General features: G+C 44.7%; 2 protein-coding genes across 3 annotated transcripts; one reads left to right on the top strand and one right to left on the bottom strand.

The window, feature by feature from the left end:
- The first annotated feature begins 22777 nt into the window (after nucleotides 1-22777).
- Nucleotides 22778-177275, top strand: MMEL1 (membrane metalloendopeptidase like 1). 2 transcript variants are annotated; one of them, XM_083162913.1, is made up of 23 exons: nucleotides 22778-23157; nucleotides 75263-75426; nucleotides 112244-112279; nucleotides 112552-112713; nucleotides 113713-113793; nucleotides 121239-121334; nucleotides 121685-121803; nucleotides 125655-125720; nucleotides 134859-134993; nucleotides 139119-139208; nucleotides 140258-140394; nucleotides 144763-144856; nucleotides 145899-146027; nucleotides 150743-150841; nucleotides 154578-154661; nucleotides 157389-157492; nucleotides 158322-158380; nucleotides 160839-160958; nucleotides 162113-162246; nucleotides 166638-166703; nucleotides 169713-169808; nucleotides 170620-170696; nucleotides 174142-177275. In XM_083162913.1, exons 2-23 carry the CDS (start codon nucleotides 75273-75275, stop codon nucleotides 174239-174241), a joined length of 2238 nt encoding a protein of 745 aa, XP_083019039.1. In that variant the 5' UTR covers nucleotides 22778-23157; nucleotides 75263-75272; the 3' UTR covers nucleotides 174242-177275. The 2 variants fall into 2 exon arrangements, with proteins under 2 accessions (XP_083019039.1, XP_083019038.1); XM_083162912.1 differs by lacking the exon at nucleotides 22778-23157 and adding an exon at nucleotides 73075-73571.
- On the bottom strand, nucleotides 38995-43047 carry LOC146041596 (uncharacterized). The gene is made up of 6 exons (XM_083161542.1): nucleotides 42898-43047; nucleotides 42101-42265; nucleotides 41344-42016; nucleotides 41001-41267; nucleotides 40707-40832; nucleotides 38995-40596 (listed from the first exon to the last, which is right to left on the bottom strand). Exons 1-6 carry the CDS (start codon nucleotides 43045-43047, stop codon nucleotides 39923-39925), a joined length of 2055 nt encoding a protein of 684 aa, XP_083017668.1. The 3' UTR covers nucleotides 38995-39922.
- Nucleotides 177276-203460: the final 26185 nt, after the last annotated feature.

Raw genomic sequence — 203460 nt, 5'->3', positions numbered from 1 at the left:
CATCAATGTAATGCTCTCATATGATGGGCAAATGACATGCAAAAAAGAGAACATACTGTATACATCAGATGAGTGAACCTGTATAACGCTCATAGGTTTTTTACCGTTTACGGTATCCTCTACAATGGGTGCTTAGAGGTGCTTACATATGTTCTTATAGATATGAGCCCATAAAGGTATCTTTTACATATACAGTGACTGAGCGGAGGTAGGAAGTATGACAACTTCCAGCTATTAGTTCCATGGCTGTGGAACGCACGCCATAGATTAGCGTGCTTTGGGAGCGATGTGTTGATTCTTAAGGGCCGCCTGGTGGGCCTGTCATGTACAGCCTGTGACGGTAATATTTCTATGCTAATGACCATGAAGCGGTATGGAACTCAAAATTGTGGCTTGAAAAAGGTCACAATGACCGAAACATTGCTGCTAATTATAAATACTGTACCCAATCGCCGCTCTGATTAAAACCATTGATGAACTTTTAAAATATAGTGAGTGCCTACTTCAATGAAATATATATATATATATATATATATATATATATATATATATATATATATATATATATATATACATATATTAACCCCAATACTTCTCCCGCGCTTGTATGCGCAAATAAAATTCCAATTTAGGTTGCCGCTACTTAACCACCAAGTTTCCTGAGGGCTCGGAAACAGTAACCACAATATACTCCCCAAATGGTGGTATAGCACCTAAGGGGGAAATTTACTAAAGGAAATTTGTAAAAAAATAGGTGTATTTGTATCAAGAAATACACTTATTTTCGACATTTACTATCCCGAAAATACGGCAATTGGTATTCGTAATGATAGCACATCAATACGACTACGAATTGCCGTATTTTCGGGATAGTAAATGTCAAAAATAAGTGTATTTCTGGATACAAATACACCTATTTTTTTACAAATTTCCTTTAGTAAATTTCCCCCTAAATTTCTAAAACAGTCCATATGTCCCACCAAAGTTCATGAAATGAGAAAAGTTGGATTTCCAAACAAGTTCTTTATTCGTTTCCTCAACGATAATGTAAACAATGTCCCAATGTGTTTTGTCTTACAAAGACTTCATCAGGGGAAATAGTTTATACTCTTCCAAAAGCTTCACGATATCATAGATTAGCTTCTGAAAAGGTTATCACGAAGTAAATTACAATTCTTATAGATAGGTATCAAAAGGATGTCCTGTCTCAGTGTCAGCGGATTAAATCTCCTATTAGGACTCCTGTCTCCTGCAGGAATAGCCACTATAACCCAAATTACATATATATGTAATTGGGGTTACACATATATATATATATATATATATATATATATATATATATATATATATATATATATATATATATGTAACCCCAATATTCCACCTCGCGCTAAACCATAATATAAATTAAGTGTGATAATTGGCTACCTTACCACAAGCTTCCCTGAGAGCTAGGGAAACACACAGCCACAATGTAAACCCAATAGTGGTATGCGCCTAAAACTTAATATTAAATGTCCATATATTATAATCAAATCTCCAATTCCAGTGAAGCAATGAGAGATGCTCATCCAATATTTGGTTATTTTCAATGAGTTGTCACAAGCAAAAAGGCAATAAAGAAACATCCCTTTATAAATGGACATTTAATATGAAGTTTTAGGTGCCATGCCACTATTGAGTTCATATATATACAGAGTCCAGTGGTGATTTCCACACAGGCCGGATTAAGGAGAGGATAATATAGGGCCTTATTCTGGTCGGTGCGGATATATCCGCGTGCGTTCGGCCCGCCGATGTTTTGTGTCTGCGCATGTGCAGAGGCGTCTCTGTGCATGTGCGAGCGGGGCGTACGGCCAAATCCCGCATAATATGTGAACACTCCGAACAGGGGGTGGAGAGGGGCGTGAAGGGCTATTTGGGCTCATTACCATATGCATACGCCCCGCGTTTCATGGGCGTTCCCATGCAAACGCTGGGCGTACGTATGGTAATGCGGCCGTGACGCACGTGTAGGGGGCGGACATATGACATCGCCGGATGTCAGCTGCCCGCCCAGATCCCTGCTTTTGCACGGAGAAATGTCCGTGTGGTCTGAGGTTGCGGGAGCTGGTGGAGCACTCGGTCCTGCATTCGATGGTCTGCGACCATTGAATGATGGGGGAGGTTCCCTTAGATGGAGGAGGCGTATTCTGGGAAAAATACACATGCGGTCCGTTCGGCCAGCTTCTTACCGCGTACGGACGGAGTTGGCAATCCGTATGGAAGGCGGGGTTTCGCACGCACGGTCCTGGCCGCATAATCGGATCCGGCCGCACCGATCAGAATAAGGGCCATAAAGAGAGGTCGAAAAGAAGACCGGGGGATACTTGGGATTGTGATTTGAAACACGCTCATAAAAAGTGGTTTAAGACCACTATATACGGTACATCTTTTGACATCGGGATGCCGTTTGTGTATCAATGTGGTGAAGGGACACCAACTGATATTGTTAAATACTAAATATTACAATTCTAGAAGAAACTGAAGCCAACTTTCACTCCTTGCCTAAAATTTCAGATTTTCCATTACAGACTTCCAAAAAGTGGGACAGTTACTGATATAAAATTTGATCATAATAATAAGCATAGCATTAGGGGAGCATTTGGGTCATGGCAAGGTCGACAGGGTCAGAAGGTCGACACAAACATAAGGTTCACAATGGGAAGGGTTGAGAGTCAAAGGTTAGATATGATTTTTTGCAATTTTTTTATCCTGAATTTCTACATAAGTTGACATGGACACATCAGTGTAATTCTGCGCTCACCATGCTTCGGGCACGGTGCCTGGCTGTGCTCGGCACGCTATTATATCCCCCCCAATCCCCCGCAGCCTTACCTATCGCGCTGGTACCGGCGGCTCCGTTCTTCTGCTGAGGACCACCACAAAATGGCCGCCCCCATACAGCAGACAGTTTTAGAGAACTGTGTGCTATATGGGGGTGGCCATTTTGTGGTGGTCCTCAGCAGAAGAACGGAGCCGCCGGGACCAGCGAGATAGGTTAGTCTGCGGGGGATTGGGGGGGGGGGTGTAACTATAGCACCGCAGCCCGGTGCTATAGTTCAGCCGCTGATGTCAACCTTTTGACTGTCCTTCTTCCCAATGTCAATGTCCATCTAATGCTTGTGTCAACCTTCCGATCCTGCCGTTGTTGGCCAATTTCATCACTCAAGAATACTACACATACACAGGGTTGCCTACCCTCCCGGAATGGTTGGGAGGCTCCCGAAAATAGGGTCCCCCTCCTGCCCCCCGCAAAGGTGGGCAACCCTCCGGGACCCCCACTCTGCCCCCCAATCGCAGCATCCTCTTACCCCCGACTGAAGCAATTAAATACCGTCTCCGAGGAGGCGGCGGGGCTAAAATGTCATAATGGCGTCATTAGCCTGGTCCCCTCCATGGAAATCTGCAAATCGGGTAATCTTCCATCATCCCCCCCCCCCCCCCCCCCACTACGCTTTCTATACAGGTTTTCACTTGCATGTAGACAATTCATTTTAGTGCCACCAATATCAGCAGTAACTATTTTCCCATTCCATGTGACAGCCGCTGATATCTGTCGCTGTCAGTAAACATTTAATGAAGGTTTGTTCTCTCTGAGGGGGGACAGTGAAATCTGAAACTGTGAAACAGAGATAATATTATTAATAATAGAAATGTAATTGAATATACAATTCCCAAAGCAACAATGGAACTCTTTTATTTTAGTCCTTGGCAACAAGTCCCACTTTACTTCTTTGTCATCTTTAGGTTAAACTATTTAGAAGACCAGACTGTGCAGACATCTGGGATGCATAATTTCTGCATGTCTCTTGCTATCGGCCTATCTGGGCTGTCCAGGCAGGAATAAGGAGTACCTATCTCTGCATTGGTACCGTCATAGAGCACAGCATGCTGTATCTGGGTGCACAGGTGTGCCTGCTTGTAGCTGATTTAGACGTGTGATACTTAGCAGAACCCACAAGGGAAGCTTGCAGTGAATGATTAGCATTAGGCAATTTCAAGGCTCTGTAGAGACCCTGTCCTTGTATACACAAGGTCACTCTTAATAAATTGCAATTGGCGTAACAGTCTGTCTCATTAGATACTAGTGCTGTAATCACACTGCATTCGTACAGTCCCGATTCTGCTGTTCTGAATCTATTACTCAATGACATTTTGGATCATCCGTTTCGTCCCTGCTAAATATGCACAAGTTTGACAGTGTGAGGATAATGAGTCACGAAGCGTGCCTTTTATACCTTCTTCTACGGCTGGATCATGACAGCAAAATGATTAAGAAACTAAACATTATTAAGGCATTAAAAATAATAAAAGCATTGTCAAGCGCCAGGCTCTGCCTCTCTGCTCAGCCATTAAATTGTAACATCTATTTTATGGATTACCGGAGACAAAGGAATTGGGCAGACTCATGCTCACTGCTTCACACGCTAATAGATGCTGATCTTCTCTTCATTTTAGCCCAAAATAAATCATTTTTCAATGCATACATTATCTTCTTATAAAATCAGGTGGGAAAATGCTTAAAAACCCATGCTGAAACACTTTGTGCTGCAAACCTAGGCTAATTTGAAAAAGTTGCACACAATAATAGTCCAGACACAGGGCTCAGAATGTATTTCAGATCCCAAAGTAAACACGCATGTAATTTCCTACTTCCAATAACATAAATACCCAGTGTCGGACTGGGGCATGAAGGGCCCACCAGGGAAATCACTCACAGGGGCCCACCAAGGGGCGTGTTGCGCGCCGCAGACGCGGCCGGGTTTTTTGGGGGCGTGGCCTAGCAATATGGGGGTGTGGCCTATTTCAATGAGACCACGCCCCCATTTTTGACGCTGTGGGGCATGGCTAGTGGCTCTGAGCTGCTGGCTATGTCCCCGGCAAGGACAGAGAGAGTGACAGCAGACAGAGAGTGACAGCGAGGACACAGAGAGAGCCACATATGTATATTGAGCATCATTGTGTGTGGCAAATGTATAATGGGCATCACGGTGTGTGGCCTATGTATAATGAGTCCATTATACAGTGCAAATGCACTGTGGGCAAGGCACAACTGGCACACAGATAGTTACGTCCCTGTGTGGGACACAGATCAGGCTGCTTCTGCCTCCACCCATACACATTATTATGTTTTTCACTAGTGTTTAATGACAGGGGGCATGTGTTGGTGTTGGTGCACTGCCCTACCCTAAAACAACCACTGTCTGCCAAGATAATGATCTTTCTTTTACTTACCATGTTATTGGTCTTCTTTCTTCTCCTTCTGTCTGTCTTCTCTTTTCTTCTCCTTCTGTCTTTCTTCTCTTTTCTTCTCCTTCTGTCTTCTAGGGCTCCTCGCTGTATGCTCCTCACTGAATGGTGCAAAATGTTATGAGGTGGGAGGGGGTCTCTTTAAAAGTGTAAAGGCCCCCCTCCACTAGTGCACTTTGGAATGTTTAATCCGATGCAGAGCAATCAAATCAAATTAAATCAAATTAAAATGTAAAATGGAGGTAGAATCTACCTTCATTTTTCATTCCCCCCACCTAGGACCCAATAGCAGCATCTTCTACCAGGTACCAGCATCTTCTACATTCATACATACTACACCCACTGCCGCTCTCATTCATACATACTACACACACTGCCGCCGTCATTTATACAAACTACACACACTGACGCCGTCATACATACATACATACATACTACACACACTGCCACCCTCATTCATACATCCTACACACACTGTCGCCCCCATTCATACATACATACATACTACACCCACTGCCTCTCTCATTCATACATACTACACTCACTGCCGCTCTCATTCATACATACTACACACACTGCCGCCGTCATTTATACAAACTACACACACTGACGCCGTCATACATACATACATACTACACACACTGCCACCCTCATTCATACATCCTACACACACTGTCGCCCTCATTCATACATACATACTACACCCACTGCCTCTCTCATTCATACATACTACACTCACTGCCGCTCTCATTCATACATACTACACTCACTGCCGCTCTCATTCATACATACTACACTCACTGCCGCTCTCATTCATACATACTACACACACTGTCGCCCTCATTCATACTATACACACTGCCGCCGTCATTTATACAAACTCCACACACTGAAGCCGTCATACATACATACATACTACACACTGCCACCCTCATTCATACATACTACACACACTGGGCACCTTCTTCATCTTGCACCTTTGCTGCCCGCTCAGGTGTACAGAGGCGCTGGGCACTTTGCTAGTTGAGCCTGTACCCAGCTGCCTGCTTCAGAGTAAAGCTCAGAACTTGGGCCAAAGGAGGAAGGGAAGCGGGACCACAGCACTGGGAGCGCTGCTTGTGCAGCCTGTGACTGTACCCAGCCTCCCGCAGCAGGAGAGGAGGAAGACGGGACTGCGGTGCTGGGCACTTTACTTGTTCAGCAGCCCGGTACCCAGCTGCCTGTGCACAGTTCAGATGCCACGGCAGAGGAGGGGGGTGGCGGACCCCAGCACTGGGTACGCTGCTTGTGCAGCCTGCCCGCAGCAGGAGAGGAGGGGGGACGGGACTGCGGCGCCGTGCTGGGCACTTTACTTGTTCAGTTGCCCTGTACCCAGCTGCTTGTGCAGCTCAGATGCCGGGGCAGAGGAGGGGGGTGGTGGGACCGCAGTGCTGGGTGCATTGCTTGTGAAACCTGTGACTGAACACTGCTGCCGGCAGCAGTGCACAGCTCAGATTTACGTGGCACATGAATAGGTGCAAGGGGGGTTTGGGAAGGGTCCCCTGACAAATTAAGGTCTGTGGGTCCCTGGGAGGCAGGTGGTAACCTGGGAAGCGGGGTCCAGGAAGCGCAGGCGGGCTTGAGTTCCCTGCAGCGTATGGACAATCAACGGCGGCGTCCCTGCGGTGGATGGGAACTGAACTAGTTCCCATATGCCATAGGGACCCTGCCACTGATTGTCCATACACCACAGGGACCTCGCCGAGATTGTCTATACGCCGCAGGCACCCCCATGCCCGGACCCTGCTTCCCAGGTACCACCTACCTCCCAGGGACCCACAGACCTTATTTTGTCAGCGGCAGATATTTACTGTGCAGGGCGGAAAAAGCCGGGCAGGGCGGAATTCGGCGGCTTTCAAAGGGGCAGGGCGCAGCGCCCTGTGAAAGAAGCCTAGTGGGAACACTACATATGATACATTACATAGCCCCCCCCCACTCATAATACCACACATATCTACCCCCACTTATAATACTTTACATAGGTCCTCCACACACAGATAATAGTACAGCACGTAGGTCCCCCCACATATAATACAGCACATAGGTCCACCCAATCAAATAGAACAGCACATAGCCCCCCATATAGTACATTACATAGGTCCCCCCACTCAGATAATAGTACAGCACATAGGTCCCCCCACTCATAACACCGCATATATGTACCCCCACATGTAATACATCACATAGGTCCTCCCTACCCAGATAATATGCCCCCCCCCCCCCCCCCCACACACACACACACAAAATACAGCACATACCCCTAAAAAAAAAGAATATAAAAAAGTTAATGCAGCACATGGTCAGTTACCTACCAGTTTGCAGAGGGGTCCAAAAGCAGCTCCTTCTCCACTAGCCGGGAGGAGACCTCCCGGACATCTACCCCCGCAGCCCCAGAGTGTCATCCTGCAGCCTGTGTCCGGTTTTCCATATCATTTGGTTACCCGGCCGGCGGCTCCTCTCACCTGGCTGAGCAGCTGCCTGTGTGCTGCTGAGGCCGGACCGGAATCCCGCCTCCTTCCCTGCAGCCTGCGCGCTCAGCCTCAGCCAATTCCTGAGCTGCAGGCCCGGCAGGCTGCATCTTGTAAAACCACTGGACAGCTGAGCCGTCGCTCAGCTGTCCTGTACTTGTTCTAGGGGACCCGGGCGCCGGCGGCTGTCAATCATTCACGGCAGCCGCCGGGAAACCGCACTGAGCCAGGAGCGGAGGCATCCGGCCAGACCCCGTGCGCACGCATATGAAAGGCCCCGCCCCCCTAAACAAGTGGGCGGGGTCAGAAATCACCGGGGCCCACCGGGGGATTCCCTGGTTCCCCGCCAGGCCAGTCCGAGCCTGTAAATACCTACTTCCATATGTGTCACTTCCTACTTCCTATCACAGACACTTCCTACTTCCACACATGTCACTTGCTATTTCCTATAACATAAATACCTACTTCCATACAGTACCTGTCACTTCCTACTTCCTATTACAGAAATTTCCTACTTCCACACGTGTCACTTTCTACTTCCTATCACAGACCATAGTTGCCTATCCTCCTGCATTCTGCAATAACCTCCCTGAAATAGCAGCAATCTCCCTCTCTCCCTTATTAGTCTTGCAATCTCACTCATGTCACCTAGCCCCCATTACACTGTTACATTTTTGGGGCAAAAAGTAAACGAGAGATAGATACATTAACATTGAATCATCAGCACCATTTCCCAGCACTTTACCAAGTATAGTAGCTCTTACTAACTGCTTTTGGGCTCATCTACATTTGGATATAAGTCATTTTAAAAGATTCCTCCCAGATGTAGCAGTGCACACCAATGCGTCTAGGTGCCAGGTTGAGAATCTCTTTTCACAATCTCTCCATATATGGAAGCGGGGCGCTGCACAAAATTCTACTGCAAACTACAATCTCCCTGAAACTAGTTTTCAAAAGTACTCTTTAAAAAAGTCAGTCAACACAGTCTCAAGCACTCTCCCCCTGCAGCTGCTGAATCCCAGGTGAAAATATTCAATCAATGATTATTTCAATGGACAATCTCTATGCAGAAACAGGGATTATCTGCAGCGCTGGGTTAATGTGCAATTCTTTATATGGGGTTCGCAGGTTTTCAAAAATAACAGATTATTCCAGAAGTTTTTTCTTCTTTTACTTAAAAAAAAACTTTTATTTATGAAGCCAATATATATGCAAAAAAACTTTTGCCAAAGATATAAGTAAAAAACTTTTCCCAAAGATATGAATAAAAAATTGCAAAAAATACAAAATATATATGGCTGGTGAGAGGAACGCAGGCTGTGTGTTCTTTTTGCTCTAAGGATTACCTGTCCCTATCTCCTACACACGAGGGAATACTTTATCCAAACACAGGGAAAACCCGAAGGATCACCACAGTGGCAGTGTGGTGCTTGAAGGGAAGAGTACCAGTGAAGGAGCAGCATTTCATCCTGCTAAAGAAATCCCACTGAGAAACATCTAAGTGGTAGGAGATTCTGCCCCCGAGAGGTCCGGTGAGCCTATTTTAAAACTTTTTTTCTGCAAGGAACGAGACTGTATACTGTGTTTTATATTTTGTATTTTTTGCAATTTTTTATTCATATCTTTGGGAAAAGTTTTTTACTTATATCTTTGGCAAAAGTTTTTTTGCATATATATTGGCTTCATAAATAAAAGTTTTTTTTAAGTAAAAGAAGAAAAAACTTCTGGAATAATCTGTTATTTTTGAAAACCTGCGAACCCCATATAAAATATTGCACATTAACCCAGCGCTGCAGATAATCCCTGTTTCTGCATATAGTTTTCAAAAGTAGGCAAGTATGTCACAGACACTTCCTACTTCCATAAGTGTCACTTCCTACCACAGACACTTCCTACTTCCATACGTGTCACTTCCTATCACAGATGCTTCCTAGTTCATACGTGTCACTTCCTATCACAGATGCTTCCTAGTTCTATATGTGTCAGTTCATAGAAACATAGAATGTGCTCACAGATAAGAACCACTTGGCCCATCTAGTCTGCCGCCTTTCTATCCTTTATGAAGCCGTTTTTAATCCTTAGCTCTTTGTAAGGATATTCATGTGTCTGTCCCAAGCAGTTTACATTACTCTACTGTCTTAGCCTCTACCACCTCTGAAAGGAGGCTGTTCCACCTCTCCATTACATAAAGTATTTTTTATTTAACCCCTTCAGTGGAGTTTATTTGGGGGGCATGCAAACCTCTCAGGGTAGGTTTGTTCTGCCCCAGCAATACTCACCACTGAAGATGCTGCCACTGGTCCCTTATGGATGCACCTCCTCTCATGGGACTGATGCTGGTCCCATGCTGCACATTTGGGTGTGCAGGTGGTGCTGCCAGATGGCACACCACTGGTGCACACTTAGATGTTGGTGGTATGCCCGGAAATCTTCCGGAGGAGCCTGCACCAGTTGCGCAGCTTAGACCGGAAAATGTCCCACATTTCTCCACCAAAGGCTTTTTTTCCTGGCCTTGTCTACCTCCATATTCAGTGCATGTCCTCATGTTGTAATACTTCTCTTCCCCTGACAAATATCTCCCTCCTGTACTTTGTTAAATCTCTTGATATATTTGAAAGTTTCTATCATGCATCCCCCTTTCTCTTTTCTGCTCCAAACTATACATGTTAAGATATTTTAGCCTTTCCAGGAAAGTCTTGTGCTGTAGGCCATGCACCACTTTAGTTACCATTTTTCTACACCTGCTAATGTATTTCTATCCTTCTGGTGACATGGCCTCCAGAACTGGACACAGTATTCTAGGTGAGGCCATACCAATGACCTATACAGTGGCACTTCCTACTTCCTATCACAGACACTTCATATTTCCATGTGTCATTTCCTATCACAGACACTTCCTACTTCCATATGTGTCACTTCCTATCACAGACACTTCCTCCTTCCATGTGTCACTTGCTACTTCTTATCACAGACACTTCCTGCTTCCATGTGTTACTTTCTACTTTCTTTCACTGACAACTCCTATTTCCATACACGTCACTTCCTACTTCCTATCACAGACACTTCCTACTTGCATACATATTACTTCCTATCACATAAACTTTCTACTGAGTGTGTGTCCCACTTGTAAACAGTTTATTTTTGTGTGCAGGAAATATTAGTCCGCAGTAAAAAGTCCCACCTCTGAGATGCATCAGCTCATCTTGGAATTGCTGGGGCACTCCCATAAAAGCACATTCTATGTCCGAGTGACGAAGAGAGCACCAATCAGTGACAGCGCAGCCTTATTCAACAGCCAATCAGAAGGGGTTTGTTACTTTACAGTAGCTTTGGAAAACATCTTCAGCATTATCTTCTATTTATGTTCTCCCCTGACCACCTAAGGCCTCTTCTTCTTTAATGTGATGCATGAAGATGCCCCTTATATTTTGTTGCCGCACTGTAGGTAGCTGTCCGTACACATTAGATGAGGGTACCAGTTGTGTGATCAAGCATGGCATGCAGTGACACTAAGAAGCGCTGAATCACACAAGGGGAGACATATATATATATATATATATATACTGGAATAAGACGACGGCACTCGTAGGACTTTCAAACAAACTGGTGTATTCACAAAATAATGACCAACGTTTCGAGGTGCTTACACCCCTTTGTCAAGGTACAAACTGGTGAGAAAACAGTGCATAGTAGGTGTCTTACCTTAAATAAGGTGGACAGAGAGACGCCACATCGCGTCTCTCTGTCCACCTTATTTAAGGTAAGACACCTACTATGCACTGTTTTCTCACCAGTTTGTACCTTGACAAAAGGGTGTAAGCACCTCGAAACGTTGGTCATTATTTTGTGAATACACCAGTTTGTTTGAAAGTCCTACGAGTGCCGTCGTCTTATTCCAGTATCTCTATTTCTACCAACGGGCACCGGGGCCCCAGGACCCATAATAGGAGTGCCGGCTCGCCACCACCTGCTATATATATATATATATATATATATATATATATATATATATATATATATATATATATATGCATATATGTGTCCATAATTAGAGTTGGAAGTAATAGAGGTTCCTGCCCTTTCATGTGAGGGGGCTGTTCATGATGCAGTTCAGTCAGCAGCCCCATATCATCACCGATGCCTGAGAGGTGTATTCATCTGGCGGGACAGACAAATTGTGCATGTGCTCCAGCACCAGCTTCTAGGAACTGCATTGGCTGCCGCTGAGTAGGGCTGATGGAAAAGCCAGGAGTGGCTTCTTAATAGAAATGACCCTACTCTGGGACTGCTTGTCTGGTGTTTATTAGCTGATAGCAACTCTTTTAGGAAGCCACCACCAGGGAAGACTCACTGGCTTCCTGGGGGTGGCCCTTAGATAAACTCCACTACTGGTGTATGATGTGCCTGCACAATCTATGCAACCCTGGTCATCATTATAACACGCTTCGAACCTCCCTATATATTGGGTGCAGAAGCTACATCTCCAAACAAGTGCAGTTCGGCTTACACACAACACTGCATAGCTTGGAGTTGAATTGAATCCCCTTCAGTGAACTTTGCCTAAGCGTTATCTACTCTTATTTCCTATATGCTGATGTCTGAATTTGCTCCCCTCACCAATATGCGCATGTGCAAACCTCCGGAGTGAACGCCTTTGCCCAGTTTCCCACTCACCGGTGCATTCCCTCAATGATTGACAGATAGGGGTCAGTAGCTGCGGTGTTCTATGGGCCTTCCATCAAAAAAGGTGGTTGGACCCATGGAAACTCTGAGAGGACACCTGCAGATGTGTCCATGATGTGGGTGACTGACATCTCATCACGTCAGGGCCCGCCCCCATTTCATCCATCATCGTCCAGGGTAAAAGTAAGTATAGGGTTACTTTTATCTACAGAGGGAGTTAAAATCATTCAATGATGAGCGATCATCAAATGATTATTCCTCTGTGTAAGCGTACCCATCCGCTCGCATGGTAGTGCGGGGATTCGCTTGGCGGGTTGGCAAGGTGCTTCCTAGGCAGCGAATATATGCCGCTTAGCAAGCAGGTCTGAATGGTAGAACCAGTGGGTATTCTTCTATTTTAGTATAACGGAGAAACATTTGTTTTATTACCTTGGCACCCACAGCATAGCCTGGCTGGTACTCAGAACTGACCAGGTTAGAGTGTATTTACACTATGGCAACACCACCCTCTTGCTCCCCAGTGACAGTGGGTACAAGCGGAGTCTGTGTCGCCCGGGGATGGTCACACGCCTCCTGTTGTCAAACCTTGCCACACATGACATCATACCATGCCACTCTAATGTCCTTGGGTATCTCCCGAATACATAGAAGAATTGCTATATAACTTCATCTATTATTATAAACTGAACATAAAATGCATTTTTCGTATACTGCACCATCTTGTTTGTAACCGTTAGTTTAATGAATACTATGTGATTATCAGTGAGTATAGATGTCAAGTAATATATAAATAAATACAATTAACACTAATTAACACTGATTATAGAAGTAGGCTAAAAGGATCGGAATTTCCTATTGAACTAACAATCAATGTTTCCGCTTCTTTCATTACTGTTTTTCAATCAAATAAACATTTTATAATTTATGATAAGAAAAGTTTTTTCTTTGTATCTAAAGCACTAATATTTAGAACATTTAATCAGGCCCTGGTGCTGTGATTGGGGGGTATTAGAGATAGGCTGTAGGAGGGTTGTTGCACAGGGAGAGGGTTGTTAAAGTTAGGTACTATGAGTGGGTTAGGTTGTGCACGGATGGGTGGCGTTAGAGTTCCCTACTCTCACCTGGAAAGGAGACATACGCCGGCACCTGCGCACTCACCATGCGCTGCACAAACCCCAGGTTGTAATGACCCAAGGCCTGAGGAACACTTACCTCACATCTAGGTGTTTCTCTAGGCTTGCTCAGAAACTGTCATATGTGTTCACGCTGCAGCGTTCCAGTGTCCGGCCGGCGCTGAGTAGCTGGCAGCTCCCACAAGGTCATCCCACCAGGCGCCGTTGAACAGAGTCTGCAGCCTTGCTGTCTGTACCTTCCAGCACTGGGCCTTCATTCTGATAAAGGCCTCAGCCCTTCTCACATGCACGCCAGGATTCCCTCCAGTCACCAGCATGGGTGCAGCCATATTGGTTTGTTTCACATGACATTCCTCAACCAATCTTGGACCAGTCATTCTGACATTACTTTGCTACAACCAATCGGTGATACTCTTGGCCTATAAATAGGCTGATGCTGGGCATAGTAAACAGTCAGTGCAATCATGTCCTTAGAGAAACAGGGTCCTCTGTTACCTCTGAGTGTTCCTGCTTTCCACAGCATCTGCGGCTTACCACCTTCCTGTAACCTGACTCCCTACAGTGTCCTGACTGGGAAATTGTCTTGGGGCATCCAACCCTGTTGTTCGCCATCGCCTCCTATTCTAACCATCATTCATTAGTAGGAGAATTTTTTTTTGGGGGGGGGGGGGGGGGGTGACTAGTCGCACAGAAAACATCAGAGGTAAATTTTATGGTGGACCCCTCCTAAATAGATCTGATTCAGCTTGATATTTGTCTGATAAGGGGTGTGCTACCACAGGACACAGGGTTACTGGCACATAAGAAAGAAAAGAATGTCTCTGTGTGGTGCACCTAGAGAGTTTCTAAAATGTAACTTTTATTCAATAATTTTTTTTAAAAACTGCGAAATATAAAACACATATACACATGAAACAAAACAATGACATATAAAAAGGATATAGAATCCTCACACCGTGGGGTAGGTATATGGCAGTGTTGACACAGTATGTCGGCATCTCTGATCCAGAAATAATTTAATTAGCAGATATGGGTATGGATACCATATATAATTGGCGGCGGGAGTGAGATGAATGCTGTTTTATTTCCGTGTGATGCCGTGAGCCTGGATTGCTCAATATTCGGCAGGGAAAACAGCAATACACACAAGCCACCGCAGCTTATCTGCTATGAGTGACAGCGGTTAAGGTACACTGCTGCACTCTCACTACTCCGTCTGCCTGGAGGTGTCGTAAGCTGGACTCCGTGTGCCACGGTGAGACACAGCGTCTTCAGGCTGAGACGGGTATGTTACCAGGACCAAGACCGCTCATTAGGTTTAAGCTAAAAAGTTTAAAAATTTCAACATTTCATGAGGGAGAGGCTGGGAGCACACACACAATGTCTGTGGTCTGCGTACACTTTGCAGAGAGAGCTTTGTTTTTTAAAAAATTATTTAATAAAAGTTACATTTTAGAAACTACTCCAAATTACCAAAAAAGATAATAAGAGAGCGCAATAATGGTACTAATGTTTAATAATTACTTAATATCAATTATTACATACTCAGCAATCATAAAATTACATACTTTAAAACATATACATTAAAAAACATAGTATTCAGGCAGATCAATAGTAACCATACAGGGCAAGTGTGTTTTGGATATAACCACAAGAACTCCGTCCTATGGCACTGAATATTTAATGTAGATTTTTGGTTTCAAAAAGTCCTGCTTCAGGTGTATATATTTTTGTAATCCACAGGATGTTTTATCAGGATCAGTCGCAGTTATGCAATTTATATTTCTCAGTCCATAGACAGCTCAGTGTCCAGTATTGTCAGTCCTCAGACCGAAAGGGTGCACCTGCGGAATGCACACTTCAGCAGATAATTACCCGCTATGGGTGATAGTATTTATGTGTTTGAGGAGACACGGTACCAATGTAATGTGACTTAGGGAAAAGAATGCCGGCTCTTACCAGACCTCAGTCGGGAGCTGCAAATGATGATAGCGTCCGTGCTGATGAAGCGCATGGCTGTGCACTGGCTCCCTTCTCCGACCGTGCCTCCACTGACAGCTGTCCGAGCGCACCTCTCAGGGAATTAATTCCCGATTCTCAGCTCTGTTTTTCTGGCTGTGGTTTGAGGCAAGTGCTGCAGCTCCTTTTGATGTTGGGGGTCCGTATTGTGGGAAACACCTGAAGCTCCGGGTTGGGGATATCTCTTATCCAGACCCTGCAGGTACAATGATCTGTCCAGAAATGCCTTGATGCCTTTACTAATTTTACTAATTATTCTGTAGTAACAGAATTGTTTGCGACCAATGTTTTGACCACTTCTTTGCATACTCTGGTGTGTCGGTGGACTGTGTGTCTAAATACATCACACAGGTGCACTAGACATACCTACAGTTTGCCACTAAGTGATCAAATCTATTTGTATTGCTAATTACATTTTAGAAACTCTCTAGGTGCACCACACAGAGACATTCTTTTCTTTCTTATGTATCATTCATTAGTACTCTTCCTGCCTTCACTGCTTACATCACTTGCTACCTGCTCGTACTCCAGTGCCATCCCAGTTACCAGTCACCTGCTCAGAGTGTCAACATCGATATTACTACCACCACTGGTGTATATCATCAGTTACAGTTATCAAGTTGTCTACCTTTACCTGATTTCTCCTGATTCCAGTCCTCCCCTCAGACATGACACAGGCTTCTATTAACTGAAAGAAGCCACCTAGGGTTGCACAAATAGGTTAGACAACCAAAGCACTGGAGAAGAGGAGTGCTTTTCCCAGCATACCGTATATACTCGAGTATAAGTCGACCTGAATATAAGCCGAGGCACCTAATTTTACAACAAAAAAACTGGGAAAACTTATTGACTCAAGTCTACTATGTAACTAAGTGGGACCCTCATTCAAGTATAAGCCGAGGGGGGCTTTTTCAGCATAAAAAATGTTCTGAAAAAGTAGGCTTATACTCGAGTATATATGGTACTTATCCCTTCAGAGGAGTGTGGATTGGCTAACCAAGACTGCAGCCGAGTGGCTGGGAAAGCTCATGGGATACTAGCAAACATGGCTGTGGCCATGTTTGGTTGTAGAGGGAAAAGTTAGTTTGTATGCACATGGCTGCGGCCTACTGCAATGACAGCGGCGCTGGGTGGCGTGTGGAAACAGGGAAGGACATCCAGCAGGAAAGGTGGAACGGGCTGAGGAAACACTCTGACAGCGGCACGGGGACCACAGGAGAGAATCTGAGGAGATGCAGCGCATATGAAAGCCGGAACGTTGACGCAGGCTGGGTTTAAAAAATTACAGTTGGGAGCTAGTTGGTTAGGTGCTGGTATAGCTGCATCTTTGATCAAGGGCGGTGACAGATGACACGCTGACAGTCGGGATTCTGATGGTTATTAGTCCAACATCGGAATCTTGATTACCAGACAGTGGGGATCCCAACTGACAGGGACTATTCTTCCTCGTGGAGCACAGCAAGCTTGCAGCGTGGTGAGCAAATTGACCACGCAAGGACCCCCAGAACAGATATGGTGCACCACAGCAAAGTACTGCTTTTTATCTCATCCCTTAGCAAGAGATACAGATGTACACACATTGATACAAGCAGGGGCGCTGGAACGTTTTTAGGTTGGGGGGGGCAAGATATAATCTCATTTTGGCGCCCCCTAAATTGCTATATGTTACCCCCGGGCACTATACACACTGGCAGCGGCATATACACGTGGGCATTATACACAGGGCAGCGGCATATATGCATGGGCATTATACACAGGCACCCTGCCCCCCCCCCCGACCCAGCAATTGCTGCAGCTCATGTCACATGGTGGCTTGGTGGACTGCTAGCATATTAAATAAGTATATTTAATACTTATTTAATAAATAATAGATAAGTATATTAAATATACTTAATTAATATGCTAGCAGTCCACCAAGCCACCATGTGACATGAGCTGCAGCAGGTGCACATGTCACATGATGGACAGAGTACAGTATAACAGAGTCAAGTGAGGAGATTTTATTATTCAGTCAGTGCAGCCTGAGCAACAGAATTGACAGCGGGGCAGAGAGAGCTGTCTGTGCGCTGCCTGGCTGGCTGGGTATGGTCTCCTGCGTGCTCTCTCCCCACTGTGCCCTCCTTACACTGTATACCCGCCATCTTTATACTCCCAAGTTCTCCAGTACGAAAGACACCCGTGGTGGTCTCCCGCATAGCCGGCCGTTACCTTGCAGTGACATGTGTACACATGCGCCCAGTGCACCCAGGCTGATGTCGGCGCCGGGATCCCAAGGGACTAGGAGGAGATCGGAGTGCGGTCGCCGCAGGGGGTGGGGGTGTAGTAAGATGGCTGAGTAGCGGCAGCAGCCTGGTCTAGTTTCAATTATCCCACTGGACGGCCGCGAGCCAATAGGAGCTAGTGGTCCGGCAGCCAATCATGAGCGGCTGCCGGACCACGAGCTCCTATTGGCTTGCGGCCGTCCAGAGTCAGACTAGGGAGAATTGATAACAACGTCGGACCAGGCTGCTGCCGCTGCTTTCACATGACTATTCGGCAGAAAGTCAGAAACTAGATCCAGCCGGGCAGCGCACAGACAGCGCTCTCTGCCCGGCTGTCAATTCTTTCAAAAATCGGTACATAGCGCCTCAGTAATTTTTGGGGGGGCAAGCTGCCCCCTCGCCCCCCCCCCCCCGTTCCGGCGCCACTGGATACAAGTGATCTTAACTCAGTGACTTTGGAGACTATGAACAGTCTAATGTGAAACTGGGAAATTGTACACATTCATTCTGCAGCCACAACTCCCTGTTTCTACACCCCACCACAGCGCCCGTTTGTGTTGGTTCCCAACCATTCCTTTTTCTTTTTTACAACTCCCTGTTTGTAGCTACACCCTGACATTCTTAGTATTATCTATGTTATGTTACCCTTCTTTTATAACAGAGAGTGTCAGAGTGTTCCAGATAAATTAATCGGTTGTGTCGTCATTTCTGTTTCCTCCATGGCGTGGGCAACCCACTAGGGGTGTTATGCTGGCCATACACATGACCAGGCATGTCCAACCTGTAAGTAAAACATTCCTGCACTAGACCAACTTTTATCCTACTAGTTGCTTGGATAGAATAAAAATCAGTACTGGATTGAAGTAAATGTAATTTGCAATTCAGTAGTTTGCTCCCACAATCTGCAAATTTACTAAAACTGTCGCTCAGAAACGGTACTGTAGTTGAATCTGTTGAATTTAAACAATTTGACTGGGATTGTGAGCAAATTGCTAATTGTCATTTTTTCCTCATCCAGTAGCAGATTTTCAGTCCAACCAACTAGTTGGATGGTTGTATGTAAGTTTGTCTAGTCTAGTGTATGTCCAGCATTAAATAAATGCAAACTACAGGAATTCAATTCCTAGACATAAAAGAATGGGTGATAATTTGTATATATAACCATCAAGAAAAACCTAGAAGTTATTGTACTGGTGATATCTGCCCAATCTGAGGCTCTATACAATATAGTAACCTCCACCGTTACTGAAAATGCATTCATATACTACAGGGGTAGCCTAACCGGCCTTTGAGATCTACCTACGTCCATGTTTTCCAGGTCACCTAGCTGGTGCACAGGTGTAGTCATCATTACTAACTGTCACATTATCAAACATGCTGCATTTATTCCTATTATAGATCCACAGCTGAGACACATGAACTGTTGGTAGATCTGGAGATATATAGGTCAATCAGACATGCTTGGTGGGACGTATAGGCACTTTAACAAGTTGCCAATTGTGTTTTATTTAAGGAACAGAACAATTCCCAACATGAACAATACAGCAGGGAACCGGTGACTTGAACTGTAAACAACCTAAATGACTTTATATTCCAGATGTATCCACAGTTATCAGGACCAGGCTATAGTTCTATCAGGACCTAGCTATAGTTATATCAGGACCTAGCTAATGTCATACTTGCCTACTTTTGAAAACAAGTTTCAGGGAGATTATAGTTGGCAGTAGAATTTTGTACAGCGCCCCATTGTCATGCTCCACCCAAAGGACGTGTCTAATTCCATGTATGGAAAGGTTGTGAAAAGAGATTGTGAACGTGGCACCTAGAAGCGTGGGTGTGCACTGCTACATCTGAGAGGAATCTTTTAAAATGACTTATATCCAAATGTAGATGAGCCCCAAAGCAGTTAGTAAGCGATACTATACTTGGTAAAGTGTTGGGAAATGGTGCTGATGATTCAATTTAAATTTATCTATCTTTAATTCCTTTTTCCCAAAAAAATTAACAGTGTAATGAGGGAGATTGCTAGACTTATGAGGGAGAGAGGGAGATTGCTGCTTTTTAGGGAGTCTCCTGCAGAATGCAGGAGAGTAGCAGCTATGGCTAAAGATCTATCAGGACCTACTTATAGTTCTATCAGGACCTAGCTAAAACCCATCAGATCCTTGTCTATATTTCAAAACTACCTCTGCTCAGTTTTAAAGGACATATTAAATAAGCCTTGGAGACAGGAAAAGTACCAGCCAATCAACTTCTTTCATTTTCAAACACAGCCCGTAATATGACAGTTAAGAGCCATTGGTATCCAGATACTGTAGCTCACAGACTATCAGTCAACAGTGAATAGGTTGACACCATATAGTCGACATAGCCAAAAGGTGGATGCAAGCTAAATGTCAACATGGTATTACCGACACATGAAAAGGTTGAAATTAGTTTTTCAGTATATATATATTTATATTCATACTTTATCTTCCATCCGGAGGGGATGCCGTACATTAATTGGGATCCACATGCTCAGGTGTCGACATTGATACCAAAAAATGTGAAAAATTCATGTTGACCTCTTTAAGTGTCGACCTTTTCATGTTCACCTTTTCCACGTCAACCTTTTTCCAGAGTTGTTCTTGTGCATGTCAACCGTTTGAGATCAGCTTATTGACTGTCGTTGAGTTATACCACACCCGAGCTGACCGGCTAGTACTGTCTCTCTCTCTCCACCTCGTCTTTCTCCATGGTTTAGTACATAAGCCCCTAAATCCTTTATTCATTTTAATTAACCTTTCAATCCAGAATTGTTGCCATTTGCTAAAGTGGCAATAATGAGACTTAATGGCGATACTCTGATATTTGCCCCCACTCACATCCCTATCACCCACTTTTGTTGGCATACAGTATGTGCTCCATGTTTATCACATGTCTGTGACTTCTCCAAAGTGAAAAACAAGTGGCGATGATCCCTTCCCGTTGCAGGTGGTGCTGGGACCACAGAAGGCTATTCCGTTCCACGTGTTCCGGACTGGGTGTTACATCATAGCTCCCACGGGAAGCTCTCTGTGATCACAGCGTTACTTTTGCTGAGTAGAAATGTAATAGATTGGAACTGAAATATTTGATGCATGAAATATTCCTCCAATGTATTCCCTAATTTGTATAATATTAACATAATCCTAGAAATGTCAGAAGGCATCTTCCTAAATAGGTCAGCTGGGCTGCGCGAGGCCTTTCATTTTCTGATTCCTCAGACCAAACAGCCTTCCCTGTGTGCTTGTGTTAAACAATGGCGGTGTGGATCAAAAAATCGTCAGTGTCTACGTCGACAGTCAATAAGACGACATCAAAAGGTCAACATGCATTAGGTCGCGCATAATGTCGACATTTGATAAAAAGTTGACACAAGTTAAAGGTGAACATGGAAAAAGGTTGCCACAAACTCATGATGACCATTTTGTTTTGACTAAAGCCATGTTGAGCTTTTTCTCGTATCAATCTTTTATCAATGTCCACCTAATGCATGCTGGCTTTGTGCATTTTGACCTTTTGATGTCGACATATTGACTGTCAACCTAGAGAGCGTCAACCTATCATTCGGATACCTACGGAGCATGAGATATGTGCTGATCTCGGAGGAACAGCGTTTTATGGGCGTCCCCAGGTAAAACGCTGCAAATTCCCCAGGGAACGCAGGCAGGTTGATGCCTGCTCAGGGTGGGTGGCTGACGTCACATGACATCAAATCCCACCCCCTTTTCGCCCATCTTTGTCGGAAATAAAAGTCAGTCTAGGCTGACTTTTATTTGCGAATGGGAAAAAAATAATTCGATGGTCAATGACCATCGAATGATTTGTCACTCATGCACCCGCATGCAAGGGAATGTGTAAGCGTACACATCCCCTTGCATGCAAAACATGCTACGGGGGTGTCTGTTTGGCCAGGCAGCGGACAGTCTTAGGGCCGCATTTATCAAATAATATTTGTGGCTAAATCCCCGAAAACACCCGTTTTCGGGGGTTAACTGCAAATATTAAGTATCCCTCTAATGTATCACCGATCCGCTCCTGCAGTGCCGCCGGCCGCATGCCCCATAAGTTTCTATGGGGGATGCGAAGCTGTCCGATATATCAACGTCGGGCAGCCCGGCTTCGCACACCTGGGCTATCGCCATTCTGATATGGCGACAGCCCATTGTAGCCTATGGCTACACATCGCACCCGAACGGCAGTGCGGTCAGCGGGGTCGCCGGGGGGGTCAGCGCGTAACCGTGCATGCGCAGACCCCCGGCTTCTGGCATCGCAGGGACAGACTCTTTTCGGAGACCTGTCCCTGCCCCCTGGCCGGTTATACATTGGGGTGACATGATCGCATTTTACAATGCGATCCTGGGCGGCAATATTCTGCCCAGATCGCATTGTAAATGCGATCAATGGTAAATGGGGCCCTTAACCTGTTTGCTAGGCTGCGAACATAAGCAAACTAGCGATCAGGTTCTGTGCCCCACTCACGTACCCCTTATCATCATCCTGGTTCTACTAAATCGATTTATTTAAAATACGTGTTTTCATTTGGTGTTTTATGATGAAGACTCAGTGATGAGTCCTGATGAAGCATCCCCTCCCCTCATTATTGACCCTAGTCCTGTCTCCCGTCATATAAATCTGCCTTTGCAATATAATATGCACATATGTAATAAGTTTTCTAAAAATAAACCTGTCATTTACATTGATTTTGACTCCGCCAGCATGAAACACTGGATAAACTATCCTTAACCTTTCACTAGACCCAGGCATCAGACTTCCAGAGTTCTCTGCTGAAATCCGACGCACAATAACATCTCATTATAACCTAGAGTTGGGAAACGCAAGCGATGTAGACTGTGTGCAAGACCCAAGTGTGCTAACATGAAATGTAATTCCTGGGCTGTCAGGCAGCGAGCATCTGTAAGCACACAGTTCAGAGCCTGCTCAGGGCTACACTGGGTGGGAAAGAGTTAATGGAACGATAACCTTGGTAGTGTATTACCAGTAGAGAGAATTCATTGGGTAATATCAAGCACCTGAGTGTGATGAGACTGCAAGACCCAGTACAGCGCTTTAATCTCAGCACTTTGTGAAAAATCATCTTGCTGGGAAAAGCTGGGAATAATAAGCTGTCGTGGCGAATTAGCCTCTGATTCCACAGGAAAATGTAAACATCACAGGTGGATTCCGGACACCCATTGAGTACCTGCCTGTGGCTGCAGACAGATTCGTCACAACAGACAGGTGAGATAACCTGAGGTCACTAAAATGACTTCATTGTGATGTCCTGCCAATTGGCTTATGCATGCATGCATGTACAGTATATACATAAATATTCGCCTATACATAGATGCCCAGACTTACTTGGAGCAGGCGTTTCGGCGTCGCCTTGCGCTTCATTTGTCGTGTGGTCCTTTTACACGACTCAATGATTTTTCAACTTTGTGTCGAGGTGATGAGTTTGCAACAAGAAAGTGCGGATACAGTATATAGGGTGGTTCAACAAATATTCAGGACACAATAGGTTAGTGTTTGACTTAATTATGTTTGCTCATTATAGTCACAAACATATATATATGATGTTAAAAAAATTGTTATTACTTTGTGTGATGCTAGGTACACACTGAGCAATATATTGTTAACGATATAGTCGATATCGATATCTTGTGCATATTGTCTGGCGTGTGTGTGTGTGTGTGTGTGTGTGAAATATCATTAACGATCTCGACCTCCGGGTTATCTGTACATGTAGCTCAATCTGACAATATCATCAGCGATTGTATGTACAGAGCGGTAAGGAGCGGGTGATGTTATGGAGCAAAATTTTATATATATATATATATATATATATATATATATTCGTAAGACTTCTCAAAGCAAATGCTGCGAAAGCTAGTAAGGTAGCTAATGTGACAGAGAGAAAGTAATGTAGTTTCACTTGCTGCCAACCGATGGCAGTGTTTTGGTGACACACAGAAACTAGACATATAGTATAGTATATAGAGATGATATGACAAATGTATGCCGATTTATGTGTCTAGTTGTTCATTAGTCTATAAAACATTAATATTGGTAATTGAAGCAGCTTAAACGATCAGATTCCTAATTACAAAAATGCAGATAATTTGCCAAAATGCCAACCAATCAACTTCACTGTTTACACACTGTGCTTTAAAAATGACAGTTAAGTGCTGATTGGTTGGCGCTTTACCTCTTTCCAATTTTTATCCCTTTAATAAAAAATCCCCCTATATCTAGTATAAGATGCTCTCACCAATATTACTACAGGTACTACAGTATTAATGTATTTTTTTTAACACCACACGGGACAGCTACAGGTGTATACAGTATATAATGATGTAGTGATATGAATATTTATAAAATATCCTGGAAATGGCATCCTTATATTTGGAGAGTGGTGATGTCATTGTTCCTTTCGGAAAGTGAGTGATGTCAGTTGTGACACATTCTTACTGTGTCCCGTTATATGTCACATGATAACACAAGTACTTATGAAAATGACATCATGCCAGCAAATCCCTCTGTTGCCTGAAGACCGTAAGCCCCTCCCATAATGCTCTTACTATGGGGCAGGCTGCTCATTATGCCCCCTGGGTAATGCCCCTTGTGATGTTATATGTTCAGCACTTAATGGCTTTTAGTAGATAACTTAGGAAGGTAAATTATTCCTATTATTCTTTGCGGGTTATTACAGCAGGTTAATGTTCTGCAGATTTCTAAAGAGACTAAGAGAATGCACAGCCGGCAAAGCACTGATGTAAAACTTAGAGGTCGTGTTTCGCAAAAACAAAAAAATCCGCCTGGGTGATTGTGCGGAGCAGGGAAACCAACCGAAGTCCAAAAGACCCAGACCTATTCGCTAGGGCTAGGCAGTGTATAGTCGCCGCAGGTAAATGCCGTCCTACCAAACGCACACCAAGTGAATCGCCGCACTATCATGTTCGCTTACACATCCGCTCACAGGCAGGTGTACGGAGGAAAAATCATTTGATGGTCGCTCACCATCGAATGATTTCTCCTGCCTTACTAGATAAAAGTCTATGCTTACTTTTATCCAGGACGGTGATCGCCAAAATGGCGGCGGGCGCTAACCCCAATCAGACATGGACACACCTGCATTGGCAGGTGCCCGCCCATCATTTCCAGATGAGCACCCGCCGTTTTTTGTGGGCACGCCCAGAATTAGCTTCCCACCCGCCCCCTTTCTGTTCATCATTGAGCGAACGCCCGGGGGTTTGCACATGCGCGACTCCACCATCATCCCGCCCTCTTTAATATTAAACAAGAAAGGACTGGGTGGTCAATCTGATCTGTCCGGTCCCCAGCATATTCGCACCGGGGACAGATGTTTGTGCATGTGCAGGGCTGCTGTGCAAATGCAGAGGCGTTTGTACAGGGGGGGGCGGGGGGCGTATCCATGAAACGCTGAGTGTGCCCAGGAGAACACATGGCCATCCCCATGTGAACACAGGCAGGCAGCGGCCTACCGGGACAGGCAGCTGATGTCACGGTGCGAATATAAGTAGGTGATATATTTGCGAACAGGGGAAAAATAATTTGATGGTCGGCGACCATCAAATTATTTTGTCTCCGTATGCTCCATTGCAAATAGATGTTTATGCAAAAACATCCATTCGCTAAGCAGCGGGGATGGTTGTTGGCTCGCTAAGCAGAGAATTAATGCTGCTTAATGAGTCAACCAGAATCAGGCCTTGAATCGCAAACCTCAAATACTTCTATTGAAATAAAGCAATATGTCCACCTAAACCTGAAACGTATGGTTGCTGAACTATGGGGAGATGTATCAAAGCTTGCAGACTCAGAGCGATAAAGTAGAGAAATAAAGTACCAAGCAATCAGTCAGGTTACAGTCTGTGTTTGAAAAACAGGTTGGTACTTTCTTTCTCTCTCCCCCTCTCTCTTCCTCTCTCTTCCTCCCTCTCCCCCTTTCTCTCTCTCCCTCTCACCCTCACCCCACGCCGGTTATGTGGGGTGAGAATTTGGCACTGACCCTATAGTTAGTGAAACATTTAAGTGTTATTATTACATATACGTGAATAATGCCTTTGTTTGTCCCACTCCGAAAGTATTTATGAATTTCAGATGAAGCAATGCTTATTAGTTTGGTTTCGGGATGATACTGGACCATTTGTTCTGTCTTTGGCTATCAATTTAATTATTGTTTAAATTATACAAAGAGTGTTCTCGGGGTATGAAATATGTTTAGAATGTATTATATTTATCATTTCGTTTACTTTTTATAGTATTTTTAGAACACTTTTTTTGTTGGAAATGATTTAGTTTGAAACCAGAACCTTTTTTTGTCAGCGAGACCGATACAGCCCTGAAAGAGTAAAGCACATTTATGGTATTTGTAATCTGTTACAACAAGGGGCAGATTAAGGGTCACTAAAGCCAAGGGATGAAAACAATCAAATGCCTATGTGGAGGGGGTTGGACCAGTGCAGTGTGGGTGTGGCCAGTGCAGTGTGGGCATGGCCAGTGTCACATGGGTGTATACACCCCCTGCACTATAAGCCTTAATATCACCCTAAACACATACAGTAGGAGCAAGTTTCATCTTTGCTCCTTTGGGCGTGGCTAGCCATGGCTAGCCATGGCTATTCTATTGTTCTCAGCTGCAATACAATACGTATTGCAGCTGAGAACAATAGAATAGCCATGGCTGGCCATGGCTAGCCATGGCCAAAGGAGCAAAGATGAAACTTGCTCCTATTGTAAAAGCATTGTTAGCAAATTACCATTTCAATATAGCCAATGATGGGCCTATTTTTGTGTGGGGGCTAGGAGATAAGGCTTCATCTGTCCTAATGTTAATGTGGCCCTAGCTACAACTACAGACCTGTACAATCAGAGCAGGCACTTTATATACTGCATAGGGCATGTTGTCCATTATGTATCAAGACTTGGAAAATTATTGTATATAGTCTGACCTTGATAGACCTTATGAATGTTGAAAACCTCTGTAATCATTACCTAATACAATTACATGAGTTGACAGTGGTGCATTATGGGTGTGAAATGGTTGGGTAAGTTTTGATGGTGGGATCAATAATGATGTATAATGATGTATAAACGGTTAGCCCAAATAGGCTAATGCCATCTGAAGGCTGCATTAACCCATGCATGCAATATCCCCAAAGCTGGAGGGGGCAGATGCTCCAACCCAGAGCTGCCACATTATCTGGCTGCAGGAAGAGTTCAGCGGTCAGGGGATGAGGGCTTACTTAGGTGGGCGACATGCTGGCTGTGTCACGCACACCCATCATAAAGACATTTGTTGTAGTCGGTTTATAGAAGACCCTGACAACCCTTCCGTTATAGCTGGTTGGTGTCATAAAGATGTATTCATATTCAGGTCATGCAGACTTCATGATGTTTGACATAAATATAAATGACAGTTTTTGTTGAAGGTCACAGATGTGCAGGCAGTAGTTGAAGAAATAACTTAACCAGAAACACAAGTTTATACTGTTCCTGCATAAATGTATGCCGTATTCTTTGTGGGATGAGTATACCTACCTAGTGGATGGTCATGCCCCTTCACTAGAATGGCTTGGAGGCTCCAAAAATTGGATTACTCTCTTGGCCCCCCAAGAAGGTGGGCAATTCCCCTGGTTTTGCGATGGCACCCTGGCACACTACCTCCTCACAACAGAGTACAATTTACAGTCCCAGAGGGGACCCGACGACAAGATTTGCACTGAATCACATCGCTATAGCCCCACGACTGGTATTTGGCACCATCTAGCGCTGGTAGAGCCATGATGATGCGTATGTGGATCCATTTCCAATCCAGCCCACCTTCTTGCTTGTCCATGCCCCCTAACTCTGGAGGAGGGCACAGCACAGTAGAAAACTACACTGTACATCCATACTCCATCACTTGACCCAGACGTTCTACAGTACTTACCTACCACCATACCTCTTTCCTCTCCTGTGCCTCCTGGCTCCTACAGAGGCCCGTCTATCTTGGAATCACCACATTTCTTAAATTTTCACTTCTTTTTTGTCACCTTGAACATTATTCACCCCAAATCCACAGAAACTGCCCTCACCAAGGTGACCAATGACCACCAAAGTGATGCATAAAATTTAAATTCATTATCTCCTGTCTTTCTCAACATTGACCCTCGACTAAACTGCACCGTGTAAACAGTATCCATGAAATGTGTACTACCAACTATTATCCAATTTCAAACCAACACCTCGACTCTTAGCCAACAGCCCTTAAGGATAGCTGCTCCAGATAAATGAGTGTCAACAGAAAGAACGCTCCTTCAGTAAATATTAGTTACTGTAGCTTCTTATGCTGGGTTCCCTTCCATGAAATTAACAGTAGGTCACACAGTTGAACTGAACATGTTGGATCTTGTTCCCTACAGCAAAAACCAAACACTTATCATAAGATTTAAAAAATATAATGAAAAGTGTGTGCATAAGGCAAGCTACAGTATGTATAAGTTCCCCAAAGTAACTGATTCAAAATACAGCAAATATAGAAACAGGGCAAGTGCCAAAACATGATGGGGCACCAAGATGTAATCTACCATTAAAGGTATGACTCATTTCAACACTTCTGCAAACTACAGTCAAATGACGCAATTCGCCATGACACAAATCATCATTTTATCCTTGCCCACCACAGTACAATGCCACCACAGTGCAGTGCAATGCAGGGGGCGTGGCTAAAATGACGCAATCACTCTGCCCATGCCCCCAAGCAAGCCGCCCCTCCTGTGGCTCCGCCCATGCCCCACATCTCCTTGCTCCTGGTGGTGGCCCTGCCCCTCTGCCTCATTGATAAAGTAGGCAAGTATGGTACTAGCATGTGTTCTGGACTTGGGGATGTTAGGAACTCATCGGATGAAGACACTTGGCCGTGGTAGGTGGAACCATATTTTGGACCAAAATTATGCTTAATACCTCAATGTTACTCTAGGTTGTATTGTGGAGTTTATTGTAATTGTACTGATTGCCAGTGTTCTATACACATTAGCCAATAGGCAAAATATTGGTAAATAACAACATTCAGACATCACAGGGACCAGCTGAACATGTGGGTCATCTATATATATAGACAAAATTGACCTACATGTTCAGCAGAAGGGGGGGGGGTGTTAACGATGTGCGGAAGCGAGCATCATCAATGAGATTGAGTGCACACACTGAGTGTCCTTCAGAAGGGCCTTTCTCATCTTAATCGATGATGGGCTTCCAGGGCTAGAGCACGCATTTGCCAACATTTCGAAATTAATATCTATTTTTAATCCTGAAAAATCAGGTTGATTTTGCCATGTAATTGATTGCTGCTGTAAAGAAATGGGAAAACTCTCCCCAAATCTCTCACTTTCTGAATCTTGCACCCTATTACATTGGGCCCAATGTGTTTTTTAGCCCTGGAAGCCCAACATCAATTAAAAAAATAAAAAAAACAATGATTCGAATCAATCTAATCTAATATTGAGTAAAAAAATGATCGAAAAAACCCAACAAACAACTTTAGTAAATATGCCCGCAAGTCTCTAAAGTATGGGATAACCACTCGAACTGAAGGCAGCCATCTACTGGACATTCAGTGAGCATGGGGTACAGCATACCATGATTATCACTTGCGATACGCTTACAAGTGTCCCATCATTTGCGCACAGAAAATGGTTTCGTGCTATGCACCAGCACAAAGATCTTTTTATTTTCCACAAATCTGAACTATGTCTATTCAATTTCAAAGCACGGAGCCAGGTAACCGCGGTCATCCAAACCGATGACAGATACAGAATAGAGCAGAAAGATGTCTCGCATTCCCTTTCAAATAAATGTAACAAAGCCTTTTTTTTTTCTATACGAAAACTTTAATGACTTCTATTGAAAGTGAGCAACCAGCATACACGCCGACTCCGAGGGCATATTTTTTAATCATAATACTATCAAGTGGTAATTGTAGCGGATTTGATGAAAACTCCTTTTGGTTGTGAGTACTTTCCTGTAACTAATATAGGAGGCAATGGGGTTAAAGGTCTTTATCACTGTGTAAGAACACAATAGCCATATTTAATAAAAGACTATTCTCCAATGACAATTTATTCAGCTACAGGATCAGCAGTGCTATAGAGCCGGGTTACACTGCTTCTTAGTAATACCAAGTCCAACACCGACGGCCAATGAAAGGAGAGTTCTATCCGGTATACTGTAAAAGGCAACAAAAAGTTTATTTTCATACAATTATCATAGTTCGGGCAAATAAAGCCAGTGATGGCTTGTCATCACTGGCCATTCACAATTTGATTGAGAGGTGGTCAGCCTTTGTGAGTGGCACGCCAGCGTTTCCTGAGAGTGCCCCAGAAAAATGCATGTGGCTGCTGGCCTTTGGGTGGGAGGGACGCTGACATCATCAGTGGTTCCCATGGCCTTTACAGCGCCGAGTAAAGTTTACCCCCCTGCTTGCACTACTGTAAGCAGGGGTGCCTCCCTCAGCGGCAGAGCAGCAGCTGGACTGAGAAGTCCGGCCCTGCTGAGACTACAGGCACATTACATTCCACGGCTCCAGGACGGGAGAGGGGGTGGCCGGGGAAAGACGGGGAGTGCCAGCGTATCTCAAATGCTAACTTTCCCCAGCCGCAGGAAGAGAGGGCGCAGTCTCCCCACAACACTTTCTGTGCCTGTAGGAAGTGGGGTGCACATTCATCCCAGCCACTGTGGGCTGTTTGGGGGGATTCTGGGAGATGGCATTCGATTCCTGTCAGCACTATGGTGCCTTTCTGTCACTCTGTGACTCTGTGTGGGTGGAGTCAAAGAGGCGCTGATAGACTATTAGCCTATGACTACGCCCATGACTCCACCCAGCGTTATACACACACTCACAGAGTGAAAGATCTGGGCAAATATATAAGAGATGTATATATATAGGGCCTTATTCTGGTTCACTCTCAGAGGCAAATTCCTTCTCAAATGGACAAAACCATGTGCACTGCAGGTGGGGCAGATGTAACTTGTGCAGAGAGAATTACATTTGGGTGGGGTTTTACTTCAAGGTGCAGTGCACATGGTTTTGTCCATTTGAGAAGCAATTTGCCTCTGAGAGTGAACCAGATAATGGCCCATGGTCTCCCAGTCCCTGTATTCTGAAGGCAAGATTAAGTTGGCCATCATGCCAAAAGAACTATGGGTATTATCAATCACTGTAGCCACTTAAAGTGCTTTTCCTGCGGCTGAGTTCTGTAGTTAATTGTCCTGTAAATCGCATGTTTGCAATGTTATTATGTTATATAAAGAAGCAAATACATTAGACAATGCAGGCAAGTTGAAGCCTGAAGAAGACGGAAGGTGAATAATCTTTCTATTGTATTCAGTAAACACCGACCGAGCTCATCGGTCACCTACACTCTAAAGCAAAACTCCTGTCTCTTCATTTACTGTGTCACTCCATTATGTGCTTACTGTGGGCCAGGCACTGCACGCCTGATCTTATTCTTACACCGGAGCTCAATTCTTAACATTCTGCATATGCTCTCTGAAAGCTGCATCTTATAAGGGGGCTGTATAGTCATCTAAATGCTAATCCCTTTGGAACTGGGTCAGTGCCATAGGGGGGCTTCCTGTTATGGTACACAGAACTGTCGCTATGTCAGTCTCGGGAACTTTGGAGGAGATGCTACAAAGTGTGGAGGGCTATAAACCAATCAGCTCCTAACATTTATTTTTGAAACACAGCCTGTAACATGGCAGGTAGGAGCTGATTGGCTACCTCTCTCCTCTTTGTCTTTCTCCAAGGTTACATACATTCCCCCCTATGGCAGATAAGGTAATTAGGCTAATTTATTATTTCCTGATCCACATGTGCTCATGAACCCTCAACAAATCAACTATGTTGCAACCTTTTGATCGTTACCATTGCAAAGTTACGCTGCCCAGTTCAGGGATATATTGAAACTTGGGTAGGCTCTTCAGACTCAGGTGATTACCCTCTGTTACCTCCCATTTGTAAAATCAAACAAAAACACATTTTAGTGAAATCTTTAACCCAAATCTGTAGATCCGGGTTCAATGCCCAAATCTATGTAATGACACTGTAAGCCCACGGCATCAACCCATAGATTCCAAGTTGTAGTTAGCACCATAAGGTGCACTTAGCTGAGATTTTCCTCCGGACACTGGAGGTCATTCTGGTTGACTCACAAAGCTGCGCAAACACAACAAACACAAACGTCCCCCCTTTCGCACAGCGAATATCGTTGAAGGCATGCAGATGAATGTTTACCATAAAACTCCACTCGCAGCCTTGCATGCTGGGATAAAACCATTTGATGGTGTCCGACCATCAAAGGATTTCTAATGTGTTTGCAAATCTAAGATGGTGTCTCAGATTTGTGGCTACCTAATATGGGAAGAGGGCGGGCAGCTAACTTCCAGTGACATCAGCTGCCCTCCCCTGACACTCGCATTATGCCATAATTTAAATTGGAATGCCTAGCGTTTTCATGGGAACATATGAAACGCTAGGTGTTCCCATGGATGCTATCCGCGCCCGTTCACAGAAAGAGGTTGCACAGGCACATAAATGTTTATGTGCCTGTGCAGTTGCACACAGTGGCGTAACTACTGTAAGGCAGCCCCAGCTGCCACTTGGGGGAGCAAGCCACGGTGGGGTCTATGTGGGCGCCAGCACCTGCTGGACGCACTGACATTCTGCTGCCTGTCACTGCCGACTGGATGTCAGCCAGTGGGCCGCAGCGCGGGTACGGCCATGGCAGAGATGACAAATCCCCCCCACTGATTCAATTGACTATACACAGAGCCGGCCATTGGCTACTGTGCACAGGATGGGCGGGCGGATGAGCGTGCTGGGGCGGCCTGGGATGCGTCGGAGCCAAAGGAATCAGTAGTGTCTGCTGGTCTCCCCTCCTCTCTTCAGCTTCAGCTTTTCGATTATCACATCATACGCTAGGGAAAAACGCTGGAGAGGAGACCGGGGGGGGGGGGGGGGGGGAAGAGTCACAAACCTTTTGGCAGGGGGGAGCAAAATTTATAGTTATGCCACTGGTTGCACAACATTGTTCCCTTGTGCAAACACGCAGGGGAGCGAACCAGTTAGAATCAAGGCCACTGTTAGGAGACATCTGCATTAAGGCCCTGCTGCTAATCAGTTCACTCCGCTGCGTATTTGCATGGGGGATCGACGTTGTGCTACTGCGCATGCGCATAAACATTTTTGCGCATATGCAGCCTTTTTGTGCAAATGGGCGTGGCACATTGATTATTCACCGACCCGTTCGCATGTAGCAGTGCGGGTGGTGGAGGCCGCAGGTAGTGCCCAGCGTTTCGTGGGTGTTCCCATGAAAATGCTAGGCGTTCCCATTTAAATTGCGGCGGATGTCAAGGGCGGGCAGCTGACGTCACCAGATGTCAGCTGCTCACCCGGTTCCTATACAAGGTAGCCGCAAATCTGAGACACCAGGGAGTGTCTTAGATTTGCAAACACCTTAGAAAACATTTCATGGTCAACCAAAATGACCTCCTAAGTGCAAGTTTACGTGGCAGATTCATTGAAGATATTTAATAAATTGTGCAGCTAATTGAATCTACCCCTACGTGCCCCCTGGGATCTTTGCAGAAGCCGAAATTGCCTAATGTATGAAGTGAATATGGGCTGAGAACAGAATGATCTAATCACTGCACTGTGCCATCACTACCTACTGGATTGTGACATCAAACTACTATATTCCTAAAGTGAAGGGTGTGATGCACCAAAGATGACTATTTAGATGGAGTTAAGGAGCCCACACACGCTCCGATTCCCGGCAGTGCGATGTGTGCTTTGAGGTGCGCGCTCCCGCGGCACCTCATCACACAGTACAAAAAGTATGTGCACATACTTTTTGTACTTGCTTTTCATCACATCGCATCGCATTGCATGCACAAGGCATGCAATGCGATGGGATGGATGCTATTTAAGCCCAGAACGCACGCCGCTATCAGAGCGTGTATGGGCTCCTTTACCCAATAGAGAACCATATACTTATTTTTACATTGCGATCTGGGAGGGATCTAATTGGATCCTTCCCAGCATCCTCCGTAGCACCTGACAAATGCGCATGTACAGTAGGACTCCTGGTGACCATTGTTTCCTTTGACAGTAAACTGGTAGGCCTCCCCAAATGTTTGACATGCATAGGCCAACTGGGTCAAGAGGTTCACATGGGAAAGGTCGACGGAGTCAAAAGATCAACAGAGTCAAAATGTTGACATGGAAAAAGGTAGACTCAAATTTTTTGTGTCAACTGTCAACATGGACCCCAAATTATTGTAATGTGTACCCCCACATGGCTTACGCTTTGGGCATGGCACACTATTATTCTCCCTCTATGGGGGGTATTCAATCGTTATCGAAATGGTTTTTTTCACGTGTTTTTTTTCACTTTTTCACATCGGAGAGTCCTCAGCTATTCAATCTAGTCATTTTTCGAGTATGTGAAATGTTTTTTTTCACGATGCATTTTCGTTTGATTCGGTAGCGATATTTCCACTTTTTCACTTTTTTTTATAGCTTTTTTTCGACTTTTCACTCAGACATATTCAATGATATGATACCGATATGAATGTTTCCGCGTGTATGCTCTTCTTCTCAATTTTCCTTTCACCATGTCACGGGTGATGAATTCATAGATTCAACTCTGTATTTTGTTAAGTAACGGCTCGTTTGCTCTCCAGAATAAAATATATGCAGGATTGTTTGCCCTTATTTTGTTTTTTGCTTATTTTGTGTGAAATATTACTTGTTTTCTTACAATTCACTTCCCAGCATGCCTTTCTTTTCTCCCATCATGCACTTCACCACACCTCCTCACTCCTGCGTTTGGGATTTCATGGAGTAGCAGCCTTGTGCAGTCAGCTGTATTTGGAAGCGTTTTTATAGGTCAATTTGCGTTTTTGGATACAAATTCCTTCATTTTTTATCACTGTCTCAAAGAATGGATTATTTTGCTGACTTGCTTGTGATGTTCATGATCGTGTCAACATACCTGATGCGCTGTCGACGTCGTCGTTTGGCAAGTGGCTATCGGTGTCCTGTTCAGGGCCGTGGATATCATCATCGTGGTCAGCATCTTACTCCTTCTGGTGAGTCAGTGCGTGTTTCAATTCCACGTCCACGCCAGTATCGTACTAGGCGTGTACTGGATGGTCTCTCTGAGACGGAAGTGATTGGTACCTTTCGCTTGTCGTCTCAGGATATATATTCGCTGTATGATCTGTTGGAAGCTGACCTTGAGCCCCGGGTACGGTCAAACCATGCAGTCAGCGGTTTCCAGAAACTGCTGGCTGCATTGCAATTTTTTGCGTCTGGCACCTTCCAGCCAACTTTATCCCAGACATGCGGTTTTTCCCAGCCAACGATGTCTCGCTGTTTATCTCAGGTCATTAAAGCTTTCCGTAAATTAACGGCCCAGGTTATAAAATTTCCAGACACTGACAGCGAATGTAATGAGATCAAATTTGGCTTCTTTCAAAAATGGAGATTCCCCAATGTGCTGGGCGCGATTGACTGCACCCATGTGCAACTCACACCTCCCAGGGAATCGGAAGAATGTTATCGGAATCGAAAACACTTCCATTCCCTGAATGTCCAGATGGTGTGTGATTCCACAATGAGGTTATTGGACATCTGTGTGGGTTTTCCTGGGTCGACCCACGACTCCTTCGTTTTAAGCCAGTCATCTATTTTCCGTGATTTTGAGGAAGGAAGAATGCCAGATGGCTGGTTGTTAGGTATGTAATCTATATATATATATATTTTATAATGCATAAGTTATTAGCAAATATGTTACAACTTTTTATTGATATTTTAGGTGATGCGGGTTATCCGAATAAACCGTGGCTGTTGACCCCATTGCTTAATCCTGTAGGTGATGCTGAAAAAAGGTACCAGGAGTTACACATTGCATCGAGGGGTGTAATTGAAAGGACCTTCGGTGTACTTAAGAGCCGGTTTAGATGTTTAGACATCTCCGGTGGTAGCCTCTTATATTCTCCGGGAAAAGTCTGCGGCATTATTAATGCCTGTTGCATTCTGCATAATATCTGTGTCGCAAGACGTTTGCCGGTGAATATTCGTGCTAGTGTTAACCAGCATGGGGATCTTTCTTCAGTGTTACCTGTGGGCATGGACGAAGGAGCAGAAACCAGAAGAAATCTGATCAATACTTTTTTCGCATGTGAGTATTTCTGTGTTTTTTTTTCGTTTAAACAGATATCTCTATATATCATGATCCGTATCATTAACGATACATATGTATATACACACATGTCTGTATGGTTGACAGACCTTGTAATATTATTGTTTTAACGATTGCTATCGTATTGGGACATGTGTGTATAGCACACATTAGTTCTTTACATGTAAATGCACATGGACTTTACATATATATATTTGGTGTTTGTAATGTGATGCAATGGAACTGATTTTTCCGTGGTATTCAATTTGTACAATATTTAACTACGCATGGCGGTGGATAGAAACCTGTGCCAAGGGTAGTGACCCTCCGTGGCCCAACGAGGCAAGCACAGCGAGCCCTGCAAGGGGACGTTGTTTTGTTTTTAACTAATCAGCATCCCCTTGCGTGGATAGCTGATCATGTCCCCGATCTGGGTGGGTGCCTCTTGACGCTTGTCCCAGGTTTAGATCCAACTGAATGCCTTGTTGGATAGTGGGGATTTGCAAAGCTTACTTCCCATACAACCCTTTGAAAAATCGGGACCATCACATTGCATCGCAGTGCATATAAATTTGTTACATGCGATGTGATGCGATTATGGAGTTGCAACACACCAGATTGTGTGCCATGTTTCTGAACAAGTCCCTGAATATTTTTTAACGATATACTTTATCCCTTTCTAATTACAGAGTTGATCCATGTTGGTTCTTGTTGGCCTAGTTGGTTCTTGTTGGCCTTGTTCGGCTTGAAGTTTTCTGTCTTTTTTGGAGTTGTTGATTCAAAGTTTATTTTCGAAAGAGTCTGCATCACAAAATTATTGGGGTTCATTTGCAATGGATGTAAGTAGCAAACTGCCAGGTGTAACTCGGTGCCATGTCCGTCTGCAACAGGGCCACTACTTACCAGCAAGCTATGTTCCCATTCATGTTTCCCCCTGCAGGTCCTTATGTCTCCTGCTGCCTCTGCAAACATCCCTTTGCAGTTTGATGTCTGCCTTCACGCCACATCCAGTTCATTCCCAAGTGCCAGAGACAGGCCCCACTTCTCAGCTGCTGTTCTGTGAAATTGGTAAGTAGCTCATTCATGTGCCCCCGCAACACTGGTGTTCAACCTGTGGCACTCCTGATGGAGGGCCACAGGTTGAAGACCCATTCCCTAGGTTAAACCCCAAACATACCAAGGGCGCATGCGCTGTGTGCCAGGTGTACCTCGGTGCCATGTCCGTCTGCAACAGGGCCACTACTGACCAGCACGCTATGTTCCCATTCATGTTTCCCCCTGCAGGTCCTTATGTCTCCTGCTGCCTCTGCAAACATCCCTTTGCAGTTTGATGTCTGCCTTCACGCCACATCCAGTTCATTCCCAAGTGCCAGAGACAGGCCCCACTTCTCAGCTGCTGTTCTGTGAAATTGGTAAGTAGCTCATTCATGTGCCCCCGCAACACTGGTGTTCAACCTGTGGCACTCCTGATGGAGGGCCACAGGTTGAAGACCCATTCCCTAGGTTAAACCCCAAACATACCAAGGGCGCATGCGCTGTGTGCCAGGTGTACCTCGGTGCCATGTCCGTCTGCAACAGGGCCACTACTGACCAGCACGCTATGTTCCCATTCATGTTTCCCCCTGCAGGTCCTTATGTCTCCTGCTGCCTCTGCAAACATCCCTTTGCAGTTTGATGTCTGCCTTCACGCCACATCCAGTTCATTCCCAAGTGCCAGAGACAGGCCCCACTTCTCAGCTGCTGTTCTGTGAAATTGGTAAGTAGCTCATTCATGTGCCCCCGCAACACTGGTGTTCAACCTGTGGCACTCCTGATGGAGGGCCACAGGTTGAAGACCCATTCCCTAGGTTAAACCCCAAACATACCAAGGGCGCATGCGCTGTGTGCCAGGTGTACCTCGGTGCCATGTCCGTCTGCAACAGGGCCACTACTGACCAGCACGCTATGTTCCCATTCATGTTTCCCCCTGCAGGTCCTTATGTCTCCTGCTGCCTCTGCAAACATCCCTTTGCAGTTTGATGTCTGCCTTCACGCCACATCCACTTCATTCCCAAGTGCCAGAGACAGGCCCCACTTCTCAGCTGCTGTTCTGTGAAATTGGTAAGTAGCTCATTCATGTGCCCCCGCAACACTGGTGTTCAACCTGTGGCACTCCTGATGGAGGGCCACAGGTTGAAGACCCATTCCCTAGGTTAAACCCCAAACAAACCAAGGGCGCATGCGCTGTGTGCCAGGTGTACCTCGGTGCCATGTCCGTCTGCAACAGGGCCACTACTGACCAGCACGCTATTTTCCCATTCATGTTTCCCCCTGCAGGTCCTTATGTCTCCTGCTGCCTCTGCAAACATCCCTTTGCAGTTTGATGTCTGCCTTGACGCCACATCCACTTCATTCCCAAGTGCCAGAGACAGGCCCCACTTCTCAGCTGCTGTTCTGTGAAATTGGTAAGTAGCTCATTCATGTGCCCCCGCAACACTGGTGTTCAACCTGTGGCACTCCTGATGGAGGGCCACAGGTTGAAGACCCATTCCCTAGGTTAAACCCCAAACATACCAAGGGCGCATGCGCTGTGTGCCAGGTGTACCTCGGTGCCATGTCTGTTTATAACAGGGCCAATACTAACCATTAATTTTTCCCCTTGCAGGTCCATATGTCTACTGCTGGCCACACAGAGAACACTGTGCTTGATGACCGGTTGAACCGATGGCAAAATCTTTGCATTACACCACTTGCATCGTGTGTCATAAAATTGTATTGTTATACTATAATAGTTCAATGTAAATAATTGTATACGAAAAATGATTCTTGAAATGTTGTTTGGTTCAATAAAATTTTATTGAACAATTTTGGATTTTCGACTGACATGAATCATGACCTTTGATGTTGTTTCATTTATAAATAGTTAGAAAGATATAAAAACGCTCAAAAAATGAGAAAATATTCAAAGTGTTTAGAGAAACAGAGAACCAAGATACGCCACAAGGTAAAGTTTCAGAACTGTCATTTGTTTGTAACAATGACCATTGTCACCACTGACCACGCTGCTCCTTCCAAATGTGCAGTGCGTCACATCTGGGGGGAGAAGGTTGGCCAGTGTTGACAATGGAACATTGAAATCAGCACAAATGATATACGCCACAAGGTAAAGTTTCAGAACTGTCATTTGTTTGTAACAATGACCATTGTCACCACTGACCACGCTGCTCCTTCCAAATGTGCAGTGCGTCACATCTGGGGGGAGAAGGTTGGCCAGTGTTGACAATGGAACATTGAAATCAGCACAAATGATATACGCCACAAGGTAAAGTTTCAGAACTGTCATTTGTTTGTAACAATGACCATTGTCACCACTGACCACGCTGCTCCTTCCAAATGTGCAGTGCGTCACATCTGGGGGGAGAAGGTTGGCCAGTGTTGACAATGGAACATTGAAATCAGCACAAATGATATACGCCACAAGGTAAAGTTTCAGAACTGTCATTTGTTTGTAACAATGACCATTGTCACCACTGACCACGCTGCTCCTTCCAAATGTGCAGTGCGTCACATCTGGGGGGAGAAGGTTGGCCAGTGTTGACAATGGTTCCTATGTTGCTGCATTGAAAAAAAAAAACTTATAGATAATAAACAATAAAAACTTAAATAAGTGCAATTTCACAATAAAAATACCTATTCCTTCCTAAAGAGACCAGAGTCAAATCTGGATGGAGATGGATGTTACAAGTTATTACTGTGAAAACATTGTAATTTTAAACTTTTTATAACTCCTGTGAAATCTGAGTTTCATCGTCATCGTGTGTAGGTGCTGATAATGACAGATCGTTAGCTAACGATTCAGGTTGCACACAAGATGTTGTCGCATGATCTGGCTCTCTAACATTTGGAAACATGCCTGAATATCCTGTGTACATTTGGGAATAGGAATAGGTATTTTGTGTGGGAAATACACCCCCTTTCCTCTCGTTTACTGATGCTTTTCTTTGTTTTTCACTTATGTTTTTTTTGTGCGACTTTGCAATCATGTCCTCTGCAATTAACTTCAGAGAAGTAGCAATCAACCCTGTACTGGCAGAAGTTTGTCGATGGCACTCTAACATGATATTAAAGGTATTTGCTGATTGTGCATTAGCATCTGAAATTTTCATTAAACTGTGTGCGTGGCTAGTTGTATTGTCAACCAATTTGTTGATTGACACAGCTATAATATTCAGTATATCCTGAGTAGTTTTGTATTGGCTCTGGCGGTTTACATCAATCTGTTTTACTATGTCTATAAAACCTTTAAAAGTGTTTTCTAAGCTATCTAGTCTTTTGTTTAAAACTTTTTCAAAGTCAACATGTCTCCGCTGCATTTGATCTGCCAAAGCTCTGATATGCAGATATTCTGGTTCTTCTGATGTGTCGTTGTTTCCAAGCTGCCTTGCTTGAGATGCTGTAAGGATAGAGAAATTTTGAAGAACATTCAATTACTTGATTTTATTTGTAAATAATGAAGAGTGTAGTAGAAAACCAAAGATATTGCTGAAATATATTATTACTTACGTATAGGTGTTGATTCCGATTGTCGCACCTCCACATCTCCATCCTCAGACAAATTTTCAATTAAATCAGGCCTAAAAAAACGACCAATTCCGGAGGAAAGTCCTCCACTTGTCATAGGCATATCTTCTGTAATTAAAATTCCCATAAAATTTATTATAAACAAATAAATCACACTTTTCATGTAAGGAGTGCATAACATTTCCAAAAAAGTATTACTGTTTAATAAAATACATCCCTTGATTATAAACTGGTTTTATGCCGCAATACACAGCTATTTTTTAAAAAAAAACTAACCTTTTTCTTTTGGATTTACAGTACTCTCGCATTCCATCTGTTGAGAATTTCTCTCCCTTGAGGATCGGTTACCGGAATAATTATCTATGGAACTGCTGTTGAAACCCTCAAACGTTACGTCGGTTACATCAGATGATTCAAGGAAGCATGTGGGTATACTTTGCAATTCAGCCATACTACTGCCATCATTATCTTTCGAACGTTCAAGAACTCGATTGCTGGAATTATTGTGCCTTCTTTCCGCTTGCATTAAATGTTGACGCTCATCTAATGAAGGTAAAAATATTATTAATAACATTTCATTACATTTTGGTACATAGATTTTATGCTATTAAATTATTACCATTTTTACTAGACATATTTTTCTCATTGCTAATTCTGCTGCCTCTTTTCTTTCTAGGATTCTCCTCTTCCTCCTGAATGCCTCCTCGTCTAGAGTCAACACCTCCTTTCACTCCATAAATCATTATTGGGTTTAATCGTTTCTTGATTATTTCCTCCCAGGAAAGCCACTTTATTTTCATCTCCGGTCCGCCACCTGTACCTATCTCATGTCTTCTTTGCATACCCATTTTTTTTTTAGTTTGCCTGCGGCAGTCACTATACCTTTTGATACAATGTTTGGAATCTCTTTGAACACCTGATATAGAGGTGACTTTTTCGGCAATATTATTCCACATCTTTCTTTTCAATTTTGGAGCTGTAGTTGGTGCCCTTGGACCAAACAACATATCATAATATCTATCAACTGCCTCCACCAGAGCATAATTCTCGGACTCATTGAACCGTACGCCACGTTGAGCCTTTTTCAGATTTTCACCACCGGATCCTTCACCAGAAGAATGATGAGATGCTGAGTCATCAGAAAACCTTGCAACCTCATTTGTATCACTTTGCATGCTTTCTTGACTACGGATATTTGATCGCTGCCTATCATTGGGACGCTTCTTTTCTAGACTGTTTTGTGGCCGGCTGTGATGAACATTTTGTAAATGTTGCCTTTTGCTGTGGAACATCTGCAAACAGAATGAGAATTTACAATTTAAACATCATTACATTGCAAAATTGAAATCATCTTTGGTTGAAATAAAAATAAATACCTTCGAATGTCCACTTGTGGTGGCTTTTTGTTTATTGCGCGATGCTTCAACTTTCGCCCTCCAGATTCTAAATTCGGCACTTTGCTCCCAATCCTCCTCAAATCTTTCAAAATCTTCCTCCGTTGTAGAAATATCGGAACGATGTGGGCTTCTCAATGTAGGAGACTGTATAAAAAAGATGTAGTGTTATTGTTTTTAAACAAGCACATAATAAAAATTATTTGCCATGTTCAATTTGCCCTTAGTTTACCTATCTCTTTCAGGAATTTTTATTGTATGTCTAAATAAAAGGCATGTGTGCCAATGACATTCATTGATCACCCAGTTTAAGAAACCATAATGGTTATAGACCCAGCACCCACCCATGTTTTACCAAAGCACACCAAGCTGTAACCGCTACGTTTTGCCTTATAGAAGGCTGCTGTGTCTGTTCCAACTTCTCGAATAATGTGTTGTACTTGTGAGAGCCAAATACCATTTCTTCCAATAAATTATGGTTGGATATTAGGACAACATTTTAAGAAATTGGCGTGTTATAAAATCACCATAAACAAATAAATGGATGTTAGTGATGATGTACCAACACATGGTGATTTTTAAAATCGCATTGGGGCGTGGTGTGAGGGTTGTTGGGGTTGGAATATCATATAGGAGGGTTCACTCTGAGGTGGCAACAGTATGAGCCGCACACCCACAGGCCTTGTCCGTGACACTCGATGCAATGCATATTTACTGATCCAGACTATCATTACATATTGGTGATACTATATTCATAAACCCAAAATAATTTTAATTACCCGATGTCTTCCATTGCTTTTCTTTCTAGTTCCAACAAGGCTTGTCGTCTTCAAAGCCATCTCATCCAGTTCTTGATGCTCTGTATTTTTATGCACTGAATCTTCTGAAGAGGAATCCACTGGTGAAAAAAGACTTCTTTCTGTAGACATTCATAATAAATACAAATGTCATGATTGAGCATGGTCGTTTCAATGTACAACAAAAGATCCCCATGTGCTAAACTTGCACAGTGAATACACCCAGTTGAATAACTTTATAACAGATGCCCATAGGCGGGGTGTGGATCATGTGTGAGAATGAAATTATATATGTACAGTCATAAAGTCGTCCCCACTAGTGCAACTTCCCTGGAAGGTCGACCTGACTTAGGTCTAAAAAGGACAAGGTCTTAATGAGTTATGTTGGAATTTGAATAGAGATCGACAGGTCATAAGATGAGCAGGGAATTTCCAGCACTTATGTGGGCACGACATATAACTGTAGAAATAAGGTCAGTCTGATTGATTACCGCTTCTATTAGAATGACTACTGTTTATGCCAGACTAATATACAGACACACCCGCATAGGCACACACAGCAACTCACACACATATAAAATCCACATATATAGAAACTGCAACATACTTCACATGTACACACATAACAGGACGGACATATGCACATACACCCACAATTCATATATGGCATTAACAGACACAAATCCATGTATACACACAACAACATATGCACATACACCCACATCCATACACACAGCGTTATATGCAAAAGAACCACCATCTATACACACTTCCAGAAACATCACATGTATACACATGCAGTTGCTACAGATGCACATACACCCACAATTATAAACTGCAACTTTCAGGTACACAGACACATGTATGCACACAGCTACATGTGCCCATACATCCACATATACTGTAGACCAACCTCTCTAAATACAGTGACATAATAGCCCTTACATACACACAAGCAACACATACATAAATAAACAAAGCAGCATCTACATAAACACACAATACACATACAAATCCTCACACACTGCGACTGCCCCCTCACACCTCTAAAAGAGCCATCTAGCTATTTCTTTATTCATAAGATAGTTGGAGGTGGTCAGCTGGATGGGCTTTATGGCTGCGAGGAAGACACAGGGGCTTTCTGCGTGTGACAGGAAGTCACGTCTCCTCCTGTGACTGAGCTCCTCCAGCAATGCTGCTATTCACTGCAGCGCTGCTCCATCACAAAGCATTCTGGCTGGCACGCAGGGGCTGGAGTTTAACAAATGCTGCTGGTCAGGCAGGGTGCACCCTTAAGACGTTCCCCAACAAGAAAGTGCAAAGCTTTGAAAAGTGGCCATGCTGACCCACCCCAACCGTGCACACTTCAAAGCTCATATAACAGTACAATTTGAATTTATCCCCTTAACAACCAAGCACTAAAAAGAACCAATTTGGAAATATGAAAGACATGCCACACACAAGGAGAGTATCGTTTAAAGGACATGCTAAAATCTCACTAACAACGGACAAAACTAAAAAGCCCTAACCTGTGGTTAAATTCAAGGACAACGCTGTCGAGCAGAAGGTTCCATTTTAAAGAAAATAAACAATAGAAACAGCGCAGCAATACTGTACAAAACAACTAATAAAATAAAGGATATTACTCACTCTGTTTGAAGACACGCGGTCCGAACGTGGAAGGGGGCTGCTGTGATCCACTGCACTACGGCCATTAGACACAACACTGTCGGCATCCCAAAATGGTGGATGCGTTGCGCAGCACGTTCTTTTTATACAATACGCGTAAGTTTCGCTTAGCGAAAAAGTCACGCCCATTTTTCGATACATTTCACTTTTTTCACTTCTTGCTGTCTCCGGAAAAAAAACCTTTGAATACCTCGAAAAAAAAAATAGCGAAAAAGGATTCTTGATGCGAAATAAACGAAAACATAATGTTAAACGTAAAATAGTTTTTTTCGGAGCACATTGAATACCCCCCTATAACAGTGATTTTCAACCTTTTTACCTTGCGGCACACTAAATAGGACTTTAAAATTGCCAAGGCACACCCTAAGATCCCCACAGGCCAAAACACATTGGCCACCACAGTAAAAAAACAAACCTATTGGCCCCCACATTAAAAACAATCACACTGATCCCCACAGGTAATAAAATACATTGGCCCTTCAGATGAAAAGAAGAGACCAGTAAATAACATTTGAACTGGTGGTGGCTGTAAATGGGTTTGGGCATCTCTAGATCTGGGGGCACACTTGAGAACAGCTTAAGGCACACTAGTGTGCCACGACACACTGGTTGGAAAACACTGCTCTATGATGACATGGATGGTGAATTAAGAACAAGCCAGTTAAAAAAACTCATGTTGACCTTGTCATGTGTGTATCTACAGTACATGTGTGTATCAACATTTTGACCTGTCAACCTTTTTCATGTCAGCGTTTTGACCATGTTGACCTTTAGACCATGTTGAGCTATTGCAGGATGACATTTTGGGGTAGAACTATCTATTTTATATTTAGACACAGTAGATCTGTCAACCATAACTGTCAAAAAGGAGGAATCGATGATAATGGGGCCCTAATGCTAGAACACAGTCCAGATGCCACCATGGTGGTAACCAGCCATAGTGCGGAGGCTAAGGACAGAATTAGCAGAAGTAAACCATGTATATAAGGGTTAATGTACATTGTTTCCTAGAAGAACTTTTCCAATCCTCAGTGGTAAAATAAAAGCAGTGTCAAAGCTCAGCTTGATGCTTCTAGCTGCTGGTAATTATGATGGATGTCTTCAGAGAATCACAGGGGTTGGAGAAAGATCAGCAGCCATAGTTCCTGAACTAACGGTTGTGATAAGTAGCTAATAGCCCTGAGCGCCCCTCGGTGGGAGCGGTCACGGAATGAACCAGGCCGTGCTACACAGCTATTCCTTAGAGAAGAGACTAGAGAGAGATCTTCTCCCCTGAAGAACTGTCTAGATGACTAATGATTCTATTTCCTCTGGCCATATGAATGTTGTACAGGATTGATGGTTCCTGCCGGTTGGTACCAGAAATACTGCATGCTCATATACTGTAGATAATACACCCCAGAGATGTCATGGGTACAGTAGCTTGGCTGGGCTCTAGAGCTTATAATAGCTTTTTATTTACTCTTAGAAATAGATTTTTCTAAACAGTTAGAGTTGAGCTGTCACAAAGGCCCTTATTCTGGTTGGTGCGGATATTCCCGCTTGCGTACGGGCCGCCGATGTTTATCTTCTGCGCATGTGCAGAGGTCACTTTGCGCATGTGCAGGCGATTTCGCCGCAAGGATTCTCTATACGCCGCACAGGGGGCGTAGAGGGGCGTGAGGGACTACTTATCCTCATTACCCTATGCATACGCCCCGCGTTTCATGGGCGTTCCCATGCAAACGCGGGGCGTATGCATGGTAATGAGGCCGTGACGCGTGGGTACAGGGCGGGCATCTGACATCGCCGGATGTCAGCTGCCCGCCCCCATACAAGATTTCACACGGACAAGTGTCCGTGTGGTCTTGTGTTGCGGGACCTGGTGGAGCGTGCGGCCCTGCATTCGATGTTCGGCGACCATCGAATGCAGGGGCTGCTCCCACCATGGAGGAGGCGTATCCCCGTCCAATTTCATGCGGATCGCCACATATCCGCGTACGGACGGCCGTGGCGATCCGTATGGAAGGCGGGGATTCGCCTGCACGGTCGGAGCCGCATATGCGGCTCCGGCCGCACCAACCAGAATAAGGGCCTTTGGCTGCTCTAGAAACTGATTTCATTTGGAATTTCATGAATAAAGTCAGGAACAATGTATCATCGAGGAACCAGCAGCAAACGAGAAACATCACATGTAGCCAATCCAAATAGAAACCTTGCTTACCTCAGCACCATTCACTATTACAGTGCCAGCTGCTGAATGCTCACCACTTAATTTTATTAGGAACACATTTATTAATCCCAAAAATGTTTGAAACCCTCTTATACCGCACTTTTCAGTATGGGGGGTATTTACCGAAGGGGTACCACAGCAGACATAGAAGACGCCCCATTTACCCTATGAGCTACTTCTTGCTTTCCTTACATACCTGCACCCCCAGACCTGGTCACCCACTTTACAAAGTAAAAACGTTGGTACAGGCGGCCGATGACTTTATTCTTTCGGGAAGACATCATAATAGCTATGGCCCCGGCTGTATAATTCCGGTATCTTGGTATTACATAGCGGGGGGCAGGGGCGTAACTTGATATTCGTAGGATATCAATAGCAAATAGCAAAACTTTGTAAGGGCCCCCTATTTATCAACTTATGGTGATAAATGTATGTAAAATAGATTACTTAGACAGTAAAGATGGGCCCCCTTCAGCTCTGGGCCCTATAGCAGCTGCACTCCCTGCACTGCTATGGGTAGTTATGCCCTTGGCAGGGGGCATGGATACAATTATGATTTATAGCAACCACTACCCTGTACTGCCCACCGTGTCACTCCTGCACCCTATGAAAGTCTGGGGCACAAGGTACACAGTAAAAAGGTCAACAATGAAAAAGTTGACAGATGAAAAGTTCAATGAGTTTTCATGTTTTGGTGTCAATGTTAAACCCTAAGTACGTGGACCACTCAATTAGTTTACCACTTTACCATTGCCAATCGGAGTGCGCGTGGATGGTAATGTCTGAAAATGTAAAAAAAAAAAAGGTAAAAAATCATGAAAAACTCATGTGAACCTTTTCATTGCCACGTCCACCTATTGCTTGTGTTGACCTTTTCAATGTGTAGACCAAATATTGTGGAGCATATGTTGTTGACCTAAGCCTAGACATTGTCACCTGGACAATGGACAAGTGACCCCCGGTCAGCGGTAGCCTCCGCCTGGGTAAGCCTTGCTGTGCCTTTAGCCATTGCAATGAAATCTCAGCTATTCTGTTAGTTTACTTTCAGGCCTCTAATACCAAGCAAAGAAATATTAATTACAGTATAGTGAGAATATGATGGGAGTAACCTGGAATTGTGCTTGGAAACCCCCTGTGTATTAGCTTCAGGTATAATTTTCCCAGCAAGTGACATTACAGAGCTGAAATGTCTCATCCGGCAGTAATTGTTACTCTCGCAATGTGCGGAATGACAAGAGATGGAGATAATCGCTCTGCAATTGGCAGGATCACCTCTGACAGTCACAAGGTGGAGATGGGGTGCAGCAGGTTGCTAACAGGTATTCATATTAGGGCAGAGGCGCTGGAACGTTTTTAGGTTGGGGGGGGCAAGATATAATCTCATTTTGGTGCCCCCTAAATTGCTATATGTTACCCCCGGGCACTATACACACTGGCAGCGGCATATATGCATGGGCATTATACACAGGGCAGCGGCATATATGCGTGGGCATTATACACAAGGCAGCGGCATTTACGTATGGGCATTATACACAGGGCAGCGGCATATACACGTGGGCATTATACACCGGGCAGCGGCATATACATGTGGCCAGAGACACCAGGACTGACATTAATCCAGGGGTTGTCATTTACTCGTAAAAAGTGGAAAAAGTGGCAGTGTCACCCCCAAACAGATTTATGTGATTATGTCTGATTATGATAATCAGACATAATTACATAAACCTGTTTGGGTGTGAATCCAGGGGTAAATGACAACCCCTGGATGTGTCAGTCACTGGGGAAGGGAGGGTGAGAGAAGCAGCATTGGCGGGCGCACATCTTCCCTGCCACCCGCCCGGCTATATTACTGATTAATCAGCTGCCCACCCGCCCGCCAGGCTATATAACTGATTTATTATCAGCCGCCCGCCCGCCCCTATATTACTTATGTATTATCATCTGCCCGCCCGCCCTCCTATATTACATACCAGGCGCCGGGGATGGCTGCTGCTGCTGCCGCCGGGGAGATGTGTAGAAGACGCGCCCGCCAATCACAGTGTATGTGGAGGGGATGCGCCGGCAGTGATTGGCTGGCGCGTCTTATGCACATCTCCCCGGCGGCAGCAGCAGCAGCCATCCCCGGCGCCTGGTATGAAATATAGGCGGCCGGGCGGATGATACTTCTTTAATATAGGCGGGCGGGCGGCTGTAATATAGGCGGGCGGGCCGGACATACTGGCGCCTCAGTAATTTGGGGGGGGGCAAGCTGCCCCCTCGCCCCCCCCCCCATTCCGGCGCCACTGTATTAGGGGTCTCTGGGCCCTTTAGGAGACTGTTGACAAGTTATTTAATGTTTCACATAATCATTTTACTATTCCAACATCTTTGTATATGTTCAAACAACACAGTAGTGTAGTGCAACGACGGAGTCAGCAGCATTTCAGAAATCAGAGGCAGACCCAGCTACTCCAGAGAGGGCGGCGCCTGGCCGGAGGAGTCTGTGCATGGGGCTCCTCCTCTCTAATGCACCTGCAGAGATGTCTGTTGGGAGTGAGCAGCCAGGTTCCATGCTAGTGCAGGGCGCCTTTTATTGCAGAAATTTTATTGCAGGGAACTTCTACTGGAAATAATCTGCCGATGCTACATTGTTGCACATTGCATACAGATTCAGAGGAGCTGCCCACAGACATAGAAGTGTTATCACATCAAATTAATCAGCACTGTCTCCTGGTGCATCCATTTCAAATCACGTTGTGTCCTACCCACATCGCCTTGCGACTAAGATACATTTTCAGAAAAAAAATGCATGTGTTCTTGGGACCTGGCACGCGGAGAGATGTTTATTGCGGCTGGGTCAATGATGCATGAGGACCAGTGGCGATTTTTACCTATGGGCTGCAGGGCTGCAGTCCATCCAGGTAAAATCTGCCACTGTTCTCTGTGACATACAGATAGTGGTAGATGCTCAAATTAGTTCAGTAATACTATTCAGGTGCATGCAAGGGAGGGGTTAATACTGAGTAAGTAACAAGACATTGGTTCCCCCGGCACACTGAATAGTTTTGGCAACCAATCTTGAACACTACATGATAATAGAATTCAGAGATATTGGTTACATATACCTGCGCAGGTGTATGACATGCCCCCAAGCCGCGTCAAGGCTTCTCTGTATATTGGGGGTCCCTAGCGCTATATCTAGGTGCAGGGTGTGGCACCCCAAAAACTATCATAAGCTAGGAGGCCCAGTGCGGCATGCCAGTGAGATACTAAGTGTTAATAATTAGTGATAGGAAGCCGAAGCTATATATATAGAGAGAGAGAGATAAAATAAAAAATGGAATGCAATTAAAATAAGAGAAAGATAGTGTTAGTGAGGGAAAAGTGTTAATAGAATGTAAGGGCATGCCGCACTAAAGTCACACAGCCCAACCAGTCCAGGAGCACCGCACCCCACACCACTGTTACCCTAAATTGGGTCTACAATTAACCAGCAGGAGCCACATGATAATGGTTCCTTACTTGGTATATCTGAACTAAGAGCTACCTACCTTGGAGCAACCCCAGACTACTCCATGTGGCATATCAGGACCTGCATCTCCGCCTAATACAAGCTCCTCTCTGCCTCTAACAATATACATACAGATAGTGGTAGATGCTCAAATTAGTTCAGTATTACTATTCAGGTGCATGCAAGGGAGGGGTTAATACTGAGTAAGTAAGAAGACATTGGTTCCCCCAGCACACTGAATGGTATAAGAAACCAATCTTGAACACTCCATGATATAGAATTCAGAGATATTGGTTACATACACCTGCGCAGGTGTATGTAACCAATATCTCTGAATTCTATTATCATGTAGTGTTCAAGATTGGTTACTAATACCATTCAGTGTGCTGGGGGAACCAATGTCTTGTTACTTACTGTTCTCTGTGAGACTGCTCTGGCTTCACTGTGACTGGCAGTGACTTCCTATTGGAAGTCTGCCCTGCCAATCACCCAAGGCAGGTGTTCCCTCCCTCCGGGATGCCCTTTTCTATTGGCTGCTGCAAAATCAGCCAATAGAGCAGGGCTGGGCAACACCGGCCCTCCAGACGTTGATGAACTACACATCCCAGGATGCTTTGCATTAGTTTTGCTATGTGGCCATGCTGAAACTGATGCAAGGTATGCTGGGATGTGTAGTTCATCAACATCTGGAGAGCCGGTGTTGCCCAGCCCTGCAATAGAGGCTGAAGACCAGTGCATGCGCAGTACTGAAGACACTACTGCACATGCGCCAGCCCTGTGGCAGGGACCAGGAGCACGACTGCAGTGGTGGCAGCAGAAGGTGGGGGGGTGCAGAGGTAGGGTGCAGAGGTAGGAGCCGCCGCTGATGAGGACACATCTTTACATTTATATTTGAAATTAATTTTTTGATTAAGATACCAACAGACCAATTTTAGATCAATTACACCCCTTGGCACGACCTGCTGGGCTACCAGTGGTACTGCAGTGCATTTTGGGCCCGGTACAGACTAGAACGAAAACCGCATTGTATCACAACTGACGGCCACAATGTTGGATCCCACCTTGCGATGACAGTCGCAGTACTGGGATCGCAGCTACATGCAGAAGGTGTCTATTCTGCTGAGATATCTCCTGCATGCGGCATTGCACTTTTGTCAATATCACATACTGTAGTTGCCTACCCTCTCTGCAGGAGACTCCCTGAAATATCAGCACTCTCCCTCTCTCCCTCATTAGTCTAGCAATCTCCCTCATGTCACCCAGCTCACATTACGCTGTTACATTTGAGAGATACATACAATGAGAGATACATACAGTTACATTGAATTATCAGCACCATTTTTCAGCACTTTAGCAAGTATAGCAGCCCTTACTAACTGCTTTGAGGCTTATCTACATTTGGATATAAGTCATTTTAAAAGAATTCTCTCAGATGTGGCAGTACACACCCACGTTTCTAGGTGCCATGTTCACAATCTATTTTCACAGTCTCTCCATATATGGACATAGACATGCCCTTTGGGTGGAGTATGACACACCCCCTCATTGGGGCGCTGTGGAAAATTCTACTACCGACTATAATCTCTCTGAAACTAGTTTTCAAAAGTAGGCAAGTATGCAATATCTGAGTAAGAACCAACTTGCCTTTTGGCCTTTAAATGTGTCGCAATTCTGAAAATAAATATTGCAACCACACAATGCGGCCAGACAATGGTCTGCAGACAACAACAAGACAATAATGTGACTGTTCTACCACAAATGTATAAGGTACATTCTGAGTGCATTAGTGTGAAAGTCAACTAATGAATTAGATCTTTGTTCTCGCCAAACATTAAGGAACTCTTAAGGAAAGCAATCATATGTGTTTGCTGTGTTTACAGAGCATAAATTCCAGTCATGGAAATGATGAAACACGCAAATTGTTATGCCAACGGTGTACCATTTGTCAATTTGATTTTCCCAAAATAATAAAAATAATAATAATAAAAATTATTAAGTTTACAAATGTTTACTGAAGTTTCTGGATTCAGTTATTAAAAGCATGTCATTTTAGGGGGTCTGAAGGAAATGCAAGGGGTATGTATGGTAGTCTGATGGCATGTTAGGGGGGTCTGAGGGAAGCTGAAGGGGCAGGTGTGGTAGTCTGAGTGCATGTTTGGGGGGTCTGAGGGAAATTGAAGAACCAGATGTGGTAGTCTGATGCCATGTTAGGGGGGTTTGAGGGAAGCTGAAGAGGCAGTGTGGTAATCTGATGGCATGTTAGGGGGTTCTGTGATAAATAGTAAGGGCAGGAGTGGTGGTCTGATGGCATGTTAGAGTGGTGTTAGGGATATGGAAGGGGCAGCTGTGATAGTCTATACAACTTTTGATATCATTTGGCCAAGAGCGCACAAAATGCTAACGTTCCATGGGCCCGATTCAGACCTGATCTCATGGCTTCGAATTTGCACGGCGGCCGATTATCGATACACTGCGCATGCATACAGTTTGCAGTACGCATGCATGAGGCCGTGCTGAGATGAAATCCTGCAACTAATTCTATTTGCACGCACTTCGCAAGGTGATTGACAGGAAGTTGGCAACGGGGGGGGGGGGGAACGACCGTTTAGTGGGAGTGCTAAGAAAACTGCAGACGGTGTGCCAGAAAAAACACTAGGAGTGTCTGGGAAAATGCTAGGCATGCCTAGGAAAATGCTGGGAGTGACAGGGATAACACTAGACATGCCTGAACGTTTAGGGGTGGGTGTGTGGTGGCAGATCTAGGCCGGATATGCCGTTTTCCATCGCACCGCCGAGTAAGTCCGTGGCTATGCGGCGCCTGCGATGACTTGTTTCCAGTGTAAGAATCATTAGATGGTGAGCTTGTTACCAGGGTTTTCGGACATATTTGGATGTGCACCCATACAGATCCATTCACACAGCGAGCATATTCATTCACAAGGCGGGATTTCACTCTAGATGGGCGGTGGCTTAACTGAATGCTGGCCATGCGAAATCGCTGCCCTGCGATCAGGTCTGGATCAGAACCCATGTGTCAGATAGGATCCAGTAGCTGTAATAGAGAGCATATACAGAAATGGTGATATCCATCCACTCATAGGCCCTTATTCACATCTGATCTCAGTACAAATTTGGGCAAAAACCATGTACACTGCAGGTGGGGCAGATGTAACATGTGCAGAGAGAGTTAGATTTGTGTGAATTATTTTGTTTTTGTGCAGGGTAAATACTGGCTGCTTTGTATTTACACTGCAATTTAGATTTCAGTTTCAACACACCCCACCCAAATTTAACTCTCTCTGCACATGTTACATCTGCCCCACCTGCAGTGCAAATGGTTTTGCCCATTTTCCAAACAAATTTGTACTGCAATCAGATCTGAATAAGGGCCATAGTTTATTCTGAACTTTTTGCACACAATAATAACATTCCCATTATGCAAATATAATCATTAACAGCATGTGGCTCATTATTTGGTAAATGTTTATGGCTGACTGTCAGTAATCACAAACAGCAATATGTTAGCTCTTACTCTAAGTTTACATCTTCCACATTCTCTGACGCTGAGAACAAATTACACGGAAGTTTTGCACATTTCATACAACTTCTTGTTTAAACACATCAGAGTGAAAAAATAATGATTAAACTTTATTTATAGGCTGCCATATGTGATCCACAGTGACGTACAGAGTGGATGCAGCGAGGTGGTACATGATAACATAGTGGTAGACAGAGGTACTACAAAACACAGTATACAATTAACAAATAGCACAACACAATGTTGAAAAATGTATATAACACATGTAACTGTGGCAGGGAAGGTGGCCCCTCCCAGCTCTGGGCCCCTTAACACACGGGCATTTATCGCTGGCAATATGGTCGCTGAGCGACCATATTGCCAGCCATTGGAGTGTGCACCGGCGATAAATCGCCGGGTGCACGCTCCCGTTTTTAGCCCCCTTATGATTGCTGGTCATCAGCTGATTCCCTCTGCTGCTCCCCCGGTAGAGGTTTCCTTTCATCAGCGACCATCTCTGGTCGCTGATGAAAAGGAGACACTGAGCAATACAGTATATCGCCCCCGTGTGTACACAGCTTTAGAAGCTGCACTCTCTGCACTTATGGTATCTACACCCTGTATATAACACATGTAACTGTGACAGAGATGGTGGCCCCTCTTAGCTCTGGGCCCCATAGCGAATGGATGTTTATGAAAAACACCGATTGGCAGCCATGCGACCAAATTCAGCAGGCAAAGGAGGGCGGCAAAGCAAAAAAAGGGGGAAAAAAGGGGCACTTATGGTATCTACACCCTGTATATAACACATGTAACTGTGACAGAGATGGTGGCCCCTCTTAGCTCTGGGCCCCATAGCGAATGGATGTTTATGAAAAACACCGATTGGCAGCCATGCGACCAAATTCAGCAGGCAAAGGAGGGCAGCAGCCTGTGCGAAAGGACAGTGCCTGCAAAGTGACAGCGTTTCAAGAAAATAAAAGGCCATTACTAGTTGTCAAGCCCACGGAATCTGCTGCGCTATATAAGTAAATGTAAATAAATAATTACTATTTGTAAAATAAAAATGTATACATAGTTTATCCCACTGGGGGGCACTATGCAACATTCATATAATAAGACAAAGTACTCACAAACATGTTGATTAAATTAGAACTTGAAATCTTTTATAGCACTCAGAAAACCATTCCAAAATGCGGAATGACATGTACAATTAGTTAATTGCAGCCCACAATGCGGGATGTTGTTACACAGTGGGATCTGTTCTCTTTACCTTTTTGAAGACGAGCAGCTGTAATAAGATTACACAAATAAAGAATAGCACCTGCAATTCTTCACATATCACAACAGCCCTGACAGACTACTCTAGCCAAAAGCAAAATGAGTTTACATAAAAGAAACCATTCTTAGAGCTGCTGGTCATTTTATCCAGGTAGAATTGCTGCCCAGGACGGTGCAAGAGGGGCCCACCAGGCACATGTACTGTCCAAACACTTAAAGGGGTGTGGCCAACCATCAGAGGGGGGGGGGTGATTATCTGTCAAAGAGGTGTGGTCAGTTACGATACAATACGATACACTTTATTGTTATTACCATGCATAACATAGTAACAAAATGCAGTTTAGCATCCGTCAGATACAATATAGTATACAGCAATATATAAAACCTAACTCCCTCCCTATACATTAATAAAACCTGCTATATCAGATACAAGAATTCAATACCACAACGGCTCTTGGAAAAAAGCTATTTTTTAATCTACCTGTTTTAGCCTTAAGGCATCTAAATGCCTACTGGATGGCAAGAGTGTGAACATCCTCTGAGCCGGGTGAGTCGGATCCATCAGAATTCTCTGTGCCCGTCGTAAGCAACGTTTCTTCTCAATATCCACCACTGCTGGAAGAGAAGTCCCAACTATCCACTCAGCTGTCTTAACTACCCGCTGAACCGGGATGCAGTTATAATCCCGGTGGTCGGAATCCCGGCGTTCAAAATCCCGATGCCGGAATCCCGACCGCCGAAATCCCGACACTTTCTCCCTCTATGGGTGTCCACAACACCCATAGAGGGAGAATAAATTAGTGTGCCAAGCTTAGCAAAGCACCGGGCCCGCTGCGTGCCGAGCACAGCGAGCCCGCAAGGGGGGGCGAGCCATGTCCCCCCCTTGTCAGGATTTCTGCGGTCGGGATTTCGGCGGTCGGGATTCCGGCGTCGGGATTTTGAACGCCTGGATTGCGACCACCGGGATTTCGTATATCAAACCCGCTGAACCATCCTGCGTTCTGTTACTGTACAGCTCCCATGCCATTCCGTAGCGGAGCTGGTTAAGATGCTTTCAATCGCACACCATTAAGCGGTGTCTTTTTAGGACTCTCAGGAAAAAAGGTGTTGATGAGCCTTTTTAACCAAACTCCCGACATTCACAGACCAAGTCAGGTCGTCAGAGATGTGGGTTCCAAAAAACATAAAACTAGAGACCTGTTCGACATCAATTCCATCAATTTGAACTGTTTCATGTTGAGTTTTCAGTGATTTCTTAAAATCTATGATAAGCTCTTTCGTCTTATTGACATTAAGAACCAGATTATTCTCCAAGTTATGGTATCTCCTCCCTGTAAGCTGTCTCATCATTATTACTAATAACAGTGGCGGCTCCTGCCTTTAGACTTAAGGGGGGATGCAATTTCCTGGGTTTTGTTTATTGCAGTCATTCATTATTTGCAGGTAATTAGTTTGCGCTGTACTAGTGTTTGTATGCATGTACTATACATACAGACATATTTGCAGGTGCTGGCGATAGGGGCGCACACGCACGAGACGCTCGCGTGCCCCTTTGCAAACGGAGCCTGCCGCCAGTCCACACTGGGCAGAGAGACGCTGCACAGCCGCCGTGATACTGGGACGCACGTGCGTGTGAGACGCATGCGCGTCCCAGTCTCTATCGCCGGCGCTCAACAGTGCAAGGGATCTGGCGAGCACCGCCCAAGGATGATGCCTGCTCCATCTGTACATGATGTACTCATATGCACACAAACACAGGTAAAGAGCAAAATGCACACTTTTAATAACTTTAATTTTAATTAAAGTACACAAAATGATACTCTTTATAAAGATCTACACACAAATATTATTTAAATAAAATAAACTTCCATGCACCTCTCTGGTGCAATGCATACCTTCCTTCCTGCATCACACTGAGTGAATCACTGAAGTCTGGGCATGCTCACTGCAGAGGAATTGCTTCTGGGCTGCACAGACAGCAGTCCTATATAAGCACTGTAGCTCTGGCAATTTGCACAGAATGGCTTCCTATTGGAAGCTATTGCTGTCATCACTCCATGTACTGGCAGCCCAAGAGGGGGAGGAGTTTCCAGCTATGTATGATGAGCAGTAGAAGCTTCCAATAGGAATCTACTACATGGTGAACTCCTCCCCACAGGTTTGGACTGTTGCTGTGTCTGTCCTGCTGCTTCATGGAATCCTGAGGTTACCAGCATGTCAAAGACACAGACAGCCAGCAGCAGAGCTACGGAGGTGGGTGGGGGGTTGCCCGTGGGGGGAAGCACCGGAGCTCTGGTGCTGTCTGTCTGTGTCTCTGGTGTTGTGATTTTAACTGGAGGGGCTGCAGTCAGGAGCCGCCACTGACTAATATGGCCAACGAGGTTCAGCCCACAGGGAACTTGACTAATACAATAATGTAGTATATAAACACTTTTTTAAAGACTAAAGGGGAGGAATATACTAAGCCTTGGAGAGTTTTAAAGTGTAGAGAGATAAGGTTCCAACCAATCAGCTCCGGGGTAGAGAAGCTGTTGTATTCAGGGAAAGGACAGAGAAGCTGCTGCAGACAGGGAAGCACAGAGAAGTCAGGGAAAGGCAGAGGAGCTGCTGTAGTCAGAGAAGCCGGAGAAGCTGCTGTAGACAGTGAAGGGCAGAGAAGCTGCTGCAGTCAGGAAAGGGCAGAGAAGTCAGGGAAAGGCAGAGGATCTGCTGCAGTCAGGGAGGGGCAGAGAAGCTGCAGTAGTCAGGGAAAGACAGAGAAGCTGTTGCAGACAGGGAAAGGCAGAGATGCTGCTGCAGACAGAAAGACAGATAATCTGCTGCAGACAGGGACGAACAGAGGATCTGCTGCAGATAGGGAAGGTCAGAGAAACTGCTGCAGTCAAGGAAGGGCAGAGAAGCTGCTGCAGTTACTACAGAGGTTACTACAGATTGGGAAGTGCAGAGACGCTGATGCAGACATAGAAAGACAGAGACAATGCTGCAGACAGAGAAGGGCAGATAAGCTACTACAGATAGGGTAGGGCAGATAAACTACTGCAGACAAGAAAGTGCAGAGAAGCTGCTGCAGACAAGGATGGCCAGAGAAGATGCTGCAGACAGGGAAGGACAGAGAAGTTACTACAGACTGGGAAGTGCAGAGAAGCTGCTGCAGACAGGGAAGGGCGGAGAAGATGCTGCAGACAGGGAAGGACAGACGATACTGTAGACAGGGAAGGGCAGAGAAGCTGCTGCAGACAGGGAAGGGCAGATGATGCTGTAGACAGGGAAGGGCAGAGAAGCTGCTACAGACAGGGAAGGGCAGAGAAGCTGCTGCAGACAGAGAAGGGCAGAGAAGCTGGTGCAGCCAGGGAAAGGCTGAGAATCTGCTGCAGACAAAAAGGACAGAGTATCTGCTGCAGACAGGGACGGACAGAGAAGCTGCTACTGACAGGGAAGGGCAGAGAAGCTGCTGCAGTCAGGGAAGGGCAGAGAAGCTGCTGCAGACAGAGAAGGGCAGAGAAGCTGCTGCAGACAGGGAAGGGCAGAGAAGCTGCTGTAGACAGAGAAGGGCAGAGAAGCTGGTGCAGCCAGGGAAAGGCAGAGAATCTGCTGCAGACAAAAAGGACAGAGTATCTGCTGCAGACAGGGAGGGACAGAGAAGCTGCTACTGACAGGGAAGGGCAGAGAAGCTGCTGCAGTCAGGGAAGGGCAGAGAAGCTGCTGCAGTCAGGGAAGCAGGACATTGTAAGCACTGCCGGCCTCCTGAAATACAAGTGCCTTGTGGTAACCCTCCATAGTCTGTGTCATTTCTTCATGGCCACTATGAGTGCAGTACTACTTGAGTTTCATAGGATCGGCTGGCCGAGGAATGTACACTGGTTTAACATTCACTCTAACTACTGATTCAATTGCAGAAATTGTGTATACTTTTATAGAACAAGCAAAGGGCAAGATAGGACTTTTCCCTCAGTATGTCCATTCCAATTATCTTGTTTGTCAGCTCAGAGACTTACACATGGAACCATAAGGCTATGCCTAATTTACATCCTGTAGTAAACCCAAGCTACCCATGTCTGAGTACCTCCTAATCCTTTTACTGCTACCCAACTAGAACTGCCATGTGGTGTGACCTACCAAAGAGGCATACCTCTGCTCCAATGTCCAGTAAGGCAGTGCATTGTGTTACTGAATGTTCCTTCCCCCCATTGATAGTAAAATTCACAAATGGGAGTCAGTCCTTTCATGAAAAAAAATCACCTCCCTTCTCAGTGTTCTGCAAAGGACCTGCCATACCATCATGATAGGTGATGTGTGAAACCTTCCAGGGAGTGGTAATTGCTAAGGTATCCCAACCCTTGACAGATATTCAGATTCAGATTAATTTTATTGTCATTGGCCCATGACAGGACAAAATTAAGTTTTAACATCTGCCCGTAATCCAGTATACATCAACAAACACTTAGGGCCTTATTTTGGTTCATTCTTTCTGACAAAATCCTTCTTAGATGGGCAAAACCATGTGCACTGCAGGTGGGGCAGGTGTTACTTGTGCAGAGAGAATTAGATTTGGGTGGGGTTTTACTTCAAAGTGAGATCTATATTGCAGTGTAAAAATAAAGCAGTCAGTATTTTCCCTGCACAGAAACAAAATTACTCACCCAAATCTAATTCTCTCTGCACATGTTACATCTGCCCCCCCTGCAGTGCACATGGTTTTGTCCATCTAAGAAGGATTTTGTCAGAAAGAATGAACCAAAATAAGGCCCTTAATTACAATACACAAAAACTGTTACAATACATAAAAAAAACTGTTACAACAATCACTGACCAGTATTTAATGCTAAAACAGCTGTTGGAAAGAAACCTATTCCTCAGTCTGCTAGTCCTGTTTTTAAAACACGTGCCGGATGGTAAAAGTCTAAATAAACCCTGTGCTGGATGAGTCAGATCCCAGGATACTCTCTTTCGTACAGCGGAAGAAATTCATCAACATACTTGTTGACAAATTATGTCTTTTTAGCACCCTTAGGGAAAAAAAGGCGTTGATGGGCCTTCTTCACTAAACTCTTGGTGTTACCTGACCAAGAAAGGTCCTCCGAAATGTAAGTACCTAAAAATGTAAAACTCAGGACCCTTTCTACCTCCATCCCGTTTATCTGGATAGGAACAACCTGTTTGCTTTTCTCCTTCCCAAAATCAACAATGATCTCCTTTGTCTTACTAATAGTAAGTAACAGATTGTTATCACCACACCAGACAGCAAGGGAGTGTATCTCCTCTCTATAGGCTGTTTCATCATTATTGCTAATGAGACCTATCACTGTAGTGTCATCTGCAAACTTAATGATAGTATTGGATGGATGAACTGGTTTACATTCACAAGTAAAAACAGAATACAGAAAAGGACTTAGCACACAGCCCTGCGGCACCCCTGTATTTAATATAATGGATGTAGAGCTATCGGATCCTGATCTAACAACCTGCAGAATCCGCAATCCAGTTGCATATAAAACTATTAATTCCCAGCTCAGATAGCTTGATAACCAACCTAGCCGGATTCACCGTATTGAATGTTGAACTAAAGTCCACAAACAATAATCTAGTATATGTATTGTTTTTGTCTAAATGGGACAGCACCGAATGTAGCAACAAGGAGATAGCACCCTCCGTGCTCCTGTTCTTACGGTACGCAAACTGATATAGATCAAAAAATTGGGAAAGACTGTCCTTCAAATATGCCAAGACCAGCCGTTCAAAACTTTTCATAATAATCGGTGTAAGTGCCACAGGACGGTAGTCATTCAACCCTTTCGGGCTAGTTATCTTAGGCAACAGGATAATAGCAGTACTCTTAAAGCATGATGGCACAGTTGACTCAGACAAGGATAGATTGAAAAGGTCTCTAAAAACCCCTGCCAACTGCCCCGCACATACTCTAAGAGCACACCCGGGAATACCATCAGGTCCAGCCGACTTGCCCACATCAATCTGACCCAATGCCGCATCAACCTCCTCTGAGGACAATACAAGAGGCTGACCACTTAAAGGCAGTTTGATCACCTTCTCGCAGTTGTCTCTATCAAAGTGCGAATACAAATAATTCAGCTCGTCTAAAAAAGAGACATCAGAGGTCACTGAGTTAGAAACCCCTGGCTTATAGTCGCTAACAACCATGACAACCTGCGAAATGAGGCGAGAGTCAGATTTTTAAAAAAGCTCCTCTATTTTCATCTTATAACAATGCTTTGCTTTTACAATCCCCATCTCCAGATTTGCCCTAGATATATTATAGGCTTGTGCATCCCCATTCCTAAAGGCGATGTTATGAGCCTTTAACAGAAGCCAAATTCCCCATTCATCCATGGCTTCTGATTGGGGTACACAGTAATGTTTCCAGGACGTAACCTTATCAATATTTATATTGATATAGTCCAGCACTGTAGCAGCATAGATGTCAATGTCTGTCACGACCACCATTGCAGCTACCCTGGTTCCCTGTGCTGTTCCAGTCTCACAGACTCCTGGCGCTATACCCTCTGCCCTGGCGCTCACCTCCGCTGCTGATGGCAACACTGACTGGTTACATTCTGTCCCTCTGTCACCCAAGCTCCGTGTCCATCTGCCGGGTGTCAGCTGTGGTGTACAGTGTTCTGGTGTGTTGGCTCTGGGTAGCGTGAGGAACGATCCGCCATGATGGTGTCCGCGTAGTATCCTCTGCCGGCTGGTTTCTGTCGCCACAACAGGCGGCGGCCATCTTTCTGGTTTCTACAGCCTATGCTGCGCGGCTCCAATCGTGAGGTCACTCACGCAGCCAATCAGTCGTCAGCTCCACCCTTAAATACTGACTAGCCGGGCCAGACCGGCAGTCAGTACAATGTTGTCCATTCGTTAGCAGCATTTTGGCTATTCCTGCAGTATCTGCTGCAGGCTGACTCCTCCTCTTCCTGGGTAAAGTCTATCCTGATCTTTCTGCTGGTCATCTACTGCTTCACCATATCCGTCCACAGAGATCCTCTTAGGACAAGGACAAGGTTAACCCCCCAAAGGGTGTCATCTTCCTCCTAGATTCCTGATGGTATATCCGTGGTCAGCATCCCTGGTTCTGGCAGCTATGACCCCAATCAGCACAAGATTACAACTGGACTTCATCTCAGCTCAATTCCTTCTTATCTTCATCCAATCATCCAATCTTCAAATCATCCAATCGTCTTTATCATCATCCAATCTTCAAATCATCCAATCTTCTTTATCATCTTCCAATCATCCAATCTTCAAACCATCCAATCATCCAATCTTCAAATCTTCCAATCTTCAAATCATCCAATCTCCCAATCATCTTCAAGCTTCTTCAATAAGTATTATTTATTATTGTCTTTGTCATTCTAACCAAAATCTACAGTAATTCATTGTGCCATCATTCATATCTTTGTACCGCAGTATCTTCATTAAAAAAGGTTTAATTTTATTAAATTGGTTCACTCCAGTCTGTCCTTCATGCAACAGCCCTACATTAAAGCACCCAGCCTCCGTTACACTCCGGCTGGTGCTTCAGCCAGCTCACGAAACGTGACAGTGTCCACATGTGAACCACCAGCAACACGTGGCCCAAATATACTCCAATCTGTATGCTCGAACTTCTCCCTCAACATGGTCAGACCTTAATATCTTTTACTTCCGGCTTCACTCGCTGTATAAGCGGAGAATACTTAGGGGTGAGAAATAGGGATAGATGATCAGACTGGGGAAGAGCTGTTGCAGAGTAGGCCCCAGCAATATTTGTGTAAACATGGTCCAGTATTTTATCTTGGTATGGTTAAAGTCTCCAGCAATTATAAATGCAGCCTCCGGATGAGATGTCTGCTGCTTACTAATAACCATATGCAGCTCTTTCATAGCGATTTATGCCACTGAATCCGGTAGAACATAAACTGCTGTGACAAAAACAGAAGTGAGCTCCCGTGGCAGATAGAACGGTCTGCACTTAACCATAAGAAATTCCAGATCAGCCGAGCAATGCTGTTTCACAATCACAGAATCCGTGCACCAAGATTTATTTCTATAAATGCACAGTCCACCTCCCCTGGATTTCCCAGAGTCAATGAGGGTTCTGTCTGCTCGCATCATACACCATCCATCCAGCCCAATACTGCTGTCTGGTATATCACTGTTTAACCATGTTTCTGTAAAAATTGTCACATTGCAGTGCAAAAATCTTTTGCTTTGTCTGATATTCAATCTCAGTTCATCCATTTTATTTATAATTGACCTTACATTTACCAGGAAGATGCTGGGTAGTGGGAGCCGGGTATGCGCCTGCCTCAGTCTCTCCCGCAGTCCTCCACGCTTCCCTCTCCTCTGCTTCCTGTCCCTTTGCCACCTCCTCCCCCTCCACCCAGCCAGGCAGTGCGCACTTCCTCCTGCACTTCAGAGGCCTCCGGGACCGGCAACATGCCTGTCTCCACATCCCCACCGCTCCAGCCATCCATAAAGCGCAGCCCGATCTTATTCAGCTCCCTGGGGAGTACACAATGCCGGCACCTCCATGCTCCCATAACAACCCAAAAACAAGTAAGTAGATTGCCATAATACTGGAAGTCCGTAGACGTAGGGCCTCGCGATCTGCTCGCGCCGCCATCTTGAGGCCCTGTACAAAAGAAATCTTGGGGCCCTGTACAATATTTCTGGGGGCCCCCACCTAATCCCTAATCCACACATTGCATGAGCCTCATTTAACCTTTCGCTGCTCCAGATCCTGCTTTCAGGTGCGGACTCTCTCGTTCTCTTCTCTGCTGGCCTGGTTCCTGGCTGCTGCTTCCTGCTGGCTCCCGGCTGCTGCTGGCCTGTCACTTTCAAAAAGCAGAGCACTACGAGCATGCAGGGTAGGTCGTTTTTAAGAGTGTGGAACAGACGACTCACGTATGCACAGTAAAAGTACAGGAGCCAGAGACTGATGCTACAGCGCCACCTTTTGTGTTCTGTGTGTCTGTTTGTATGGACAACGTAGTAAAAAAGGGAGTCTTGCACAAAAGTAGGGCATATTTCAGAAGCAGGCTTGGCTTGTAATATGGGGCATTATAGAAGCCATATCTGGACCTTCCCACTGTGAATATATGGTTGGGGTAGTTGCAGAATGGTCTATCCTTGTCATACAACCTAGCACCTGCAATCAATGGTGTACCAAAGAGAGATGGTGACTATGGCGGTTATTCAGACTACGGCTATGAATTAGAAGGCTGGGCAATTATTGGTGAAATGCACATTCATACAAATCATAGTGTGCATTCGGGAGGCCATCCTGTGATAAAATTCTGCTACCTTTCTAATTGCTGGCCTTACACATGGTCCTCGACAGAAAGCTGGTGTTTGGGTGTGGTAACCAGATATTTTATGGGAGTTACAGGGAAACCAGAGGCATGCCTAGGAGTTTGAGGGAAAGCTGTGTAATGAGGTATCGACCTAACCCGATGTCGACCTTCATGCATATCAACCTTCAGTGGTCGACCTAATGCTAATGTGACCGTATCCCGTATAATATCATCTCTGGCCCTGATCTTACCATATGGAGGCAGTGTGATCTGAGGAGGGCTGTGTGAAGGCAGTGTGATCTAAGGGGTATGGACACCACTAGGTCGACATACTGCAAGGTCGACATGGGTCTAGGTTGACATGGGACAAGGTGAACAGGTCATTAGGTTGATACAAGCATTAGGTCGACATGGTCTAGGTCGACAGTCAAAAGCTGTATGGAAGTGTGATCTGAGAAGGACTGTATGAAGGCAGTGTGATTTGAGAAGGGCTGTATGGAGGCAGTGTGATCTAAGGAGGGCTGTATGGAGGCAGTGTGATCTGAGGGTGGATGTGTGTAGGCCAGTGGCATAGCTACGTTTTGGGCGCCCCCCCGCCGTTAGGGGGGGGGCGCCCCCCCCCCCCTAAGCACCCCTACCCCCCCCCCTGCCCCGCCGCCCCGCCGCCGCCCATGCAAACCCCCCCTCAATCCCCTTACCTATCGCGCTGGTCCCGGCAGCTCCGTTCTTCTGCTGAGGACCACCAGAAAATGGCCGCCCCCATACAGCAGACAGTTTCAGAGAACTGTGCACTATATGGGGGCGGCCATTTTCTGGTGGTCCTCAGCAGAAGAACGGAGCCGCCGGGACCAGAGCGATAGGTAAGTCTGCGGGGGATTGGGGGGGTTAACTATAGCACCACAGCCCCCGGCGCCCCCACATGCACAGCGCGCCCCCCCCCCCCCCCCCGCGCGGTAGGGCTGTATGGAGGCAGTGTGATCTGAAGAGGGCTATATGGAGGCAGTGTGATCTGAGAAGGGCTGTATAGAGGCAGTGTGATCTGAAAGGGACTGTGTGTTGGCAATGTGATTTGTCATGTATTGTAATCTCATAAAGCCATGATTGCTGTCCATTACTGTGCTGCTTGCATATGGGCTGTATAGTATATGGAACAAATCCGACTCTGAAATAAGTTAGTGCCTTCTCAGCCATTGACTTGACCACATGTCACTGGAATGTGTGAAATATTGTGTAAGGAGTATTATGGTGTGTGGCATATTGTGTATCGGGCATTATTGTGTGTGTGGCATAATCTCTAAAGGGCATAACAGTGTATGGCATATTGTGTAAGGATAATTAAAGTGTGTGGCATATTGTGCAAGGGGCATTACGGTCTGTGGCATATTGTGTAAGGCACATAAGGGTGTGTGGCATATTGTGTAATGGGCATTACAGTGTGTGGCATATTGTTTAAGGAGCATTACATAGTGTGGCATATTGTGTAAGGCACATTAGGGTGTGTGGCATACTGTGTAATGGGCATTAGGGTGTGTGGCATATTAAGTGGCATTATGGTGTGTGGCACATTGTGTATGGGTCATTACAATGTGTGGCATATTGTGTAATGGGCATTACAGTGTGGCATATTGTGTACAGGCAATTACAGGGTGGGGCATATTGTGTAAGGAGAATTACATTGTTTGGCATATTGTGCAAGGGGCATTATGATGTCTGGCGTATTGTGTAAGGCACATTATGGTGTGTGGCACATTGTGTATGGGTCATTACAGTGTGTGGCATATTGTGTAAGGGGCAATACAGTGTGTGGTATTTTCTGTAATGTGCATTATGGTGTATAATATGTTATGGTAATTAAGGTGTGTGGCATATTGTTTAAGGGGCATTACAGTGTGTTGCATATTGTGTAGGGGCAATTACAGTGTGTGGCATATTGTGTAAGGAGAATTACAGTGGGTGGAATATTGTGCAAGGGGCATTACGGTGTGTAGCATATTATGTAAGGCACATTAGGGTGTGTGGCATATTGTGTAATGGGCATTAGGGTTTGTTGTACATTGTGTATGGGTCATTACAGTGTGTGGCATATTGTGTAGGGACTATTACAGTGTGTGGCATAATGTGCAAGGGGCATTACAGTGTATGGCTTATTGTGAAAGGGGCATTACAGTGTGTGAGATGTTGTGTAAGGCACATTTCATTGTGTGGCATATTGTGTAAGAGGAATTACAGTGTGTGGCATAATGTGTAAAGAGCATTATGGTGTGTTACATTTTGCGTAAGGTACATTAGGGTGTATGGCATATTGTGTAAAGGATATTACGGTGTGTGGAATCACATGTAAAGGGCATTACTACAAGGAGAACATTTACAAATAATGTAAGGGGCATGAATCAGGAATCAAATATAGTGCTATGATTGAAGGAGGGGGCCCCTAACCGATATCTTCCCTAGAGCCCCATAAAGTTTATATCCATCTCTGGTCTAACCTACTCTCATCTGGAGTCATTACTATTCTTATATATATAAATATATATAATAGCCTATAACAGATTCCTGCTGTTTTGTCTGCAACATGTCAGGCAGAAGGTAGAACTTCAAAACTTGACCGCACATCGGAGATGACAGCATGAAGGTTTTAATTTCCCGGCAGGTTTGTCCTGGGGATGAAAATGTTTTAACAGGAGAAGATAATTTGTTGTTCTGATTTAATTCATTTAAACATGGTGGTCTGGTTGTTATCGGGACTAATCAGATGAGACCACAGCATGTCATATTGGGTTGCAGGGTAGGGGGGGGGGTTAGGTTTTTGCAAACTTTTAAGAACTTTAAAAAAATTAAGATATTTAAGAAAAGACTGTAATTATAAAGAAGACGTTATTTTTCATCGGCCAAGATGCATCAATGCACATTTGTGATAAAACCTCTGGAAATATTGTTTAGCTGACTTAAATAATGATAGATTAATTAACTAAAATAACTGACAGAAGTGGAGGTGGGAAGACAAAAACATTTAAAACAGAAGAAAAACAATGAACCTAGATTGCAATGTATAATTATAAATCTGAACAGATAGGAAAGATGGGGATCAGGAGTACCCGCAACACCCCCCCCCCCAAAAAAAAAAATGTAGTAATGGGAGAAAAGATCCCTAAGTCCTGCTAGTAACACTTATTCTAAGATGCAGTTGTGTATATTCAATTGATGCCGGATCCATCCCGAAATTCTTATGAAGGAATGTATCCAGCATCCATTATTCAATGTAGCGGGCAAATTCGTATGTCGGATTTGGCCGTTGATTGATGCTTACCCAGCCAGCCCAGAGACAGGGTGAGCGCAGCGGCGGCACGATTGCCTGTGAGGCTGCTGGAGCCAGGACGGTGCTGGGTGAGCTGCTCTAACCCAGTGCGGCAGGTGAGTACGGGAGGTGGTGGGAGGGTACGGGAGGCAGAGGACAGGAGGACAGCGCCGTGTAAAATGACGGATTGAGATTCCTGGTTTTCGTCAGGTCGGAACATTTCGACCTGCCTGAAAAAAAAACCAGCTAGCATTGAATAGATCGGAACCCCTTACCGATCTATTCATGTCGAAAACGGCCGTCTTTTTGGCAAGATGGCAGTTTTGACATCAATCAAATATACCCCAAAATTGGATCACCTGGAATACCATTGGCCCTCGCAGTTCCGCAGCCAGAAAGCAGCCTATCAGAGTGCAGTGCTTTTGTTCAGTTTTATTAGGTCTATTTGCACTTTACGCTACTAAAATTTGACCAAAATGAACATTGATTTTTAAATGAATTTTGACCATGAAACACAATGTCATATCAGATGATTTAGATCAATTTTTAAACTGATCTTCAGTATACCTCTAAATGCATATACACACTATAAGATTATCTTTCCAAGCTGTCTGGTTGGAATGAAAATCTGGAAATTTTTGGCAACAAATTATAATCAACCATTTGCTCCCAAACGCTGGAAAATGGACAAAAGCAGTCAAATGCATGAATAGATTTAACCAATTTGTCTGAATGACCATTTTTGTCTATTTTCCATGTTTAGGAGCAAATGGTCAATTGTAATTTGCTCCCAAAAATGTCCAGATTACCAGCCAGATTGGAAAGATAATCTTCTAGTGTGTATGGGCCTTTAAGAGCTATTCATTATTCAGCCCCTGATCCAGTTTGCTGACACCACCAGCTGCCTCATCATAAACCTGAAATGAGGATTATTACATCCCTCCAAACTTTCTTTAAAGTAGAATAAGGACATTCGCCGCGCGAGCGCCCGAAAAGGGGCGTGGTCTATGCAAATTAGGGCACAGTATATGCTAATTAATCCGCGCCCTCGTTTTTGGCCGCGAATAGACGCTGTGCGCATGTGCACAGCGTCTATTCGGTCAGATTGGGGGGAACTCCCAACTGCACCCCCCGCTGCGGGACACTGACGGCCGCGCGAGGGACTCAGGAACGTCCCCAAATATCGGGACGTTCCCGCGTTTAGCGGGACAGTTGGGAAGTATGTTATTACTGTCCATGTGCTGAGCAGAAAAGTTTATAAATTGTCTTCTCTCCTTTGTAATTTAAAATAATGATGACATTAAATCACTAACATTTTGCTGTAATTGTTCTTGATTTTGCCTTTCTCTGTTATACTATGGGGGTTATTCTGATTCACTCGGAAAGGCACAGTCACTCTCTAATGGACAAAACCATGTGCACTGCAGGTGGGGCTGATGTAACATGTGCAGAGAGAGCTATAGTAGCCAAAAACAGGAAGTGCAGTACAAAGTAGAAATAATAATTAACCCTGGTGTAAGCACCTATTTTGAGAGATTCATTGCAATTCATATGGATCCCCATATATATTAAAAAGTTTCATGAAACCGTGACACAGCCTCATAGCATTCTATGGGGCTGCAATGTGCCCAAATGCTGCAAGTTCCAGAAAGTCTAACATTCCTGAGCTTGTGCCCGGTAGGCAACGTCATCTGTAGATGACATTACATAGGCGTATTGTGATCGTTTATGGGGGCATGTCTCAGACTGTGACTGCAATCCCATATGCAGAAAATATAGGGCCAAATGTATTAAGCCTTAAAAAAGTGATAAAGTGGAGAGTGAAAAAAGAGTGATAAAGTACCTGCCAAATTGCCCATCACTGTCATGTTACACACTGGGCTTGAATGATGACAGTTAGGAGCTGATTGGCTGGTACTTTATCGTTCTTTATGACTCTCCACTTTATCACTTTTAGGGCTTAATATATTTGGCCCGCTGTGCCAGTGTCTTAGTTCCCATGGCTATTCCGTGCGACCCCGCGGGCTCTCAGAACTTCAATAATTGACTGATCTGTGAGCGATTGAGCAAAAAGTTCTCAATCCCGGGATTCTAAGGATTGACATTAGACACCACGCCATTCGGCCACTCAGCTGATAATTGCTGTCCAGTAGTGAGTGCGGGTGCGCTAAAGGGGTGGGCAGTTGTGGGCTGAACCGTGTGACCTCTGACATCACGCTGTACAATCCCTGGGATCCTGGGATTGGCCCCCTTATAATATGCCTTTATAGAAGAAGTATATGGTAATTGTTTGCCTATAGCAACATCCCATCTTCAATAGAACTCCCGTCTTAGATCTGAGCTCAGTACAAATTTGTTCGGAAAATGGGCAAAACCATGTGCACTGCAGGAGGAGCAGATGTAACCTGTGCAAAGAGAGTTAGATTTGTGCGAGTTATTTTGTTTCTGTGCAGGGCATAGGTGCCGGTTTATGTTTTTGCTGGTGGGTGCTCAAGCCCAAAATATAGGGGAGTGGCTTCACGGGGAAGGGGCGTGGCTGCAAAATAATACCAAGGTTATGATGCGATGTGAGGTGTTTTGTTTAGGCGGTGGGGTGCAGGGGTTAGAGTCAGGCACTAGAGGGGAGGGATAGGTTCAGGCTGCGTGGGGAGAAGGGTTAGAGGGATTGGGGGAGAGGGTTATCCTGAGTCTATCCCTACCGTACACATATATATATATATATATATATATATATATATTCTATTCAGTGACAACAGTAGCCAGCACTCCAAAGAGATTCATCTTAATAATAAAACTCGCAGCATGTTGCCTACTGGTAGTTGGTGAATATACATAAACACACACACAATATACATACACTACAGTACACACAGCCGACATGTACTTTAAGCTCACCCATCCAGGATTAAAGATGCCCGCGCTCCTCCACCACCAGCCGCTATTCAGACCAGCTGTCAGTCAGGAGGATGTCTCTGCCCAGCCCGTTTCTGCATCCGGCCAGCCGGCTCTGCCTCTGTACAGCCCGTCTCTTCCTCCAGCCAGCCCAGCTCTGCCTCCAGCCACGTCCAGCCCAGATTTACTGCTAAGCCCCATGGGAAGGGAAATGACGAGAGGAGCTGCTCGCTGCAGCTCCCTCAGCCTAGCGGCCAGCCACACAATACCTGGCGTCACACGCAGTGCAGGGCGGGGGAGAGGGAGGGGGTGATTGCGGTGTGACGCCAGAGCGTCACATCGCGAGCCGGCCAGAGCATCAATATGGGTGGGCTGGCTGTGCAGCCAGCCTACTTGATGGGCGACAGGCCTTGTGGGTGCTTAAGATTTTCCGTGGGTGCTCAGGCCCCAGAGCACCCACGGAATCGGCGCCTATGGTGCAGGGTAAATACTGGCTGCATTATTTTTACACTGCAATTTAGATTTCAGTTTCAGCACACCCCACCCAAATGTAACTCTCTTTGCACATGTTACATCGGGATGCAGTCAAAATACCGACGGTCAAAATCCTGACGGTCAAAATACCGACAACCATTGACCGACGGTCAAAATCCCGACAAGGCCAAAATACCGACATTTAAAATCCTGTCAAGGTCAAAATACCAACATATAGAATGTAGACAGGTGAAAAAGTCAACATGACTTTCGGTCGACAGGTCGCGAGGTCGACATGGGTTTTTTCACAGTTTTTTGACCCGACATGTGCCGGCAGGTGGTATTTCCTGCCCTACCATCCACTAGGGCAGTGGTTCCCAATCTGGGGTACTAGTACCCCTCGGGGTACTCTGCATACCAGTTGGGGGTACTTGAAAATAATATTGGTAATGGTGGAAGATAAAAAAAAGTATTTTGATGGCAGAAGAAGACCCATTGCCATGGAGAAGAACCATGTTTTGTCACTTACGGTTCTGTCTTCAGCGTCATCAGCATCATCAGTGTCTCCTTGTGCTTTTGCCTGACCAGCAATCCACTGGGAGCTTCCCATGCTGCCCTCAGACATTAGCAAGCAATCATCTGCCCTGTGCTGACACAGGTAGCGGAAGCAGCGACATTAATCCTACAGGTGTTAGTGGGAACCCTGGAGACAATACACAAACAGCGGCCAGACATGGAAGGGCACGATTCCTGTCCGCTACTCCTTAATATAAGGACATGCATAAGGATACGCATACCGCTCACTTCCACTCCACTCATAAGTACTGTCTATATTTCAAATTGAGAAGTGGTACTCTTCAATAAAAAGCTTAATCAAGGGGTACGGGAGAGAAAAAAGGTTGGGAACCACTGCACTAGGGCATGGTAGGAGAATAAAATAGTGTGCCGAGCGAAGCGAGGCTACGTGCCCTAAGCATATTGAGCGATGCAAGGGGCTGCGGTTGACTTCCAACTGTGTCCATGTTGACTGTGTCGACATTCGGGTAAAAAAACTGTGAAAAACCCATGTCGACCTCGCGACCTGTCGACCGAAAGTCATGTTAACTTTTTCACCTGTCTACAGTCTATATGTCGGTATTTTGACCTTGTCGGGATTTTAAATGTCGGGATTTTGACCATGTCGGTATTTTGACCATCGGGATTTTGACCGTCGGGATTTCATACCAAATCCCAGATGCTCCTCCTGCAGTGCACATGGTTTTGGCCATTTTCCAAACAAATCTGTACTGAGCTCAGATCTGAGTAAGGCCCTATGTTGGGGATTGAACTGCGGGCGGATATCTTTGCCTGGCCTAAACAGCTCAGGAACAGCCTCACTTTGGGCCTGATTCATTAACAATTGCTTCCCGGCATATTCGCTCGGGGACCGATGTTTTGGCTCTGCGCATGCATATATATTAATATACGCATGTGCAGAGCTGCTGTGCGGAGACATTCGCACAAGGGGGGCGGGATGGTAGAGGTCAGGGCGATGGTTCTAATGATTTTTGCCACATACGCTCCCGTGTGAATGGATTTTTTTTTATGCTAAATACCCATTCGGCGAGGATGATCACGGGGTCGGTCATTCGCTCGCCTGGTGGGCGGAGTTGGAGGGCTTGCTAAGCAGCGAATCAGGCTCTTTATTGGTTGCGAGCAGCTTTGGGGTGAATTTAGGATATGGTTGCAATAGCGGTACCATTGCCGGTGTTTAAACATCCGTTGCTTTCAATTGAATTCCCCCTATTGTACTTTACGTGTCTACAGTATATTGTTAACCTAAAAAAAATCCACATTTATCTTGGAAAGGGATTGTTTCCTAGTCATGCCACCACCGCCGTATAAAAGTGCATCGGTCTGAGAGTAAAGCAATTTATTAATGACAACGGTGAAACATGTAGCAGCTTTCTGCCCTCTCCCTTCCCCATTCCTCCTCTTTTGCTGTCTTTTTAAATCTTGTTCTCCACCCACTCCTGATCATATACTGTACTTGCTCCAAGCTCCAAGCAGCTCATTTGAGCTCAGAAGTTTTTATGAGGAGTTAGCGGAGGTGAACAGCTTGCTATAGTAACTCGGTAGGAGCAGACCTTCATGTAATATAATAGGGCCGTCTGATTTGTGGGAGAAGAAAAGCAGTCAGCAGGGTTCTGGATGAGAATATGGAGGATTCTGGATGACAGAGGAATCGCAGTGTGGATTTAAATGCACAAGAGAGGCAGAGATGTTGCACCGTGGGTATTAGAAGGATCAGTAGAGTCCCCCTGTCTCAATGAGGTCTCAGGAAGAAGATTTATCTCATCCTATGGATACAATCTGCCAGCAGGACCATTGCGTCTCTCTGTAGTGATTCCCCTCTGGGCACTTTGCGGCGCACATCCAAGGACATAGAGAGATTTCAGTAACTTCTTTTACTTTATATACTTTGTGGAGATGGAAAATGAACCCCCCAAAATTGTGGACAATCAAATGGAAAAATATATGTAATTATTTTTGCATCCTTTCTTAATTTGTTTCTGTATTTACTAACCTGCTGCCTGTGTACTCACTGATGGATGTCATAGTAGCTTAGCATGTGTCACATCTACTGTGTACTATTATTTCTCTCTCCTCCTGTGATGTGATCGCACCTCTGTCTCTATTCCCCCCCTCCTCTCTCTCATACTCCCACTGTCACTACCTCTTTCTCCCCCCTCTCTTTCACTATCTCACTGTCACTATCTCTCTCTCCCCCTCTTTCTAATCTTCCCACTGTCTCTACCTCTCTCTTATCCCCTTCTCTCACCCTGTCATTGTCACTACCTCTCTCCCCCCTCCCACTGTCACTACCTCTCTCTCTCACCCTCTCACTAGCTCTCTCTTCCCCCTCTCTCTCACCCTCCAACTGTCACTATATCTCTTCTTCCTATCTCTCTCTAACCTTTTCACTGTCACTACCTCTCTTCCCTCTTGCTCTCTCTCACCCTTCCACTGTCACTACCTCTCTCTTTTCCCTCTCTCACCCTTTCACTGTCACTTCCTCTCTCTTTCCTCTCTCATCCTCCCACTGTCACTATCTCTCCCCCTTTCACTGTCACTTCCTCTCTCTCTCCCACCTCTCTCACCCTCTCACTGTTACTACCTCTCCCCCCTCTCTCTCTCTCACCCTCCTACTGTCACTTCCTCTGTCTCCCCCCTCTCTCTCACATTGTCACTACCTCTCTTCCCCCCTCTCTCGCTCAACCTCCAACTGTCACTACATCTCTCTCCCCCCTCTCTCTCACCCTCCCACTGTCACTATCTCTCTCCACCTTTCACTGTCACTTCCTCTCTCTCTCCCACCTCTCTCACCCTCTCACTGTTACTACCTCTCCCCCCTCTCTCTCTCACCCTCCTACTGTCACTACCTCTGTCTCCCCCCTCTCTCTCACATTGTCACTACCTCTCTTCCCCCCTCTCTCGCTCAACCTCCCACTGTCACTACATCTCTCCCCCCCCTCTCTCTCACCCTCCCACTGTCACTATCTCTCTCCGCCTTTCACTGTCACTTCCTCTCTCTCTCCCACCCTCTCACTGTCACTACCTCTCTCCCCCTCCTACTGCCACTGCCTCTCTCTCACATTGTCACTACCTCTCTCCCCCCCTCTCTCCCTCAACCTCCCACTGTCACTACCTCTCTCTCTCTCTCCCCCTTCTCTCTCACCCTACCACTGTCACTATATCCCTCTCTCTCCCCCAATTGCTCCCTCTCTCACTCTCCCTATCTCACCATCCCTCTGTCTTCCCCCTCTCTGTGTTAGCCTGGTCTCTCCCCCCTCTCTCTACAATCCATCCATCTCCCCTCACCCTCTCTATTTTTGACACCCATCTCTGCCTTTCTCCATCTATCCCCATTTCTCCCTATCTCACCCTCCCTCTTCTCTCCCTCTCTCTCTCTCTCTTTGTGTCTCCCTCTCTCTATCTCCCTCTCTTTCTCTCTCCCCCTCTCTCTCCATGCCTCACCCTCCCTGTCTCTTGCTCTTTCTCCCCTCTACCTCTCTCTCTCCCCTTTTCTACCTCTCCCTCTGTCTCTCTCCTTCTTTCCATCTCTCTCTTCCTCTCTCTCTTCCTCTCTCTCTCTCCTAGGTTCTCATTGGCTTAAAGCTGACAAACCTGAACAGATCTTCTGATTTTTTTCCCCCCTTCTATTTTTAAGAGTTACAATAATGGGGAAATCAGAGAGCCAAATGGACATAGTGGAGAAATCAAATAAATCTGTAAAGAAGTCATGGAGCATCCTGGAAATAGGTCTTTCTGTGCTGCTGTTGCTGATGACCTGCGGACTGATCGCACTCTTGGTCCTTTACACGACCAGCAAAGGTAAGAATGCTATCTGTACTTTATATGATAACGTGCTGGGCATCTGTTATCCCTGAGCAGGTTCATGGACAAATGCCAAGAGATGGATTCATTGCAGAAACTCGGCCGCCTGTCTTCATTTTATTTTAATAATCAGTTCTGCTGCGCTCACAGGCTCAGTATTCAGAAATCAATAACGTTTCAGTCCATCGTGCTCACATAGTGTAGAAGAATATTCCAGGGTTTATAGTTTGGTATAGAATGAAAGCTGTCTACTCTCCAACCTGGGCAATCATGCGTGACAGCCAGATGTTAACTCTTTACCGTTGGTCCATTTCCTCATCAAAGTGTTGAACAACTTTAAATAGCCGATGTACTGCGGGATGACAGTACATCGGCTATTTAAAGTAAGTAAGCTCACCTATCCGGTTGTTGTTTTTTGCACTTGCGCTTTACCTTTACTTGTCCGTCCTGACGAAAAGGCGAAAGCCTTGAAACGTAGACAATTTCATGGACAACTTTTGATGCACTTTAAATAAACCTACAAGAGTATTTTCATTTCAAGTCCTGTGAGTGCCGCCTTATTCCGCCTCCCCGGCCAGGGGAAGGGGGGTGCCCCTGCATATATATATATATATATATACACACTGTGTTTGTGTATTTGTGTATATATATATATATATATATATATTTATATAAAATTTATTTACAGTTTCTTATATAGTGCAGCAGATTCCGTTGCACTTTACAATTGGAAACAGTGATAAAACAAACTTGGTAGTAACATACCGACATAGGAGGGCCCTGCTCGCAAGCTTATAGACTATTGGGATAATAGGTGAGATACATAAGGATAGGATTCCATAGCATGGCAGTCCCACCAGATTACAATTAGATATGACAGCTAATAGAGCCAGGGCTGGTGCAAGGCACCGGAGCGCCCCAGGCGAGTCGGGCTGGGGGCGCCCCGGTGCCGGGGGGGGGGGGGGGGGGGGGTTACACCTGGCGTTCGGCGCTGTCTATTTAAATCTGGCGGCGGAGGCAGCGGGGGTCCCTGCAGGTTATTAAAAATCACGAGCGCTATCCGCCGGGCTATGCGGAAGCGCTTCTAGTGTGAAAACACTGGCAGCACGCTGATTGGCTGCCAGAGTTTTCACACTAGAAGCGCTTCCGCATAGCCCGGCGGATAGCGCTCGTGAGTTTTAATAGACTGCAGGGACCCCCGCTGCCTCCGCCGCCAGCTTTAAATAGACAGCGCCGTAGCTAGGACAGGTACCCGGGCGGCATTTTCCGCCCTCCAGTGGCCGGCGCCCTAGGCAAATGCCTAGGTTTGCCTAGTGGTGGCGCCGGCCCTGAATAGAGCTAATATGCTGTATATGTGTACTGATATTGCCGCACTTATGGTTGCTGCAATATGGCCGCCCACGATATTAGGTCGCATGACATATAATCGCAATGCATACCATCGCATGGCATACACCCGATGCACAGCGATGCGATTTTAAATTGTATAAGCCCCCTATACGATGTTTAATTGTATAAGCACCCTAATAGGGGCTTACAATGTTAAATGCACCCCCACGCCACCCCCACTATGAACGCCAACCCGAAGCGTGGCGAGCGCAGCGGTACGCGAGGGGCCGGCGGTACGCGTCCTACGACCTTTTCATACCCCCACTAATCACGTCAGCGTGGAGTTGATTTTATATAGTGTGGCGAGTGCAGAGAGCCACCAAGCCCGAAGTGTGGCGAGCGGAGCGAGCCCCGTGAGGGGACGTGTATTACTTTACATGTATTACGTGTCCCCTCGCGAGGCTCGCTGCGCTCTCCACGCTTCGGTCTCGGTGGCTCGCTGCGCTCGCCACACTATATAAAATCAACTCCACGCCGATGTGGATAGTGGGGGTATGGAAAGGTCGTAGGACGCATACCGCCGCCCCTCGCGGGCTCGCTGTGCTCGCCATGCTTCGGGTTGGTGGGGTTGCCGTTGGGGGTGCTTTTAACATACTAAGCATCCATCACGTTTAATTATGTTATAGGGGCCACTTTTTATAGTGAAAAACCCATTAGGGTGCTTATACAATTCTAAATCGCATACCATTGTATATGCGATACAATGGCATACAATGGCATACAATGCGAAGGTATACAATTTAAAATTGTATAACATCGCCTGCCATCGCGTAACATCGCATCGCATTGCATACCATCGCATGCCTTATGGTCTGCGATGCGATAGGTGCCGTGCTAGTACACAAGTACCTATGGCCGCTAGTGCGTGTTTGGTGCAGAATCACAATGTTGCGCTATGCGCTGCCTAATGCTTTTTTATGAGCAGGTGCCACGCATGCCACACTTTCAACATGGCGGAGCTCCAATCAGTGGAGCGACATATGTATATATGTATATGTAGCAGGTGAAGAGGATACAGCGGCTTATTTCTGAGAAAAGATACAGGCAGAATGACCTCAGAGTGCCGCCGTCTCCTCTTCACCTGCTATAAAGGGGTGGCACCTAGGCTTTTAACACTCTGATCATTTTGTCAGTGCCGATATCTCCAAGAATACAGTATGGTATCCGGACTGATCATAGACTGATATGATAGACATATGGTCAACCACTAATGGTCAACAGTCTAAAGGTCGACAGGGTCAAAAGGTAGACACTCAAAAGGACGACAGGGTTTAAAGGTCGACACACAATAGGTCGATAGATCTAAAGATCGACATGGAAAAGGTAGACATGCATTTTTTGACAAAATTTTCAGCCGACATGTGCTGACAGACGGTATTTCATGCCCTACCATCCACTAGGGCGTGGAGGGAGAATAAAATAGTGGCGAACCATGTGAGGGGACGTGTTACACTTAGACAGTGTCCATGTCGACCTATGTGGACATAGACGCCAGAAAAACATAAAAAAATCAATGTCGACCTTTTCCCATGTCGACCTTTTGTCTGTTTACCTTTTGGTCATGTCGACCTTTTTCATGCCAACCTTTTAACCACGTCGACCTTTTACATATTGACCTTTAGACCCTGTCGACCTTGTAACTGTCGACCATTAGTGGTCGACCATATGACTGTCCATCATGAGTCAGTCTATGTTTTATACCATAACCATACAGTATATGTATGTATATATATATATATATATATATATATATATATATATATATATATATATATATATATATATCAGCGCTCTAGTGCAGTCAGGGACTCTAGATTAATTTTTAGACAAAAAAATAACCCTTTTCAGAAGGGTAAGCGTAGAGTCACCAAAGTCCAATAGTATGGGAGGACGCAGCAACCTTCCAACCTTCACAAATGGAGAAGCCTCCCGGATCCAAGGAGGTGGAAATCTAGACAGAGATGGAGGACAAGGTGCGCTTTGTGGTGCATTAAAAGGATTTAATATATGAAAACAGCATAAAAGCCAGGATACTGCATATATTTGCTCATACCAAATTAAAAACATTGTGAGTTGGTTACCATGTGGCAAGAAAATTTTCACCAAGTGAAATATTTATGGATTTTTTCCAAACTGAATTTTCAGAATCTAACATAAAAAAAACTATTTGTTGCAAATTATAATAAGCAAAGTGCCCGCTGGGGCATTTTTAAAAAAATGTTATTTTCAGTTTGGCGTTCAATGTTTTTATTTTCCATTAAAAAGAGTTCCATATTGTAAGTAATGCCTAATGTATTTATTCATTCATTCATTATTTTGCAGGTTTTTATAGATTGCAATTTAACAGACAAAAAATTAAAAATGTTTTATATTGTACAAAATAAATGTCAATTGTTTGTGATGGTTGTTTACAGTTGATGAGAAAGTTTCTACACTATTTAATTTTATGTAGCTGTAGTCAATCTTACTATCTAGGAGTTTGCAGGAAGATTGGGGTTACTGTTTCAGAGACCCTCTCTAGAAAAAAAAAAAGGTCATATAACACAAATTAGGTAAATAAAATTGTGTGATAAAATATTTGTCTATAATAATAAAAGTTCTTAAAAAGATTATTTAATGCACTATTTTATTTCTATTTCCAAAAACAACCATAGCCATAATTAATCAGTTTGTTTAATGACAGTTAGTCAATCAACAAACTACAGATTATCTTTGTAAATTGCAATACATAAATTGGTTGAGTAGGATTTAGTGGCTGGTATCCTGCTCATTAGACTGCCACTGCTTTTATATCCTAATGCCATCCAAATGAGAATTGCCAAAGAAGATTTCCCATTACAGCATCACGCCAAAATTCGTAAGGCGAGGTGATGTCATTTCCATAATACACATATTAGCGACATCGTCTGTATAGATTGTGGAGATGCTGGAGGCTAGGGCAAACATCGCATCACTGGGAATGGATGAAAAAATGGAGTAGTTACTAGCAGAAGAGGAACTACTAGTGGTGCAGCAGGCGCAGTGCACTATGGGGCCTCAGGACTAAGGGGCCCACTGCTGACCCTGTTTTTTTTTTATTATTATTAGATATTTCTTTATTTTATTTTCATTTTTAACAACACATCACTACATAAATACATTACAGAGAGAAAAAAAAAAGAAAAATATATAAATGAAAATTACAATACGAATAGCAAATATTTACATTATATAGATCTTTCTAGGGCTGGCTTATGTCAGTTTGAGACAACACCCATAAACAATCCAATTTTTACTCTCCATAATCCCTTTAATTTAATATATATGCATAGGGGAGAAGGATCAAGAAAGAAGAAAGAGCAACCAAGAATAGAAGAGGAGAGAGAGGGGAAAAGGGGGAAGAGAGAGAGAGAGAGAGAGAGGAGAAAAAAAAAGACCCTGTTACTCTGGGGTAGATTTATTATAGCGGCGCCTATCGCGCCGCTATAACAGTTCCTGCTTCGCCTCATTAGCGAGGCGAAGCAGGAGGGGACACCGACAAGATCTATTAAGATCTTGCCGCCGGAGTGGGGGAGCGCTAACTCCCCCCTCCGGCGATGTCCCTCCTGGAGACAGTGCATCAGTTAATACTGATGCGCCGTCTCCTTTCCCCCCGGCCGGCTCACTGTGCATGCGTGGGATCTCGCTAGTCTCGCGAGATCCCAGCGCAGCTCAGCTCCAGCAGCAGGGACAGCGCTGTCCCTGCTGTAGGTATAGGGCATCGCCGCCTGCAGCTGGCGAAGTCGACAGCTGCAGGCGGCGGAACGGTCAGCGATGCTGACCGTTCATAAATCTGGCAGGAGGCAGGGGCGCAGGGCAAAATATCGCCCCTGCGCTATGCCTCCTGCCCCACACCGCCGGCGTTAGAGTAAACGCTCGGCGGGTGTGATAGATTAGGCGATGCGCTATCCCCTGCTTCAGCGCACGGGGATAGCGCATTTACACATCAACGCCACTTCGTAAATATACCCCTCTCTTCCTGTCACCCCACTGTTTTTCCCTGTCACACTCTTACTCCCCCTACCTCTCCCTGTCACCCTCTGCTATGCTACATATTGTGAAATGGGGTCGGGGTGGAGGAGAGGGTCCCATATTATATTTTTGCACCTGGCCCAACCACCCACAAGTTCAGCCACTGGTTACTCTGAGCAATCCTGCAGATTGGGTACAAGTAAAGCTAGCAGTGTTTGTGCACCTTGCTGATGTACAGACAACTGCGCCATTATTGGTAGACTAAGCATGTGCTGTTGGGTAACAACACTGCACATATGTAAAGCTTTAAGGAGCCCAAAGCTCGGAGGCTCATGGTTATCAACCATTGCAAACCCGGTATTGAATGGGAAAACCACTTCCATCGAGCTGGGGTCATGTATGGTTGTTACCATTGGCTTCTGATGTCCATCCCTAGTATTATGCACAGAATGAAATGAAAACAGTGATCTTGGGATGTAGACAAATAAAGGTGGCAGTAAGAGTGCAAATAATTATTTTAAACAAGCAACGGGGGAGGGGTACCGTAGTTTTAAAAGCATGAACTTTTCATATTGCTGAGACTATATATATAAAAGGCTGAGACTACTCACCTACAGTATATGAGGTGAGTGAAGTACCGCCATTGACCACTAGAGGCATTGAAAGTACAAAGAGAAGCCAACGTTTTGACAGCCTTCAACTTTATATATATTTCCCACTTATGTCCAGCACTGGTTGAGCACACTGGGGGGGGGGTGTCGGTGAGTTAAAAAGTAAAATTCACATTTGGCCGTCAGACAGCGCCCCCTGCATTGTATTCTCCTGGTCAGTGACACACTGCCCTGTGCTGCACCAAGGTAATGGCTATTATACTTTATATTACATTGATATATGATTTATATAAAAATGTACAGGGTTAGAATAGACGTGTTTCTGTTTAGTCTACTTAACAGTGAATTTCATCTTGTACTGTGACATTGAGGGACGACAGACAGGAAAATGAGATACACATTTCACTTTATTATTGTGCTAAGTAGGTGAAAAGAAATTTATATCACAGCATGAGGCTAATGAACTTTTTAATTGCAAATGTATTCTAAAAAGTAATAAAAACTCTTTACTACCTGCAACAGTAATGCTGGATCAGCCGTCTGCATTTAAAATATATTCTAGGTTTCATTGTGTACCTGCTCAGCAGTGCACCCAGAGTACAGGGATAGTTATATAGTAGTGCTTTGTTAGAGATACACTGTTGCACTTGGTTATTCAGAAAAAAATTGCATTAATACTTCAGGCCATCCTCCAAACCTAATGGTGCTAGTTGCTGGGTCTGAGTACCGCTATCACTGGAGAGTAGAAAATCAGGAAAAGTTCTAGGCACTTCTTTGCAGGGCTGCCATCAGGAATTTTGGAGCCCAGGACTCATTTCCAGTCCAGGCACCGGGCCCCCTATCTCACTTTACTTGCCGTAACCCGGCTCCTGCTCCCCCATCTCCTCTTCCACTGAGCTGCAGCCCTGGGGTCCCGGAGCGCAGGCTTCTTTAACTCAGGATGCCGGCAGCCAATTAAAATGCAGCACCAGCTGGTAAACCAATCAGAGCTCGCGCACCAGCAGCCCATCTGATAAGCTACCTGGGCGCCATCTCTGATTGGCTCAAAAGCTGGTGCATGATTTTAATTGGCCGCTGGCATCCTGGGTTGAATAAACTTGCTCTCCGGGACCTGCTTTGTTCAGGGCACTGAGCACAGTGCAGCGGAGGAAGCCATGGTGGAAGCAGTTTTCGGTGGGCAAAATGAGCTGCCCGAGCCCTTCCAGAGGCTGTACCCACAGCATCCCTCTATTGGCAACCCTGCTTCTTCGTGCCAAAAAAGGTGGATAATAATGGTATCATTGGTGCAATGACTGTGTCTCTATGGGGTCTCACTTTCTCTGAGGGGCCCTTTGGTAACTGCCCTGGTCACTCTGCATATACTGTATTGATGCTCAGTGAATTTCATTGGCTGTGGGCATCCCAGGTGCTGAAACAGCATAGTGAAAGCTAATATTTTATTCATAGTTACGTGGTGTACCTGGTACGTAGGTACGTGGTGTACCCTCACAAAATAGCTGCCCCTAATAGCAGACCTTCTTTAATGATGCTAGAGGAGGCCGCCGCCGCCTCCTCTAACATCCTCATGCTGAGTCAGGGAACTGTCTGCTGTAAGGGGGCAACCATTTTGTGAGGGACCTTATGAAAAATGTCCCTCACAAAATGGTTGCCCCCTTACAGCAGACAGTTCCCTGACTTAGCATGAGGATGTTAGAGGAGGCGGCGGCGGCCTCCTCTAGCATCATTAAAGAAGGTCTGCTATTAGGGGCAGCTATTTTGTGAGGGTCATTTTTTATAAGGAGCCAAGAGGAGCGCTGGGATGCAGACAATTAGATCTGCGGGTCCCGACCACAGACGTGGAGGGGTAAGGCGAGGGGGGGGGGTGTCTCTCAACTTTATTGGATGCTGTGCCACTGCCTCCAGCACCTCCAGTCAACCCCTTTGTTTCCCATATGGATTGTTTTGATCTAATCTTTTTCCAAATAATAGGATCCCAGCGATACCATTATTGAGGATACGCGCCTTATTATATTTTCCAGACAAAGCAGATTGTTTTAAGAAGAAAGATGACTGGACAAAGCTGAAGCCAATTACTTGAGGGGGGATGTACAGTATCAAACTTCAGAGAGAGATCAAGGAGAGAAGTGGCCTTATCAACCAATAGGCTTCTCATTTCTATGGACTATGCTAGATAAATGACAGAAGTTGATTGGCTGCAGCCTGCATTGGTTATCTTTTCTGCTTTATTTTTCTCTGAGCCTTGATACATCTCCTCTATGGTATTGAAGAAATGTCCAGTAGAACAGTAAACAGGCTGAGAAAGAAATTCTGCTGATTGCTACATTTCCCTCCCAAACAAATAGTCAGACAATGGCCAGTATTCAATGCCTCAGATTCGCCGTTTTTTTTGTGAATCTGGCAATTCGCTGGGTTTACGGCAAATTTTCTGTTAGAAAAAACAATTCGCCATATTCAATGGAGGCAATTCGCCACAAATGAACAGCGAATGTCTGCCGATTCGCCGTAAATGATTCTCCACAATTCGCCTGTGATTTTCAACGGGGTTTTTAGTGGAATTCGCCGACAGTGTATTCAATGCTCAAATGGAGAACTGCTTTTTCCATTGATTTTCGCCATGATTCTCCGTTTAGCATTCGTCATCTTTTTTAGGTGAACTGTAATGTGATCTTTTAAATTAAAGCGTTTTTAATTTTTTTTTCGAAGAGATTTTCATCTTCCGCGCCTTTCCTCCGGATGATTCTATTGGCCGCCTAGCGGCCAATCAGGAGCCGACTTTCTCGGCTCCTGATTGGCCGCTAGCCGGCCAATGGAATCATTCTGAGAAGAGGCGCGGAAGATGAACATCTCTGCGCCTCTTCAGTCCGAGAGCGGGTACCACAGCAGCCGGGAGCAGCGCGTCTGCCGGAGAGGATGCCGATGTCGTCGCCGGGGACCAGGTGAGTAGGATTTCCTTCCTCAGGTACCCCTGTGGACTTCATCGGATCCTGGACCCCGGACCAGCCCCGGAACCCCAGGACCAGCCCCGGAACCAGGACCAAGGCCCCGGAACCGGACTCTTCTGCCCTGGAGCCCCGGAGCCCGGACCCAGGATCCAGGGACCGACCTACGGGCTCAAGGTAGGTAAGTATCAGTGTGTGTGGGCTGTGTATGTATTAAACTTTTATTTTTCAGAGTGTCAGTGTGTTTTATTTAACTATTTCTTGTACTATGGAACTACAAGTACCAGCGGGCCCTTTAATGCCCCGCATGCTGGGACTTGTGGTTCTCCAAGTCCCAGCATGCGGTATAGGCTTGCTGGGACTCATAGTTCTTCAGCATAAGACAATAGTTTATCTTCTTTTTTTTACACAATCCATCAGCCCGATGCCCACCGCCAAGGGGCATCGGGGACAGCCCCGGACTTTCAGCATGGGCTGGTAAGTCCTGGAGGGGGGGGACCCCTTCATTGTGGGGGTCCCCACTTCCCCAGGACCCCTGCCCATGCTGACCAGCCACGGGGATAATGCTTTGGCCGCGGGACCTTATATAATAAGTGTCCCCCGGCTGTGGCATTACCCTGCTGGCTGGTTGGGTCCGGTGCTGGTTCTTAATATACGGGGGACCCCTAGTCATTTTGTCCCCCGTATTTTGGGAACCAGCGCCGGACCTTGAGCCTGGTGCTGGTTTCATTAAATCAAGGGGACCCCTATTTGTCGGGGACCCTGATTTTATGTCACCAGCACCGGCTCAATGAGCCCGGGGCTGGTTATGCTCTGGCGGGGGACCCCGCGCTCGTTTTTTTTTTTTAGTTTGCGCTTTCCTGCAAACGTGCGATTTTCAGACATAAAACTCGCACATTTTCAGGACTAAAGACATCGCACCACCTCGCACCTATTCGCATTATTTGGCCCGTTTTTCGCATCTCATTAAATATGTGAAAAACGGCCCAATCTTGCGATTTGAAAAAGGGCGAAGTGGTGCGATAAAAAAAACGTTCATTTATCTCATCCCATAGAATGTCACCCCATGTCTCTTCCCTGAATTAGAACCCAGTATCTTCCCTGACTCAGCACTCAGTCTCTTCCCTGAATCATAACCCAGTCTCTTCCCTGACTCAGCACCCAGTCTCTTCCCTGACTCAGCACCCAGTCTCTTCCTTGACTCAGCACCCAGTCCCTTCCCTGACTCAGCACCCAGTATCTTCTCTGACTCAGCACCCTGTCCCTTCCCTGAAAAAGCACCCAGTCTCTTCCCTGACTCAGCACTCGTTTTTTTCCCTGTCTCCGCACCCAGTCTCTTCCCTGTCTCAGCACCCAGTCTCATCCGAATCAGCACCCAGTCTCTTACCTGACTCAGTACCCAGTATCTTACCTGAATCAGCACCCAGTCTCTTACCCGACTTATCAACCAGCCTCTTCCCTGACAGCACCCAGTCTCTTCCCTGAATTAGACCCCAGTCTCTTCTCTTACTCAGCACACAATCTCTTCCCTGAATTATAACCCAGTCTCTTCCCTTACTCAGCACCCTGTCTCTTCCCTGAATTTTAACCCAGTCCCTTCCCTAACTCAGCACACAGTCCCTTCCCTGAATCAGCACCTAGTCTCTTCCCTGTCTCAGCACCCAGCCCATTCCCTGACTCAGCACCCAGTATCTTCTCTGACAGCACCCTGTCCCTTCCCTGATTCAGCACACAGTTACTTCCCTGACTCAGCACCCAGTCTTTCCCCTGAATTAGAACCCAGTATCTTCCCTGACTCAGCACCAAGTCTCTTACCTGAATCATAACCCAGTCTTCCCTGACTCAGTACCCAGTCTCTTCCCTGACTCAGCACCCAGTCTCTTACTTGACTCAGCACCCAGTCACTTCCCTGTCTCAGCACCCAGTCTCTTCCCTGTCTCAGCACCCAGTCCCTTCCCTGACTCAGCACCCAGTCCCTTCCCTGACTCAGCACCCAGTATCTTCTCTGACTCAGCACCCTGTCCTTTCCCTGAAAAAGCACCCAGTCTCTTCCCTGACTCAGCACTCGGTTCCTTCCCTGTCTCCGCACCCAGTCTCTTCCCTGCCTCAGCACCCAGTCTCATCCGACTCAGCACCCAGTCTCTTACCTGACTCAGCACCCATTCGCTTACCTAACTCTGCACTCATTCTCTTCCCTGACTCAGCACCCAGTCTCTTACCTGACTCGGCACCCAGTATCTTACCTGAATCAGCACCCAGTCTCTTACCCGACTTATCACCCAGCCTCTTCCCTGAATTAGAACCCATTCTCTTCCCTTACTCAGCACACAGTTTCTTCCCTAAATTATAACCCAGGCTCTTCCCTTACTCAGCACCCTGTCTCTTCCCTGAATTATAACCCAGTCCCTTCCCTAACTCAGCACACAGTCCCTTCCCTGAATCTGCACCCAGTCTCTTCCCTGTCTCAGCACCCAGCCCCTTCCCTGACTCAGCACCCAGTCTCTTCCCTGTCTCAGCACCCAGTCCCTTCCCTGACTCAGCACCCAGTCCCTTCCCTGACTCAGCACCCAGTATCTTCTCTGACTCAGAACCCTGTCCCTTCCCTGACAAAGCACCCAGTCTCTTCCCTGACTCAGCACTCTGTTTCTTCCCTGTCTCAGCACCCAGTCTCCTCCCTTTCTCAGCACCCAGTCTCTTCTCTGACTCAGCACCCATTCTCTTACCTAACTCTGCACCCATTCTCTTACCTGACTCAGCACCCAGTCTCTTACCTGACTCAGCACCCAGTATCTTACCTGAATCAGCACCCAGTATCTTACCTGAATCAGCACCCAGTCTCTTCCCTGTCTTAGCACCCAGCCCCTTCCCTGACTCAGCACACAGTCTCTTCCCTGAATTGTAACCCAGTCCCTTCCCTGAATCAGCACTCAGTCCCTTCCCTGAATCAACACCCAGCCCCTTCCCTGACTCAGCAATCACAGTGGGAAACGGTCAGTTCGCACAGGCAAATATTGCTGGTGCCTCCTGTCTCAGCAATGTAAGTGGTTACTAATGAATTGAATTTACCTCCAGTATAGCTGTATCGGCTGTGGGATCCCTCCCCGACCATTCCAGACATTATTACTTTGCAGTGACACATCTTAGAGAGGATCGAGGTCATGTGACGCACAAGTACAAAGCACCAGACAGGCTCCTCCACCTGGTAATGACTAAGGCTGTACGTGTTATTGTTTGCTTCATCCCCAACATCTGAAGCGCTTAAGGAACATGGGTGAAGTGAGGAAAAGACATTAAAACGTGACCTTTCATGTGATGAAAATAGAGCCGGCATCTGTTCATCAGCAGGTGGTAGCACATCCAGCCACACACACTGCAAAACATTCTAACTGCAAGTCCAATGTCGTATTATAATCTGTACTCTGTATACTGTACTCTGGGCCCGATTTAGACCTGTAGGCTACGCTGCCTATACTCGCAATCTAGCGAACAGGTAAGCACCGCCTGTCGCCCCGCTGAACACTCCCCCCCCCCCCCCCCTTGGTGAATCCTCTCACTAGCATGCGAGGGGATGTGTACTTAAACACATCCCCTCGCATGCAGCTGAAGGGGAGAGAAGTCATTCGATGGTCACTGACTATCAAATGATTTTTCTCCCCTTCGGTAATCAAAGTCAGTCCAAACTGACTTTTATTTCCGCCGCTGGTCGCCGAATACGGGTCGGGCGCTGATGTCATGTGATGCCAGCCACCCGCTTTGAGCAGGCATCAAAACCCCTCCGTTCCCAGGGGAACGACCACCGTTTTTATGGGGATGCCCATAAAATACTGTGTTCATTCCCCTGCTCCGGCCCCAGGGGGTCCCAAACTACACACACTGACTGCACCCATTTTTAACACTTAGAGTCCTGTGATGAAGCAGCAGCACTGCCAGAATCACCGAAAAAATGCCAATGACGGCCAATTTTTTGGGAGTTCTGCTCATCCACAGTAGAGTCTGAGCCCTCTAGTTCTCGGACTCCGCGGCGCTGTGCACTAGAGCGACCCTGGCCAGGAAAGAGGAGGAGGGGGCTTGAACGGAAGAGGCTGCACACGGGCCTCCTTCACTCTTTAAGTGCCTCTGACTGTGTCATATCATTATACAATAACTTATTGTTTTAGTGCTGTATTCTGTATACTGTACTATGGGCCTAATTCAGACCTGATCGCATGGCTGCAGTTTCACAGGAAAGGCAATTATTGATAGACTGCACATGTGTATGTCTCGTAGTACGCATGTGCGAAGCCATAATGCGATTAAATCCTGCTGCTTTTTAATTGTTGGCCATTCACAAGTTGATTGACAGGAAGCCGGTGGTTGGGGATGGTAACCGTCAGTTTAATGGGAGTGCCAGAAAAACACCGGCGTGCCTAAGTATTTTAGGAGAAGGTGTGTGACATCAGCTCTGGCCTGATCCAATCGCAGCCGCCGAGTTAGTCCAGGGCTATGTACAGGCTGCACCCAGTGGGAGAACCACTAGATGGTGAGTGAGTTGGACTTGCAGCTTTTAGCTGGGGTGCGACAATTCTGTTACCCATTAGCAGGCTTGCGAAGGGTGGGATTACACTCTGGCGGGGTTTTATGGGCCTTATTCAGACTCGGTCAACCATAGGTTTCTATAGGGGATGCGATGCTGCCTGACATATCAATATCGGCCAGCAACGTATCGGGTCCTGGGGCTACCGCTATTCTAAAAAAGGTGATAACCCAATGTAGCCTATGGGCTACTTACCCCCCCCCCCCTCCCCCCCCCCGGCACATGGCTGAGTAGTTCGCAGGGCTGGATTCCTTTCAGGGCCCCTGTCCCTACCACTGCAGGAGGATACATTCTGCCAAAAGAATCACATATTGCGATACGATACCTGCCAGATGGCATTGTATATGCGATCCAATAGTCAATGGGCCCCTAATCCACAAAACCACACTGCTGTGGCCAGTACAGCTGTGTACGAGGACATAGCCACTGGCTGTGGCACACCCAGAAAACATGCCAATTTTCTGGAATTCTACCCATCGCCACCTTCAAATGCCACCTTCAAATGCCATCAGTGTGTCAGTGGGACTATGGCTTTTAGGGCACTGCAACCACCGCTAAATAAAAGCCGCAGGCGCAGATCAAAAAATATAGTTCCGTAAAGCTCTGATCATCCCCAGTCTGCGCCTGCCCTGATGGACAATCATAGCAGATCAGTTCCTTCTAATCCTCTGGAGGGAGTAAATTAGCCGTTGTCAGTCTCTCCAGATGTGATTAGCTGCGTATCAAAGCAAACACACAGACTCAAGTGTCTGATATGGAAAAGGCAGAGTTATTTAACATTAAAAAGTATTTTCTGTTGGAATCACAAAATTGCCTTAAGAAATGCTTTGGTCTGGTTGATAAAAGGCGACGTAATCTATACTGATATGCTGTCCTCTCTAGCTCAGATATGTTGCAGGCAGCACAGACTTTGTTGATCTCTGCCCAGCTGGTGATAGTATAAAGGACCCCTCAACCAGCAGCTTCCATTTACCCAAATCTTATCGCTGACACATAAGTAGGGCTGAGAGTAGCTGTGAGACGTTTATTGTCCTAAATCATACTATTAAGCTCAGTAACACATTATTTCCAAGGATGAAGTATAGGGAGCTTCCGTACGAGGGAGGGTATTCTGGTTTACTCCCAAGGCTGCTACAATAACCCCCCCCCCCCCCTCCCCCCGGCGGGGGAGAAATCATTCAATAGTTGGTGTCCATCAAATTATTTCACCAGCGCTCGCAGATCTGAGACCTCTCTGGTGTCTCAGATTTGTGGGTGCCCTTTGGGGGAAACGATCGGGCAGCTGACATCTGCCGACATCAGCTGACATCCGCTGACATCAGCTGACCACCCCACGCACCCGCGTCACCAGCCTATTCCCATGGGAACGCCGAGCATTTTCACCCATTCGACATAAAATTAGAGATGTGCGGCGGCCACTTTTTCGGGTTTTGGTTTTGGATCTCCCTTCGTGTTTTGGATCTGGATTGGTTTTGGCAAAACCACCCTTGCGGGTTTTGGATCTGGATTTGTATGAGAAATACTAAAAATGGCTAATATAACAGAATTTGGGCCTTTTTTGCCCCTTAAGTATTATTAACCTCAATAACATTAGTTATTCCACTCATTTCTAGTCAATTTTGATCACTTCACAGCTCACAAAATTGTTTTCATTTACTGTAGTTGGGCCAAAAAAGTTATACCGAGGTAACTGGATGACTAAGCTAAGCGACAGCAGTGGGCATCACATACATGTGGACCTTACACTTCCAACCTGGCACATCTTGGAAGCAGAGCGGCACTGCAGGGGCAGACAGGGTGGCAGTTTAATAAACTACCCCAAAAAAGAGAAATGCTCAAAAGAGCAAAAAATACAAAGAGGTGCAAGATGAAATTGTCCTTGGGTCCTCCCACCCATGCTTATGTTGTATACAGGACATGCACAGTTTAACAAACCAATCATTTCAGCGACAGGGACTTCAGCGGCAGGGACTGCCTTTGACCATCGGCCTTGTCATGACTGGTGGTAGCAGCTTCAGCACTTCTATCAGGTTGCTGATCTCCCACTATTTCCTCCACCATCATCCTCCAAAAATTTGTTTTTATTTTATTTATTTTTCTTACTTACACTGGACACAGCCTGTCACACTGGATACAGCCCCTGGACACTGCCCCTGGATACAGCCCATCACCCTTGACACAGCCCCTGGACACAGCCCCTGGACAATGGACACCGCCTCTGGACACCGCCCCTGGACACAGTGCCTGTACACTGGGCACAGCCGTCACACTGGACACTGCCCCTGTACACTGGACACAGCCTGTCACCCTGGACACAGCCCCTGGACAATGGACACAGCCTCTGGACACCGCCCCTGGACACAGCTCCTGTACACTGGACACAGCCGTCAAACTGGACACTGCCCCTGGACACTGGACACAGCCCGTCACCCTGGACACAGCCCCTGGACAATGGACAAAGCCTCTGGACACAGCTCCTGTACACTGGACACAGCCGTCACACTGGACACTGCCCCTGGACACTGGACACAGCCTGTCACCCTGGACACAGCCCCTGGACAATGGACAAAGCCTCTGGACACACCTCCTGTACTCTGGACACAGCCGTCACACTGTACACTGCCCCTGGACACTGGACACAGCCTGTCACCCTGGACACAGCCCCTGGACAATGAACACCGCCCCTGGACACAGCTCCTGTACACTGGACACAGCCGTCACACTGGACACTGCCCCTGGACACAGCCCCTGGACACTGGACACAGCCCCTGGACACTGGACACAGCCCCTGTACACAGCCCCTGTACACTGGACACAACCCCTGTACACAGCCCCTGTACACTGGACACAACCCCTGTACACTGGACACAACCCCTGTACACTGGACACAGCCCCTGTCACACTGTACACAGGCCCTGTCACACTGGACACAAGCCCTGTCACACTGAACACAGCCCCTGTACAGCCCCTTGTACACTGGCCACTGCAGCCCCTGTACACTGGACTTGTGTACATCAGCCCCTGCAGACCCTAATCGAGTGAGCAGCAGCAAAATAATATATTATTATTATTATAGCACAGCACACAGCACAGAGCACAACCACCCTCTTTCCTCTCATATGCTGGAGTAAAGATGGCGGGGCGCATGCGCGCGTGCGTCTTATATGGAATCCAGATCCCGCGAGAATCCGACAGCGCGATGATGACGTTTTGCCTCTTTTTCGGTCCGGAATTAGGCGGGAACTCCCGAGTCCGCTCGGATCCCGCCTCGGATCGCAATGTTTGGGTGGGTTCGGATCTCAGAGAACCGGACCAGCTCATCTTTACATAAATGTATGTCGACCTTCATCGTGTCGACTCCATGACCCATACCCATCTAGGACAGGGTTTCCGACTCTCCCGGAATGTCCGGGAAACTCCTGGAATCCTGGGACATGTCATGAACTCCCGGAAGAAGGCCCCTTTCTCCCGCAGCTGCTGCCACCTTGCTTGCGCGTTATGTCCTGTGCATGCGCTAGATACCGGTGCCACCGTCATGATGACGCCTGCGTCATTGCATTGGCGTCGTCAAGGAGATGTCGCTGCAAGAGCAGTAACAGGAGGAGAGAACAGTGTGTCTTATGGGGCGGGATAAGTGTATTCACTTACTGGTGCTCTGTTCACTAACCCTCTGCCTGCTCTCCTGGCGGCCGGCACTGTCCCCATGACAACTCCTTCCTTACCCGACCACTCTCCCACCTGACTGCTCTCCTCCCAGCACTAGTCTTATCCCACTACTAATTCCTTGCCCTCTCCCTGGTCTCCCAGCACTGTCCCCATGACTACTCCTTCCTTGCACTCCCCTCTGCCTGCTCTCCCAGCACAAGTCGGTCCCCATTACTCATTCCTTGCCCTCTCCCCTGACTCCCCTCTGCCTGGTCTCCCAGCACTGTCCCCATTACACTACTCCTTCCTTGCCCTCCCCCTGATTCCCGGCCTCTGCCTGTTCTCCCAGCACTGCCCTCACTACTCCTTCCCTGCCCTCTCCCCTGACTCCCATCTGCCTGGTACCCCAACACTGTCCCCACTATACTACTCATTCCTTGCCCTCCCCCTAACTCCTCCTTGTTTTCCCAGCACTGCCCTCTACTCCTTCCCTGCTCTCTCCAGACTCCCCTCTGCCTGGTCTCCCATTACTGTCCTAACTACTAATCTGGAGGCATGCTCATAAAAATACTGAGGGGGCCCACTGGCGATGTATGGCCCGCCCCATTGTGATGTAAGGTCCGCCCCCTTGTGATGTAAGGCCCGCCTCCTTTTGGTAAGTGGAACTTCGCAGTCGTATCTGAAAAAGGGGTGGGACTCAATTATCACATTACAATGAAATGTGTCCTTGTCCCAGGTGCCTTCTCACCTGTCATTGTTCCCATCTACTGTCAAACTAATGAAGTTTAAGCTTCAGGGCCCCTAATCCCAGAGGGGATCTGAAGCATTGTGGTGTATTAAATTTAATTTCAGGGTCCTATATGTCATTTTCTGCAACTGGCACTCCTATTACGCCACCAGGGGGCATCATTCAGCATTTTTACATTTTTAAAGGACCAATTTTAGTCTTTGTTTTTGGTTACAAGTATCTGACATAGAATAGACGCTCAGGTTTTACAAGTGTTCACAGCGGTGCCAGTAGTAACATAAAATAGTTATAGTTCTAGTGAATCTGCTGGAGGCAGACCCCTTTTCCTGCTAGTAAAACTGTCAAGAGGACTAAAATGTGGCATAAAACAAATTAATGAAAAACTGAGCTTGTAATACACAGTATACTGTTAAACACAGCATGTATTATACTCTACTGTAAGTGCTTTCTCCATAAATAGCGCTGTAAAGCCGCATGATGTCACCACTTCGGTGTTCATTAGAAAATGTGAGTATTATTCTATAATAAAATCCCAACGCTGTTCTGCGCCCGAATGAGCGTCCACTAGATGGTGCTCATTCGGGCGCGTACACACACTCACCTCAGCTGACGCCATAATAACGAGGCGTTTGTAATCTCAGTTTGTCTACAACACAGTGGGTGGGGCTACCGCTGCAATCTGTTTTTTTTATGCAATTGGCGGGGGACTTCCATGAAAACGTCCATGCACTAAATGGGGGGCAGGACCTCACATAAAGGGGCATGGCCTTGTTTTAAGGTAGCAGAGCCTCGTGGGACTTAATTTCGGGGGCACGCCCAGCACTTACCAAGCAGCTGCGCAGTCCGAGATTGCCCTTCTTGCAAAGATAGATGTCATGCATCTACGAGTGACCACTGGCTGGTCTGCAGAGCATCCAGGCTAACCCAACTATGACCCACAGGTTGGGCAGCAGGACAGTGTCCAATTGGTAGGCAGACATGAACATGCAGATCTTCCATGACACTCCGAGAAATTGGCCGATTACACCCACAACCACCATCTTCCTGTCAATCAACCTGCGAATAGTCGTATCGCTGGGTGCACACCCAGGAATGTTGGCAGGGGGCAGAGACAGGGCCGGATTATAATGGGGGCACAGGGGGTCAGTACCCATGCCCCCCCCCCCCTCTATCTATGCCCCCTGTGGGTGGCATGTATTTAAAAAAATATTATTATTTTTTTAAGCTAATGGGGTAGTGCTGCAGCTTCACCTATTTGCCATTGTGACAATGATTAATGGTGCTGAGCATCAGGAGTCAAGGCACACTGACTGCACAAGTGTGCAGTGCATTACTGGGAGTTGACTAAGTCCCATAACACTTTGCACAAGAGGTCAGAGGCAGAGAGGTATCTATATGTTTATATTAATACTCCCCCCCCCCGTGCAGTTGACCATTGACCAAGTTTATACTGCTTTTACTCTGGGTTTTGACAGTGTAATATTCTCCCGTGCAGTTTGCGGCCAGTAATGACAAGTAGACGGGGGCCCCTCTTTCTAAAGTGCCCCGGGCCCCCCGAAGGCTTAATCCAGCTCTGGGCGGAGAGGGATGTGGGGCGGCGGGCAGCCCATTAGCATATGTGAACGCCCGGCGTGGGGCATTCTCATACTAATTAGGCCATGACATGGGCGCCAGGGGCGGGCAGCTGACATCTGTGGATGTCAGCTTCCTTCTGAATGTGCACGCATATGTAAGGGTGCCTCAGAGCAGATGTAAGGGTGAACGTCGCTGACCATGGAATTATGTGGGTGTTCCCCTGCAGGTTGTGAAGGAACACGCCTTGCGAATGGTGGGCAGGCATACCACCATTCGCAAGGCAGGGTTAGGTTGACTCGCAAGGATGCGAATTTGCATCCGAGTGAGTCAACCAGAATAACCACCACAGTGTATATTCAAAACGAGTGTAAACTACCAGCTGAAACCAAGCGTCTCAGATTCTAGGCGTGAAGAGTAAGGTAATAAAAGACCTCGAGAAGCGTTGTCAGCTTGTACAATTTGGCATCACACTGTCGGTAAACGTAAAACCTACTGTCTGTCTGGAATGTGTCACATCCCTGGTTTGGGGAGGATAAGTAAGGGAAGCTTTAGGAAACATATGGAAACATATGTTGGGAGGGATGAGGACAAGATCTCTGTCAGAGAACAAGGATTTCCAGACCTCTTGCTTGGACCCGCGGTAGCCTGTTTGACCGGATAGGCATCGATATCCGGCCCGGGAACAATCTTGAAGCAGCCCGGCGGAGGGGGGGGGGGGGGGGGGCTTCACCTCCATGAGCCACACAGACGGCTGATGGTATCGCAGATTATCCGATGGGCATACAGTACCCAACTTCTGTCCTAACCTGATGCATGTTTAATGGTGAAAAAAGAGCGCTTAAATGGATATATCAGTGGGGTCTGAGTATGATAAATTAAAAATGGGGGGGGAAGTGGAAAATATATAAATATAGTAGAGTGGTACCTGTAAGAAAAACTTGTACGTTAGTAAATAATGTTTACACCCTTTTGGGGAAAAGTTATGTTTTGAGGAGAGGTCCAGTGCTACTGTCCCTATCTTACCCTACGATCCAGTATTCGCAGAACGGCAGTTTCTGATGTTGTTTATGCCAAAATCAACCGCTGTGGCCGGGGAGATCGTCAACCTTGCTGGAGATGGAATACCTGCTTGGTGAGAGGACCGTGGTCGTTGCGGGATGATATGGCGTCCTGTGCACGATGTTGTTTTGCCGTGGAAAAGCTTGCTGCCGTTCTGATCCGGTGTAAGTTGTGTTTGCCGCGTGGTGCGGGTCCCGGAAGTTGCGGAAGTGACCGGAGGAATTCCGGAAATCAGCGCCAAGCGCTGTGGGGATCGTAGACGGGTTTGAAAGAGAGCTGAACTGGGTGTCCCTCCTTGGCTCCAACGCGTTTCATGCGTCCTGCGCACTTTATCAAGGATGCCAGTTTGTTAACCGGATTCAGTATTTATAGATATAACTTTATTGGTAAAAACGGAAGTGATGTCCGCAAAATGGCCGAAAAAGGTGGGAACCACATGTTTTTCAGCAAAAGAGTAAAATTCATTAATTTGAAGATAAAAAAAATAGAAAAAAATTCTATTGATAAAAGAAATAGGTACCACTCATATTTTAAAGAAATGCATTCAGCTCAATATCTATATTGAGACCTAAAGGTTCAAGTGTTTTCATATTAAATATCCACTTTGTTTCTGCTTTTTTGAGCTCCTTTACCAAGTCACCACCTCTCCAGTTTTTGCTAACTTTTTGGATGGCTGTGCATTTGAGACCTGTTGGGTTCTTTCCATGTTTTTGAAGAAAATGATCAGATACACTGTGAGTCTTGAGTCCCTTGCAGATATTATAAATATGTTCGGCAAAACGGATCTTTACTTTTCTTTTTGTCTGCCCAATATATTGTAATCCGCATTGACATTCGAGTAAATAAATTACACCCTCTGTATTACATGAGAGTTGGTCTTTGATTTTATATTCTTTACCTGTTTGGTTAGATTTAAAGGTTAGTGTTGGTTTTGTGGAACTTTTATTATTTTTACATGCTTTACAATTCTGGCAGCTAAAGAAGCCCTTACTGCCTGATGATGGATGGTCTTTTAAGTCTTTAGTATAGCTGGATACTAGATGCTGTTTCATATTTTTTGCCTTACGATATATGATTTTTGGTTTTTCTGGAAGCATTGGTAGTAAGGTTTCATCTAGTTTTAATACATGCCAATGTTTTCGGACCATTTGTTCAATTATATTGGAATTGCTTGTGTATTGTGTAAAAAATGCTAAACTGAAGTTTTCTTGATCTGTTCTTTTTTGTTTATATGAGATTAATTCCTTTCTATCTTTTGTCTGAATTTTCTCTAGCTGTTGGTTTAGCTAGAGAAAATTCAGACAAAAGATAGAAAGGAATTAATCTCATATAAACAAAAAAGAACAGATCAAGAAAACTTCAGTTTAGCATTTTTTACACAATACACAAGCAATTCCAATATAATTGAACAAATGGTCCGAAAACATTGGCATGTATTAAAACTAGATGAAACCTTACTACCAATGCTTCCAGAAAAACCAAAAATCATATATCGTAAGGCAAAAAATATGAAACAGCATCTAGTATCCAGCTATACTAAAGACTTAAAAGACCATCCATCATCAGGCAGTAAGGGCTTCTTTAGCTGCCAGAATTGTAAAGCATGTAAAAATAATAAAAGTTCCACAAAACCAACACTAACCTTTAAATCTAACCAAACAGGTAAAGAATATAAAATCAAAGACCAACTCTCATGTAATACAGAGGGTGTAATTTATTTACTCGAATGTCAATGCGGATTACAATATATTGGGCAGACAAAAAGAAAAGTAAAGATCCGTTTTGCCGAACATATTTATAATATCTGCAAGGGACTCAAGACTCACAGTGTATCTGATCATTTTCTTCAAAAACATGGAAAGAACCCAACAGGTCTCAAATGCACAGCCATCCAAAAAGTTAGCAAAAACTGGAGAGGTGGTGACTTGGTAAAGGAGCTCAAAAAAGCAGAAACAAAGTGGATATTTAATATGAAAACACTTGAACCTTTAGGTCTCAATATAGATATTGAGCTGAATGCATTTCTTTAAAATATGAGTGGTACCTATTTCTTTTATCAATAGAATTTTTTTCTATTTTTTTTATCTTCAAATTAATGAATTTTACTCTTTTGCTGAAAAACATGTGGTTCCCACCTTTTTCGGCCATTTTGCGGACATCACTTCCGTTTTTACCAATAAAGTTATATCTATAAATACTGAATCCGGTTAACAAACTGGCATCCTTGATAAAGTGCGCAGGACGCATGAAACGCGTTGGAGCCAAGGAGGGACACCCAGTTCAGCTCTCTTTCAAACCCGTCTACGATCCCCACAGCGCTTGGCGCTGATTTCCGGAATTCCTCCGGTCACTTCCGCAACTTCCGGGACCCGCACCACGCGGCAAACACAACTTACACCGGATCAGAACGGCAGCAAGCTTTTCCACGGCAAAACAACATCGTGCACAGGACGCCATATCATCCCGCAACGACCACGGTCCTCTCACCAAGCAGGTATTCCATCTCCAGCAAGGTTGACGATCTCCCCGGCCACAGCGGTTGATTTTGGCATAAACAACATCAGAAACTGCCGTTCTGCGAATACTGGATCGTAGGGTAAGATAGGGACAGTAGCACTGGACCTCTCCTCAAAACATAACTTTTCCCCAAAAGGGTGTAAACATTATTTACTAACGTACAAGTTTTTCTTACAGGTACCACTCTACTATATTTATATATTTTCCACTTCCCCCCCCATTTTTAATTTATCATACTCAGACCCCACTGATATATCCATTTAAGCGCTCTTTTTTCACCATTAAACCTGTTTAACCCATAAGAGCAGCTAAAAATCTAGCGCAGAATCCACCAACTCCACTAACCTGATGCATGCCATGAAAGCGGCTACATATACAAATTTTGCCTGCCATATGGTTAGAGCAAGTTTCAATGGTGTGACCAATGGTGTCATTTAAAGACGTACCAAACAGCGTGGGCAGTGGTCATCTCAGTCAATGCGCATTCAGCTGCATGGAGATACACGGGAGGATCGATTATTACTGAAGAGCCGAAACACACGGAGGTGACTGCAATGAAATTGGGACTAGGTAAAAACCAGACCCGGACAAGACCCGGGAACGCCGGACTGGACATCAAACTCTTCATTCCAGAGCTTGTAGTGTCCGACCCGGGGGGGGAGTCCTGTCCGGGGGTGTCTTGTCCGGGAGGATGCCTGTGACAGCTTTCATCAGGGACATTGGAAAGGAAAGATTATAGTCTCCCCGTGTCGTTTGGACCGCTCCAAGTTTTGCGACATGCCCAGACCACACAGGGAGGCTTTATTCTCTACCTCCTCCTCTGCCTGGTGACAGCTGTCACAGGCAACCATCCCGGACAGGACACCCCCCACACCAGATACTACAAGCTCTGGAAGTTTGATGTCCGGTCCGGCGGTGTTTGACCTTGGTTTATACCTATACCCAATAAAAGTTACATTTCTGAGTTTGTGCCTCGCTTATTGCATTGGCCTCTGGTAAAGGAAGAAATAATGAGTTTCTTTCATGGTAGACTGGAAGCTTAATTAGATCAAGATTCTGCAAATTAGAAGCATTTAGTGAGTGTTTTCCACTTAACGGGACCAACCATATCATACAGCCACAAAGTAAATTCCACGCTGTCGATAGCCGCTATCTCTGGACGCCATGATACCCGGAGATAAAGCCGGACGCTGAGAAATGCGTTCTTCTTAAACACAAGGATCATTAGCAAACTCTTAGCTCTGGCCATCCAGAAATAGGGGTAACATTAGGGGACATCAGACGGTCGGCACAAGGAGAATGTTTTGGAGATGTCACTCTACGGGGGGAATGTAATAGTCTGAGACTTTCAAGCATCAGTGACTTTACGGTGAGTCGGCCCAAAGTCTTAAAGGGGCAATTATTTAAAAGTGAAAACCAGGTTGGTTTCGCCTTTTAAATGACTGACTGCATCATCATTTAACTGGCAGAGGGAGGGGGTGCGGTGGCTGATGTGGACACCCCGCTAAATGCGGAAGGCTTGCCCACCCTTCCGTGGGGTCGGGAGGGGGACCCGATATTAGAGACCCTCCAGGTTCTTCCCGGAGGATAGGTAAGTATGCTTTAGTCTCCTGTCAAACTAGTGGCACAAGCAAAATGTCAACATGCCAATGGTCGACGCATAAAAAGGTCAACATGAGGTTTTCACAATTTTTTTTTTGGGGGGGGGGACATTTTCATACTTGACATCCATGGGAATGGTGGAGTGGGCTAAGTGCAGCACTAATTCAGGGTCCACGTGATCATGTGTTAACACGGACCCCAAATTTTTTTTAAGAACTCATATCAAACTTTCCATGTGTTGAACTTTTCCTGTTGACATTTTTTTTTTTAATGACATTTTGTCAATATCGACGTAGTGCATGTTGACCTTTTGTCAATGCCGACATTTAGGTGTTGACTGCCTACCTAGACACTGTCGACACAGTCACTCAGGAACCTTTTTACATTTCTTCTACAGTGCCCTTGAGGGTCGATTTAGACCTGTTCGTACAGTTCCAAATTCATCCGTTTTCCAAATTCATCCTTGTTTTCGATGGTAGGGGGTCTGCGCATGCGGGAATATGGGCATGTACAGAACCCTTGTGCGAACGCCTTCGGTGATTATGACACTTTCCAGGGCAAGTCAAGGCAGGAGAGGGAAGGGAGGCGGGCGGGGGAGGACACCAGCCAATAGGAAAGGGGGAATGTCCATGAATACGCTGGGAACTCGGGTTGGCCGATCGTTGCCTGTTCGGGCGAGCGGCTGATATCACCCGATGTCAGTGCCCGCCCCGTCTTAGGCGATCTGTGGAGGAAATAAGATTAAGTTTAGACTGACTTTTATTTCCGAAGGCAGGAGAAGTCATTCGATGGTCGGCGACCATCGAATTACTTCTCCTGTAAGCAGTCGCATGCAAGGGGATGTGTTAGTAAACACAACGGATTTGGGCGCCGGCAAGCAGTGAATGACCACTGCTTAACGAGCTAACCTAAATTAGGTCTTCAATTTGTTCTGCAGTTCTTCCCGAACAAAACAGGATGCATGCGCATACTCCAAACGTCAGTCCCCGTGCGAACGTACGGTCCATGCGAACGGACCGGAATAACCCCCAGGAAACAGCGATTACATCGGAGTGTGAAAAGTTACAGCACCTGTCAGCCCCGGCGATGCCGTTTCCTGCCAGAAGACAATGGCGCTTTATTATCAAATAGAAGCATTTAAAACCTGTTGTATAAGGAATTGACTTATAAATAGATTTTTTTTAAGAGACATTACATTAAAATGAGAGCATTAGAACAGCCTTGTTGAAGTGATAGGATAATAGAATCCTGTTCTTATTCAGAGGTTCTCTAGGTAATTGTACGACTTAACCACATGTTCCTGCGCCGCGGCTCCTGCTATTGAGCAGATTAGCTGGAGAATGCCTTCATGTAATTGCACCGCTATTGTAAACGCACAGTGATTTGGAGAAGAAAGGAAATATAACAGTACAAGCTTCTTTCATGGAAGAGACACAGCAAAAAAAATCCCAAATTATTCATTTCATCCCTTAGTTTCTGCTGTGTCAGGAAAGACAAATCCTGGCTATCAGCTGCCCATGCAGATCCTGAGCCTGACTTGTGCACAAGTCTTCTCTGTGGACTCACCTGATAGCATTCATATGTAACCTTTAGTACTGAGGGCATTTAGTGGGTGTGTTCCATGGCTTAGGTGTCTGAGGGTATATGGTAGGCCAGTGTCCATGGCTACTGCAGTATCTGAGGGCATGTAGTGGACGGGTTCCTTAGCTATGGTATCTGAGGGCATTTAGTGGTCAGGTTTCATGGCTACGGTATCTGAGGGCATGTAGTAGGTGGGTTCCATAGCTATGGTATGCAAGGGCATGTAGTGGACGGGTTTCATGGCTATGGTATCTCAAGGCATGTAGTGGGTGCCTTCCATGACTATGGTATCTGAAGGAAGTGGTGGTCGGTTCCATGGCTACAGTATTTAAGGGCATGTGGTGGTCCGATTTCATGGCTAAGGTATCTGAGGGCATGTGGTGGTCGGTTCCATGGCTACAGTAACTGAGCGTATGTGGTGGTCTGTTTCCATGGCTAAAGGTATCTGAGGGTATGTAGTGGTTTGGTTTCATGCTATGGTATCTGAGGGCATGTACTGAGCGGGTTCCAAGGCGATGGTATCTGAGGGACTCTAGCAAAGATGTTCCCAACAGCTTCTAGTAATTTTGGAGATGTGGCCTGGCAGTTTGCTCCCCATATCTGGTGGGATTACCTTGTCCGGTGTCCTTTCTGGGAGAAAGTTTTCTCCCTATCTACTATGCTCCTGGGATAACCCTTCCATCTTTCCTACTGGCTTTTGAACCTGGTTTTCAGCCCTATAGCGGGCTATAAAATGTCCTTAATGAAACATTTTTATAACATCACTAAGGCAATGCTACATGTTCATGTGTTGTTCTTGACAATATTTTTACCTGTTGGTGTTATAGGTTTCCTAGTAATTATAAATAATGCACCCTCCCACAGGAAAAACTTTCAGGTGCCAACTTGCCCGCCACCCCTGTACCTGCTCGTTGTCAGGGGTTCCATCCTCTCCCTCTGGGTCTGTCGCATCTACCACTATGAAAAATGTCCCTTTCAAAATGGCCACCGCCTTCTCTAGTATACATAATAACAGTGTCCTGAGGAGGTGGACATTTTGGAAGGGACATTTTCAATGAAGGTAGGTGCATGGTGACAGCAGACAACTTTTGATCCAAGCAGTGGTAGCAGTAGAACACGCAGACACTCAACACCCACAAACCACCTCTGGGGCAATTGCAATGCAACTTTTTCTGTCCATTTCCCATTGTTCATAGGGGAGGGGCCCTAAACTGCTCACCCTGGACATATGAGGTGCTACCTGCTGAGACCTGTAGTGCAGCAAGCAGGAGGAGGAGTTTGCAGGTGCACACTAAATATAAATGCTAGACCTTTTAATATCTTTGCTATATTGCATTGGAGGTTATTAGCATAATGATGGCCATTATTATGGGCTTGTCCACCGCGTCCAGGTTACCTCAATAGGACAAGTCCCTAACACTACTCTGAGACAGGTCCAGGGCACAGGCCCCACAGGCCAGCCCAGCAAAACCACCCCATGGCCTCACATTAGTGTGAAATTGAAGTGATAGTAAGAGGGATAGGGGAAATTATATGTGATAAGACTTACCTAGGTACAGTAAGAGGTAATAATAAATGTGGAGGGTGCTACATATATACTAAACAAACTAAAGGGGTGATGGAAAGTGTACGATATGATGCCATGGAGCAGCCCAGCAACCCATTTCGCAATGTTCCCTTGTCTTTTGACTTGTGAAATAAAAAGCCCTTTAATTCCCAGAGGAAATATGAAATTCTTGTGCTTCCGAGAACCCTATGCTGTTTCTGGCTCTTTTTTTCCATATGAACAAATGTAGAATTTTTGATATCCCCTGGCTAATTAGAACATGCATCTGTCAAAACCTTGTTAGTAACTCTTTAATTTCCCACTATCAGGCATGTGTCATTTCAATTCGGGAATTTATTAGTCACTTTTAAACATTTGGCCATGCACTGGTTCCGTTACTAAGCATATTCTATTTGTCAGCCAATGAAATGTCTTTCCACGCCTGCAGCTGTCTTCTGGCTCTGTGCTACGCTGTGATGTCTGTGTGTGAAGCTGGTTTAAGTTAATTTCCTAATTCACAACATTACATACAAAAGGTGTCCTGTCCTCTGATCAAACAGTGGCGTTGATACAAACCTTTTATTGAGACAACGCTCCGACATTTGTCGCACACCTGCTGTGAGATACTGTCATTAGGTCAACGCTGTAAGGTCGACATGCATTGGGTTGACCACTGAAGGTTGACAGACCTTTGGTCGACATCTGAAATAGATCAACATGATGAAGGTCGACAGGGTTGGAAGGTTGACATAAGCATTAGTTTGACAATGGCAAGGTTGACAATCAAAAGGTTGAGATGAGTTTTTCACAATTGTTTAGCTGACATGTGTCGACACACAGTATTTCATGCCCTACAATCCACTAGGCTGTGGAGGGAGAATAGAATAATGTGCCAAGCGGGGCACCGTGCCCATCTGAGGGAACCTGGTACACTTTGACTGTGTCGATGTCAACTATGTCAACGTTCGGGACAAAAAACTTGAAATACTGAAGTTGACCTTTTGACTGTCGACCTTGCCATTGTCACCCTAATGCTTGTATCGACCTTCCAACCCTGTCAACCTTAGCCATGTCGACTTATTTCAGGTGTCCACTTAAGGCACTTTGCCCATGCCCCCCTGCTGTGTAATGTCCAAATGTGGAGGAGCTCTATCATTGAGCAAAAGTCTAGTGTTTCTGGGACCACATTAAATAGTGACGTGTCAAATATATTGGGTGAGAGTTTATAGGATGAGAGATTTGGAAAGTTAGAGATTTGGTAAGAAATTTCCTTTTTTTTTTTAAAGTACCCATTATTTACACTGCAAAATCAAACTGGTATTGCAGTGTAAATGATTGCCGCTTTAAAAAAAAATGGAGATGTCTTACCAACTCTCTCACTTTGTGAATCTCTCATCCTATTACATTTTCCCTGATCATATCAACCAGCAAATGTCAGTGGTTTTAAGCCTTAAAGGGCCTAATTCAGACCTGATTGCTGGGCTGATCATTTTCGGAGCTCTGTGATCAAGTATAAGCTGCTCTGCAGGGGTGAAATCTCATCCCGTGCTAGCCTGCAAATTACTTAGCACGGCTAGCAAAAATATCGCACGCCGCTCACCATGTAATGATGTTTCCACTATGTGCAGTTTGCTCATAGTCCAGAACTTACTCAGCATCTGCGATAGTAACAGGCTTTCCGGGGCCGGACCTGATATGACACTCCCTTCCTGAAACCGGCTGGGCACGCCTGAGTCTTCACTGACACTCCCAGAAAACGGCCAGTCGCCATTCCCAAACGCCGGCTTCATCTCAGACACCTTGCACAAATTCACATCTACAAATATAAATTAGGATTTTTTTGTGTAAATGTTATGTACATTCAGGAATCAGTATATAGAAGTGTGTTATACATTAATGGAGGCTGTGCCTCATTTGTCACTTGCTATAATTTGTTTAACAGTAATGGGCCTAATTCAACTTGAGTTGTAGTTTTAAGAAAAATCCCAAACCTACAACTCCTGGTGGGAGCATGCTGCTGCGTATTGCGCGCCCTGTGAGGCCATTGCGAAACCTTGGGATTGCATCGCTAGTAAACACTGACGCTTGTGATGTCATGCTTGTATTGTATGGAAAGTGTCCGCACCATGCCTCACCGCCACCCTGAAAATGCTGCATCGCTGCCCCTCACCAGTCTTTTGACTGCGGTTGGTCGCATTTCTTTAGGGCTTACTCATACAACCTTGCAGAATATCGATTTTTGATGCTATCCATCTGAAACGGAATTAGGCAGTTCAGATCTGACCGCAGTACAAATTTGTTCTCAAAATGCGCAAAACCATGTGCACTGCAGGTGGGGCAGATGTAACATATTCACAGAGAGTTACATTTTGGTGGGGTGTGTTGAAACTGAAATATAAATTGCAGTGTAAAAATAATGCAGCCAGTATTTACCCTGCACAGAAACAAAATAACTCAACCAAATCTAATTCTGTCTGCGCATGTTACATCTGCCCCACCTGCAGTGCACATGGTTTTTCCCATTTTGAGAACAAATTTGTTCTGCGATCAGATCTGAATAAGGGCCAATGATCGTATTTATACTGTGCTCATTAATGAGCATCTGTGGCTGCAATGTCTGCCGGCCGATATCAACCCTTTTTCCCTTCCATAGTTCCGTGATACCCAACTCTCCCGGAAATGTTTTCACTTCTAGGCTAATTGGGTGAAGTAATATGCTGCGCAGTGGCTAGTGGCCACTATCCGGGAGGTATCCAGGCCACTTTTCCATAAGAATCTCATAGGCTGCTATAAGCAATGTCATGTATAAAAGACATTGCCTTATGAGCACAAGTTACACTTGCATATGGGCATATCGCAGGCCATGGGGCTTAACGTTTCATGGATTGCCACTGATATCTCCAATATCTTTTGCGAACATTGAAATGTTTGGAAGCTGACATAGACCATATCGACATTCATCATGTTGAGTTGACAATAATGAAATGTCAACTTAATTTATTGTTGACAAATCACCCCTAATGGCCCAGAAGTCACTTACTAGGGTCGTGAAGGGGCAGTGACGGCCAGCAGAGGCGTGTCTTCCTCATTTCCTGGGTTTGCCAAGGCCAGAGGCTACAGCAATGTGAATACACGCCCTTCCTCAGTAAAGTGAGGGTTACTCAGATGACTGGGGTTCATGCAGAAGATCCAATGCTTCACCTCATCAGACTCAGCAGCGGAAGCTGCCAGGAGGTGTTTTTAGCATTAGCATATTTGGGTACAGCAGCTGCTGTATGAACTGTGTCCACCTCTGAATGAGGCCCAATAATATGTAGAACTACACTTTGGATCACTGCTTGTTGGCGAGTTTTGCAGTGGAAAATCAAACGTAGTACTGGGATAGGAGTCACCGTTGCTGGCGTTGCTAGATCTGCAAAATTTCAGTCTGCGGGATCAATTAAAACTTACCAGAATAATTACTTCTTCACTGTGCTATTTGTTTCAAGCGTTTAATTCCAGACATATGAAACATTGACATGTAATCCCCAGGGACGCCGTTCTGTACAAACTGTGTTGAATATAACTGCTTTTTTGTCTTCAACAAGAGAATTGTGGGGGTTGTTGATGAAAAGTAAATATTAGAATTGTGACTGAAGGCTATGAAATCATATAATCATTATTGAATGTATTTATTTTTGGGGCGAAATGTAGAAGCCTGTGAGTTTCTGGCGAGCCAGCCCAATGTTTCAGAGCAGCAATACTAACTTGGTTTTGTCTTTACATTTATTTGGCTTGAATTATAACACACACTTTAAGCTAGCTTAACTAAAAATAACTCACGCTGACACAATAAAGACAAGGACACCAAAACAATTAGATTTAAAGATCATAGTATATTTATTATGCGGTATGACCCCTTCTTCGTAAAGGGCTGGCAATAAGGCGCCACGGATGCCAATCTCTAGTCACATCACAAAATGGCGGCGACTTAAATGCCCCAACTGACTGATATTAAGATGGGAACAACTGAGATGTCCCATCTGACTAAGGCACAGCCTAAAGCTGGGAAGTCTGGTCGGTGTGGACACTCTGCTGACGAAGTGCCCACAGCGCCCCCCGCAAAGGCAGGACACCCCGCCATCTTTCCAAGGGGCAGTGCCCAGCGCCCTCTCATGCCACAAGTGAACGCTGGACCATGACGCACTACCACCTAAATTGTAAAATGGTAAATGTACCAATTAATTGACTATAAATTGAAATGCCAAAGGCAAGGGAGGGTGGGTGGGGCTGAAGAAACTTCTGCAAGAGGAAGTACTTCCTGTAAGGACCTGCCTATATACCCCTCTCCTAAGCTCACGCCCCTAAGTTCACCCAAAGGCTAACTTACAAAACTGAAACCAACTTTAAACAAACTAGTAGTCATTAACTCTTTCCTGCCAACCCCAAAAAATGTAAGCCTCTTAAGTACGCTCTGGCTTATGCAGCCCTCGCTTAATCTAATGATTGCCAATTTAAAACAGGCTGACTTCCCGGAAACTCGACCATATTGAAAGACCCAGGCTATTATGTTTCCCCTTTCATGTTTATTTGTGGTTGAAACCACAGTATAAGCTCCGTAAGAGGGCTGTACTGCACCCTATATTGGCCACGCCTCCTGAGCGCATTATCAATCAGAGGGGGTGGTGCCACCAGTGCTGGGAATTACAGCCAAGGAGACAGTACAATATGTCTCAAGGGAACATTAAAATATGACCGAATTGGTGGTACAGACTAATACACCAGGGACTACTTAGCTTTTAGAGGATCTTTTGCTTATGAATAATACTCACAAAGGCAAAAAGTGATCTAGTTCTGCTCATAGCATTGACTGAACTGACTTTTGCAAGCACCTCTGCAATCTTAGTGTCCTAACGGAGGAGCCAGATGCAGAAATACCATTGGTGCAACAGGTGCAATGCACTGCAGCCCCTGAGGACTATGTTGCCATGACTGCCCCTGTCACCCTCTTCCCATCACCCACTAATTTTCCCTATCATCCTCTGCCTCTCCTTGTTACCCACTGCCGTGTTGCATATTATGAACTTGGGTTGGGGTGGAGGAGGTTGTGCCCAAATATATATTTTTGCACCTAGGCCCTCAACCCACAAGTTTCGCCAATGGCAGAAGTGGCGCATGCCGCAAGGTTCCGATGTTCGGTACTTTCCCAAATCTTCAAGTTCCGATTATACTGGAACCCTAGAAAATGTCATCTGAATCTTTGGTACTTGTGACTTATCTGGGCGCCCGATTTTCTTCATCGCACCTAAATATTGCGTCAAATCGCATCGCATAAAATCAGATTGCATGCGATGCGATTTGACGCGATTTGCCGCGATTTTAATATGTGAAGGCACCCAGATGCCTGTTTCATATGTGAAATGGCCCCCCAGACCCCATTTTTAATTGTATACCCACCCTGATGGCTAAATGCCCCCCATTGTTAACGCCACCCCACTATCAACGCCAACCAGAAGCGTGGCGAGCGCAGCGAGCCCGCTATCCACCACCATACCCCCACTATCCACGTCGGCGTGGAGTTGATTTTATATAGTGTGGCGAGCGCAGCGAGCCACCGAACCCGAAGCGTGGCGAGCGCAGCGCGCCCCGTGAGGGGACGCGGATACCTGTGAAGCCCGCGAGGGGACGCGTATAGCTGTGAAGGTATCCACGTCCCCTCGCGGGGCTCGCCACGCTTCAGGCTCGCCACACTATATACAATTAACTCCACGCCGACGTGGAAAGTGGGGGTATGAAAAGGTCGGAGGACGCGTACCGCCGCCCTTCGCGGGCTCGCTGCGCTCGCCACGCTTCGGGTTGGCGTTGATAGTGGGGTGGCTTTAACAATGGGGGTCATTTAGCCATCAGGGTGGGTATACAATTAAAAATGGGGTCTGGGGGGCCATTTCACATATGAAACAGGCATCTGCGTGCCTGTACATATTAAAATCGCATCAAATCGCATCGCATGCAATACAATAGCATACAATGCAACGCGATTTTCTCTTCAAGGGAATTTCAAGGGAAATCGCGTCAAATCGCATCAAATCGCATGCTTAGGATACTGGCATACAATTTCAACATCGGGCGCCCAGATAAGTCACAAGTACTGAATCTTTTCTAGGACTTCTCCAGCAATATTTGTGTTGGACGGGAGAGACCGCTCGCTAAAGCTCAAGGACTTGCGTTACTGCTGAATCAAGATGTTATTTTCTCTGGACTGGTGTTGTGTGATCAGTTTGTGCTTTGGATGTGAAAACGGGGGAACATGAAGACTAGTTCTTGGCCCCTGCTCTCTAAGTAATGTGATAGATGAAGTGTTTAAAGTAGAATCTAATACAAGCCATAAAATGGAACTGGGAGTTTAAATAAAGGTTATTGCTGATTTCTCTTTCACCATTACTGTGCGCTATAAAGAGAAAACTATAAAGTTCTCAAGCAGCAAGGTGGAAATCCAATCAGGATTAGTCATAAGTCTATTGATCTCTGAATTAATGCTGACCACAAACGTGCCAAGAGTCCTATGGGCCTGAACGGAACAGACGGTGGCTGTGGTTACGTGCAGATGCGGTAGCTAGATATGCCACCCTATGCTAATGTGAGATCGTGCTCAGCTGATACCAGGCTCCGTCTGCTTGCTAGCTGGAAGCTGCAGCAGCCATTGATACACTCTGCTGTGACCATCACCTACACCAGCAGAGCAGGTGACAAATCTGTCAGAAGGTAGATCCGAAAAAGTCCAGTTACCGCCCCCAAATGCCGACTTAAAATGACATATTTTCCCTATTTCGGATGCTATTTTGGCTAGCGCATGCTCGCCATGATCCATACACATGCTCAGTCATTCAATAATCAAACGGATTGCAAATTCACACATTTGCAATCAACTCTGAATCAGGCCCTCATGTCCTTCTGTTATGAGTGGTATATAATAACACTAATTCCTGAGATTTATATCCAGGGATTAAATGAGTTCCCTCTACCACCTAATTCCTACCCCTCTCCTTCCCCGTTAGGCAGAGCCAGGGCCAGTGGTAGATTTTTTGGTACTTGTGTATTATCACGGTGCCCACGATGTTCATCTTAGTACATCGCATGCATCGCATGCGATATAACCGCATGCAATGCGATCCGATTTTTAATTGTACAAGCACCCTGATGGGTGTTTTCAATGTTAAATGCACCCCCATTGTCAATGCCACCCCCACTATCAACGCCAACCCGAAGCGTGGCAAGCACAGCGAGCCCTGAGGGGCGGCGGTATGCGTCCTCCAACCCTTTCATACCCACATATCCACGTTGGCGTGGAGTTGATTTTAGATAGTGTAGCGAGCGCAGCGAGCCACCGAGCCCGAAGCGTGGTGAGCGCAGCAAGCCCCGCAAGGGGACGCGGATGACTTGACATGTATTCCACGTCCGCTCACCATGCTTTGGGCTCGTATTCCGCGTCCGCTCGCCACGCTTTGGGCTCGGTGGCTCATTGCGCTCGCCACACGACGTGGATAATGGGGGTATGAAAAGGTCTGAGGACACGTACCGCTGCCCCTCACGGGCACGCTGCACTCACCACGCTTCGGGTTGGCGTTTATAGTGGGGGTCGCGTTGACAATGGGGGGGGCATTTAACATTCTGGGGGCATTTAACATTGTATGCACCCATCAGGGTGCTTGTACAATTAAAAATTGCATGCGAACGCGTCGCATGCTATTTGCTGGCGTGCGATGCGATATTTAATTGTACATTTTTCCATTTTGACGCGAAAATTGCATGCCATTGCATACCATCGCATACCTTATTTAATGGTATGCGATGCGATGGGCGCCGTGATAATACACAAGTACCGATTTTTTTGCACCCCACTGCAAACTTTTCTGTTTTACTGAAATACTGTGCAGGGCCAAGGTAGAGGTTGAATTAGTACCACCTCACCATTATAGATGGTGGAACTCAGTTCCAACCCATCCCCCTAAACACACACTTTAACCCCTGCTTATATCACTGGACTTGTCCATTATAGATTCTTAATAGACCAGATAGACCATAACTTGGCCTTATGACCTTAAGCAGTTTGGGGTCCAAATTCATCAATAAGTATCAACCCACCAACTGCTTTATGTCCAACATGGATGTCTTCCTCAAAGACATCCTGAATTTTGTGATAGGCAGACTCTTGGCGCCCCCAGAACCTGGTGCCCTAGAGATCTGTAATGGCCTGGCCCTGATGACATTACAGTGCAGTGTCCATTTCTGGCTTGCAACTTGAAACACTGCAGTACAAACACGTTCCCGTTGCACTTATGTGCAGAGTAATTGTGTGTGATAAAAAGCTTATTGTTATTTTATGTGTGACCTGTCTGAAAGTATCTAATGGGAAACACTGTCTCATTGTAAGATACCAATCATTGTTGTGAACAATAAGATGTCTGTAATATTGCAAACTTCCAAGGACAAAGCTTGACATTTTTACACTCCTATTATAACTTACTGTATCAAGGTTAATAGCTATCTAACAGAGAGAAGTTAAAGGGTAAGTTCGACATTTGGATTTGTTTAAAAAAAAAAATTAAATATCATGTACGTATTATATAATGTCAAATACGGAATATTTATACTAATGTACTTCATTATTAGAGATTTCAAATTATAAGTGCTTTTTCTAGCTTAGTAGCTAGGATAGAACTATTATTGCTTAGGAATTTTCTAAATAATAATAAAAAAAAAACGGTATATATATATATATAATTTTTTTTTTTTTTTTTTGAAGTTGTAATGCAAAAACGATAAGTTGTAAAAAATTTTGAGGGCCCCCCGGTAGTTGGAGGCCCAGAGATATTTCCTCCCTAGGCCGCCCCTCTCTGGCAGGGCCTGAGCTATGCCCTTGGACGTTCCAAACTCGACTCCCACGTCATACTTTACGATAATGCTCAAGATTTGGCAAAATGTATTTATTTGCTTGGCATGTCAGCATACACAATTTCCAGAATCTAAATTTAATAACATTTGTATTATTCTTTTATACAGAGAGTGTATGCACAACCACAGGATGCGTCACCGCAGGTATGATATAACACTTGAATTTGTATTCATTTATATTATAATGTACTGTGATTGAGTTGAGTTCAGTTGATACAAAACTTATTCCTAAGTATATAATTGTCTGTAGAAGACAGTTTGTATTTAGTTTCATGTACAGTAAATACATAATTAAATAGAATTAAACTGGATAAACTCCATTAAGGTTTACAAGAATTGATCATGCGGATATTACATTGGTTTTACACAAACAAATGTTTTGTGTCTTACTTTTCTATATATTTTTTTACCATTAGCTGCAAGAATTATTCAGAATATGGACCCAACCATAGAGCCTTGCACTGATTTCTACCAGTACGCCTGTGGTGGTTGGTTGAATAAACACGTCATCCCAGAAACCAGTTCCCGTTATAGCATCTTTGATATTCTTCGGGATGAAATGGAGATTATTTTAAAGGGTAAGACAACTATATTGCTTGTACGTGAAAATCTGTAACCCTCTCTTTTGAGTTACGGCTGTTGGCCAAAAGTCCCATTTCTGGGGAAAAAATGCACAGGTATTTAACGGAGGGATAGAATGCAGAGGGATAGAATGTGGAGGAATATAATATGGAGAGTTAGAACGTGGAGGGATAAATTGTGAAGGGATAGAATGCAGAGGCACATAATGTGGAGATATAGAATGCGGAGGAATAGAGTGCAGAGGCATAGAATATGGGAATGTGGAGAGTTAGAATGTGGAGTGATAGAATGTGGAGGGATAAAATATGGAGGGATAAAATATGGAGAGAAAGAATGCAGAGGTATAGAATGTGGAGAGTTAGTTAGAATGTTGAGGGATAGAATGCAGAGGGATTAAATGTGGAGGAATAAAATGTGGAGAGTTAGTTAGAATGTGGAGAGTTAGTTAGAATGTGGAGAGATACAATGTTGAGGCATAAATGTGGAGAGATAGAAAGTGGAGCAATGGGATGGAATTTGAAGGGGTTAGCTAGAATGATGAGAGATAGAATGCAGAGGGATAGATAGTGGTGGCATAGTTAGAATGTGGAGGAATAGAATGCAGGAGAATAGAATGTGGAGGGATAATTAGAATATGGAGGGATAGAATGTGGTTGGTGAAGGAGAGAACAGAGTAGAAATTGACTCTCAGACATTGAACTCAGAGGACAGAGTAGAGGCAGATGTCAATGGAGCAGAAGGGGAAGACAGGAGAGGGAACCTGGGGAGGTGGAAAGACAATGACTTTAGTTTTAAAGAGGTAAAGTTTAAGAAAGTGATAGGTCATAGAAGACGAGATGTCCAGGAGACATCTAGAGATACTTGAGAGGATGGAACGGCAGGGTCAGAGGATGAGAGGAATAAGGATAATATTTAAGGCTTCAGCTGCTAAAAAGCTAGAGAGAAAAATTATGTAATATGAAGTAACCAGTGTTTTTGTTTGTGTTATTTTTAAGGTTTACTGGAAATGCCAGACCAGGATGACCGTGATGCCTTTAGAAAAGCCAAAACATTATATAAGTCCTGCATGAATGAAAGTAAGTAAGGTGCAATCATATAATACTCAGTAAATCAATTTAGAGAGAGAGAGAGAGAGAGAGAGAGAGAGAGAGAGAGAGGTACATTCCGTGCCCGATTCAAAGTTTTTCACTGGAGTGGGGAAGTACACTCAATCCTGATTACCGGAAATCGATGTCATCCGTAGTTCTCATCTACAACTGATTGAGAGGATGTGGCATTCAGGGAGTGGCGAGAGGGTGGAGGCAGGCCTACGTTCATTGAAATGCCCATGTTTTCTGGGAAGGGAAAGACAATGGTCTGTGTATCACCGCACAGACTTCCTGGCCTCACAGCCCTCACTTCCATTGACCATCTATGCATGCAAAGGATTATTCCACTGGCTGACCGCCGATGGACTTAATGTTTGGTTCCTGTTTGCGACAGCGCGGGGATCACAGTTACATGCAGGAACCATCTTTTCTACTGAGACATATCCTGCATGTGTCTCTTAGAAATTGGATGAAAATGCAATGTTGCTTGGAAGCAGCATTACATTTCAGCCCATGTCTGACTCAGGGCCTCATTTGGAAATCTACTTGTTTAAAAGGAAGGATCATGGAATCGCCCATAGCATCATTGTGGTCAGGGCCGGATTAAGCCTTTGGGGGGGCCAGGGTCACATTAGACAGGGGGGGGGGGGCCCTACCACTTGTCATTACTGGCTTCAATCTACGCTGGAGAAAATTAAACTGTCAAAACACAAGTAAAGGCAGTATAAATTGGTCAATATGATATAATACACTCCAAGGTAGTTCTTTTGAAAAAAAAATTATTTTATTTTTCAAAAACCATGATCAATACCCAACGCGTTTCGCCTACATGGGAGGCTTCATCAGGGGTTTGTGATCTTGAATTTGGAAATAGTACCCATCAGGTCGGGTTAAATATATTCGGATATGTGTCAGAACCCGGATTCTTCCGGTGTCTACAGACCTTATTGGGACCTGTATTGGGACCTGTATTTGGACCTGTTTTTAAACTATAGTATGAGAATTTTTTTATTATTTTGTTCCTTATTTCGTAGAAGAGTGTTAATCTGGCAAAATGTGGGGTTCCTCCTGGGATTTATTTGGGGCAAATTCAGCAAGGTTTTTCTGTATTGTATAGTTCGCAGATATATCCCCAAATATTTTTTTAGTAATTCCCTTTCTATGGGGAGATATGTGCTCATGAGGATCCAGCCAGCAAGTCATTATATATATATATATATATATATATATATATATATATATAAGGCTATTTTTCAGCAGGCTCCAGCAGGAACTGAGACCCTTATTCTAGTTCACTCTTTCTGACAAAATATTTCTTAGATGGACAAAACCATGTGCACTGCAGGTGAGGCAGGTGTAAAACCCCACCCAAATCTAATTATCTCTGCACAAGTAACACCTGCCTCACCTGCAGTGCACATGGTTTTGTCCATCTAAGAAATATTTTGTCAGAAAGAGTGAACTAGAATAAGGGCCTCAGTTCCTGCTGGAGCCTACTGAAAAATAGCCCTGTATATATAAATGTATATGTATATATATATATATATATATATATATATATATATATATATAGCAATCCACTTATGCCGGCACTCTGATAGAATCACCTGCTCCCGGTGCCACGATAATAGCACATCCAATTTCCAAATGAAAAGAGCACTCAGGAGACTTGTGCATCAGTACAACATGTAACTGTATTCACGGTATAAACAGCCGTTTTCGGGACCGCAGCCCCTTCGTCAGATACCTACAGCAGTTAAACACATACACAATCCCCCCTACATATACCCCATCACTCACCTGGTCCCGGCGTCTCTGCACGCTGAATCCGTCACGCCGGAAGTCGTCAGATGCCACACTTCCGATTACAGCCAGCGCGAAACCATGGAGACCGCATAGCTTGCGTGTCACCTGGCTTACACTGCGTTCCACAGACTGCCCCATCCGCCTTGACTCCAACAGCGTTGCCCGGACAGCGGAGCAGCACAGAACCAGATGGCAATCTAAATACAGAAAAGGGAAGCACATTACACATACAATAAATGAAAACAGATACATATACAAACAAGCATAGAAACGGATAGTAAAACACACAACCTGTAAAGATAATTAATGAAAGGAGTTCCAATTGATCTTGTCATTCAGGCCCCCCGGTCTGGTGGTGCCCAAGCACAAGATCCACTGGGACTCTCTAATAATCAATGATTTGACACGATCACCCCCTCTCAATGACAGAGGGACATGATCTATGATAAAGTATTTTAAATCTTCAAGCGTGTGACCCGCCGCCTTAAAGTGACGCAGCACGGGTTGATCTACTTCCTTGCCACGTAGAGTCAAACCTATGGCAGACCTATGTGCGGCCATCTTCTCCTTAAATTTGCGAGAGGTCTGGCCCACATATAGTAAGCCACAGGGGCAAGTGACAATATATACCACAAAGGTGGTATTGCATGTGAGAACATGCCTGATGTCATAGCTACGGTCACAATGGGGGTGGGGAAATGATTTGCATGCAATCATATATGAACATGTGATGCAATAAAAACATTTATAGCAACCTGGAGGCTTCACATACACATTAGCCATAGGACGTTCAACTTGAGTGACATCAGCATGTACAAGACGGTCCCTTAAATTTCTGCCACGTCGATATGACAGTAGCGGTTTGGACTGGGAAAGCATGTTAAGGTCCTTATCGGTACCCACTATGGGCCAAAGAGCTTTAACAGCTCTGCTGACCACGGGGCTAGACACAGAGAAATCGGACACAAAAGGTATCCTATTCATGGACACTTTAGGGACTGGGGACATAAGCTCTTCCCGTGACATCCCACTCACTTTACTCTTGTGTTGATTTAACAAAGAAAGATCATACCCTCTATCACTGAACTTAACCACCACTTTGTCCAATGCTTCGGGGATCTTATTAGGCTGACTGGTGATACGGGCGGCCCTCACCATCTGCGACAGTGGCAACCCCTTCTTAAGGGTGGCGGGGTGGTGACTGGTGGCCCGGAGCAGGGTATTAAGGTCTGTGCTCTTAGAGTATACCTCTGTTTCAAACCTACCCTCACACAAAGTAACAGCCACATCTAAAAAGTTAGCCTTGGTCAAATCACAAGTATATGTAAACTTGATAGGAAAGTCCTGTGCATTGAGAGCCTCCATAAGTGTTACAAACGACTCCATCCCTCCTGTCCAAAGCATAAAAATATCGTCGATGTACCTTGTATACAACAAGATACATCGAGCGACATCGGGATCGGCAAAAAACACATCATGCTCCACCTGGAACATATACACATTAGCATACGTGGGTGCTACCGATGATCCCATTGCGCACCCACGTAGCTGCAAAAAGAAAGAGCCATCAAATAAAAAGTAATTTCTGCATAATGTAAGTTCCAGGAGAGTCAAAAACAGCTGATGGTCGAACGTCAATGGGTCCATGTGTTGTTCCAGGAACCACTTCATCGCCTTCAAACCACCCTCATGTGGTATTGAAGTATACAGGCTTTTAATGTCCAAACAACACAGTAGCGTACCCTCAGGTACCGAATCCACACTCTGAAGTTTAGACAAAAACAAGGTTGTGTCCTTTAAGAAGGTGCCATGTTGGGACAAAAAGGGCTGGGCAAGACTGTCCAGCAGTCTGGAGGCAGGTTGCAATAGTGACCCCCGGGCAGAGATGATAGGCCTACCCGGGGGCTTGGTGGCATGCTTATGAAGCTTAGGCAACGTATAAATGAGTGGCACTAAAGGATGTGCAACTTGGAGGGACATATATACCTTTTGAGGTATTAAATGATGGTCAAATGCTGACTTCAGGATAGTGAACAGTTCCTTCTGGTACTTGCAAGTAGGATCACTGCCCAATCTGCAGTATACTTCCTTGTCGCTCAATTGAGAATAGATCTCCTCCTTGTAATCAAAGATGTTCTGGACCACGATGGCCCCACCTTTGTCCGCTGGTCGTATCGAAATGCTGGCATCAGTTTCCAGGCCCTTCAGACTCGATCTCCAACTTGCTAAGATTGGGGCGTGTCTTGCGTGGAGTGGCCAGATATCTCTGTGCCGAATCATCGAGTAGGCGACTGAATGTTTTAATGGAACTGTTTCCAGACAGCGGATCAAAGGAAGAGTGGTAATTTTTTGACAAGAAGGAGTCGTAGATAGTGGGCAGACGCTCTGTCGTGGACTCTTTAAAATGTTCTTTGAGCCTCAGGCGTCGAGCAAACTGGTGTACGCTCAATTTCCACTTGAACTCGTCATGCCCATTAGTTGGAACGAAACTGAGTCCCTTATTCAATACACGAATCTCAATTGGCGACAAAGTCCTACTAGACAGGTTAAATATTAAGTCTCCTGAGTGCTCTTTTCATTTGGAAATTATATATATATATATACATACAATAATACAATTGCACAAAGTCCTAACCAATAATCATCCGTCTTGAATGATAACGGGATCTGTAGGGTGCAGCTCAACTCCAATCAGGTCTTGCCCGAGCCCAGGTAGTAGGAATCCTGTGGAAAAAGAAGGAGTGCACAAATGAGCAATAGTACAGCAGTTTTTACTAAAAGGTGTAAAAGCTCACATACATCTCAGAATAAAAATAACAGCATAGAGGGCGTTCCCCGCATCGCACAGCGACTATCCAGATAGTGGACACCAGTTCCAGGAGACATGGCGGGATGTCGGTGGCAGCAACACTAATACTCCAAATAGAACACCGGGCAGGACAGCAACTCGGCACGTAAGAAGCCACACCAAGCAACAGCTATCAGTGATTGAAACAAAGTCTCGTACTCAATTGAGCAATACACAGTACAAAGATACAATGGAACTAAAAGAGTTTTAACAAATTCAGACCAGTGGAAAAAATCACATCACCGGTGGAAGTTACAGATAATATATAAATCACAATTTTAATCACAATAAAAAAGGGGGATTTCATTAATTAAATAATTTACACACACATATACAACAAATATATATGTATAATATATAATAAAAATATTGAAATGGACATAACTGTTACTATACACTTGTTTAATGTATGTACAGGTTTCAATCATTTTATTATCATTAGACCAATTTGTGGTATCCAATAGAAGGTCTAAAAATTTGATTTTATTCTTATCGGTTTTAGATGTAAAACGTAGATTATATTCATTAGTATTGATACTCGCAACAAATTAATTAAAAAGAGCCTCTTCACCATCCAAATCCTTATATCAATATAACGATGATACCCTACGATATTATTCTTATACAAATGATGGTACTTATATGTTACTTGGGCGCCCACTGTACACTCATACCCCCACTATCCATGTCCGCGTGGAGCTTATCTTATATAGTGTGGCAAGCGCAGCAAGCCACGAGCACGAAGCGTGGCGAGCGTAGCGAGCCCCGCGAGGGGACACGTAAAACTAAGCAAATACCTTAGTGGGCGCCCAACTAACATATAAGTACCCAAATGATTTATCTCAAAATTACATTCCTCCCACAGTCCTAATTATAGGTTGGCCAGACTCGGGGCATATGGCAACGCGTTTCGTCACTGAGGACTTCGTCAGGAGGCGATATATTGACTAAGCTTAGCAAGAGGGAAACATACTGGATTTATACCCTTAATACTATGTCTCCTATGGGTCTAAATGAGGGTGTCAACATCATACTTTTTCTGCACTAGAGTGCACACACACACATTTTATTTAATCTTATTTTGTCACGCCTTGGTTTATTTGGTGGTTCTCCTTCTCCTGCAGCATGGAAGCATTGTCTGTAAGCTGGAAATCCTTCAGTTGCTTATGTATGATGTAGACAGAGCTTATATAGGCCTAACATGGTCTGTCCCATGCTTGAGATGTAAACGTGTCAGAAAACAACTAAAGCAACCCTTAAGAATGCTTTACATTTGTATCATATTAAGAAATATAAGGGCAAATGTATTAAGCCTGGTGAAGGGATAAAGTAGAAGCTGATAATGCAGCAGTCAATTAGCTCCTAATTGTCAGGTAAAAGGCTGGATTTAAAAAATGACAATTACTAGTGGATTGGCGGCTGCGTTATCAACTTCCAATTTATCACTTAACAGGCGTAAAACATTTGCCCCCTAGTTACAGTTCTACAAAAAATACCCCAAAAATAACATAGAAAAAACCTCAAGTGATTGCTGCCTGATTGAGGAATTGGAAACTCAAATTTCAGTGCTTCCTGCTGTGAGAGTAGACCACTCTCCCGGGGCGAGAACATGGGATTTGACGCAAGTTGTGTAATTAATTATGTTCCAAATTGCAACAATTTCAGTGTATGTGAGGTTATTTTAATGCATATTATTTCAGTATTCTCCCCCAGTATGTGCACTCAATGTAGAATTAACATCCACCAGGACTTCATTCAAATAAAAAACATTTATTAAAAATTATAAAAAGGTAATACACTTGGAAGATTTTTCTTGGAATAGCGATCAAACCAAGAACCCTGGGTTATTGAGTGGAAAGACATTTCAAATTGTATTAAAAAATTGTATATGGGCGCTTAATAACACTATTGGGTTGAATATATATATATATATATATATATATATATATGTGTATGTGCGTATATATACAGTATATATATATATATATATATATATATATATATATATTCTGTACTGCGCTTATTAATTCCCACAGCGATCTGGGATTTTGCAGCTGTTATAATTTCAACACATGTTTCAGTTTGAGTAAATAGGCAATTTCCATATTTGTGTCTTCTCCGTGTCATCATGCCTGCTTGAAGTCCAGGCCTCTCCTCTGTGGCACCATGGCACGCCTCTCTAAAGCACATCTGTCTTTACTTGCTTACAGCGAAACTGCGGCCGATTACATGATAGCTGCCAATGCATTTTATTAAGCAGCGTTCCATCGTTGTCGACAGTCATACAACACAGACAATGTGAGTGCTCCTTCTATAAAGGTGCAATCATTACTGACGTATAATGATTGATATGAATTGAGGATACAACAATAAATGTACTGACATCATCATTTATTGTCCTCCAAATAGGAATTCAATAAAAACAAAGTAAGAGTTATTACAGTTATGTATTTGAGCAGTCACTTGCGCATCACAGTGACAGGAAACATTTTGCACCCGTGTTACAAGCTATATATATATCAGGAATGGGCTGGGGAGGCAGGTGCGGGCTTGGGGGACCTAGAATCTGTGGTTGCACATCACTGGCGTACCGTGTTTAGTGGACAATACAGTCTAGGCTGGCTTTTTATTACGAACGGCAGAAAAATCATTCGATGGTCAGCGACTATGAAATGATTTTTTGGGCCGTGTGGCCACATGCGAGAAATTTGTTAGTGTACTTTTGTGCTATAGACCATCATTTTTTATTATTGTTGCTGATTAATACATCTGCTTCCAGGTCTGATTGAACAAAGAGACGCATTACCGCTTTTAGAACTCTTACCTCTAGTTGGAGAGTGGCCAGTGGCTTATACAGATTGGAACCTCACCAAAGGTAACGTTCATCACATCACTCTTGCGACACAACAATAACCTTGTCCAAATGCTATTTATCATAGTGGAGATGATGAAGGCAATCCAATTACAGGACACGTCTTCAGAGTCCGGACAAATGTTTCACCAGCATATTGAGCCGCACTAAATTAAGCCTCTGAAATGTAGACCATTACAATGAGGTGCCTAATATAGAGCAGCGTTCTGTTTACACGCTGAGGTTTCTGCTAATGTGCTTGGCTGTAATAATAGTGCCTTAGAAAAACAAGTGCGAGTTTTTGCAACAATTAAGTGATCAGCAGGTTTTGCGCAGTTTATGATTCTTTCTAAACGGCCTCTCAATTTTCTTAGAGCCCCATTGGAGTTTGGAAGAGAAACTGGCCCTTCTGAACTACAGATTCAACAAAAGGGTCCTCGTGGATATATTTGTGTGGAATGATGACCGGGAGTCGAACAAGCACATCATTTATGTAATATTCATTTACTCTCTGTACCACAATTTCTTGTGTTAGGTTTGCAGCAATAGCATACATTATTGGGCTGGATTTAGTTTGTGGACAAACTACACACCTGCCTGGGGCGGCATGCGGTTGACTGGTCGACAGTGTCTAGGTCAACAGTCAATAGGACGGCACCATATGTTCAACATGCACAAGGCTGACATAAACAAAAGGTCAACACTAGCAAAAGGTCAAGAAAGGAACAGGTTGAAAAGAGTTTTGGGGAATTTATTTTTTTTACTTTTTCCTATTTTACCATCTCCATGTATTCCAATTGGGAACAGAAAACTAATTTGTTGTCTATACAATGACATTTTCAAATTGGCACCAAAAAAAACCATGAAAAACTTCTGTCAACCTTTTCATGTGCTTTGGAAAACCATGTGTTTTGGTTTGGTTAAAAATAGATTTAAAAATAAATAATCAATAATCATTGATAGAAAGTATCAGGGTGGTGAGTACAGCCCTATTAGATAAAAAAAACTATAATATATATATATATATATATATATATATATATATACATATAGGGGCCAAAGGTGCGGCACCCCAACCTTGGTAAATTCAGCTGAATTTACCAAGGTTGGAGTGCCGAACCTTTGGCCCCTATTTATCCTCTCTGTGAGGGCACCCGCCGCAGCTCTATTGGTCATTGGGAGTGCCTATCCCTCCCTGACGAAGACCGTAGTCGAAACGCGTTGGTCGTGGCTTATTCTTGTCGACGTAGTGACGTCTGTCTTCCACCTGAAGTCCTGCTTGTTCCCGTTCGTCCGTGTGAGAGGCTCCAGCGTCTTGGTCTAGGATCCAGTGGTCTGCGGCTGAGTGGCGGTGTCCTGTGTGCATTGGTCAGAGGGGTCTGCGGTGACTCTGAAAACTACTAGGCTGGCAAGCACATCATTTTAAACTGCTATGTATGTGAGCTTTGTTGTTCAGTAAATGTGTTATCAACTTTATTGCTCATTTGGTGCGTCTCTTCTCTGTTTTTTTACAAATATATATATATATATATATATATATATATATATACCCTAGCTCACATAAACAAATAGAAAAGCACTAAAAGTTCTCTCTTTTTAATCCTTTTTTTTTTTGAGAATCAAATGCATTACTTCCTAATACAGGGTTTTGTGGTGAGTGAGAGATTTATACAGTATGGGTTCATAGCAATAAACTCATCTCATGCCCATTAACATACAGGAAAGCAGACCGTGCATGTGTACATCTGGTCTGGTTCATGCTAATGATAGAAAAATACTACTTTATAGCTAATGTAATAGCTTCCTGCTGTGGTACTAACCCATGGGAACTTTGAATTATTTCCCTATGCAGAAAAAAAGATCTTGTTATAGTAGAATAAAATGTCAAAATCAGAACTGGGGATATAAATGGACATTTTATGCCTTGATGTTTTTACTTAGAATTAAGAGACATTCAAAGAGAACATTCCATAACAATATATCTATTGTTATAGTTTAAAGCCATCTCAGACAAACAAACTCAAAGTATCTCAAGCTAGCGGCACTGTTATTTTGAGACATGAAACTCACCCCCCTAGAAAAGAGTCACCTTTAATCTACAAATAAAAAGGGGATGGCCATGGGCACATACTTTAACCCTTTGCATGCCAAGTGTGTTATGTTAATCTGGGGTGAAATTGGGGTTAACCTTTGCTGTGACTGGCAGGACTGTAAGATGTTGATTACAGCCTGATTTGTACTTCTGTGGTCGAAGTGATGAAGCCACAGCAGTACCTGAGCCTGATCCTGAGTCTCTCACTATACCCTGAGTCAGTTGGTCTTAGACTTCGCCACTAATAGCCGCCTTTCCAGGGCAGACTAGCTCCACTCTGTACTCAGATGCCACCTGGAATTTCGCGGTGAGACAAAGTCCCAACCGAGTCAGTAAGAGGATAAACTGACTAAATAACAAAAGATAACTAGGCTCTGCACATGAACATTAATTAGTGAATTAGAGTATGCAACTTTGCAAACAGAAGCTGAACATAGGATTTGCAGCTTTTACCGCTATGATGCAAATCTGTCGCAATAAACCAAACCAAACTATTACCAAGGTATTGCAGATAGGTTTCGCCTAAGCGACCCCATCACCAGGCATCTGCCATTAGACAAACAAACAAGAAAAATACACAGGATAAGCAGGCCGGCGCCACCACTAAGCAGCTTTAGGTATTGTGGGTATTGTGGGTGCCAGCCACTGGAGGGCAGTACTTGGGATCTGATCAGGCAGCCCACCCTCCATAGAGCCAGGTGAGCAGCGCCCACACCATTCCCCCCCCGTGGAGCGACTTGGTGGTGGGACTGAGCGACTCAGCAGCGACCGCAACTCCCCCAAGCCCCCCCCCCTGTGGAGAGACTTGGTGGCGGACTCATCACACACACACACCCCGTGGTCAGGGAGATCATCAGGGTGTCCCCTTCCCCATCTTGGGGTGCTGCGGTGCCTTGCACGTCCCTGATGATAAGTCAACACGTGATTAGGCCTGCACCCTAACTGCTTTCATGACTCTCAGAGCAAGAGCTATGGCTTGTGAAAATACCAACTGCAGATGGTAATGAAGGGTGCAATTTCCACCACAATGTGTGGGGAAGCCAATGCACTCATAGAAGCTGGACACAGAACAGATACAATGATTCTTTGACACAGGCAGGATCTCTCGGACTGAACGCAATGGTTCTCTGACACAGCTGCTGCACCATGGTCTAAGATACACAGGTAGGAATACACTGAGCTCTGGAATAGTCTCAGACAGGAGTTTACTAGGACTCTGAGAATCTCTGGAAACATAGAAATCACCAGGAACATACTAAGATTATCACAGGATATAACCGTCAGGTTCTCAGTGCTGACAGGATACCTATATACCAAGAGGCAGCCACACCAAAGACTAAGGTATGCATGGAAACAAGGCAAAGTGAATCAGCCAAAACCTGGAGTGCTGATCTGGTGAGTAGAGTAGAAAACCACACAGAACATGAATAACAGTGACTGCTGCCGTTGCAACAGTGGCGTAACTATAGCACCGCAGCCCCCGCAGTCGTGGGGGGGGGGGCGCTGTGCATATGGGGGCGCCGGGGGGGCTGCGGTGCTATAGTAATCCCCCCGCCCCCCCCCCCCGCCATCCCCCGCATGCTTACCTGTCCGCGTGTCCCGGCTCCCCTCCTGGCTTCAATCAATGCTATGGAGACGGACCACGATAAAATGGCCGCCCCATAAAGCAGACTGTTCTCTGAAACTGTCTGCGGTATGGGGGCGGCCATTTTATCGTGGTCCATCTGCATAGAATTTATTGAAGCCAGGAGGGGAGCCGGGACGCGCGGACAGGTAAGCATGCGGCAATGGGGGGAGTGGGCACGGGGGGCCGGACGGACGGGCGGGGAGAGGGGGGCGCCCCCCATTAATGGCGGGGGGGGCGCCCCAAATTAAGCTACGCCGCTGCGTTGCAGCCCATGACAAAGAGAATTTGTCAAAATACTGTAGGTGTGAAAATTGCCAAGAAAACATATTTATTCATTATAACCTGTAATGTTACCTTATATAGGAAATTTATTCTTTTTTTACACAACAATTTTTATTTGAATTTATATAACAAATGTGAGGAATACTGGCATTTTTAGTGGATATTTTAGGCATCTCTCACAGGGATGCTGGCACTCAAAGAGTTAATCCAGGTTTCAAATATTTCAAGAACATCTTCACTTATTTTATATAAAACACAAATGTTTTTATAGTTGTTAAAGCCAATATGCACAGTTGCTCTCTATATTTCCCATTTCCTCTAAACAGTGATTTGGCTATTTCAGATTGACCAGCCGAGCCTTGGCATGCCTTCACGAGATTACTATTTCAATAGTGGAAACTATCAGCGGGTAAGAAAAACTTTATTTTTTTTTTAAAGTGCAAATTGATAAATAATTCTAGATTACAAAAAAAAAAAAAAGACTATTAAACATATTGGGGTATATGTGTAATATGATGGAAGAACCTGAAAGCACAGGTTCCAGAGCAAGAATGCCTGTATTTTAACCCCTTCCTGACAGAGCCAGTTTTTGCGTTCCTGACAGAGCCCTTTTTTTCAAATCTGACATGTCTCACTTAAGTGGGGATAACTTTTTTTTGCTTTTACTTATCCCAGTGATTTTGAGATTGTTTTTTCGTGACACATTGTACTTCAAATTAGTGGTAAATTTGGGTCGATACAGTCTGTGTTTTTTTGTGAAAAATACCAAAATATCGTGAAAAAATGGAAAATTTAGCGATTTGCAAAATGTTAAATTTTCTGCTTGTGAGACAAATAATCTTACCACTCAAAATAGTGAATAACTAACATAGACCATATGTCTACTTTATGTTGACATCATTATTTCAACTTCCTTTTAATTTTTTGGGACACTAGGAGGCTTACAATATGAATAGCAAATTCTCAAATTTTCAAGAAAATTTCAAACACTGATTTTTTTAGGGACCAGTTCAGTTCTGATGTGACTTTGAGGGACTTGTATGTGAGACACCCCCATAAATGATGCCATTTCAAAACCTGCACCCCTCACAGTATTCAAAACAGCATTTTGGAAGTTTGTTAACCCTTTAGGTGTTTCACAGGAATTAAAACAAAGTGTAGGTGAAATTTCAAAATTTCTTTTTTTTTGCAGATTTGCAATTTTAATACATTTTTCTAAGGAACACAGTACATTTTACTAGAGAAATGTGACTAAAAATTGATTCCCCCAATTCTTTTGTTTTCATAAATATCCTATATGTGGCCCTAGTGTGCACGGTGACCAAACCACAGGCTTCATAATAGAAGGAGCACCTACTTGATTTTGGAGCCTCCTTTTTATGAGATTATTTTTTAGGCACCATGTAGGTTTCTAGGCACCATAAGATGCTAAAAGTTAGGAACCCCCCCACAAGTGACCCCATTTTGCAAACTACACCCCTCAGGGAATTCATCTAGGGGTATAGTGTACATTTAAAACCCCCAGGGGTTTCACCAATTTTGATACAAGTGGGCAGTGAAAATGAAAAATTACATTTTTTACACAAAAATGCAGTTCTGGCTCGAAATTTTTCATTTTCAGAAGGTATGAAGGAGAAAAAGCACCCCAAAATCTGTGCCCCAATTTCTCCCGAGTACGGCAATGCCTCACATGTGACCAAAAAATACCAGTTGGGTGCATGGCAGGACTCAGAACGGAAGGAGTGATTTTTGGATTTTGCAGCTCAGATTCTGGTGGAATTTTGGTGGGTGCTATGTCGCATTAGCAAGACCCCCCAAGCACCAATACAGTGGAACCCCCCCACAAGTCACCCCATTTTGAAAACTACACCCCTCAGGGAATTCATCTAGGGGTATAGTGTACATTTCAAACCCCCAGGGGTTTCACCAATTTTGATACAAGTGGGCAGTGAAAATGAAAAATTACATTTTTTTACACAAAAATGCAGTTCTGGCTCAAAATTTTTCATTTTCAGAAGGTATGAAGGAGAAAAAGCACCCCAAAATCTGTGCCCCAATTTCTCCCGAGTACGGCAATGCCTCACATGTGACCAAAAAATACCAGTTGGGTGCATGGCAGGACTCAGAACGGAAGGAGTGATTTTTGGATTTTGCAGCACAGATTTTGGTGGAATGAATGGTGGGTGCTATGTTGCACCAATACAGTGGAACCCCCCCACAAGTCACCCCATTTTGCAAAGTACACCCCTCAGGGAATTCATCTAGGGGTATAGTGTACATTTCAAACCCCCAGGGGTTTCACCAATTTTGATACAAGTGGGCAGTGAAAATGAAAAATTACATTTTTTTACACAAAAATGCAGTTCTGGCTCAAAATTTTTCATTTTCAGAAGGTATGAAGGAGACAAAGCACCCCAAAATCTGTGCCCCAATTTCTCCCGAGTACGGCAATGCCTCACATGTGACCAAAAAATACCATTTGGGTGCATGGCAGGACTCAGAAGGGAAGGAGTGATTTTTGGATTTTGCAGCTCAGATTCTGGTGGAATTTTGGTGGGTGCTATGTCGCATTAGCAAGACCCCCCAAGCACCAATACAGTGGAACCCCCCCACAAGTGACCCCATTTTGCAAACTACACCCCTCAGGGAATTCATCTAGGGGTATAGTGTACATTTCAAACCCCCAGGGGTTTCACCAATTTTGATACAAGTGGGCAGTGAACATGAAAAATTACATTTTTTACACAAAAATGCAGTTCTGGCTCAAAATTTTTCATTTTCAGAAGGTATGAAGGAGAAAAAGCACCCCAAAATCTGTGCCCCAATTTCTCCCGAGTACGGCAATGCCTCACATGTGACCAAAAAATACCAGTTGGGTGCATGGCAGGACTCAAAAGGGAAGGAGTGATTTTTGGATTTTGCAGCTCAGATTCTGGTGGAATTTTGGTGGGTGCTATGTCGCATTAGCAAGACCCCCCAAGCACCAATACAGTGGAACCCCCCCACAAGTGACCCCATTTTGCAAACTACACCCCTCAGGGAATTCATCTAGGGGTATAGTGTACATTTAAAACCCCCAGGGGTTTCACCAATTTTGATACAAGTGGGCAGTGAAAATGAAAAATTACATTTTTTACACAAAAATGCAGTTCTGGCTCGAAATTTTTCATTTTCAGAAGGTATGAAGGAGAAAAAGCACCCCAAAATCTGTGCCCCAATTTCTCCCGAGTACGGCAATGCCTCACATGTGACCAAAAAATACCAGTTGGGTGCATGGCAGGACTCAGAAGGGAAGGAGTGATTTTTGGATTTTGCAGCACAGATTCTGGTGGAATGAATGGTGGGTGCTATGTTGCACCAATACAGTGGAACCCCCCCACAAGTCACCCCATTTTGCAAACTACACCCCTCAGGGAATTCATCTAGGGGTATAGTGTACATTTCAAACCCCCAGGGGTTTCACCAATTTTGATACAAGTGGGCAGTGAAAATGAAAAATTACATTTTTTTACACAAAAATGCAGTTCTGGCTCAAAATTTTTCATTTTCAGAAGGAATGAAGGAGACAAAGCACCCCAAAATCTGTGCCCCAATTTCTCCCGAGTACGGCAATGCCTCATGTGTGACCAAAAAGTGGCAGGACTCAGAAGGGAAGGAGTGATATTTGGATTTTGCAGCACAAATTCTGGTGGAATGATGGTGGGTGCTATATCGCATTAGCAAGACCCCCAAAGCACCAATACAGTGGAACCCCCCCACAAGTGACCCCATTTTGCAAACTACACCCCTCAGGGAATTCATCTAGGGGTATAGTGTACATTTCAAACCCCCAGGGGTTTCACCAATTTTGATAAAACTGGGCAGTGAACATGAAAAATTACATTTTTTTACACAAAAATGCAGTTCTGGCTCAAAATTTTTCATTTTCACAAGGAATGAAGGAGACAAAGCACCCCAAAATCTGTGCCCCAATTTCTCCCGAGTACGGCAATGCCTCACATGTGACCAAAAAAATACCAGTTGGGTGCATGGCAGGACTCAGAAGGGAAGGAGTGATTTTTGGATTTTGCGGCTCAGATTCTGGTGGAATGAATGGTGGGTGCTATGTGGCATTAGCAAGACCCCCGAAGCACGGTGAAATTATGAACCTAATATTCCATAGATGTGTGGTATATTTTAAAACACTCCTTTATACATAGGCCGGGTTTGTCGGGGCAAGTGTCACACTGGAAAATAGTTTGCTTTCTTATTCCCTTTTTATAGCAAACTTTGCACCTTTTTTGTGTCCTGCCCTTTTTTCCAGTGGAGGGGATTTCATCAGGAAAATGCTGCCCTGGTACAATACGGGGGCCAGTACTAGAAGTACTGGGGCCCTCTGCCTGCTGGTTCCCAAATATTAGGCCCTTTATGACTTCCTCTTGAAAGTGCATAAATGTCCCCCTCTGGCCGGTAGAACGGAATAGCACGTAAGCGTTATACAGTGCCATCTGGATGATATACACGGCCACCTTCTTGTACCAGATTTTTGTTTTCCGCAGGGCACTGTACGGCTTCAGTACCTGATCTGAAAGATCCACTCCGCCCATGTACCTATTGTAATCCAGGATACAATTAGGTTTTGAGGTGTGGGTACTGGTACCTCGTACAGGGACGGAGGTGGTACTGTCTCCATGAATTGTTGTCAGTATAAGGACATCCCTCTTGTCCTTATATTTGACCAACAACATATTTTCGTTGCATATTCCCCTGCTTTCACCCCTTCTCATTACTTGGGCAATGTGCGTTTTTGGGAGGCCTCTTTGGTTCTTGCGCACAGTACCGCAAGCTGCTGTACCTCTTGAACCAAGGGCCTTAAACAGGGGGATGCTAGTGTAAAAGTTATCCACATAGAGGTGATAACCTTTATCCAGGAAGGGGTGCACTAAATCCCAGACAATTTTCCCACTAACACCTACGAGGGAGGGGGGACATTCTGGCGGTTCAATTCTTGAATCCTTCCCTTCATAAACCCTAAACCTGTGGGTGTACCCTGAGGTGCTTTCACACAGTTTATACATTTTTATGCCATACCTTGCCCTCTTACTGGGAAGGTACTGGCGGAATTTAACCCTTCCTTTAAAATGTATAAGGGACTCGTCGATACAAATAAATTTTTCAGGGATGTACACCTCTTCAAATTTGGCACTGAAATGATCAATGACCGGCCTGACTTTGAATAGCCGGTCAAAGGTGGGATCATCTCTGGGTGGGCACTGTGCATTATCGGTGTAATGTATAAATTTAAGAATTGTCTCAAATCGAGTCTGGGTCATGGCCATACGGTAAAATGGAGTACTGTACAGAACATCTGTACTCCAATATTGCCTAATTTCTGGCTTTTTTACTATGCCCATATGAAACACCAGACCCCAAAACGTCATCATCTCTACTGCATCTACAGGGGTCCACCTAGCAAATGATGACGTGGGGTTTTGAGCAATAAACTGCTGGGCATATAAATTAGTTTGGTCCACCATTAAATTTACAAAATCATCAGAGAAAAATAATTTGAAAAAGTCAATTTCTCTGAGACCTGTGGAATCAAATTGGATTCCTGGCATGGCCAAAAACTCAGGAACCTGGGGCTCAAAATTGTCTGGTGGTGGGGTCCATACGAGATCAATTGTTGGGGGGGGGGTCTCAGCTGCTCTACGGGGGCGTCTTTGAGGGGGTCCCTCATCATCAGAGGAGGAAGAGGAGCTTAAGGCGAATCCTTCAAATTCCCCGCTTGCATCACTGGCTGTGTCAGAGTCAGAAGCAAGCAGGGCATATGCCTCCTCCGCTGAATACATTCTTCTGGATGACTGTGATGACATTTGGGAGGACATTTGGGAGGACATTTGGGATGCCATTTTTATTTTTGTGTTACTGGTAGTGAAATGTTTCAACACGTGTATAGTGTAGGGGGGGGTACAAACTTTATTTCAACCCGGGGGATATGTAGTGTGTATGTAGTGCAGAAAAAAAAAAAATACTTTATACCAATAAAAAAAAAAAAAATGAAGGGGTTAAAAATAAAAAATTGAAGGGGTTAAAAAAAAAAAAAAAAAAAGGTCCTGCGCCAAAAATTGAGCACAGATGTTGGTCAGTAACGTCTGTCACTGAACAGCGCTCAAAGGCAACAGGAATTTGATCAAAAAAAAAAATAAAATAGATCAACCCTGTGCCGAAAAAGCTGATCAGTGATGTACGTCACTGATCAGCGCACAGTGGCCACAGGACACCCACAAAATCACAGTGTGTGTAAAAAAAAAATTAAAAAAAGACCCCACAGCACTCACAAAAAAAAAAAAAGGTGATCAGTGATGCGACACTGATTACCAGTGAGGTGCAGCAGGTGCACAACCTTTGGTGCAACTGACAGGTATATATATAAAAAAAAAAAAACCTCTGCACCCCCAAAAAAGTTGCTGATCACCTCAGATATAGTGATCAGCACAAAAGGCGGGGGCAGCAGACACAAAATTTAGCACTCTCTGTCACTCTCTATCACTATCTCTCACTATCTATCACTCTAGGACACTAAAAAACCTGCACCCCCAAAAAGGGGGGGTAGCAGACACAAAATATACACTCTCTATCACTCTCTGTCACTATCTCTCTCTATCTCTCTCTATCTCTCTCTATCTCTCACTATCTATCACTATCTATCACTATCTATCACTCTATGACACTACAGCAGCAGCACTGACAGGTATATCTATATATAAAAAAAAAACCTGCGCCCCCAAAAAGTTGCTGATCAGTTAATACTGATCAGCACAAAAGGAGGGGGCAGCAGTCAGTTATATAAAAAATATATAGCACAATCTGTCACTATCTCTCTCTATCTCTCTCTCTCTATCTCTCTCTATCTCTCTATAACTATCACACTGCAGCAGCACAAAATATAGCACTCTGTCACTAGGCCTCTCTATCTATCTCTCTCTCTCTATCTCTCTCTATCTCTCTATCTCTCTCTCTCTATCTATAACTATATCACACTGCAGCAGCACAAAATATAGCACTCTCTGACACTATCTCTCTCTCTATCTCTCTCTATCTCTCTCTATCTCTCTCTATCTATCTCTCTATCTAGCTATTACACTGCAGCAGCACAATTTCACAGCACAGGAAGGCACAAGTAGCAACAGGATCCAGGAAGCATCCAGCACACTACTAGGCACAGATCAAGCAGTGATCAAGCAGCGATGAAGCAGTGATCAGGTAAGTATGGAGCAAGGTTCTGGTCAGTATATGGCGGCAGGTGGCACGGTGACCGCACTGCACGCTATTCCAGACCGGAATGGCGTCTGCAGTGCAGTCACCGTTAGTTTAAACCCCCCTCCATGGCTGTGATTGGTCCGTCGGTCCGACGAACCAATCACGGCCTTTGGGGGCGGGCGGGGTGAGGTGGGGTGACACCAGTGTCACCCTTACACCCCGCGGTGATTGGTGCTGTACTTTACAGCACCAATCACCTCCGATCCCGTGTCACCGGCGAACGTTATTCGCCGGTGACACAGGAAAACGCTGTAATTGGCTGTTCACACTGAACAGCCAATCACAGCGATCGCCGACGGGGGGGCGGCATCGCAGCCCCCCCTGGGCATGCACGGACATGTCTGCTGTCAGGGACAGCAGACATGTTGAAACTGTCACCGCGTCTATAGACGCGGTGACAGTTTAAATCCATGACGTACATTTACGCCATGTGTCGGGAAGTGCTTCCCGACCATGACGTAAATGTACGTCAAATGTCGGGAAGGGGTTAAAGCAGCAATCCTTGTAAAGGATTTTACAAGGATTGCATTCTCGCTGGGAAATCCAGGTTCTCGCACCCTGGGAGAAATTTAATAGGATGAGAGATTCAGAAAGTGAGAGATTTGGTAAGAAATCTTCAGTTGTTTTTTTTAAAGCGGCAATCATTTACACTGCAAAACCAGTTTGATTTTGAAGTATAAATGATTGCCACTTTAAAACTGTGGCTGGCAGTGACCTCCTATTGGGAGTCCGACCTGCCAGTCACCCAATGCAGTCCCATTGGGAGGTTTTCTCTCCCTCCTAAAAGCTAGGGGCATGCGCAAGCCCAGCATCGAGGATGATACTGCGCATGTGCCGATTCTAGATAGATAGATAGATAGATAGATAGATAGATAGATAGATAGATAGATAGATAGAAAATAAATTTAAAAAAAAATTACTTTTGTTTTGCTATAACATTCCTAAAGAACGCTTTGATCAACACAATTCTCAATTAAAACTTACTTTAATATTTAACTTTTTGGTTAAATATTTTTTTCCATGGAGGTTCCATTTAATTTATTTTCAACACAAGGCTGCCCAGTCAGTGAGCATGTAGCTCAGCAGATCATTAATTAGCCATGACTATACTTTAAACTGTTGAACAAGAACATTTTGGGGCTCTGGGCCAGTGATAAGATGAGAATGCTGGCACTGAACGCTAAGCATACCACACTGGTTCAATGTATTTGGTGTAACTGATCTGTCATTATTTTCCTATCATAAATGGAGAAAAAATGTTCTTGGTAGTTGATGAAGTGTTACTTATGTTACTTATGTTGTGATATAGAGGTACAAACATTCCATCAGTATTAAAGGAGACGGCATTCACATTTTACATGAAAGATGTATTGTGCAATGGTAGGGATATCATTAGTTATATCAGACATAGACAGAAACAGTGGGAATGGCAATACTGTGGGGGTGTGGTCATGCCACTTTGGGGGTGTGGATTCACAAATACCATTTTCAGAGGTGTACCTATGATTCCCCTTATTCATAGGAGATTGCACAGCATTCCCTATAGAACCCATTGCACCATTGTATTGGGTGTTCCTAGTCGGTGAAAGGGGTGTGGCTAATCAGATGCACGCATGTTGTACGCCATATAGGTGTTTTATGGGAGTAATATCAGGTGTGGGGGGGGGGGTGGATGTGGATCGAAGTGACTATATGTTAGAACACTCCGAGACACACCTCCTGGCGCTTAGCAGTTTTCAAAGTTATATTTTAATAGTATATGGGGTTTCCATAGCTGCAGCATACACTTCCTGTGAGCCCGTCTCGACTCACCAAAAAAGTATACAAAGGGGAAGGGGGGGAGATTAGAAGTGGATTGCGCTGCTGAAAAATAATTATTTAGAGATAACACACTGATTGGCTGAGAGAAGATGAATGAGATACTGGACACACTGTTAAATTAAAAAAAATTATATGAAAAAGTACATCAGTAAAATACATACATTAGATACATACAAAGCAATTTATAAAATATATCTCGTAAAAAGTAATATCAGGTGTGTTGCTGAAGTGGTGGTGCACACAGGTGTTTAATCGGTCATATTAGTGGTCAAACTCATGGAAAATGTTGTGGTATCTAATGGTGGCCAAAGAGGGCCCAGGTGGCAAGGCTCCTGGCATTGTGTGTGGACCACAATAAGGAGCATGTATCTGACGGAGGATCTGAAAAGAAGATTTGATAAATGAATGTTGTATTCCCCTATAGATACGGGAAGCCTACCTCCAATTCATGATCACCATTGCCAGGATGGTGCGAGAAGATAAGAATCTGACTAAAGATGACAACTTCGTGCAGGAAGAAATGAGTCGTGTGATAGAATTGGAGACAGATATCGCAAAGGTACCTTTTTACCACCATTGCTGCTACCATATCTGTTGTGTGGTACAAACGGTCGATGGGTGCAAAAGACCAACAGTGCTTAAGGCTGAAAGGTACAAAATCACAGTCAACATTTTTTTGTGTTTCATGTGTTTTCCCAACAATTGCTGGATTTACAATCCATTTGGATATTTAATGGAAATAAAGGGATAGAGTCAACTTACCCGAAGCATGAAAAGTGAAGCGAGTCTGCAACAGTCTACGTTTGCAGTGATGATGGTCACAGAGCATGAAATATACGAGATTTGGATGGGTAAAAGAAAAGTGTTTTCACAAATACCATTTGTGAATGAAAACACACAGGTTCAATGAAACCTGTGTGTGTGTGTGTGTGTGTGTGTGTGTGTGTGTGTGTGTGTGTGTGTGTGTGTGTGTGTGTGTGTGTGTGTGTGTGAGAGTGAGTGAGTGTTCACCCAGCCACAGCCCCGTTTTTGCTGAGTGCCTTGGCCAGGCTTGTTTGGGCTAATTAAATAGCCCAAGTGAGCATACTACCTGCGATCAGCAGTTGTGGGTAATAGGATATCGCTTGTCTCCCTCCTTTTGTGAGTAAATGTATATAAAATGTATATACAAGATGAGTGTTCTATGTGTAGAAAGTTTTCATGTGTATAACGTTCCACCCCCTTAACATCACCTCCCCCTGCCCAGCCAGGGCTACAGTACACGCCCACCATCCACCATTATTCCACAGCCACCATCCACCATTACTCCCGCACCTCCCCTCTGCCATCACCCCCCTGCGACCCCCCTCCCGCGATTCCCCCCGCGATTCGCGGGACCCCCACGAACCCCTCCCACGATTCGCGGGACCCTGCGACCCCACCCCCTCCCGCGATTTGCGGGACCCCGCGACCCCACCCCCTCCCGCGATTCGCGGGACCCCCGCGACCCCCCCTCCCGCAATTCGCGGGACCCCCGCGACCCCCCCCTCCCGTAATTCGCGGGACCCCCGCGACCCCCCCTCCCGTAATTCGCGGGACCCCCGCGACCCCCCCCTCCCGCAATTCGCGGGACCCCCGTGACCCCCTCCCGCGATTGGCGAGATCCCCGCGACCCCCCCCTCTGCCGATTCGCGGGACACCCACCCCCTCCCGCGATTTGCGGGACCCCGCGACCCCACCCCCTCCCGCGATTCGCGGGACCCCCGCGACCCCCCCTCCCGCAATTCACGGAACCCCCCGTAGCGCCCCCCTCCCGCAATTTGCGGACCCCCTCGGCACCACCTGCACCCCCGCGATTCACGCCCCCCCTCACGCAATTCACGGCACCCCCCTCCTGCGATTCGCAGCCCCCCACAACTGCCCCTCCCGAGATTCGTGGGACCCTGTGACCCCTCCCGCGATTCGTGGATCCCCGCGCCCCCCCTCCCGCGATTTGCGGACCACCGCCCCCTCTTGCGATTCACGGCACCCCCCTTCCTGCAATTTGTGACCCCCCCTCCCGCAATTCGCGCCCCCCCCCCCACGATTCTACACACACACCCCCACGCGATGTGCAGACCCCCGCCCCCTCCCGCGATTCACAGAACCCCCCGTAGCGCCCCCATCCCGCGATTTGCGGACCCCCTCGGCACCTCCCGCGCCCCCCCTCCCGCGATTCACGGCACTCCCCGCTCCCCTCCCGCCATTTACGGACCTCCAGAACCCCCCCTCCCACAATTCACTGACCCCGACAACCCCCCTCCTGCAATTCAAGCCCCCCCGCGCCCAATCCCACGATTTGCGGACCCCCTCCCGCTAATCGCGGATCCCCGTACACCCCCCCTCCCGCAATTTGCATACCCCCCTGACCCCCTTCCGGCAATTCCACCCCTCAGCGGACCATCTCAAGTTGCAATATAGGCATCTTACATACAATTCTAGCCATATTTCTCACAATACAAACGTTCACAAATTAAGGGGGCGCAGCCCCTTACGCCGGTGTGAAGAGCGCCCATAGGGCGCGATGAATCACCTAGTATATATATAGAGAGAGAGAAATAACCCTTTCACTGCGCTAGGATAAGTATTTTTAGGCAGCAACTCTATAAGTCCCCCCTGTTAGTGGGGGAAGAAGAACAGTACACACAACAAGGATATAGAGTGTGCCTTCTCCTGTGTCACCACCACCACCTTTGATTTAGATGGAAATTAATAATTTGTTCAGTATCACAAGACAATTATATAATTTATTAAAAATCAGCAAGATAAATGAAGTTGCAGCATTGTTTCATTCAATAATTCATATGGAGTCAAGTTTTCAATCATCACAATAACCCAACTCATTTCGTCACTCTGTAATTCTTGAACCGACTAAAATTTAGATTCAACTTCAGTGTGGAATGGGGCAAAAAGGGCGATATGTGTAGAGGTTTGTCTCCCAGCAGAGAACAATCTCCTATAGTGCCACTCCAGTAACTGATAGTCGGTTCAAGAATTACAGAAGAACCAGTCTAGTCGTTGCTTTTTAATCTGAAGCTTCTTTTTATTGAGTCTTTTTATTACACCCCTGATGAAGTCTGAGTGACGAAACGCGTCGGGTTATTGTGATGATTGAAAACTTGACTCCATATGAATTATTGAATAAAACAATGCTGCAACTTCATGACACAAGAGAAGGTGCACTCTATATCCTTGATATATATATATATATATATATATATATTTATAATGTGCCTCGTTATGAAACAAGCTTTGTACATATGAGCTCAACTTTCACCAACATCCTGAAGCTCTTCTAAAGCTATTTGGAAATGTAAATGTTATGAGTTGATCTCAACTATGGTTCAAAATTGCAAATGGATGCACATCTCCAGTACAGGCGCATGCAGACATCGCTTATGCAGGACATTACCGCCGATCCGGTATTGAACAGTACCGTGCATTATTATGTACTTTTGAGGAATATGCTGCTTGTGACCCTGCTGTATTACTGGGAGCAGAGAGAGAAGACCCACATAGATAGTGGAAGCCACTAGTGATTGTTCTCCCTCCCCGTTTTTGCACAGTACGTGCCCTGCATCTCCTCTATTCTACCTGCCACTAGTGGGCACTCTCCCCTGCCATCAAAGATAAGGATGTGCCCTCCATCGTCTCTATTCTGCACGCCACTAGTGGGCACTCTCCCACACCATCTGAGATAAGGATGTGCCCGGCATCTCCTCTATTCTGCCTTCCACTAGTGGGCACCCTCCCACACTGTCTGAGATAAGGTTGTGCCCTGCATCCCTCTATTCTGCCTTCCACTAGTGGGTTCTCTCCTACACCATCTGAGATAAGGATGTGCCCGGCCACTCCTCTATTATGCCTTCCACTAGTGGGTTCTCTCCTACACCATCTGACATAAGGTTGTGCCCTGCATCTCCTCTAGTCTGCCTTCCACTAGTGGGCCCTCTCCTACACTGTCTGACATAAGGTTGTGCCCAGAATCTCCTCTATTCTGCCTGCCACTAGTGGGTTCTCTCCTACACCGTCTGAGATAAGGATGTGCCCTCCATCGTCTCTATTCTGCACGCCACTAGTGGGTTCTCTCCTACACCGTCTGAGATAAGGATGTGCCCTGCATCTCCTCTATTCTGCCTGCCACTAGTGGGCACTCTCCTACACTGTCTGACATAAGGTAGTGCCCAGCATCTCCTCTATTCTGCCTGCCACTAGTGGGCACTCTCCTACACTGTCTGACATAAGGTTGTGCCCAGCATCTCCTCTATTCTGCCTGCCACAAGTGGGTACTCTCCTCACAGTCTGAGATAAGGATGTGCCCTGCATCTCCTCTATTCTGCCTGCCACTAGTGGGCACTCTCCTACACTGTCTGACATAAGGTTGTGCCCTGCATCTCCTCTATTCTGCAAGCCAAGCAAATGTTGGTGGAGTCACAAGATAATATAACTGTGGTTCTTTGCTGAGCTGGCAGCTATGGTAAGTAAATGAGACACTATAGGATAGGTTGGCGCATATGTAAATTATACTCTAGATAATTCCTGCTTCTTTGGGCATTTATAGCCAGTATGGTCAGTACACGTGCTTAGCCATTAAGCAAATTCCTGGTCCTCTGACGGATATTCTCCATAATATAATGGGAACGTTATTGTCCTTTTTGTCTTTCAGGCAACAGCTGCCTCAGAAGAACGGAACGATGTCACCATACTGTACAACAAAATGACCCTCAATGAGTTTCAGCAGAAGTTCACAATAGATGTAAATATATGACAAGTTCCAGAAGTCACCATGACATCACCATTACATCATACATGGATTGTATTAGGCAAATGCAATCTAAATATTACTTTATCTCCATCCAAGGCTTAGTAAATAAACCCCTTATCTCCAGCCATTTTATCTTAATAAAGGCTTAAGCTGGCCATACACGTAAGGTTTCCCTAAAGGGGTGTACACAGGGGGAGATTTTGACTAATGGACAATTTCGACTAAAGGCCCATACACACTGGGCGACTTTGAACTGAAAGCCGCTCAAAACAACCTGTTTGAGCGGCTTTCAGCTCAAAGCCGCCCAGTGTGTATGGCCTAGCGATGAGCGCTGCTGCGCGCTCCCGCATCATCGCTGGGAAAGCTGCTCATCTGCTCGTTATACCAGCAGATGAGCGGCTTTGAGGACGGCTTTGCATAGCTCTGCGTTATGCAAAGTTGCCCCCCCCCCCCTCCGTTGGGGCCGGGCAGGGGGAAAGCCGCTCAGTGTGTATGCACTGAGAGGCTTTCCCCCCAGCGATGATTGACAACATCGCTGTCCATACACGCTGGGCATAGTCGCCCAGTGTGTATGGACCTTAAGTCATTTTGGGAGAGATTTTGGCTAGATGCACTGGAGATTTTGACTAAGCGATGATAGTTTATGATCTAGTCAAAATTGACTTGCCTGCACAGTCAATCTATACTAAGCAATTTCTGCTTGACAATATTGACTAAGCAGGAGAAAAATAGGGAAATTTTGGCTAACCTTCTAGGAGATTTTGACTAGTCAAAATCTCCTATTAAAAGTTCTCCGTGTGTACACCCCTGTGGCATTCGGGTTGATGAGGCAACATTCTCAGCTGGTGTCTGGGACGTGGCCTGAAGGGAGCGTGTAAAAAGACCTTATTCCTGAAATAACATCTAAAATTTATGTTTTATCTAAGCACAGACTTAAGGCCATCCTCGCTGTCCATACACACTGGGCAAAATCGCCCAATGTGTATGGACCTTTAAAAAAGACTTTGAAAAGTAAAAGTTAATGATTTTTTTTTTTTTAGAGTTTTAACTGGACGAGCTTTATGCAAGGAGTAATGTCATCCGTGAATATCGAGCTTCACGATGATGAAAAAGTGGTTGTTTATGGAGTGCCCTATCTACATCAGCTCAAAACGATTATCTCCAATTATTCTGCAAGGTAATTAGTGTATTTAGAATTAATTTATTTATATTGAGACACAATAATTAACCATACTGCTTGAGGCGTGTGAACTCATTTTAAATATTATCTTCTAATGACATCAAGACACTTGATGGTTGATTGCATCTCTGTTTACACCGCGCACAATGCTGCTATTTGTATCATGTACATTTGTGTATAATGGGCATGGTTCTGATCTGTATGGTATTGCTAAGCCATAGGGAAGCTGTGCAATATCAGACAACTAAGATGGCAATGCTGCAGGGGATGTCTGTAGGCAAAAGACCCCTACTGCCAGCATCTGCGATCATTGAATCATCAACGTGGCCATCGGTCCAACTGTGCAAGCTGGATCTGACTCAGACTGGCCATTAGCTAGATCTAGTAGTGTCACTATTGGGGTGAATGCCACTGGAGGGGGTGACACCAAAATGCTGCAGTGACTGGGTTGTACAGTGTGACATTCACCTGCAGACACTTATTCTTGGGGGCAGCCTAGTACCTCCAAGCAGAGGCAGAACTCTGGGAAACAAGGGAGTCATCCGCCACCGGGCTCCAGCCTCCAAGGGGGCACCTCTCCTCCACTGCAAGTTTAAATCCATTAATTGAAAGCCAGTGATATTGCTATTGAAATACATATGTGATCTCTCTCTCTCTCTCCATATATATATATATATATATATATTTCAACCAGCCAGATTGGAAACATCATCTTATAGTGTGCATGGACCTTTAATAAGAATGACGTACAGGTTGTGATTGCAAATAACTAAAAAAAAAGAGGAAAAATTCAGAAATTCTGATTTATATCAAAGACCTTAGGAGTTTCCGTTGTAGACCCTAGTTGAGGATAAACCATAACTAAACTACTTTTAGTTAAACAGACATTTTTATACTAGCATTAAAAGGTCAACAGGTTCAATGGTTGACATTTGGATTTTCAGGATTTGAAGGGTTAGGCACTTGTGGTAGGGTTAGGTTTATGTTGCTGGAGGGTAAGATTAGGATTAGGTGCAAGGTGAAGGGTTAGGGGGAGGGTAAAATAACACATAAAGCAAAAGTGTGTCAGCATTTTTTGTGTTGATCTTATGAATGTCGACCTTTTGAACCTGTGAAACTTTTTACCCTATCAGCTTAAAACAATGTCAAAAAAGTATCTGTTGACCTTTTGACCCTGTCAACCTAATCACTGTAGACCGTCTTTTACCGTCGATTTATCAGTCCACACTCAAATAACTCTAATCCTGTTCAGTAATTATGGGTATAAAGCTGTGTACACACTATGGGCGATATATTGCTCAGTGTCCCCCTCTACCGGGGGAGCCACAGAGGGAATAAGCTGGTCCCAGGAGCAAGGTCCTGCGACCAGCAATCATAAGGGGGATAAAAATGGGAGCGCACACCCGGCGATAAATCGCCGGTGCACACTCCAATCGCTGGCAATATGGACGCTCAGCGACCATATTGCCAGCGATAAATACTGAAATCGCCCCCGTGTGTACACAGTTTAACACTGATAATTGCTACAACTAATCTGAACAAATTATGCCCAATACTGACTGTTTTTATAATCTCTAAACTTTGTTTAACATCTCTTTTTTTTCTAACCTAATGCTAATAAAAGAATTTGTCCACGTGTTAAATACCTGAACCCACAATCCCTGCTTTATTTAATGGATTGTTGTATTTATTGTTCTTCCCAAGATGCTCAGTTTCATTATTCTCTATAACAATTTATTTTCTTCTTCGCACATGTTTGTGCTTGTAATCCAATGGCCCCGTCAACCATCTGCTCTGTATGACTTTTACGTCACTTGAGGTATTAATAACATTAGTGTATATGTTATATCAAAGGGGCCCCCTCATTCTTTTCACACAATGAATTTATATATTTATATATTTGGGGTTCTACAGCTTTAAAAATGATAATAAAAAAAAAACAAGACACGCTTGCTTGCTTCCCTTTGTGTACCCCACATAGAAAACCAATTAGAAAATCACATATTCACTAATCTTGTTAATCTGAAATAACCAGACGGTCAGAGTCTAGAAAATAATGCTAAAATTTCCAGTGACTATAGGCCTGCACCCGTAAAAGCAACATACATGATCGCCGGGAGAAAACAGGGTCATATTAATGTTATGTATGGGATAATGATCCACTAAATTAAATTAGATGTATCAAGCTTCAAAAAGTGTTACAGTGTAGAGTGATGTATAACCAGCCAATCAGCTCCTATCTGTCATGTTTTTAAACCCAGCCTTTAACATGACAGGTAGGAGCTGATTGGCTGGCTGTTTATCACTCTCAATTTTATCTCTTTTTGAAGCTTGATACAACTCGCCCTAAATATTTGTGTGTAATTTGTTGCAAAAAGAGGAAAGTTTTGCCAAGCATGCCTTGTAGTCTTCGTCACCTGATTGGGTCATTATAGTTTTGGTTTTGTCTTTAGTTCTTATTTAATTGTCATGTTTTGATCAGGGTTGCCTACCTGACCCTCTCCTTCAGGAAGAAAATGCTCTGTACCTGGACTTCCCTGGTAATATATGATTGCCGTCACCTGTGGGGAGCTAGGTAATTGATAAGAAAGGTGTTTCACCACAGGTGATGGCAATCATACATTACCAGGGAAGGCCAGGAACAGAGCATTTTCTCCCTGAAGGAGAGGGTCAGGTTTTGTTTTCGGTTTTGGTATTGAAAAACCACACTTACTGTAAGTGTTTTGGTTCGGAATTCAGATTTAAAATCTTAATTTGGATTTTGGATTTCTTGACAATGGACAAAAAACGCTAAAATGATTTAATTTTTGCATTCTAAAACTCTACATTTAAAATCTGAATTCTGTATTCCTAATTGGGACCCGGTTAGGTTTGCATAAAACAAAACTTTAGTGGGTGGGATTTTTAGAGAACCAAGTTCCAAATTTTTAAGAAATGGTCATTATTTTGGGGTAAATTCACTGAATTCATGGTATAAAGTGGTTAATCTTCACTTGGGTTATGTACGGTTACTTTTCAGTATGTCTGTCTATGCCGATTATGAAGGAAATTGTCCTCTTAAGCATCATTTTGATTTATTGCAATCTTTGTCAGGCTCCTGAGGAGGCCTGGGTGGAGGAGGCAACACACGGGTCTCCTCCTCTCTTAAAACTCCCCCCAATTGCAATCTAATCTGTGCAAATTAATCATCCATGTACAAGGCTACTTGTTCACAGATCTGATCAGATTGTTGTGCGTGTGATAAATTAATGGACACCTATTGCCTTTAAGGAGTAAAGCTTAAACATAGTCCTATAGACACAATACCTGTCCAGGATTTACAGATAGCCATACTTCAGCTAGAGATGTGCGGATCGTTCTCCAGATATCTGAATCCAGGACCTTATTCAGGTCCATTCGCTCCCCCGTGCATTTGCACAGGGGAACAATGCATTTCTGCGCATTTCTGGGGGAAGGGGGGGGGGGCTTGGGGGGGGGGGGGCAGGCAGCTGACATCACCTGTTGTCAGCTGCCCGGCTATTTCCTCCAGAGGGTGCACGCATATCTAAGTGAACTAAGAGTCACTTAGATATTTGTGCACCTTCACCATCATTCGATGGTCGGCAACCATCGAATGATAGGGGTGGTTCCCCCTAGCCTGCAAATGGATGCTTATGTTAAACATCCATTTGCAGCAAGGCTGCGAATTCGAGTGGAGTCAAACAGAATAACCCTTATATATGTGAGCTCAACCATATTTAAAACCTAATGTGGATCTCCCGAGGGGATCCAAACCTAGTCCCAGTTCGAATCTTTAGATTGCTTCAATAATGAACAATTTTTTTTTTAATCAAACCAAAAACCGAATCTGAAACAAAACACTTGAGGGTGGTTTCGCACAGTGATGCATTAAATCCCCAAAAAATCCCAAAAAACATAACACAGGCTCCAAGCACTTCCCTAAGTTGAGCACAAGTGACTTGTATTATTCCTCAGTTATACTGATTTGAGCATCAGTACTGATTACATTTACCTCGTTGTGTTTAATGACACACGGGGGAGATATATTGCTCAGCAATATATGGCTGAGCAATATATGGCTAAGCAATATATTGCTCAGTTTCTCCTTTTCATCAGAGATGGTCGCTGATGAAAGGGAACCTCTACCGGGGGAGCGGCAGTGGAAATCAGCTGGTCGCAGGAGCATGTTCCTGTGACCAGCGATCACTACAGGGGTAAAAACGGGAGCGCGCACCCGGCGATATATCGCCGGTGCACACTCCCATCGCGGGCAATATGGTCGCTTAGCGACCATATTTCCAGCGATATTACACAAAATCGCCCCCGTGTGTACGCACCTTTAGTCACTTTTTTCATTCTCTCCAGCACTTTACAGAACTACCTTGTTTGGCGACTGGTAATCGACAGAGTCAGCAGCCTGAGTAGACGCTATAAAGATGCACGGGCCAACTACAGAAAGGTGATTTACAGTACTCATTTACCACGTAGCCATGTAAAGTAGCTTTCTGTTTAATTGTAATATAAATATAGTTTTTGCAAAGAGAGTTAATTCACAGATGAAATACTGAAAGAATCACAGGGGGACGAGTATCAATTACCCAGACTCAGGCTAGTAGGAGGCACCCAGTGTGGGACCGCTTCTTCGACCCACAATTATTTTTTTGCAATCTGTAAGTTTTTTTGAGTGACCACGTCCCCTTCTTATTTGGGTATGCCCCCTATTGTCCAGTATGCAGTCCCTGGGTCGACAATGTCTAGGTCAACAGTCACTGGGTCAACCACTAATGGTCGTCAGGGACTAAGTCGACACCTAAGATTGGTCGACATACCCTAGGTTGACATTGGCAGATGGTAGACTCAAGCTTAAGGTCAACATGGACATGGTAGACATGAATAAGGTCAACAAGAGTTTTTCACATTTTTTTATTTCTAAAAGGTGGTTTTTCATACGTTACTATCCAAGTGAGCAGAGAGTGAGAATACAATAGTGTGCCTGAACCATGGCGAGTGCAGCGAGGGGACGTGGTACACTCACATGGTGTCCGTGACGACATATGTCAACATACACACCAGAAAAATGTGAAAAACTCTTGGCGACCATATTCATGTCCCATGCCAATATAGAACTCCCATCTTAGTAAATTTCCTCCTATGGGTCTGATTCTGTGTTGCACACTAAGTGTGGGGCTTGTGAATGTGCAAGTAGAACACGTTGCCACCCATTGACTGTAAGCCAGCGCCCACAACTGTCATCAATAGTAACTGCTTGCACTTGAACCAACCTTGTGCTAGGAGCATGGGATATGTCAGACACAGGTTTCCCTACTCTATGCACACAACTGAAGATAGCACAGAGCTTTAGATGCACAAAAATGACACGCCTCCAACACTCCCACAAGTCAGGGTGGTTTTGGATAGACAATACAATTGTTAAGACAAATATGATATGAGCATAAAACAACCTCTGAAGTGAGATGAAGGACTTGCTTGATACTCTCCAGGCCCTGTATGGGACCACATTGGAAGATGCCCGCTGGAGGGAATGTGTGAGCTACGTTAACAGCAACATGGAGAACGCGGTTGGCGCTATGTACGTCAAGGAAGCATTTGCTGGTGAGAGCAAGAGGATGGTATGTAACCGTTACATTTCCATACTACATATCCATAAATGACATGCCAAAAACAAATAGATCCCAGCTCATACAAGTGGCTGGACAGGCAGAGGCGTCACCGGGTCTGGGTACACATGGTGTCCCACTTTTTAACACCAATGTGGACAGGGCATTTCCCTTGTCTATAGAAGACATACTGATAACTTTTACTGTTCTCTGACATTCGGCTGTAACCGGCGTCCTTCTAACCATTCAGTAATGGGGGAAATGTACCCAAAGTAATATGACATATGCAGTTATTTAATTTTCTTTTTTCCTTTTCCTTCTAGAACACATTCATTATTTGTCACCATAATTATTACTATTTACTTCCTTCTATTATGCCAGGTTACTGCATTGCATTGCACATCCACAGCAGTACTGGAACAACGAGGGCTTTTGTTATCATTTGTTTTTCTCCACATTTATGAAAACTGATGCCAACCACATTGGTCACACAGCCGGCCAGTAGTATCGCAGGAGATCCATGCTTCCCTACTTTGAATATCTCCTTTCTGTAAAGAGCTCAGAGAGGAGACTTATAACGTCATATCTAGGGTGGGGTAAACTGGCATGTCATCAAGCCCGCCTCCAAAATGGGAAGTGCCAAAAATTCATGGAACCATGGGTAGGGGTTGGGGCTAAATGGCATCAATCCCATCTTTAGATCCAACCCTTTCTCACTGTGTTGAATTGTTTTTATTGGTTTTATTTTTATCCGATGCGTCAAGGTTCTCTACCCTTCTGGGGCTTTGGGGGGGTACCCAAAAAATGGAGAGTCTCCAGCAAATTCTGGGGGGGTAGGTAAGAATGAGGTGATCCAATGTTGTGTCTTCAGATCCAGGCAGCACAGATCACTAACATACCTCGCAACTTTTTAAATACCGACAACGTCACTATGGCGGCAGGCCAGCAGCTCATAGGGTGTTTAATCACCGGAGAGCAGCTAGTGATGGGGGGTTATCCCAACTGCCTTATAATTATATAGAAGAAAATGACCTTGGCACATTCATTCAGCAGCTGTTTAGATGGGGAGGTGTTAATTCCCCAAGTAATAGGTAAAACAAGAAGAATAAAATGGAGAACAAGGTTTTTGCTATACTGAGGTATAAAAGTGCACTACACACAGCTAGCTATAACAAAGGACTGTAATATAAAATGACATGTATAATAGTAAAGCTGCATGCATCAATTGGCAAATAGGGAAATACTAAAAAGAAGCCTTAGATAATTTTGTGAGCTTTGATCATTAGTATATTGCACCTCCGCAGGATCTAATCATGGTGTATGGTGAATAAGTGTCCCGGTTCCAATACAGATACAATTTTGCCTGGATACAATTCCATCATCTGGATATTAAACCGGGACACTTATTCACCATACACCGTGATTAGATCCTGTGGAGGTGCAATATACTAATGAACAAAGCTCACACAATTATCTAAGGCTCTTTTTAGTATTTTCCAATTTGCCAATTGATGATGCACCAGCGCTGTTCTCCATTTTATTCTTCTTGTTATCCCAACTGCCCCCACCTCACCACACTGCTACCAGTGGGTGTGACATGGAAAATTCCTCCTCCCAAAAAATAGACAGTTTCGAGGTATGCAAGCAGTAGGTGTCTCCTTATATTAAATGCCTCCTGCTAAATTACATTTTAATCCTATTGCTGCTTCTTCTATGTAAGCAGCAGTGGTCACTCCAGAGGGGCCTATGGCCAGATGGGCCAATTTATTCCCCTGAAGTGGAGGCTCCAATCGGCGCACAAAGAGGTCTGGCGGCTCTCTCTGTGCGCCACTGGGGTCCAGGAGAGAGGGGGGCATCACATACTGCTATTCTCCTCTCTCCTGCAAGACGGAAGAGGAAGCACACAAATGCGTGCATGTGCCCTGAGTGTGCATGCGCCCAACAAAAGTTGCGCGCATGCACAAATGCCAGACGATTCTGCAGCCCAGTCCATCACTGGTTTGGACCCTCCTACTATACGTTACACTGTGGCTTTCTCCTTTCTTACACAGCCCCTGAATCGAACCCAATGAAAACTCAAATTGTTTACTAATAAACGTGGTCTCGGACGCATGTTATCAGGAACTACTTAAGGATTGTAGTTTGTGAACATAAAACATTTGTGATGCATCAGATGTCTTCTGGTCTGCAACAATGGTGGGGGGGATTTGGTTGGCCTTTATTATATAAGTCTTAGTTTGGTGCAGATGCTGACATAGAAATACCACTGACATAAGCTAAAGCTATTGACACCTAAAATAGAACTGCTGCCTAAAACCGCATGTTTAATTTGCAGAAACACACTGTGGCTGCCATTTGGCAGCTTGGCTGTAGAAATAACCTTACTTAGCAACATATGTAGCGATAATTGATTCCAGGATTGCTGTGGTTGCTAAGGAGAGTTCATTCGAAATAACTTACAGCAGGGGTAGCCAACTCCAATCCTCAAGAGCTACCAACAGTTCAGGATTTCCAGGTCTCCTCAAATAATCACTAAGCAATTAGCTCCACCTGTGTGTCTTAAATATGTCCATGTGTAATGAGTGTACCTCTGCTGGTGGTCTGGAAAATGTGAACTGTTGGTAGCTCTTGAGGACTGAAGTTGGCTACCATGAACCTACAGTATGTGTCATATTGCAGAAGGACTGTTACTCTGACTGGACAACAGGAGATTTCAGGCAGAAGTCCTGTTACAGCACCAGTATGTTATTATTGCATCATTTTACTTAAGGTCATTTGTGAGTTACTTTTTAAGAAGTAAATTAGCAAACCCACCCACATTTTAGAAATAAAAACCGGTGCCGGGGTGTGGCCACATATGCTGCTCTTTCCCTCGCCTCGTTATAGCTCCACCCAGTGGTTTAACTACAATTGCCCCCCGCCACTAAAATTTGTTTAGCCCCCCATCTCTACTTCCCCCCACTCACCCCCACTCTCCGCTGCATCTTCCACCGCACTGACGATCCGTTGGGGTCCCGGCTTCCTGGACCTGCTGTCTGCAGTCCCGGTGCACCTGCACCTCTTGTTAGAATGTCACATACAAAATGGCCGCCGCCTTACAGCAGACCATTATTTAGGATGCAAGAGGAGATCACCGCCTCCTCTAGCATCCTTAATACCTGCATGATGTGAAGGAGGCGGCCATTTTACAAATTACATTCTAACAGGAGGAGCAAAAGCATCGGGACTCAGTGCAGACAGCAGAGATTCGGCGGCGGCCCCATTAACAATAGCTTATGCAGACCCCGCGGCGCCCAAACTTACCTAGCGCCTCCAAGCGACCGTGGGATCTGTGGAGCTATTGTTACGCCACTGGCTCTGCCTCCAGTCCCATCGTACAGAAAAAGCATGTGCAGACAGGTCTGCAGTGTGGCTGCGTGACATCATAATGCAACGATAGCTGGTCTGGACCCTCAATGCACCCCTGGGAATGGGTGCAGGACATGCCAGGGCCAGATTTTCTTGGTGGGTGAAGTGGGACTGAGGACTCGCCGAGTCGCCACCTGTCACAGCTGCTATATAATGAAGGGGAGTTGCCCGTTGCATCAAAAAGTGGTACAATTGGTACAGTGGATTTTAGCTGGTACAGACAATTGCAAAATGGTACTGTATCGGCTAAATCTGTACAATTGGAGCCTATGAATTTAGGCATGAATTAGAAAACGAATTACCCGATTCAGAGCTAATCACTGGCCTGCAAATCTACATGTACAATATACATTTCTAGGCATGCAGAAGCTCATGGAAAGAAATGAGTCTAGGGAAATTAATCTTCAATGTCAGAATATAAATGTGGCCCATACATTACGTCACTGGCACTATCATGGGGTCATTATTTTATGATTTATGTATATGTTGTATTATTTCAGCACATGTTGTGTATACAATAGCGGGTACTTGTGTAGAATCACGGCTCCCACGATGGGCATCGTATACGCATGCGATCTGATGCGATGTAATTTTTCACTGAAATTATGGACATGAGTTGAAATCATGTAAAATGCACCCCAAATGTCATTTTTCACACTGTACCACCCCCACTATCAACGCCAACCCGAAGAGGGGTGGCGGTACGCGTCCTCCGACCTTTTCATACCCCCACTATCCACGTCGGCGTGGAGTTGAGAATAGAAAGTGTGGCGAGCGCAGTGAGCCACCGAGCCTGAAGCGTGGCGAGCGGACGCGGATATCTGTGAAGCCTGCGAGGGGACACGGATACCTGTGAAGGTATCCGCGTCCCCTCGCGGGGCTCGCTGCACTCGCCACGCTTCGGGCTCGGTGGCTCGCTGCGCTCGCCACACTTTCTATTCTCAACTCCACGCCGACGTGGATAGTGGGGGTATGAAAAGGTCGTAGGACGCGTACCGCCGCCCCTCTTCGGGTTGGCGTTGATAGTGGGGGTGGTACAGTGTGAAAAATGACATTTGGGGTGCATTTTACATGATTTCAACTCATGTCCATAATTTCAGTGAAAAATTACATCGCATCGCATCAGATCGCATGCGACCTCATGCAATCGCACGCGATGCGATTGCATGTGATTTTTAACAAAAATGCATAAAAATACGGTAAAATCACATGCCATTGCATGCCACTACATATGGCATGCGATGGCATGCGATGGGAGCCGTGATTGTACACAAGTACCCAATAGAGTTTTACTGGTCTGCTCTTTTATCTTCTTGTAGATCAGTGACCTAATAAATAAAGTGCGTGAAGCCTTTATTGAGACCTTGGACGAGTTACAGTGGATGGATGGCACATCGAAGGAAAAAGCACAAGAAAAGGTTAGTACAACCGCCTTGTTGTGCTGCTGTAGAGTGCAGTGTCGGATTACCAAATATGCAGAGTAGGCAATGGCCTATGGGCTCCGCACTTTTCCGGGGCCCGGCGACAAAAGATCAAAATCATATTGTTCTGATCTTGAAAATAAAAATTCCAATCTAGCTTTCTTATGTTGTTTCCAAAAAATGATAAAGAGGAGTCAACTCAGAGAAGTGAAAACCTGACATTAAAGACTCTAAAGAGAAAATACTGTATTAATGTAATGTATCCATTTACAACTTAAACCTTTTGCAGTCCAAAAAAAAATTTGCTTCAATTCAAACCGTTTAACTGTTTGAATTAATTGTAATTTTTTTTTATTCAAAAATGGTTTACATAGAATGTTGAACGATGTTAATGTTCTTATTTGAAAGTGGCTCACCATTGGATCTGCTACTAGCGCTAGGGCTGTTGAGCCTGACCAGACGTTGGACCTGAAAGGGTTAACCCTTTAAGTGTCGAGTGAATTTGTCAAAATAGGTGTGAAAATTGCCAAAGCAAAAATTTTTATTCATCATTATGACCTGTAATGTTTACCTTTTTATAGGAAGTATAATATATTTTGACATAACGGGTGACATTCTATGGGATGCAGTAAAATCCGCATGTTTTTTATCGCACCAAATTGCACTTTTGAAAATCGCAAGATTGGGCCGTTTTTCGCATATTTAATGAGATGCGAAAAAACGGCCCAAATAGTGCGAATAGGTGCGATTTGATGCGATTTCTTTAGTCCTGAAAATGTGCGATTTTCAGGTCTGAAAATTGCACATTTGCAGGAAATCGCAATTTAAAATAAAAAAAACAACTGAGCGGGTTCCCCTGCCAGAGCATAACCAGCCCCGGGCTCATTGAGCCGGTGCTGGTGACATAAAATCACGGTCAACCTAATTACTGACTTTCTCGGCTCCTGATTGGCCGCTAGGCGGGCAATAGAATCAGTCTGAGGAGAGGCGCAGAAGATGAACATCTCTGCGCCTCTCCAGTCCGTGAGCGGGTACCAGCCGGGAACAGCGCGTCTGGAGCTGAAGATGCCAGGGTCGTCGCCGGGGACCAGGTGAGTAGGATTTCCTTCCCCAGGTACCCCTTAGGATTACTACGGATCCAGGACCCCGGAATCTTCAGCCCAGGAGCCCCGGACCAGCCCCGGAACCAGGACCAAGGCCCCGGAACTGGACTCTTCAGCCCTGGAGCCCCGGACCAGTCCCGGAACCAGGACCAAGGCCCCGGAACCGGACTCTTCAGCCCTGGAGCCCCGGACCAGCCCCGAAACCAGGACCAAGGCCCCGGAACCGGACTCTTCAGCCCTGGAGCCCCGGACCCCGGATCCAGGGACCGACCCACGGGCTCAAGGTAGGTAAGTATCAGTATGTGTGGGCTGTGGATGTATTAAACGTTTATTTTTCAGAGTGTCAGTGTGTTTTATTTAACTATTTCTTGTATTGTGGAACTACAAGTGCCAGCGGGCCCTTTAATGCCCCACATGCTGGGACTTGTGGTTCTCCAAGTCCCAGCATGCGGGGTAGGCTTGCTGGGACTCATAGTTCTACAGTATAAGACAATAGTTTTTATTCTTTTTTTACACTTTTCATCAGCCCGATGCCCAGGGGCATCGGGGACAGCCCCGGACTTTCAGCATGGGCTGGTAAGTCCTGGAGGGAGGGGACCCCTTCTTTGGGGGGGTCCCCACTTCCCCAGGACCCCTGCCCATGCTGACCAGCCAGGGGGATAATGCTTTGGCCGCGGGACCTTATATAATAAGTGTATTACCCTGCTGGCTGGTTGGGTCTGGTGCTGGTTCTTGAAATGCGGGGGACCCCTGTCATTTTGTCCCCCGTATTTTGGGAACCAGCGCCGGACCTTGAGCCAGGTGCTGGTTTCATTAAATCAAGGGGACCCCTATTTGTCGGGGACCGTGATTTTATGTCACCAGCACCGGCTCAATGAGCCCAGGGCTGGTTATGCTCTGGCGGGGGAACCCGTGCAGTTTTTTTTTTTTTTTTAACTGTTTAACCCTTTTTTTCCACCTGAGCCCTGCACAGATCGCAATGATCTGTGCAGGGTTCTGGCTAATTCTAGACACATTTATACAAATCGTATACCATTAAATATGCGATTTGTATACTTTTCAATGTGAAAACATCTGGATGCGATGTGCTGCGAAAAACAGCCATCGCATTTCCAGAATGTCAAATTTGTTGGCCAAAATCGCACTTTTTTCACATTTTCACAGCTCATTAAATATACGAAAATGGAAAAACATGCGATTTCGTCCGTTTTTGCTAAAAAAAAATCGCAAAAATAAAAAACGCATCCCATAGAATGTCACCCCTTTATTTTTGGGGGGGAATTTGTATAACAAATGCGAGCGACCCTGGCATTTTTAGCGGATATTTTGCACAGTAAGCTTGCGAGCAGGTTCCTCATACCTTTGACTGTCTGTAAATACCCAGGTTGTTGTATCACTTTCTCCTATTGCAAATTGCAACGGAATATGCTGCGCTATATAAGAAACTGTTAATAAATAAGTAAATCTCTCACAGAGATGTTGGTACTCAAAGGGTTAAAGTCGATTAACCAAAGACATCAGATTCACAGTACAGTTTTTTTGATTGTAGACTGTTGCATGGTAAAATTAAAATAACATTAGAAGATCATTTGCAAGGGGAGCCCCAAGATTTTTTGCAAGGGGAGCCCCAAGATTGCTGCCTAGCGAGCCAACCTGAAACACCTCCTACTAACCATGGCCCTTATTCAGATCTGATCGCAGTACAAATTTGTTCTCAAAAAGGGCAAAACCATGTGCACTGCAGGTGGGGCAGATGTAACATGTGCAGAGAGAGTTAGATTTGTGTGAGCTATTTTGTTTCTGTGCAGGGTAAATACTGCCTGCATTATTTTTACACTGCAATTTAGATTTCAGTTTCAACACACCCCACCCAAATTTAACTCTGTCTGCACATGTTGCATCTGCCCCACCTGCAGTGCACATGGTTTTGGCCATTATGAGAACAAATTTGTACTGCGATCAGATCTGAATAAGAGCCCATATGTTATAGTTGTGGACGAAACTTAGGGGAAAATATACTAAGATGGGAGTTCTGTTTCACACGGGTTGTTGCTATGGGCAACCAATCAGATACTATCTATTATCTTCTAGAAAGTGCTAAATAAATAAGAAGTAGGATCTAATTGGTTGCCCATAGCAACATCCCATGTGAAATAAAACTCCCAACTTAGTAAATTTCCCCCTTATAGTGACACCTTACAAAGTCATTTAGAATGCATGGTTCTGCTTCGAAAGCATTGATAAACGCAGATGTTAAATAAATTAGGATAAACACTTTTAGCTTGTCTTGGTGTGTGGTCTGCAGGCTGACACTGATGTCCAGTCTTCTACAGCCCAATACAAGTCCTGTTTTGGAAATACTAGTAAAACTACAAACAAGAGAAGGAATATTTCCCAATTTGCAGACTGTTTACATTCTTTAACTAATGAAGTATCTTGAAGAATGTTGATGTTTCAACAACTTTAGGGGAGTGTAATGAGCCATCTCCAAATTCTGTATTTTGCATCTTTGCTGTTGCTACAGCGATAGAGCCGCATAGCACGCCCTATTTACTTACAACTCTGTGTCATACCACTAGGATCTACCATAAGGTAACATCAAAGCTGACACATATGTTCTTCTTTTATAGGCTCTATCCATTAAAGAGCAGATTGGATATCCAGACTACATTTTGGAGGATCAGAATGATAAACTGGACCATGAATCCGCACAAGTAAGTTGGGAAATCCCTTTACCTATTGTATCTGTCCCATTGTACGGCACGTGATATTAACATATTTGCTGCCATCATAAGAATGGTTACTATATTGCTTAGAGCCAGCCATAGAGATCAGACATGTCAGAGATTTGGTTGTATATTTTAAATAATATAGAATCCGATGAAATGTATATTATGGTTGGTACTGATCTAAGTTCATAGCATTGCCAAAAAAGTATACCCCCACCTGATCATTGGGAGTGCCCCAGGGTATACCCCCAACTGATCATTGGGAGTGCCCCAGGGTATACCCCCACCTGATCATTGGGAGTGCCCCGGGGTATACCCCCACCTGATCATTATGATTGCCCTGGGGTATACCCCCACCTGACCATTGTGAGTGCCCCATGGTATACCCCCACCTGATCATTGTGAGGGCCCCAGGGTATATCCCCACCTGACCATTGGGAGTGTCCTGGGGTATACCACCACATGACGATTATGAGTGCCCCATGGTATACCTCCACCTGACGATTGTAAGTGCCTCATGATGACTGTGACAATTGCCAAAGGGGTATGGGTCATAGGGTCGACAGTAATTAGGTCGACAGTCAATAAGTAGACCACTATTGGTTGACAGGCAAAGGTTGACACATGAAAAAGGTCAACATGCATTAGGTCAACATGGAAAAGGTCGACATGAGTTTTATGGGTTTTTCTATGTCGACATAAGTTGACATGGACACTGTATAAGTGTATCGCTTCGCTGGCCAAGCTTCAGGTAGAGTGCCTCGCTAAGCTCGACACACTATTATATTCTCCCTCTATGTCCACGTGGATAGTTAAGTATGAAAAAACAAATAAAAAAACATGAAAAACTCATGTCGACCTTTTTCATGGTGAACTTTTCCAAATCGACCCATTGCTTGTGTTGACCTTTTGACCATTTCTCCAATAGGACTCAAGGTGCTTAAAAGACAGAATGGATGTAATACAGTACCGGAACAATGAAGGGCAGAAAAGCTTTTAGTAAACTACAAAGAGCTTAGAGATACTTAAGGGAATTATGGAAGTGCTTGAGTAAACAGGAAAGTCTTGAGTCTGTTTTTGAAGGGTTCTAGAGTAACAACTATATAGTAAATTATGGTAACACCTATCTACCAGTTCCATAAAATTATTTTGGGAATTGTCCCAGCATTGTTGTTCCATTGGGAGTACCAGTCTGGAACTGAAAACAACAGAATGCATTACCTGTGTATGACCAGCGCTCCGTCATGACCCTCTTTCTTAAATATGCTTCCCTTCTTTGTATGTATGCCTCAGAATTGCACACATAAAAAGCAATATTCTCACAACAATCCCATGAGACATTTCTCTTTCGTGTGCTGCCACCCATTAACGCACGTTTCACCCAAAGTGAGATCCGACATAGCTTCATTGGACAATCATCAGGAGAAAAGCAAAAATGTATAGATTTTATTCTACATCTGTGCTAGAACCCGCTTATTGTGTCCGTGATCAAAAAAGATAAGTCCGTCTCAGAATCAGCCTTGTATTTTTTGCAAATATGGATGTTTCACCCACATGCAAAAATTCTATTTAGTTTTGGGGGGACAAGACTATTAGAGGAGAAGGAACAGTTAGGGGGTATGGGTAAAAAATGGACCCGGACAAGACTCCGGAATGCCGGACCGGACATCACACTCTGCATTCTGAAGCTTGTAGTGTCCAGTCTCGGGAGTGTCCTGTCCTGGGGTTTGCTGTCCCAGGGGGGACGGGGGGGGGGGGGGGACAGGGACTGATACCCCCCGGAACACCGAACCGGACATCAAACTCTAGGGTGTTGTCCAGGTCCAGTTTTTACTTAGTCCCCAGTTAGGGTGGTGTGTCATGCTTTCCTGGGAGGTGTGGTCTCGTTGTTTGTATATATACCTATGGGGTTTGCTTTGGGTTCAGAATTGAAGGGATTGGGGAAAATATCACAGAGATACACAGAGGTCCCTCCTTCTTAAATCCTGAGGATCCTTAATATTTGTAGATACCTTGCAAAATAATTTAAAAAATATGCGCCTTAGTATTCAATTCTCTGGCTATGTAACCTCTCTGTCAGTGGTAATACATTTGTACCTTTTGGTGCACATTATATTAGGAAAAAGTTTCTTCAGATAACTTCAATCAATGAAATAAAACATCCAACTCAAAGTGACAGCCCCCGTGTCCCCTCAGTCTCATGTATAATTACAGACATCAATGGGGCTCCAACAAGCAGCATTTTAAAATACAAATGTGCAAGTTCCCAGTTCACAGCTGGTGTGCCAATGTCTTCTCCACATCTTTATTTTCTTTTTAAAGATATCTTGAACCAACGGATGAAATTTGTTTTAATTGTGACATAACAGCGCGAGTAAGAAGGACAGCTCTTCACAGCGCAGTGTTCTAAAATAGCTTTGAGTGTCATTTGTTTTGGCTCCTGTGGTTCAAGTCATCTTGCAGAGGTCACAGACATCTGGCTGAGTTCCTTTGATTTGCGGTAACTTGAACAGCAGTTGTGACAGCTTTGAGTGGTTTCATAAAATGCTTATACAGGAGGGAAGGTCACAGTATAATTGCCAAGCTTTCACAGGCTGAATAGTATTGAGAGTCGTCTTGACAAATATAATGGCCTCCGAAGATAACAACTGCATAAGTCCTAGTGCACAAAACACTGTTCCTTTCCTTCTTTCCCTCTCTCTCTCTCTACAGTTGAACTTTAGTGACCAAAAATACTTTGAAAACATACTGGAAATTTTAAAGGCTGGAGCGCAAAAAAGTCTAAAAAAGCTAAGAGAACCGGTAGATCAAGATGTGTAAGTATCGGCATTGAAATACTGTTAATTTTTTTCTACTCTAATAAAAGGGCTGCCTGGGTAGGCGGAATGGTTGAATGACACCTGGTGTTGGCAGCTTGATGGCTGGTTACCTGTAACATCTACTGATGTCCCTCTAAAGCCATACGTGTCAATGTTGGTTTGTTTTTTTAATAAATCCAAATGAGACATTATGTGGGGCAGATGTAGGAGGAAATGGGGAGTGGTGCATCGTCATTGGGTCCTGCTTAATGTTGGAGGACAGGATCATGATGATGGAATTTATTGGACTTTATTCCATTATGTCCCTGGACTTCCCACTTCCACAGGAAGTGGTTTGATGCAAGAGGAAATTTAATCTTTTGGAAGTCTGAAAAGTCCTCCACAAAATGTGTGAGTCTCCCAGACATTCTTGGAGTGTGATCAATTTCATTCCATATTGAAATCCCCCATCTGCCACATTATAACACCCACTACTGGGGCCTCAAACATTCTGATGGCTTCCTCATGTTTGCTACACCATGACCGTGCTACAACCTTGCTTCAAAAGATTATCAGGAGCCTTAGTAGAAGTTCCCAAGTTTTCCTGTGGGCCAATCTACCACAGCGGTCAGCTTACCTAACAAGATGGTATGAACATGCTCTTTCAGCAGTGCGGTATGTGCAGTGTGCGCCCCAGTATTCTCAAGGCATACAAATGGCATACTTGGAAATGTCTCACCCAAGTACTGGGCAACAAAGGTTCTCCTGGCTGTTCTGAGGATATTCTCTGTTAACATATTTAGGTTTTATGATATACATTTATTGACTCTGTGTACTTCTGTTGCAGCTGGATAATTGGAGCAGCAGTAGCTGATGCTTTCTACTCGCCCAACCGAAATCAGATTGGTAGGTCGTCATGGGGCCAAGAAAGGGGGTTATGGTGCAGTAAAAAGTATGCAGTCAATTTCCCAACAGTCAAAATCCTGATGGTCAAAACCCTTGGCCGATGGTCAAAATACCAAAAAGGTCATAATCCTGACAGGGTTTAAATGACGACTTTGAAAATGCTGACAGTCAAAAAACTGACAATGTCAACAGCTAAAAAAAGTCGACATTAGTTTGTCATGATTTTTGCGCTGAAACCCACTGTTTCAAGTTGGCATATAGTTAATTTATAATAGTGTGCTGAGAGCAGTGAGGCACTATGCATGAAGCATGGCACTTTTACGCTGTCCATGTTGACCTATGTCGACATAGACACCCAAAAAAAGAAAAACAACATGTCTACTTTTTGACCTGTTAACATTTTAAATGATTGCATTTTGAACGTATCAGCATATTAAATGTCAACATTTCATGTTGAAATTTTGCTCTTGTCGGGATTTTGACCATAGGTCAATGGTTGTCGGGATTTTGACAGTGGCGATTTTGACTGTTGGGAAATCGTATTGAACCTGTTAAAAGGTTCGACAGTGTTTAGGTTGACCCCAAATGGTCATCATGGACAAGTTAGACATAGATATAGCTTGTCAAAAGCAAAAAGTCAACATAGAAATGGTATATACACGAAAAGGTTGACATGAGTTTTTTGTGTAAATTTTTAGATTTCATCTATGACCCACAACGACACCAAAATTTTTTTTAGATAAAAAATACTTTTTCATGTGTCAACCATTGCCATGTGACCATTTGAACTTGTCAACCTTTTGCATGTCAACCATATGGTGTTGACTTATTGGGTGTTGACCAAGACACTGTCGATCTATTGACTTGATACCCAATATCTTGTAAGGGAAAAAGGGGGGAATTGGGTAATGAGGGAAAGGTTTTGGAGGGAAAAGAACCGCACTGGTGTATTTGAGGTAATAGATGAAAGTGAAAAGTATGATACCTGTGAGTAACTGACTAAACCGTTTTATGGGGTGTATGGGTCCTAAGCACACTTGACTGGAATGAGTCAACTGGTGCTCTTTTATAGGACAGTCAGTGGTGCACCCCTGAGTTATATAGTAATATTACAGTATGTATATCCAAGAGAGGAGAGAACCGAAAGACAACTCTGGGTGGGGGGAACCCTTATATCACAGGTGTTGTGTTAAATACTAAAATATAGCTTTTATTAGATATATTCTAAAAGATAAGTATATAGGTTTCCTCACTTTGTCATAAATATATAATTCAAGAAACAATAATCAAAATCGCTGCAGAAATATATTAGGTAGAGTATTAGGCTAAATTGCCTAACAGGCTCTTCCGGGACACTTAGTCGTATGGTATAGTGTGATCCTCATATCTCCTCTATTACCAACCAATAATGGGTGTTTTTAGTGAGGAGGATTTGAATCATGGGATCTTTTTCCATAAAATACCATGTGTTCCCAGGAGGTAGGAAACAGCAACAGGTTAATCATGCAACCATACCATGTATACATATAAGTATATTGTAACAGGTGACCAGAGCAGAACCAGGTAGGTTGTCCCCTATTGGGGAGAGTGTGCGGCTGTGCGGAAAATAGTGTTGGTCAAAAGAAAATGACATCCACTGGAAACATCCAGTGGTTACCTTGGACCTGCGCCGGCTTGTGTGAGACAAGCCGCATTGGACTGTACTGCCGGCCTTGCATTCTAGAGCTGTGCTGTCTCCTGCGTCTGTCCCTGCCTGAGAAGTGCCGGACACCCGTGTGTACCAGGTGTCTCGGCTCCATGACGTACGTTTCGCAGTGCTTGTTCACAGTATACCATATGACTAAGTGTCCCGGTAGAGCCTGTTAGGCAATTTAGCCTTATACTCTACCTACTATATTTCTGCAGCGACTTGATACCCAAGGTAATGAATACAATCATTTGTTTTGTCATCATCACGTTTTGGCTGATGGCACTCAAATGGGCTGCACATGCATAGGGAATACACAATGACAAAGATATGAGAATATATAAATTAATGTAGATATTGCCTATTGTGTGACTTGTTATTTATGCCATCGAGGTTTCCTGTTATTGGATCCATTCTTCTTGAACACTGAACCTACCAACAGTTCATGTTTTTCAGGCAACCTGTGGATCTATAGTAGGAATGACTGCAGCTCATGTGACAGTTAGTAATGACTACAGCTGTTATCCAGCTAAGTGATTTAGAAAACCTTTACCGTTGGTAGATCTCGAGGAACCACTAATCTAAGACTACAATAATTTAGCAGAATAGTTGTTTCTAGATAGCCACTAGCTGGTTGTAATGTAAACATGTAACTCTTACTCCCTACATTTACCACTTGGGGAGAAAAAGTGAAAGGCAGTAATCAAATCCATGGACAATCCATGCGGTCAATAATGAGTATAATCGTGTGGTGTTTTTTTTTTTTTGCAGTATTTCCTGCTGGGATTCTTCAACCTCCATTCTTCAGTAAACACCAGCCACAGGCACTAAACTTTGGTGGAATTGGCATGGTCATCGGTCATGAAATCACTCATGGTTTTGATGATAATGGTAATAGAAATACTATTAGAAATTATTTTACCTATGTCCTAATAGCAAGTTGTTGAGCTGTTTTACAGATGACTGGAGAAGTGGTGGCATTTCCCATCGTAGCCCAATGAGATGTTTGTTTTAATTTTGTAAAATGCAGAAACATAGCATGTACAATCTGATTGGTTGATCTGGACACCTTATATGCAGACCATGACTTACTTGTCTGATGACTGGAGTAACTTGTCCAGGTCTGAATGGAGTGATCGATTTTAGGTAGCTGTCCTGGACCCTGCCCTTTTCCCCAGTTAAGTGAATTTGATGTGGACATGATTATGCATATGTACTAAATGTACAGTGAAATGTATGTATACAGTGAAGCCAATTCACTGCTGTGTGCAGACAAGAATCTCATTTCAGGAATAGCAAATACTAGATCCAACTAAGAGACATAAGGTTTGGTATAATCCCACATAGTCTCACAGTGACCAGAGTTCCCACCATACAGTGAGCACCTCACATATCGTGTAATTTTCTTAAATAAGGAAAACAAATTCTATTTCTGAGAGCACAATAACAAAATAAAAACACAGGCACAGATCTTGGATGGTTACTGCCTTTATCTATTTATATAGAAGGTAAACTAATGAACGCTGAGTCTGAGATGAAGTACCGCCAGTGACCACTAGAGGCCACTCGATGGACCAAATTACTTCTTTGTATGCTAAAAGCTGTCATAACAGAAATTGAAAGCAATTTTTGCAGGGACACTGATCTGTTTCAACATTGCTGGATATGGAGAGAGGGAACTGTGAAGACAGAGATTGGAGGTAGGAGCAGGTAGGGACTGGGGGTGGGTGGAGAGTTTGTGGGCTAAAAACTGTCACAGCTCAAAGTGAAAGTTTCTAATAATATTTAAGGTAGGAAATATCCTTTAAATGTTTCTTTGACCCACAACATTTTCTTTTAGTCCTTGCAGTGGCTGAAGGAGTATTTTATTTTTTATATATTGGTCTTGATGTCATTGCCCTTGACATTACCATGCCTAGCAAAGCTCCTCACATTGATTACAATATGGGTTGCTCTGTGGTCGAGTCTGTGTGATCATTGCTATGTTATATTGCAGATATTTTATTCAGCTATGACATTTCATTATTTCATTCATTATGAAACAGGAAGGAATTTTGACAAGGATGGAAATATGTTTGACTGGTGGAGTAACTACTCAGCAATGCATTTTAAGGAACAGTCTCGGTGCATGGTCTACCAATATGGAAACTACACCTGGGAATTGGCTGGTGGGCAGAATGTAAGTATATATTGATTTTTTGTATTTGAACCTACACTGTTACCCTTAGACCATCTTCAGCTGTTCAGGGGGTTATTCTGTTTAGTACGGTGGGACCATATACGGGCGGATCGTTTTTTTTTCCATCTGCGCATGCATATCTTTCGCAATGCGCATGTGCGGCGACCTCACACCGCTTACGGACGGGTCTCTCCTTGCGAAAAAACCTGTCCACAAGAACACGGTCATTGTGGGCGTTTTTATGGGAGTGGCCGGAATAATGAGGAAAACTGGGCGTAAACATGGGCGTACACGGGGGTGTGCACACAAAATGCATGGTGCCACAACCGCCTCGATCGGCGAACGCACCGTGCATTTTGGCCCAAAAACAGGCGGATGCCAAAGATAGCTCCAGACCACCCCTAGAGATACCGTATGAGAGCGGACGCCTGGGTCTGCTAATTAATGCTAATTACTAGTCACACACATACACCTGAATGTAATAAGCAATGCTGCAGGCTATTAAGTGAAAACCATTATTTCACTACCTGCAAGCCACACACAGCCCTCAAACACATTGGAAGCTTATCTTTCTACACTTCTCTACATGTAAAGGTTGGTTTAATTTTAGGTAGTAATCATTCTATGACCTGGTTATATATGTCAAGGTACTTATTTTATAACCATCTACACCCATTCAGAAAGTGTTTTTGTATACTTTAAAAAGCAGGACACTCAATTCACAGGAGTCGACATGTGTCAACTTTTTCACTATAACACAAACATACCCTATAGATTGTAAGCTTGCGAGCAGGGCCCTCCTACATTTTGACTGTCTGTAAATACCCTGTTTTGTTGAGTCACTGTCCCATTTGTAAAGCGCAATGGAATATGCTGCGCTATATAAGAAACTGTTAATAATAATAATACCAGTTTTTTATTATGAAAAAGACACATAAACCACGTCTAAGAGCAACAAGGATGTTTTTGGACTCAATTTCTACTTGCAATGGTGGAGCAATGTCCTAAGGCCATGGCCACTATTTTGCACACAATCTGTATATTTTTGCCAAACAACATACATTATGCACTTTCATATCTGCTATGAATTTTATGTAGCACGCTCTGTATGTAAGATGCCACCAAGCACATTATTGCAATCACATATCTCTAACAAAGGATCCCAACATCTGCCTATCACACTCTAAAGTCTTATTTTGAACAATATTAGAACATGTTTGCATGTGGCGTACGCTCAGATATACGGAAGGTGTCGGTGGGAAAACGGACAAGATCCGTCCGTGCACTGTGGCATACGCTCTGATGTACGCCAGGTATCGGTGGCTAAGAGGGAGATCCGTCCATACACTGTGGCGTACGCTCAAGTGTACACCACTCCCCATTGTCGGTGTCTGTGACCGTCCGTGTGCGGCTGTTCTGTGGGCAGACTTACTCTCACCGTGAGCGTACGGGAAACGTACAGTGTGACGGACCATACGTACGTTTCACCGTACCAACCAGAATCACCCCCTCAGCCTCATGCAAGACAGACAGACCACCACTTCTTGCGTAAAGCCTAGAAAAGGAGCAAGGATCTCCCCTTACTTGGTTGAGTATTTGTGTGAGCAAAAAATGTAGATGCTATGCAGGAGCAATTAAAGATAGAAGAGGGCCCATGTGCCAGAGTTTACTGCACATGTGCAGATCTCCAAGAATAAGGCATCTACGCTATGTTTCCAGAGACTTCTACATGTGTAGATCTCCAAGAACATAGCTTCCACGCTATGGTTGCAGAGATTGCTCTACTGCACATGTGCAGATCTCCAGAAACGTGGCATCCACACTATGTTTAAAGAGACTTCTGTACTGCACATGTGCAGATCTCCAGGAACATGGTGCCCATGGTATGTTCCCAGAGACTTCTCTACTGCACATATACAGATTTCCAGGGACATGGCACACACGTGATGTTCCCTGAGACTTCTGTACTGTGCGTGCACAAATTCCTAGGAAAATAACTGTTGAACCATTTTCCTGGTGATTTCTGTCTGCAGAGCTAGCCGACTCGATACTCCAGAGAGTTAAATGTAATTATTTGAGTGCAGGGTGTGTGAGGTGTGGACCCTGGGGCTGGCTGAAAATGTAAGCAGGTACAAAAAGTGCCCTCAGTATGCCAGATATCCTTAAAATAATATTTGTGGGGTGTGGCTTCATGGCACGTCCCTGTTTTCAAAACTTTTGGAGGCAGGACCGGCATTCCTGGAAACTGCACTACCCCAGGGACTCTTCTTGCACTGCTGGTTCCTCCTCAGTGACAAGAGCCCGGAGCTGCATGATAATATCACAGTGCAGCATTGGGCTCCTGGTCAATGAGGAGGAGCTGGAATTTTGTGCCTAAAAGAAATTGTTCATATATTTAATGTGGGAAAAAATTTAATTGACTCACATCCTAAGTTGAGATATTGCCTCACATACAGGGGTGGATTGCCAATAGAAACCACAGGGATGATTCCAACATGCCTGTGAGGCTGCCTGTGGGTGGGAGAGGGTGACAGACTGGTGGTTTGAGTATATTAAGGGTAGAGGGTGGCAGGATGGTGATGTGGGTGTGTAAAGGGACAACTTTATGGAAATCTGTCCAGGGCCCATGACACAATTTAAGAGCATTGTAGTGTAATTAGCATAAAGACACAGACACAACTTCAGGAAAAGACACAAGGACGGCTGCAACTGTGTCCAACTTAGAACCAAGCCCTATGCGGAAGGAGTTCACCCCTGCAACAGAACCCGCCTCCAGAGAGGGCTGCTTCCAGAAATTTCCCAGGCTGGTTTTCCATCCTAATCCGGTCCTGCTCAGATATAACCTAGCGATGTTGAGCCTTCAGCAAGTAATGATAAATAGTGTTGCTAGGGAATTTTCAGCACCTTTTAAATGTATCACATCTAGGTGCTTAACGTTAGTCTTAAGGGGTGTACACACGGTGCAATGTACTTTATAATCAATCCTGATTCGATCCCAATCGAACCAGGATCGAATAGTATATTGCTGTGTACACGATAGATTTAGACTATATAGTACATCTGTACTATGGTTATGGTATTTCAGATCTACAATATCTAGGTCTACAGTCATATGGTGGACCACTAATGGTCAACAGGGTCAAAAGGTCGACAGGGTCAAAAGGTTGACAGTGAAATGGTCGACATGGTCCAAAGGTGGACAGTCAAAAGGTTAATAGAGTCAAAAGGTGGACAGTGAAAAGGTCGACAGTGAAAAGGTCGACTTTCAAAAGGTCAATAGGGTCAAAAAGTCAACAGTGAAAAAGTCATCGGGGTCAAAAAGTCCACAGTTATAAGGGCGACATGGTCAAAGGGTCGACATGGAAAAAAAATTTTGTGTCTATGTTGACATAGATTGACATGGACACCATCTAAGTGTACTACATCCCCTCGCTGCGCTCCCTACAATCGCTACGCTCACCATGCTTCGGGCTCGGCACACTATGATATTCTCCCTGCACTCTGTAGTGGATGGTAGGGTGTGACATACCGCCTGTCTGCAAATGTCGGCTCAAAATTTAGCAAAAAAAGCGTCAACTTTTTCATGTTGACCTTTGGACCCTGTCGACCTTTTGACTATTGACCTTTTGACCCAGTCAACCCTTTCACTGTTGACCTTTGGACCCTGTTGTGCTTTTGACTGTGGACCTTTTGAATGTCGACCAATAGGGGTCAACCTTATGACTGTTGACCTAGAGTCAATCTATCATGAGACACAAACGCAGGAGAAGTGTTCAGTGCGCACTGGCTCCTAGGAAAGAAAATTCTAAAGGAGTTTCTTCAGCACCCTGGAATAATGGAATGTTGTGGAATACCTAAGGAGTGGAACACACGGGTAATTATAAAGTATTCTGGTGCTGGTGAAGGTTCATTCCACCTTTTTTGACAATATTCAACCTATCATGAGTCCGGTACCCTGTACTATATAGTCTTGCATATTTTTCTATTCGACTTCGAAGCCACGAGGCCACGCATCGGGATCGAATTGAAACCGAACATGTTTGATTTCTATTAAATTTTGGTTATATAAGCAAAATCAAACATAAAAATAGATGAAACGGAACCTTGTGTGTACACCACATTATTGTATGTTTCATAATAATGATATGTAAATAAATAATAAAAGATAACCACAGTAGACATGGTCTCTTTTTACATTGCGTTCATGCTTTGAGTGGCAACGTTGGTACTCAAAGGGTGGACCAGGTCAACATGTGATTACTGACTGTCTACCTAGAAATCTGCTGACTATCAAACTATTATTACAGCCTCTGCAAACCATGAAATTAAACTGAGGCCGTGTTTTATAAAGACAGGATAAATTATAATAAGCTGTAACCTGTGATTTTTAGGTAAGCGGCATCATCACACTAGGAGAGAATATTGCAGATAATGGTGGCGTTCGTCAGGCATACCAGGTAGGGTCATTCTGTTTTCTGTTCCCGCTATGAGTAGATGGCAGAGAATTATAGGGCTCTGACATTGAAATGTCACAATAATTAATGTTCTTCATGGTGTTTAAGGAAGGACACACTCTTCAATGTGGTGAAAGCGGCAATCTTTCATTGCAAATTTGTTACAGTGTCAGATTAATGCAGTCCCGGTACTTAGTATGCCTCCAACTTCAGCTTTTCAAATGGTTTTAATTCAATATTGACAACAGATGGGTCTTGTGGAAATGGCTCCTGTTTCCTGTATTAATGTAAATATAAAGCATAGGTACTTGTTTCCTAGCACGGCGCCCAGATTTGCTACGTACGGCACCGTAGGGAAATCTCATCGATGCACGGGCCATTATAACGGCATGCGATGTGATGCGATTTTTTCATGTCATTTTTTTTAACACCACAGTATCGCATGTCCCGCAAAATCGCATGTGATCGCATGCGATTTTATAGGGTGTGTGATGCCATGACATTAGGTATACAATAATATGAATGTATGTCCCAAAAATAGATGTAACGCACCCCCCCCCCCACACACACACACACTATCCACGCCACCCCGAAGCGTGGAGAGTGGCGGTGGAACGCGTCCTCCGACTTTTTCATTAGCCCACTATCCACGTTGGCGTGGAGTTGATTTTATATAGTGTGGCGAGCGCAGCGAGCCACCGAGCCCGAAGTGTGGCGAGCACAGCAAGGGGATACGGATTACAATACATGTATTCCGCGTCCCCTCGCGGGGCTCGCTGCGCTTACCACGCTTTGGGCTCAGTGGCTCGCTGCGCTCGCCACACTATATAGAGTCAACTCCACGCCAGCATGGATAGTGGGGTAATGAAAAAGTCGAAGGACTCGCCGCACTTCGGGTTGGCGTATATAGTGGGGGGTGGGGGGTGCGTTAAACCTATTTTTGGGGACATACAATCATATGATTGCATACCTAATGTCATGGCATCAAACACCCTATAAAATGACATTCTATCGCATTCGATTTAAAATCGCAATGCAATGCGATGGCCGGGGCTGAGAGAGCAGTGAATAAATTACATATGAAAATCGCATCGCATCGCACATCGCATGGCCCTAAAATGCGATGTGATTTCACTACGCAGAATAGCCCACTAAGCAAATTGCTTAGTGGGCGCCGTTCTAGGAAACAAGTACCTTGACAACAGATGGGTCTTGTGGAAATGGTTCCTGTTTCCTGTATTGTATAGGGCACTTATAATGAGTTGTATAGAAATATTGCACACTGCATTCCATCCAGTAAATAAAAAAGTCCCTAATGAGTTAACTAGAATCTATCTTCCGTAATTCATCTGGGGTCGAGCTTTTAGCCATGCGGCTCCCACTCTATGGAGCTCACTGGTACTTGTGTATTTTCACGGCAGCAGTTACGCTGTCAGCTTAGCATCCCTGTCAGAATCAGCGTAGTGTTCCCGCGGCCAGCGTAGTTAGCGTTGTCAGTCAGAAGTAGCGTAGTGTTCCCGCGGCCGCTTAAGCGTCCCTGTCAGATCCAGCGTAGTCAGTCAGTGGTATTGTAGTCAGTCAGCAGTACATTATATGACACATGTCGTCATTACTGTCTCAGATATATGATACAACAGTTATGAATGTGTTCCTGAAACACCCCCACTATCCACAGCAGCCTGAAGCGTGGCGAGCGGACGCGTTACGCGTCCTCCCGACCTTTTCATACCCCCACTATCCACGTTGACATGGAGCTGATGTTATATAGTGTGGCGAGCGCAGCGAACCACCGAGCCCAAAGCGTGGCGAGCGTAGAGAGCCCTGCGAGGGGATGCGGATGACCTTACATGTAATCCGCGTCCCCTCCCAAGGCTCGCTGCGCTCGCCATGCTTCAGGCTCAGTGGCTCACTATGCTCGCAACACTATATAACATTAACTCCATGCCAACGTGGATAGTGGGGGTATGAAAAGGTCGGGAGGTCGCGTAATGCGTCCCCTCACGGGGCTCGCTGCACTCGCCATGCTTCAGGCTCAGTGGCTCACTATGCTCGCCACACTATATAACATTAACTCCATGCCAACGTGTGGATAGTGGAGGTATGAAAAGGTCGGGAGGTCGCGTAATGCGTCCCCTCACGGGGCTCGCTGCACTCGCCACGCTTTGGGCTGCCGTGGATAGTGGGGATTTGTCCTCTTTGGACAGGAGACGCATGCGCTACAGAACCCCTAACCCTGTCGGCAGGGTTGCTGTACCCTGCCGCAATAGCTACTCAGACGCAGGAGCGTCTCATTGCATCTCAAACAGATGGAGCGCCTCTCCGCAGGTGCCAGCATGATCCCCTCTCTGCCAAAGAGAGGGGGTCATGCTGGCACCGGCGGTGTCAGAGAGGCGCTGACTAGGCTTGCCGGGGACAGGGACGGCAACAGTACGGTAGTTACTTGTGTAGTTTCACGGCGGCAGCCTACGCTGATAACGTAGCTTAGGCTGCCGCCGTGAAACTACACAAGTAAGACAGCAGTTGGGCTACGCTATTAGCGTAGCTTCAAACGTAGCGTAAGCTGCCGCCGTGAAACTAAACAAGTACCAGCTCACTTCCCCGCACACTTCGAGAGGCCCCCACTCTAGAATCCTTTAAAAACAGACTCAAGACTTTCCTGTTTACTCAAGCATTCCCTTAATTCCCCTAAGTATTGTTTATGAAAAGCTTTTCTGTACTTCATTGTTCCTGTGCTGTATTACATTCATTCTGTTGAGCGCCTTGTGTCTTACAGGGGAAAGAGCGCTATATAAAAAAAATATTATTATTATTATTATTATTACATGACTATATAAAGGCAGAATGCCTCAAGATACGGCTTTTATGTATGGCAAAGAGTTATGAGTTATTTTGATGAAATATACTTAGTGCCCCATGAACTGCGTTGACCAGTGCATGTGCTAACTGCAGCAAATCGCAGATACTTTGTTTTATGTTGTGTCACTGTGTGTCTGTGTTGGCATTTTGTTACAGGCATACCTGAAATGGGTAGAAAGACACGGCAAGGAGCCGAAGCTGCCCGGGCTGGATTTGACTCACAAACAACTATTTTTCCTGAATTTTGCTCAGGTAACCCCAAACAATGGGCATATCTTTCTCCAGGCTAATACCACCTGGCAGTTATTTATACTTTGGGCTGAACCTATATAAATGTAGGAAATTCCTAATAAAACAAAACAAATTCAGTGGTTCAGAATATTGATAAAGTATTGGACATAACTACTGGCGTTCATATCACAAAGCATTTTACTGGGTATTACTGCTGTTGTCACAATTGATGGTAGGGTATGAAAAAATTACTTTTTGGGTAAAAAATCCTTTTAAAAACCATGTCAACCTTTTTTCATGTCGACCTTTGGCATGTCGATCTATAGTCCTTGTCGGCCTAAGCTATGTTGACTTTTTATAAGTGTCGACATATGTCATGTCGACCTAAGGGTGTTGACCCAATGTATGGGTCGACACTTAGGCCATAGGTTGACCTATGGCCTACCAAAATATATCCAGGGCAGTAGAGCACCTGTCTGGGCCCTGGTATATATCAGGGGGTGTGGCCTAATCACCGTAGGTGTGGCCACTCACTCTTAGCATAAAATACACACAAAAAAAATAGAACTTTAAGCCCCCCGATGGATTTCTAATACTTTTCTAGGACTTAGGAGAAGTTCTGAATCATAAATATCATTATATTCCTCGCATGGATATAGAGCAACAGTATTTTTTTTAAATAAAGTTAGTGGGTAACCAGCGGGAACACACGATGGAGAGGTAATACTATTTTACAGTAGGATTTGGAAGTATCTCAGAGTAACCGATATCAGACATGATTGTAATAGAGCTGTGCGTTTATACACCATGAAATAATGGATGTTGTACACAGGTGTGGTGTGGATCTTATCGGCCAGAGTACGCCAGACACTCTATAAAGACGGATGTACACAGTCCATTTAAATACAGGTGAGAACAACATCTTTCTAGGATCTCCTTCTTACTGAATACTGCAGATGGGCTTTTTTTTCCTTTCTTCTATTGAATACTGTTTGGTTTCAATAAGCATGATATAATCCAATAGGACCATGCAATGTTGGGTGTCTAAAGGGTATTGTTATTGGAGCTTACAGGGCCTCATTTGTCTCCCACCTTGAAGTGCAAAGTTCTGTGCAGTAAATATGGAATCTTGAGCAACATTTCATTTACACTTGTGGCGCCCTCTTCATGGGGAAGCTTATGAGGAACGTGCATGTGTGCCAAGTGCAGAAAGGAAGAGCACGGATGGTTGTGGTATTCCCAGGAGTGCTGACAGCTCTGCCAGGCCCCGGTAAAATGAGGGGGCATGGCCAATGAGTTTGGGCGTGGTCAGTCACCTGTGGAAAAACACTTAGCAAGTACGGCAGTGGGAGACAGGGTGCGGGTGGGATCGTACACTGAGCAGTGTGTGCTGGGCTGGGGAGAGAGGTTGTGCTGCAGCCATAGCCTGCCCTCTCTCTCCCACTGACCCCAGCGCAGTTCAAAATTTAAATAGAGGACTCCCACTAACTGCCAGTGAGTCAGTTTGGAATAGCAATTGGTGGCAGTTGCTGTGCATCCCCTCTTTAAATTTTAAACTGTGCAGCAGCCCCTCCTCTGGAAACCGCCTCTGCTCCCATATGATAAATAGCGTTCTGCATTCTAATTGGTGGATAGCTTCAACCATCCACCAATCAGCATACTATACTTACCCACTTTACTGTCAGCAACACTTCGCAGTCAGGGATTTATCTCCACATCATCAAGTCCCGCCCCCAGTACAGCAAATACCGTGATTTGTGGGTCTACCAGGCAGGGGACAGGGCTTAAATGACACCACGTGTAATTTTAGACACATTCCCTCCAGAATAACCACAAATTGTGGAATATTTGAACCGCAGAGCTAGGGAGTTGGGGGGGGGGGGGGGTCCAGGGCATGTGAAAGGGCTTAAGGGCTTGTGCTCCTTTCGGATTTCCTGGAACCCACCGGCCAATCCTGGAGGGTAGGCAATTATGCAGCACACTGTCTGGTAGCAAGTTGGGAGGCAGGTAGAGAATGCTGTCTGGTTATTCTCATTGGATGACCATCACCCTGCTCAAAAGCTGCCCAGTGCGCCTATACATTAATGATGTCCTGACAATAATTGGAAAACCAGCAATGGCTGGTTCAGACCGACATCCTTCTAAATGAATGACAAGGATATCAATGATGAAGAAATAGAGTAGGGGGGACTAGGCAGGGCCGGATTAACAAAGGAAGGAGCTACAGCTCCAGGCCCACTCTCCAAATAGGCCCATTTTCTAGCTGAGGGCCAGGGCTTTCCAACGTGCCGAGCCATGCGTCGCTAGCCCCCCGGGAACTGGAGATATCGCCAGGCAAAGCTGGAACGTTTTCCCCATAGGATAACATGGAACCCGCTAATTCCGACCCCCACCCGGTTCCAACGGCTGTCAGTTCCCCCTCCGGCATCACAGAAGCTAGAGGTTGATCGCAGTCGAACCCAAATCACTGGGCCTTCAATCTGATACCAGGCTGGTCCATATGGGTTAATTCAGGGCTGGGCAACACCGGCCCCCCAGATGTTAATGAACTACACATCCCAGGATGCTTTGCATTCGTTTTTCTATGTGGCCATGCTGAAATTGATGCAAGGCATGCTGGGATGTTTGGTTCATCAACATCTGGAGGGCCGGTGTTGCCCAGCCCTGGGTTAATTGGTTCTAGAGATATTGCAGGTAAACCAATTTTTTTCATTTCTGAAATGTAATTTTATGGCTGTTCATGTTATTTGAGGGCAGATTTCTCTGGAACCAAATGGCCCAAAATCATTTGAAGCCCACACTTAAATGGGTCAGTTGGTTCCAAAGATATAGCTGGTTGTTTAAACGAGTGAAAATGCAGGGACTAGGCTGGTGTAAAAGGGGCTAGCCCGGGAATGTCCTTGTATGATCCTGGGTCCATATTCCCGGGTAATACCCTGCATTTTCTAGTGTGAAAGAGGTATTATTTCAAATACCCGGGACCTGCAGTGCTCTGAATACAGCGGGGCAGCCCCCTGCTCTCTGGCTCAGCTTTCAATGTCATTTTTGCTCGGCGGCGGCGGCTGTCCCCCAGTTACTACGAGAATATATTCCCCCTTTGCAATGAGCATGTAATCCCACATGGCAACGAGCATAGAACACCTGGCAATGAGCATGTAACCCCTGCCAATGAGCATGTAGGTAAATCGCACTTATGTAGCATAATTTTTAATAGGCATTACGGTGTTTGGCATAATACGTAATGGACATTATGGTGTGTGGCTTAACATGTAATGGGCATTAAGGTGTTTTTAATGTGCGCCTCTGGCGCGCAATGCCCCTGTTTGTGAAGCATATTGTGCATTATTGCTCAATCTGTTTGGTATAGTGTGTATTTTGGGTCAATCCATGTGACAAAATGTGAATTTTGCCGTAATCTGTGTGGCATAACGTGAATTTTTACTCAATCCGTGTGCCATAGTGTGAATTTTGGCTCAGTCGGTCAGAATTTTGGCTCATTCCATGTGGCATAATGTGTAAGAGGCAAGTACAGTATAAAGTGGTTACTATTGTGTTGCATGATTTGTATAAGGGGTATTTGGAGTGGTAAATTTAGGTGACCACATAAAAGGTGCTGAAATGTTGTCTACCAAGTTTTGGCTTTCAGTATTTTTTTTATGACTGAATTGCCGCCTCAGCCCGCAAGTATCTTAGGACATTGGCATCCTGCGGGTGTACCGTTGGAGGGCACCCGCCAATATATCTCCCTGCATTTTTCCTATGCCATCCCACTGCCTTTTCCAGTCATATATAATTAGTTGAAAGTATTTACACAAATAGAGACACACCCATGAGCAGACCAACCAAACAGAACACTGGTCACGCCTTCCACATTATTAGGTGCTGGCCACAACCCCTATTATTGCGCATAATAGGCCTTTGATAATTTTCAGCTCCAGGCCCATTTAGACCTTAATCTGGCACTGGGACTAGGTGCCGCCTCTTTCTGGGCCCCCTGCTCTCTAGCCAGCAGTGCAAGTGAGCAGACTCTGGGCTCTGTAGCAATGCTCCATAGCTGAGTGCAAACATCAAGTCAAGCCCATCTAATTGGGAAGTTTCCAAGCAGGCTAAGTTGGATGAAAGAATGTAAAGACGGAAGCTTTGCGTGTGGATCTCTGGTCAAGTGCATTGTGATAATGATGATGACCATTTGACCAGGTGGTTTGCGTGCAGGGTGAGCACATCTGTGGACGATTTGCACGCAACTATAATCTCACATGGCGTCATCCTGTAAGATCAATTGCCAAATTGTGTATGATTGAAATGTGTGTCATATGAAAACCTTTATAACGCCACTAATACGCTCTCATTTTAGAGTGATGGGATCACTGCAAAACTTTGAAGCCTTCTCTGAAGAATTTAACTGCAAGAAGGGTACCACAATGCACCCAGTAGAGAAATGCCGAGTCTGGTAGATGAAGTCTAATGAAACGATCTTCAGAATTCCGTCTGAGAATATCTTCTGGGCTGGTTATACATATTGAACAGTTATAGCCGATAATGTGCCTGGTGTTTTCCTTCTGTTCAGGTCAGAGCCATGGTGTATGGTAGCAAGGCAGAGAAAAGGGAGATGACAGTCTTACTGTTTTAGGGTTCCGCTGACACCACTGCAAGTGTTACAATTACAAGACGAAAAGATGTATTGAAAAATGACTGTTTTAAAGGCTTGACTGTTATTATAGACTATAAAATACTGCTGTCAGGTTTTCAAAGACTAGTTTTAAAAAGATGTATTTTTTTTTCTCAAGCTGACTTGGCTTTTGATATCATGTTGTTTGTCTGTGTTGGTTTCACCTCGTGTCTTGTGGAACTCTCATTGTCCGTAGAAATCAGTATGGTTTAAAAATGTCGCTGTAAAAGTGGGGGGAAAAAAGGTTCACTTTGGGGCAACTACTAAAAGGTTACAGTCATTTCATTTTCAAAATAAATGATTAGATTATTAGAACCACCCTGGACTAGGTATTGTTTCAATTTTATTGAGGCAACAATTACTATCTTTGTTTGCCATACCTTCTGTTAGCCTGTAGGGGGTGCTTCATTTTCTTCAACTAGAGATATTCTAGCAGCTGGTTCGGAAAAACCTCGGACCTATCATTTTAATTGGAAAGAAATGTTATAAAAATACCTCTTTTAATAACGTAAATAAATTAAACATTTGAATTAGATTTCATTTCCATAAATTACTTTTCTTTATAACCATAATCCAAACCCAATTTTAAAGTTTTGCCATATAAATTGGCCCGATGGGCGGTAATGAGATAAAAATGCATTCAAATTCAACTGCAGACACAAACAACAACTAAGCAGCCTATGAGAAGCAATTGTTCCTGATGTGCTTTTCTATTGGTCCGTCCTCCAAAAGGCCCACCTCCACAGTCCCATCTGCACCACACTTTCCATACGGTAGAATCAAATACTGATATTTTCTGACAGGTGTTTGTTTAGAGAATAGGATGGAGAGAAAATGGGGAGACACAAATTTGACTTGGATCAAGGTCCTCCTGTAGAACTGTATATAACAACAAAGCAGTATATACTATACTCACGTTTTTCTATTAGTGTAACATTAATTTTCAAGAACTATTTAACATCAGAATATATAATGTACACTGAATAGTTACAATGTATAGGTCAACAGGGCCTAGGTCGACGGACAGTAGGTCAACCCAATATGAATGAAGTCTCAAAATGTGGTTAAGTATTCCTTTATACAATTGACTCACAACATTGGGCACCTACATGCAACAAAATCTTTTGCCTTTTTCTATTAGACATAGGGGTAAATTTACTAACATAGGAGTTCTAGTGAAGATGGGATATTGCCCATAGCAACCAACTAGATTCTATCTATTATCTTCTAGAAGGTGCTAAATAAATAAGAAGTAGAATCTGATTGGTTGTCATTGGTAGCATCCCATCTTCATTAGAACTCCTATCTTAGTAAATTGACTCAGGAGAAGAAGCAAGCTTTTGGTGAGATGAAGTGAAGAAGGTGCCCAAAGCAACCAATCAGCTTCAACTGTAACTGTTACTTACAGTACAGTATATTACATGACAGAAGCTGCTTTGGATAACCCCTGCACGTTATCTCCACCACAGTTACCTTGGCGTTCAACTCTTTAAATTGTTTAGCATTGCTCCTGGTAACAATAACCGGGGGGAGCTACCCAGCCAGTTTCTTACCTCTGTGTCTGTTCTCGAACATTCAGTCTTGTTTTATTGCAATGTGGAGCATACAGTAACTCCATGAATTAAGGTTACCAATAAGTACAATCAGTTATCACATAAATTCCAGTTCTAGAGTAATAATCTTTCCAGAGCAGTTTCGATTTAGTTCGGAAGTCAACCGGCAGTCGGCTTTTTTTCATACTACCAAAAAAAGGAGCTTTTGAGATTTTTTGTTATAATGTTAGTTTTGCTTGCTTTTAGGGTTATTGAGTGCTCAACATAGCATCACATTTATATACTTTTGTTTATCATGTATGTAATTGGTCTTAAAAGCTATATTAATTTTATAGAAAGCATCATTTATATACTGTACAATGCGGATGGTATTATTCGTGTCTAAATTTTGATAAATTTTAGTAGCCCAATAACACGGAACCTGTCTGATCAGCTTCTGACCATGGTTAGGCACAGGGCAACGTTGAGTCTTTTTGATCAACCGCTTTGCATTTTGTGCTGCCAACTTGACTGCTCCACCATGACCTAAGACGTACAGTGCATTTAAATATCGTAATGCAAGTCGCATATATTTTTAAGTTAACTACCTATATTTTTTTTCAAGAATTATGCGCTTCTAAATCTGACCTGACATGTAAATCAAAAGGTTATACGGTTGACCCTTAGTCAACCAAATGCTGCTTTACAAGATTGGTTCTCACAGTTATATTTTGAGTTGAATTTATTTAGTTATTACCCCTTGCCCCAGCTAAGAAATCCTGGGACCCATGCACAGGACCAACAACTGTTCGGGGGATTGTTATCTACATTATATAAGTGAGAGCTTTATCTCCTGGCTGGGAAAGGAAATGCCACTCAGGAGAAGCTTGATTTATTGGCTCGTATCTTGTCCAATAAGCTGAATCATGGACAACCTTCTAAGTGGCGCTGTGTTATGTCACACACTTAAAATAGTCCAAAATATAATATATCGGTAGGCTCGATTGTAGAGGTCATCTAATAACAGAGAACGTTTAAAAATCTATCGAAATATGAATATATTTTTTACTGAAAAAGCCAAATTCAGGTCATTTTCACACATCAGACGGTTGCTTGAAAGTGATTTGTTTTAGAGAAATATATATAATAAAGCTATGTATTTTTGTTTTAAAACATGATATATATATATATATATATATATATATATATATATATATATATTCTTGTGTGTAATTATTGTCTCAGGCTTTCTGTAGAAATTAAAGATTATTACAGTGTAATGTATGTTATTTTTCAGATAACTATAATGTCATGTTTTGATGGTATATATTGTCATTATTGTGTGTCAATGATTACTTTTGATTAAAATGATATATCATCAGTGTTTACAGTGTTTTATTTATGACTTTGCCTGTTCACAGTTTAGCCGCAATAATAGAAGACAAGTGGTTTGACCCTGGTTAGGTTAAGGGCTCTGATTGGGGGTGATCCAATCTAAGGAGTAGATTTAATTATACCTCTTGTACACTGCTGCAAAACCCGGGTCAGTGGCGCTGTAAATAGGTCAAGTTGTGTCCCTTTACACAGAACTTCTACCCAGGTCCTGACCTGCATTGAACATGGCTAGGACCTGGGTAGAGGGCAGTGTAAATGGGTATGCTGGGTCATGCGACCCGGCACCCCTTTACATCAATGGGGGGAATCCGCAGGTTGGATGGGGGGGGGCACACACAGCCTCCGCTGCTGTCTACTGTACTCTGCAGACAGCAGCAGAGGCAAGGAGAAGGTGAATGGATGCCTGTGTGCAGCATCGATTCACCTCCTGGATGAAGGCTGGGGGGGGGGGGCTGCACGGGGGCTGGGGGCAGATGATGTCATCTCCATGCACTGTGGGAACCGCTTCTGTCAGGGGGGGGGGGGGGCTTGTGCAGGTGGGGCAGCCGCCGGTGTAAAAGGGACCAAATGCTGGGTCGCACACGCGTTGAAGCTGGGGCCAAAAACCAGATGTGACCAGATGTTGCACATCTCAACCAATCAGATTATGTCTGTCATTTCTCTATTGCATCCTAGACAATGATAGAAATAATCTGATTGGTTGATATAGGCAAGATCACCTGTTTTCATTTTTTAGAAGCTTTAGTAAATTGTGGGGGGAGTGTGATCCTTTTTCTGCGCTGGTTTATGAGCTGTACTTCTACCGTACCTAGCACTTAATATAGGTACCCGGTGGGAAAGATGGATATATATATATATATATACTTCCCAGATGGTGGTATAGCGCCTTGATCAAATGTCCATGTGTCACATCAGTGTTCATAAAATCATAATAGTTGGATTTCCAAGAAGTTCTTTATTCAACTCTTATAAAGTTCAAACAATGCCCCAACGCGTTTCGTCTAACATAGACTTCATCAGTGGAAATAGTTCAAATTCTTCTTATGAATAACCAGACGTGTTGTGTCTCGTCCTTAGAAGATTAAGATAGATTACCAATTTTTATAAGTGAAGACTTATACTGTATTATCATCCAATATAGATAGCACCAGATGAGTCCTTACCTCCTAGATGAGCTCCTTCTCCTACAGGAAAATCCCTGGTGAAAACAGGGAAACAGGTGGTGGATTTTCCTGTAGGAGAAGGAGCTCATCTAGGAGGTAAGGACTCATCTGGTGCTATCTATATTGGATGATAATACAGTATAAGTCTTCACTTATAAAAATTGGTAATCTATCTTAACCTTCTAAGGACGAGACACAACACGTCTGGTTATTCATAAGAAGAATTTGAACTATTTCCCCTGATGAAGTCTATGTTAGACGAAACGCGTTGGGACATTGTTTGAACTTTATAAGAGTTGAATAAAGAAATTCTTGGAAATCCAACTATTATGATTTTATGAACACTGATGTGACACATGGACATTTGATCTAGGCGCTATACCACCATCTGGGAAGTATATTGTGGGTATTGTTTCCTAGCCCTCAGGAAACCTGGTGGTTAAGCAGCCGCAATTGGAATTTAAAGTCATTTTAAGTAGTTCCAATTTGTATTGTGCATATAAGCGCGAGAGAAGTATTGGGGATTATATATATATATATAGTCCAGGGTTCCTCAGCAGAGGAGTAAGCACTCTCCTTATAAGAATAAAGCAATCCGAGTAAAAATCAATTTTCAATTTATTCATCCATTTTCAGTTGTACATTGTGCCCATTATTGCCCCGACGTTTCGGTCCATAGTAGGCGGACCTTTATCAAGGAGCCTGCAATAGGAGGAAACAGCATGCAAACAACATAGTGAATGCATGAAATCACCGCTATTACAAAGTACACAATGATATTTAACATCTAGTAAAAACTCACTTACATGGGTGTAGAATTCAACAAGATAAAGCAAATGGATCAACGGAGCCAAGGATGGGAGAACCTCCCTGAGCAGGAGGACATCTAAACTAAACCTGCCCGGGCCCGGCTTAAATACCCTGTGTGTTATTCAATTATGCGTCACGTGGAACGGAAGATTTCCCGCCACGAGTCCCGGCGCCGGACTTCCTGTCTATGACCGGAAATGACGTTGCCGGAGACGCGGCTACGTGTGAGCCGCAAGTGACACGCACCAGAAACCCGGAAGTGGGTTCTCAGCACGTATCACGGGAATGAGACGCATGTGGAGCGCACAGTACCGGAAATGGGTACCGATGCGCTATCGGCATATCTGTTAGATGGAAATGGAAATGTATATAAACTAAAATAGCGATAACACAGGGAAGCCGGGGTTCCGGGAGCCTTCTTCGGAGTCATACCCGCCCGCTAATTTTGTGGACGTGGACGTGTGCAATAATATTTAATATAGGGGCTATTGATATCCAATGATATCATTAGATCAAATGCTACTAGTTTTAAGGTTATTTTTAAAGAGGACCAGGGTATGTTACAACTAGGAGGCTCATTTCGAAAAGTATATGGATAGACTGGTGTTCTGTCGAGAAAAAAAGTGACTAAGATAAAAAAATGGAAAAAAAAAGGAAAAAAATGGGAAAAAATGGGAAACATGACTAAGGGGATAGCTCAAAAAGTACAAGAATAAGAGATATAGAAATGACTATGATTATAAATGCATATGGTCAAAAAACTTGTCTAATAACTACTGCCTAATGGCAGTTAGAGGCTAAATGGCCAAAAATCACAAGAATTTCATGAAAAAAACTTTTGGTGGACAGAATATCCTTGTAACTGGGTAGGTATATAGAAAAACTTGTTCTATACACCATGGATTAATAAAAAAATATATCAATTTTCTAATGGTGTGTTTTAATACTGATTTTTATTGATTTTTAGTTAATATTTTTTATTGATTATTTTTTATTTTTTATTTTATAACTTCAATATTCTTTTAAATTTTATATTTTTTCATTTTTTATTTCACCATTATGGGTCAATATTTATTAATTATTTGGGGATTGGTAACGAGCATGCCAACCAATTCAGGATTTATCTAATAAAAGAGGAAAAAGAGAGAAGAAACTACGGATGAGAAGATGAGATATGGCTCATCTGGAGTATAAAAGCACATATCATGGGTTTCAAGATATTATTTAAGATATTATTTAAGAAAGATGTTTAGCGGGTTATTCTAATTAAGTCCGTTCGGCGCTAATGTTCCCAATCGAAATATCCAACGGCTTTCTCTTTTCTTCAACAAAAGGCCTCTATCCCCTCCACGAACCGGGGGTGGTATCCAATCTATTAGTCGACATCGAAGACTAGATAGCTGATGACAGGCCTGGAGAAAATGTCTTGGAATTGGTAGCTCTGCTTTCTTAGTGTCAAGGGCGGCCCGAATGGAGTTTCTGTGATTGGCCATATGTTCCCTGAACTTCCTTGTGGTCATGCCCACGTATGCAAGACCACAAGGACAATGCAGAAGGTAGATCACATGATCCATAAGGCAGTGTAATCTAAATTTGATTTTAATTGATTTTCCTGACTGAGGATGCGGGAAAGTTGGTCCTGCTATCATACTGCTGCATGTCGTGCACCCTGTGCATCGAAAGCAGCCCGGGCGTTGTACATGCAGCCAGGTCCCTTGGTGGACTCAGGGCTCAGAGTAGGCCTCATTAGAAGTTGTTTTAAGTTCGGCCCTTTCTTATAGGCCATCATCGGTAGTCCATGTTTTTTTAAATTGAGGGATTTATCGGAAGTGACTATCGGCCAGTGTTTGTTTATGCTCTTTTGGATCGAGTTGGATGCATGGTTGAATGTATTCACATAAATCATGCGGGGAGTATCCAATGCTTGGATGGACTTCTCCTCTCTCTCGACACACATATTCTGCCTGGCTTTCTTCAGGCACTTCTTCAAGATTTATGTGTGTAGAGAGAGAGGAGAAGTCCATCCAAGCATTGGAAACTCCCCGCATGATTTATGTGAATACATTCAACCATGCATCCAACTCGATCCAAAAGAGCATAAACAAACACTGGCAGATAGTCACTTCCGATAAATCCCTCAATTTTAAAAAACATGGACTACCGATGATGGCCTATAAGAAAGGGCCGAACTTAAAACAACTTCTAATGACGCCTACTCTGAGCCCTGAGTCCACCAAGGGAAATACCTGGCTGCATGTACAACGCCCGGGCTGCTTTCGATGCACAGGGTGCACGACATGCAGCAGTATGATAGCAGGACCAACTTTCCCGCATCCTCAGTCAGGAAAATCAATTAAAATCAAATTTAGATTACACTGCCTTATGGATCATGTGATCTACCTTCTGCATTGTCCTTGTGGTCTTGCGTACGTGGGCATGACCACAAGGAAGTTCAGGGAACGTATGGCCAATCACAGAAACTCCATCCGGGCCGCCCTGGACACTAAGAAAGCAGAGCTACCAATTCCAAGACATTTTCTCCAGGCCTGTCATCAGCTATCTAGTCTTCGATGTCGACTAATAGATTGGATACCACCCCCGGTTCGTGCAGGGGATAGAGGCCTTTTGTTGAAGAAAAGAGAAAGCCGTTGGATATTTCGATTGGGAACATTAGCGCCGAACGGACTTAATGAGAATAACCCGCTAAACATCTTTCTTCAATAATATCTTAAATAATATCTTGAAACCCATGATATGTGCTTTTATACTCCAGATGAGCCATATCTCATCTTCTCATCCGTAGTTTCTTCTCTTTTTCCTCTTTTATTAGATAAATCCTGAATTGGTTCGCATGCTCGTTACCAATCCCCAAATAATTAATAAATATTGACCCATAATGGTGAAATAAAAAATGAAAAAATATAAAATTTAAAAGAATATTGAAGTTATAAAATAAAAAATAAAAAATAATCAATAAAAAATATTAACTAAAAATCAATAAAAATCAGTATTAAAACACACCATTAGAAAATTGATATATTTTTTATTAATCCATGGTGTATAGAACAAGTTTTTCAATATACCTACCCAGTTACAAGGATATTCTGTCCACCAAAAGTTTTTTTCATGAAATTCTTATTAGACAAGTTTTTTTGACCATATGCATTTATAATCATAGTCATTTCTATATCTCTTATTCTTGTACTTTTTGAGCCATCCCCTTAGTCATGTTTCCCATTTTTTCCCATTTTTTTCCCTTTTTTTTCCATTTTTTCATCTTAGTCACTTTTTTTCTCGACAGAACACCAGTCTGTCCATATACTTTTCGAAGTGAGCCTCCTAGTTGTAACATACCCTGGTCCTCTTTAAAAATAACCTTAAAACTAGTAGCATTTGATCTAATGATATCATTGGATATCAATAGCCCCTATATTAAATATTATTGAACACGCCCACGTCTACAAAATTAGTGGGCGGGTATGACTCCGAAGAAGGCTCCCGGAACCCCGGCTTCCCTGTGTTATCGCTATTTTAGTTTATATACATTTCCATTTCCATCAACAGATATGCCGATAGCGCATCGGTACCCATTTCCGGTACTGTGCGCTCCACATGCGCCTCATTCCCGTGATACGCGCTGAGAACCCACTTCCGGGTTTCTGGTGCGTGTCACTTGCGGCTCACACGTAGCCGCGTCTCCGGCAACGTCACTTCCGGTCATAGACAGGAAGTCCGGCGCCGGGACTCGTGGCGGGAAATCTCCCGTTCCACGTGACGCATAATTGAATAACACACAGGGTATTTAAGCCGGGCCCGGGCAGGTTTAGTTTAGATGTCCTCCTGCTCAGGGAGGTTCTCCCATCCTTGGCTCCGTTGATCCATTTGCTTTATCTTGTTGAATTCTACACCCATGTAAGTGAGTTTTTACTAGATGTTAAATATCATTGTTTACTTTGTAATAGCGGTGATTTCATGCATTCACTATGTTGTTTGCATGCTGTTTCCTCCTATTGCAGGCTCCTTGATAAAGGTCCGCCTACTATGGACCGAAACATCGGGGCAATAATGGGCACAATGTACAACTGAAAATGGATGAATAAATTGAAAATTGATTTTTACTCGGATTGCTTTATTCTTATATGGAGAGTGCTTACTCTGCTGAGGAACCCTGGACTACAATTGGTGTTTGTGCTGATAGGCATGAATTACCTGTAGGCACCCCTACAGTTATCTCTAAATACTCTGTGAGAGTGCGGTCTTCCAAAGCACCTATATATATATACACATATATACACACATATACACATATATATACACACACACACACACATTATGCCATAACTTGTGTGTCCATGCCTTCAGTCATAGAGGAAAACTGTAAAGAAAGTGACAATCCCGCTCAAAAATTCTAAATTTAATAAATTATCTTCTTAAATACATATATAAACCATACAAAGAATAATCTGTAAATGTCACTGGTAGTAAGGCCCCATTCGCCACTATCTCCAATTCTCCAATCTGCCGTCACCACCAATCCATCAGCAATTATTGGTGATCCATCGGGGAATCAAGGAAATAAACATGTTAAAAATGGTATACCATAAATATGTCTGATTTGCCAATTCCTACTGTTTTTGGTCGTGATCTTGAAATTAAGATTTTTAAACATGTTTAATATTCCTAGTTCTTTGACGCGGACGTCATGGGATCGGGACATTGCCACCTCCCCCCCATACTTCTATGATATGGGGGCCTTAAAAGTAAAGTAGAGAAAGATACATTCCAGCTAATCACCTCCTGTGATAAAGGGCCTTATTCTAGTTCACTCTTTCTGACAAAATCCTTCTTAGATGGACAAAACAATGTGCACTGCAGGGGGGCAGATGTAAAATGTGCAGAGAGAATTAGATTTGGGTGAGTTAATTTTTTTTTTTCTGTGCAGGGTAAATACTGGCTGCTTTATTTTTACACTGCAATATAGATCTCACTTTGCAGTAAAACCCCACCCAAATCTAATTCTCTCTGCACAAGTTACATCTGCCCAACCTGCAGTGCATATGGTTTTGTCCATCTAAGAAAGATTTTGTCAGAAAGAGTGAACTAGAATAAGGCCCAAAGTTACAGACTGTGTTTGAAAATTGAGGTTTAGGAGCTGATTGGTTGATGCTCAATACAGCAGACTCCTCCCCCCCAGTGATAACGCCTCTCCCACTCTAGAACGTCGACCAAGGGTGAGGTCCAAATAGTTGACAATCATGGAATACTTTAATCTTAATGAATAGTCCATGGAGGAAATATATTAAGGTTTACTATGTTCTTGGCAAGGGCGTAACTACCATAGGTGCAAGGGGTGCAGCTGCTATGGGGCCCAGAGCTGCAGGGGGCCCATCTTTACTGTCTAACTAATATATTTTAAATACATTTATCACCGTCAGTTGCTTAATAGGGGCCCTTACAAACTTTTGCTATTGAGCCTACAAATATCTAGTTACACCCCTGGTTCTTGTAGTATGTTTTGATGTCAGAAGAGGGCATTTTCCACATTTTTCAAAGGAAAACCAAATATTGAACCTTTAACATTGTGTACGGAGGTTAAGGAGCCATCACTTATGCTGAAAAAGAAAATAGCATCCGAATTATACAGAAAATAGAACTTTTACTTGCATTGAACAGTTGTCTGGAACTGAAAGAAAGAAAATCTGGATGATATTACCATCAATAAGACACCTGAGCTAATGGCGTGCACCCAAGTCAGACTACATATTTTTGAACTTCAAAGACTCATTTCAGGCTCAGTATCTCAGGATAGGGAATAAATATGATGCCAATTTGTTAAAACAAAACAGGGTCTACTGCATGCAAATACCATGTACATGTATTACATGTTAAAAATAGGTTTTCTATAAAGGTGGAAAACTCTGAAAACAGATTTCAAAATACGTCTTTTGGCAACAATTGCAAAGCATATTGGGTGTACCAAAGGTCCTTTGTTTTACAAAATAATAATTATTTTATTTATATGGCACTTTTCTCCCAGTAGGACTCAAAGTGCTTTACATTTACCTTTACCGCACACAAAACAAACTTAACAGTGGATATTAGTGAAATGCTTGAGAGAACAGGAAAGTCTTGAGTCTATATTTGAAGGATTTTATAGTAGGGGGCCTCTCACTGTGCGGGAAGAGAGTTCCATAGAGAGTCAGAACCACAAAGCTGAAAGCTCTACCCCCAGATGAGTTCAGGCAGATACCAGGTATTGTCAATAGTCCAGCTCGCAGTAATTGAGAGGGGCAGTAAGGAATCTGATGCTGCTTCAAGTACCTTGGGCTCCGGTCAGGAGCAGATTGGCCCTGGCGAGAAACCGGGTCACTTTCCAGTGGGACGGCCCATAAATCATAGGAACTGGCCACTGGGCTGCAGACCGCACAACCGCGATCGCATCAGTATTGGCCGTGGCCATGACATTTTGCCCAAATCGAAAATGGCTACAGGATGGCTGCTGCACACGCACAAAGCTCCTCCCAAGTTCCTTTGCAGAGCACTGCAAAGGAACATGATAGGAGCTGCACGCGGCCGCGCATGAGCAGCAACCCTCCTGCAGCCATTGCTGCACAGGGCAGAAATCCACATGGAGCCCACTGCCCTGGTCTCCCCACGACTCTCCTAAATGCCAGCAATCCAGTCCCAGTCCAGAGCCCACACTGCCACCATGCCAGAAGGGGAAGGATTGGCACTGTGTTCCTGGCTCAGTGGTGAAGAGGGGAGCGGCAGCCTGGAACTCACTGCTGGAAGGGAAACCAGTATTAGCAAGTCAGACAGCGGGAACAGAGCAGCCATCATCCACGGGTGCAGCCCCCAGCCTGGTGGAGCAGCTGTTCCGTGACCTGGTAGGGTCAGCATGTCCTGTACATGTAGAGATTGCCATAATTTACTCTGGCACCTATATCCTAACCCTGTACATACACACACTTATAGCCTAAACCTATCCATACATACACACACACACACACACACACACACACTGAAGGACCAGACTTTCAAAGTCATTAAAATGGCACTTAGGAGGACTGTTCAGTGCATGCTGGTCTCCACTCTTGGAAGATCTCTACAACCTAGAGTTGAAACGTGTAGGTTGGATCACGTACAGCACATGAAATGCAACTCCTCACACCGTGTCAGACTGTTTTTTTTTTTGTTTTTGTTTTTTTAAGTTCTTGATTATAAAGTAAACAGAAGAATTCTAGAATATTCTGGAAGTGCATCAACTCTCCAGCCAAATATGTCAGATTTAGAACATCCCTTTGATCGTGAGACCGTAGTCAAACAATCAGGAACACATGAATTTGCATGCGGAATTAGTTAAAATCGAATACAGAGAGGGTTTTTTTCTTTTAAATGTAATGAAATAGAATGTCTTGGGAGATAAAAGACAAAGACCAATTATACAACAGCCAACATTCAGAATCTCATCATAACAATTCAAAGAACAAGCTTATCTTAATGTGCGGACATGATAGCCAATCAACATAAAACGCTGCCAAAAAATGATAACAAAAGGAACGGAATTGGAAATAAACCGCTATAGGAAACGATATATTTAAATGAATAATAAGGCCATTTATTGGCTAGATACACTGTCTATTAAAATGTAGCAAATATATCCTTGACTGTGTACATATAGGGCCAGATGTATCAAGCTTCAAAAAGTGATAAAGTGGAGAGTGATAAAGAACCAGCCAACCAACTCCAACCCTGTAGCATGACAGTTAGGAGTTGATTCATCACTCTTCACTTTACCTCTTTTCAACGCTTGACACATCTGGCACATGGTTTCCATAGCAACCATTGTAATTGTGGTGTACCTGCTCCCGGCACATCATGAAGGAATCATGACTGATTGTGATTCCCTGCAATTGCTGTTTTGGAAAGGGACTGAAACCAGAGTTATTTTAAAATAAAGTTGGAGGAGTGACAGGTGGAACTGGAGGGAGAGGCGTCCGCAGCTGCTGCTGGGCTACACTCCTTCAGGATGGCATTACACTTGTGGAGGGCATTCTTAACAACTTTTGTCAGCTGGGAAGAGGGACAAATCCACACGCCTGAAATTAGTGGGCATGGTCTCATGGCTAGGGGGCATGGGCAAGGATTGCAGTAATTCCAGTGAAGCCACACCCCTGTTTTTGCTGCTGACAGCAGGGCCGGTTTAGGGGGGGGACAAAGGGGGTCAGTACCCCCTGAGGTTGGTATGTATTTGACAAGGTTTTTTGGTACTTGTTTAGTTTCACGGCAGCAGCTATACACTACACTGACAATGTAGCCTAAGCTACGTTGTCAGCGTAGCGTAGAGCTGCCGTCGTGAAACTAAACAAGTACCCAAATTTGTTTGGGCAAAACCATGTGCACTGCAGGTGGGGCAGATGTAATGTGCAGAGAGAGTTATATTTCTGTGAGTTATATTGTTTCTGTGCAGGGTAAATACTGGCTGCATTATTTTTACACTGCAATTTAGGTTTGAACACACCCCACCCAAATTCTCTCTGCACATGTTACATTTGTCCCACCTGCAGTGCACATGGTTTTGCCCATTTTCCAAACAAATTTGTATTGCAGTCAGATCTGAATAAGAGACTTAGTGTCACCACAGGAGCCAGGACAGCAGCTCACAGAACACTGGGTGTGCCCTGTCAGCCAGGGCCAGATTATGCCTTTGGGGCGCCTCTCCCCTGTCATTACTGGCCACAAACTGCACAAGAGAATATTACACTGTCAAAACACAGAGTAAAATACCACATGTGTTTGTCCCTCTGTACCTTACCCTGTAGGAGCCCTGACAGGCTCAGTGCTGCCTCTGATTAAAAACCCTCCCATGACAAGGTTGCTGCTGCTGCTGCTGCTGCTATCCTCCATGGGCCTGAGAAGTATATGATGAGCTCCACCAAGCAGAGCTCAGCACAAGCCTCTCAGCCTCTGATCTCTTGTGCAAAGTCTCATTGGACTTAGTCAACTCCCAGTAATGCACTGCGCACTTGTGCAGTCAGTGTGCCTTGGCTCTTGATGGTCAGCACCATTAATCAGATAGGTGAAGCTGCAGCACTACCCCACTCCATAGTTGCCTACCCTCCTGCATTCTGAAGTAGACTCCCTGAAATAACAACAATCTCCTTCTCTCCCTTATTAGTCTAGCAATCTCCCTCATGTCGCCTAGCCCACATTACACTCTTACATTTTTGGGTTAAAAAGGAATGAGAGATAGATCCATTTACATTGAATCATCAGCGCCATTTCCCAGCACTTTACCAAGTATAGTAGCTCTTACTGACCAGGGCCGTCTATTTGTATGGGCTTAATGGGCACTTGCCCAGGGGCCCCAGGCCCTATGCTGATAGCTGAGGATCCTCTTTTTCCAGGGATATGAGAATTTAGAAAATTGGCCCTGGGGAACTGGAGATATCTAACTTCAAAGCAGCAGTCCACATCCAACCTGTTAATTGTACTGTATTTACTAAAATTTGGGACTCTCCCCTTTTTTGCCGACACTAGCAGTTTGTCACTAGGATGCCCAGAACCAAAAATATCAGCCTTCCAGCAGCCGGTCCCTGCTCCACGTCTGGTGTACAGTTTTATATTTTTGTCAATGGATTGCTCTGGCTCCTGATCTCTGATCCCCAAGTCCCCAGCACCTCCTGAAAGTTGGGACTCTAGGTTTTTATAGTATTGAAGGCTAAAAAATCTATTTCCAGATAATGACGATATCTGCAGTCAAACAAGCTGCCCTTCCACCAGAAAAGTTACGGATTATGCTTACGATAATTCCTTTTCTTCGGAGTACTTCATGGCAGCCACACAATGGGTTCATCCCTCTCTCCCCTCGCAATTAGACAGGTAGTTTTTCCCTAGGACACCCCCTCCTTCCACCAGTACATAGCCATCACCTTCCCCCCATGTCTCCAGTCTTTTGACTCGTCTCCGCCACCGATCCTAGGGAAAAACACAAACACGGGGGGGATAATAATATAGGCTGCCATGAAGTACTCCGAAGAAAAGGAATTATCGTAAGCATAATCCGTAACTTTCTTCTTCTTACTTCATGGCAGCCACACAATGGGATATACCAAAGCAGTAGGGTGGGCTACAATACCTTAAATCAAGGCCTGATGTAGAACTCTGCTCCCAAAAGATTCTTCAGTTACATCCAATGCATAATGTTTTGCAAAGGTATGTATGGACGACCATGTCGCAGCTTGGCATATGTCTTTGACCGAGACGTTAGCCTCTCTTGCCCAGGAAGTTGCCATTGCCCTAGCCGAGTGTGCCTTTATGCCTTCTGGAACTTGTCGGCCAACTTTCTTGTAGGTGAAACAAATAACTTCTTTGAGCCACCTTGAAATAGTTTGTTTTGAAGGCGCAAATCCTTTCTTTGCTCCTTGTGGAATCACAAACAACGATCTCGTTTTCCTGAAGCTTGCTGTACGATCCAAATAAATTTTGATTATTCTCACCATATCCAGCGTATGAAGATCTTTTTCTCTTCTAGTGGTTGGATTTGGAAAAAAACAAGGCAAAACAATATCTTGACTCATATGAAAAGATGAGACTATCTTCGGAAAAAATGAAGGTTTGGTTCTTAGGACTACTTTGTCCGGAAATAACTTAAGGTAGGGTTCACAACATAGTAACGCATGTAACTCCCCTACACGTCTTGCCGACGTAATAGCGACCATAAACGCTACCTTCCACGTAAGAAATTTTAGCCCCGATCTCTCACATGGTTCAAATGGGTTTGCCATGAGACCGTTTAGCACTAGATTGAGGTCCCACTGAGGAATCACTGGTCTAACTCTTGGACGGATTCTTTTGGCTGCTTGAAAGAATCTTTTTATCAATCCTTGGTCTGCTAACTTCTTATCCAGTAGAACACTAAGGGCTGAAACTTGTACCTTCAGAGTTGCTATGGATAGGCCCTTATTGAAACCCTCACAGAGGAACTGTAGAACATGCGCCAGTCTAGCCTTGGGAAAAGGAAATCTATGTTCAGACCATCCCGCGAAGACCCTCCAGATTCTATAATATATATCAGAGGAAACTTTCTTCCTTGCTTGAAGCAGCATGTCTACTACGACTGCTGACAGGCCTTTATCTGTCAGTTGTTTCCTTTCAAACTCCATGCCGCTAAAGTACGGATTCTTACCCGTTAATACGCTTTCCTCTACTCCACCATGGCAGCTGCACTATGGGTTCTCCCCCTCATTAGGTAGATCTGGAAAGGAAAAAAAGACACAACACTGCCCCTATATAAGGACCGCCCCTACAGAGGCTCAGTGTCTTGATTATCAGCGAATATGCACTCATATATTAACTTAAATTAACATCTTATATTACATCATATATCCCAAGGGAGGGAATAATGCTGCCATGGTGGAGTAGAGGAAAGCGTATTAACGGGTAAGAATCCGTACTTTCCTCTACCTCCCCATGGCAGCTGCACTATGGGTAATACCATAGCAGTGTAAAAGAAAAAAAATTTTTTGGGTGGGGCCGAATAAGAGAATAATACCTCATACTGAAGTAGGTTGTAGTCACCTACATGTAAGTCCCCTGAACTAACGTTCTTCCCCTTTATTTAGGAGTTTTTTATGTTTGTCCTTATATTACTGCGCTCAGTATCTTCCTGCCTAGTTTCGCGTCACTGGAGGACTCGATATCCAAACTGTAATGCCTAGCAAAAGTGTGGGCTGATGCCCAGCAGGCTGCTTTACAAAGTTCTTCTAGGGAAGCTGCTCCCTTCCTGGCCCAGGAGGATCCTACGGCTCTGGTGGAGTGAGCTTTTAAGCTTTGTGGCACTTCCTTGTTGTTTAGCTTGTAAGCTTCCCCTATACATGTCCTAATCCATCTGGCGATGGTAGCTTTTGAGGCTCCAAGTCCCTTATTCTTGCCTTCTGTTACAACGAAGAGCCTTTTCGTTCTCCTCCAGCTCTCAACCCTTTGCAAGTAAATGGTTAGCGCTCTTTTCACATCTAGCTTGTGAAGCCTCCGTTCTTTCTCGTTAGTTGGTTTTGCACAGAAGGACGGTAGTACTATCTCTTGGTTGATGTGGAACGATGAGACTACCTTGGGTAGGAAGTGAGGGTTTGTCCTTAGGACAACTTTGTTCTCAAAAAAGTTCAGGAATGGCTCTTCTGCCCAGAGGGCCTGCAACTCCGATACCCTTCTTGTGGATGTCACTGCCACCAGGAATGCCACCTTGGTCGTTAGCCACTTCACCGGCACCTCTTCTAGGGGTTCGAAGGGGCTCTCGGTTAACATATTTAGCACTAAATTAAGGTCCCATGGCGTGGTTGGGCTACGAAATTCTGGCCTTATCCTCTTGGACGCTTGTATGAACCTTTGTACATACTTATCTTCTGCGATTCTCCTGTCTAGTATGGCGCCTAGCGCAGACACCTGTACTTTTAATGTACTAACCGATAACTTCTTATCTAGGCCCGACTGGAGGAAGTCAAGTACTGTTGGTATGGCCCTATGATCCTTCCTCTGGGTTATACAGAATTGTGTGTATGTTTTCCAGATTCTGTAGTATGTGCCTGATGTCGAGCTCTTCCTGGCCCTTAGCAAGGTCTTCACTACTTTAGAAGAGAAGCCCCTATTTACCAGGGTTCTGGTTTCAGCAACCATGCCGCTAGGTTCCAGTCTCTGGGTTGATGTTGCGTATATCTTCCCTGCCATAGCAGGTCTTCTCGGTTCGGTAGTTTCCATGGCCCTGCTACCGCCATCCTGACCAGTTTCTGGAACCAGGCCCTCCTTGGCCATGTGGGCACAATGATTATTACCGTTGCCTTTTCCTTCTGTATTTTGTTCAGTATCCTCGATATGACCGGGAAAGGAGGAAACACATACATCAGGCCTTGTTCCCACTGACATGTCAATGCGTCCGTGTCCCAGGACCCTTCTTCCCAGTGTCTGGATATGAACTTCTCCACCTTTCTGTTGCCTCTGGTTGCCATGAGATCTATCCTTGGATAGCCCCATCTCTGAGCTATCTCTTCGAATACTCCTTGAGATAATTCCCACTCCCCTGGGTTTATCTGCTTCCTGCTCAGGGCATCCGCTTGCTGGTTTTCTCTTCCTGCTATAAATACTGCTGCAAGACTGCTCGTCCATGCTTCCGCCCAGCTCAGCACCATTGCTGCTGCTGTCATCATCACCCTGCTCCTTGTACCTCCCTGCTTGTTGAGGTACGCTACTACTACTGCGTTGTCGGTTCTGATTATTATGTCTCTCCGATATAGTTGGGATTGGAAGTACTGACACGCTTTTCTCACTGCGTTCATCTCCCTGATGTTTGAGTGAAGTGCTCCTTCTTGCCTTGACCACTGTCCTTGGGCTGCCGCCCCCTCGCATACTGCCCCCCAGCCTGCCATGCTGGCATCGGTTGTTATTAGCACCTGTTCTCCTGTGGTGAAGGACTTGCCTTGTCCCAGTCTTCCTCTTGACCCCCACCAGAGCAGGTCTTGCTTGGCTCCTTTTGACAGTATGATTCTCTGTGTGGTCTTCTTGCTGTCCCCGTTCCACTGAGACAGAAAGCAGTTTTGTATGCCCCTTGTGTGGAACCTTGCCCAGTTTATAGTATCTGATGCTGCCGACATTAGGCCCAGTAGCCTTAAGCAGTCTGCTGAACTGACTGTTCTTCTTACTTGGAAGTAGTTTATTTCCTGTTTTAGCTTTGCTATTCTTTCCTGCGTCAGTATTGCCTTCATTATTCTTGAGTCTATGACGACCCCCAGATATTTCACCGCTGTTGTGGGCTGAAGCTGGCTTTTGTCTAGATTTATAATCCAGCCATGTTCTTGGAGAAATTCCATTACTCTGTGAGTGTGGCTTACTGCTTGATCCTCTGACCGAGCCATTACTAATAGGTCGTCCAAGTACGCCCATACTGTGATGCCTTCTTCTCTTAACTTTGCTACCAGCACCACCAGGATCTTGGTGAATGTCCTTGGGGATGTTGACAGGCCGAATGGCAGAGCTGTGAACTGGTAGGTTACGCCTGATATGCGGAATCTTAAGAATTTTTGGTGTTCTGAGTAGATAGGTACGTGAAGGTAGGCATCCCTGAGGTCTATCGTAGTCAAGAATGCGTTTTTCTTTATATCCGGGAGTATCGTCCTGAGAGACTCCATCTTGAATTTTCTTGCTACCACGTATGCATTCAGCCTTCTCAGATCCAGAATGGTCCTGAATCCTCCTGATTGTTTCTTGACCACAAAAAACCTTGATTGCCAGCCTGTCATCTCTTGTCCTTTGGGGACCTCCACCACTACTCCTTGTGCTATCATGTTTTGTAGGCTCTGCTTCAGTGCCCGCCTTTCTTCCCTGTCTTTTGGTATGGGTGACTCTTCCAGCCATACTCCAGGGTCTTGCACGAATTCTATTTTGTATCCTGATGATACTGCTTCCATCACCCACTTGTCCTTGGTAGATTGGGCCCAGACTGAGTGAAATTTTTTCAGTCTGCCCCCTACCTTCTGCTTGGCGTCATTGTGTTTGTCTGTATCCAAACCTTCCATCTCTGCCCCTTTGGCCACGAAAGGAGCTCCTTCCACCGGACCAGGGTCTCCTGTACCCTCTGCCCGGCCTGTACGTTCTTGCCTCCTTAAAGTCTTGGAACTGGGGTCTTTGTGATCTGTTTGGTGGTTTCTTAAACCCTCTGTCTTGAGGGAGCCACGTCGATTTTCCCCCTGTCGTTTTTGAGATGATATCATCTAAGTCTTTCCCGAATAGGTAATCACCTTGAAACGGGAGTGAAACCAGTTTGTTTTTGGACTGGGCGTCCGCCGACCATGACTTGAGCCACAGTGCTCTCCTGGTTACTGCGGTACTTGCGTTTGACCTGGCTGCCAATCTGACCGCATCCAATGACGCATCGCAGATAAACTCAACGGCAATTTGCACGTTCTGGACTATTTTAAGGAGTTCTGACCTTTTCACTCCATCCAGTAAGTCAGACTCTAAATCCTGGCACCAGGATCTCAATACCCTCGAGGTCACTGCTATTGCCGAGGATGATTTAATGGAGGCCCCTGACGTAATGTGCTGCTTACGCAGGCTCATCTCCATCTTCCTTTCCATTGCGTCTTTAAACGCATTGGCGTCTTCAAGTGGTAGAGTAGTTTTCCTTGCCAGTCTGGCAATGGCTGAATCTACTTTGGGAGCCGTCTCCCATTTCTTCACTTGCTCCGTGTCAAATGGGTACATTTTGTTAACCCTAAGCGGCACGGCTATTTTCTTGTCCGGGTAAGCCCATTCTTCCTCCACTATGTCTTGTAGTGGTTTGGATAGGGGAAAAGACTTGGGTTTTTTCTTTTTATCCTTGAAGAGAAGGTCTTGTAACCTCCCTTCCTCTTGTGGATCCTCAATGCTGAGTGATTTGTTTATTAGGGTAAGTAGGTTATTAAGGAGATCTGGATTAAAATCCAGCTCCGTTTTCTCCATTGTCACCTCCCCTTCTTCCACTTCCTCTTGTGAATCAATAGCGGGCCCTTCCCCTGGGTCAGAATCCTCGGAAGGTGGTTCCCTGGGCCTTTTGTGTGACCTCTTCTTCAGATCTTCCTTTGTAACAAAGGTGTCTGCTAGGGAAGTTTTTAACATGGCTACCAGGTCCGCCATCTGTTCTGGCCTCATTATGGGGGCTTTTTTACAGTTGTCACACACCATGCCCTTGCATTTCTCTGGCAGGGGCGCATCGCACACCGAGCATTTAGACGTATGTAATTTTTTATGCTTCTGTTTAAGCTCCAATTTGTCCTTGCTTGATTCTGACCTGTAAGCACATAAGCCCTTACTTAATGGCTGCTCCAATTACATGCATTTCCTACATTTTCCTCTTGGCTTACCCCGATTTCCCTTGCTGCTTTTTATCCTCCTCCATAACTGCAATCACTATAGCACAAGATAAGGTAATCAGTAAGATGCCTAATAGAATTGCAGTAAAGTGCTCCGTTAGCAAGCTAACATTGGAGCCTTACCCGGTGTCAGTCTGGTTTGGTGAGTATCAGCAGCGTTTTCCGGCCGTCTGCGGCGCCATTTTAAGTGCTGGCGTGTTTGTCATAAAGGTACGCCCGCGCTTCCTGATGACATCACACTCCCCATAAGTCAGCTCCGTGCGCGCGCGCGCGTCCTCATGCGCCTGCTGACGCCAGACGCCGCGTCTGACGTCGCCCCCGGCGCTTCCTGTGCTCATGCTCCGGTGTGAAGGGAGAGATGCTGCACAGCATGGCGCGCGAGTCCTGCTGTGATTCCCTGTGTCCCGAACAGACAGCAGGTATGTTTTGCGGGGATTTTTGCCCATAACCCCCAGCCACATTTAGCGGAGGGGGGTTCACCAGACAGGTGTCCCAACTACTCTAGGTAGCGGGTAGCCTTCTTTGCCTAAACCCCAACTGCACTAGGCAGCGGGGAAGGTAGCAGCATTGTGGGGTAAGCCTCCTCTACCTGGAAAGGAAAAAAAGACACTGAGCCTCTGTAGGGGCGGTCCTTATATAGGGGCAGTGTTGTGTCTTTTTTTCCTTTCCAGATCTACCTAATGAGGGGGAGAACCCATAGTGCAGCTGCCATGGGGAGGTAGAGGAAATGAAGTTTCTGTGGGTCCTGGCACATCACTGGGCCCTGCATCAGAAGATCCTGTGATACTGGAAGAAACCATGGCTCTGCCACCGCCATGCCCTCTGCCATCGGGAACCAGGCCCTTCTGGGCCAATACGGGAGAATAACTATCGCCCGAACTCTCTCCGACCTGATCTTCCACAGTACCTTGTGTATGAGTGGGAAGGGTGGGAAGACATATACCAGGGAGAACTGCCATCTCTGGGACAGGGCATCCACGCCTTCCGATCCTCGTGCCGGGTGTCTGGAGAAGAATCGCTGAACCTTCGTATTCTCTGGAGTCGCCATCAGATCTATTTGTGGCTGGCCGAATCTGCGAACGATTTGTCTGAAGACTGAGTCCTTCAGCTCCCATTCTCCTGGCAGAATTTGAGTCCTGCTTAGGAAGTCTGCCAGCTGATTTTCTTCCCCTGGCACGTGTAATGCCGAGATGGATCGGAGATGTTTCTCTGCCCAGCCCATGATCAACCGGATCTCTTCTAGCAGTGGGCGACTTCTTGTCCCCCCTTGCTTGTTGATATAAGCGACTGTCGCTATGTTGTCTGAGAAGACTCTTAGATGGGATTTTCCTATTTCGCCTGAGAAGAACTTCATGGCCATGAAAACTGCTCGAAGCTCCCTGTGGTTGGATGATAGATCCGATTCTTGGACGGACCAGATACCTTGGGTAGTTTTGCCTGAGCAATGCGCTCCCCACCCTGTGACGCTTGCGTCTGTTGTCAGCACTACATACTGTGGGCTTGAAAGAGACATTCTTCTGAACGCCATGTACCTGCTTTGCCACCACTGAAGTGACAACACCACTGATTGAGGGAGCGTGATGTAGCGTTCCAGAGAAACTTGGCTTCTGGTATAGGGTAGGAGATGCCACTGCAGTGTCCTCATATGCCACCTGGCCCATGGTACCACCTCCACTGTTGAAGACATCATCCCTAAGAGACTTATTGCTAGTCTCAGCGGAACCTTCCGATTCCCTTGGATTACCTCTACCAGCTCTTGAATTTTCTCGCATCTCTGGCCGGACAGGGTGACCTCGAACCGTACTGTGTCCACGATGACACCTAGGTATTGGATGGTCTGTGTAGGACACAGATGGCTCTTGTTCCAATTGATCAGCCACCCGTGATCCTGTAGGAACTGGACTACTATTTCTGCATCTCGGACGGCTTCTGCTTTTGACTTTGCTGAGATAAGTAGATCGTCCAAATAAGCCCATATTGCTATGTTCTTTCTCCTCAAGCACTCTATCATGACTACGAGTACTTTTGTAAATACCCTCGGTGAGGATGTGAGACCAAAGGGAAGGCAGGTAAACTGAAGAGGTTTTCCTTTGACGCAGAACCTGAGAAATTTTCTGTCTGGTATATAGATAGGGACATGAAAATAAGCGTCTTTTAGGTCTATTGAGACCATGTAGTCTTCCCTTCTCAGACCCATAAGGATAGTCTTGGCTGTTTCCATGTGGAACTTGCGTTTCCAGATTCTGGCGTTTAGATCTCTTAGGTCCAAGATTGTTCTGAACCCTCCAGAACTTTTTGTTACCACGAACAAACGGGAGTAGAACCCTAGGCCCTTCTCCGCCTCTGGAACAGGCTCCACTGCCCCCGAATCCGCCAGATCTTTTATACTTAGGGCCAGTGCCTCCTGCTCCGCCCTTAAAACTGGAATTTTTGAAACTAAAAATTTTTCCCTTCTGGGTCTTGAAAGAAACTCTAGGCGATACCCCGTGGACACCACCTCTAAAACCCAGGTGTCTTGTACCGTCTGTTCCCACATGTGGGCAAACTGCAGCAATCTTCCGGCCACCTGGAAATTGTCCACGGGACACGACTCGTCACTGTTTTTTATCGCCCCTTTTGACTGTTTGTCGAAAGAAGGCTCTGGAGATACCTGAGGTATATCTCTCCCGAAAAGGCCTCCCGGGCCTGTAGGACCTGGCTTGCCTGAAGCTTTGCCTGGGGAAATAATTGAAACCTCTTCCCCTTTTATCTTGGGGGAGTCTAACTGACTTCCCACCCGACATCCTCTGTATCATCTGGTCGAGTTTACTGCCGAAAAGGAATTCCCCCTCGAACGGCAGGGTTGCCAGTTTGTTTTTGGAGTGGGCGTCTGCTGCCCAGGACTTGAGCCACAGGGCCCTCCTTGCCACTACTCCAGAGGTCAACGCCTTTGCTGAGTAATCCAGCAAGTCTAGGGATGCCTCACATATATAATCAACAGTGAGTTGAATTTGGGCCAAACTGCTGATCATCTGTTCTCTAGCCACCCGTTCCTGTAGATCTTCTTGTAAAGAAACGCACCATATTCTAAGGGCTCTGGCCAAGTAGGCAATAGCTACTCCTGATTTTATAGAGGTGGCGCTAGAGATGTGCAGTCTTTTCAAAGCGCTCTCCATACGCTTCTCCATAGCGTCTTTAAGAGATGCACCGTCCTCCAGGGGGATAGTGGTTTTGGTGGTGACTTCGGACACCGCCGCATCAATTTTGGGGATACTACACCATTTTAGAAACTCCGCATCCTCTATGGGATACATCTTTTCTGTCCTTTTCACAGGCCCAATCCGTTTGTCCCCATTGGACCACTCCTTAATTAGGATCTCCTTAACCACCTTGTGCACGGGAAAACATCTCCCCTTTCTCGACCTGTCCTCAAACAGAGCGTCATACTCGGTTCTCACTGGTTGTTTATAGTTCAGTGTTTTATACAGTTCTTTTAGAACCACCTCCACCAAATCTAAATTAAAGGACCGTTCCTCTTCCACTAGTTCACCGGCCTCTGTATCATCATCTCCATCATCATCATCCTCCGGATCTGCGGCCTCCGGCACATCACATTCTACATCCAGACTTGTCTGTGACCTAGACCTTTTCCCCTGATATTCTTTCTTGGAGACGAAGTTATCCTTCATCTAGGCCATAAGTTCACTAATCTGGGAAACAGTCCCAATACTGGTATCCGCTCCCTTGTCACAGCTGCGGCACAATGAATTCTCTCCAGTGAAAATCTTATCACAACCAATACATGTCTTGCTAACATGTTTCTTCTTGGCCAATTTCTTCTTAGTCCCCACAGGCACACTAGAAGATTAATAACAGTAATCACTAACTACTCTGCGTATACTTCATAGAACAAACTAAGTCCTCTGAGAGGACTTACCTGGGCAGCAACGTAGAAAGTTTTTGAGAGGCTTCCTCCTCCATGTCACCGGTACCACAGGACTTATGCATACACGTAGCTAGAACGAGGAAGCGCCTGTAACACCGACCAGGCGCGTTAAGAAGGCTACTTCCGCCTTCCGGCAGCGTCAGGCAGCGTGCGCGTCATCCCGACGCTTGGAACGCACGCTCACCTGACTTCCTGCCCCGTGGACCGCACGCTTGCGTCACAGCACTGAGCGGGGACAGCGTGCCTAGGTCAGAGCAGCGCGCCTGAACGCCTGATGACCCGCACGCAAGGAGCCCAGCACACGCCGCTCAGACACACTTCTGCCAGCGACGCTTTAAACCAAGCGGCCACCTCGTAAACCGCCAGGGCTCCCTCCGCCTATCAGCACTAGCAAGTGAGGTACATGCCGCCGGCCAGACCTCTTAATGGGAATAGGCACCGCCACCCCAACGCTGCCCAGGACCGGCAGCGTAACGCCTACCAGTAGGTAAGAAAACAAAAAACCTATACTACACTGTCTATCTATCTAGGAGACAGGAAAAAGACTGGAGACATGGGGGAAGGTGATGGCTATGTACTGGTGGAAGGAGGGGCGTGTCCTAGGGAAAAACTACCTGTCTAATTGCGAGGGGAGAGAGGGATGAACCCATTGTGTGGCTGCCCTGAAGTAAGAAGAAGAAATGATGAATATTAAGCCCACTCCATTATCCATCCCTCCACTGTGTATAAAACACCCCCTACCTTCCTGGAAGTCATTTACAAGGGACCCTTCATTCAGCTCAGTGCCCCCTTCCACACGTTAGTGTTCTCCCTCCCACCACCTGTGCAGTAAAGGAGTAATTAGCAGAAGTTACTGCTCCAGGTCCAACATGTTGAGTGGAAGATAGAGCACCCCCTGCCACCCGTGGGACATCAAAGCTGCTGCTGATAGCACCCCCCACCCCTGGGAGGGGAGAATGGGTAAGGGCCCCAGTGCATTGCTTTGCCCAGGGGCCCACACTGCTGTTAAGACGGCCCTGTTACTGACTGTTTTGGGGCTCATCTACATTTGGATATATGAGTCATTTTAAAAGATTCCTCTCAGATGTAGCGGTACACACCCACGATTCTATATGCCTCATTGACAATCTCTTTTCACAATATCTTTAGTCTGACGTTTCGGTTATTTATTAACCTTTTTCAAAGGTCTTTGAAAAAAGTTAATAAACAACCGAAACGTCAGACTAAACACAGCCGTGGGTCTGAACTTATTTGCTAGTTAAATCCGTCGGAGTGCCGCCCATTTGTATCGTCAGATACACTTCTGTCTATATTATTGCAAGGAGGGCACCGCGTGGTTGCTTGATTATTTGGAGTGGCGGACTAAAGAAACGAGTTATATATATATATTAGAATAAAAACAGCCTTTATTTTCCAATGGCGTTTCGGGGTAACACACCCCCGTTTTCAAGGACAGACAATCACACTAGAAACATATATATATATATATATATACACATAAACTCCCTGCCAACTTGAGGGGAGGTGATAGGAATAAAGCCCTATTAAAGAAAGAAAGCCACTGGATCCATTATTTGGGGACGGTGGCTCCCAATGGCCTTAATGAGAATTTGGGGCTGCAATGTTTTTTGTAAACATAGTGGATCTTTTGAGTAAGGTTTATTATTATTATTGGTGGTTTAATAGGTCATTAATTGTTTCTTCATTGTCATGTTTTTCATCTAAGTACCTGTGACTATATAATTGGGCTTATGGTCCATTCAGCTGTGAGCGGGGCTATAATTGACAAGCCGATAGTGTACATATTTGAATGTGCCTCAGGAGAGATGCTGTCTGTTTCTTATAATGTATACATGTCGATTATTAAGAAAATTTCTTGCAGCATGTATTTAGATTTAATAACAAGCGACAACATAAGCGGATACTACTGTTTTAAATATTTTAAAAGTATTAATGTTTTTGTATATGTTTGTATTTCAGATGGCCTGGCAACACAACATTCTCCCTGTAAAGGCAGAGCCGTTGGTTAGATCGCATCACGTGACTGGAACCCCGGACGTGTGCGCAGTGCAGTGATGTACCCAGAACCATTGTATAGCATCCAGGTTCCGAGGGGAGGCATTGCGGCGCTACACCTCTGTCTCGTGGTTGACAGCAGTGACGGACGCCGGCGGTGATTACCTGGACAGGTGAGTAAGGCGTGTCCACGCCAGTTCTGTGGGAGTGGTGGCGGGAAATGTATGTGTATATATATGCTATATGTTTCTAGTGTGATTGTCTGTCCTTGAAAACGGGGGTGTGTTACCCCGAAACACCGTTGGAAAATAAAGGCTGTTTTTATTCTATATTGGAATTCAAGTCTGATTGAGTGCCTCCCACCACACTGGCATGTTACCCCTGCAAAGGGCTTTGGAGGGCACCGCAGCATTACATCAATATTGAAGGGAGTGCCAGATCCTACACTGTTTATGTATATATATATATATATATATATATATATATATATATATATATATATATATATATATATATATATATATATTTTTTTTTTTTTTTTTTTTTCCCAAATCCAACCACATTTTGTGGATCTGAACCAAACCAAAACACAGTCGAAATCCCCCAAGGATATCTGAACAGAGTCCCAGTTCACATCTTCCATGGTTCTAAATGACATGGTTTTGATTGCAAAAATAACATTATTTTAGCTGGTTTTATTAATTTTTATCAAGGAGTATAGAATTTTTGGTACTTGTGTATTTTGGCGGCGCCCGTCGTGGGCATCGTGTGCCTTAACTTTAAGGCACAGGACGCGACGCCATGGACGCGATTTCTTCATAGGCTTCAATGTTAAAATATTTTTAACATTGAACCCGATGGAGAAATCGGGTCCATCGCGTCGCGTCCTGTGCCTTAAAGTTAAGGCACACGACGCGACCGACACGATTTCTCCATAGGCTTCAATGTTAAAATATTTTTAACATTGAAATACTGTCGGTCGCGTCGGACTTGTGCCATTATAATGGCACAAGATCAAATGTAGTTGATAAAGTCCATCTAACATAGAAAACAATGGGAAATGGGCCAATATGGCCCATTTCTCATTGTATATGGTCCCGTCATGTCCAAATAAAAATTCCCCCCATTGTTAGCGGCACCCCAGTATTGACGCCAACCCGAAGCGTGGCGAGCGTAGCGAGCCCGCGAGGGGCGGCGGTACGCGTCCTACGACCTTTTCATACCCCTACTATCCACGTCGGCGTGGAGTTGAGAATAGAATAGTGTGGCGAGCGCAGCGAGCCCGAAGCGTGGCGAGCGCAGCGAGCCCCGCGAGGGGACGCGGATACCTTCACAGGTAAACGCGTCCCTTCGCGGGCTTCACAGGTGTCCGCGTCGCCATGGACACCTGTGAAGCCCGCGAGGGGACGCGTATAGCTGTGAAGGTATCCGCGTGCGCTCGCCACGCTTCGGGCTCGCCACACTATTCTATTCTCAACTCCACGCCGACGTGGATAGTAGGGGTATGAAAAGGTCGGAGGACGCGCACCGCTGCGCTCGCCACGCTTCGGGTTGACGTCAATACTGGGGTGCCGCTCACAATGGGGGGTCAGTTATATTTGGACATGACGGGGACATATACAATGAAAAATGGGCCATATTGGCCCATTTCCCATTTTATTACATGTAAAATGGACTTTATCAAGTCCATCTTATCTTGTGCCATTATAATGGCACAAGACCGACGCGACCGACACGATTTCAATGTTAAAATATTTTAACATTGAAGCCTATGGAGAAATCGGGTCCATCGCGTCGGTCGCGTCGTGTGCCATGTTAATGCACACGACGCGACGCGATGGACCCGATTTTTCACACACGATGGACGCTATCCTCATCGTGGGCGCCGCCAAAATACACAAGTACCGAATTTTTTTTCCAGGTTGGTTTAAAACGGATATCTAAACCAAAGCAAGTAAGTGTGGTTACCAAAACAACAATACCAACACACATGGGGCACATCTCTGGATACCAGTATGTCACTAGTGTTAAAATAGTTAAACGCTACATCAATCTTGCATTAGCTTTTACACAAGTGACATCTAGTGGTGATGCACAGTGTTGCATTACATACAAAGTACTGTTTTATGCAACAGTTTGGACATAATGGACTTTGATCCAAATCAGTGAATGTCTGGAACTGTGAACCAATAAATACATTACCAATGCATTATATTTAGAGATAAAGCACATTCAGGTAATTGAGGTGCAGCAGCGATTCCCAA

Source organism: Crinia signifera, chromosome 19 (assembly GCF_055691185.1).
Source record: "Crinia signifera chromosome 19, ASM5569118v1, whole genome shotgun sequence".
NCBI classification, from domain to species: Eukaryota; Metazoa; Chordata; class Amphibia; order Anura; family Myobatrachidae; genus Crinia; species Crinia signifera.
Note: the sequence above shows the minus strand (reverse complement) of the source record. Positions and strands in the feature narration are given on the sequence as shown.

Coding starts and splice junctions, on each gene's coding strand:
- MMEL1 (XM_083162912.1), top strand. CDS start 73,522: ATGGAAAATGAACCCCCCAAAATTGTGGACAATCAAATGGAAAAATAT. Junction 134,994..139,118: donor TGGAGACAGATATCGCAAAG/GTACCTTTTTAC, acceptor TTTGTCTTTCAG/GCAACAGCTGCCTCAGAAGA. Junction 154,662..157,388: donor TGGACCATGAATCCGCACAA/GTAAGTTGGGAA, acceptor CTCTCTCTACAG/TTGAACTTTAGTGACCAAAA.
- LOC146041596 (XM_083161542.1), bottom strand. CDS start 43,047: ATGTCTACAGAAAGAAGTCTTTTTTCACCAGTGGATTCCTCTTCAGAA. Junction 41,268..41,343: donor AAATATGTCTAGTAAAAATG/GTAATAATTTAA, acceptor TACCTTCATTAG/ATGAGCGTCAACATTTAATG. Junction 40,833..41,000: donor TGTAAATCCAAAAGAAAAAG/GTTAGTTTTTTT, acceptor TTTTAATTACAG/AAGATATGCCTATGACAAGT.